General features: G+C 42.4%; 3 protein-coding genes, 2 non-coding genes and 1 pseudogene across 6 annotated transcripts; 5 read left to right on the top strand and 1 right to left on the bottom strand.

Moving 5' to 3' along the window:
• Positions 1 to 11,835: 11,835 nt before the first annotated feature.
• Positions 11,836 to 15,705, top strand: TPT1 (tumor protein, translationally-controlled 1). 2 transcript variants are annotated; one of them, XR_011145774.1, is made up of 7 exons: positions 11,836 to 11,986; positions 12,225 to 12,298; positions 12,859 to 13,049; positions 13,410 to 13,515; positions 14,306 to 14,422; positions 15,191 to 15,370; positions 15,459 to 15,702. XR_011145774.1 is itself a non-coding variant. In XM_068984213.1 (6 exons), exons 1-6 carry the CDS (start codon positions 11,959 to 11,961, stop codon positions 15,191 to 15,193), a joined length of 519 nt encoding a protein of 172 aa, XP_068840314.1. In that variant the 5' UTR covers positions 11,836 to 11,958; the 3' UTR covers positions 15,194 to 15,705. The 2 variants fall into 2 exon arrangements, 1 of the variants encoding a protein (XP_068840314.1); XM_068984213.1 differs by having other exon boundaries at positions 15,191 to 15,705.
• LOC138089385 (small nucleolar RNA SNORA31) lies at positions 14,992 to 15,121 on the top strand. The gene has a single exon (XR_011145810.1). It is a non-coding gene; the product is annotated as a small nucleolar RNA SNORA31 (small nucleolar RNA).
• Positions 15,706 to 16,156: 451 nt separating the features above from the next.
• LOC138089386 (small nucleolar RNA SNORA31) lies at positions 16,157 to 16,284 on the top strand. The gene has a single exon (XR_011145811.1). It is a non-coding gene; the product is annotated as a small nucleolar RNA SNORA31 (small nucleolar RNA).
• Positions 16,285 to 69,060: 52,776 nt separating this feature from the next.
• On the bottom strand, positions 69,061 to 208,515 carry GTF2F2 (general transcription factor IIF subunit 2). The gene is made up of 8 exons (XM_068984505.1): positions 208,327 to 208,515; positions 194,728 to 194,801; positions 186,956 to 186,974; positions 185,343 to 185,487; positions 131,454 to 131,535; positions 92,271 to 92,370; positions 82,882 to 83,025; positions 69,061 to 70,021 (listed from the first exon to the last, which is right to left on the bottom strand). Exons 1-8 carry the CDS (start codon positions 208,390 to 208,392, stop codon positions 69,902 to 69,904), a joined length of 750 nt encoding a protein of 249 aa, XP_068840606.1. The 5' UTR covers positions 208,393 to 208,515; the 3' UTR covers positions 69,061 to 69,901.
• On the top strand, positions 146,785 to 147,564 carry KCTD4 (potassium channel tetramerization domain containing 4). Its single transcript, XM_068984733.1, has one exon. It carries the CDS (start codon positions 146,785 to 146,787, stop codon positions 147,562 to 147,564), a length of 780 nt encoding a protein of 259 aa, XP_068840834.1.
• LOC138089142 (large ribosomal subunit protein eL13 pseudogene) lies at positions 161,842 to 162,678 on the top strand (annotated as a pseudogene).
• Positions 208,516 to 288,358: the final 79,843 nt, after the last annotated feature.

Here is a 288,358-nt window from a genome sequence, read left to right as displayed (position 1 = left end):
TCTTTCAGAATCTTCCACAGTTTATTGTGATCTACACAGTCAAAGGCTTTGGCATAGTCAATAAAGTAGAAATAGATGTTTTCTGGAACTCTCTTGCTTTTTCAATGACCCAGCGGATGTTGGCAATTTGATCTCTGGTTCCTCTACCTTTTCTAAAACCAGCTTGAACATCTAGAAGTTCATGAGTCTCGAATTGTTAAAGCCTGGCTTGGAGAATTTTGAGCATGACTTTACTAGCATGTGTGATGATTTCCTCATCACCATAAAGCTGTTTGTTACAAACCTAATTCTCGTCATTTTGGGACAGTTTTTGAGAATGGTAGCAACACCTCTAACATCTCTGTCTATACTAAAGGATCCACAATACAGGGTAGGCCAAAAATGGGCCCATAAAAAGTTATCTATTCACGTTCATTTATGTTCTATAAATGTTTATATTGTATATGAAATATATGGATAGAAACATACATATTTATTTTTATAATATTTCTATTTTATGTTACATACATTTATATTTTATATTTCAGTTTACATATTTAAATTATAGATTATTTATTTATTTATTTAGATCATATATAGGGCTATATATATTCCTATAATTTTAGTTCTTGGGCTTCTGACTACATTTTTACATATCTGATATTTCAAATAGAACTGCTCTAAAAGCAGTCATAAATTACTATGCCTTAGTATGCTCTAAGAACTCTAAAGAAAAAATTCTTTTCATTGTTAACATTCCAGTGACTCCATCTAAGGCAGTCTTGAAAGATTACTGTTGCCATGCCAAGAGCTTAATGAAGAGGTCTACTATTGTTTTCTTCCCTGTTTGTCTCAACTCTGCAAGAAACTTCAAAAACGATTTAGATCAATTAAATACTGCCTCCAAAACATCCTCTTTTGGATTTTCACTTTTTTTCATTGTTGCTCATATCCTAAACATAAGTGTTGGGTTAATTCATTCTAAAGAAGCTTGAATTCTGATGTCAGAATTCTAAGTATCTGGCTGTATTCATTCACTTATTCAACCAAAAGGACCCCCTGGAGAGTCAGAAGTCCATAAACCTGGATTCCTCCCCTCTGCTATCCTCTGGCTGTGTGTCCTTGAGCAAGTCACTCACCCTATCTGTGCCAAGTATAAAAATACAGGAAGAAACCCAGAGTAAAAAGTTTTTAAAAGATCCAAAGCAAAAATGAGAAAAATAAGGACAATGTAACGAATTTTTCACAGAATTAAATGTATTCAGTTTAGAGGATTACCCATTACTTAAGAGATTATGCCCTTTCATTTATGAAATGGCAATCACAGGCCACAGTCATGGTTATATTTTTAATGGTTTTATTGGCAAACTTATATTGAGATTCAAATTTCTTGGAAATTTTTTTTTTTTTTTTTGGCAGTGCCATGCAGCCCAGGCGTTGAACCTGGGCCACAGCAGAGAAAGAGTCCTAACCACCAGGAATCCCTTGTAAATGTTCTTAGTATATAAACTCCCAAAGTTTGGGAAGCACTGCACTATAATATTTTAATTGTAAAAGTAACGTACACGTGTTAAAGATTCTAACAGTACTACTGGGTATAAAATTAAAAATAAAACTCTAACTCTTCTCCACATTAACTCCAACCACAGTCTCCATAGTAATCACTATTAGTAATTTAATATGAAACATCTGAAAAATTGTTATATTTATGCAAACAGGTATATGTTCATTTCCTAGAGGGGACAGTGATACTACTACTTTGTAACATGATTTGTCCTAACGATGAGATTTTACTGCATTCAGGCCCTTTATTTTAAAACCCTAGATTTTCTTTGACCTTCTAAAATTGTATTGGGTTTCCTATTAAGTACTGAATTCCATGACTATTATGGGAAGGGGTGGGCAGACAGGCCGGATGCACCAGGCAAGGAAAGATCATGTAGAAAGAGGAGTAAGATGGCCAACAAATTAGTACTCTGGAAGGGAGGCGAAAGTAAGTATGGAAAAAACTCTACTATTGATTTGTTCATGTTCATTCATTCATTCATAATGAAAAAGGGCTTACACATCTGTGAGGCAAGATGGAGAAACTGAGGGAAAAGTCAGCCACTGTTTCACAGCCATTAAATATTCCTCTGACGTTATTCTGTGCTCTATATCCTCCTTCCACTCCCAGGAGGAAATGACAACCCACTCCAGTATTCTCGCCTAAAAATTCCCATGGACAGAGGAGCCTGGTGGGCTACAGTCCACGGGGCCGCAAAGAGGTGACTGAGTACACGCTCATGCCAGCAAACACAGAAATGCCAACATGGCTATGACTGAGACTGCTTATTCTTTCAGCTCCTTATCAATTTCCCAACCAGTGTGAAGAATATATTTCCTGATCACTCTGGGAGCTGAGTGTTCTGTGATCAAGTTCTGGAAAAAAGACAAAAGAAGTGACTTGTGCAACTGCTGAGTCAGGCCCTAGACGGAAGGAGTAGACACTCCAATTTCTGTTTAATAATCCCTTTCTTACAGAAATGTGGATATGGATGATGTTTTTACCTGAATGGGTATCAGTGAGGAGGGTGGATAAACCTCTGGAATGAGATAAAGGTGGATCAAGAAGACTTCAGTTTACCTGTAATATTTTTTTTTAAAAAACTTTAAGTAAATATGAAAACTGTTAGCCACTATTCATTGTGGTTGTGTGGGTACCTGAATATATATTTTTAAAAATTCTTTGTGCATCTCCATGTTTTCCAATTTGTAGATGTATAATTTTAAAATAAATTATAGTACATTCATCAGTTGGACTATTTATAATAATTTTAGATGACATTTTAGATAAATAGCTACTGATATGAGGAAATATTCATAATAAATAAAAAATACTTGAACAATTTTCTGATAGACCTAAGAGAGATTAAGAATGGGAAAGTTGGAGTTACCCAGTTAGCTCACTGATTAGCCCAATAATGTTTTACTAGATATTTTCAAAAATCCAGCCTAAATATAATTAAAAGTAGTTTCAACCAAGAGGTCTTTGAATTGGCTTGTTAACAGATCTCTTCTCTTAGAGCAAGCCTAAAACAAAAGAGACTTATGCCCTAAGTCTGATAGAGAAGTTGCTTTAACATCAGTAGGATCCCACCCAACCACCCCCTTTTTATAAATCTATAAACTGAGAATATTAACATGCCACTAATAGCTATAGGTGGCTTCTTCTGTGGTTTATAAATACTCTATAATGTATATTATTATTTTTATAATCAGAACAAAGTTCTATTTTTCAAAGCAAAAAGAAATATCCAAATGCCTAAAACTATCTTAAATTTTAGTGATCATTTTACATTCATCAAAAACACCAATGGATTATGGCCGAGTCCCTTTGCTGTTCACCTAAAACTATCACAACATTGTCAATCGACTGTACTCCAACACAAAATAAAAAGTTAAAAAAAAAAACCCAAAACAATAGAAGTTACACTAGTTATGTCACTTGCTTTCACTTAAGAGGACAGGAATCTGTACTCTCAGCTAGGCCTAGATGTTGCTAGGAGCTGGCGTTGATATTCTCCTGTTAAGCATAAGGAGTCTCACAAAACAGAAGGCGACAAGATCCCTGTCCAAAAGGGTGCCAGAGTCAAAAATAAGTGTTCACCAAATCTTGGGACACGTACCACTAAAACTGCACAGTTGATGCTGCCAAGAAATATATCTGAAGAGAAAATTTGCCTAAATCAAAGGATTTCAAACCTCTTGGGCCTAGATCCACATGAAAAAATACATCTTATGTTGAGATCCAATACATATACATGCGTATAAATTTAAAACAAAAGTTCCATGAAACAATGCTCATCTTTACTACATGTGATTCTATTTTCTTTTGTATCTTATTTCATTTTTAATAAAGTTGGTCACTACTCACTAAATTGTTTCTCAATTCTCAGTTTGAAAAGCACTGTGATACCAGGTTTTGGACATATGCAAAATCCAATTAATTAACTGAAATAGAATTAGCCATAATCTAATTAAAGAGAAATGAAGAAGGGTTTCCCTGGTGATCCAGTGCTGAAGAATCCGCCCTGCAATGCAGGGGATATTGGTTCCATCCCTGGTGCCACATGCTGTGGAGCAACTAAGCTCGTGCACCACAAATAACCGAGCCTGTGAGCTACAGCTACTGAGGCTGCACGCCACAACTACCGAAGCCCGCACACCTAGGGCCGACGCTTCCCCACGAGGAGAGCCGTCGCAACGAGAAGCCCATGAACCAAAACTAGAAAGTAGCCCCCGATCGCTGCAACTAGACAAAGCCTGTGCACAGCCACGAAGACCCAGCACAGCCAAAAATAAACAAATGATTTATAAAAAGAGAGAGAAATGAAGAAAGCTTCATCTCATCCATTCATTCATCAAGAATTATCAAGGGAGGCTCTGTTCTGAGAGCTGGGGTTAGCGAAATAATGTCCCCCACCTCACAGAGCTTTCATTATAGGACTCTGTGGCCCAATAAAGTTACTAGCCATGGATACTTACACTCAAATTAATTAAGGTGAAACAGAAGTAAACATTCGGTTGCACAGTCACACAAGCCACAGTTCAAGCGCACTTGCGGTCTGGTGGCTGTGGTGTTGGACACAGCAGATACAGAACATTTCCATTGTCACATCAAGTTCTTTTGGACAGTTCCGCCCTAAAGCAAAGAAACATAAGCTAGGATGTACTCCTGTGGCCATTTCTCTCTACCAGCTGCTTGCAAGACGGATGTAATGGCTGGAGTTCCAGCACCTATTATAGACCATACGGATGATGGAGAAGAAAGGAAGAGCCTGGGTCTGCGAAGCCGATGAAGACACCACGGCTTCATAATTTCAGTCTGACTGCACCCCTCAACAATGAAAAAATGTTGCCTGCCACATCAGTAATCAAAGGATGCTGAAGTCCTCAAGCCACTACAGCCACCTTGCACAGTGAACCTGGAGTGAACTCAGAATGGAGACAAACAGCTGTCAAGCCCTCAGCCACTGCAGCAGCAGCACCAGCCCGCCTCCCCACCACCGCCCCACCCAATGATATACCCCGTGGAGACTCAGGATGAGAAATCAGGAGACAGGCCCCAGATAGCTGAGGCATGTATCAAAGGAATGATTTCAGTGAACCCAGACTCTCGCATCTTCCCATACAAAGAAAAGCTCCTTGCCTTAACTTCAGATACTTGGTTATCTTTAGCTAACATTAATCTTTTGATGTTCCCACTACCTGGTCTTTGTTGTAAGAACTCTTATCTACCCTGGCTCCTGCTTATTTAACTTATATGCAGAGTACATCACGTGAAATGCAAGGCTGGATGAAGCACAAGCTGGAATCAAGGCTGCCAGGAGAAGTATAAATAATCTCAGATATGCAGGTGACACCACCCTTATGGCAGAAAGTGAAGAGGAACTAAAAAGCCTCTTGATGAAAGTGAAAGTGGAGAGTGAAAAAGTTGGCTTAAAGCTCAACATTCAGAAAACTAAGATCATGGCATCTGGTCCCATCACTTCATGGCAAATAGATGGGGAAACAGTGGAAACAATGTCAGACTTTATTTTCTTGGGCTCCAAAATCATTGCAGATGGTGACTGCAGTCATGAAATTAAAAGACACTGGCTCCTTGGAAGAAAAGCTATGACCAACCCAGACCACATATTTAAAAGCAGAGACATTACTTTGCTGACAAAGGTTCATCTAGTCAAAGTTATGGTTTTTCCAATCATCATGTACAAATGTGAGAGTTGGACTATAAAGAAGGATGAGTGCCAAAGAATAATGCTTTTGAATTGTGGTGTTGGAGAAGACTCTTGAAAGTCCTTGGACTTTAAGAAGACCAAATCAGTCAATCCTAAAGGAAATCAGTCCTGAATATTCATTGGAAGGTCTGATGCTGAAGCAGAAACTCCAATACTTTGGCCACCAGATGGGAAGAACTGACTCATTGGAAAAGATCCTGATGCTGGGAAAGATTGAAGGCAGGAGAAGGGGAATGTGAGCTTTCCCATAAAAAGAAAAGCTCCACTTCCTTGAGATACTTGGTTATCTTTAGCTAACACTAATCTTTTGATATTGCCACTACTTGGTCTTTGTTGTAAGAACTCCTACCTATCTTGCTGCTAAGTCACTTCAGTCGTGTCTGATTCTGTGTGACCCCATAGACGGCAGCCCACCAGGCTCCCTGTCCCTGGGATTCTCCAGGCAAGAATACTGGAGTGGGTTGCCATTTCCTTCTCCAACACATGAGAGCGAAAAGTCAAAGTGAAGTCACTCAGTCGTGTCCGACTCTTAGTGACCCCATGGACTGCAGCCCACCAGGCTCCTCCATCCATGGGATTCTCCAGGCAAGAGTACTGGAGTGGGCTGCTGCTGCCATTGCCTGGCTCCTGCTTATTTAACTTATATGCAGAATACATCACATGAAATGCCAGGAGGATGAGATGGTTCAATGGCACTACCAACTCGATGGACATGAGTTTGAGCAAACTCCAGGAGTTGGTGATGGACAGGGAAGCCTGCAGGCCATGGGGTCGCAAAGAATCAGACACAACTGAGCGACTGAACTGAGCTGATCCTGCCTCCTCCCTTACTTCTTTGGAGCAGACTGTTAGAACTATATGAGACGTTGTGTCCCAGGCTTAAGCTCTCAGTTTAGTTGGCCAAGTAAAACCTAATTCTTAGCTTTCAGGTTCTGCTTTTTTTTTTTTTGTCGATACCGTTGATTTTTTTTTTTTATAAGAAAGAATAAACTCTTATGTGCTTAAGCCATGTAGTCAATCCCTAGCTAAAAAATGAGGACCCCATGAGCTGCTTTTTTCATGTGAGTACTTGTGTAAAGAGATCAAAAGACATTGTCTTTGAAACCTCTTTAATTGCAAGAGATGCCAAACTATAAAATTTGGGACAATCTTAGATTTGTTAGAAATCACTGCTTTAAGGAATGAAATGTAATAAAAACATTCAAATGATGTCTAAGTAAAAGCCAATTAGCTGGAATAAAAGTCAAATCGTCACAGTTTTGTCAGTGGCTTGTAAGTGGTGCCTAATCTTCTCGAAACTATTGGTATCACTGGTGTTCTAAGCAGGTATTTTCAAGGTACAACATAGATTTTGTAGACCATAAGATGGAGTTTAAAAAATATTCTGAAATTTAAATCGAATTTTCAAAAGATTTTATTTTTTAGAATTATCTAGTCACAGAATTATCATTACCTACCAAATATGACCCTGAGATTGAAATCTTTTATGGACACAAGTTGAATTCTTTCAGGAATCCACTATGACTGTTGTGAGTTAATAGAAGACAGTCTTTAGCACAGTCTCAGTATGTGTGCTAAGTCGCTCAGCAGTGTCAGACTCTTTGCAACCCTGAGGACTGCCAGGGATTTTGCTATCCCTAGGATTTTTCCGCAAAAATACTGGAGTGGGTTGCCATTTCTTGCTCCAGGGACTCTTCCCAACTCAGGAATCTAATCTGTGTCTCCTGCACTGGCAGGCAGATTCTTGACCAAAGTCACCTAGAAATCCTTTTAGTACAATATACAATGTCTAAATCCTCCAAATATTTCCAAATAAAATAGGGTTAATCCAACAACACAAGAGAAGACTCTACACATGGACTTCACCAGATGGTCAACACAGAAATCAGATTGATTATATTCTTTGCAGCCAAAGATGGAGAAGCTCTATACAGTCAACAAAAATAAGACCAGGAGCTGACTGTGGCTCAGATCATGAACTCCTTATTACCAAATTCAGACTGAAATTGAAGAAAGTAGGGAAAACCGCTAGACCATTCAGGTGTGACTTATATCAAATCCCTTATGATTATACTGTAGAAGTCAGAAATAGATTTAAGGGCCTAGATCTGATAGATAGAGTGCCTGATGAACTATGGAATGAGGTTCGTGACACTGTACAGGAGACAGGGATCAAGACCATCCCCATTGAAAAGAAATGTGAAAAAGCAAAATGGCTATCTGGGGAGGCCTTACAAATAGCTGTGAAAAGCAGAGAGGCGAAAAGCAAAGGAGAAAAGGAAAGATATAAGCATCTGAATGCAGAGTTCCAAAGAATAGCAAGAAGAGATAAGAAAGCCTTCCTCAGCTATCAGTGCAAAGAAATAGAGGAAAACAACAGAATGGGAAAGACTAGAGATCTCTTCAAGAAAATCAGAGATACCAAGGGATCATTTCATGCAAAGATGGGGTCAATAAAGGACAGAAATGGTATGGACCTAACAGAAGCAGAAGATATTAAGAAGAGGTGGCAAGAATACACAGAACTGTACAAAAAAGATCTTCACGACCCAGATAATCATGATGATGTGATCACTAATCTAGAGCCAGACATCTTGGAATGGGAAGTCAAGTGGGCCTTAGAAAGCATCACTATGAACAAAGCTAGTGGAGGTGATGGAATTCCAGTTGAGCTGTTTCAAATCCTGAAAGATGATGCTGTGAAAGTGCTGCACTCAATATGCCAGCAAATTTGGAAAACTCCGCAGTGGCCATAGGACTGGAAAAGGCCAGTTTTCATTCCAATTCCAAAGAAAGGCAACACAAAAGAATGCTCAAACTACTGCACAATTGCACTCATCTCACATGCTAGTAAAGTAATGCTCAAAATTCTCCAAGCCAGGCTTCAGCAATACCTGAACCGTGAACTCCCTGATGTTCAAGCTGGTTTTAGAAAAGGCAGAGGAACCAGAGATCAAATTGCCAACATCCGCTGGATCATGAAAAAAACAAGAGAGTTCCAGAAAAACATCTATTTCTGCTTTATTGACTATGCCAAAGCCTTTGACTGTGTGGATCACAATAAACTGTAGAAAATTCTGAAAGAGATGGGCATACCAGACCACCTGACCTGCCTCTTGAGAAATCTGTATTCAGGTCAGGAAGCAACAGTTAGAACTGGACATGGAACAGACTGGTTCCAAATAGGAAAAGGAGTACGTCAAGGCTGTATATTGTCACCCTGCTTATTTAACTTATATGCAGAGTACATCATGAGAAATGCTGGGCTGGAAGAAACACAAGCTGGAATCAAGATTGCCGGGAGAAATCTCAATAACCTCAGATATGCAGGTGACACCACCCTTATGGCAGAAAGTGAAGAGGAGCTAAAAAGCCTCTTGATCAAAGTGAAAGAGGAGAGCAAAAAAGTGGGCTTAAAGCTCAACATGCAGAAAATGAAGATCATGGCATCCTGTCCCATCACTTCATGGGAAATAGATGGGGAAACAGTGGAAACAGTGTCAGACTTTACTTTTTGGGCTCCAAAATCACTACAGATGGTGATTGCAGCCATGAAATTAAAAGACGCTTACTCCTTGGAAGGAAAGTTATGACCAACCTAGATAGCATATTCAAAAGCAGAGACATTACTTTGCCGATTAAGGTCCGTCTAGTTAAGGCTATGGTTTTTCCTGTGGTCATGTATGGATGTGAGAGTTGGACTGTGAAGGCTGAGCGCTGAAGAATTGATGCTTTTGAACTGTGGTGTTGGAGAAGACTCTTGAGAGTCCCTTGGACTGCAAGGAGATCCAACCAGTCCATTCTGAAGGAGATCAACCCTGGGATTTCTTTGGAAGGAATGATGCTGAAGCTGAAGCTCCAGTACTTTGGCCACCTCATGGGAAGAGCTGACTCCTTGGAAAAGACTCTGATGCTGGGAGTGATTGGGGGCAGGAGAAGGGGACAACTGAGGATGAGATGGCTGGATGGCATCACAGACTCGATGGACCTGAGTCTGAGTGAACTCCGGGAGTTGGTGATGGACAGGGAGGCCTGGTGTGCTGCAATTCATGGGGTCGCAAAGAGTCTGACACAACTGAGCAACTGAACTGAACTGAACTGAATGGAATAGTTTCAGGAGTATTTTGAAAAGCAATAAAATTGGAAAGAATTATGCACCCAAGGTCAACCAATATTTACTGATAACCTATTGAGGATGCTAGTCATTTTTCATTATCTTATTTAACTTCCCCAAACTCTTTAACTCACAAAAATTGCATTCTATGCTCAGACTTAGGGAGTCTGACTTTCCCAAAGCCACAGGACAAGCACTAGATAAACCCAAGATTTCAGGCTAGGCTGCTTTGATTCTAATCTCTTCAGTTTTCTTTTTCTCTGTGGCTGTCTTACAAAACTTGGGGGGGGCGGGCAGTTTTTAATTGAACATAAACCAGAAAAGGAGTAGAGGGAAAAATGTTTGACGGTACTGTATGAGTGATGGGAATGGTTCTGAATAATTTGAAAAGTTAAAGTTGAGGAAAATAATTAACTTGTGATATGCCTGGGATAACAGTGTTCCATTCACACATCTCAGAAATAATCAGGGTTTCCGCGATCCTTAGTGGACCATTTATCAGAAGATGTCAGTGTGTTTTCAAATCCCCTTCATTCCAGTTTTAGCCTTTTTTCAGGTATCCACAGGGTCCCCTGGGCGTGTCCAGTAGCCCCAGACCCCTTCTTCCAGGGAGGATCCCTTTTCCCGGCTCCTTTTCATTTTGACTCCTCCATCACTGACTCGTGCCCTACTCTTTCACAACAGTTGCCCTCCCTTATTCTGTGGAATACTTTATTGTTGCATATGGGGATGTTTGTTATAACTGCCCGATTTTTTATTTACCAGAATGAAGTTTTCTGTGAGGGTTGAACTGGATTTAACTTGTTCAAAGTTGGGACCTCTGTGCTAGGGACACAGCAGAGCACAAATATATTTGTGGGATGGAAGAATCTCTCCGGTTTCATACCCATTTGCCTTTAAACCAAAGATGTCACGAAACCGGTTTTTGTTTTTTTTTTTTTAGTACCGAATAACTGAGTTTAAAGTCCAAATAAAATTTGGGCAGGTGTAAAGCTCCTTCTCTGTATGTTTAACCTTCTAGCTCCTGGGTTATTATCTGTACTACACTTTATATTTTTTAAATTAATGTATTTCAACTACACTTTAGAGTGACAATACATCCTTTTTTCAAACAAAGGACTTAATTCTAGACCAAGAGCAAAACAGAAACAGGAATATTCTTTACCTGCCTTAGGAACCACAAGCTTTCACATATGCGACCAAACTGAGAAACAGGAAAGCTGTGCAAACTTCCTTGACAGCCTCCTTCCTTCTCAAGCCCCCTTCCAGACTCTACGCCCCCCACGATCATTCCCAGGGGGCTGGCAGGCCAAGGTGGGTCCCACAGACCGGACTTGGCTCCGCCCCACAAAAGAATCCAGGAACTCGAAGTGGGGCAGCCCTGGGACAAGCGCTGAAAAGTTCTCTAAGGTCCTCGGAGATCACAGGGGCTGGTCACAAGCCAAGTCCTCTGCCCTCATCGTCAAGGGAACCCTCCGTAAACGCAAAGTCCTTCACAGCAGCTGACGCTTTCAGTTCCCAGAAACAGCGGGAGCTTGCGCGGCACCAGGCCTGGGGCGGAAACTTGAGATTTCATCTAAGCCCCACCCGGGCCTGGCACCTACCAGGGCCGACCCTGAGGCGCCGCCTCCACCACTCAGAGCCGGGCAGCGCCTTCCTCCCTTCTCGCGCGCGCTCCTCACCTACCATTCCTCTCCCTCGCGCCGTCAGGCATTTTCCCTCCGCCCCACCCCCTCCTCCGCCTTCCCCTTTCCCAGGGTCGCCCGGCGAGCCCGTGGGGAACGCGCGGTCCTGTACCCCGGGGCCAAGTCCCCGGATGCGCCCCTCCCCTCCCCCACGGCCCGCACTGCGGCCCCGCCCCTCGCGCAGCTTGCGTGATGCGTCACCGCTCGCGGCGCTTCCGGAGGCGCTGCGTGCGATGACGTAGGGGGACGTGCCCTCTATATGAGGTCGGGGAGCGGCAGAGTCGGCCTTTTCCGCCCGCTCCCCCCTCCCCCCGAGCGCCGCTCTGGCCGCACTGCGCTCGCTCTGAGCTCCGGGCTCCTGCTAAGCCAGCGCCGCTGTCGCCTCCCTCCAGTCGCCATCATGATCATCTACCGGGACCTCATTAGCCGTGAGTTGGGACTGCACTGCCCCTCACACGGCGCGCAGGGCACGCGGCGGCATATGGGTGGAGGAGGGGGGCCGGCCGCCGCCGCCGCCGCCGCCGCTGTCGTGGGTCTGAGGAGGGGCGCTGCTTAGGGGCGCGCGCCGGGGCCCGGGGCGCCCGGGGAGGGGCGGCGCGGCGCGGGAAATGGCGCCCGCTCCGGCCGCGGGCGCCTCGTGACGGGCGGGTCTGTGTCCCCGAGCAGATGACGAGATGTTCTCCGACATCTACAAGATCCGGGAGGTCGCGGACGGGCTGTGTCTGGAGGTGGAGGGGAAGGTGAGTCGGCCGGGCCGGGGCCGGGGCCGTGGCGCAGGGGGGAGGCGAGGCCAGGCCGGGCGGGCTCGGGTTTCCGCCGCTCCCCCGCCCGAGGTTGTGCAATCCTCCCCGTTGCCTCCTGGCGGAGGAGACTCTCTTTCCGGGCTCGGGTTTTTCTAGAAAACTGGAGGCGGAGCTGTGCCTGGAAATAGGTCCGCCGCTTCGACGCCCATCCTCCCTCCCAGGCGGTCCGGGACAGACAGGTTATCTCCTGTTTGGGCGACCCAAGCATTTTAGCGTCTGCCCGGTTTTTCTTTGCTCAGCAACCCGACAGCCCATGCAAAACTTGCACTGTGTTGTAAATGACCCCTTTGTCGTTTGGGCCAACGAAGAGTTGTTGAACTGAGGTGTTTCAGGAGAACGAAGGGCATAGATTCCCCCCCCACCCCGTAGTGTTCGTGGTTTTCAACGAGAATTAAGTGTTGAGGGATGACGGATGAAAGAGCTGGCAGCATAGATTCTTGGATGCGTTTATGGTAAGGTCGAGGATGTGTTAGCGACTAAACTTTTTCTTAATGCAGATGGTCAGTAGGACAGAGGGTAACATCGATGACTCGCTCATTGGTGGAAATGCCTCCGCTGAAGGCCCCGAGGGCGAAGGTACCGAAAGCACAGTAATCACTGGTGTCGATATTGTCATGAACCATCACTTGCAGGAAACCAGCTTCACAAAAGAAGCCTACAAGAAGTACATCAAAGATTACATGAAGTCGTAAGTGATACTGACACACCCAATTGATGTCTGAAAATCCTGTAGGATTTAGGGGTTGGTTTCGTTTGAGATTTTTAACAGCAGGCGTGCTTGTCAAAGGCTTTTTTCTATTGAAGAGCTCAGAAGGGGGGCTGCTTTTCTGTAAATATGAGAATACTGGAGGGTGCATTGTGGTTTTACTCTTTTTTATAATAGTCCTTTGGTACAGAATAAGCTGAGGTGAAATTCAAAGTTAGGAACAGTCTTAAAACATCCCTCATATGAGTTAGTAATCTCTGTGATATTTTGCTGGTTTCAGTTTGGAATTTTTACTGAATGGAAACTTTGCTCAGAACTGATTCATGTGTCGATGTGTTTTAGAATCAAAGGGAAACTTGAAGAACAGAGACCAGAAAGAGTAAAACCTTTTATGACAGGGGCTGCAGAACAAATCAAGCACATCCTTGCTAATTTCAAAAACTATCAGGTAAATAACTTTAAAATATTTGGATCAAAGGATTGTATAATTTTAACTGAGCAAAACATGAGTTACTTGATGAGCTTCTGATGTAATTAAGTTGGAGTTATTTTTCTGTGTTGTGAGCAGTTTAAATACTTAACAGATTTTATTTCAGCAGTCTGGGCTGTAGGGAGTTCCCTTCTCTGCTCCTAAGCAAGCATGTTTCCAGATCTTGTCTTCTGCTTCCAAAATCTTATTCTCGACTCAACATTTCCCAGTTCTTTGGAATTACTTGTGTACTCTGAAGTAGTCTTCTGGTTTTTTTTTTTTTTACAATACCAGTGTGTCTTGTTGCCACTGCAGCTCTTTCTGATCTGAGCTTGTCCTATTGAGAAGCTCCGGTGACTTTTCTTTTACTGACACAGCCTGGCTGTTTTGATGTTCCAGTTGTCACACATCCTCTGGCCATACGATGACTTCTCATGTGATGTGCTCTACTCGTTGGTGGCCCTGTGCTCTCTGTGCTTGACTATGTAAACAGCCTTGTTTGTAGGGTTTAGACTGAGATGTGTGGGGTTAGGTTTCCAGGGAGCTCAGAGCTCCTGGATTGCTCTGAACTCTTAACATTTGGTTATTAGCACTTTGCATGAACCGAAGTTTGATTAGTGAGCATTTTCCTCCTCATCAGAACTCATTAGTTGCTGACTAAATAGTGCCTTGATTAGATATTGGTGTTCGGAATCCTTTGATTTATTGTGTGTTTTGATCCAATGCATTCTTGTATAATCTAATTCTGGGTATTTGTTTGCTTCCTAAGTTCTTTATTGGTGAAAACATGAATCCAGATGGCATGGTTGCTCTGCTGGACTACCGTGAGGATGGTGTAACCCCATATATGATTTTCTTTAAGGATGGTTTAGAGATGGAAAAATGTGTAAGTATAAAGAAGTGTGTTGAAATCAGTCATGTAAAAATGGAGGTATTAACAACCTTTTAGCAAATAAACCACTTAGTGATAATTGGGGGCTGGTTGGAAAGGCCATGATGTTACTAGCTTTTAGTAAATAGAATTTAGAGCAGGCTGCTGACCCGATGGCCAGTTGCTTTAGTAAAATTAAATGAATGTCTGCTGCGCAAGGAATTGCTAAAGGAGAAATGAAGCCACTCATTTATCTTGGCTTTCAGCGGCTTCCGTGTAAATTGGGAGTAAGATAAATTTAAGGCTACACTAGGGAATGCCCTGTTGGTCCAGTGGTTAGGACTCTGGGCTGCCACTGCCAAGGGCCGGGGTTTAGTCCCGGGTTGGGAAGCTGAAATCCCACAAGCTGCTTGGTGCAAAAGCAATCTACCCTAAACAGGATCAGGGGCAGCAGTGACCAGGACTGTCAAAGGACAGTGCAGATGTCTTGCCAAAGGGATTAGTCAAAGAATGTGTGAGGTTTTTGTTGGAATAGGGTGGGTGGGCCTCCTCAGAATGACTTCTCTGATTTGGTAAGGATGGTTCTGCATCCACTGATAGACCTTGAACAGTCTGCAGTTGTTCCTTTGGTTTGCACTAGGATGCAACAGCAACATCCCCGCGCTTTCTGTCTGTCTCTGTGTGGCAGCTCGGATTGAATAGGGGAGTACATCTGAAGCTTAGAAACGGGAGATGCTTTCGTGCCAGAAAGGTGTGTTAATGGGCTCTTCCTTGTTTTCCCAGTAACAAAGTTGGCAGTTACTTTGGATCAATCACCTGTCGTCAAAACTGGCTGGCCACTGCTTTTCATCCACACCACACCAGGACTTAGACAGATGGGACTGATGTCATCTCGAGCTCTTCATTTGTTTTGAACGTTGATTTATTTGGAGCGGAGGCATTGTTTTTGAGAAAACGTGTCATGTAGGTTGTCTAAAAATAAAACACATTTAAACTCATTGGAAAGAATGCCTCTTAGTTTAATATGTCATATCTAAATCCATCCTTGTAGCCTTCCTGGAGCAGCTAGAGTCTGGTTGTAGCCTGCCACTAGAAAGCACCTTCAGATAACGTCTACAGTGAAACCACTTCCGGGACTTGGAATATGCAAGAATCAGAAGTAACTGAGTGTGGAGTAAAGGGAGAGACCATGCTCATGGCAGTGCCAACCAGCATTTGAAGTGGATTGCTTACACATTTCATCACCTACAAATGGAGGCGTTTACAAAAGAATAAAGAGAGACTTAACACAGTTGGAAGCAAAGTACTGTCTGAGCTTATTTTAGAGCTGAGTTCTAGAGAAATCTAGACATCTGGAATACTTTTGTCAAACTCCTTGGAACAGGGTTGACAGACTGACTCGCCCACCACCTGTTTTGTGGCTAAGGTGGTGCTTACATTTTTAAAGTGGTTCATGGTAGCTTATGGGACATGAGAAAAATAAAGTTTGTGTCCAGTTTTACTAGGACACTACCATGCCCTGTATTGGGTGGTATTGGCTGGTTCTGACATGGCTAGAACAGATGAGTGACAGGTCTAAGGGCCTCCTGCAAGCCCTGAGGTACCCACATGGCCCTTGATAGGAAAGATTGACAGGCCATTGTTGTAAAAGATGAAATTATAAATGGACTGTGGAGTAGTTGGTGGGCAGAGAGAAAAGCAAATGCTCTTGTTTTATCTGTAAAAAGATGTGGGTGTCAGAACATGAAAATGCATCTATTTGACAGACCTGAAGCAGTTTACTGTCTGCTAAGGTTTCCACTACAGATGCAAGAAAAACATCCTCGCGCTTTCCGCCTGTGATTGTGGCAGCTCAGATTGAATTGGGGAACACAGGGCAAAACTTGAAACCCTACAACCAGGTGACACCAAGAGTCCATGGTACGGTGCAGAGCCTCAGGTTGGTAGTGCCCCCTGGTGACAAGCCAAATGATTGGAAAGTGCAGGCATGCTGCGGGCAACTTTAAGCATTCTATTGTAAACTGCAGACAACGTGCCAGTGATCTAGGAGGCCACTTACCTCTGAAATGTACTAGCGGGAGAATTTTCAGGCAGGGCTCAGTGCTATGAAGGTGACAGGCGTGGTGGGAGAAGTAATATAAGCTGTGGCCTGACAGCGTGAGCGTGCATGGAAAAGGCTGAAAGAACAGGAATAGCAATATAGAGACTAGGAAGTGAAGAGAGGCCAGGTAGTTGCCTAAGAAGGCTTATATTGGATTGTTTTCTAGTTAGTGTCATCTGGGTTAAGATAACAGAATAACAGGTGTACACGTCAGAAGGCATGTGTTTTGTGTCACTGTCTAGTAAGGAAGCTGAAAAGGAAGGAGATTATGTGGGTATCTGGGAGCAAAGCATGCCAGGCAAGAGTAGCAAATTGAAGCAGAGTGTGGTTGAAAGGTTCAGGGGACAAGGTGGCCAGGATACTGGGCCCAAGATAGCAGGAGGACCTGAGCTAAAGAAGGAAGTGCACAGGAAAAGAGGAAACCACCCAGAAGCCCCAAGAGGGCTTTGTGTGGAAGGCTGATGTGATCTGATCTAAAGGGTCATTTTGGGTGCTGGGTGGCCAGGTAAAAAGCAGAACAGTGATGACTAATAACGAGAGTGGCTTAGTCTAAGCTGGTAATTGTACAGATGATTCAAAGGACGATTTGCTAAGGTGTTGAATGAGGTGAAAGATACAAGGGGGATGGCAAGTGTCTTGTCCTGATCATCTGGAAGAAAGGAGTTAACAGAAGACTGAGTACAGGAAATCAAGAGTGCAGTTCTGAACAGGCTAGAATGAGGGGCTGACTCACGTGAGTCAGGAAGAGAGCTGGAGAATTTGTCCAGAGATTCAGGTTGCCCACACTCTGAAGTAGGGCCTTCCTATGAAAACTTGGCAGAAATGGTATCAAGCAAAGCAGTAAACTAAGGGCAGATGCATCTTAATTGATGCATAGAATAAATTGAGATAGGCACAGATGCTCATATCTCAGAGCTATGGCAGCTTGATACAGAGATGCTGAGTGTGGTTCTGGGGTGCATGCTGTCTCTATTGAGGGCTCATTGCAAAAGAAATGCTGAATGCTGTTATCAATTGTGACCTATTTTTTCTATAGAAGAAATTTTCTCTGGATTTTGTTCGATTTGTGGAATCAGGTACTAGTGTAGGTACGTCTTTTCTAAAAGCAAAGTTGTCTAGAAGGATGTCTGCTGGGACAAGTGCATGACATTTGAAGCTAAAACAGTGAGGTCACCTAGATGGGATGGACTCAGCCCTCCAGTTCAGCATGATGAACCTAGAGAGTGATTATGAGGGAACTGCCTTTGATGGAAAACCAAGGGAAAGGCCGCCTGGAGGCCCCGTGGACAGCATTTTAGGAAGCAAGTCCACAGAGTTACATGTTGTAAATGGGTCAAGTAGGATGACAGAGTGGTAGACTTGGCAGGGGTTTCAGTTGTAGGGAAGAAAACTTGAGATTGGCTCAAGAGAAAAGCAAACTCAGGCAGCACGTTGCCTGTGAGAGGTAATAATTGAAGAAGCACATGTTTTTATTACGTGTGCATCTGCGTACACTATAGATATGTAAGTAACTCATCTGAGCCATTAGACGTGATTTTCTTAAAATCTGATTAGACGACTTCTCTGGTCCAGTGTCTTAAGACTCCACCCCCAATGCAAGGGGCCTGGATTCGATCCCTGGGCAGGGAACTTGATCCCATAAGCGATGTCTCCCGCTACTGTGAGGGCATGTTTTCAACTACCAGCAAATCTAATTTATTTTTTGAGAGCTTGTACATAGTGGGCTTCCCCGGTGGCCCAGACGTCTTACGGGAGTTCGAATGCCACAATTAAAGATCCCACATGCTGAAACTAAGACCCAGAGCAGCCACATAAATATTAAAAAAAAAAACTAATTAGATCACTAGTAAATATTGCATTGATATAAATTTCATCTGAACTGCAGGGTTTAGGGTTTAACCAATAACTACAACTACACTGGCAAAACTGCAAGAAGAGCAGCAAAAATCTCAACCAACTTGAAAAAACTGATAACAAAGCCTCCTTGTAAACTGACCATCTGCGTGCATGTGCTTGGAGCTGTGACCTGGGCTAGCAGCCAGGACCCTCTCGGTAACAGAATTTAAACCAGGGGACTTGAATTAACTCACACGACATCTTACTGACTGGTGACCTGCATTTAGGTCATACCATACAACTCTTAATTCTATGAGAAAAGTCTGGCTAATGACCCCCTCGTGGGCCACAAGCCTTTTCTTGCAAAAGCTCATTTTGTGGCAATCGGTGCCTGTTACCACAGACGTCCATAAGAACCGACGGCCCAACTTGCTGCTTTGGGGCTAGATTTATGACCCTCTGGGGCTGTGGAAGATACTTGAAAATCACTGCATGGAAAAAGTTTTCTTTTGATACTGTATAAAAATGTGTGCTGCTTGGGATATTTGGTTCTTTCTATAACCTTTAACATTGTATTATTCCAAAGGAAAAGTCCTTGACTAAAGGACTTGAGCATACACAAGAAAAAGATGCTATGCACCTTTTGTTGAATTAAAGCAGCTGCTGTGACAGCCATCTTGATAGATTTTGCAGATAAAGTTTAAAATGATTATAGTGCTGGTAGTTCATATATATCCCACTGAAGTCCTTCGGGTCCATCCTTTGGTTCAGTGGTGGTTTGGTGGACTGCATGCCTGTTTGCTGTCCAAAGCAGATTTCTGATACTGTGCGGCATGTTTTCAACTACAGCAAGTTCCAGTTTATTTTTTGAGAGCTTGTACACTGTGGACTTCCCTGGTGTCTCAGATGGTAAAGAATCTGCCTGCAATGCAGGAGGCCTGGGTTCAATCCCTGGGTCGGTAAGATCCCCTGGAGTAGGAAATGGCAACCCACTTCAGTGTTCTTACCTGAAGAATCCCCACGGACAGAGGAGCCTGGAGGGCTACAGTCCATGAAATCATAAAAAGTCAGACACAGCTGAGTGACTATAAGCACAGCACACTGGATTTGTGCTGCTAAAAATCCACTGAAAGCCTCAAGTGGATGTGGTTTTAGCAGGAGTCCATATGATTCAGTGAGAAAAATGCCAACTATGAGCCTGGGGGAGGGGTTGGGATTCTTTCCAAAGTAACTGCTTGCTCAAAGATTTTTCCTTCCATGACCTCCCCACCCCTGCTCCAGGGCACACCTGACATCTGCTTTCCTATATATGTGTGGTGCTCTTTTCTGAGGTTTGAGGTAGAGTAGGGAGGGGAGCGCTGTAAGCTGTGCTTTTGCATATATGACTCACCATTTAGGAGAAATGAGAGCTCATACCAGGCGACTCCCTTCTTGTGTATGTTGAAGTCCTTTACTCCAGCACTTTTCCTTTGGAATAGTGCAGTGTTTGTGAAGTCGCTCAGTCATGTCCAACTCTTTTCGACCCTATGGACTGTAGCCTACCAGGTTCCTCCATCCAAGGGATTTTCCAGGCAAGAATACTGGAGTGGGTTGCCATTTCCTTCTCCAGGAGATCTTCCCGACCCAGGGATTGAACCTGGGTCTCCTGCATTGTAGGCAGACACCTTACCATCTGAGCCACCAGGGAAGTTAGGGTTAAGGGTGATAGAAGCAAATATCCAAAGGAGTAGCTCACTGGGAGAAGGCTAAGGCCACAATCACCTGTCAAAAGATGACGGTACTATTTCTTACCTGGTGGTTCAGTGGTTAAGACTACCAATGCAGGGAGCAAGGGTTTGATCCCTGGTTGGGGAACTAAAATCCCACATGCTATGCAGTGTGGCCAAGACAATTAAAAAAAAAATTGCACTATTTCTTAAAAAACTAAAGTTAGAGCTACCTTATGATCCAGCAATATCACTCCTGGGCATATATCTAGAGAAAACTAATTTGGAAAGACACGTGCACCCCAGTGCAGGACTGTTCACAATAGCGAAGACATGGAAGGAACCTAAATGTCCATCCATGGGTGAATGGACAAAGAAGATGTCATTATGTATAAGTGTGTGTATCTGTACATACACGACGGAATATTAGTCATAAGAAGAATGAAATGCCATTTGCGGCAACAGGAACGGACCTAGAGATCATCACACTGAATGAGCTAATAGACAAACACCATGACGTTGCTTATATGTGGAATCTTAAAAGATGGTTTAGATGGTGTAAATGAAGTTATTTTCAAAACAGTCACAGGTGCGAAACACAGTTACCAGGGGGGAAAGGCCAGGAGGGATAAATCGGGAGATTGGGATTGACATAAAATAGCTACTAAGAACCTACTGTATAGCACAGAGAAGTCTACTCAATATTCTAATTACCCATATTGGGACAGAATCTAAAAAAAGAGTGGTGGTTTAGTCACCAAGTCGTGCCTGACTCTTTCGACCCCATGGACTAGCCTGCCAGGCTCCTCTCCATGGGATTCTCCAGGCAAGAACACTGGAGTGGGTTGCCACTTCCTTCCCTAGGGGATCTTCCTGACCCAGGAATGGAACTTGGGTCTCCTTCAATGTAGGCAGATTCTTTACTAACTGAGCTACAAGGGAAAGTGAAAGTGAAGTCGCTCAGTCGTGTCCGACTCTTTGTGACCCCATGGACTGTAGCCTACCAGGCTTCTCCGTCCATGGGATTTTCCAGGCAAGAATACTGGAGTGGGTTACCATTTCCTTCTCCAGGGGATCTTCCCGACCCAGGGATCGAACCCAAGTCTCCCACACTGGAGGCAGGCACTTTAACCTCTGAGCCACCAGGGAAGCCATGTGTATAACTGGCTCACTTTGCTGTACAGCAGAAACAACACTGTAAATCAACTATACTCTAATAGAAATTGGCAGCTTCCCTGATAGCTCAGTTGGTAAAGAATCCGCCTGCAATGCAGGAGACCCCGGTCCGATTCCTGGATCAGGAATATCTGATGGAGAAGGGAAAGGCTACCCATTTCAGTATTCTTGGGTTTCCTTTGTGGCTCAGCTGGTAAAGAATCCGCCTGCAATGCAGGAGGCCTGGGTTCGACCCCTGGGTTGGGAAGATCCCCTGGAGAAGGGAAAGGCTACCCACTCCAGTATTCTGGCCTGGAGAATTCCATGGACTATACAGTCCATGGGGTTGCAAAGAGTCTGACATGACTGAGCAACTTTCACTTTCTAATAGAAATTAAAACAAAAAATTTTTTTCAAGTTTACAGTATTTTAGATAGTCTCATAGAGCAACTAGACGTTACTTAGTCTCGAGTTTCTGTCATTTAGTTTGGCACCAGAAATCCAGTTGTGTACTTGGTGATTTTCCTAATGTTTAAAGATAGTGGGAGAACCCTAGCTTATTATCAAATGCAGCTTGCCCATGGTCTTGACAACAGGACAGGGTTATCAAATTACCAAGTGCATAATCTACCATTCCCTGAGCAGCCGGTAGAAATTTGGCAAATCACAGAGAAAGTTGGTATTTTGTGGACATCTATTCAAAACAGAGCTAAACATGTAATTTCCTTCTTGAGTAATTTGGAAGTCTCCCTCAAGAACCGCCAGTTTGTAGTTTGAGTCAGATATCTAAACTAATATTCAACCTAGGGGGCAAAACTGGCAGGTGAAAGGGTGATAGTTATTGCACATGAAGTTAAAGGGAAAATATACCTCATGACTGCCTCACACAGGAGCAATGGTGTGTATCAGCAGATGGCAAGCACAAAATTGGAAGCCCAGTCAACAACTCTTGGTGTGGTGCGTTATAATATCTTTCTCCAGCACCCCGCAAGCACCCCATCCTGCCAAAGCCTCCATTGTATTGATGCCACATGGATGGATTTTGTCAGGTGGAACATGGGCTGGGTGGCAGTACCCTTGGTTGTTGCTGCAATAGCAGGATGGCAAGTACCAACTGCTGGCATCTATTAAAAGCAAAAGTGACTAAGCTTTTGAAAGTTGGTTAAGTAATGTGCCACCTGTTCTCTGCTCCACAGACAAGGGAGGAGGAGGGTTGAGTGTGAATGTGGGAGCAGTGGAGATTTTAGCATCCCAAGAGCATCCTGGAGGCTTGTGTTTCTGAGAGAGTTATTTAGCCCTATGGTTTATGGAGCGGAGAGTTGTGCAAAACCCCTTCCAGCTATTGCTAAGCTTCCTCTCAATAGCCTGTGGGATGCGTCAAATGCCCTAGCTATTTCTTAGTGAGTTTGAGATTGACGTGTGTACTCTGATAAATTTAAAATGGATAATCAACAAGGACCTACTGTAGAGCACATGGAACTCTGCTCAGTGTTATGTGGCAGCCTGGATGGGCGGGGAGTCTGCGGGCAAACGGATCCATGTATATGTATGGCTGCGTTGCTCTGCTGTGCACCTGAAACCATCACAACATTGTTAATTGGCTCTTCCCAGGTGGTTCAGTGGTAAAGAATCCACCTGCAGGAGATGCGGGTCTGATCCCTGGGTCAGGAAGATCCCCTGGAGGAGGGCATGGCAACTCACTCCAGTATTCTTGCCTGGAGAATCCCCATGGACAGAGGGCTACAGCCCGTGGGGTCGCAAAAGAGTCAGACACGACTTAGCAACTGAGCACGCATGCACATGCTCCAATATAAAATAAAAGGCAAAAAAAATCCTGTGGTAATTTTGCTGGATATTCTCTCCTATCCCCTCAGGGTGCCTGTGCCTGAAGCCTCTTCCTCCGCCCCCTCCCCATCTGCCTGCATTCGCGCCTGGGGGGAGGATGGGAGAGGTGAGTGTGGTCTGTTGGAAGCTAGTAACCAGGCAGGTGGAACAGGGTAAAACAGCCAGAAGTGGAGGGGGCTTGTTGGCCCCAGTGAATTTTGTTCTCTTGTGCAGATAGTAGGCAGCTGGCCAATATATAATCAGATTCACTCATGTATACTAAAAGTGCAAGGGTGAGCTTTGACCAGATGGAGTCTGACATTTGGCTCTTCTCCAAGATGGGAGAAAAGCTGTGGACTCCTACAAAGAACAGGAGGGTTTTAGGGGTTGACCACAGTCTTCCCATTCCAGACTGACTTCTGTTTTTTTTTTCTCAGTCATAGCTAAGGCTGTGAGAATGACTCATTTGATGGAATGACTGATAGAGAATTCCCACAGGGTTATTCACCAAGAGGGTGTGTCCAAATTGCCAGGTGGGTCACCATATTTTTTTGTGGTGAGGACACGTAAGATTTACCTTCTTAACAAATTTCAACTATTCAATAAAGTGTTATCTATAGTAAACAAAACAAAACAAAACACCCTGCTAGCTGGGGACTGCATTTACTTTCTACTTTGTATCTGGGGCTTCCCAGCTGGCTCTAGTGGTAAAGAACCCACCTGCCAGTGCAGGAAACAAGAGATGCGGGTTTGATCCCTGTTTGGGAAGATCCCCTGGAGAGGGGCATGGCAACTCACTCCAGTATTCTTGCCTAGAGAATCCCATGGACAGAGGAGCCTGGCGGGCTACAGTCCATAGAGTTGCCGAGTCGGACCTGACGGAAGTGACTTAGCATGCATGTGTGCACTTTGCATCTAGGTATAGAATTTGGGAAGATGCCAATGGAAAGCTGTCTTTTTAAGGAAGCCACCCACCATTTCCTTCAATATAAACTTGCAATGAAATTCTGTACAAAACCCTTCACAACTGGGCCACTTGCTTACCTGTTCAAGCTTCCCTGCCTCTTTTTACCATCCACTCTCCGCTGCGAGGGGGAGAGCAGGCGGCCTGATTCTGACCCACTGCACGGAAGTCTTGTTCTTTTCTAGAAGATTGCAGTGCATTTTATCTTGGAAGAGTTTCCTGATTCCTCCAACCATTCCATCCACCCTCCGTGCTCCAGTGAGGTAACTGTCCTCCACTTTACTGAAGTCACTGAATTCCTTGTCTTTGCTTCACTGTTATTCCTGAAATCAAGGAGGGGTTTTGTCAGTCTCCCTTCTTCGCTGATGGCATTCCGTACAGATTTGCTGATGGGATAAATAATGAGCTTTCACCAGTGTCTGAGTGTTCTGAGTCACATTTCCCTGTGTGACTTCTGTTTTCAAATGCAGTCTCTAAGTTTGGGAAAGTGGATAACCAGACCAGAATGTGTGTTCTGTAGGAGAGCACTTCTTGCTGAAGTGCTTGCGTCATAAGCTGCTGGTCCCAGCAGTCCCTAAAGGAGTCAAAGGTGAAGGTACCTAATTGCAAAGAATGCAAAATGCTTCTCTTCTGTCTTAATGGTGAAATATTTCTTTTTCAGAGCACCTCACGTGTGTAAATGCTTAGCTTCCCCTAGTGTCTAGAATTAACGGTTATGCTCTTTGTATTGGCTACGGCATGACGGACTTTTTCCTTATCCCATTCTGGATCCCCAAGTTATGTCCCATGTGTGATTCCACAATGGGAGATGTGCATTTTGCTGAGTCTTGAAAAATGTAGCATTTTGCTGAGTCTTGAAAAATATCTCATCCCTGGTGGTGCTTCAGAATTACCTGGTATGATTTTTCAAAATACAGATGGAACTCTTTGCATGCCACATAACAGGCCGAGGGGTTTCTATATATTAAGTTGGAAACTGAAGAGAATCTTAAACTTTCCCTATTTTCAAGTTAACAAGTTAGCCTACCACAGTTCCATGTACATTTTATGAAAAGACTTCCCTGGTGGTCCAGTGGCTAAGACTCTGAACTCACAATGCAAGGGCCCAGGTTTGTTCCCTGGTCAGGAAGTAGATTCCACATGCTGCAACTAAGAGTTTGCATGCGGCAACCAAGATTCAGCACAGCCAAATAAATAAATAAAATACTTAAAAAGACACAAGACCTCTAGGTTAGAGATAATGGTTTACCACTCACAGCAAAAACAGTGGCCAGAGCAGCATCTTGCATTGGGTCCCATCCCCCATCCCCAACAGAGTGACATGGTGCCAGCGCTTGCAGTGGGGTGCACTGCAGCGTTAGGAGCTTACAAGGCTACTAACATATCTGCCCATCCTTCCCTCTGGATAAGCACATTACTTACATACCTGGAATGTAGGCAAGTCTCTGCAGGAAATGGGAAGATATCTCTAGTTTAAGGTATCTCTGAGGAGCTACATCTCCAAATCTCTTCAGAGGGATACCCTGTCTCTACACTCCAAGGATGTCTATTATTTTAAAATATTCTTTGCAAATTTGAAAATGATTCAGAGAAATGGAAAGCTATCTCATGCTCTTGGAGACTGGAAGAATTAATTGTGTTAAAACGGTCATACTACCCAAAGTAATCTACAGATTTAATGTGATCTCTATCAAATTACATGACATTTTTCACAGAACTAGAAAGTGTAGTCCTAAAATTTATATAGAACCATAAAAGGCCCAGAATTGCCAAAGTAATCATGAGCAAAAAGGAACACAGCTGGAGGCATAACCGTCCTAGACAATGTTACAAAGCTATAGTAATCAAAACAGCATAGAACTGGCACAAAAACAGACATATGGATCAATGGAACAGAATTAAAAACAAAAACAAAAACAATAAGCCCACACACCTATGGTCAGTTAATCTCCAACATAGGAGGCAAGAATATACAAAGGAGAAAAGACAGGTTCTTCAGCAAGTGGTGTTCAGAAAGCTGGACAGCCTCATGTAAATCAGTGAAGTTAGAACACTCTCTCACATGATACACAAAAATAAACTCAAAATGGCTTAAAGACTTAAATATAAGACATGACACCATGAAACTCCTAGAATAAAATATAAGTACACCATTCTCTGACATAAATTATACTGATGTTTCCTTAGGTCAGTCTCCCAGGGCAATAAAAATGAAAGCAAAAATAGACAAATGAGACCTGATCAACCTTAAAAGCTTTTGCATAGCAAAGGAAACCATAAACAAAATGAAAATACAACAACCTATGGACTGGGATAAAATATTTTCAAACAATGTGACAGAGAAGGAATTAATTTCCAAAATATACAAACAGCTCATATAGTTCAATAATTAAAAATAAATGAATAGGCAGACGATCTAAATAGACATTTCTCCAAAGAAGACATACAGATGGTCAATAGGCACATGAAAAGGTGCTCAACATCACTAATTACTAGAGAGATGCAAATAAAAACTATAATGAGGTATCACCTCAAACTGGTCAGAACGGCCATCATTAAAAAGTCTACAAATAATAAATGCTGGAGAGAATGTTGAGAAAAAGTAATCCTCCTACACTTCTGGTGGGGAATATAAATTGGTGCAGCTAATACAGAGAACAGTATGCCAGTTTCCTGGGCCTTCCCTGGTGGCTCAGATGGTAAAGAATCTGCCTGCAATGTGGGAGACCTTGGTTTGATCCCTGGGTTGAGAAGATCCCCTGGAGGAGGGCATGGCAACCCACTCCAGTATTCTTGCCTGGAGAATCCCCAAGGACAGAGGAGCCTGGAGGGTTATAGTCCATGGAGTCACAAAGTTTCGGACATGACTGAGCGACTGAGCACAACGCAGCACATATGGCAGTTCCTTAGAAATCTAACAATCGAGTTACTATACGATCCAGGAATCCCACTCCTGGGCACATACTGGAGAAAACTTGAATTCAAAAAGATACATGCATTCCAATATTCATAGCAGCACTGTTTACAATAGCCAAGATATGGAAGCAAACAATCCATTGACAGATAAATGGATAAAGAAGATGTGGTCTGTCTATCAGCCTAACCATGCATGTATACACAGAGAGACACACACACGGTGGAACACTACTCAGTCATAAGAAGAACGAAATACTGCCGTTTGCAGCAACATGGATGGACCTAGAGATTGTAATACTGAGTGAAGTAGGTCAGAGACAGACATTGTACGATATCAACTATATGAGGAATCTAAAAAATAATACAAATGAATTTACATACAAAACAGAAACAGGCTCACAAACATAGTAAACAAACCTACGGTTACCAAAGGGGAGAGAGGAGGAGGAGGGATAAATTAGGAGTTTGGGATTAGCAGATACAATGTACCACACATAAAATAGAGAAACCACAAAGTCCTACTATATAGCACAGCAACTATATTCAGTATTTTGTAATAAACCATATGGAAAAATATGAAAAAGAACAAAATATATATGAATCACTTTGCTATATACCTGAAACTAACAGAACACTGTAAATCAACTAAACTTCAATTAAAACAAAACAAAACTCACAAATATGGCTTTTTCTCAGAAGACCCAGACCATACTGGAATATGATGAATTCTTGAAGAATTGTTTTCCAACATGCAAACTCATAAGAAAAAGAACAGCAACTCTATAGGAAAATGGGCAAGGAGTATAATCAGAGAGTTCGCAGAAAAGAGACTCCTGCTCACTCACTGCACTCTGATATTATTTCTGATGGGCTTCCTTGATGGCTCAGTAAAGAGCCCACTTGCCAATGCAGAGATGCAGGTTTGATTCCTGGGTGAGGAAGATCCCCTGGAGAAGGAAATGGCAACCCACTCCAGTATTCTTGTCTGAAGAAGCCCATGGACCGAGGAGCCTGGTGGGCTACAGTCCGTGGGAGCACAAAAGAGTTGGACACAACCTAAAGACTAAAAACAGCAACAATAATTCTCTCTGACCCATCAGACTGCAAAGATAGAACGCTTTGCTACTCCTCTGTTGTGGAGGCTGCACACAACAGAAACAAGCAGCCCCGAAACTACCGCATCACATCACAGATGCACATAACCACTGACCATGGCCTTCCTTTCTAGCAATTTATTCTACTTATATAATCACTGCAAATGAACTAGTGCATATAGAGAGCTGTTCTTTGAGGTGTCATTTGCGATCGTGATGGAGGGCTGTTTGAATAAATTACGGCATTGTCTCAGTCCACATGGCTCCTGTAACAAAGTACCATAAACCGGGTGGCTTGAATGGCACAGTTGTTTCCCATAGTTCTGGAGGCTGGAGCATAATCGGGTTCTGGTGAGGGCCCACTTCCTGGTTTGGAGATGGCCATCTTCTCACTGTGTCCTCACGTGGTGGAAGATGGTGAGGGAGCTTTCTGGGGTCTCTTGTAAGGACACTAATCCCATTCATGAGGGGTCCATCCTTATGACCTAATCACTTCTCAATGGCCCCATTCCTAATAGCATCACAGTGGGGGTTAGAATTTCCACAGATGATTTTGGGAATGCACACCTACAGCCAGTGTTGTGCAGATTGAAATATTTGTTTATTGAAATAAGATGCAATCATAAGAATGAAGGAATCTTCATGTACTGCTATGAAATAATCTTCAAAAAATATTTTTGTGTGAAAAAGCAAAGTACAGAACAGTGTGTTCAGGGAAAAAAAAAAAAAGCTTATTTGCTAGTATGGGCATAGAATGTCTCTAAAGGATACAAAGGACTTCCCAGATGGTGCTAGTGGTAAAGTACCTGCCTGCCAATGCAGGAGACTATTAAGAGACACGGGTTCGACCCCTGGGTCAGGAAGATCCCCTGGAGAAGGGCATGGCAACCCACTTTGGTATTCTTGCCTGGAGAATCCCATGGATAGAGGAACTTGGAGGGCTACAATCCACAGGGTCGCAAAGAGTCAGACACAACTGAAGCGACTTAGTACACAAAGGATACACAAAGATAGGAAATCTCTGGAAGGAAACCGGAAACACTCCAGGAAGGAGACTCCTCACTGTGGACTTTTTGTGACCTTTGATTCGTGTGAATGTGTTATTCACTAAACGAATTAGATGTTTTACAAGCTGAGCCCCACACCACACCTATTTAATCAGAATGTCTACATTTAAAAAGTCCTTCTGGAGATCCTGTCACCAGCTTGGGGCTGAAGAACCGGTCTTATAGCAGGAACTATGGGCAGGGAATGACTTCACTAGATAACCAAACAGCAAACAACCAGCATAGCTAGTTCACAGTTCCCGCCCTCTTGCTGGAAAAAAATACAAAGCACCAGAGTAGAAAGAAGTCTCAGAAGTCAATGAATGGGGACTTCCCTGGTGGTCCAGTGGCTGAGACTCCTCCCTCCCAACGCAGGGGGCCTGGGTTAGATCCCTGGAACTAGATCCCACATGCCGCAACTAAGAGTTCACATGTCACAGCTAAAGATCCTGCATGTCACAACCAACACCTGGCAGGGCCAAGGAAAAAAATAAATATTAAAAAAAAAAAGAGGACTTCCCTGGTGGTACAGTGGATAAGAATCCGCCTGCCAGGTCAGGGGACATGGGCTCGCTCCCTGGTCCAGGAGGATTCCACATTCCACAGAGCAACTAAGCCTGTGGCCACAGCTACTGAAGCCTGCTAGCCTGGAGCCCCGTGCTCTGCAGCAAGAGAAGCCACCGCAAGGAGAAGCCAAACACTGCAATGAGGAGCAGCTCCTGCTTGCTGCAACTAGAGAAGGCCCTTCCACGGCCACGAAAACCCAGCGCAACCAAAAATGATAAATAATAAATAAGTAAGAGAGAAGTCAGCAAATGCTCCCTCCTTCAGTGCTCAGGGCCCTCAACCTACAGGCCTCTTGGCCAACATGCCCCGAGAGCCTTGCCTCTCTGCAGGTGGCTTGGCCTCGTTTTCCACAGGCTATGTTAATATTTTAATGCACTTAAACTTACATTTTTGGGGGGAGGGGGCAGTTTGCAAGAGCACACATGTAACTCACGTTGGGCTGGACTTTCTACTAGCTGAAACTCCTGACTTCAGCTGTGCCCCCCACAGACGCGGGTGCTGCTGCACACGCAGGAAACGTATTAATACACTGTGACACTGTTCTCCCACTTTGCACACCAGATGTTTCAGCATCTGATTTGTGCCATATCTGGTTTCTTTCCCTCTTCTTTTTTCTGAAATTCCATTTTAGGTCTGCTAAAGTACATGAAAGATGATACCATTTTGCATTCATTTGGCAAACATAAGAAAAAAGTCATTATTTCAAATTCTGGAAGAAAGCACATAGGATGAGCACAGTGCAGAGGTGATGTCTTGGAATCTGGGCTCTAACTGAAACCCCAACGTGTACTAACTGTGAGAACTGCAATGTCTCAACTTCTCCAGGCCTTAGTATCTTCCTCTAGAAAATGCAGACTAATACTCTGGTTCAATAAATGGTTCAATAAATGGAGGATATCATAGGAGTCTCTTTACCATGAGAAATTCTTTTTTTTTTCGTCATGCCAAATGGCCCAACTAGGGATTGAACCTGTGCCCTTGGCAGTTAAAGCAAGGAGTCCTAACCATTCAACCACCTGGGAGTTCCCAGAAAATTCTTATACACTGGTCTCTACTGTGAATCAGGTGCAAAATATGGGATGCTTGTTCACATTCTCTTTAAACTTTTTTTTTAATTTTTAGTTTTTATTGAGTTTGTTACAATATTGCTTATTGCTTCTGTTTTATGTTTTTGTGTGTGTGTGTTTTTTTGGCCACAAGGCACCTGGGATCCTAGCTCCTGGGCCAGGGATTGAACCTGCAACCCCGGCACTGAAAGGTGAAGTCTTAACCACTTGACTGCCAGGGAAGTCCCACATTCTCTTTTAGATAGCCCTGATAAAATGTTTCAAAAATATGTTTTAGCTCATGGGCATTACCTACCACTGTCCTCAAAACTTATTTTCACTCAAAATCTCCTGCCATCACGCATTCAGCGGTGTGAGAGACGGCCAACAACACAGGTCTGAGGACTAAACCATGGATGGGAAGCCATGAGTCCTGACTCCAGTGCCGGCCCAGACCCCCAAAGCCACAGAGCAGCGGTCCAGGATGAGATGATTCAGTTCAGTTCAGTCGCTCAGTTGTGTCCGACTCTTTGCGACCCCACGCCAGGCTTTCCTGTCCATCACCAACTCCCGGAGTTCACTCAAACTCACTTCCATCGAGTCCGTGATGCCATCCAGCCATCTCATCCTCTGTCGTCCCCTTCTCCTCCTGCCCCCAATCCCTCCCAGCATCAGGGTCTTTTCTAATGAGTCAACTCTTTGCATGAGGTGGCCAAAGTACTGGAGTTTCAGCTTTAGCATCATTCCTTCCAAAGAACATGCAGGACTGATCTACTTTAGAATGGACTGGTTAGGTCTTCCCATCTTCCATACATCTACACTTCCTGAGCCCTTAGGCCACTGATTCTTTATTCATATTTGTCTGAGCCACTCTAAGATTCTCGTTCAGTGTTAACAAGATGTCACTTTAAAATGGGTGAGCTGGGACTTCCCTGGCAGTCTGGTGCTTAGGTCCAGTGGTTACAACTCTGAGCTTTCACTGCAAGGGGCAAATGTTTGATCCCTGGTCAGGGAAGTTCCACCTGCTGCGTGGTGAGGCAAAAAAAAAAAAAAAAAAAAAAATCTAAAATGAGTGAGCTGGGGATTCCAGTGGTTAGGACTCAGTACTTTCACTGCCTTGGGTTCAGGTTTGATCCCTGGTGGGGGATCTAAGATCTCACAAGCTACATGGTGCTGCCAAAGCGAAGCGGGGTGGTGAGCCTAGCATCTTCCTGTACTCTATGAATCTTTCCTCTGTGTGTTCGTGTTCTTCTTATTTCCAAAACATTAAAAATGCAAAGCTGGTTTTAGTCTTGTAGGGTGATGCCTTCACTTTTCATCTGTTTCTGGAGGAAATGCTGGAAACGTGCCTGAAAGGCCGTGCTGTTGTACCTGGGGCCGGAAATGCCAGGTCATAGCCCTTCCTGCAGACGCCTGGCCATGCAGTGGAGGGTGGAAAAAAATGTGTCCAAGGACTGATGGAATGAGATTCGTATTTCATGGCAAGGTGAGAAGAATTTAAACATAAAACCGCTCTCTGCCTGTCTGGGCCTCCTCCCTCTCCTTTTGTGTGTGTGTACATTTATATTAACCAGACCTCCTTGGCCGATAACCTTCCTTAATCTCAACAAAGTTCACAGCTTTGTAGGAGATAACCTTCTTTCCTAGTCTTGGAAGGGTCCACGAGGACTCCTGACCCAGTACCTGCTCTGTAGTGTAATCTGGATTGTGTAAATGGTCTATAACGCGTACATCCCTCTGTCTCAGAAACGTGTATAACTTGACCTCTAACAGGCAGAACAGTCCTCAGAACTTTCTGAGGTTGTTTCCTTGTCCTAATCCTCGGTTTGGCTTTAGTAAAATGAATTTCCATTTCTTTTTAGATGGACTGATTAATTTTTTCTTTGACAGGACATTAGGATGTGAAATAAAATTCATATTCTATGGCAAGACAAGAAAAATTTAAACATAAAAGGTCTTCTTTGCCCTTTGGCCCCCTCTCTTTCCCCTACTGTGCATTGTGCGTCTGCCCGTCTGCCTTGTGCATGGACCAAACCTCTACCATCCACAGAAATACCTGCTCAACCGTAAAGAACAATGTTCTTCTAGCGTCAACACAAGACAACGCCTTAAAAGATAACATTCCTTCCTGCTCTTCCAAGGGCTCACATGACCCACCTCGTTGGCGATTAGATCTGGATCGTGTGAACTGTCAATAACACGTCGCTTTGATGCACCGTCCTCTGTCGCAAAAAGCTTGTGTGAATTGCATCTTGACTTCTAATGAGCAGGACGGTTCTTGGAGCTTTCTGAGAATCTCTTCCTAGACTATCATCCTCAAATTTGGCTTGAATAAAACTTTCCAATTCTTTCTTAGATCGACTGATTGTGTTTTTGTCTACATGGAGAAGGAACACCTAGTTGGCTGATGCTAAACATATCCAAGCAACCAATACTATCGTCCTCTCCCTTCTGAGAATCTGCGATCAAAGAAGATCCAGGCTTAGATTGCTCCAGAAAGAAGGGTTTATGACAGGAAAAACAAGGAATTTCCACCAGGCTATCAGGCCCTGACATGACCTGCTAATAAGTTTTTATGGGAAGATTAAACTGGCAAAACTGGATATCATTCTGGAATGTTTTTCACACATCCCTTCCTAGAGGCAAGGGGCTGTGTGAAAGTATGGACAATATGTGGGGTCTTGCAGCCTGTGCTTTTTTTTTTAAGTAAGTATTTATTTGGCTGCCTCGGGTTTTAGTTGCAGCATGTGGGATCTTTCGTGGCAGCGCACAGACTCTCTGGTTGTGGCTCATGGGCTTAGTTGCTCCTCGGCATGTGGGATGTTGGTTGGCTGATCAGGGATTGAACCCATGTCCCTCGCATTGCCAGGCAGATTCTGAACCCAGCCTGCAGCTGATGGCTTCTGCAGGCCTCATGATGTGGTTGCAGAGTATCGTTTCCCTCCTCTTCATGCTTGGGTCCTCAAAATAGATGTTCCCACTTCACTGTGTCCTGATATTCTTGGACCCTGCCTCCCTCCCACTGAGATTCTAGCTGGAGCCAAAAACTGGACCAACTTCACTTATTTCCTGTCTGTCAGAGGCAGATCTTTTTAAGTCCTTCTTAGAGAGAAAAGACAACTCCAAACTTCAATATGGCTGGGTTGGAGACTTCCCTGGTGGTCCAGTGGTCAGGGCTCCACGCTTCCACTGCAGGGGGCACAGGTTCGATTCTTGGTCAGGGTACCAGGATTCTGCATGCTGCACAGTGAGGCCGATATGTGTATACATATATACCTGGCTGAGTTGAAAACAACTTCCCAGGTGGCACCAGTGGTAAAGAATCTGCCTGCCAATGCAGGCGATGCAAGAGATGTGGGTTCAGTCCCTGGGGGGGGGAAGATCTCCTGGAGTAGGAAATGGCAACCCACCCCAGTATTAAAACATTCTAGAGTTGAGACATTTGGTAAATCGAATGAATGACGGCCCCTCTGGTCCTTCTGGAGCTCTGCCTTTGTGACTTGGTAGCTCCTTCCATCAGGAGATGAAGTCTGTTGCCTCCGTCTCCACCTCCAGCCTTGTGATTTGCTTTGACCTGGAGACTGGCAGAAGTGTCAGTGTGGCAGGACTAAGTTTAGGCTTCCAGAGGCCTTGAGCACTTCTATTCTCTGGGATCTCTGCCTCCACCAGAAACATGCAGGGCTGGCTGCTGGAGGATGAGAGACCAGGCAGAGGAGCGGTGAGTCCTTGCCGGCGAGATCATCCCAGAACTGCCAGCTGACCAGCCAGCTGACGCAGATGCACGAGAAAGCCTGGCCAAAATGAAACAAGACCAGAACCGCCCAGCTAAGCTCGGCCAAAACTGCTGATCTACAGAAGCTTAAGTTAAGCAGATGGTGGTTGCTTTAGGCCACTAAGTTTGGGGTTAGTTTATTCTGCAGCCTTATTTTGGTAACTGTTTACCGTTTCAGAAGATAAGGCTTCCCTGTTGGCTCAGATGGTAAAGAACCTGCCTGCAATGTGGGAGACCCAAGTTCGATCCCCGGGTCGGGAAGATCCACCGGGGAAGGGCATGGCAACCACTCCAGTAATCGTGCCTGGAGAATCCCACGGACAGAAGAGCCTGGTTGGTTACAGTCCATGGGGGTCACAAAAGAGTTGGACACGGCTGAGTGACTAACACTTTGACTTTCAGGAGAAGACAAAGAAATGGTTCTGATCATTAGAGCTACGATTCCCACATTTATACCACCAGCCATGTCTTCTGCCTTGAATTTCAGACCCATATATCCAACCACCTACCCAGCAATAGCACCTTCACAGCCTCCTGTAGCCACAGCCTCCCCTATCTCAACAAATGAACAACTTCATCTTTCCAGTGGTTCAGCCTGAAACCTTGGCTTCATTTTTGACTTTTCTTTCTTTCACATTCTACATCCAGTTTATTAGCAAATCCTAGGGACTCTACCTTCAAAACATATCCGGAACCTGTCTGCTTTTCATTACCTCCGTGGTTACCGGCTTGATCCAAGCTCTTGACTGGATAACCTTAGGAGCCTGCTAACAGTTTAATCTTAACACCTGATCTTTCTAGAACAACTCGGATCATCCTCTTGTTTGCTTAAAATCCTCCGGTGGCTTCACAAATCTCCCAGAGTAAAAAGCCAACGTTTACAGTGTTCTAGGAAGCCCTTCACGAGCTGTTCCCTCAGTAGCTTTTCTTTCTTTTTGGCATGCAGCATCCTAGCTCCCTGACGGGGATCGAACCTGCGCCCCCTACAGTGGAAGCACGGAGTCCTAACCACTGAACTGCCAACCACTCAACTACTGTTTCTTGCTTTTTTTGGTTTCAGAGTTTAGATACTATCTTCTGACTTCCTTCTTGGAAGATGAGGATTGAGCTTTCTTGCTGTCCCCCACTCCCATCTGACCTCCGTCTTTACTCCCTCTCCACCCTCCCATACAGTTATCTCACAATTTAGTTGCATTAACAATCATGAGGGGCTTCCCTGGCGGCCCAATGGTTAAGACTCCATGCTCCCAACACAGGGGACCCAGGTTTGATCCCTAGTTGAGGAAGTGGATCTTGCATGCTACAACCAAGATCTGGGGCAGCCAAAAAGAAAAAGCAAAAAACAAATCATGATATGGCTATGTATTTTTTCCAAATGGAGCCATACAATAACATTTCTTTAACTTTTGCTGGAGTTGGTGATTCTCAAGTTCCCTGCTGCTTTGCTTTCTAGGAGGTCATCACTAATACATCCTTTAAGCTCTCTGCAAGAAATGTAAACTTCCTCTCAAAACTCGAAGTGCTCCAGGACCTACTAGGCCCCCCCCCTTTTTTTTTTCCTGGGAGGGCTCCCTCGTGGAGCCTGTTTCCTTTCTGCTCCAGTCCAGACCAGTGTCCACACCTGTTGCCTGTGGTCACGTGGAGACCTCTCCCCTCAGCCTGGATTCCCTTCACTACACACCTAAATTCTGTCTTGGAGAAGTGGCTCTCTTATGGCTTACTGGGAGGTTACATTTTTTTTGAGACTTTACTTGTATAAAGTACCCTTATTTCAAAGGGTACTCTCCTCTCACATTTGATGATTGACAATTTGGCTAAGTATGGGCTTCTAGACTGGGAAGAATCTGACATCAGTCAGGTTTCTGACATTGTCCAGAAAGCCACGGTCTTCTAGATTCCAGTGTTGCAACTGAGAAGTCGTCATTCTAATTGTCACTTCTTTGCATGTCAACTGCTTCTCCTCCTCTCTTGCAGTTTTTAGGATCTTCTCTTTGTTCTGGGTGTTCTGAATTTCCTCTGTAAGTGTCTTTGTACCTGACTGACACTTAGTCATTTTAACTTGCATATGTTTTTAATTTCTTAGGGATTTTCTTGAAAAAAAAAAAAAGTGTTTTTCCTTCCACATTCTCAGTTCTCACTTTCTGAATTTTTTATTATTCAAACGTTAGATCTCCTGGGCATGCTTCTTGAGGGGTGAGATTTAGCATAGTCTGATGCCCAACAGCTAACAGTGCCACCAAGGAAGCCAGTTCACATACAGGGTGTCAGTTGGCTGTGCCATGATAGCAGCACATGCCCATAGCTCAGCGCATCTAATTCAGGACTCGAATGTGAAGAGACCACCTCGTTAGTATGTGGCTGGGTGTTGGGAGTCTGCAGGTAACACTGGGGTGAGCGGTGAAAAAAGCACACAGAAGCTTTTGACAACATCAGTTAGGGAGCATCAAATACCTTTCTCCATATTTGTACCATCTTTTATGGATTGAAATGGTTTTTTACACACGTGTTATAACTTCACATAACATGGGTCAGAATCTCAAAATCGTAGCTGCCCCTACAGAGCAGTGAGCCTGGACCCGGGCAGGCTAGGAGACCCGGGTCACGGGTCCCAGTCTTCACGAAGGTCATCTGCTCCCTGTGTTACAAGGATTGCCTTTTTTTTTTTTTAACTGATTGTCGTTTTGCCCTGGGAATGCATCTGGACCCCCGTGTCTCAGTGTGTTCTGTGCAGTCACAGTAGCTGTGTATATCGGTGAAGGCGCAGAGGCCTGGAGGAGGGTGTCTTTTATTATATAACGACATGGTGCATTGTCAGGCACGCAGCCCAAAACCTGTCACCCATCCCACATGGGAGTTATTACACAGTGACGCTCCCCTGCAGTGTCTTGTTACATTAGCCTTTCCTTCTCTTTCTTAGATTTCTTTAAAACATTTCCCTTGTATATAAACAATTTCTTTTAAAAACCTGAGAGCAGCTATAACCTTAAAGGTTATAGGAGAAAGTTAGCATTAGAAAAACAAAACTTCAATTCCCCCCTCCCATTATTTTGTTCTTCATTTATTTAATAGCAGCTGAGACTTTAATCTGAATATAGTACAAGGTCCTGGGTGCATGGCAAGAGTCTGAAGCCTATAACACATCATTAAATTGCCACTTTAAGTCCCGCTCACCCTTGCTGCTCATACTCCTTCCACGTTTCTGCACCGTGGGCAAATCACAGCTTTCATAATAGCCAACTTTTAATCAGTGTGTGGATGCTCTCTCTCCCTTTCTCCTTTCCCCAATAATCTAGTGTAAACTATCAAACACAAATCTTGGTTTGCATTGTTCTGACTCTAGGCCAGTGCTGCCCAAATATCTCAGGTAAAGGGCTGATTTCTTTACATTTCCAATCTGCCATAAGCCAGTAACTTTGTAAAATAGAATCAACATGAATTCATAGAAAAGTGAATTAAAAAACCGAAAGGAAAAACACTCCTGTGTCTCTGTTACACTCAGTACTCTGCTTCACTTCGATACTCTTGCTGCTAGATGTGTGTAGGTTTTCCTCTCTCTAAGCAATTTCGCAACACCAGTTGGGTGTCCTACCATTCACCCCATTTCTGACACTATCTACCTGGAGAAAACACCAGATTCCACAGGTTGAGGGCTCAGTCCTACAAAGTCGCTCCCCTCACCACTTCAGATGCCAAGCACTGGTGCAGGTCACTGATTGGCTGTAAATCAGAGGTTCCATCACCACCACCTGGCTTTGGGTTTGTTTAATTTGCTAGAGCAGCACACAGACCTCAGGAGAATATTTTACTCTCTCAGATTACCAGTTTGCTATAAAAAGATTTATAGTCAGTGCTCCATAACCACAGTTTCTGCATGCAAGAAAGGAAAAAGAATCCAGAAAGTTCCAAAAAGTAAAACTTGAATTTGTAGCATGCTGGCTACTATTTAGATGGCATTTACATTGTTTTAAGTATTATAAGTGATCCAGAGATGGTTTAAAGTATATGGGAGGGGACCATCCCTGGTGGTCCAGTGGCTAAGACTCCCCACTTTCAGTTCAAGAGGCCTGGGTTGTGGAACTGGATCCCACATGCCACAACAGAAGAGTGTGCACGCCAGAACTAAAGATCCCACATGCCACAGTGAAGATCTGAAGATCCCAGGGGCCAAATAAATAATAAATAAATATTTAAATATATATCTTTCAAAAAAACATGGGAGGATGTGTGTAGGTTATATACAAATACAGGCCATTTTACATAAGGGGCTTGAGCATCCATGAGTTTTGGTATTCACGGAGATCCTGGTACCCATCCCCCTTACCAAGGAAGTCTGTCATTTGGGAACAGCTGGATGGAAGAGATGCCTCAGGCAAATGTATGTGGGAAAGGGCACAGAGCGTCCATGCCATCTTCCGGGGCCACCACCTCCCAGCGTGTGGATGTGTTCCCATCCTGGAAGCTTCTGGAATCTCTCTCATTTTGGGCTTTTATGAAGGCTTTACTACATAGGCATAACTGATGGTGTCCCTGGCCACTGGCGACCGAACTCAACCTCCTCCTTCTATCCCTGGTGGTTCCTGGTGGTCTGGGGGGTGGGGGTGGGGGCAGGCTGAAAGTTCCAACACTTTTAACTGCATCTCTTCCCAACACGCCCCCCCTCATCCCTCCTCCCCGCGCTGCAACTAGTCCCCATCCTGTGGAACTTTACAGAAGTCATTCCCATTACTATAAAGTCAGGTGCGGTTGAAATCTATTTATAATGAATACCAGAAACAGTTCAGGAATTCCCTGTTGGTCCAGCGGTTAGGAGGCCCACACTTTCGCTGCTGAGGACGCGGGTTCAATATCTGGTGGGGGAACCAAGATCCCTCAAGTCCTGCAGGGCGGCCAAGGCCAAAACAACAGCTGCTGCTGCTGCGGCTAAGTCACTTCAGTCGTGTCCGACTCTGTGCGACCCCATAGACGGCAGCCCATGAGGCCGCCCGTCCCCGGGATTCTCCAGGCAAGAACACTGGAGTGGGTTGCCATTTCCTTCTCCGATACATGAAAGTGAAAAGTGAAAGTGAAGTCGCCCAGGCGTGTCCGACTCTTGGCGACCCCATGGACTGCAGCCCACCAGGCTCCTCCATCCATGGGATGTTCCAGGCAAGAGTACTGGAGTGGGGTGCCACAGCAGCGAAACCCAAAACGCAGTTCACCTGTATCCTCTGGAGCTATTTTGAGAGCTGTTGAACAAAAGCTGCCCCTAAAGCTCTCACTTCTTAGGAAATCACAAAGGTTCAAGAAGCTGTTCGTGGAACCTGTGGTTTGGAGCCCTCTCCCCTCTGCCCGCAGATCATCCTGGAGAAAGTTCCCAGACCGGGGCTTAGAACCACACCCATGGCGCTGGAAGAGCAGCGCTTCTGTCCGAGGACCCGGCGGCCGTGGGAAATGCCTTTGCCACAGACCCCACGATCCGCGCCCCCCTGCCTTTGCCTCCTCCCCGCCCCTCGATGCCACGCCAGCGCCCCTTCGGCAGGAAGGAGAGGGGCTGGGGCCCGAAGACTCCGGAGCCGGACCCTCGTCCCGAATGCGCGTTTCTCCGCTGAGAGCGCTAGGACGTCGGGGAGGGAGGTGGAGACGGAGACGGAGGGCGCGGCGCGGTCCCCGGGGGACAGCAGCTGGCTCTGCGCCACTGCTTTTAAGAGGAAGACAAACGCTTAGGAGACGCCCCCACCTTTTAGCTTCTCCTATACTGCCTTTTCCTAGCAGGATGTATTCGAACTTGTCCAGATTTTTAAAAAGGCAGCCGTCAGCATTACCCGCCTTCTCTTCCTTCTCCAGCCCATTTTCCGGGCACTCTGACCAGCACTGTCCATCTTTGATTACAGAGTGTGGGCCGCCGCAGCTGCTGTCATTGTATAATTCAAATGGCTGTTCTCTTCGGCTCAGGAGAACGGAAATGAACAGACAATTGGGCTTGCAGTTGAAACGCCCTGCCTGACTCTCCCCTCTCCCAAGTCCGCGGACGCTGGGAGATGTGGCCTGGAGGGGGCGCCTGCTGCGCGGCGGCGGCTCTGAGATGTGTTGAAGCTTCGCGGAGTCCCTGCTGGTAGCGGTTCAGGGTAATAAAAAAGAAGAGAAGTTCAGGAGGAAAATCACCATGAAGAGCACCTTTTTGATATAGTCAGGTTGCCTTCGGAACCAAAACTAAAGCAGACATTTGTATGGCCTGGTGGAGAAGAGCCTGGTCTTGGCCTGTTGCTTAGCAACAGTAGAGTTATAAAGTGTTAATAAAAAACCATTAAGGTGAACATTTACAAAAGGCAGGTGGTACACAGTAAAGGATGCCGTTCATCTCATAATTGAAAGGCCTGAAGGCTAAGTGGAGAGAGAGAAGTAGTTTTTGCTTCCAAATACATCTTTGCAAAAAGCTACCTAACATTCCTTTGGAAATGAGTGGGAATGGAGCTGTTGATACATTAAGTTCAGTCTAATTCTGTTCTCAATTTACGGTGTGGGCATTCTAAGATGGTCAAAGTGGTTAGTATGTTTATTATGAATTTGTTCTTTCCCAACGTATTAAGTATCACTGGGCAAAGCACATGTTCCTCACCATGGAATTGTCTTTACTTAGGTAAAGTTCTTCATATCGATATCTGTTATCACCCTTTTGTACCTTCGAATTATATTTTGCCCATATTTTTCCTACCCTTTCATCAAAAAAAGGCAAAAGCAGGAAAAATAATGACTTGGTAAGGGCGTAGGATGTGGAGGGTAAACAAACTGATAGTTAATATCTGAAATCTTGTGCCAGGCGCTTCTGAAACCAGAAAGCATGAAATATAAGAGAAGTTGAGTCAACCGTTGCTATTCTAGCACTCAGGAAAAATTTAATCAATTTTGCAACCACTTCTCCAAGACTTCCCAGGAGACAGACTGGGCAATAGGATTGTTATGATTTTATTACAATTTGTACAGCCAATAACCATAACCCATTAGTTTCACCATGAAGGTATAGATAAATGTGGGAAGGAATGAGAAATGTCTGCAACTGGTTTAAAAAAACAAAAGGATGGAAGTAAGATTTTTATCTATGTGGTAAAATCACTCTTCCAGCTGCTGTATACATAATCTATGTATAGAATATGGGTTAAATTCACTCCCATGTGGCCAAGGTGCTTAAAAATAAAGGGCCCAGGGGCTTCCCTGGTGGTCCTGTGGTTAAGAGCCTGCCTTGCAATGGAGGCGACAAGGGTTCAATCCCTGGTTGGGGAAGATCCCACATGCCATGAGGCAACTAAGCCGCCGCGCCACAATCATTGATCCTGTGCTCTAGAGCCTGGCACCCTTGAGCCCGTGCTCCGCAACGAGAAGCCACTGCTCTAAGAAGCCCACACATCTCCCCACAGTGGGGTGAGAGTAGCCCCCACTCTCTGCAACTAAAGAAAGCCCATGCACAGCAAGGAAGACCCAGTGCAGCCAAAAATAAGTCAGTAAATATTAAAAAATAGAAATAAAGGGCCCAGAAAAAAGTCTGGGTGGTACAGTTTGTCAGAAGGCCACCAGAGGGCACCCAAGCTTGCTTCCTACCAAACTGCAAGCTGCAGTTTAAAACACAGCTTCAGCCCGTGATGGTTGAACACTGAGGGTCTCCTTCCTGGAAAGTGGCTTGGAAAAGCAGGGCTGATAACCCTAGAACCATCAGAAGGAACTGGAAGATGACTGGGCTCACTGGTGGACGAGAACCCCTGGACCTTGTTCTCAGCTATGGTTTGCTGTCAATCAGTAGGAATTTCCCTCTCCCCTCCCTCTCCACTTGTCTACCTCCTAGGACTCTTACAGCAATGGTGGACAACGACTATCCCAGGAAAGGCGTAATTACAGCCTAGTGAATAGATACGTATGAATGAGGAGATGTGTGCATTCACAGAGAAGAACAATGAGTGAAACCAACTCTACCTAATCAGGAGAACTTTGCCATATGTTCTAAGAGTTAAGAGTTTTTAATAAATACAAGGGTTCCTTTTATTTTCAAACACATATCAGAATTTTCTTCATCTTGTTTACTGTGACTCACTGTATTATCTAGTGCTGTGTTATAAATAACCCCCAAATTTAGTGTTTTAAAACAACAATAAATGTTTATTATCTTGCAGTTTCTATAGGTTAAGAATTCAGATTCGACTGAGACAGCTTTAGCTGGGGGGGCTCTCTCATGAGACTGTTGTTGTCAAGATATGAGTTGAGTCAGCAATCATCTGAATGTCTGACTGGGCTGGAAGATCCACTTCCAAGCAGCTCGCTCTCTTGGCTGTGGGTAGGAAGCCTTAATTCCTTGCCCTGTGGACCTTGTCACAAGGCTATCTGAGTGCCCCAGAAGGCTGTTGGGCTTCCCCGGTGGCTCAGATGGTAAAGAATCCACCTGCAATGCGGGAGACCTGGGTTCAATCTCTGGGTTGGGAAGATCCCCTGGAGAAGGGAAAGGCTACCCACTCCAGGATTCTGGCCTAGAGAATTCCATGGGCTGTACAGTCCATGGCGTTGCAAAGAGTCGGACACGACTGAGCGACTTTCACTTTCAATAGGCATCTGGTTTTCCCCACAGTGAGATCCAGCAGAAAGTAAGGGAGAAGTCACGATATGTTTTGTGGTGGAGCTTTGGAAGTCATACACTATTATTTCCTCAACACTCTAAAGATTATACAAGTCAGTCCTATTCAGTGCGGGAGGGGACTGACTACCTACCCAAGGGTGTGAATACCACCAGGAGGTCACAGGAGAGCCTCTCGGAGGCTGACTACCACTCACTTTGTTTCCAAAATGCACACATTTAAACAGCTTTTCAAATGCACATTTACATGTTTAATGTTAATGTTCTTGTTTTTAAGATGTATGCTTAAATCGATTTTTAAGGGTAAACCAGAAGTTTATTTTCCTATGAGTACAAAGACCTCTCCTTTGTGGATCAAAAAACAGTTTCGAGAGAGGTGTGTGTTGGGGGTGTATGTGTGTCACACACATACACATATATAGACACACACGTATGTATACACATACATAGGATATATATGTCTATAGGATATATATTTATATATACACAGAAACACAGGATATATATATATATTTCACAACTGTAAAAACCAACATATTAGGGAGAACTTTTCTACCTTCTAGTTGAGAAGGCTCTCGTTGATTTCTGCATGCAGACTGTCTAGAAAATGGCAAGTTACATTACACAATAAAATTCAATAAGCTCATTCAGGGAGTTACTGGTTCACTTTGCTTCATAATAAACAATCCCAAGACTTTTCTTGTATTACCTGACACTGGTCATCGCTAAATGATTCCTGGAATGAGTCTTATTTTCTCTTTTCACAGACAAGGGCTCTAAGGTAGAAAGAGTCTAAGTAACCTCAGAACTGGAGGACGGCTGAGAACTCAGTTCTAATTTACGGTAACCTTGGATGACACTGGGCTTCGCCTGCGGCTCAGCTGGTAAAGAATCCGCCTGCAATGAGGGAGACCTCGGTTCGATCCCTGGGTTGGGAAGATCCCCTGGAGAAGGGAAAGGCTAACCACTCCAGTATTCTGCCCTGGAGAATTCCGTGGACTGTTATGGTCCATGGGGTTGCAAAGAGTCGGACACGACTGAGCGACTTTCACTTTCACTTTGGATGACGTGAAAAAGTCCAGAGAGAAAGGCTCTGCCACTCACGCGGCAGAGCGCCTCCACTTCCGTCCAGAGCAGAAGCAGTGCCCAGGCATCAGAGAGCTCTGCCATGGGCCCCGGTGCACTGTGGTGCCGCCACAATTCCGGCAGAGTTGTCCTCAGCTTCAGAGGACGTGCCTAAGTGCGATGCCCTCTGCATGTTCAGTTGTGAGAGGGCCTGAAAGGGCAATGCCAAGTCAAGAGCCTTTCTTCTTGTCAAGAAAGTCAAGTTTAGCAAACATCCAGAGAATAAAGAGTAAGGCTGAATAGAGGCTAAAAAGCAAAGTGACTCTCTCAACACTAAGATCCTCCAATATCTGTATAAGACCAGAACAAAGATGGATCTGTGGGGGAGGGGTGTAAGCCAAGCTCCACCAAAACCACTCGCCTCTCGTGGTTAGGAGCATATGATTTTTGGGGTTAGAGAGACCTGAGTTTAATTCTCCCTTCACTTCACATTGGCTGCGAGACCCTGGATGTTTTATTTAACCTCTCTAAGGCTAAATGTATCCCTCTGAAATACTGAGATAATATTTACTTTCCTGGGTAGTTGTGATCTGTCTGAAACATAACATGACACTACATAGGACTTTTTCTGAAAAAAAAAAAACTGAATAAACTTTGGGAAACATCAGGGCAGTGAGAACAGGTGCTGCCCCATATTTAGGTTCTCCACATGCTGGCATTTCAGGATCCCCAGAACCACGGCCAGGTCTCCACCTGCTTGCCACAAAGGGAAGTCTGTTAGCTGAAAGATCCTGCCCACACACACAGAGCTCCTACCAAACATGCAATTCTCTTGTTCAAACAAATGTGAACCAATAAGCAGTCATGATTAGGAAAAGCTTCAACACAAAAGAGAAAGACATAGTTCACAACAAACAGAAAACAGACAGAATTCAGAGGACAGAACAGAATTAGCATCCTAAGAGAAAACCACAAAGGGGAGCCCCTGTGAAAGAAGAAGATGTTAAGAAATGCGAAAAATCGCCAGAGTTTTTATTTTTTATTTTTAAAATTTATTTATTTAACTGGAGGCTAATTACAATATTCAGAGTTTTTAGAGATGGAAAAACTGTGATTAAAAAATCTGATCCTGAAGGATTGGAAAATAAAGATGAAGGTATCTTCCAGGTGGTCCAGTGGCTAAGACTCCCCACTCCCAATGAAAGGGGCCTGCGTTCAACCCCTGGTCGGGGAGCTAGATCCCACAGTTTGCAACTAAAAGATCCTGCATGCCACAACTAAGACCCAGTGCAGCCAAATGAATCATTATATGTATATTTTTCAAAAGGCAATGTAGGAAATTGAGAGAAATGGTTAAACCCTTAAAGAATCAATCTAGGAATCAACCTCTAATAGTAGATCAAAAAAAAGAGAACAGAGAAAATGGAGGAAATGAAATTAGCAAAGAAATGTAACAGATATATTAAAGGGACATCGTCAAACTGAATTCAGTATCAAGTGTTGAGTTCAGTAAGCATCAAAAAATAAAAAAACCCATCTTAGGTCACATCAAGTATTTCAATATATCAGATGTGAATTGTCTGATGTGTCCTAGTACAGGTCACATTTAGTGAAATGTCAGAAAACTGAAGATAAAGGAAAATAAAAGCTTCAATAAGGAAAAACATGACTATTAGTCCCAGGAACTCTAATATGTGCCAGGAATTCTTCTAAGCACTCCTCCTCTTCAATCCTTACAACAGCCCTCTGAGTAGGTATTATGATCGGTCCTATTCCACAGACAAGGACGCTGAGATCACCTGGGCAGCAAACGGTAACAGAGCTGGGGCTGGAAGTCAGGCAGTCTTGATCTGGAGCCCTGTGCCTTCCTAACCTACACACACACTGCGTACTGTTTGCTACCAAGTGTTCACCTACAAGGAAATATATGCCGCCTTTTCCAGCAATACTGGATGCTAAAATGATATGCCTCAATGTGTTACTGTTTCTGAAGAAAATGACTTCAACCTGGACTTCTATCCCCAGCCGGATGGCCAATGAAGCAGGAAGGAGAGTAAAGGCATTTTCAGGTATTTCAGACTGAGAACAGTTACCTCCTTTATGTCCTTTGTTAGCAAGCTGCTTGAGGATGAAAACAACAAAAAGTGATGAGAACTCCCAGGGGGGCAGCAGGATAATCCAGTTTGGGGAAAGATGACTGATGGTTCCAGATGGGAAAGCGGAACTCTACGGAATTATTAGCATGACTGAACGCTGGAGAACCCTTGAGGGTGAAGACAGAGAGGAGAACAAACAGCAATTTTAAATTCTAGGAAAATGAAAAGCTGTAGAAGTCATGGTCTAGATAAAAAGAGACTGAGGCGGTGGGGACGGTCTAGGGACTTCTTGCTTTCCCTGTAAGTCCTCTATGCTAGCTGATCTCTTAGCAACACACACACATAGCGGCTTGATGTCAACGATTGTTCAGTTGCTAAGTCATGTTCGACTCTTTGCAACCCCATGAACTGTAACCTTCCAGGCTCTTCTGTCCGTGGAATTTTCCATGCAAGAATACTGGAGTAGGTTGCCATTTCCTTCTTCCCAACTCAGGGATCGAACCTGAGTCTCCACTGGTAGGTGGATTCCTTACCACTAGCACCAACTGAGAAGCCCTCCTCCTAAAGACGCTAGTCTCTTATTCAGGGATGGTGCCTCCTAAAAGAGGTCTGGTCACGTAACACAAGGATCTGTGGGCTAGGATGTTCAGTGAAGAATGGTTTATACAGCAAAGCAGAAACCCAAATGCAGTGAAGATACCGTGTGCTGCAGGTAAGACGCGACAGCCAAATAAATCAACCCATAAAATATTAAAAGAAATGAAACACAAGCCTGGGAACACCTAAAAGGCAAAATATTTAAATAACTTATCATAAATCCTATGAGGCTTATCATAAATACATCCCTATAAATCCTATGAGGCTGTGAAAAGGAGGCTGAGCTTTAGAAGCTAATATGGAAAGATGCCCACTGGATATTAAGTAAAAAAAAAGGCAACTTGCAGAAGACTATGTATGCTATGAGTCTGCTGCTGCTGCTAAGTCGCTTCAGTTGTGTCCGACTCTGTGCGACCCCATAGACAGCAGCCCACCAGGCTCCCCCATCCCTGGGATTCTCTAGGCAAGAACACTGGAGTGGGTTGCCATTTCCTTCTCCAATGCATGAAAGTGGAAAGTGAAAGTGAAGTCGCTTAGTCGTGTCTGACTCTTAGTGACCCCATGAACTGCAGCCTACCAGGCTCCTCCGTCCATGGGATTTTCCAGGTAAGAGTACTGGAGTGGCTATGAGTCTATTTGTGTATATAAGTATACATATAATATATGTATACATACACACTGCAAAGCATACTTTTGTAAGTACATTTGAAAAAAAGTTAGTAAAATAAACTTCCTGAGGCCTCTCACTTTTGTCATCAATTTCTCTGCATGAAGGAAAGTCAGGGAAGCAAGCAGGCCAGGTTAAAGGTCAGAAAGGAAAAGCAAGAAAAGGCCAGGAAGGGCTGGGGGGTGAGCCAAGAAGAACTGGCCGATGGGGCTTCCCTGGTGCCTCAGTGGTCAAGAATCCACCTTGCAATGCAGGGGATGTGGCTTCAGTCCCTGGGTGGAGAAGATCTCCTGCAGGAGGAAACAGCAACCCACTCCAGTATTCTTGCCTGGGAAATCCCTTGGACAGAGGAGTTTGGTGGGCTATAGTCCATGCGGTCCCAAAGAGTGGAACTCGACTTACAGGCTAAGCAACAACAACAATTTATTTCATAGACAGTCTTTTTTTCTGCCTCTTTTACCTGTGTCTATACTTTCTCAACTTTCTACGAGGGACATGCTTTCTTTAATTATAGTTGATTCACAAGACTTAAAATAGTTTCAAGTGCGTAGCACACTGATTCAATATTTTTATAGATTATACGGCACCTAAAATATTGGCTATATTCCCCGTGCTCTACACTATATCCTTGTAGCTTATTTTATACATAGTCGTTTGTTCCTCTTAATCCCCTATCCCTGTCTTGCCTCTCCTGGGTCATGCATTCCTAACTGGCAGGGGTGAGAAATCAGTTTAAAAGTGGAACAAATTATTCCCAGTAACTTCCAATCAGAGGGGTTCTGAGCAGGAGGTATCTCCCGGCGGCTGAGCGCAGGGACTCCCGTGATGTGGTGGGGAGGAGCTGGGTTTTTCAGGAGGGACACTGGGCCAGGCGAGAAGCAGAAGCTGGGGACAGACACTGCAGGAGAAAGCACCGATGAGCTGGACACAGGGACCAGGAAGGGCGCTGAAGGGAGAGAGGAGTGGCTTTTGTCAGATCACAGCTTGCGGCTGCTCACGGATGCCTGGATCCCTTTGGGTCAGGGACTGGTGGGCAGGCGGCTGAGACCCTTTGGAGGGACTCGGTTTCTTCCAGCAGAAGGAAGAATTAACCTTCCACAGAACTGCTGGGCACCAGGACAATACTGAAACTGGACTTTTACGTTTTTACCAACCCAAGGCTCCCAATACCCTCTCACCCAGGACACGCAGCAGCCTCAGTCCCTCAAGTCAAATTAAGGAAGACAAGGGTTTGTCCTTCCCAAAAACCCATCAGGAATACTCTGGAGCGGAAGTGGGTAATGTGGATCTGGGCACAGCTTGGGACATGGCATGAAGCAAGGGGCTATTTCTTAAGGGCATGAGGGAATTCTTCCCCTCCCTTTCCATCTGGCCCAGGCTTCCCACATCTCTCCATGAAAACATCATCACCATCACCATCATCAAACACCACCATCTGTCTGATGACATCGGTTTCCTGCCGAACTCTTCCCATCTCTCTCTGCTCATCTCCCCCACTTCCAGCAACTGTCACCTCCGTGTCACTGACTGCTGCTTGCAGACCCCCAGCCTTCAGTACCACATCTTCAACTTGGGTGCCCTGACTGCATTGTGGAATCTCCATGTCCAAATGGGAATTGCCAATGCTTTTCTCTGCTGCGCATGCGTGCATGCTCAGTCACCTCGGATCTTGTCCCACTCTTTCTGACCCCATGGACTGCAGCCCACGAGGCTCCTCTGTCCATGGCATTCTCCAGGCAAGAATACTGGAGTGGGTTGCCATGCCCTCCTCCAGGGGATCTTCCCAACCCAGGGATTGAACCCGTGTCTCTTATGTCTCCGGCATAGGTAGGTGGGTTCTTTACCGCCAGTGCCCCCTGGGAAGCCCTTTCCCTACCAATCCTAGGTAAACAAATAAAAATACCCAAATCGTCATTTCGTTTTGGATCTTTCTTCTCCCTCATCTTCCATCAGCTCAGTTCAGTTGCTCAGTCATGTGCGACTATTTGCGACCCCACGGACCACAGCACGCCAGGCCTCCCTGTCCATCACCAACTCCCGCCTCACGTCCATTGAGTCAGTGATGCCATCCAACCATCTCATCCTCTGTCACCCCCTTCTCCTCCCGTCTTCAATCTTTCCCAGCATCAGGGTCCTTTCCAATGAGTCAGTTCTCCGCATCAGAGCCAAAGGATTGGAGCTTCAGTTTCAACATCAGTCCTTCCAGTGAACACCCAGGACTGATCTCCTTCAGAATGGACTGGTTGGATGTCCTTGCAGTCCAAGGGACTCTCAAGAGTCTTCTCCAACACCACAGTTCAAAAGCATCATTTCTTTGGCACTCAGCTTTCTTTATAGTCCAACTCTCACATCCATACATGACCACTGGAAAAACCATAGGCTTGACTAGATGGACCTTTGTTGGCAAAGTAATATCTCTGCTTTTTAATTTGCTCATCCTCCATATAGGTTACTAATTCTGGTTTTCTTTCTTCAGAATCTCTCTGTTCTACTCTTCTTGTCCATTTCCATCTTAATTCTCAACTTCATCAGTTTACTCATTTAACAAGTACTTATGAAATGTCTCACGTGTGCCAAGCAGTGTGCCAGACAAGGGCCCAACACTGATTCCAAGTGCCAGCCTGGAAGGAGGAGCGGTCTGCCTATGGCTTCTTGCCGGGCAGCCTGGGGGGTCTCCCTCCTGGGGGTCTCCTTCCTCCACCTTCCCTGCCACTGACCCACCAGGCCAGGCAGTCTGAGCTTCTTCTGAAGTCATGTTCACACAAATTCTTCCCCTGGGCCTAGGAGTTTTAGTACTGCCATTGCTTCACAATTCTCACGTCTCCCTGGAACTTGTTACTCCATTTCTTGAAGAAGGCAATTCAATGCAGCAACAAGAATTCTCCTGAGTCCTCTTGAGCATGTTTGCCCACAGAGTGATGCTGGGGAGCAGGAGGTCAGGGCTGTAAAAGCATGGAGATTTAAGGAGACCCAGAGGACATGCTGACCGCCAGCCTGTACAGAACCACCAGGTTCTGTAAGCTCAGTACTTGTACTATCAGAATGCAGTCATCTGGAGAACGCCAGGTGAGTTCCTTACTAATAAGCCTCCAATAAATTATAGCATCATGGAATGAGTATTCAGGAAACAGGCGTATAGGGACCTCCCTGGTGGTCTCGTGGTTAGCACTCTGCGCTTCCACTGCAGGGAGCACAGGTTCAACCCCATGTCGGGGAACTAATATCCTGCATGCCACGAGGTGCAGCCAAAAAGGAAAGAGAGAAAAAAATGGGCCTATAAAGTACATTACACCGCTGCTTTTCCATCCTTTATATTTGAGCCCATGGGGCAGATGCCTACTATTTTTTTGCGTTAGCCAGTTTGACTTTCTGTCATTTGTAACGCAAACGGCCCACACTAATAAAATAATTAACATATGGATATTCTTTGTCAGACTACAGTGTTTTGCCCTTACAGGAAGCAAGGTAAGATAGGCACCGTGCGGCACCCTTTGTGAGAAAGTGAAAGTGTTAGTCGCTCTTTGTGACCCCATGGACGGTAGCCCACTAGGCTCCTCTGTCCATGGAATTCTCTAGGCAAGAACAGTAGAGTAGGTTGCCATTCCCTTCTCCAGGGAACCCAGGTTCCCAAGCTGGGGATCAAACCCGGGTTTACTGCATTGCAGGCAGATTCTTTACCTTCTGAGCCACCAGGGACACCCCACCCTTTATAAGGCAGAAATGCAAGAGAGAGACCGGTTCCAAACAGCTGCAATTTGAGCCAGAGTTTCTGCCCCAGAACCTCTTCTCTCTTTTCTCCAACCCCCTTCTCATCTGTACAGGAAGTGACCTCACACATTTTCTGAGGATGGGTGTGGTTCACATTGCCTATACCTGATCAACTGCTGCAGTGCAATTAGAAGCCATGCTCTCATTAATCATTAATGTGAATACTTCCACAGTCTGATTTATATCCTTCTAATTTCTTTCAAATTCTGGACAATGGGTCCTGAACCAAATGGCAAAATGCAAGACCCCAGGATGCAGAAGACACAGGAGACGTGGGTTCGATCCTTGGGTTGGGCTGATCCTCTGGAAGAGGAAAAGGGCAACCCACTCTGGTATTCTTGCCTGAAAAATCCCATGGACAGAGGAGCCAAAGGGTCGCCAGGAGTCGGACATGACTGAGCAACTGTGCACACACACAGACTTCCTTTTACACAGGTTTAGTCCAAGCCTTCAGGAAATCGCTAACTTCTCAGCTGGCACACCCCCTCCCCCTTCCTCTCTCCTTCCCCACTCGAGAGGAAGGAGCTATTTCTGCCCCCATTATCACGTCTCTCTGCAGCCAAGTGAGGGGATGGTGCCAGGTGCCAGGAAAACTGGTGGAAGCTCCTGCAGGCCTGAGTGATGGGGCTTGCAGACTGCCTTCGGCAGCTTCCCTGGATGGATGTTTTACCCTGGGCTGACCCTGCTGCTGGCTCTCAATCGGATCCCACTCTTTCCCACCATTTGAGCTCTGAGGTCAGTCCGCGTGTTTTCAGCCCGCCTGCTGGCTTTGCTATTCAACCTGATTTAGATTGATTTGGCAAGTTAGTCCTCATGAGCATAACCACCCTCTCCAAACCCAAAGTGGATTGTGTAGGTGTGCAGTCTCTGCTTGGATAAATAACAGAGCTGTGCACTCGGTTCATGGTGAAGACAGAAGGCGGCGAGTAACTTTTCCAGCTAAGGTTTATGTCATAAACCTCATCCGGGATAATGTTCTCATATGGAACTCGTTCAGGGTGTGAGAAGCCAACTGTTGCACCAAAACAAACACGTGTCCAGGCTCCTTGCTACCCACCGAGGTGAGGGACTGCCCAGCTCAGAGGTGCCCACCTCTCCTTGTGTGTCCTGAGTGCCAACTACGGCACCAATGCAGTGAGAACTCTGAGCATCACACCCCTTCCATTCTTCACCACTGTGGACCCCAAGGTGTCTAGGACTTAAGGGTATGACTGGAAGTGCCTGCCTTCCAAGGAGTGACCGAGAAGAGGCGTCTGCTCCATCTTTTCTTAGTGCTCACATCTCCAAGATACATGCGTCAGGAGGAAGGAAGTCGGAGCAGACACTGAAGGAGCTGAAGGACCTAAACTCCCACATGAATGGTGTGTGATGAATGGTGTGCCCAGGTGCCCACTGGGCAACGGGGAGACAAGCATTTCCTCCCCGCAGTGTTTACCTCACTCCCAGGAGGGACCTGATAGGAAAACTGACATGCACTGGGGGTTGGGGACCTGCATCCACAGGGTTCCACACCAGTGCGCAAGGCTTGAGGGCCAGTCAATATTTTCCTTCGTTTTACCTCAAACTGGAGTTACTCTTCTGCCTGTTTGATAAAAGCAATTGCCATGATCCAATATAGGATTCCCTAGGTCTTCTGCTTTTCATCCCTGTTCATGGTTTTGGCCATTTCCTGTGAAATGGCTAGAAATGAAAGCTGCCAAGTGCAGGCTACCTTTGTCATTTAGTGACTCTATCTCTGGAAACAGGAAGTGTGAAAGAGTTAGTCACTCAGCCATGCCTGACTCTTTGAGACCCCATGGACCTTAGCCCACCAGACTCCTCTGTCCATGGAATTTCCCAGGCAGGGAGACTGGAGCGGGTTGCCTTGTTTTTCCAGGAGATCTTTCAAACCCAGGGTACGAACCCGGGTCTCCTGCACTGCAGGCAGGTTCTTTACCATCTGCGTCACCAGAGATTCAATAATAAGCATTTTTGAGCATATATTACAGGGCAGACACTGAACCACAAGCAGTATAAGCTCTCACTTAACCCTTGTGCCCTGGTTGGGAGGTGGTATTCTCATCTTGGGGCCTCAGGTGAGCATAGGAGGCTTCTGGTCAGTGTGGCCTCATCCTCTGGTCCTCAGGGTAGGTTGTGGGGGTTGTGATGCCTATAGAGCAGATGCCACTGCGGTCTCTCAGGAAAGCTGGAAACTTCTCTTCAAGCCCTCCATGGCCAGGAGAGCACAACCACCCTTATTTGTTTCTGGGTTGAAAACTTTGACGACTGCAACTGTTTCCAGATCTGGCTGATCATTAGAAAGAATGTGGAACTTCATTAAAATAAGAAGCAACAGCCCCATTGCCAGGCGTCTGTCTCAGTTCTCCGGTAGCCCCCAGCAGTCTGCACCTGGCATGTCATCCCCATCCCCAATGATTCTGAGGACTATGGAGTCCCAGCCCAAGGTCACAGGTGTGAGGACTTGAACCAAGGCCACAGACGCGGAGCCCAGAACCAAGGTCACCTCTGAAATGGACTGAGCCCCTTTGTAACCATTGCCAAAAGCCCCTGGATCATCACTAGCAAGGTTCCTGACCCCAAATCAGGCAAAAATGCCCCTCGGTACTCACCCTATAGTGCCCTAACCAATGCCACCCTCCAATAGGAATTTGTCTTGAAGCTATAAAAACTGGCTACTAGCCCACGAAAGGCGTCAGCTCTCCCCTGAGCTGGCCTGCTGTCCTCACAGCGTCCCGTGACTCTCCCTGGCCAGGAGGTCGATCCCCCGCATTTGCAGCGCCTTCATTGTCCCTGCTCTCTGTCCTTAATAAATTCACTCCCTTCTGAAACGCTCTGTGTCCGGACTTTTCCAGCCTATACTCAGACTGCTACAATGACTAGGTGGGTTTGAGAATCGAGGGCTGGAGAGGCCATGGGGCTGGGGACGGTTCACCTCTGTTTCTGTGTCTGTAGAATGGGGACAGAAACAGCTATTACACTGAGATGTTCAAAGCGCTTTTTGGCGCACACTTGTTCAGTCCCTAAGCCGTGTCTGACTCTTTGAGACTTCCTGGATGACAGCATGCCAGGATACTCTGTCCTCCACTATTTCCCAGAGCTTGCTCAAACCCATGCCCATCGAGTCGGTGATGCCATCCAACCATCTCACCCTCTGTCATCCCCTTCTCCTGCCTTCAATCTTTCCCAGCATCAGGGTTGTTTCCAATGAGTCAGCTCTTCCCATCAGATGGCCAAAGTACTGTAGCTCCAGCTTCAGCATCAGTCCTTCCAATGAATATTCAGGGTTGATTTCCTTTAGGATTGACTGTTTTGATCTCCTTGCAGTCCGAGGGTCTCTCAAGTCTTCTCCAGCACCACAGTTCAAAAGTATCAGTTCTTCGGTGTTCAGCCTTTTTTATGGTCCAATTCTCACATCCATCCGCACATGACTACTGGCGAAACTATAGTTTTAACTATACAGACTTTTGTCGGCTAAGTGATGTCTCTGCTTTTTAATATGCTGTCTAGGTTTATCATAGCTTTTCTTTCAAGAAGCAAGCGTCTTTTAATTTCATGGCAGCAGTCAGTTACCATTCACAGTGATTTTGGAGCCCAAGGAAAGAAAGTCTCTGACTGTTTCCACTGTTTTCCCATCTACTTGCCATGAAGTGATGGGACTGGATGCCATGATCTTAGTTTTCTGAATGCTGAATTTTAAGCCAGCTTTTTCACTCTCCTCTTTCAGCCTCATCAAGAGGCTCTTTAGTTCCTCTTTACTTTCTGCCATTAGAGTGGTATCATTTCAATATCTGAGGTTGTTGGTATTTCTCCTGGAAACTTGTGATTCACCCAGCCCAGCACTTCACACAATATACTCTGCATATAAATTATATAAGTAGGGTGACAACATACAGCCTCGTCATACTCCTTTCCCAATTTTGAACCAGTCTGTCATTCCATGTCCAGTTGTGACTGCTGCTTCTTGACCTGCATACAGGTGTTTCAGGAGGCAGGTAAGGTGGTGTGGTATTCCTATCTCTTGAAGAATTTTCCATGGTTTGTTGTGATCCACACAATCAAAGGCTTTAGTGTAGTCAATGAAGCAGATGCTTTTTTTAGAATTCCCTTGCCTTCTTCAACAGATGTTGGCAATTTGATCTCTGGTTCCTCTGCCTTTTCTAAACCCAGTTTGTACACCTGGAAGTTCTCAGCCCATGCACTATTGAAGCCTAGCTTGAAGGATTTTGAGCATAATCTTGCTAGCAAGTAAAATGAGTGCAACTAAAGAATGCTCAAACTACCGCACAATTGCACTAATCTCACACGTTAGTAAAGTAATGCTCAAAATTCTCCAAGCCAGGCTTCAGCAATACGTGAACCATGAACTTCCAGATGTTCAAGCTGGTTTTAGAAAAGGCAGAGGAACCAGAGATCAAATTGCCAACATCCGCTGGATCATGGAAAAAGCAAGAGGGTTCCAGAAAAACATCTATTTCTGCTTTATTGACTATGCCAAAACCTTTGACTGTGTGGATCACAATAAACTCTGGAAAATTCTGAAAGAGATGGGAATACACAGATCACCTGACATGCCTCTTGAGAAATCTGTATGCAGGTCAGGAAGCAACAGTTAGAACTGAACATGGAACAACAGACTGATTCCAAATAGGAAAAGGAGTACGTCAAGGCTGTATATTGTCACCCTGCTTATTTAACTTCTATGCAGAGTACATCATGAGAGACGCTGGGCTGGATGAAGCACAAGCTGGAATCAAGATTGTCAGGAGAAATCTCAATAACCTCAGATATGCAGGTGACACCACCCTTATGACAGAAAGTGAAGAGGAACTAAAAAGCCTCTTGATGAAAGTGAAAGAGGAGAGTGAAAAAGTTGGCTTAAAACTCAACATTCAGAAAATGAAGATCATGGCATCTGGTCCCATCACTTCATGGGAAATAGATGGGGAAACAGTGGAAACAGTGTCAGACTTTATTTTTTTGGGCTCCAAAATCACTACAGATGTTGACTGCAGCCATGAAATTAAAAGATGCTTACTCCTTGGAAGGAAAGTTATGACCAACCTAGATACCATGTTGAAAAGCAGACATTACTTTGCCAACAAAGGTCCATCTAGTCAAGGCTATGGTTTTTCCTGTGGTCATGTATGGATGTGAGAGTTGGACTGTGAAGAAAGCTGAGTCCTGAAGAACTGATGCTTTTGAACCGTGGTGTTGGAGAAGACTCTTGAGAGTCTCTTGGACTGCAAGGAGATCCAGCCAGTCCCTTCTGAAGGAGATCAGCCCTGGGATTTCTTTGGAGGGAATAATGCTGAAGCTGAAACTCCAATACTTTGGCCACCTCATGTGAAGAGTTGACTCATTGGAAAAGACTCTGATGCTGGGAGGGATTGGGGGCAGGAGGAGAAGGGGACGACAGAGGATGAGATGGCTGGATGGCATCACTGACTCAATGGATGTGAGTCTGAGTGAACTCCAGGAGTTGGTGATGGACAGGGAGGCCTGGTGAGCTGCAATTCATGGGGTCGCAGAGAGCTGGACACGACCGAGTGATTGAACTGAATTGAACTGTAACAGTAGTTCGAACATTCTTTGGTATTCCCCTTCTTTGGGATTGGCATGAAAACTGACCTTGTGTGAACACAAGTATCACCTTAACCTTCTCAGAACTAGGATTCAAATACTTTAAAATTGTTGCTGATAGTGCGAGTGAAATGGTCCTTTATTAGCTGGATCTTCAGGTAAGCACGTCACCTTCTCTTCCATCGGTTTAGCAGTATCTGTTCTTTTGTCTTTACATGGGAGTCACAGGAATTTTAAAACTGTAAAGTGCTTTCCTCAGAGTTTCCACTATTACCTGAGGCTCACTGGTAGATGGTCCCCAGTGCTCTCTCTTCAGCTGGGACTCCAGGCACAGACCCTCCTCCACAGAGAGGAATGCCCTGAAGCGGGGACCCAGGGTTCCTGAGTGCTCTGCAGAGGGCACCTTTCGCAGATGCTCAGCTAGCGGAACTGCTCCCTTGGGAAGCCCCCTGTCCCTGCACTGGAGGGGGCTCTGTGGACACACATGCTTCCATCTACTGGTCAGATGAGGGGTAAGAGGGCAGCAATCAGACTTCTGTAGGACATCTGCAGAGGAGACCCAGAGTTAAGTCAGTCAGCTGTGAGAAGCTGAGCTGAAAGGTAGTGGAAAAGTGAGGCCGGAGTGGAGGATAAAGCAAAGTGCAAGCAGTACTTCTGCGGGGGACACGGACCTCTGGAGCCAGGGCAGCCCACAGAGCTCAGGAGGCAGGTAGACCGAAGGCAGAGACCTCGTGGCCCAAGATGGAGGGAAGAAGGGCCTGGCCCACCTCCCCCTGCTGAGGGCTGTTCTTGCTTCCTCTGAGCCAACTCGAGTGGACTTCTCCCTCTTACAACCCAAGAGCACAGGGTAGGGTGGAGTTCAGTGAGGGCTGGGGGATGGAGGAGTCTTTCCCGGAGCAGGCAGGATGTGCAGAGGCAGGCGGGCCCACAGCCGGGGGGCCGGTGATGCTGCAAAGCCAGGTAGCGAGTGGTCTTTTCCTGGAACAGATACACCTGTCTAGAGCCTTGCCATCTGTTCACAGCAGGACGGCTATGTGTACAACTCAGCATGCGTGTTGTAGCTGGTCTGTGCTATGGGCAGAAGCTTTGAGTGAAAATGGTAAACCCCTCTCCACTCTCACAACAGGTGAGACTGACAGGCCAGCTCGGCCAGGCCCATGGTTTAGAAATACGAATCTTAAAGCCAGAAGGGACGTCGGAGATCAACTTGACCAACTTCTCACCAAGTGCAGACACCCACTTCCACTGAGAAGTCTCCATGCAGCCACGTCCCCTAAACCACGTTTCTCCACCCCAGAACACTAGTGATGACCACCTGAAAACACCTGGCAAGAATAAATAATCAGATGTGACGGAGAACGTGAGCTCTGGTTCTGACTTCCTGGCCTCTCTCCTAGTTCGTTTCTAACACACGTGATGCCCTAGCCTTGACTGACACACTCAATTGTTTTCATGAGGAAATCATGAAACTAGTTGGGCCCGACAGAAAAGTGTTGTTCTTTCGTGTCCTTTCCCAGCTGATTACTGGGTTTCTGCCTGCAACAGCATTTGACTCGATACATCCATACACAGAGGTGTTCCCATTTCAATGTACCAGGCTTGCAGGCAAAGGTCTGTGGGCTTTGGACAAATCTGTGTGTAGGTGGTTAACAGGATGCAATCTTGGAGCTGGCTGACATGCTGTTGAGGTTTCCCTTGGCAGTGCTGTCTGAGGGTGACTTAAGAGTTTTATTTTCTAAGATATACAGCTTGGTGAGTAACAAGGGCTCACAACCTCCAGAAACTGAATCTGAACACGTCCATTGGCCTGTGTTCATGGCAAGCCTGGCTTGCCCAGCACGGGAGGAGTCCCTTGATCTCCTCTCAGACCCTGGGCTCAATGCAGGGGTCGGGCTCCTCACTCCGAGGTGTGAGGCACGAGAAAGTGGACATTGTGGGGCTGACATTAGCTTGAGCTTCAGCTCAAGCTGCCTCGAACTCTAGCCTCAGCTTTTCCACAGTCCCATGGAGACACAGTTGAGAATCCACCTTGGTTCGCTCTGCTTTCCAAACAGCAGATCTCTTAGCTCCCCTACTATGGTAGGAAGTGATCATTCAAAGTTGCTTTCTCATACATTCAGCAAATTAAAGACATAGGTTTCTCTTTGTTCAGTGACACTCATCTTCCCAATATACTGGGGGCGTATGGGCTTCCCAGATGGCTCAGTGGTAAAGAATTTGCCTGCCGATGCAGGAGACGTGGGTTTGATTCCTGGGTCAGGACAATCCCCTGGAGTAGGAAGTGGCAGACTGCCCCAATACTCTTGTCTGGGAAACCCCATGGGCACTTTCTTCCCTTTTGGGGATGGAACTGACCTCTGTTAATCCTAGGAGAACTGGTGAAGGCAACAGTGCACGCCTCTCCCCAACACTCTACATGGTACTGTGCTAATTCTCAGGTCCCTCCCTGACAGAAGTGATCCACAGATACCTGGGGCTTGCAGTGCAGGGTGTGGTTGAAACCTCACTTGGCTCCCCCACTGCAGCTGCTCGGGTGGCACCTAGGACGCAACAAGTGACATTCAGTAAAAGTCTGATGAAGTCCAGTCTTTCTCCCACATTTAGTCCTCGAGGGAAAGGTTCTTCCTTGACGTGGAGACTTGAGGTATTCTCTAACCCCTATACCCAATGGGGTACAAATGGAGTATCTTTTACTTCATAAAAGGTATGCTCTTCTTTTAAAATATATGCAGTGTAGCAAGGGATTTCCAAGGTGGCGCAGTGGTAAAGAAACCAACTAACACCACAGGAGATGCAGGAGACATGGGTTTGATCCCTGGGTCGGGAAGATCCCCTGGAGTAGGAAATGGCAACCCACTCCAGTATTCTTACCTTGAAAATTCCTTGGACAGAGGAGCCTAGTGGGCTACAGTCCATGGGGTCACATAGAGCTGGATATGACTGAGCATGAGCATATATATATATACACACACACATTCAAATACTCATTATATACTCTCACTATAAAAATGCCACCCCTCTCATGATAGAAAGCCATCCCTCAGTACTGGGATGGTTCCAGGAACCTCCTCTGATACCAAAATCTGCAGGTGCTCAAGTTCCTTATAAACAAGGGTGCAGTACAATGAACACTGATAAGACAGGTCTGACTGTATGCACGTGAAGAGACTCCCCCTTGCCCTCTTCCCTAGAGGTTGCCCTGTTAAGAGTTTAGTGTTATATGTGTGCTCATGCAGAAATACATATTTTGCTCCGTTTTTAATAGAAATGGACCTTACTATGAAGACTGTTAATGAAACTCGCTTTTTACTCTCAAGAATACTGGGCTGTCTCCAGGGCAGTGCATTCATGTGCCTCAATGTTTAACTGTTGCAGACACTCCAAAATACAGATGAGTCAAAGTTTAACCTTTCCTTGTTGACAGATATTTTCCCCAGTTTTCATCCTGCTTAATTTCCCAAAACCAGGTGTAGTGAGGGATATTTTATATGCAGTAAAATCCATCCTTTTCAATGTGCAGACTGTTTTAACAGACAGTCATGTAGCCACCACCATGATCATAATTTCCATGACTGCAAAAGTTCCCTTGTGTCTCTTTGTAGTAAACCTCATGTACCCTCAACGCCAGACAAATACTGGCCCATTTTTATCCCCCTAGTTTTCCTGTTTCCAGAATATACTGTTTGGAATACTTCCAGTTAGAAGTATATAGTACATGACCCCCCTAACAAGTCCTGCTTCTTTCACTTGGCACAAGGGATCAGAGATTCACCCAAATGGCTGTATCACTCAGTCCTTCACTTTCATTGCTGAGTGAGCTGTATTCATTCACTGTCTACACTACAGTTTATCTAGTCACCAGCTGGTGGACATTTGGGTGGTTTCCAGTTTTTGGCAATTAGGATCAAATCTGTTTAAACATTTGTGTACGGGTGTTTTGTATCCACATATTAATTTTTCCTGGGCAAATACTTAGGAGTGAGATTGCCGGCTTATACGGTGGTATGATTAACTTGACCAAAAAAATGCCATACTGTTTTTCAGCATACCTATATAATTCTGTGTTCCCATGAGGGACTCTCATGTGAGAATAAAAGGTGCTGTGCACGTCAGTACTTGGTACTGTCAGGTCTCCAGAATCTTAGCCGTCTTGGGAGGTGTGTAACATTATTTTGTGGTGGTTTTAATTTGCATTTCCCTTGACTATGCCAAAGCCTTTGACTGTGTGGATCACAAGAAACTCTGGAAAATTCTGAAAGAGATAGGAATACCAGACCACCTGACCTGCCTCTTGAGAAATCTGTATGCAGGTCAGGAAGCAACAGTTAGAACTGGACATGGAACAACAGACTGGTTCCAAATAGGAAAAGGAGTACGTCAAGGCTGTTTATTGTCACCCCACTTATTTAACTTATATGCAGAATACATCATGAAAAACACTGGGCTGGAAGACGCACAGCTCAAATCAAGATTGCCAGGAGAAATATCAATAACCTTAGATATGCAGGTGACACCAACCTTATGGCAGAAAGAGAAGAAGAACTAAAGAGCCTCTTGATGAAAGTGAGAGAGGAGAGTGAAAAGGTTGGCTTAAAGCTCAACATTCAGAAAACGAAGATCACAGCATCTGGTCCCAACATCCCATCACTTCATGGGAAATAGATGGGGAACAGCAGAAACAGTGTCAGACTTTATTTTTGGGGGCTCCAAAATCTGCACAGATGGTGACTGCAGCCATGATATTAATAGACACTTACTCCTTGGAAGAAAAGTTATGACCAACCTAGACAGCATATTAAAAAGCAAAGATATTACTTTGCCAACAAAGGTCTGTCTAGTCAAGGCTGTGGTTTTTCCAGTGGTCATGTATGGATGTGAGAGTTGGACTGTAAAGAAAGCTGAACACCGAAGAATTGATGCTTTTGAACTGTGGTGTTGGAGAAGACTCTTGAGAGTCCCTTGGACTGCAAGGAGATCCAACCAGTCCATCCTAAAGGAGATCAGTCCTGGGTGTTCACTGGAAGGACTGATGTTGAAACTGAAGCTCCAATCCTTTGGCCACCTCATGCGAAGAGTTGACTCATTGGAAAAGACCCTGATGCTGGGAGGGATTGGGGGCAGGAGGAGAAGGGGACAACAGAGGATGAGTGCTGGGAGCCAGCGTGAGGAATTCCACCCATGACAAGGTCATGCGGCAAGAGCTCTGACGCCAAGGCTAATCAGACCTCAGGTTTTTCCCCTGTAATTTCCTGAGCATCCACCCCCCAAAAAATAAGATCTGCCTGCTTTTCCACTCTTCTGATATTCTCTGGAAAAAGTCAAATCAGGGCTTTAGCCTTCTGCATTTGAAAGGGATGTTTCAGTTAAACCCCCTCTGATAGCTCTCTAGCTTGCCTAACAGGTTCCCCAGGTTCTTACAGCCTGTAAATTGCTTACAGCCCCCCAACCGCGAGAGGCACAAAGCTTGAAAGCATCTTAAAGATACAGAGCCTTTTAAATTAAAAATCATATTGATGACGGGTTTTCACTGTTGACTCAAGGATTGCTGCCAGACCTCCATATTCTTCATCTTTTAGGCACCTGGAAGGATGTTACTCAATGTAAGCAGGATGTAGAAAAAGATACATGGTAGTTTTGATGTTAGCAATACTAGACTTTTGAGTTAATTGCTTCTCTTTTGCTGTAAATCACTGTACTCCCTCTACTTGTTATAAGTTGCTGTATCTTTGCTGTGTAAGAATGTAACTTTATTTAGTGCTTTCTGAGCGTGGCACCAGACCTTGGGAAGATCAACACAAATAAGTCTTCTAGTTAACAAACCCTTATCAGAAAAAAGGTTGTAAAATGCTAATTGGCCCTTCTTAGCCAGATGATGATGTAAATCACCTAAGACTTGTGTGTACAATTAGGTATGCAGAGAGAGAAGCCTGGTTTTGATAAGAGTCTGGACTGGTAACGCTGCACAACTTTGTGTTACCCATTGATCCCCATGTTTTATCAAAAGTATAAAAGGCCTTCTGAACAATAGGGGCCGGAGCCGTCGCTGGACTGGTTTCCCCTGTGTCTTTCTCTTTTTTCTCTTTAACTTCAGGCTGAATTCCCATCTGGGGCCCGGAGGCTCGCCAAGTCTACTTACTTGCCCTGACTGTTAAGACCTGCGCGAAAGGGAGCCTAAGGCAAGGCACCCTTAGATATTCAAGCGAGCGCCGGTGGCCCAACGTAGATGGTGCAAATTCCTTGTCTGGGATTTTATTGGCCTTCCGCGTAATCCCAGTTATTCAGCCCTCTTCCTCCACTTAATTCTCCTACTACACTATTGTTTCTTAATCTAATCTTATATCAATCAATAAATTTTTTTCACACCAACGCCATCCACCCTTCGAATTCCCTGGATCCACCAGGGCTGGACCCCGGCAGATGAGATGGCTGGATGAGATCACTGACTCGATGGACGCGAGTCTGAGTGAACTCCGGGAGCTGGTGATGGACAGGGAGGCCTGGCATGCTGCGATTTATGGGGTCACAAAGAGTCAGATATGACTGAGCGACTGAACTGAACTGAATGACCAACAATGTTGAGCAGCTTTTCAAGGGCTTCTTTGTAGCTTCTTGGTGAGGTGTATGTGTATAGTTATTGCTCACTTTTAAATTGGGTTGTTATTGAGAGACCTTTATACAGTCTAGATATTTGTGTTTTACAAATATACACTGCTCTACAGAATTTATATATATATTTTTAATGCTGGCTGCTCTTGGTCCTTGCTGCTGTGCGGGATCTCTGGGTAGGGGGACGGGGACTATTCATTGTGACGTATGGGCTTCAGTGGTTGCAGCGCTTGGGCTCAGCAGTTGTTGTATATGGGCTTAGCTGCCCCAAGGAATGTGGAATCTTCCCAGACCAGGGATCGAATCCATGTCCCCTGCATTGGCAAGTGGATTGTTAACCACTGGACTGTCAAGGAGTCTGTCTATAGAAGTTTCAGTCTCCCTTTCAGCATCACTGATGAGAAACCATCATTTATTTCTGAAGTGCTATTAGCAGTTTCATGCCATACTGGTCTCTCTTTGGAGACCCACACGTGACAATGTTATGGGAATGCATGGCTGAATGAATGCTCCTTAATGTCTCGGCTGTGTCCCGGGGGTGAGGAGAAGGCCATCAGTGGTCTAGAGAGGGAACTGCGCAGTAGGCTGACTTAAGGAAGGGATTCATTTGAGAACTCTTTTGGAAGCCTAGCATCCATGTCACATCATACGTGACTTTTGCAAAGCTCACCTTTTCTATTTCCACTGAATTAACAAAGCTTCCTAACAGTGTTGACAGACAGCTCAGACACATCTGTATTCATCCTGTTTCCATGCTCTGTTCTCGAGTCCCGATGTCCACTGTTCATGGGTGAGCATGATAGGCTGTGCTTGCCTCTGGAAAGCTCAGGTGTTTTGAATTTACTATTTTTAATTGAAATGCATCTGATATAGAAACACTGTCAAGGAATACCACATGGTTTGATAATTTATATCTTTTGATATAATTGCCAGTGAGGTACAGTTAGCTCTTCTATAACGTAATTACTTCTTCTGTTGTGGTATAAGTAAGATCTAGTCTGTGAGCAAGTTTAATAATTACTGTTAATAATACAGCAGTGTTGTCTTTACTCATTGTGCTCCTCAGGACTCATTTACTAGTTCCAAGTTTGTGTCCTTCAGCAACATCTCTCCTATCCCATCCTTAACCTCTGGAAAACACCACTTTTCTGTTTTTATGAGGTTAGCCTTTTTGCCTTCCACATGTACGTGACAGCATACACCAGTTGTCTTTCTCTGACTTATTTAGCACAATGCTCTCAAGGCCCATCCACGCTGAAAATGGCAGGCTTTCCTTCTTCTCATGGCTGAATAACATCCCACTGCATAACCTACGTGTACTACCTCTTCTCTATCCATTCATCCACTGATGGGCACGTATGCTGTTGCCATCTCTTGGCTGTTGGGAATAATGTTGCAATAAACACGGGAGTGCACGTATTTCTTTGAACTCCTGTTTTCATTTCCTTTGGGTATATACACACCCAGAAGTGGGATTTCTAGATCATACAGTAGTTCCATTTTTAACTTTTTGAGGAACCTCATTGGAGAAAGCAATGGCATCCCACTCCAGTACTCTTGCCTGGAAAATCCCATGGATGAAGGAGCCTGGTAGGCTGCAGTCCATGGGGTCGCCAAGAGTCGGATACGACTGAGTGACTTCACTTTCACTTTTCACTTTCATGCATTGGAGAAGGAAATGGCAACACACTCTGGTGTTCTTGCCTGGAGAATCCCAGGGACAGGGGAGCCTGGTGGGCTGCTGTCTATGGGGTCGCACAGAGTCGGACACGACTGAAGTGACTTAGCAGCAGCAGCAGTATTGTTTCCCATAAGGGCTGAACCAGTGTATATTCTACCAACGGTGCACAAGAGGTCCCTTTTCTCCACATTCTCACCAATACTTACCTCTTGCCTTTCTTCAGGACAGCCATTCTAACAGGTGTGAGGTGACAGCTCACCGTAGTTTTGATTTCCATTTCCCTGATGAGAAGTGATGCTGAGTATTTTTTCATGTACCTGTTGGCCATTTGCATGTCTTCTTCCAGCCACTCCAGATTTTTCACCTGCAAACGGTAAGCCAGGCCAAACACCTACCAGTGGCAGCTAGTCATCACTAAGTGAGGAGAAGGATAAACAGAGAAAGCTCTACTTCAGCCTCAGCTCTTAGGGAGGCCCTCCAGGCCAACTAGGAGTAATTGGGCCTCAAAAAAGAAGTCATTTAACTCTATTTATTTCTTATTCCCTATCTGTCCTTATTGATTAGAATTTGCAGTGGTGACAAATGATTGGAACCGCAAACCTCTAACACATAATTCATTAAAAGTTGGTTTGGACTGAAGCAACTTAGCTCACGCACACACACATGTTGTAGGGTTGTTGTCAGGACTACATGAGTTGAAAGAAAGTGAAAGCATTAGTGCTCAGTTTTGTCCCACTCTTTGCAACCCCGTTGACTGTAGCGCACCAGGCTCCCTGTCCATGGGATTCTCCAGGCAAAAATACTGGAGTGGGTTGCCATGCCCTCCTCCGGGGAATCTTCCCGATCCAGGGATGGAACTGGGTCTCCCGAATTGCATTTTGTAGGGCTGTTGGGAGGATTACACGAGTCACAGGAATCAAACGCCTAGCAGAGTGTCTGGCACACAATAAGAGTTCAATAAACAGTTTAAGGTGGAAGCTACAGCACTGAAAAAGTCCTTTTTAAATTTAGACGATTTCCAACAAAATCAGATAGAAGCTGTTAATTTTCCTATGATAAACCATCAAAGACGTATACCGTCGGTCTGTCGGGTGTTACATCGTGCTACTGTATAATGAGTGGTGGCACCTGCTCAAAGGAAAGGAAGTAAGAAGAAGAAAGCATGGGAGTACGAGAAGAAAGGTAACGTTACAAAGTGATCTCTGATCCCTCCTCTGACATACTATGAAAAAGATACTAGGCTTAGAAGCATGCACTGAACTGTCAAAGTGAAAACTGAACCAAAAAGATGCTCGGCTTGTCACCTCTTGGACCATCACACAAATGCCAGGGAAAATGGCCAATACGCTGAGACGAAAGGCAAGCTTTCAGCAAGTGAAGTCTGAACGAAGGCAGCTACCTTTCAGCTGGTGCCATAGCTAGTGTCTTCCCGTCCCATTCCACTTGATCCTGGACGCGCATGGAGCTCGAGGAGTCCACTGCAACGCTGCACACCCTACATGGGTACTTGAAGCGTAACAGGGATTAACAGTTAGCGAGAGGAGCCTGACTTTAAAGGAGATAATGTAACCATGTCCCGTGGGTCAGGAAGGGCTGGGTGTCTGGATTCAAGCAGGGGATGCCAAAGACCACTGGTCGCCACTTTGATCGCCTTTTTCCTGGTTTGGAGGTAAGACGAGGGGAGGTGGGGGAGACTCATGGGCTTCTGCGAAGGTATACTCTAGCACTGACTTTATCCCCAAAGGGCAGAATTCTCCTACAGAGGGACTGGTACTCATGATAATATGGTGGGCAAGAAAGGGTTCTATAAAATGGACATTATCTACTTCTCCGCGCTAATTCTTTAAACGAGAGAGTATTTTAGAGCGTTTGATACACTGCCTGGCACTGTTTCCTCTTATTTTCATTGATATGTACCAATGGTGATGAAAACGGCTTCAAAGAAAATGTGATCACAGACCACCAGGAACAGCTGCACCTCTGCTGAAATCCAGGAGAGCTGCTGCTGATTCCACAGAGCTAAACTGGTTTACTTTTTAAAGATGTATCACTTTGGATGCTATTGGTAACACGTGATTTCAAATCTTTCCAATGCCAAGCAACCACAATCTTACTACATTTTGTCAGTTAAAATATCCCCAAGGTGTGTGCACTGGTTGAGTTTAACAATCTCATTGATTACATATGGCCTTCCTGTTATCTTACGATGGGACATCTTACCAGGTGTATCCCCCTCATCAGCCTTCCTCTCTCGCCATCTCACAGTGGTTATAAGGGTTTAGGATTTTTGGCTGCCAAAACCGTGTTTATCAGAGCAACAGAGTCCTGAAATAAAAGAAAAAGGGAGCCCAGGTGGAAGAGAGAATCTCCTTCTTGACCAACAGCTGCATGTTTGTACTAAATAAGAAAGCAATTTCAAAAAATTAATCAGGAATGGCACCAGTCTACCACCTATTCTACCGAATAGATTTTAAGTATTTAAGAGATAAGATACTGTCAGTGTGACAAGGTACAAGGTAACTAAAACAAGCTTAAGAACCAAGTTGGCAGAAAATAACCAAAGTACAGCTTTAGATGAGACGAAGTTGCCCTGGCAACTCTACCAGCAGCAAGTTCTGGCAGGCGCTGCCACTGCAAAAAACAAAAGGCTGGGGTAGAGGAGACACAGGTCTGTTTCAGAGCAGTGTCATACATCTGGAAAGACAGGTTTGGGGGAAGATATATCCTCTGAACAAAGCAAATAACAGGTGTCCAGAACCCTCGGCTATATACAGATATGCTACACCATTACCCATCTGCTTGCTTACACTGAGCCTTAAGTAACTGGGAGTTGAAAGATAATGGAGGGATGGCCCTGGTGGTCCAGTGGTTACATCTCCAATGCGGGGGGTGTGGGTTCGATCCCTGACTCGGGACCTAAGATCCCCACATGCCTTGCAGTCAAAAAACCAAAACATAAAACAGAAGCTAATCTATAACAAATTCAATAAAAACTTTAAAAATGGCCCACATCAAAAACAAACAACTTAAAAAAAAAAAAAGGAAGGTAATGAAGATACAATGTTTGGTTACTGCAGCACAGTAAGGCAGGATAAGACAACTGGAGGTGGGGGAGGGGATGGGACCATCTTCCTTAGTTTTATTTCACTGGAAATCCCAGGGCAAAAAATCTAACGCACTGGTCTCAGCTTCAGCATTCTGCTGCTAAAAAATCAAATAATACAGGAAAATATTTATCTCAGTGAACAGACTATTTCCAGGATTTGTTTTAATTACATAACAAAAAATTTTGGCATTTGCTGCTTCTTGGTTGTAAGCGTACTGAAACAGCTGAAAAAATTAACAAGTAAAAATAAATTCTTAATTGTGTTTAGTTTGCTAAAGCTTCTTTCATTTTGGTGATCTTATTCATGGATATGCTTTTGGATGGTTTTTCCAGTGGTCATGTATGGATGTGAGAGTTGGACTGTGAAGAAGGCTGAGTGCCGAAGAACTGATGCTTTTGAACTGTGGTGTTGGAGAAGACTCTTGAGAGTCCCTTGGACTGCAAGGACATCCAACCAGTCCATTCTGAAGGAGATCAGCCCTGGATTTCTTTGGAGGGAATGATGCTGAAGCTGAAACTCTAGTACTTTGGCCACCTCATGCGAAGAGTTGACTCATTGGAAAAGACTCTAGTGCTGGGAGAGACTGGGGGCAGGAGGAGAAGGGGACGACAGAGGATGAGATGGCTGGATGGCATCACGGACTCGATGGATGTGAGTCTGAGTGAACTCAGGGAGTTGGTGATGGACAGGGAGGCCTGGTGTGCTGCGATTCATGGGGTCACAAAGAGTCAGACATGACTGAGTGACTGAACTGAACTGAATATATAACATTGTGCTATGTAATACCATGGACAGGTATTGTTTTTATTTAAAACTAATTAAAAAGAAAGACAAAAGAAACACTTTCATTCCCCAGGAGCTGACATTAACCTGTTTGTCTGTACACATCAACCTTACCCCTACAACCCTCCTTTAGGTGGTAAACAGCCTTTGTCACACACTAGTCAATATAGGCTTGCTGAGTATGCAGTAAACATCTTTGGGAAGCTTATGATGGGGGATGTATATCCCAAATTGGAAAAGCATTTAATTTCTAATTATTTTAAAAGAAGGAGAGAGGAAAGAAAGAACAACTGACCACGACTTTTTCCAGTTCTCAGGTCACTGTCACTAGGGTAAAGTAAGCTAATGATGAAAACTGCTATCTTGAAAAAGAAAGAAAACAAACTGCTACCTTAGTACACACCCAAATGCTATACTTTCATTAATATGTGCAAATATGAAACACAACCACCTGTTTAAAAAAAAAAAAAAAAAGGACAGCCTTGCTCTGGGACAATTTCAGAATAAGGAACTTTTCTTTAGTTCCTTTTCAGAATTTCTGGAGTTGCCTACTTTTTTTTCCTGCTCTGCCAATCACTTTGGATCTATATCACTTCAACTCTTCACGCAAAGATGGGGCATCCTCATTTAGAAAACATTTCCTAATTTTACATTTGAAAGTTAATATTTAAAAAGAAAAACCTTTCAACTCCCCACCCCATCATGAATAATCTGGTTTAATACAAGCATATAAATAAAGGTGTTCTTTTTCCTCAAAAATCATTTAAGCAACTTTACAAGAATTATTGTTTAAAAAATATACCTAGAGAAATTAAAGTACCAGTCATTTCCCCCCTATAATAGATAGTGCTCAAGGATTCACACATCAGGGCTGTCTGCTCAGCTCATCATCCTTTAGTTCTGTTAGGCGGGCTTCCAATCTTCTTAATCACTTTTTTCTTCTACTTGATAATGTCTGTATTCTGGCTTCAGTTCCCATGTGTTTTTGTGGATCCCTTTTACATTTTGAACACCAATTTCCTTTAAGATGTCCTTCAGGTATGACTGAAAAACAGAACCAAAATAACCTTGACAGATGAGATAAAGAAGGCAGGAAACAAAAATATAAAATAAAATGATACACCAAACTACATTTACAAGTAACAAAAATTATGATTCTGAAAGCCCCATTAGATTTCTCTATAATGAATTTCAATAAACTGCCTTTTTGATTATCTGCATATAATACATGATAACTGCACTAAATATGATTATTTGCATTAAAAGGCTTAGAAGTCCTGAATGCCAGCAGCCTTGAGAGCTTAAAAAAAAAAAAGAAGAAGAAGGAAAGAGAGTTTAGAAGGAAATACATTTGCTGGTACTTAGTTTACAAGTATACCAAGTGTAATGAGCCCTCGAGTTCCGTGGTATCACTGAGTTCACAGTCAGACAGGGTTATTCTTGGATAGGAAACAGTCATTTTAGAAGCAGGAGCATATGTTATTTTTCTATGAAGCAAGCACATGACAGACACCCAGAATTCTCAGTTCTAAGGTAAGTTCTCAAATTTGCTATTGGGCCACTTGCTTTTCTTGTATAATAAGGTAAGTCGTTAGATATGTTTAATATTGTTTGTATCACATGGCCAAGGTTGCCTAGACAGAGGAAGGGAGAATAAGATATGTTAAAAACCCTGAGGGCTGCAGTTTTCCTGGGCTTGGGTCCACCAAAGGATAGGGGTGAGAAATGACGGAGGTCAGAACTCTGGATCATGGCATTTCAGGCACCTGAAAATTCAGGTATTACCCAAATGATCACTAGAGACATGAAAATGATGGCTATGAAAAATGTAGTACCAAACCCCATCTTTGCTTGCCAATGACCAAGGTGAAAAAGCATTTCACTATAAACCAATACAAATTACCGTACTTCCTTCTTGGGGAAGAGAGAGAAGTTAAATGTTTAAAATGAATCCCACCCCCCCCCCCCCCACCCAACTATACAACCAATGAGCCAAACAAGAATTTTTGTGTGTATGCTTCATAGAACCAGTTACAGGTACATTACAGTGACTCATCCCACTGATGGAAGATGTAATAGGATATAAATTTTTTAATTTATGGAAACGAGGCACTAATTTTTAAAGTGGCGGATAACGGCTTGATAGTGTTGAAGGCGGTGCCTTTCTCAAGTGTGATGCTAGATTACCTGCACCAAAACTTCATGGGGGCCTGTGAACTAAACCCCAGTGTAGGGCGAGTCAATTAAACCTCTGGTGCCAGGCATGGGAAACTGCAATTCACAAGCCCCCTGGAGCCTGACTGAACTAAAGTCCACAGCAACTGCTCAAAAGCTTCTTCTGGCTCTAATGCTCTGGGATCTTGGGGTCCTTGCAGTGTTACTTAGGTTTCTGACCCTCACTGCTGCTGGAGGGTGTGTGTTAACCGACACCACCGAACACCACCTTACACTGATGGGTGTACTGCTTTACAGTCTCAACTTTTATTTAGGGGTCCCTGGTTAGCACTGGAACTATATACAGGTCTCTCAAATGGCCCGGACGGCTCAGCTCTCGCTTGAGCGGCTTCCCCACCCCAGCAGGTGGCAGCAATGAATCGGCGGAGGCCTGGGTTTCCCCAGGAGGAGGCCGGCCTGCCTGCCTGCCTCCCACGCCTTCTGTAGCTGGCTCCAAGGAGGGACCCGTGTAAATGAGTCAGCGAGTTACTGAAGTAGGCTTCAGACAACCAGGTAATACGCACGCCTGCCATCTGCTACTTCAGATTGCATAGAAAACATGGGACACTGTTCATAAATGACTTTCTAGTTAAACAGGATTCACAAATGGAAAATGACGGGATGGGCTTCGGTTTTCAGTTTGGGTGCCATGAATGATTTCTTTGTAAAATTCCAAAGAACGGTTTATTGTGAGAATGGCTAGACCCTGGGTGCAAACAATCATACAACTGGGGACACAGTGCAAGCCTCAAAAATGAAGAGAGCAGGAGCCAGGAGCACTGTGGCTGCCAGACAGACACTGTCTCATCCTCAAGCCTACCATGCCGTGAACATAACCCGGACACAGAAGATGAAAGCCTAGAGAGGCTAAACACGAAATACTGAGTGTCGTAAGTGTACAAATTCAGTTGCCTTCACTCTCATTTTATTGCATTAGTATAATAAAGTTAAGGAGTATTTTTTTTTATATGAAGATGCCACTCTCTTTTTTTTTAACAATAAGAATGCCAAGACATAGTCAGGGGTCCATTAATTTGTCAGTTAACAAGATGGGATTAGGGTCATGGTACAGAACCCTTTTCTGGGGTGGGAGAAGGGGAAAACTTCGGAAGTTTGGCAATGTTCCAAATCCCAAACCTAAGACCACTCTACTAGAACCAGCTGAATTAACTTGGCACAAAGCATTAGCAGAAAAAGTAGTAGTGACCATAAAGAAAAACAAGGTCAGAAAATCCTGGAAGGAAGGACACAGGTAAAGAGCAGTGAGATTATGTCATTCTTCTGTTTTAAAATGTTCTCTGACTTCTCCTTTGGCCTCCAGGTTAAATTCCAAACTCTGCTGCAGGCATCCATCCAGGTTTGTCTTTTCCCTTTGGCCTCCTCCTCTAACACCTCCTTGGCCAGGCACTGGCCATTTCTGTGTCCGCTTGCTCTTGTTCCCTGCCCTTTGCTTTCCCTGTAAGGCTTATCCCCTTCCTTCAGATCAGAACTCCTCATTCTTTTAGACTTGTTGCAAATGTCATTTTCTCGGAGGAACCTTCTCCAACGGTCCCACCTCTCAGATCTACACTTCACGCTGTGTGAACTTCCAGGGAGAGCCTTCACCGCATCAGAGCTCTCTGTGTGCATGTCTGTCTCTCCCATCAAACCCTGTGCGGCCACCGCAGGGCCTGACTGCACGTCAGAGGCACGGGGCGCACGAGCGCTGAATGAATCGGGTATGCTTCAGAGTTAAGAGAGGGGCGAGGAGGGTTTAGCTCTTGCAGCGGGGTGGTGGTTGTTGGAGGGAGATCACTTAGAAGGCCCAAGGGAATAAACTCCGCTAGCTCTCGCTGCTTTCCTTTTTTTTTTTGCTTTCCTTTCTTGTCTCACTACCATATAGAGCAATGGCCTGTTTGAGAAATAAAAATTGGTAAAACTGTATTACCTGAATCTGAATTTACTACTAACATCTGTATTGTGGTGTTAAAACATTATTGAGACAAAGCCAACTGGGGTGGAAATTTTTAAAGGTTTTAGCAGGATTGACGATTAATTGGTAATCGGACTTCCCTTTAAAAAAAATGTGTATCTTCACACTTAGATTTATCTGAGGTTGAGTGGCACACAGTCCGTTTTCATCCTCATAGAGTTCACAGTTTAAGATGAGGGTGTGTATGGGGGAAGCAAGGGCATGTAAGCAGGCAACCATAAAGTAAAACAGAAGCTCAGGAACAAGGGCACATATGTAGGACATCATGGGAGCACTGGAGAGGGGCCGGAGCCAAGACGCTAGGTTTTTCGATGGACATTTGATCATTTGAACTAAACGGCAACTCTGTGCGGAGACCAAGGGGGACTAGTTCTCCTCTTACCGTTAAATAGTCCTAAACACTGATTCTGCAATTTAATCTTTTGCCTAACCACTTATATTTTAAACAAAGGATTCTAGAACTGAGAAGATTACCTTTATGTCACAGGATTGGAAAGATTTCTCATTACCTACTAGGGGCAGTTTGGTGGAACAAGAGCTGAAATAATAAACTGGCTAAAGTCCAGCAAGTCTTCATAAAAGAGAATGTGTGGGGGCGTATTTACAGCAAGTCTGCATGCAGAGAAAAAAGGGAGAGAACATTACAGCCTCCTTGCAAGGGAAGGCAAGGCACATACTGGAGCCCAGAAGTCTACTGAGTAGGATGTGCTATGCATTTGTGGATCAAGACGAAACTGTGGTGGCCAAAAGGCTGGAAATTCACACATCAAATTCCTGATTTCTCCCCCAAGATCAAGGCAAACCTAGTTACAAGGCACAAACCTAGTCACGGTAGCCTATTTTAGCTTCTCTTCTTCACTCTCCTTATCACCTTCCATTCCTGCCATTTTTCATATCATCTTTTCCTCTACTGCAAATGGAGGATTTATCTGTTTCATTTCATCATAAAATTTAGTGTTAAGCATTACCACAGATAATAATGAATTAACTATACCTAATTCCTAAAAGTTGATTAAAACATATATCTTTGACAGAGAGCTGATCATGAAATAATAATGCTTTTAGGTAAGATAAAGACTAGACTTCTCATCACAAAACAGTCCCCAAAGGCTGGAGTGAATGTGTATTACATAAATCTATACCAAAAGATGGCACTGGTTAACACAGTCACCAAAGGGAAACTGCTTATACGCTTTTTATAAACTGACCCAGTGGCAAGGGCATCCATGATCAGTTCTGTGATCATTTCAAAGTATCACTTCATATTTACGTGATTTTTGTATGATTGACTGTGACTCCTGTAAGCAAGGTTGACAGAACAGAGGACTTACTGATGAAGATGTTAGGGGCTCCAAGGCACAACGTTCTTTCATTAAAAAAAATTAAACAAACTACATATTATGCATAAGCTGTGAACAAAGGCAACCTATGTTTTCTCTCCTTTAGAGAGAACCTGAAAGGGGGAGGGAAGACGGTGCTGAGGGCATCTCTGGCACCTGGGCCATCTCAGCGTTTTTCTCCCCTTTTCCTGCTGGCTTCACCTCTGTTTTTACACTAGTCTCTGTCCTGTCTTCCTCTCAGGGTCCCACAGGCTGCATTTCTCCCTTTGTAAAAACTCTAAGGAGTACAGAGATGATGGGTAATGAAATGGTCAAGCCATAAACCCTACCCACCCCACAGCCCTCCCTCCTTAATCCAAACTCTAAAAAAGGAAATTTACTGCTGCATTAACATCTGTATGCTGGTAAATCATCTCACTTTCAGTAACACTTCATCTGTCCAGTGGTGGCAAGTGACTCACACGCTTACATATTTCAGATTAAGTTTACTTCCTTTGGGCCAAAACTTTGAATTTTAACTATGTTTAAAGATATGCTTTCTAAATTGTATTAGTTTATTTGTATGCTAAGCATAACTTAACCTTGGAATACTGCAAAGTATTCCAAGGCTCGGATATTATGGCTACCAACTGGGGGAGAAACAAACATATATACATATAGTTAATGTTAAAAATGTTAATTAGAAAAATACAATCAAAAGATATTCAAAACTAGATAAAGATGAAAAAAATTCCTACTGAAATATAAATATGAATTCTTGCATTTAGAACTACAGAAACTAACTACTAGTGCATTTGGTGTGATGAGCAGTTTAGCTATTTTTATTTTTTAATTGGAGGAAAATTGCTTTACAATGTTGTGTTGGTTACTGACTGACATGTAGTTTAGACTGTACAAAGAATAAGAAGATATCAATTGACATAGTCATTATTAGTCCATCTGAAAACACTGCTAGAAATTAAATGGCAAGCAAGAGAGTCTTCAGGTATTTATTTTACCACAGACAATTTTTAGAAAATTAGCTAGCATTCTCGATGATGAGGCATTATTCGCCCTTAAAATATATGGAATAGACAGTAGAGTTTTACTCTAATGCAACAGTATACAAAAGCTCTTGCTGCCTAAGGATTAAAAAAGGACTGATGGCAATCGGGCAGTTCCTCAGTTAAACGGAGTTACCAAGTGACCCAGCAGTTCAGCTCTCAAGGGAAATAAAAATATGTTCACACAATAAGTTGTACATAATGCTCATATCAGCCTTATTACAGTAGCCAAAAAGAGGAAACGACTATCTATGGTGACTGGATAAACAAATTGCTGTATACTCATATAACGGTACATATCTGGCAATAAAAAAAGAAAATACTGACACATGATACAACATGGATGAAACCTGAGGAAACATTATGCCTAAATCAGAGAAGTCAGTCATTAGAGACCACATATCATATGATCCCATTCATATGAAAATGTCCAGAACAGGCAAATCTTTAGAGACGCAGAGGAGGTCAGCGGTTTGCTAGGGCTGGGGAGAGGGGTGGGTGCACAGGAGTAATTGTCAACAGGTCCAGAGTTTGAGGGGTGAATAAAATGTTCTAACATTGGTTGTGGCAGTAGTTGTACAACTATGTGAATATATGAAAATCCACTTAACTGTAACTTTAAAAAAATACAACTGTATTGAAAAACAAGGTTTTAAATTGATGAGAAAAAAAGGCCTCTCTAACTGACAACAAATTAAGATAACACCATTTTTTATTACCAAATTGCCATGGGTAAAGTAAAATTTCCAATTAACAGTGGCAAGCTCTTTGGATCAGTCCATACGGACTGGAAAATATGATGGAATTAGAATATCCGTCTTGGCACATTCTAGAAGGAACACTGTCTGTTACAACGCAGAACTGAAGATGGCCAGCCAGGCAGGCACCGTAAGGTTTTCTGCCTACAGGTATATCCTCTGGGATCAATTCCCCTGATGAGCTAGAGAGACCAGGAAGCTTCAGACACTTACCTAAGCCCACAGGGTAATGTCTTCTCTTAGGTAGAGACCAACACACAGAAAATGACTTCTTCCCCAAGATAATTCCCACAAGACGGCAAGCCTGAAACAAGTCTGGCCTTCCAGTTTGCTTTAGGGACTTGCTTCAGGGATAAGGTAACCGGGAGGAGGCAGCTAATGAGCTTAAACATTTATTTTTTACCTCTTACCTTTATTCATTTTACTTTAAAATCAAATGGGACTGGAAATGTAGAGAAGGAGATTTTATGGGTAATGACATTTCCAGAATAAATACAAACTGTATGGCCTACTGCTTAATTAAAAACTCTAAATTTGGTATGTAGATAATGCCCAATTTTGCTTACTGGGAGCCTATGTCAGACACTGCTTTTACCTACGTAGTATTTCATATAAAATGATGACTTGATTGGTTATATTAACAAATTGATGCCCCCAATTTTACCTCTTTCAGAATTAGGTAAAAAAATAAAATAAAAAGGCTGAGACAAATCATAGGATCAATTAAAAGAGAAAATGTTACCATATCATAATAAACTTGGTAGCAAATCTATTAGTTATTAGAACCTTCTCTTCATAAGGAAAGCATTAAAATTTTATAAATGCATTTAAATTTTATCCATTTATATTCAACATAGTTAATAATTTATTTTAATAGGACATTTCATACTCTAAAACTTTTAAGTAAGGCTCAAATTAACAAGATAGCAAATAATTATTTTTCAGCACTACACTCTAACCAACTGAATTAACCAGCTGCTGCAAATAATTATTTTTTAAAATGGAAGTTTCACAAAGGGCTGTCACTAGTTAATATGCTTTGCTGGGCAACTGGTAGTCTTTTTAGTTTTGGTCATACCATTTGAAATAAAAACTTCCAGTTATAGAAAAAATGAAGAGAGAACTGAAAGGAAATATGTGAATAGAAAGGAAATGATAAAGATTCGGGGGGAAAAAAGAGAAAAGGAATCATGTAAAAAAGGAAAAGCCTATGTCAGAACAAGACATATAATAAAAACACTTATTTAGCAGTTCATTTGGGAATGAATTTTAAACACTGAACTTCAAAAAACACAGGTTGTTTTTTTTTTTTAATTGGAGGACAATTGCTTTACAATGTTGTGTTGGCTTCTGAGGGGAAAAAAAAATGCCCTGTTTTTACTTGGGTCAGGAACTGAATGAGCTAGCATAAAGCTTAGATTCCATTTTCCATGTATATGGCTTAATGAGATGATTCTTAATAATACAGAAAATTTCAAAGCAGTCTGAGAGAGAAATTAGCTCCCCTCTCCTGTCATTAAAAAGGGGTTCCCACTGTCAGAGAAGCATATTTTGAGTTTGTCTTTGGATATACACACGTGTCTGAACAGAAGAGGCGATGTAGTAAGGCTGGGCTCAGGCCACTAGGCAACTCCTTCTCTGGGACTATGACTGAACTGTCTCTAAGATCACTTTCACCTTTTACGATTCTGAGCCAGAGAGGTGTGATATGTGTGCATCATACCGTGTGACACAGACATCATGAAGAGAAAGGAGTGCACGTCTGGCTTGAGCAACTTGGGGCATGGTGGTGTTACTGCAGTGGGGCAGTCTGGGTGGTCGCGGTTGGAGGGGTGCAGAAATCAAGAGTTCTGTTTTCAACAAACTAAATCTGAGGTAACAGCAAATGACTACGGCTCAGCAGGTGCTATTTCTCTACCAAGTAGTGTGGCACAAGGGTGCGAGAGGCTGTGGGCCTGGCCGATGGACGGTCCTGCCCCATCCTCTTGGCTCAGGAATGAACATCCAACCCCTGGTGGGGCAATTAAGATCTTCCCTGAGCTTCTGCTGGAATAATCAGGGCAGACATTCTCTGTATGCTTTGAGGCTGCTAGCTGTGAAGTGCTTCAGGAGGCCACTTTGTCTACCACATGGCTAGATCCTGCCCGAGCAGAAAGACAACACCCAGGAAAGACATAACGATGAGGAGAGACAGGGAGGGATGGGGAGGAACCGGGCTAACTCAACAGCATTAGTAGCTAGATCCAGGCATGTCTAAAGCAAGATGCATTCCTGAACTTCTCAGCTACAGGAGCCGATACATTGTATTTTTGCTTAAGCTAGTTTGAGCTCAGTTTTCCTTTCTTGCAGCTGAACAAGTCCCAGTCAACTGACAGGTCTATAAGAACATATGCTTGTAAATAAACTTTTATCTTTTGACAGGAGAAATGCTAAGTATATCAAATTCTTTAGCCACTTTTTCCCTTTAAAAAACATTATCGTCTTTTCTCTTACTGATGCCAAATTCCACTTATTTCTATTCAGGCCTGTCTGGAAACAAGCTCTGAGGATCAGGTTAACATTACCTTATCGCTGCACTGGCTTTATCAAAAGCCTATTTTGGGCAAACGAGCAACGGCCTGTTGAGCATTATTTAGCGCTGGGCAACTTAAGTTTATGGGTACCAAGCTGCTTCAAAATCAAAGCCATGCAAATCTTTGCCTCATTTTTCTTGTTGATGTGAACTTACTTTATAAAAGCATGCAAATTGTTCAATTACACACTCTGAATTAAAAGGCAAATGGTCCACTGGGTCGACGTGATTGGGGACTGCTGATTTACAAGGGATCATCAATAATTAAAGTTCCCTGAATCTTGCCCTGAAATCAAATGGACACAGAGCACAAGGAAATGAAGAGGTTCAGTTACAATTAGAGCTGATTGCTGATGACACTTTAAACAGAAATGGATGTCTGAAGAAACCCCGGGAAAGGGGTGCTGTGCTGGAGAACAGGGTGCTTGGGCTCATAGTGATCTTGGCAGTCTGGGGTTTCAAAGGGAACAATGACATAATGCTTCAAATGGCTTGAATTCCTGAAGGAAATGCTGCTATGCTACAATTTTACAGATACAATAAAATATGAAGAAAGACTTGACATAACACATTTAAGGTAAAAGAGCAAAGACTGTCAACAGAGAAATAATAGGCTTCCTTTGATATTTTACTTGGGGGCGGGGGGGGGCTAAAGTAAAAATTTTAAATGCATGAAAACACTCCTTTAAATGGATGCTGTGTTTCTGACTTTTTTTTTTTTTATCAGTTACCAGAGCCTGGCCTTTTAAAATTGGCTTATTTGTCCTTAATGAGTAACTTTAACTCTCTGATTGCTTATGCAAGTCACACACTGGTGAATAACGGATACAGGCTGGCCCTTAAGGGCAGTTTCTCTAATCAATAATTTCGCTTGCAGGAGTGAAGGTTTTTAGGAAGAAGACTATAGAAGGGAAGGAACTGGAAAAACAAGAAAATACTTCAGATTCACTCAGAATGTCAAAAATGATATCCTAAAGGTCAGAAAGCAGATGGTAACTTAAGAATATAGTAGTGGTGCTAATAACAAACAGGACTGTTAAAATGAGCACATCATGGTCAGAAACCTGGCATCAAGAGAGGCGCTGGGGGCCATCAGAAAACGAGAGCATGTCATTAAATGCACTGGCTAAAGAACTCATCAACACCAAGAAGACCTCTTTTCTTCCATTTTACACAGGGCTCAAAAATGTGTTTAATAATACTAAGAATAAATATTAGCAAAATACTTTGCTGTTGACAAATGCAACTTTCATAAACATTAAAAGTATTACAAGGAACCTATAAACTAGGTATTTTTAAGACAAATTTACAAAGTATAATATTATACACATTTAACTTGAATATATTAGTAAATTTTATATTAAGAATGTCATATATCAAGTAAATTAAATATTACAATTATATAACGTACTAAAACATTAAATGCACTCAAGTACCTGGGGCTATCTGGCTAAACGGCAGGACTGGGACGTGGCCTGAGGTCCTATTCCTCCCAGTCCTGTGCTCGTTCCATCAGGAAGTCTTCTTCCTGGATCACTGACTTTCATGCTGACACTGGGATCCTTCATTCTCCTGGTACTGCTCAGACTAAAATCAAATTAATAAGGGTGTACTGAAGCCCCTTAGTACAGACCGACTTATGTCCTGTGACCCTTTTAAAAGGGAGAGTTACCTACATGGAGGAGAGCTGGGCTCTAGCCACTTTCTAGGTCAACGGGCCTTGCCAGCTTGGTTCGAATGTGAGTGGGAGATGGAGAGGAGGAGATGGAACAGGAAAGGGAGAGAATCATAGACGGAGCGCTGGGAGGGGTCACGATGATTACCCAGTCCAGCTCCCTCAGTTTCAGCGACGGACGTGACTTCTCCAGATCCCACTGAGGTAAATGGCAGGACTAGAGCCCATGGTGACCACGTCCAGTCCTATCCTCTACCCGAGAGTAACTGCAGCTCCGGCACTCTATGCTTTACTGAGACAGCTCTTTGTACCCCGCTCCTGCCACAGACAACAGGAGGTCTGTCAAAATCCACCTGAGGAAAATACGCTGGTCCTAAAAGGTAAAGGATGTCACCGTCTCCTTTTCCTTAAATCAATTTATCTAATATTTACTGGATTGCTACTATGTTTGTGTTGTGGAATGTATGAATATTTAGGGATGTGAATATATAAACCTGCCTTCAAAAACTTAATGCTTTAGAGGCAATTTAGTCCCTAAATAATAAAACTACTATAAAATAATTCAGTTTCTAGATCAGTGGTTCTCAACCTCTTTGAGGTTCCCAGGCTCTCTGAGAATCTGACATAAACTACAAACCTGCTCCCCAGAAAAATCCACACATTTCTGTACATATTCAGGGGGTTGCTGGATCTAAGCCTACTGACCATGAATTAAGAGGTTCTGTTAAGAGAGTCATTGAGTTCCACCACATAAAAATTATCTGAACAGCCAAGACGGAGAGAAAGCTAGTTATTCTTTTTCTCTGCTGCAAAATGAATAAACTTTAAAAACATTATGTCATTCCCTGTGAAGGCAAAGAAAGAGCTTTCCTTAGTACTTATCTGAATGTCCCTCTACACACACTTATTTTCCTAACTGTGTGTGTGTGTTTTATTCTATGAGACTATGTCATTTGCATCCAGAATATCTGGAATAGCCTTTTCATGTATATATAAAAATACAAAGATAAACTTCATTAAAAGCAGAAGAAATGGAGTTTAGCTTATGAATTATTCTCTTTCAAATTTTTTAGTCTAGCTTGGAATGCTGTTTCTAAGGCTTTGATGCTGAAGGGAGTGAAGTCATTAAGATGAGTTGATAATACTGTCAGCATTAGCACTTTCCTTCTCTTTGGTTAAAGAAAAGTATTTAGGTCTTTTGGAATTCTAATTTCTTTCTTAATGAAATAGTGAAAGGATGAAGTGTAACAGTAAAGAAATCTCTACAGAAGTGGGAAACTGCACCATCAATACTGAAGTTTCAGAAATAATTTCCTGAAGCTTTGAATACATGAAAAAAACAAACAAACCATGGAGCCATTTATGTTAAACTATTTTACAAAACCGGTTATCTTGTTACATATGCTGAAGCAAATAAATGGAGCAGTTAGAATTAACATATCCTTGGGTATCCTGGCAAGGTGGATAAAATGATAAAGGAAAACTGGGTAAGAGGACAAAAATAAAGGGGTTTCCACCTAATTTTTAAAAACCTATAAGTAAAATACTGCTATAATTCAATCTGACACTTTGCTAAGCTTAGGTGTGAGAAAGTTAAATGGAAAGACTAGAGAAAGGGTTTCAATTCCTTGTTTCCAGCATTTTAAATGGATTAGAAACACAGATTATTTGCAGATAGGTATTAATACAAACATCTGGAGAAGTGATTAAAAAATGATTATTTATAGAACAAAACTCTTCTAAAACATCAATTTATTAAAAATTTCCTTGAAAATGGAGACTAGGCCAACCCAAGCATAATCTCAACAAGCACTGTGAGGCTCTACAGCTCAAGTTTGAAAGGACCTAATGTTAGTGCTAGATGATTTAAAAAAAATCCACAGAGAACAGTTCACGAGACAGGGATACACACTCACTGTGAAAAATCAGTGACTCTTAAAGTTGAGCTTTTCTAGAGGGAGGCAGAAGAACAAACGGAAGACTAGAAATGCTGTAAACAAAGAGACTTCAGGCTTAACGCCAAGGGTCAGTCAAAAGGAGGACAAATCCGCCTCGTCTCCATACGAACTACTGATACTAAAGGTATTTAAAATTCAAACAGTGAAGCTGAGATTAAAAAAAGAAACAGAGAGAAAGGAAGAGAGGGGAAGAAAGGAAGGAAGGAAGAAAGGAAGATTACGCGGAGGCATCTTTTCCATGCTGGAACAAAACCTGCCACCAGCATAGGTGCAAGCGAACATACTAATTGACAATATGCTTCTCTTCAGTAAAGCCGTGTTAATGAAGCCGATTTAAACCCATTTAAAGGATCAATGTGAGCATATACATACCACAGGTTGTTTTGTGATGTCCACCAAGTCCTTCAGGTTATAATACTGATGCTTCTCAAAAGCTGAAAACAGCATGTCCAAAACGTGTTGTTTATCAGCTCGGGCTCGTTTTCCATCTTCTTTCTTTTTCCTTTCATATTCAATCTATGTGGAAAAAGCAAAAATCCCGAACGCATCAGTTCAGCGTGCTCACTCCGAAACCCAGGGACTCTTTTCCGTCCTCCACTGTTAGGTATTAAATCGCAAGGCAGCAGGTCAAAGCGTGGTGGTTCAGTACCTGTGGCCTTCACCACTCTTCAGGCTCCTCAGACCTTACGGCTCCAGGAAGGTTAGTGCCCACCAGTAAACCATTTCCACCGTTCCCTAAAGCTTTATGTAATGTGTCCATTTCCTCCCCCAAAGCCCATCTTCACAGAAATCACATCATGTGGATCACAAAGTCTATTTGCAACTCTTTGTTTTTGATTACCCAAGTGGAGTCGCTCAGTCATGTCCGACTCTTTGCAACCCCATGGACTGTAGCCTACCAAGCTCCTCTGTCCATGGGATTTTCCAGGCAAAGGTACTGGAGTGGATTGCTATTTCCTTCTCCAATGATTATCCAAAATACAGTAAAAGAGTTTATCTGCTCGATGCCATTTGGTAGGTAATATCTTTCAAAATGACAGTTTTTCAGGGCAGGAAGAAGGCTGAGGGGCAGGCAGATCAGATAACAGGTTTTCTAGGGAGGAAAAGCTTGGGAAATCAAATCTTGGTAAAAATGCAAAGAACAAGGGTGGTGACAGGTGGCCTTTTCTCCTCCCAACCCCATGACCTCCTTGAACTTGCTTCTTCTGTAAAATGAAGTAAGCAATGGCACAAATGGTGTTACCATCCCGTGGTTTACAAATGCATATATGCGTGCAATTGTAAAAAAGTTAACTCTTTATTGAAAACATGCAATTTGCTCGAATTCATGTCAGTTGATTAAGCTTTTCATTTTTTTTTTTTTTCCAAACTTTATCTTAATAAAGCCTCAGAAACTTGTTAGAGGACAGCTATATATACACTGTAGGGCTTCCTTGGCGGCTCATGGTAAAGAACTCTCCTGCCAATGAAGGAGATGCAAGTTCGATCTCTGGGCCAAGAAGATCCCCTGGAGAAGGCAATGGCAACCCACTCCAGTATTCTCGCCTGGAGAATTCCATGGACGGAGGAGCCTGGTGGGCTACAGTCTGCGGGGTCGCAAAACAGTCGGACATGACTTAGCGACTAAACAGCAACAGAGACTGCAGCAGCCCACCTGGTCAATAAAGCATCGGCAGGCCGGGTAAAAGCTGTCGGAGAACAATCTTTTGTGCATCAGCAGAATTACTATGAGAGAGAGGCTAGCTTCAAAGACAGAGAAATGCATATCAAAACGTACAACTAGATTATGTACAAATTCCAGCTTTATATAGTTAGGCTTATTCTCTGTATTTTAACAAGAAAGACGTAAAAAGATAAAATCTAATTTCTATTGATGTTAAGACTAAAAATATACCTTAAATATAATCAGAGACTTTCAAATTAGAGGCAAGAAGTAACTCTGACAACTCTTTCAATAAATAAAATTAGGAGCTAGACAAGGAGAAAGAGCTAAATTGAATGTCTTAATTTTTGTGATATGTATACCTGGAGAGTAAAACTTGAAATCCATTCAGCTCCTCAACAGATTAAGCATGGATTAGATGCTTGGTGTTGCACTAAAACTGAAGAAAACAGCGACCCACTCCAGTATTCTTGCCTGCGAAATGCCACGGACAGAGGAGCTTGATGGGCTACAGGTCACAGGGTCACAAAAGAGATGGACACGACTTAGCGACTGAACAACAACAACAACTGGACTAAAATATGGGAGTAAATAAGCTACTCTCTTTCAAAAGGTATCCCTTTCTTAAGGCTCGTGTATTAAAATGTATACAAAGGGCCTTGAGTGTTTTAAATGTAGTAATGTAGTAAAGGAGACCACAGAGTTACTTAGGACAACTTTATGACGTTGGGGAAAAAGCGTAAATGCAGGGCACAGACTGTACTGTTGGGGAGGAATGAACCCCAGCCCAGTATCAGGTGGAAAAAATGCACTTATGGTCAAAGGCAGAAGTACAGATTCTGCCCCAATTCTGTGAGAAAGCAGGCTGCAGAGCTATAGGCAAGACCAAAAGAGATGGACTTGAGGGCCACTCAAGACAGAATTTTCTTTCTTTCGGGTTAAAAGGAGGAGAGAACTGAGACAATGGCTGTATGATGGAGAAAGAAAGCATGACAGACCAAGACAAAGCCCGCAAATCTACAAAAAGGAGGCTCTTTGGATTAAAAAGCGGAACGACATCATGGAATACCTGCAGTGATTCATGTTTGAGCCTTGCTTTGCTGACCCATGTCTAAAACATGTCATATGTCCGCCGTTTATAACTGCTCAGTTTGCATCCTGAAATCCCCTTCCACAGCTGCACTGTGCTTGAAAGGGTTTGCTCTGTCCACTGCAATGGACAGTCTAGAAAGCAGGGCCGGAGGAAAGAGTATAAAAGTATGGACCATGGGAAGAAGATACGATAACCCCTTACGCTGACCAAGTGGAAGATAAGAGAAACTTAACTTGGCGTCTACAGAATAGGGGGAGGTAGAATCAGACTAAGGCAGAGTGGAGAAAGCCTATTTCCTTCTCTCAGGCCTGAGTGGGGTGTGGGATTTCATTCAGCGAAAGGTCACTGGGAAGGAGGAATTCATAGGGCCTGGACTCCACGTAGGCCTGTTCATGCTGATCGTGCTCGGCCACCTTTCCAACGGACTCTGAACTCTGTGCTTAGTGCCTATGAAAACAACAACAGAAGGATAAGACCCCCTCCAGGCAAGGGAACCTTGAAGATCGTATCTAGGTTACTCATCGCCTACGAGAAAACATACACTAATCACCCCTTCCTCCAGACAGGCCATAAATTTTTCTGTATCTATCGGAGTGTAACCTTGGGTTTATTGATTATTGGCTAATTGTTTGTTTGAGCACATGAGCACATAGCATGTGAATGATGGGGTTATTGGGATTATATTTTCCTTGGTTTATGTAAGTCTCAAGGAATTTGGAGTGGTGGGTTCAGACACGTACACATTGGGTATAAAAGATTTTCACAAATGCTGGTTGGGGTCGTTGGCTAAGAGGAGACTCTGCCTTGGGCCCACAGGTGTAATAAACTGCACTCCACAATCTGCATTGTCCTTCTGAGTGAATTTGTTTCGTGGAATGTGTGGCTATAACAATTGGTCCTCAAGAAAAACAAGACAGAGAGGTGGGAACCTAGCAAAAGGTTAGTGCCATGCTTTTGTACTCTCAGTATGGAGCTGCACTTGTACAATATTCTATCTGCTCTTCCATCCCAGCTTTAATTTATGCTGAAAGAAGATGGACAAAGTTAAATTCAGGAAATAGGAAACAGAAGTTATGGTATATTCAGCTTCCACTCTTAGCTCTCTCTTCCTCATGTAAAATGACTCGAGAAGCTAGGAGGATGAACAGGAAAAATGTTTTCAAGTAACAAAACATGCTGGTAAAGCAAGATAGGACTTCCCTGGTGGCTCAGATGGTAAAGCATCTGCCTGCAACGCGGGAGACCTGGGTTCGATCCCTGGGTTGGGAAGATCCTTGGAGAAGGAAATGGCAGCCCACTCCAGTACTACTGCCTGGAAAATCCCATGGATGGAGGAACCTGGTAGGCTACAGGCCATGGTGTTGCAAAGAGTCGGACACGACTGAGCGACTCCACTACCAAAGCAAGAGTGTCCACTTTAGAGAGGGCATACAGTCCAATAGGCAGTGGAGAGAAAAACTTAAGTGTTTGTTATCAAGTTGTCCCAACCCTAAAAGCCATAGGTCAGACCCAAAAGGACTGAAGGTAAGAACTGAGAATAAATTAGAAAGAAACTTCAAAATCAATACTGAAGGTATTGATTAAGAGTCAGATTAGGTTGTGATTTGTAATGTTAATGAGCAGTGAGAAAAGTACCAATTCTACACAGAAAATTTTCTTTTTAAATCTTGGTTTACATGTTTCAATCTCAAAAAACACTGCATTTAACACTGGTGCTCTCCTCCTTTAAAATGGGGAGACAACAGACAAGACTTGTTTGCTTATCTTTCTGCATTAACCATGCCTATCAATGGCTCAATACAATTTTTGTAGTACAGCATTATTTAAATCTTTTTTTTGATAATGTTCAAGAGAGATCCATCACCCCAATTCTGCTCTGTGGCATCAGGTGGTTCCAAAGTACATGTAATTATAAAAAGGGACTAAAATGATCCCATGATCATTAAATTATTAGCAACTAATTATACTCATGCCAAAACTAAGATCCCTGAGGTAACTTCTCTTTTTTAAGCTCATCAGTGTACAAATGGCAGTCTTAATATTGTAGCTCTAGACTAAAGTTATAGTATAGTATAGTATAGTATTCTGCCAACAGTACTCAGACTAGTATTAATCTCCAGAGTTACAGAGTAACTCTGTACTATAGTATAGCACAACTATAGTATAACTCTGTACTAAAAATTAATTCCACAAATAAACAACACATGATATGCACCAGTCTAGGAAAAGACCACTGATTCAAGATACGCCATTTCTTCTCCTTTTAGCTCTTTCCCCTTGGGCATTTTGTTTCGCACTGGCACTATCAGGAACCGACACTCAAAGCAATCAGATTTCTAACTTGTTCGCAGCCACACAAAATACTACTAGGCTAGTTATTAGACTAGAAATAGCTTTTGTATCATATGAATTTTAATTACTGATATCTGCCCCCAATGACCATAAACTAAGGTGTCACCAGCTGCACAGAAATGTCAATTCAGAAAGAACTTTCATCTCCAGGTACAAATTTTTATAATCCCCAAATTCCATCATATACAATTTTACTTTCAAAATATAAAACAAATTATTCAAGACTGAATGGCAACCAAATGCTGAACACTCATTGTGGATGTGGCATAGGGCTGTTCAACCGTCATTACTGAGACAATAATCCCTGACTAAAATTATAAATGCCACCCACTTCCAATTAAAATATTACAATACAGATGTCTGTAAATTTCTAGATTGTTGTTTGCAGAAATACTTTGATTGCTTTGTCAAGGCAGTCTTTGTGGAGGTTTCTAACTTTTAGAGTGAGCGTGGCAGCCTTGAATATCATGGTTTGCATTTTAAATCCTTATGAAAGATTCCCCCACCCTCTATGCTTCTATTTCTGCCTAATGTGTTGTTACCTCTTGGGAGGAAATTAATTCTTTAGGGTTGATCAGTCTTTGGTGTGCAAATTCAAATGGACAAAGCATGCAGCATTTTCTTTTAAACCACGTAGTATTCTTATACTATACTCTATAATACAGTAGCAAATACTGCCGAGGGGCCTTTAGATTCAGTCCTGCAGGCACCCACTTTAATCAACAAAATTCCAAATTTATATACATATATATAAATACTTAAAAGCCACAAAAAAAAAAAAAGCCAAGCCAAAAAACACCCCCAACAACCTTAGTTCTGAGGATTAAGACAACACAACTGGTCGCTCCACAGAATGAAACAGAGTATACATTATAATAAATTTTCTTTTTAGTTCCTGGGGGTTTATTTCAAGATTTTATGTAATAGTTCTGCTCCCTCCAACACTAATTTTCTAGTTTAGTTTCTTCTAATGTTCTATCACTTTCAGACCAAGAGCTCTTGCTAGGGTGGGGAGAAAAGGCAAAGTCTTTTTTCCAAGCTGGAAGCAGGGGAGTAGGGTAGGGAGTTGATGATAATAGAGACAAGAAGATACTAGTTCTTTCTAAAAAGCCTTAGGTTTAGTGGAAAGAGACCTCCTGGTCTCCCTTCTAGGTATCATTTTTGCTCCCCATGCCACAGGAGATGGCAGACATGCCACAAGGGACAGGCAAATTTCCTGTGTCTTTGGATCAGTGGCTGAATGCCAGAACTACCTAGGTAAAAAATTTAAAGATAGCTGGCCTCCACATTAGATCAATACAACCAATCTCTGAAGGTATTTTTCTTTTCTAAAAGCTTCCCAGGTGATTTTAGTCTACAGCCAGCATTGAGACCACTGTCTGGACAACAGAGGGCACAATTCCTTATGAGAAAGGTCCTATGACTGGAGACTACATAAAAGAATGCTATGACATTTACACAGGAGGGATAATGATGTCCACGAAGTCAAGCAGAACACAGAACATACACAGGCACCCTTACCTGCAGTCAGGGATGGAGGCAGCTGAAAGGATCTTATACATCAGAGACTCTATATTTGGATTATATGACTCTATCAGTAAAAAACCTTTTTCCCCGGCCACGTGCCTTGTGGGCTCTTAGTTCCCTAACCACAAAAACAAAAGCTTTGCACTCTTATTATAGTTAGCATTTTATTATAATACTATCTATGCTTTTAAGAGCTATGCAGGTGCCTCCACCAATTTCCGATACACTCTCATGGAGCTGGGGGGCGGTGGAAATCACTAAACATTCAAGCAGTGTAACATGGTAGCTTACAGTCAATCTTTGTTAATTAAAGATTATATGACTCATCACTATAATTACATCAATATTAATGACTCAACGCTATGACAACGTTAACAAAGGTTGATACCATGAACTGAAATGTCACTTGACGTTAAAGAGTCTCTTTAAAAGGGATGTGACAGCTTTATATCCTACCAAGTGGTTCAGAATACAATGTATTTGTACTTATTTTAGTAGTAAAAAGAGAGCAATGAAAAGCACTCCAAAAATATGACACTTGGAATCTATCCTTCTATACCTGCCAGGTAGGTATAGTGCCAACATCACTCTGAACATGAATTAGAGGTCAGAGCTTTGATACAAGCGAAAGTGCCAGCTCTGACCTAAGAGAGATTTTCCTTTTGCCTCAGAAATGATGGTATGTAGCAGTACAACAAGAGGGACCCTTGTAACGGAACTAAAGAAAGAAGCAATTGTAATTTCAAATGTGGACTCACTAGGTCAAACGAAATATGGATTATACCCAAACAGGGTCTGAAAGGGCATGACCAGAGAAACTGAAAAAAATGGTAGCTCCTTGAAGACAGAAACTTTATTTATTTGGTTCACCAAGAGCAGGTATCTCAGGCATAAAACTGGCATTAAAAAAAAAACAAAAAACATTTTTTGTTCAGAGGAGACAAATCTTACATAACTGTGGTAGGACACTGTCATGGCTAAGTACTAACACTTTTCCCTAGCTTTCCCCCCTTTCCCATTGCAACAGAAAAACTTTACACTGTGAAACTTTCACTGTAACAATTCAGACAACAGGTACCCATTGTGACAATTCCAACAATTCAAAAAGACGGACAATTCCAAGAATTCAAAAAGATTTCGTAAAAAAGAAAATTATGATAAAATCGCCCTAGCACTAAAAAATAAAAACTGTTAAAGTACTGAACTAATCCTTATTTTTGGACATTTGTTTCTAGTCTTTTCCTATTATAAACAATAGAGAGAAACAGTGTAGCAGTTTTTAAAATTTGGATGTCTTTAGAACAGGCACATGCACCTCAGTTCATCATAGTCTCTACCATTTACCTTCTTAAATTTCAGCATCCTACCCAAGAAGATGCCTGCTTGGCCCTGGAGGCATCTACATTTGCTACCTGTCTTTATAAAATAACCATAAGATAGTCAAATATCATAAAGTAGTGGTTGGGCAGATACTAACCTGCATCATTTGACAAGCTTGGAACTTAAAGGCCAAACTTAAAAGAGTATTTATTTCTTCCTAAATTCAGTATCAAGGGGAAATCTTAAGCAACAAAGTAGGACACAAAGGCATCAACTCTCAACTGCTACTTGACTTAACTTGGACTTCCTTTTATTTTCAGAAAATCATCACTTTCTCCTTACACTGCAGGTACTTCAAGACCCAAATCACTTAGCTCTTTAAGCAATGCTAAGGATCTACAGCAACACGGGTTTCTTAAGAGGAAGGGTCCTATTCACAGACTTAGAAAACAAACTTATGGTCATCGAAGGGGAAATGGGCAGAGGAGTAAAGTAGGAGTAAGGGATGGACAGATACATACTACTATATATGAAATAGCCTAAAATGAAAAAGAAGCACACACACGCATGCACGCACGCGCGCACGTGCTCGCTCGCTCCTCTGGAAGCTCAGAAAGTAAAGAATCTGCCTGTAAGGCAGGAGACCCAGGATCAATCCTTCGGTCAGAAAGATCCCCTGGAGAAGGGAATGGCTACCCATTCTAGTATTCTTGCCTGGAGAATGCCATAGACAGAGGAGTCTGGTGGGCTACAGTCCACAGGGTCACAAAGTAACGGACATAACTGAGCAACTAACACTATCACTATACATATATACACACACGTGTATATACATGCATATATATATATATATATAAAATCACATCACTTTGCTGGATATCAACAACTAACACAATATTGTAAGTTGCCTATACTTCAATTAAAAAAAATAGTAAGGCTCTTAAACCAGTTTCCATGGTTCAATGTCTGGACTATTTGATTACTGGCTGTGTGACCTCAAGGAAGCGAAACTCTCTGTGCCTCAGTTTCTGCATCAATAAAGTAAGGATCACAGCAATAATTACAACAGTTAGACCTTTGAACTGCCCGGCACAAAGTACACATAAGATGCATACATGTGTGTACTATACATACATACACTGTGTATGTGTACAAATATGTACACTATATATTTATAAAGTGTGTGTTAGTCACTCAGTCATGTCTGACTCTGCGATCCCATGGACTGTAGCCTGCCAAGTTCCTCTGTCCAGGGAATTCTCCACGCAAGAACACTGGAGTGGGTTGATATTTCCTTTTCCAATATATGTAATAAATATAGTACATACAATATACTTTAATGAAAAAGTTTTTTTACATACAGGCAGCGCACACTTTACATAGTAGTGTGAGGCTGTAAAAATTCCTATAAAAGCTGAAACTAGGCAAAGCGATCTTAATAATGGGAAAAATGACCATTGGTTCATGATCCTACTCTCAGTTATAAAGGCAGAGAAAAAACTCTAAAGCTAATATATATTTTTTAAGGATACTATGCTTCAAACCATTAGAAACACTGAAGAAATGTTTGATTTCTCTGAAAAACTTTTCAGGAATCATTTCAACAGTGGTTGTCTTCTTCTCATTGTATGACTTTGGCTATAGAGTGAATACCTTTTCTATGCTTGGCAAACTGTTACCTCGCCCAGTAAGCCTGGATACCTCAAGCACCTGACGGCAAGGTGTGGGACTGCTAAGGTCCTTTCAAAACCTAAGAGTGTATGACATTAAAGACAGACCAGAATGAAGAACGACATGAAGACTTACATTGTATTGATGATTAGCAACAGGTTTGTAATTGGTTGTCACGACTTTGTCCAGCTGCTGTGATAGCCTTACAGGTTTGGAAGATTCTTCTATTTGCAATCTGAAAAACAGAAGGCATTATTAACAAACTTCCTTGTTTATTAGAGTGAAACCTGAACAGGTATTCTGATAATCTTTTTATCAAGACCTAATACTTCACATATAAAGAAGACAGATCAGCCTTAATACTTCAAAAACACACTGTACATGACTATAACGTGGAAAGCAGACCACCAGGTAAACATACCAACTATCTTATTTATTTCTACAACTTCCTTCTAAATCTTATACTGTATAGTCAAACCTTAACTTTTAAAACAAAGACGCTAATCAGCTTTAAATTTGTGGGAAAAAAATCTGCATGTAAAAATGAATTATCTTAAGTTATATGGTCTAAAACTAATCAAGGTATTTATTCAAAACTTCCAATCATTTGACAAAAGTATATAAAATCAGGACACATCAGCACTCAGGCTTAGTAGCTGCTTCACTAGACAGTGCAGATAAATGATCCATCTAAATCAAAATACAACTAAAAATAGCGCTTTTGGAAAAAGAACTGTAAAATAAACATATGATACTACATAGAGCATATTATAAAATATAATACTAGTACATATTCAAATAGCAATCTTAGGAGATTTTGTTTTGGGCTAAATATTATCATGGGCTTCCCTGGTGGCTCAGTGATAAAGAATCCGCCTGCCAACACAAGAGACGTGGATTCCATCCTTGGGTGGGCAGATCCCCTGGAGTAGGAAATGGCAACCCACTCAAGTACCTTGCCTGGGAAATCCCATGGACAAGAAGAGCCTGGCAGGCTACAGTTCTTAGGGTTGTAAAGAGTCTGACACGACTTACCAGTTAAAGAACAACAACAACATATATTACCATACCCAGTGACTCACATTCAACCATTTATTTATTTTAAAAATTAAATTATTCTGGTATGTGAGCACAGTAAATCTAAAAAAAAAAATGTTTTAAGGTGGGAAAAGGTGTAGCTTTCCAAAATGACTACTTTTTTTCCAAAGTAACTATTTTTAAAGGACAAAAGGCACCATTGTACCTATAGACTTTTTAACTTAAAGCACTACAAGAAAAATAATTGCCAGCCATGTCTAGCTAAATTATAATGAAAGAGTAAGAATGAAATAAAAATACTCATACAAAAACATAGATCCTCACCAAGAGAACTACTCAAGGATTCATTTCAGCAAGAAGTTAAATGAACCCCAAAGGAATGAGTGAGATGCAATGATCCCAGCAAAGAAACTGAGAACCATATTAGAAAATTATCTACTTGATACAGACAAAAAAAAGAAGATACAGTTTTAAAGAAAGTGGAACTTAACATGAAAGATGGGAAGAGATCAGAATGAAGGCATTTAAGATTCCCATATATTTTCTAAATTCTCTGTAATAAGCATCTATCACTTTTATAATCAGAAAAGTAAGTATACTTTTTTTATAGGAAAAAGAAATATTGTTTCTTGGAAGGTTAGTTTAAAAGCTATAAAAATGTTGCTCATTTAAAAATAATATATGTTGAACATAATATATTACTTTCTTTTAATGGGACTTTAAAAATAATTTTCATTTAAAATTCCTTCAAAGGAACAACTTGCAGTATAAAAGGTAACTTTTTCTTTTTTTTAATATTATTATTATTTAATTTGTTGGATGGAGTTTCTTTTCTGTTTCCTTCTGCTTATTTTTAGGTGGTTGTTGTTCAGTGACTAAGTCGTGTCTGACTCTTTGCAACTCCATGGACTGCAGCACACCAGTCTAAGCTGTCTTTCGATATCCCCTGGAGTTTGCTCAAACTCATGTCCACTGAGTCAGTGATGCCATTTAACCATCTCATCCTCTGTCACTCCCTTCTCCTCTAGTCCTCAGTCTTTCTCAGCATCAGTGTCTTTTCTAGTAAGTCAGCTCTTCACATCAGGTGGCCAAAGTATTGTAGTGTCAGCTTCAGCATCTGTCCTTCCAATAAATATTCAGGGTTGATTTTCTTTAGGATTGACTGGTTTAATCTTCTTGCTGTCCAAAGGACTCTCCAGAGTTTTCTCCAGCACCTCAGTTTGAAAGCATCAATTCTTTGGTACTCAGCTCTCTTCATGGTCTAACTCTCACATCCATACATGACCAGTGGAAAAACCATAGCTTTGGCTATAATGAACCTCTCTCAGCAAAGTGTTGTCTCTGCTTTTTAATATGCTGTCTAAGTTTGTCATAGCTTTTCTTCCAAGGAGCAAGCATCTTTTAATTTTGTGGCTGAAATCACCCTCCACAGTGATTTTGGAGCCCAAGAAAATAAAGTCTGTCAGTGTTTCCACTTTTTCCCCATCTATTTGCCATAAGAGATGGGACCAGATGTCATGATCTTTGTTTCTTGAAAGCAGAGTTTTAAGCCAGCTTTTTCACTCTCCTCTTTCACCTTCATCAAGAGGCTCTTAGTTCCTCTCTTCGCTTTCTGACATAAGGGTGGTGTCATCTGGGTATCTGAAGTTGTTGATATTTCTCCTGGCAATCTTGATTCCAGCCTGAGCTTCATCCAGCCTGGCATTTTGCATGATGCACTCTGTATAGACGTTACATAAGCAGGGTAACAATATACAGCCTTGACGTACTCCTTTCCCAATTTGGAACCAGTCCTTTGTTCCATGTCCAGTTCTAACTGTTGCTTCTTGTGCTGGATACAGGTTTCTCAGGAGGCAGGTCAGGTGGTCCAGTGTTCCCATCTCTTTAAAAATTTTCCACAGTTTGTTGTGACCCACACAGTCAAAAGCTTTAGCATAATCAATGAAGCAGAAGTATATATATATTTTGGAATTCCCTTGCTTTTTCTATGATCCAGTGGATGTTAGGAATTTTGATCTCTGGTTCCTCTGCCTTTTCTAAATCCAGCTTGTACATCTGGAAGTTCTCAGTTCATGTACTGCTAAAGTCTAGTTTGAAGGATTTTGAGCATAATTTTGCTAGCATGTGAAATGAGTGCAACTGTACGGTAATCTGATCATTCTTTGGCACTGCCTTTCTTTGAGATTTGATATATAATACCAAATTCCTCAGGAGATATTAGAGATCCACCAATTACCTTTTTTTTTTTCATCTGAAAGCTGTAAATACTACTGGTTTTGTTTTTAACTGTGATTGCCAAATTGAGTATAGTTATTTCAGTATTAAAATATAAGTATTTTAATTCTTCCAATTATTTACAAATCCATATATATCCTTTAACTATATAAGACCATAATTTTATGAAGTGTAAAAAAAGTACTCTAGAAATGTCTTCAGAAATTTACTGTACATGTAACCATAACTGTATTTACTGTGTCACTTTGTTTTCATGGGCCAAGTAGAGTTTCCATAAACTAGGAAGAAAGCACTAGCTAGAGACCTAGAAGGGACATGTCCACCCAAAGATGGACGTGGGTTTACAATCTTTCAATGGCCTCTTAACTGCTCTTGGGTGATGCACAAGCTTCTTCCCATGACTGCATGTCATTCTGGGATCTAGTCCCCGCTCCCTCTCCAGCTCAGTCCACTGTTCTCCCTCACGTGAGTCCCCATGGCTGAAGCTGTGCCATGCCCAGACTTTAGAGGAAGCTTCTTACAGACAGTCACCCAGCAAATCTTTACTGGGTGCCTATTCTTGTTGTTGTTCAGTGGCTCAGTTGTGTCTGACTCTTTGCGACCCCATGGGCTGCAGCATACCAGGCTTCCCTGTCTTTTACCATCTCCCAGAACTTGCTCAAACTCATGTCCATCAAGTTGGTGATGCCATCCAACCATCTCGTCCTCTGTCTTCCCCTTCTCCTTCTGCCTTCAATCTTTCCCAGCATCAGGATATTTTCTGGGTGCCTCTGTCTACCAAGAAAAGACTTGCTTAGTGGAAGACAAACATTAAACAAATTTGGCTCAGACGGTAAAGCGTCTGCCTGCAATGCGGGAGACCCGGGTTCGATTCCTGGGTCGGGAAGTTCCCCTGGAGAAGGAAATGGCAATCCACTCCAGCACTCTAGCCTGGAAAATCCCATGGACGGAGGAGGCTGATAGGCTACAGTCCATGGGGTCGCAAAGAGTCGGACATGACTGAGCGACTTCACTTCACTTCACTACCTGTAACTGGTTATCTGCAGGACTGAAGAGGGACAGGGGGTTGGTATTATGGCAACTGACTGTGTGCTGCTATGAAGTAAAGAATAACTCCAAGATGTGCACTTGGTAAGCTGAAGCAGGACAGCCCATGTTCCTAAGAGGTGAAGCCCAAAAGACTAGGCAGAAACAACTCCTCCAAGCCGAGAAGATGTCTCAAAGTGACTGACAGATAAACGTTTAGAAAGAAACGAACAGTTGCAGACAGGTATAGGAATGTTTACAAAGGATTAGAACTATGCTGCTGCTGCGTCCGGCTCTGTGCGACCCCAGAGACGGCAGCACACCAGGCTCCTGTGTCCCTGGGATTCTCCAGGCAAGAATACTGGAGTGGGTTGCCATTTCCTTCTCCAATGCATGCATGCATGCATGCTAAGTCACTTCAGTCGTATCTGACTCTGTGTGACCCAATGGACAGCAGCCCACCAGGCTCCTCTGTCCACAGGATTCTCCAGGCAAGAGTACTGGAGTGGGCTGCCAGCAAGGAGATCAAACCAGTCAATCCTAAAGGAAATCAGTCCTGAACATTCATTGAAAGGTCTGATGCTGAAGCTGAAGCTCCAATACTTTGGCCACCTGATGCAAGGAACTGACTCATTGGAAAAGACCCTGATGCTGGGAAAGATTGAAGGCCGGAGGAGAAAGGGATGACAGAGGATGAAATGGTTGGATGGCATCACCGACTTGATGGACATGAGTGTGAGCAAGCTCCAGGAGCTGGTGATGGACAGGGAAGCCTGGCATGCTGCAGTCCATAGGTTTGCAAAGAGTCGGACACAACTGAACGACTGAACTGAACTGAGAACTATGCATGTGTAAATCCTTTGGAGGGGGGAAAAAAAGAAAAAAACAAGTGGCAGCCTGTTTCTGAACACCTCTCTCTGTATTCTAACCTTAGGCCTATCCCCTTAATGCAATCATATCTCAGGGGCCTGGCCTCTCTAAATGGTAATCTAGCTGTTATGCTGCCACTAAATTATCTTTTCTGTTTCAATCACCTCACTCCACAATTTGATCTTATGAGACATTCAAAGAGGGAGGCATGCACTGGCTTCTTCTTTCCACATTAAATGATTGTTCCCATTACTTCACACCTTGAAAATTCCTTGGGATTTCAGTGTGTTTAGGTTAAGTGCGTTTTTATAAATGGCAGCTTATTTCTTGTCATACTCTTACACTAGGATTTATTTTCAACCACTGCATCCTGATTCAGATTTAGGTGGCATGGTTTCCTTTCAATTCTAATGCACAAGTTCTAACAGCCAATTTCATCATCCATGGAGTGTCATGCCACTTTTATCCTCAAAGTATTCAATCTTTTAAATATATAAAGGAAAACACTGAATTAACTTTTTTTTTAAAGAGCTCATATAAAAATTTAACCTTCTTATTATACATTTAAAAACTCAAGTACAAGGGTTTTGTTTTAATTAAAAGAGGATATCTTATGATTCAAAATTCAAAAGGTTAACCTATGGATGGAAAATATATTTTTGAAAAACTAAACCTTAAAATACTTTAATTAACTTGAATAGTTTAAAATAATTTAGCAGGGTTCTTTACTTAACACTAAATAATTCATTTAACATTATCACATTAAGTGTCAGAACAATTTGCAATTCCATTTCACCACTGAACAATGTACCAAATTAAACATCACTGACCTCAACACGCCTTCAAAGTCAAAATAAGGTTTAAAACTAGGCTTGTACAAAATAATACAATGTGGAAATATCTGGTTTGCACAGCTGAACAGCAAACTACACACAGAGGTCTGGGGCTGGACTGGGGGAAAGCTGAAAGTTTTATTGTCCCAATCATTTAAAAAATTGGTCTGGGATTTGCCTGGTGGTCCAGTGGTTATGAATCAGCCTGCCAATGAAGAGGACATGGGTTTGATCCCTGGTCCAGAAAGATATCACATGCTGCAAGGCCACTAAGTCCGTGTTCCACAACCAAAGCAGTCACTTCAGTGGGAAGCCTGCTCGCTGCAATGAAGAGTAGGCCCCACTCGCCACAACAGGACAAAGCCTGAGTGCACAGCATCGAGGACCCAGCGCAGCCAAAAATAAATAAACCTTTTTTTTTTTTTAAGTGTTAACTTTTTCAGAAAATTTAAAAACATGGTGTTATTTTCGAGAAATAATAATAGAAAAATATTATTATGTGATCATTTGGACACAGATAGACCCTACTTTTATAAACCACTAAAAAAAAAAAAGTGTGGTGCTAATTACTACCACCATTTCAGGACAGTTTAGAATATATGTCCACAGTCTTAGAAGACTAGGGTTCACTGAATTACCAGTCTTTCTAGAATATTATAAAAAGGGTCAGTTTCTTACTTTCCAATCAAAGGAAAAGCTCAAGGGCTATATAACCTGAGAGTGAAAACACTAATGAAGCAACCATACAACAGACTTCTATAAAGTATTTTGCTATGTTGTAGAAACTGTGTTAAAGCTCTGCATACATCTTCTCAATCTTAGAAGCAAAACAGTGGGAACTCAGATCTTTTCTTTTTTTTTTTTAACTCAAAGCCTCAAGTAGTTAATCTATACACTCCCTAAAAGGCCATATAACTGAATAACATCTCTAATTAAAAGCTCATTGAGTTTAGTTAAAAACAAGTAATTTTCTTGTAATAACTATAAATGGAATATAACCTTTAAACATTATGAATCACTTTGTTGTACATCTGAAACTTATATAATATTGTGTAACAACTACATCTCAAAAAAAGCAATTTTCCTTTATTGGAAAGGAAATTGAAGGTACCCACCTGCTTTCAGTTAGCCCAATTCTACACAGACACATACCAAAGAGCACATTTTTTTTTTAAATTTGGTCACACCAAGCACCATGTAGTATCACCGTTGCCTGATCAGGGATTGAATCCACCTACCCTGCATGGGAAGAACGGAGTCTTAACTGCTGGACTGCCAGAGAAGCCCACCACATTCTTCTTTACAACACTGAAAAAAGATTCCTATTTCATCAATGTCACTAGCTACTGGCTATAATTATGGTTCATAATCCACCTTATTAAAGTTAAAGATCTTCATTACAGTGTATTACAATTTACACACTGTAATGGGAATTCAATCCTCAAATAAAAAAGTGGTATAAACACCCAAATATTTTAAATGTCAAAATCTAAAACAATGAAAAAAAGCCAAATTTCTATTGCTCTAAGCTGTTGGCAGACTGGGGAAGACAAGCCTATATATTTTATTCAGTTAATCCTTCATTGATCTCACTTAGTGCATCTTATATAAAAGTAACTCAACGAATATTGGTTAAGCAAGTGAACAAATGAAACCTTTATTGGACAATTATATCACAAGAGAAAAGGTTGAAACCCGTATTAACAAATTCCACAATAATGCCTCATTATATACACATAGACTATTCTCCTGCCTAAGCAAAAATCCCTAAGTAATACTGCCTAGCTAATCTGGTTGTCAAGTATAGAATTAAGCAACTCCAAAATCACTGAACAACAAATGTTTCCATCAGCAACTGCCAACGTGTAGGAGTCATTTTATGATGTAAATATCATTACTTTAGCATCCATCTATCCTTTGTGCTCCAGCTGCATTTGACTGCAATTTATGCTATTCTTAAAATGACAGGTTTCACAAAAGAAGGTAAATTATCTTACGATGTTGATTTCATTATTGAAAAGGAGGGAGTAAAGCAGTGAAGGAGGTAAACAGTGCTTCCCACGGGGGAGCAGGAGGCTGACATTTGCAGGGTGAGTGAGAGAAAAGTGTCCCTGCAAGGAGAAGCAGGAACAGCCAGAGCGCTGGGACTGCCTGTGAGCGAGAGGACACCTTCTGGGCCCCAAGTCAGAAAACAAGATGCAATGTTCAGAAGAAGGCCCAGCTCAGGAGCGGGCGGGCAGAAGGCTAGGGGGGAAGGGAAGGTGAGGGGATAACCAGGTGATCTACTAATACCAAAAGGTTCTGATGATGGCTAGTTTTAAGACAGGGCATTTACAGGAAGCTTCAACAGGACAGAGACTTTCTCAGAGGTACAGTAATAGTATTAACAGTATTGGGTTGGCCAAAAAGTTTGTTTGGGTTTTTCCATACAACCTTAAGGAAAAGCCTGAACGGACTTTTTGGCCAACCCAACACACATTTGTCTGTTAGAATGTGGATTTGAAAAAATTTCAGCACTTGCAACTGACAAGTAATCAAACATATCCTTACCTGGAAGGACTACTAGAAGGATTACAGAGAGTAAACATTAAAATTAAGTAATTTAAGTGTCTTACAAATACCTGTTAATTATTTTAAGCTTCATGAAAATAGGGATCTTGTTCATATTCCCAGGGCCTAGAAATTAGGCATGCAATATAAATGTGTTAAATAAGCAAGTGAGGGGAAAAAAAGATGAGAAGAAGACAAGTTGTAGGCTGTGATTAATCAATAACGGTAATCTGGACATCATATCCTAAGATTTACAGTAACATAGAGAAGGAAACGGCAACCTACCCACTCCAGTATTCTTGCCTGGAGAATCCCCATGCACAGAGGAGCCTGGTGGGCTACAGTCTACGGGGTTCCAAACAGCTGGACACGACTGAGCAACTTAAGCACAGCACGGCACATGTTAACACCTAGATCTGCCATTTAAGAGAAGAGACTGTAAAATACATAAGGCTTAATTTCAGTCTGTAGGAAAAACCCAACAAAGGGAAAAAAACTCCATTATCCACCTGCACTACCCAATAGAGTAGCCACTAGCGATATGCAACTATTGCAATATGCAACTATTTAAACTGAAACTTCATTTCCTCAGACATGTCAGCCATGTTGTTTGTTCAACAGCCGCATGTGGATACCATACAGGACAATACAGACATAAGAGTATTTTGTTCGTTGGTGAGGGAATAAAAATTCACAGTGGACTTTGCTTGCTCCTAGATTCGTTAGAAACAAGTCACCCACAAGTTTTTGGGTATGTGTTGGGTAAAGTAAAATAAATGAGAGAATAATGAAGACACTTTATAAGCGTCTTGGTTTTGTTTTTTTAATTACTGCCTAATTTTTGTTTTACAGCCAAACACTGTAAGACTGTCAATCCCTTGTCAAATCGTCACTTCTCCTGGAAGAGCATACATCACCAACATTCTAGAGAGTATCCTCCATTAGCTAAAAGACACAGAATCTCCACTCAATAGTCCAAAATATAACTATCTTACCCAATGGCCAGAATATTTTTACTATCTTATATAATTTCCTTTGCTCTCATAGTCTTTCCTTAAGTAATCTACTTATTATCTTAAACTTGAAGGCGTGTTCAGTAGCTACCTTCAGCCTGTTTGTGTTAGTCACTCAGTTATGTCTGACTCTGTGACTCCGTGGACTGTAGCCCGCCAGACTCCCCTGCCCATGGGATTCTCCAGACAAGAATACCGGAGTGGGTAGCCATCCCCTTCTGCAGGGGATCTTTCCTGACCCAGGGATCGAATCGATGTCTCTACATCTCCTGCATTGCAGGCAGATTCTTTACCATCTGAGCCACTAGGGAAGCCCCCTTCAGCCTATGCAGTGGCATTACTTCCCAGTCACCAGCACTCTGGTGGTGTCCAAGTACCACACAGATGCCCAAGCTGGAGGAATGGGGCAGAAGACAGCACACACAACCGGTTCTTGTGACCCTGGGAATCAAAAGGGTACCTAAGATTCACAATGCCTGGAGTTTTTGTTCAAATAATTATGAACTTTGGCCTGTGGCTCAGATCATGAACTCCTTATTGCCAAATTCAGACTTTAATTGAAGAAAGTAGGGAAAACTACTAGACCATTCAGGTATGATCTAAGTCAAATCCCTTACAATTAGACAGTGAAAGTGACAAATAGATTCAAGGGATTAGATCTGATAGACAGTGCCTGAAGAACTATGGACTGGTCACCTGCAACTTATTCACTGCAACGTGTTTTTTCTTTAGACCACATCAAGCATGATTTCTTATACCATCTCCTGAAAGCAAACTGTTTTTCACCTTGGGAAGACTGTATTTCAACATAAGTGTGTGTGTGATGGGGGGAGAACAAGGGCAGGCAAAGCAGAAGGGGGTGGGGGCAGAAGGAAGCAACAGCGTTTGAGGTAAAAAACCCTTTAGTGCTTCTGCTTTTCCTGTTAATCAAATAGTTAATATTTTAGTACAGGCACAAAGTAGAAACTCATGAGGAAAAAAAGTTTAGCAAATCAGGGATCATTTGTCAGTTCTCAAGACATGTCCAAGTAGCTACTCTTGAAAATTACCCTAAACTCCAATGGATGACGAATGACAAAAATACTTGTTTCATTTTTAAGAACTTTTATTTCTCTTCTCCATACCCCAAGAAAAGTAAAAAGCCTAAATAATTTGCTATGATTCCCAGAGTGGTGGGTACAAAGGACTAGGAACTGTATTTCTAACTCAATACAGCCGGCCTTCTGTAGCTGAGGATGCAAAACGCGTGGATAATAAGGCCCAACGCTATTAACGTCATTGTATTTAATGCACATCTGTGAATTTCATTTTGTATAAGGGACATGCACATCTGGAATTTTGGTGTCTGCAGGGGGTCCTGGAACCAATGTCCCATGGATGCCCAGGGATGACTGTATTCAAAAAAGCAACAAAGAAATACCTTTTAAATTCAGATTCATGCTGATAATTTCCCATTAAAAATAAAAATCAAAGATTAAAGCAAACCCATGGCACCCAGAATGGCTCTGAACAATGCTCAGTTTAGAGAGAACGCACCATACACCATGGCATGGCAGGATCTAAAACCAGGTTCCGGTTTTAAGGTCCAGTTCTGTCCCAGGTGTCGCCACGGCCAAGTTGGCCAATCTCTTCAACACCGTGGCGCTCTCACGAGAAAAAATGATGACAATAGCAACAGAAGTATGCGAGAGAGTCTTTAAACACTTAAAAGTGCTTGTCCCAAAATACAATTCAATACATTTTATTATTATTTGACTTACTGTAATCATTCAAATAGTCACACTAAACAAAAATATATGGAAGTTACATGAATAAGCACAACTTTTAATAATAATCTGCTTCACCAATTAGATTTTAAAACCAAGATTTATGGAAACTAAGTTCATCCTTTATCCTGATAGGGGTATCTGGCTACATCAGATAAAAAGCACATCAGATAAAAAGCACTTTCTTCAAGGATAAGAAAATTTCTTTCTAAATGTCATTCAGCTGCAGGTAAAACACGTAATGTTCATGAAAGTGCTAATCAGAACAAATAATTAAACCACAGCACCAAGAGACATATTAAAAATATGGGCGCTTACAGTTTTGGGTAACTGTTTATATATCAGAAATTTAAAAAATTTACTGAATTTTAGATGCAGTCAAAGTATTTTTGGAGTTAATCCTTAGAGCACTCAAATCAGTCTCTCACAGATGACTTTCAATCAGCAGTGACTAGAACATGAGTCTGAGTTTAACAAAGGTAGAAAAATGCACTTGAGCAGAACATCTTCTTAAGTTACATAGAGAACATATAACCATTTAAAACTAAATAGTTTTGAAAAATCTTTTCCCGTCTTCTTCATATAAAATATGATTACAGAAGGTTATGTATTTTTCTTCCCAGGAGATGGGGTCACTTCCAGACCAACTGTAGAGCGGATACAACTGAATGAAGTAACTATTCCCCTCCTTCCCTCTGTCTATTTCACTTGGCCCTCTTTTTCACTGCCTGGACATTTTTAGTTGCTTTTCTCTAGATTTTTTTCCATACAGCTTTAGATATTTCACACGTAATGTTTCACTTCATCAGCCAAAGAGGCTAATGCTTTCAGGGGACATTCAACAATAACTCTTGGGTCCCTTTCTGCCCATAATGTCTAATGATTAGCTTAGATTTTTATGTCTTTTAATTGCTTGGCCCAACACTTATCCACACTGACCCTCATAGACTTTTGTGTGAGGTGGATCCACGTAGACAACGTGTAGAGGTCTTGCCATCATCACTTCACTCATGCCACTCTGATTTTGCCATCCAGCTCTTCTCCCAGATCACTCCTCTACAGAGGGCAGGTGTTGCCTCAGTACTGATTCGAGGAACTCCTGCCTGAGCTTCCCCCATAGCTCAGGAACTGACTGCTGCCTTTGGCTTCCTGGTGGAGTCCCCATGAACAACAAGGGCTCATAGAACCCCACAGGGATGTGTGACTGAGACGACGGGGGGAGGGAACTGCGGGCCAAGCAGTCACTGTGGCAGCTCAGAGTGGGGTCCTGGGCACCACCAAACCCTTGAATATTCTCGAATCACATCATACACATCTTGATTAAAAACACCTTAATAGTCAAGTATTTAAGAAACAGAATACAAAAGCCTTTTCTTTTCATTAAGAACTGAAATATATTCATTAATTTAAACACCTCAATAATCAAGTATTTAAGAAACAGAATGCAAAAGCCTTTTCATTAAGAACTGAAATGTATTCATTAATTTAACGTTGAATTTGCTTTTGAGAGCTTAGTCTCACACAGGTTCTACTTTTGTGGATAAAATGCTTTAAAAAGTAAAAGAGAAATGGCTAGAGATGACCATTCATATAATAAAACTAACTCAGTTTCATAACAGAAACACTAATGCTCATGTTACCATACTGATCAAGTGCTGAGAGTAATCATTACCCTAAGATTCTCTATTTTCACAGTTTTGGCCTATCAAGAGACATTCAGCCCCCACTTCTGTAAGCTCCTAAGACTTCTTATCTGCTGACTGATAAACAGGCTTCCGGCTAGGTTATCATTTGGTGAGGAACTGTGAACACTGACATGAAGTTACCTAGCAAATTTTCTTTTATAGAGCTTATGGACAGATGTATTAAGAACTGAATAAATCATTTTATAAATTTAAGAAAATAATTTTTCTTGCTATTAGTAGAGAGAAGAAGGCATTATAGAAATGTTTCAGTCCTGGTTTTTCTAAATACATAAAACACTATCTGGTTCAAATCAAGTCTAGGTTTTTTATAGCTGGTCTTAGAACAAAGACAAAAAGCTGAGCATATAGGAAAAACTTTTCTAAAACAAGGTGTGGGCAGAAACAGTCCTGATGCTTTATGGATCCAGACTCTGTGTCATTTTACTTGCATTGCTAGCGCTACTTAAGAGAAGCTTTACCTTTTAGTCACTTACTTTATAATTTTTAACTCCTATAAAACATTAGGGATATCAGGCTATTCTTCATGTAGCTCCTATTAGTCAGAGAATGACTATTATGGGCCCCAAACAAACGTATAAAAATATTTTCTGCATCATCAACATGCATGGATGATACAAGTTATTACAGAGGCTATTTATGTGGACCAAATCCATTTTATTTTGCTAAACTGTTTATATGATGATCCGAGTCATTAATTTTTGTAAATGTTGCTTTGATAGACATTCTGAATGAGGCTGAAGAGCAGTTACGGAAACAAACCCTTGCTTTATTTCTCCCTTTGTGGTAACAGTTTTATACCAAGCTCTTTCCCCCGGATCCCTCCAGTGTTGCTAGCTGAAGGTGAGGGTGAAGTCTGTGCCCATGGAATGTCCGCAGGGAACATGCTCAGATGTCAGCCTTGGGGTGCATCTGTGCTCAGCCGCGTCTGACTCTTGGTGACCCCACAGACTGTAGCCTGCCAGGCTACTCTGTCCGTGGAATTTTCCAGGCAAGAGACTGGAGTGGGCTGCCACTTTCTTCTCCAGGGGATCTTCCTGACTCAGGGATCATATCCACACCTCCCGTCTGCACTGGCAGGTGGATTCTTTACCATGGGGCCACCAGGGAAGCCTTTAGGGCCCTCCAGTGCTGCTAGCTGAAGGTGAGGGTGAAGTCAGTGTCCACGGAAAAATCCAGGGTAACATTCTTAGACAGCAACTTTGGTCTCCTAGTGGAATTCATTCAGTAATTGAGTTGGGCAGGAAAAAGTGAAAAAAAAAAAAAGTATGTACGTATACGTACACATATATATTTGAATGAACACATTCTAAAATACGCTGGTGCTTCTTCAGGTTCAATATTCAGAGCCAAGAAAGAAATTAGTCAGAATTTGTTGAGTTTGCTGTATTTTTATACAGATCAAGATGATAACTAAAGGGAAGTGGGCATCTGTGGGTTTCATTTATTCACATATGAGGTAAGGGTTAAAGTATGGAGTGTGAAATGAACTTGGTGGTTTTAAGTGAGCTTTTACATTTTCTATAACAGATGGTGCAGCAATAATTTTTTATCATTTAAGATGAGATCAGATTCTTGAAACTGTGAATTCTATCACAACAGGCTACACTGTCTTGTCCAAATAATGCGTATTAGAGAATGTGTATTTTCTGCAAGGTGCATGTTTTCACTATGTGAAATCTGAAGAAAACACATTTTATAAAAATGAAAACAGATTTATGTAACTGTTAGCTTCAGTAGTGACTGAAGGAACTTAGAATGGGTGTGTAGGAGGGGAAATAAATGAGGTAATGCAGTTCAAAGAGGCTGACCTAACAGAAATCTGACAATAAAAGACTGGGAAATTACTGTGATAAGTACTTTCCCATTTTCATATTTATTATACTGCAACTTGAATACTTATAACCAGAATTATTTAAGATGGTTTAAAGCTAAGCATCCAAGATCGTCAAGCAGCCCCAACTGCTAACCTTGGCTCTCTTTTACTCCTAAAATTATTTAGGTTAGGAATTAAGTAAGCTGCTTATGATGATAGACACAGCATTTCTCTAGCCAGTCCCTGTGATATATACTGCAAGTATGAATCATTTTTCCAAATTAAAGTGTCTATGATCCTATGACTATGTGATGGGTGCCAAGAGAATACAACAACTTCTATTCAGCAAATTTTAAAATATCGTTCTGCAAATTTCCAGTTGCTTCTGAGGAAAAATCAGAAATATTAGCTGCATATCATGTCAAGCTGTAAGAAGCTACCCAGGCATACACAAACCAAGATACTGTTGCTATGGAGACTAAGCAACTCAAGCAAATGGCTACTTCATTAGAGACTCCATGAAACTATAAATGCTGGATGAGGGATATCTGGCAGGATGTGGCCATTAGTGTGGGCTGGGATTCAGAGAGAATTTCTGAAAATATAAGATAACTTTTAACACGCTGTTTTGGCAACCTCTAAAAAATTAAAAAGTGAGATTAACTAGAACCAAATGAAAGCTGGGGGAAAATGAGAAGAGTGGTCAGGTTCAAGAATATCTGTTTAGGACCAGCTGTGGTGACCCTGACATTGATCCGAAAAAGTGAGGGTCATTTAGACTACCATATAAGATGCCAAAGGGAGAAAGGAGTCCCTGTTGAATCACTGCTTCAGACTTTCCGCTGTGAATGGGGTTTGAGGCCATATGGTCTCACTCTCTCTCCATCAAGAAAGTGAATAGAAAGGAGGGAAAGAATATTTCTGCCTATGTTTCAACTTTGAAGAATTTAAACTTTACATCTAAGAATGACAATAAAAGCTGGATATGAACTTCTGTAACACAGCCACAAAAGATTAATGCTAAAATCAGATTTATCTCAAAGAATTTAAATCATTTAGCATTTCACATATTCTTATGCTAATCTTCTAAAAACAAAGGCTACATACTAAAAAACCCCAATGTTTCTGTCTTTTCTTTATGAATTTACAGTGCCTCTAAGAACTTTTAACTGACACTATGTAGGAGTTAAATATAAAGATGTGCTTCTATTTTTTATGTTCAGTTCAGTTCAGTCACTCAACGAGTCCGACTCTTTGCGACCCCGTGAACTGCAGCACGCCAGGCCTCCCTGTCCATCACCAACTCCTGGAGTTCACTCAGATTCATGTTCATCGAGTCAGTGATACCATCCAGCCATCTCATCCTCTGTCGTCCCTTTCTCCTCCTGCCCCCAATCCCTCCCAGCATCACAGTCTTTTCCAATGAGTCAGCTCTTCGAATGAAGTGGCCAAAGTATTGGAGTTTCAGCTTTAGCATCTTTGCTTCCAAAGAAATCCCAGGGCTGATCTCCTTCAGAATGGAATGGTTGGATCTCCTTGCAGTCCAAGGGACTCTCAAGAGTCTTCTCCAACATCACAGTTCAAAAGCATCAATTCTTTGGCGCTCAGCTTTCTTCACAGTCCAACTCTCACATCCATACATGACCACTGGAAAAACCATAGCCTTGGCTAGACGGACCTTAGTCGGCAAAGTAATGTCTCTGCTTTTGAATATGCTATCTAGGTTGGTCATAGTGATATGTTATATAAATTTATCATATTAAGTTTATTACAAAAATGTTAGTTATATCCTGACTTTTTAAAAATTAATTTTTAATTGAAGTATAGTTGATGTACAATTTAAGTTACAGGTATACAATATGCTGATTCACAGTTTTTAAAGGTTACACTCCATTTACAGTTATTACAAAATATTGGGTATATCCCCCTGTCACAGAACATACCCCGGTAGCTTATTTTATACTAAATAGTTTGCATCTCTTACTCCCATCTCTACATTGCCCCTTCCCCTTCCCCGTGAGTATCCCCTAGTCTGTTCTCTTATCTGCTTCTTTTTTTGTTATATTCACTAGTTTGTTATACTTCTTAGATTCCATATAAGTGATATCAAAAAGTATTTGTCTTTCTCTGCCTTATTTCACTTAGTATAATACCCTCCAAGTGCTTCCAGGCTGCTGCAAATGACAGATTTTCCTTCTTGTTTATGGCTGACTTCTAGTAAATTCGAGGTAATGTTATGCTTGTGTTTGTCCTTGTTTTGACTGGTATAAACATCCAAGTGTAAAAGCCACACTTACAGGACACCTCGATTTATCTTGATTTCGACCAGGACTTTCTAATCCTGTCCTCTTTAGCCCAGTGACTTGTGCCCATTACTCCCCAGAAGACAGCTGCCCTTCCTTCCCATCTGAATGGCTTTTTCATCAGCATTGCTCAAGACACACAAATGAGATTGGAATCACATTGTTATGCCAAATCAAAGCTACCAGGAGTCAGCTGTTAAACATGGGGCCTACAGCAAACGAATCACTGTAAAATCAAGGCTGATTCTGGCTGCAATACAGAGAATGAAGCAGGGTAAGGAGAGACTGGAATCAGGGAGAACAAAGATGGGATGAAGAGAAGCTGTGCAGTACCAGTGAGTGGAGGGGCAGAGCAGCGTGTGAGTACAGTAAGTGAACCTGTGACACTGAATTCTAGAGGGTTCTGCAGACCTAACATAAGCAAGGCCCAGTGTCAGGTACTGGAGGAGAAAGCAACCTGAAAAGGCCACCAGCTGTTGGAAGAGTAGGCAAGACCGTGCGTGTGTGCTAAGCTGCTTAATCGTGTCTGACTCTCTGCGACCCCATGGACTATGGCCCACCAGGCTCCTCCATGGGATTCTCCAGGCCAGAATACCGGAGTGGGTTGGATGGAACTCTCACAGCTCTTCCGTCTCCTGGCAGGCAGGCTCTTTATCACTAGTGCCCCCTGGCAAGACAGACTGCTACTCAAACAGAAGAGCCTCTAGAACGTCTGAGGACCCCGTGGCATCTGCCACCTTATTTTCTATACCCACTCCTCTTCTTCTGCTTGGCAAACTCCTTCCTGGGCCACTGCCTCCCCAGCAAAGCCAGCCCTCACTCAGAGGTGGCTCTCTGCCTCCCCTGTTCTTTACTGATGGCTCACAGTTCTCACTGGAGCCAGGTGGTTCTCCCTGCAAGGCGAGTGCTGTAAGCACTGTACTAAAGGAAAAGCAATCTAATGTTACTCAATTACATTCCACCTAATACATTCAGAGTGTCTATTACCTGTCAGGGACCATGGTAACTACTGAACTGCACTCCTTGAAAGTTCATTAGCAAAAACTATAACAGAAATTGTCAATGAAAGCAAATGAAGGCAAGATTATCAGTAAGAAACCTGACTCAAGCAAAGGTTTCGTGATACTGTTTTTAACATGTAACTGACATACAATATACAATAGACTGCAGGTACTTGAAATGTACAATTTGATGAGTTTTCACATATGCACATACTTATGAAACCATGTGATACCTGTTTCAGAAAAATCACCCAGCTTTACAACCTAGGTTCCTCCACGCTGAATTCTTTTTTCCCCCGGAAGAATCAATAAATTCAAACTGAATCATTTTTTAAAAAGTTGTCTATTTCTGATCAATAATATTAGGAACTTAAGAACATATAAATTTTATTATTTTATATAAAGCTGGTGCTGCTAAGTCACTTCAGTCGTGTCTGACTCTGTGCGACCCCATAGATGGCAGCCCACCAGGCTCCCCTGTCCCTGGGATTCTCCAGGCAAGAACACTGGAGTGGGTTGCCACTTCCTTCTCCAATGCATGAAAGTGAAAAGTGAAAGCGAAGCCGCTCAGTCGTGTCCGACTCTTCGGGACCCCATGGACTGCAGCCTACCAGGCTCCTCTGTCCATGGGATTTTCCAGGCACAAGTACTGGAGTGGGGTGCCACTGCCTTCTCTGTATATAAAGCTAATGAAATATTTTTAAAATGTCAGTATACATTTGCAGGCAATGTAACTCTACACTTAAAAAGAAACAGAAACAACTGAACAATGACAGACTAGAAGGGGTACAAATACACAGAAGTAGCTTTCTTATATTCCAGCCACACATTTTTTAAGGGAAATGAAGTTATACTAGCAACAAAAATACAAGCACACGGGGCAACCCTTACCAAAAGTGTTCCACTCTATATGAAGAAAATTACACATTGTTACTGACAGTATAAGGAAGGCCTGAATAAATGGAGAGAACTACTGTGTTTCTGTGTGGGAAGATTATGCTAAGAAGCTAATTTTTCCCAAATAATTTTATAGGTTTAAAATAAAAATTTATTGGAATTTTTTAATTTGGAAAAAAATTGTTCTAAAACTGACATGGAAGACAGAGCAGGTAAGAATTAAGAAAAACATTTTCAGGGACATAGTAATAATTAAACTTAAAAGTTTTTGCACAGAAAAGAAACTGTAAGCAAAACAAAAAGACAACCTACAGACTGGGAGAATATATTCGCAAATGATGTGATGAACAAGGGATTATTTCCAACGTATGCAAACAGCTCGTACAACTTAATTTTAAAAAAATCAAACAACTCAATCAAAAAACAGAACACCTAAACAGATATTTCTCCAAAGAAGAAATACAGATGGCCGATGGGCACATGAAAATAAGCTCAACACTGCTAGTTATTAGAGAAATGCAAATCAAAACTACCTAGAAGTATCACTTCACACCAGTCAGAGTGGCCATCATTAAACAGTCTACAAATGATAAATGCTGGAGAGAGTGTAGAGAAAAGGGAATCCTCCTACACTGTTGGTGGGAATATAAATTGGTGCAGCCACTATAGAGAACAGTATGGAGGATCTTTAAAAAACTAAAAATAGAGTTACCATATCATCCTGCAATCCCAGTCCTGGGCATACATTCTGAGAAAACTTAATTCTAAAGATACATGCACTCCAATGTTCACCGCAGCACTATTTGTGGTAACTGAGACATAGGTGAAGAAGCAACCTAACTGTCCATCAAGAGGTGAATGGATCAGGCAGATGTGGTATACAGACACAATGAAATATTACTCAGCCATAAAAAATGAAATAATGCCACTTGCAGCCACATGGATGGATCTAAAATTTATCACACTCAGTAAGCCAGACAGAGAAAGACATACATCATATGGTACTACCTATCTGTGGAACCTAAAAACAGGATACAGATGAACTTATTTACAAAACAGAAAGAGACACATGGGCAGAAAACAAACTCTGGTTACCAAAGAGGAAAGGGGAGGGGGCGGGGGGAGGGATAAATCATGAGGCGGAGAGTGACACACCAAACTACCAAACATAAAACAGAAAAACAGCAAAAACCTATGGTATAGAGCAGGGAACTGTATTCAGCGTTTTGTAATACCGTATGAGGGAAAAGAATCTTAACATGTGTGCAAGCATATATATACACACACACACAAAATCTGAAACATCGTGCTGTACACCTGAAACACGATACTGAAAATCAATTATAGTGTATATATATATATATATAAACATGTGTATGTGTGTATATATATGATATATAACATATATCATATATGTAACCTGAATCACTGCGCTGTACACCTGAAACATGACATTGTAAATCAACTATATATATAATGTGTGCATGTGTGTGTGTGTGTATATGTATATACATAAAATCTGAATCACAGTGCTGTACACCTGAAACACGATACTGTAAATCAATTATAGTATATATATATATAAACGTGTATGTGTGTGTATATATAACATATATATGTAATCTGAATCACTGCGCTGTACACCTGAAACATGACACTGTAAATCAACTATATATATAATGTGTGCATGTGTGTGTGTGTATATATATACATAAAATCTGAATCACTGTGCTGTACACCTGAAACACGATGCTGTAAATCAATTATAGTATATGTATATATAAACATGTGTATGTGTGTGTATATATATGATATATAACATATATATATGTAATCTGAATCACTGTGCTGTACACCTGAAACATGACATTGTAAATCAACTATATATATATAAAATGTGTGTGCACGTGTGTATATATACATATAAAATCTGAATCACCATGCTGTATACCTGAAGCATGACACTGTAAATCAACTACACTATATATAACATGTGTGTATGTGTATATATTATATATATATAAAATCTGAATCACCATGCTGTACAACTGAAACACGATATTGTAAATCAACTGGACTTCCCTGGTGGCTCAGACGGTAAAGCGTCTGTCTACAATGCGGGAGATCCGGGTTCGATTCCTGGGTCAGGAAGATCCCCTGAAAAAGGAAATGGCAATCCACTCCAGTACTATTGCCTGAAAAATTCCATGGACAGAGGAGCTCGGTAGGCTACAGTCCATGGGGTCGCAAAGAGTCGGACACGACTGAGCGACTTCACTTCACTTTCATACTTCAGCTAAAAAAAAAAGTCTCTCCTAGACATCCAGATCCTCTCTCTGAAGGCAACTACTGATCCAATTTCTCACATACACTTCAAGATGCATTCCACTTGATCATGACACTTGATTTCTAAAGAAGCTGTTGGGTAGAAATGCTTTGTCTGTACTCTACCACTCTAATAGCTTATCTTTGGGAGATAGCTTGCCATAGGTCAATGTCATTGTCATGGAAAAGATTAATTGTTGGTGAGGTTTAATAGACAAGAAATCACTCTGCTGCTGCTGCTGCTAAGTCACTTCAGTCGTGTCCGACTCTGTGCGACCCCATTTAATCATTGTTTCCAGTAATTTTATCTCAACATAAAGGTACAAAGTAGAAATACAGGCCAGTGATTTAAAAAATAAGACTCTTGAGATAGATTAGATTACAGATGAAATATTGATCAGATTAAACACAGAAACATATTGTTTTGCCTACATATCATCTGAAGACTGTACACACCTCCTTGTGAAGAACTCCTCATCAGCCACACTAGATTTGTCAAAATGTGTTCTCAGGACCACTTACATTAGAATCATCGGGTTGCCTAATAATGATGCGTATTTATACTCCCAACTCAAGACCTACTGAGACAAGAACTCTGGAGACTGGGCCCTGGAGTCAACGTTTTCAACAAAGTTCCCAGGTGATCTGCATATACTGGTTAAAAGTTTGGGAGTGACTGGGTACCACATAAGCCTCTTAAACACAGAAACCCTGTTTTCCTTATTCATTTTAGGCCTCCTACCGAGGACAATGCCTGACAAAGTACATATCCCATTATGCATGCTGCAGATTTATTGAAGGTACACTGGCCTTAACTGCAGAGTATCTTGTTATGTTGTCAATGCTTGACTGATTTTGAAACTGCAAGCTTCCTCCATGATAGAAATCTGATTAAAGAATAGAGAAACAAGCTTTGGAAATCAACAGCTTTTTGAGTTCATTAAACTGTATGACTCAGTCTCATGGCAAAGCACTTGGAAAGATGTCAGGAAATTTAATTAGCAATACTTTATTATATATCTGAGTTTCAGATAGATAGTACAGTGTACAAAGGGCCAAGTGATCAAAGGAAGGGTTCCAGAATGAGATATTCTACGTATTTTTCTGTTTTGTGATTAACTAAACAGAATGACATCTGACCTAACTAGTACCAGCAAAGAAGCAAAAAGAGCATCTCAGCAACCAAAACAGATGTCACAAGGCCAAATATGACAGCTCTGGGCACTTGACTCACAGGTGAGACCATTAGACCTTCACTCATAGTCGATTTGGTCTTCTTTTACACACATCAGTCATCCTAATAGAATTTTAAAACTGGTTTCCAAGCTCACAGGAAATTAAAAACACTAAATCAGATCAAAGAGAGGGGCTGTAGCTGACAGTAACACAATCAACACGACAAAATGATAGCTGCTAAGAGGGAAGTGAAGAACTATATAAAATAATCAGAAGAATTCACAAAATACAATACTCTGTGGCCATCCTGCGAAAGGGTAAAGGACCCACTCTTCTCGATGGTTTCTGGAGGCAGCTACCACATAACTCAAAGATAGGCATTCATGAGGGAAAACAAGTTAGAGTAGGCTAAATTATGTTCCCAATAAACTTTGTGCATGAGGTATGGATACAGGTATCATGTGTAAAATAATTAGAATTATTCATTAAAACTAAGTAAAATTCTTTCTTTTAAATCACAAACTTTTAAAAAGAATTCAGAGATAGCTATTTGGAAAAGTATTAGAAACAACCCATTCATCTGTGGAGTTCTAGGAAAAAAAAGATGTGACTGCTAATACTAAGAGGTAATTTTCAAAACCAAATGTCCTAGAAAAAAATAATTTGGTATCTCTTTATTGACATGGTCAGTGGTAGTTAGCCCTATTTTCTATATCCGAAGAACTCTATAGTGTATACCCTGTCACTTAGTCACCACTTAGAAGCCACATGGGGATTATTTCTGGAAAAGTCTGGGTTCTGTATTCTACAAATTATTTTCATCTTGAAAAATATTTTACAAAAAAGACTTTAAATTTATATTACAAAAAATAGTGCTACGGAAATGCACTAAAGATAACTCAACTAGAAGTATAAGCCCCTAGTAATTTAATGAGCTGCAATAAAATGCCATATGGCATTCAATGTAATTGTGTAATAAGCGCTGAAAATTCTGTGAACCATAGCATTTGGTCACCACCACACCCACCCCCTCCAAAACTGGTGTGTGTAGCAGACAGTACTGGGAAACAACAGATTTGTAAATTAAATTTAAATATTTTGCAATCATGTTAGCTTCCTAAAGTGTATGTGTTTCTTCTATACAGTAGCATCGTTTTGGACCACGCAGTTAGGCTTTTTAAGAGCTAGAAGATAGAGTGTAGTTCATAAAGTAGAGTTGGTGCTTTTCTTTTGAAACTACCCAAGAATGTTGCATATCAGAGGACAAGTTTTCTAAAGTGAGCAATTCAAGGGCAGGGAAAATGTCTTACCTTTTTGTTCCTGGGTGTCTGGTATATAATAGGTGTCCAGTGTTTACACAATAAATGGTTTTACATAAACCTGTGAAGCTTGAGCTGTGAAACCTTTTGTATTACAATGTAAAATACTGATTCTGAGGGGGATGCTGTTGAACTTCACTTTTAACAGCTAAGAGCACCTTTAACTTCCTGTCCAAGCTATGGAGCATACAGAATGTGTCATACCAAAGACACGCTATTGTAAAGAAAAAAAAAACAAACTTCAGATTTTAAAATTAACTTTGGAATATCTATAAATTAAACATAAATTAATTCAATTTTATGAGAACTCAACAAATAAAAAAGTATTAGAGCTTAAAAAGGAAAAACACTGTTAACCTAAAATTTCCAAAATGTAAGAGGCTAAAGACTATGAAATATTCATCCATGCAACGAATAATTATTGAACATTATCCTGTGGCAAGTGCTATGCTAGGTGACAAGGATATCGTCAACAAGTCATAACTAAGAGTTAATAAAGATGGTGCAGAGTAGTAAGTGCTAAGGATACAATAAAACTGGGTAACGACGCAGTAAGTAACAGGAGGCGGCATTACTGCTTCGCCTAGGAGTGGCCAGGAAAGACTCATCTGAGGAGGTGACATGTGACCTGGCACACTGGAAGGGAGGATGATCCTTTAAGAGCTGGTGAAAGACTTACGCTTAGGCTCAAAGAGCCCTCAAAGAGGACTGTTCTTGCTCTGAGGGACAAGAAAGTGGCCACTGGGGGCTGCCTAGGGAATGAGAGGGGAATACGGTGGAACAAGAGGCTGAAGAAGCTCCAGGATCAGATCACATCGAGTTTGGAAGGCCAGAGCGTGGAGGATTCCTGTAAATTCTAAGCGGGGAAATGGTATGACCTGACCTACTCTGATGACTCTGAGCGCCATGTGAGGAATTGTCTATAGGGGGCAGCAGGGAGCCATTAGTTAGGAGGCATTTGCTATCATGGAAGGAAGGCCAGCTTCACTAGCAAGTGCCCTGTGCAGTCACACTTGTCTTGCACTTAAGGGCCTTGCACTTGACAATACAATGCTGTTACCATTCTGTAATTCTTAATAATTTATGAGCAAGGGGTACTATAGTTCCATTTTGCAACAGGCCTTGCAAATTAGGTGAAAGTGAAAGTGTTGGTCACTCAGTTGGGTCCAACTCTTTGTGACCCCCATGGACTATAGCCCACCAGGCTCCTCTGTCCATGGAACTCTCCTTCTAAGAAGACTGGAGTGGGTTGCCATGCCCTCCTCCAGGGGATCTTCCCAGCTGAGGGACTGAATCCAGGTCTCCTGCATTGCAGGTACATCCTTTACAGTCTGAGCCACCAGGGAAGCAATTAGGTAATCAGCCCTAAACACAGGTGAAGAAGGCAGAACAACGAAGCAGCAGGGCTCATACGCAGCAGGTCAGTGAATGGTGCTGGTACAGCTGGTAGACCCTGATAACGAACTGCATGTTCCTGTCAAAAGAGCGCTCAAGGACAAGTCCCAGGTGTTTTGCCCGAGTAACTGAGTGGAAATGGTGAAGAAGGGGGAAGACTGCGTTAGGGCTGGGAGGGTGGGTAAAAACCAAGAATCCAATTTCTGGCCTGTGAAGCTGAGATGCTGTTAGATATCCAAGTGGCAATATCAAGGGGAATGCTGTACATGTATGGGTGTGAAGGTCAGGAGACAGGTCTGGGATGGAGATACAAATTCTGGAGTTCCTGTGTTATAAATGTTTAAAGGGGATAGGATCAGTCAGTAAGATAATGTAGGAAGGGAAGAGTTAAAGAGAGAAGCAGGAGCTACAAAGACTCCTAGTTTTTCCAGTAGTCAAGTATGGACGTGAGAGTTGGTCCATAAAGAAAGCTGAGTGCCAAAGAATTGATGCTTTTGAATGGTGGTGTTGGAGAAGACTCTTGAGAGTCCCTTGGACTGCAAGGAGATCAAACCAATCCATCCTAAAGGAGATCAGTCCTGAATATTCATTGGAAGGTCTGATGCTGAAGCTGAAGCTCCAATACTTTGGCCACCTGATGCGAAGAACTGACTCATTGGAAAAGACCCTGATGCTGGGAAAGATAGAAGGAAGGAGGAGAAGGGGACGACAGAGGATGAGATGGTTGGATGGCATTACCGACTCAATGGACATGAGTTTGAGCAAGCTCTGGGAGCTGGTGATGGACAGAGAAACCTGGCATGCTGCAGTCCTTGCAGTCTCAAAGAGTTGGACACGACTGAGCGACTGAACTCAACTGAAGGCCAAGTGAGGAGAGTGCCAAGGACAGAGCTATGAAGGAGACCTAGGAATCTCCCTCCAGGTGAAATATGCTTGATTAGTGATTCACTGATCACCTGCTTGTTCAGTGTAACACTGAAACCCCTACAGTCAGCCCTCTGTCTAATCTGCCAGGCTGATTCATGTTTCCTAAAACACTCCTATTGACTGATCTCAAATCACACTGTGTCCTTCCACTTAGAATCTCTCCCTCCCTGTCTTCATCTAGGCAAACTCTCTGATTCCTTTCTCTTAACTTCACCAAATTAATATTTTCTGAAACCTGAAATTTACTGCCTGTGTCGACCTCTCTTATTATATACAATCATATAATCTAAATTATTATTTAGTACCCATTTATGATCCACTTCCCAAAATGCATAAGCTCTGGTCACTGTATGTTACACTGCTTAGTATATACACTGGATGCTCGGTAAGTATCTGTTGAGCAAATGAGTAATAACTAATGCTTTGCAGCTATGAGATATGAGGAAGTGACAAGAGTAGAAAAATTAACCTGGCATGCAGCAGCATGTCTCACTGTGATCAAAGTCCTAGGCAGCCTGTGAGACCATACCTAAGTCTCAGTCCTTCCTTTCTTCATCCCACAAATATTCACTGTGCACCTACTAGGTGCCAGGTGCTCTTCCAGTCATTAAAGACACACCAGTCAATAAAGCAGACAAAAAGCTCTGCCCTCATGGAACTACATTTTAGTGGGAATACCATTCATTGGCATATTTTTGTTTTGTATAAGCTTACACCGTTCTCCTGTTTTTCCCATCTGTCTACTGTTGTTTGGTTTGAAAAGTTTCTGTGTGAACATTATTATTACCAATTTCATCTTTTCAGTTTTCCTCAAATACAGAACATATTATAAGAGAAGAGTTTCAGACATTCAGTGGCCTCCAAAGTCTCACACACACACATCAGTATATACAGTACATGACAACTATAACACCAGGGTATATTAGAGAAAACTAGATTTTAAAAATAGCTCAACTACTAGTTCATCAAAACTACTCAAAGTACTATAAATTTCACATAAATATCATAAAAGTAAAATAATAAACTCCACAGACACAAAATCACTTACTATTCTACCTCTCTCCTACAGATACACGGGGCTTTAAAATTCAATTAAGTTATACTAGCAACGTTCAGTGTTAAGTTTCAGGATCTGAAATCAGATAAAAAAATCTAAACTGAAACAATGAAGCAACTTTATATCTTATATATAAATACATAAATGTTAACCTAATGTATAATGAAATAGAAGGATGGTACTAACGATACTATTAATAGTTTACCCCGAGGGACATCAATGCAACGATCACCCAGAACAAGAGAGTAAAGAAAGAGAACAAGCTCCCTTTCCTCTTCCTACTGATAAGCCAGGCAACGTTTTGAAACAATAAAGGCCAGGAGAGTCAGCCTGCCATCTAACACACTGGAATCAATTAGATCTCGGTTCAGACTCTAGAGCTTGGGCAAACCACAACTTTTCTATGACTCAATAGTCTCATTTCTGAAAATGGAAATAAGACATAAAAAAAAAGTAACTAAAATAAACATCTAATTATTATGAAGCCATTTAAGAGTGTGTGATCCCTAAAATTGTTTCCCCTAAGCAATTTCTTATAAATTTGCAAACAACATCTTTTCTTCCTCTACATATAAATTGAAGATTCTTTAAAAAAAAAAAATCCAAGCTTTTTTTTTTTTATATAAACAATATATCTCATGGCAATTGCATTAGACTCTTCAAGCAACAGAGAGAATATATAGATGTTCATGAGTCCGGTTTTCTTGTACTTTGATTGACAAACTACTAAGAATATTTAAAGCTCAATCATCCCAAAATTTAGACTAGTTCTTCCTAGTAGTAAGTTAAAGGCTTGATTATCATTATTCCTACCAATTCAATGAACTAAATGGGAGCCTTGTTCCTTAAATAAAGGCACACGTGGTAACTTTCCTTCGTTTTCAAAAAGTTCAGGGAATCACAAACCAAGAGTTGAAAATCCAGTGCCTTCAAGGATCAGGCAAGCAACTTAAACTTTAGATCAGTTGTAGGAAAATAGGACATGGAGGCCTGCAGCAAAACAGAAAAGCAGAGCTCCTTCCCAGCTTCATCTGTTTAGTGTGTACAGTGGTTCTGCACATCCACACCAGAGACAGCAAAGACTTGCCTAATTACTGTAGCAATTTTCTGGCAGATGGTAGTAATGGCTTATTTAACAAAATATGTAAATTACCATGATTCCTGACAGATACAAATAAAAACACTTGAGGAAGGATCACCTTTAAAATTTTGTACACGGCACCATATGGACTAGAGGTGGTCCCAATTCTGCCTAAGACCATTTGGCTTTTTTGCGGTCAAAATTCAGCAGCAAGTGATAAATTCTCAGAACAGATCTCCAACAAATACAGCCAGGTCAGATCTACCCACTGGAGCTGGGAAGCAGAGATGGTTATTCTGGAGGTTAAGTCCCCCTGACAAATGAAAAGGACTACTCAATGTGTGTACTGTGCCAACCTATAAATGGTATAATTTCAATGATTTCACTTCCTCGTGAAAAAAAAGAAAAGACTCCCTACTCAAATACCTTCAACAGGTAACCTGATGGCTATTATTTCACATTTAGTAAGAAAAGGTTTAAATCAAATGCCCAGTTTGACTTAATGCCCGTTCATTCTTCAAATGTATTCAGAATTGATAGAATAAAAAAGATCAGAACAGGATAAAAAGCAGATGCCTAAAGATAGTATTACTAAGAAGAAAAGAAATGAAGAAAGGAGATGCTGAGATAATAAAGATAAACTTTCCATACTTCACAGTTTTGCCTAAGGTTTAGCCCTGTTGATTTTCAACTGTGAGTGAACAAAGAGAAATTGTGTACCGAGGTATTTTTATCCTGCAAAGCTGTGAAGCTTTGTAGAAACAGCACCACATGCCAATACTGTGTCTCAGGACCTATAATTTGAATCTTAAATACAGCTAAATGCATTTTTAAAAGAGTAGTCATCCTGGAGAGATTCATTAATCAAGGTATACTGCAAATTCTTACCTTGAAAACGCTGACTTTTGGTCAATTACTCTACTAGCTTTTTACTGAACATCAAGTTGCTGGAACAAAGATGAATGAGCTCATAGTCCCTGCCTCAAGGAGCTCACTATCTGGTAGAGACGTAAACAGAAACAGCAAAAGTAACATGAAAAGAGAAATGCGATTAGTGGTTTCCTAGCAAATGTACAGCATCACAGGAACTTGGTGGAGATGATGCTTTTATCCTGTGTGGGGAGAAATGGCTGGAGAGGTTTACAGTTGAGCTGAATCTGAAAGGATGAACAGGAGTGTGGCAAGCAGGAAAGCACGAAAGCGCACTGCAGACAGGTGGACAGGCGAGAACTCAGGGAAGACGGGAAGCGACTGGTTTTGCACTAGTGCACACTTGAGCTGGAATGGCAGCAGAGTAAGAAGGGGTCAGAAGCCTGAGGAACCAAGAGAGCAGGCAGAAGAGGCGGGGAATTCCAAAGACAAGCGATGTCCAGGGAGAAAGAACAGTACTCAGAAGATGAAAAAATATTCCTCTCCTCCTCCAGCCTTAAGGTAAAAACATCCGAGGACTTGAAAGAAGGAAATTATATAGAATCTTTGTTGCTTAATTATGCCAATGGTTTAATTATGTACATGTATATGTGTGTGTGTGTATCCATATATACACATGTATACTCCCAGCAAATTTTTACAATCATTTGGAAATCCTATTTCATCAAATACTAAGCCTTCAGGAGCAGTCTACAGCTCAAGGGCTGTGGGGACACCTGCTATGGCTTTTCAGAGGGAAAGGGACCATGTTTACCATTAATTTCCCTAAGAAGCTTGCTTGCACCAAACCACATTCCTCATGAGGACCTGTGGTGGCCTTTTAAAAGACTCTGGCTAAAACACCATGACTAGCTTTTCATGGTACTTCTATCCCACTGGTATTTTTGCAAGTTTACTACACCTATCTATTAACACATTTTAAAATTATTGTATTAACACTTCAATGAAGACACCCAGCTTCTTTCACATAATCCTTCACTCTTAAGTGATAATTAAAAAGGAGCAGTTCAAGGAGAAAGGATGTGAGAACAGGGCATGCTTAGAGCCAAGCAAGCTAGCTGCCTTCTTGGGTGAGCTCTTTAGGACTTCCAGTCCCCCAGTCCTTCAAAAAATCTTTGATGAAGAAGACTTACAGGGTGCCTCAGGAGAGCCATCAGCCAAAGCATCACTGCAGGAGGGGATGATAAGATTTCCAAAGGCAACTTAGGAAATTTTCAAGATTAGTATCCTTTATAGTTTTCATAAAGATTCTCAACATCTAGTAGAATATTTACACACTACAACTCCAGGGCTTTCAGATCTATACATGATGGTGGGCACATTAAGGAATCCTTGAGGGGAAGAAAAGGGTAGATGAAGATTGTGCAGAGAAAGCGAACTCAGATCCCTGGGTCTGAATCTGGATAATATCTAGGAACATCTAAACCACTACTTTATAGATTTTGTTTTGAAAAGAGGATTATTACCATGAACTCTCTAAAAAAAACACAAAAAAAACCACTTCACATTCTTTTTCTCAGCTCTAGCTCTCTTTCTGCTCTATTTCCAATTTAAACTTGATTAAACTAATTTATCTACCTCAGGGTAGGAATTCAAAAAGAACCTTTGTGTGCAAGTCTCTTTTTATCATGAGAACTAGAGACAAACCAGTATGGGTTGGGAATATCTCTGGGACAGGAGTACTTACTCAGGTAAGTCATAAACATAATAGTTAATATTTACTGAGTACTCTGTGTCAGACACATCATATATTATATAGTGCTATTTAATCATTATCACAACCCTGACATAAACGCCACTATCATATTTTACAAAATATGAGGCAACGAAGGCACAGAATGGCCATGTACTTCGCCGAAGATCAGCTGGCCAGTCACTGGGGAAGCCAGTCTCTGAAACCACGCAGTGAGACCCCAGAGCCTGACCTCTCACCCATCTCACCCTATTAAGGCTTCTTCATAGGTACAGAGTTGCTTTCTAATAAAAATCTGGACCTCCTCACGAGAGAGATGGTCATTCCTCAAAAGGAAGCAACGAAGGATGCGAACATCCTGGATGAGTGTTTCTGACAGAAGGTGCTTTTTCTGCAAAAACAGTTTTGCTGTTGATCTGATGATGACCTCCCCAGGCCCTGCCCTGCCCCAGCCCCTCCGTAGGGAGCAGCAGCCACGTGTTCCGGATGTGACTGACCCTCCCTCCTATACATGTCCACAGGTGGGCTCGAAGCCTTAGTCCACGCTTCCCATCTTCACTGACACATTGACTGGTTCCAGGATAAACTCAGAATCCATGTTGGCCCATGGAAGGAAGTGAAGGGTTGGTTGAAGACACAGTCACTTAGCTCCTGGGGCTTCATAATGAAAAAAGAGGCAGATAATCCTGGGAGCTGCAAGTGGCTGTCTTGCTACCAAGAGAAAGATCAGTCTGAAAACAGGGGAGGTGGAGAAAAATGGGCCCCAAAACTCAGAACAGAGCTAAAACACTGGTGACACTGAGAACTCCTAAGTAAAGCTGTAGCTAAAGTGCACAGTGCCACTGGGTTCACTTCATGTGGGCCAACAAACGTCTTTTATTTTTAAGCGAGTTGGCGTTGGATTTTCTGACACAAATGCAAGCATCTAACTAGTTTACTAACCATTAACCTCAATATTTGTCAAAGCCTCTGTTCAATAAAATGTGCTTCAGATAAGATCACCAGAAAGCTAAAATCCAATACTATTATTTCCCTGGTCATAAAATTATCTTTATTAAACTCTGAGTTACTTCTATGATCTCAATTTTTATTAATAAGTAACTGTTTTGCTATAAAACTGATTTTAGTTTATTATTCATTTTACTGGGTAAGAAACTTTATATACAAATTTACATTAATATTATGTAAATATACATTTAAACATGAAAAGAACACTGTCATATGCCCAACTTTGTGTGGCTACTGGGACTCACATCAAGCTTATGTTCAGCCATAGCTGAACATTCTAGATTTTGTGGTATTTGTTTCTTAATTGCCAGAACTTTCATTATTTGACTCTTCAAGTTCTTGTTTTAAAGTTGGCATTTTAATTTATCCACAGTAAGGGTCATTTTACATCCCAGTTTATCTGGGACAGTTTACACTGTTGTCTCAGTGTGGCTTTCTCTCTAGTTAGGCCTACTTTCCTTCTTAAAAGTATTCTGTTTTACATGAAAAGATGCTCAACATCACTCATTATCAGAGAAATGCAAATCAAAACCACAATAAGGTACCATCTCACACCAGTCAGAATGGCTGCTATCAAAAAGTCTACAAACAATAAATGCTGGAGAGGGTGCAAAGAAAAAGGAACCATCTTACACTGTTGGTGGGAGTGCAAATAAGTAGAGCCACTATGGAGAACAGTGCAGAGATTCCTTAAAAAGCTGGAAACCGAACTGCCATACGACCCAGCAATCCCACTGCTGGGCATATACACCGAGGAAACCAGAAATGAAAGAGACACGTGTACCCCAGTGTTCATCGCAGCACTGTTTACAATAGCCAGGACATGGAAGCAACCTAGATGTCCATCAGCAGACAAATGGATGAGAAAGCTGTGGTACATATACACAATGGAGTATTACTCAGCCATTAAAAAGAATACATTTGAATCAGTTCTAATGAGGTGGATGAAACTGGAGCCTATTATACAGAGTGAAGTAAGCCAGAAAGAAAAACACCAATACGGTATACTAACACATATATATGGAATTTAGAAAGATGGTAACAATGACTCTATATGCGAGACAGCAAAAGAGACACAGATGTAAAGAACAGATTTTCGACTCTGTGGGAGAAAGCAAGGGTGGGATGATTTGAGAGAACAGCATTGAAACATGTGTATTACCATATGTGAAACAGATCACCAGTCCAAGTTCGATGCATGAAACAGGGCACTCAAAGCTGGTGCACTGGGACAACCCAGGGGGATGGGATGGGGAGGGGGTTGAGAGGAGGGTTCAGGATAGGGGACACATGTACACCCATGGCTGATTCATGCCAATGTCTGGCAGAAACCACCACAATATTTTAAAGTAATTAGCCTCCAATTAAAATACATAGATTAATTTTAAAAAATATTCTTTTCCCCTCAGGGCTGTTGCGAGGAGGTGAGATACAGTCCCCAGAGCAGATCTACTGAGTGAGAGGGTCCTTTCTGCTTGCCTCATAACAAGACAAGGCAGATACAGCAGGATGCATTCTCCCCGGGAGAATCACAGCTTGCTCCCTGCTGTTTGGAGTCTTAGCACAGGAATGAAACCCCTCTGCAACCAGTGCTCTGCTCCCAGAGGGAGAGGCTTTTCTTGTCAGGTTTTTTAAGAAAACCCACAAAACAATGAAAGAATTAAAAACAAAAACTTTTGAGACAAGGATTTTTAGCTGAATTAGTGACATAAACATGCAGAAGTTAAACAAAGAAGCTGAATGCTGCAGACTTTCATGTCTCTGTACCTAGTTTCGCCTTCCCTTTTATTTCAATCCTTTTCAACCCAACAAATACTTCTAGATATCTTTTATTTGTAAAGTACTATGCTAAGTGCTGAACATACAAGAAGGAAAGGAAGAAGGGAAAGCGGACAGGAAAGGAAGAAAAACAAAGCTCTCATTCTCTGTTCTTACGAAGTCTGTGATGTAGAAGATGCAAGCATGCACAGCTCAGCAGCAGACGTCTGCACGCTACCAGCGAAGAAGAACAGAACGGGGGAGCACAGCAAAGGGCGGGGGCAGAGCCCGCTTGGACTGGGGAGCGGAAGACACGAGCTTGCTCGGAGTGACACCGGGGCTGCTTTTAAAGGCTCCCGGCAGAAGGCAGCTACGGCATTCTAGGTAAAGGGTGCAGCCTGTTACACAGGCATAAAATGTACGAGGGCCTGGTGCATCTGGGAAAACAACTCGAGTGTGCTGTAACTGTCGGGCATCTAGGTAAAGGAGACGAGCTGAAAATGAAGCCAGGAAGTGAGACAAGAGCCAGATGACCAGAAACGCCTGAATGTCATTCAAGGGCAGGCAGACAGAAGGCCTGACTTGCCGAGCGGCTCAGTGGTAAAGAGTCTGCCTGCCGATGCAGAAGGCACGGTTTGACCCCTGATCTGGAAAGGTCCCACGTGACTCTGAGCAACTAAGCCTGGGAGCCACAGCTACTGAGCCCATGTGCTGCAGCTCCTGAAGCCCGAGGGCCCTAGAGCCCGCGCTGTGCAACGGGAGAAGCCACCGCAATGAGAAGCCTGTGCACGGCAAACCGAGCGTAGCCCCGCTCGCCGCATCTAGAGAAAAGCCCACAGGACAGCAAAAACGCAGTACAGCCAAAAAAAAGGAAACAGAAGGCCCTAAAAACTGTGGGTCAATGTGTGAAAGTCCAGCACAGGACATCAGAAACACTGAGTGCTGATTCTGCTCTCAGACACTTCCAAGCTGACAGCACCCACATCTGGCCACCCGTCTTCCCACTTGACATCAACAGAGCCACCACGTTTCTATTCCTCCCTCACTGCACTGTCAATATCTTTAGATAATCCTCTCTGTGTGTTTTTATGAGGTTCAAAGATGGAAAGCTCTCTAGAGCAAGGAGAGTATCTAGTGATTTTTTTTTTTTCTAAAACTGAGTCTTAACTTAGTGATCACAGTAAGTAAGTAAGTAAGTGAAGTCGCTCAGTTGTATCTGACTGCGACCCCATGGACTGCAGCCCACCAGGCTCCTCTTGTCCGTGGGATTTTCCAGGCAAGAATACTGGAGTGGGGTGCCATTTTCTTCTCCAGTGATCACAGAAGGAATCTGAAAATGTTGACTAATGATAAACAAAATACATGAGCTACAACTTAAGGCTGAGATTACTCTGTTTTGGCAATTTACCCACTGGTACTCTTCCTAGTCTTCCCTGGTGCCTCAGACAGTAAAGCGTCTGCCTACAATCTGGGAGACCCAGGTTCGATCCCTGGGTTGGGAAGATCCCCTGGAGAAGGAAATGGCAACCCACTCCAGCACTCTTGCCTGGACGGAGGAGCCTGGTGGCCTCCAGTCCATGGGGTCGCAAAGAGTCGGACACGACTGAGCGACTTCACTATGCTATGCCCACTTTTCCTAAGTACTTCTTGCTTCTTTAACTTTTTACATAAATTGTCAATAGGACTGAAATTCTAAGGGTGTCTCTACCCCTCTGCCTTCATGAGCACATTACACAGGGTGGCAGAGAGCTAGCCTGAGCCTCAGAGCAGGACGTGCATTTGGCCACAAGAGCCACTACGATCAGTCTGGGCTGGGAGAAAGCCCCTGTCCCACAACTCAGGAAGTCTGAGATGAGCTTATCAAGTCCTGCCGACTCTACCTCCACACATCCTCAAACTTAGCCTTTCATCTCCCTTTGGCCTAGAATCACCGTGTTTAGTCATTCCGACGCTTTGTACCTCGACTATGACGCCAGCCTCTAACTTCCTTCCCTGGTCTCATGCTCTGCACCATGGCCAGAATGCACGCGTGTGTGCTCACTCACTCAGTCATGTCCGACTCGTTGCAACCCCATGGACTGTAGCCCTCCAGGTTCCTCTGTCCATGGGAATTTTCCAGGCAAGAAAACTGGAGTGGGTTGTCATTTCCCCCTCCAGGAACCTTCCCAACCCAAGAACTGAACCCGAGTCTCCTATGTCTCCTGCATTGGCAGGCATTCTTTACCACTGTGCCACCTGGGAACCCATGGCTAGAATGACCCTTCTAAAAACACATTCCCTTCACTTACTATCCAGATTAAAATTCTTCAGTGCCTCCTTAACAGCAACAGCACACCAAGTCCAAACTTCTTACCACAGCACATAGGACTCTTTAACAAGTTGTCTAACAAGCATAAGAGACTCTTTAATCGTCTCTCCTGCCATTTATTCACTCAACACATATTTCCTGTTTACCTACTACATGTCACGAACTATTCTAGACACTCAGGGTGTATGCTTGTGTACGTATGAGTGAACAAAAAGCACGTATACATAAAACAAAAAACAAACTATGGCAGCTTAAACTGCTCTGGGGCAAAGTTGGCAATATATACAGTAAGTAAATTACATTAGGTAATACGTGCTATACACAAGCATAGAGTGGTCAGGGCGGGCCTTATTGACAAGAGACTTGCCAGAGGTGAGGAAGCGAGCCATGGAGCTATCTAGAAAAAGCATGCTCCAGGCAGGAAAGACCGTCCGGTGCAAAGGCCTCATATGGAAGTGTGCCTGTGCTCGTGGGCTGTTAGGAGATCAGTGCGGATGGAGCAGATGAGCAAGCGGAGGGAGAGAGCAGGTTCAGATGGGGAGAAGGGGAAGAGAAGGGTGGGCAGGCCATGGAGGTCCCTGCAGACAACTGCAAAGACTTGGGTTTTATTCTGAGTAACATGGGAAGCACTGCAAGCGACAGGTGAGCAAAGGAACGGCACGACTCGACAGGTTTTACAAGAACTGTTCTGGCTACCGTGCTGCCAGCAGACAGCAGTGGGGCAAGGGTAGAAGCAGGAACTCTGCTAGGAGGCTCTGGCCGTGATCCAGGTGAGACACAGAGGCAGATCATGTCAGAAATGATCAGATGGCAGATGTGTAACATTCGGAAGGTACACTCAGGAAGATTTTTCTGACACATTGGATGTGAGGTGGGAGAGAGGAGTCAAAAATGTAACCAGGGCTTTTGGACTAAGAAAATGGGAGGACAGACTTGGCATGAGCTCAGAGCAGGTTTGAGGGGGCAAGACTGGGAGTTCAGTTTTTGACATCTTTGAAACATGTCAACTGGACTTCCCAGCAGGCTTTTGGATATTTAAGTTCAGAGTTCAAAAAAGGGCTGGAGCTTTTTTTTTTTTTTTTAAACATTAAAATTTTTTTGGCTGTACTGCGTCCCCACTGTGGTGCACAGGCTCTTTCTTGGTTGCTATGCGCCAAGTTTTCTCCAGTTGCAGTGTGTGGGGGCTACTCTCTAGGAGTGGTATGAGGGCTTCGCACTGCAGTCTTCTCTTGTTGAGAGCATGGGCTCTAGGGCATGCAGGCTCAGTAATTGTGGTGCATGGGCTCAGCTGACTTGTGGCAAGTGGGATCTTAGGTCCCCGGCCAGGGATCAGACCCACGTACCCCACTGTGGCAGGCAGATCCCCAACCACTGAGCCCCCATGCAAGTCCCTAAGGCTGCAGCTTCTGTTTGCTCTGACTGGAAAAAACCCCACATTCCAGGCTTGTAGAACCACACACAGGTCCCTACACGGGTCCCCGAAGTTTCCCCAGGTCTCTGTGTCTGCCTGTCTGTCTGTCTAAAGTGTTCTTGCTCCCATGTTTTCCCACTTGGTCAAAAAAAGTCTCAGCCTTCAAGAGTTATGTCATAGAGCATCTATTTATGAAACTCACATGATTATCATCTCCTGAATTACCCTGTTTCCTTAAGTCACTGACGAAACTGAACTATATGATAGCTGGTCTTTCAGCATACTCCAAAAAGCTGAACAATTTTAATGTCTTCTTTGGTAAGGAAAAAGCAGCCGTTTCATAACACAGCAGGTGACTTGCCTGATCTGATCACCAGAAATCTTTAGAAACTTTTAAAGAAAATTAAGACCACAGAAAAATATACGGGCAAAGAGCTGAGTAATCAAATTTTGCATTTTCCAAGTTCAGTAGTTATTTGAAGAAGATAAATTCTCAAAAAGACTTTTATTACATAATAAACTTTATAGGCTAAAAACAAAGAGGAACATCTGCCTGTGTTCCAAAGTTATTTACTGTTATAAAAAATTTTCATTTTGATTGTCATCCTTTCCCTTGCCCTGGGGAGGCATTGAAATTAGAAGAGTTATTGGACAAGAAAACTAGTCTCTGTTTCACTCCCAAGAGACAGACATCCTATCTAATTGAGAGGGGTGGGGCAGGGGAGTTTAAAAGATGTGAAATTGAGAGCTGATCCAGTTCAATATCCAGTTCAATATCCAATGAGGATATTCAGAGGGGCTGTGGCTACCTCTTGGAAGTGTGAGCCCAACTACCAGTTCAGTGCAGCTATAACCTTCTAAAATGTAGGCACCATGACGGCAGAGATTTTCTTTTGTTTTGTTCACACTATTTCACATAGTTAAGTACAGGGTAAATTAAAAAATGTGTAAGTCAAGACTATATGGGGGATTGAAATACATTCAATATAAACTATAAAACAAGTACAATGCGTTTCTTCCAAGTTTAAAAAATTGTTGACTCTTTGAAAGTCACAAAATTTGAAGTACCAAGAATTTGCAATCATAACCTTTAAGTATGAATTACAAAAGGGTAATAACCACGTCCAAAAGTGTGGAAGAGGGACACCAAAGCAAAATCTCTAACCAGGCAATGGTTTCTAAAAGTTCTTTGTAGATTAAGAAAAAAGGATGGTACTCTAGCAACTAGTTATACTTGCTTTTAGTGTATAGTATTTTAAATACACATTCATCATGGGAAAATTATAGCCCTTGAAAATAAAATGGTGCAAAGATCTTGTAACATGTCTTTAGAGAATCAAGATTTACAAGGACAACTAGAAAAAGACATTTAAAAATTTTGATTCCAGGTTATAGTAACAAAGTAGCTTAATACAACCCAAATTAACAGCCTAGGTTCTGAAAGTTCCCTTACTGAAGAAACTTTTTGAGTTTAGTTTTAATGTAACTGACATTGTATTAGTTTCAGGTATACAAAGTAATGATTCAGTCAAGTGTATACACTGGAAAAGGATCACCATGGTAAGTCTAACTTCCGACAGCAAACAGATGAAAAAAAATTTTTTTTCTTGCGATGAGATCTTTTGGGATCTCTTCTCTTGGCAACTTTCAAATGTGCAATAAACTATTATTAACTATAGTCAGCATCCTCATGACTTACTTATTTTGTAACTAAAAATTTGTTCTTATTTATTTGATTTTAAAAACAAGCTTTGAAGAAAACACTTGCAACAATAACCATTGTTTTCATGTAGTCAATAGGCAATCTAATATATGTATTTCAATTCTAAAAAAACAAAAAACACACACCAGGTATCGTTTTAAAGTTAAAAACACCAACCTCTTTAACCTCATGTAGTTTTCATTGGCAGCAGGTCGGCATTCAGCTCTTTGTACCACTATTCCTTCCAGTGAAAGCTTATCTTGAATGGAAAGAAAAAAATTAACAAATGTATTTAGATAACATTTATCATTTTCAAGACTGTATTTTGACATACTAACTACAGTAACAATGATCACAATCAAATACAGTCAATAATATATATCAAGGAAAGAAAAGGAACATTTTTAAGTTTATGGTGGTATCACTGATCAGAACAGCAAAAAAACTTATAGTAAAAAACTGGGCTCCTGTCAGGCCCATTTACAGACTGCTGCAGCCCCTTGCCAATAGCAGCTTTTAAACACTTAGCTCTTTCTAAAGAGACTGGCTTAAAAGGGCATAAAATCAAATAAAAATTTGTAGGGTGTACAGGCTATATCACCTTTGAAGGGTGCACAGAGAAGTAACTTCTGAAAAAGTCTAAAGCACTAAATCAAAGGTATATACATACACATATTTGAATGTGTGGGTACACACACATATATGTGCAAAAAACCAAAATTCTAGAATACACTATGACTAGAACAGCTGGCCTAAAAAATACTGTGAAACTAGCCAGGTTCTTGCCTAGGTTATACAGAATACCAGTTCCGCCTGCCAGTTGCTCTAACTTCTATTTTTCAGCAAAATGATTAATATGGGTGTGGCCAAACTAGAGCTTTTAAATGCTATGAGCATTTGTCCAAATAGAGGGAAAAATTTTCCCACTGTTAGTAAGAATTCTTACGGTGACCCTGATACAATATTCAAGAGAAACAAAAATTAGCATCTACTATTGTGTGCCTACTAGGCACCAAGTCACTTTAGATCTCACCTTATTTGATAATGCATATATGACTGACCCACGATGGCACCAGCCTTAGTGCATTCTGGAAATGGATGACTATGGTTAGGAACAGTTACGGTCCAATCATATTTCTAAGAGAATTCACCCGAGTATCCAGGAGAGATTCAGGAACTCCTTTGGCTCCTCAGCAATGCATTTATGATGCATCTTTTGAGGGCCAATGATCTCATACATTCCACAAACATTAACTAAGTGCCTACCAAGCGAAGGGAACCATCTAGGCACTGCAGAATCGAAGATGACTGAGGTACAGTACTGTCTTCAAGAAGCACACAGTTTACTGGGCGAACAGATAAACTGACCAAAACATAAAATGCAGATGGAACCACGCCCACGTGATTTATATGAGAAAAATTTTCTGGACTTTCCTGGTGGTCTTGTGGTTCGAATCTACCTGCCAATGCAGGGGACATCAGTTCGATCCCCGGTCTGGGAAGATTCCACATGCCTCGAGGCAACTAAGCCTGTGTGCCACAGCTACTGAGCCCACACGCTCTAGAGGCTTAGTGCCCCAACTGCTGAACCTGAGAGCCGCAGCTGACGAAGCCGTGCTCCTTAACAAGAGGAGCCGCCACAAGGACAGGCCCAGGCACTGTAGCTAGAGAGCAGCCCGCACGCAGCAAGAGATCCAGCATAGCCATATCCATAAATGAGGCCTTCCTCACACCAAAAAGTTTATGGTGACCTTTTAAAATCCTGGAACTCCTTACTACAGCCCCTAAGTACTAACTGCAAACACACAGTAATTCAATAGTTCGATGCAACATAAGCACAAACCTCAAGGTACAGGCTGACAGATGACTGCAAAGAGTGACGATGAGAAGCAAGTCTACCTTATGCCAAAATATGGCAGGAAGGAAACAAGCAGGCTGGAATTATTTTATATTAAATTTAAATTCTGAAAGTAATTTCCTCTTACTAATAAATTTAGTAAGACTAAAATTTGAATTTTCTTAAAGCAAAAACAAATCTTATATTTGAGCATGCCCCTCTACTGAAGCTAAAAGTTCAAGCTAGAACGATTCCTGTCATAACAATCACAAGATTTGGGAACGATTCCAATCTACAGGGCCTTAAATGCATGAGAAAAGCTCACTACTGAAACATAAATTAATCCTTTTTAAAAAATGAAATAAATCTAGAATACTGTCTCCAAAGATAATTTAGTTACATACCCATGTATTTACTAATGCTGAATACTAAAAAGCTACCTTTCAATACCACCTGTGAATGTTCCACATTTATTTAGCAGTACCTACTCCTGGGCGGGGGCTTTCCTGGTAGCTCAGCTGGTGAAGAATCTGCCTGCAAAGCAGGAGACCCTGGTTCAGAAGATCCCCTGGAAAAGGGAAAGGCTACCCACTCCAGTATTCTTATCCTGGTTCGGGAAGATCCTCTGGAGAAGGGATAGGCTACCCACTGCAGTATTCTTGGGCTTCCCTGGTGGCTCAGCTGGTAAAGAATGTGCCTGCAATGTGGGAGACCAAGGTTCAAAAGATCCCCTGGAAAAGGGAAAGGCTACCCACTCCAGTATTCTTGCCTGGAGAATTCCCATGGACAGAGGGGCCTGGCAGGCTACGGTCCATGGGGTAGCAAAGAGTCGGAAGGGACTGAGCGACTAAGCACAGCACAGCACTCTTGGGTGGACAGGGTGAATTTAAATTTTTATTTAAAAGCTTCTGCTGAAGACGTTTCATAATTATAATACCTGAAAGAGTGTCAGGCATCTAAAACACGTACCCGCTTTCACCCGGCCCCCACTCATCATCACTCTTCTCCAACAAGGTCACTCAAAGCAGGAAGATTCACTTCCCCAAACCACGACTTCCTGTCCATCATATTCTCTTTTCTAATCTAAAATAGCTTCTCAAGAGAAAGGAAAGGTCTTCATCAGCAGCAATGAAAATGTCCATCAACTGGCTGCTCTCAAATAAGGCCACATCTCTGTTCACTCTTTGCCCTTTCCCCTCTCTTCCAAATAAAATTAAAAAAAATAATTTACTTATAATACAGCCCCCTAAGCAAGATATAAAACCATCACACACTTTTAAAACCTCACAGGAACATGCTTTCTTTTTTCTTTTCCACTAAACTGTGCTGCTTCTCTAAAACACTGCTTAAGATTTCAGGGGAAAGCTATTATATATTACATTTTAAGACAGCTGAAAGCACTCACTTGCACACCACTGCCATTAATTACAGATCATATTCATTAACACAGGAACCCTGACTTAACACTGCTTTGCTGGCTCAGTTTGAAAGACTGTAGATACTTGAAAAATGAGTTTTTTTTTTCATATATTTGTCAAATATTTCCTGAGTGACTTTTATGTAAAAGATAATGCAAACAGATCAGGGATCACACAGAAATATGAAAGTTGGCTCCTGCCCTCAAGGAGCAGAGTCTAGTGCAGCCATTCACAAATGTGAGGATCCAAAGGAACTTTTTATGTGGATTTTATCTATTGATATTGACTAGAAATGAAAACTGAAAAATGCTTAGAAAATCAGAGTGAAAAAGGCAAAAACGCTTGATATCATTAGGAAAATGGTTCTGATTTCCAGGGACCCGCCCTCCACCCAGTGGCTTCCAGATTACTTTCTGGGAGCTCGCTGGAATGAGACAGGTATATAAACTACTCTAACACACTAGGAGCACTTCTGCTAGGCCTCCACTTAACCCACTTCTAGATTACCAAGGCTCTCAATCTCCCTCATAAATATGGTGACAGATGCCCAGAGCTTGCTATACACTAGTGGGTAGTAGGTTAATCTCTATTACTCCCACACACTTCTGCTCAAGCTATGCTAGAACTTGTTTATGCTAGTTTACTGTTAGTAATTAGGCAATTCGATTATACATTATATAATCCTATTAATTATGAGTATGAGGGAGGCAGACTTTCTATGAAAACTAAGTTTAATGCTTTGTAAGATGGGCTGCCCTGGGGGCTCAGTGATAAAGAATCTGCCAGCAATGCAGGAGGGGCGGATTTGATCCTGGGTCAGGAAGATCTCCTGCAGAAGAAAATGGCAACCCACTTCAGTATTCTTGCCTGGAGAAACCCATGGACAGAGAAGTCCGGCAGGCTACAGTCCATGGGGTCGCAAAGAGTCAGACACGACTGAGCAACTAAAGAACAGCAAGATGTGATATAAAGGTAAGTTGCTAAAAACCTGTCAAATTAGGTACTGGAGGGACAACTAGAGACCAGAAGAGAAACAAAAGTCTCGAAGCATTCTACAACTGTACTGTCTCACTGTGTCTAAAGTCTTGCTCCTTTTTCAAGAAACCAAAATTAAAAATCTAAGCTAAATTATGGGTTTACTCTTCACAAGAAAGAGAGATCAGATCAAAGGCCCTGTCCTCCATGCACACTGGTGACTAAATGTGCATTTGTGGGCCTTACAGTGTTTAAGGCATTAAGAATACATTCTGTTATCATTTCATGATTTCCGACCTTCTAATTTAACTACTGGAAGGACGACTGGTCCTTCCATAGAGGCTGTGGGATTCTACTGTACTAAGTAGAATTTATTATGGTTCAGGAGGGTTATCTTTCCTTAGGCCTGGCCGTTTGTCAAACTTTTCTTTAGATTCTGGGAACTATTCCAGAACCTCTTTTAAATTTTCTCACCTCCCCCGCTTCTTGGGCTAGACTGGTTTGCTTACTGGTTTCTGTTCCTTGCAGCCCAAAGAATCTTCATGAGTATGAACACACACCTTTGTGATGGTATTTTATTGATCTATATACTGCCACCTAGTTTCAGAAAAAAGTTGAGAGCAAGTATTTAAAGGCTAAGTTACACAAAGTGCATTCTTATAACAAGAATGGAAGCATCCCAGTTCTAAATCTGTCACTAAACAGTGGAGTTACTTTGGAGAAGTTACTTCACATCTCTGGGTCTCAGCATCCATATGCATAAGGAAGTCACTGGGATCTCTTCCAATTCTCTTTCACTAAAATTAACAAAACAAAACTGGCCCTTCCCTCCAACTGGGGATGTTTTATTGTTTCATCAATATCTATTTTGTTTGCCCTAATACTTTCTAAAAGACCTAGATATAATTAAATTTTCTTTGAGCAGGAATTAGAGAAAAATGCTTTCTGGGAATGACAAGGAGAAAATGCTGAGAAGCTGTCCAGGACTTGAAAACACACAACCTTCTTTTCTACGCTGGACCTTCCTACTCTCTGTCTCAACTTGACATACACTACTGTGTGATGATGGAGAAGGAAATGGCAACCTACTCCAGTACTCCTGCCTGGAGAATCCCACAGACAGAGGAGCCCGGCAGGCTATCGTCCATGGGGTCGCAGGGTCGACATGACTGAGCGACTAACACACACAGGATGATGCAGAACCCAGCAGAAGCAACTGACGGGCACTTTTTACAAGTTAAGGGCCTGGCCGGTCTAAACAAGCTAAAGTGACAGGTAAGCAGGAAGGGTGCCTATTAACATTGGCATGTAAGTAATGAGAGCTGTGTGTTAAGCAGACGCTGGGCATCAGGAAATTACAGGCATTCATTTCCACGAGACCACTCTGGATCCAGTTCAACATGGAGGCCTTTAAGAGCACTGCCAACTCAAGTTAAAATACAGACAAGGTTAGAGTCAAGATTCTGGGCTAAACCTTGAGGCCTTGAAGCTACTTCCCTGATTCTTCTTTACCTCACACCCGTGTCTGTCTTCTCTGGAAAAGGACTAAAGAAACAGTATTTCAAGAGATGAAGAGCATTTAAAAGGTAAACCATTGTTTAATATTCCTGCTAGTCTCCACTGTTCTCATTTAAAATCTTTTTCTAGCAGTTTCTGCCTGTGGTTAGGATAAGGCCTATTAATACAAGCTATTTGGCATCTTAACAAACCAGTTGGGCAAAGTTGCGATCCCTGTATTATTAAGAAGGTGTTTCTAATTGTATTCAAATTTGTGAATTGATGTTCTGACCTATTTAATATTCAGGAATTTTAGGAATAAAAGATCATACTCAGATTTCAGTAAGCCTACAGAGTCAGATTGTATTAATTACTTCAAAAGCAACAAAATGAGCAGCCATTTAAGTATTCCCCCGAATTATGTTATATAGTGTTTTCCTGTAATAATATTCAAATTACAAACAAGCCTGAATAGCTGGGAAGTCCCAGTTTTAAATCAAATACTGAAACCATAATCTGAGGATTAGATTTAGGATTAGAAAACATCTCAGTTTCCTCATTCATAGGACTGTTCTTCAACTTCTCCCCTCTGGACTGGGAGGAAGAAGGTTTCTGTACATTCCCATACAGTTCAGTTCAGTTCATTCCTATACAAGGGATGTTGTAATGCTCACCGAAGAGTGTCTGTGAATGACAATGCCCAGGAGAAGAAAGAAAAGTGTGACCTAAGGTACAAAATCAAAGACAGACGATTTAAATGTACAAAGGAGTCTGGATTGCTCTATGGGTCTGCAGAAGCCATAACAAACTTTTGATCAAAGAAATAACTTAGTGAACAACATTTTAAAAATAAACATTTGTGTTTTAATGTTTATGAAGCAAGTTCACAAGTTATTTTTCCTCCTGCACTTCACAGTAAGTCTCTTTTTATGCTTATTATACGTAATTAATATACACAATATGTATAATTATATATATATAATTAATCAGTATAAATTCTCAAATACAGACATGGGTATGATATATACAAACAGACATGACCTCTAACCTAAAAGCAGCTTTCAAGAATAAGAGGTTAAATAAAAGCCAGAAATAAAACTTTCATTTGAAAAAATGAAGTAATATTGTTTTATAATAATAAATGAAAAAGAAAACCTCAGTACTAAAATAGTCTGCTTTAGTAAAACCTTCATCAAAAGGTGCTATCCACTTGCACTAGAAATTAGAGAGGATTCAACAACAATAGCAACCATGATTATATGAAGAGAAAAACAAATCCTTCCAGGAAAGATTAAGTCTCCAGGAGAAAAGGCTTTGACCACAGGGCTGCATAGGTAAATAGTGCCAAACATGGTGCAAGGTGTGCTGAGAGGTACCAGAGAAGAAAAATACAGACCCCTGTACTTAAGAAAGCCTGTAGTCTAGCTGAGATACAACATTAACAAAATACTTAAGAGACAATCTAATGACACCTTTTTTCATCACTGACTATGAGTAAAGTTTCATGAATTTCATCCTCAATAACCCCAGTTCTCTTCACCATGTTTAGTAACAGTACTAATACCACACAGTAGTTTAGTTCTTTACGAATTTCAAGATACTTTAATAGGAAGTGATCCTCATAACTACAGAGTAGAAATTACGCCCTCATCATTAAGAACTCCTCTGAGGTAAGTTCACTTTCCTGAGCTCACCAATTTCCTGAATATAGTAGTTCTTCAATTCTGCTTGGTCCTAAGAATCACCTGGGGGAGCTTTTTAAAAACTACAGGGTCCACTCTCGGAGATTCTACCTTAATTGCATTGTGTGGGCAAGAGGTGTTGTTACACAGTCACTAGGCAACTCTAATATGCAGCAGGCAGGGCTGGGAACCGGCGCCCTGATACTGTCTCCTCCTCTCTCCCAACACCTTCTCCCCCTGTCTCTCTGGTAACTGAATTTTCTGCTGGTGTGTGGACAACAGCTTGCAGAATTGCTCAAATATGCCCATCAAATCTAAGATGCCATCAATTGTAATGTTCACCATTACCTTATGTGCCACCAAGAAAGACAAAAGACTATCATGAAAATTTTACAAGTCAATGATTTTAAGACACACCCCGATTACAGAAATGTCAGACGTAGAAAAGTGTGCCATATGATAGAGTTCTCCATCCCAGACTTACAATCACTCTACTCTCTGTTAGAAACTCCATGTCCTCCTGTGAACCATCATATCCTATCCTGTTGGTTCAGGCCCCCACCTCCCCACCCCTTCACCCCTCGACCCCTCGACCATCTCATCACTAAAGACACAGGATAATCTAAAGAGAAGATGGTAACACAAGGGACAGTGCTAACGGATAGCATTTGGGGGCAGAGACTCTTTTGGTCCCTGATTTCATAGCAAAATTCACTTTACAATTTTTCAAAGTCATACCCCTCATTTTGAGATTGTAGACAACGATTATTAACTTAAAACATCTCCTTCTGTAAGAGAAGGCAAAATTCTGTTTTGCCAAATAGCACTATAAAAATGAGTTCTCTACAATAATATAATTTTGGTGTTCATTTGATGGCTCATAGAAGCACTTTGCTCATCTAGTTACAATAAAATTTTCCAGTGAATAATAATGCATAGTCTGCACTTCAAAAAAAAAAAAAAGAGCACACTCATTTTAAAAACTCAAATGACTTTTGCTTACAGAATTATAAAACACAGGTTTCCCCGCAACACTCATCTCCCAAAGTACATTTTAAATATGAATTAGCATGATTTGTAAAGTGTTTTCAAGATTACCTCTGTAATGAAAAGCAAAGAAACAGCGGAGTGGAATTTTGTCAGAACTTCTCCTTTGGTCATTTTTATGTGTGCTCCTTTTGACACAAAGCGCTTTAATCTTTTCTACACTCCTCAAGTGGGGTTTAAAAATCTGCTGAAGCAGCAAAGTTCCCTGGGCTTCTTGGAAGACTCAGTTCAACGCTGTAAAACACTTACAAGCTTATTCCTCCAAATGGAATTACACATGCACATCACCATTCTTCCAGAAGCTATCGTGAACGAGGCCTAGGAGGACTTGACACTCTGCACAGCTGGAGAGATACTGTGGTCAGTCAGCTCTACAAGGTGGGTGAGACAGTACCTGTGCTGATGAAGCCCAGTACCAGACAACACCTAATGCAGAAAACTTTCATATTTCAAAACAAAACTAAAGTTTTGGCATTTAAACAGAATTAGGTTAACACAGAAAAATCCGTGATTCTTAAACTATGTTAATACATAACACTGCCTCCTTTACTTTTATTTTTCAACACCAAAAAGAAACAAAAGTAACATAATTATAGCTGAGTATCAAAATGAGTATTTCTCACATTCAATGCTATTAACAGGAGGCTATGAAAAATAAGAAACGCATACATTAAAAAAAAACAAAACAAAACTCTGCTTGTGAAAGGTATAGGAATGTCAAGCCAAAAAGTAATCAGAGGACATGAAAGTCAGATGGCCAAAGGTTAGCCAGATTTTGGAAAATGAACAAATAAAGATATCACTGCAGATCAAGTAGATGGGTATCAAATTCAAGTGAAGAAGAAAGACCCAGATTAATAAGTCTCAAAAAATACAGAGACGTTCAGAGCCAAGACACAGTGACAGGTTTCAGTAAAAATTAACAGCTCCTGCTCTTTCTGTAGTCGGCTTCACTTTCTTAGTGCAGCAACAAGGAATCATCTTTTTTTTAAAAAAAGAAAAAAAAAAGGAATTAATGCATGCAGGTATGAAAACCTCCAAAGTAATACAGTGAAGATTTTTTTCTATCTTTATGGTTACTCAAATATGGTAATAAGCAGAAAACAACAGTTCCATAAATTGTTTAACATGGCTCTCTGAAAGTTACCTAGTTCACTGAAGCTGTATTAATATTTACGTGACATAAAAATGTCTTAATAGTGTGAAATTGGCTTACATAGCAGTACTTTAAAAAATGGGATTCTACCTCATTCCTTTATAACACATTTAATAGCAACACGTAAACCTTGAAAGGACACATTAGACTTGATAGAAATATTTTAATTATTCAGTGAACAGGTTAATGGTATTGATTTGGTAGATAATGAGGTCTTTAACTGAATTAACTGTTTATATTACTGTTGCTTGTATGGGTTATCTTGAGTTGTAGCCCATTCCTGTCTTTGAATAATAAAGCTTATGAATTACTGTTTGAAACCTCATCATACCATGCAGAAATGCTAAAACTATTCAGATACTCTTTGCTTGGCTTTAGGACTTGGTTTAGAATTTGAGTCCTATTTTTAATGAGTTAGTCTTATAAAAATTTTAGCCTTTATATTTTTGACTAAGTCAAGCCAAATGTTGTTTTAAATGTACAGAATTAATGGCTAGTATAGAACAAGCATACATTCTTTATAGGAACCTTAGGAAAAAGAAATCACATGCTAATGTAGTTTTTAACCTGCACTGTATATATGTGAACTGGATACATGTTTATAATTTAGGTAGTTTGCTACTTAAAGCACTAAGTCTCTAATAGCTGAAAAATATAAATGATAATGGCAAAATTAACATATATATATATAGTGATGGTTTTATATACTAGTTTAAAAATCCAGATGCTAAAAATTTAACTTAGAGGAAAAGCCAAGTTCTTGGACCAATTAAGGTTTGCTTACTGACTTCAGAGAAATGGGAACATCTTTGTTGGGATGTGGAATTACTTTCAAGGATAAATGTTTATTAGAAAAATTGATGTATTCAGTTAATTATTTTCAAAAATACAATATAAGCTGTATCTTTTTTCTTCAATTTGACGTTATACTGTACTTTGTTTTTCAGCTTTTTAAAAATTTGAGGTATTGACTAATTTTCTTAAGTGTGAAATAAATGAGAAATGGAGCTTAACAACTTAGCAACAATAAATTGCCAGCAGGAAAAAAAATAAATAAAAATAAAAAAAGAAAAAAAGAAAAAAAGAAAAAAAAAAGGAATTAATGCATGCAGGTAAAAATAACCAAAAAGATTTGGTAGAGGCTGAGAATGAAGAACCAGAAACCCCATGTTTTAATAAAGGCAGTTTCATCCCTTTTCCTTGAAAAGGAGTGTCTGAATTTCATAAAAGAGTGATCTGTTGAGTCTAGGGGAATTACCATATCTTTTATCTTCTCACCAAGAGAGAGATCTTCTTGGTAAGGTTCTACTTCCTTATGGCAAGACAATATCTCTGGCATATTCTGTGTCAATCATGTTGCTGACAATGACCTCATTTCCCATCAAGAGTTGGCAGATAAGAATTCCCATTGGCCTGGAGTAAGTTCTGCCTAATGCAGGCAGTGGAAGGTTGGCATCACCATACAGCAGAAAGATTTTGCTAAAAATTGGCTAGGCACTGGGCCTAACCAATGAATATACTCGGAACAAGAACCTTTCAGTGACACTGTTTAAGTCCTCCAAGCTGGCTATCACCAACAGGAACACAAATTAGCAACGCTGGTGAGTGAGGAAACGGAGAAAAGGAGACCTCATACACTGCTGGGGTAGGTGAACTGGTGCAGCCGCTGTGGAAAACAGTATGGAGGTTTCTCAAAAACTAGAAACAGAGCTACTGTACGAATCAGCAATTCCACTTCTGAGTATATATTCAGAGAAAATTCTACTTTGAAAAGCTATATACAAGGACCCCAATATTCACAGCAGCATTATTTACAATTGTGAAGGTATGGAAACCTTCACAAGCTAAGGGTCCGTCCCCAGATGAATGGTTAGAGAAGATGTGGTGTGTGCGTGTATACATTCGCACAATGGAATACTACTCAGCCATAAAAAAGAATGGAACATTGCTGCGTGCAACATGGACAGACTCACAACTCAGGACGGACTTATGCTAAGTGAAACAGGTCAGACAGAAACAGACAAATACTGTATGACATCACTTGTATGTGAAATCTAAAAACAAAAGCCAGATAACACCAAGTGCTGGAAAAAATGTGGGGAAACAGGAACCCACAGGCACCGCTGGTGCAAGAGTGCACTGTTAGAGCGCATCTTGGGAGTCATCTGGGAGTGCCAAGTGAAACTGAATGTGCCCAGCAAGCTCTCCCCTGGGTATCTACCACACAAGTTTCCACAGACACCTGTAAGAGGACATGCTTTAAACTGTTCACCACAGCAAGGGACTGAGGCAGCCTGGGGGTCCATCACCAAGGAATCAAAAACAACATTCACTGAGTGTCTAGGTGTGAAATACTCCAGAGGTAGTCAATATGTATATACTACAGCAACCTGAACTAACGCAAAAAACAGAGCTGAATGAAGGAAAAACAGACATATAGATGTACGTGAGAAAATACATCTTCAAAGTTGACTAAACTTTGTCAAACTTTATATGTGTGATTACAGATGTCTATGATAGACACTTAAAAAAAAAACAAACAAACATCTTTCTGCCTGCAAAGCACATGAAATCTTCAAGTCTAGTGGTCAAGTGGATTTAAACAAGCTCATCTTTCCTGTGTAGGTTAAGCCCTTCTGCTTAAACAATTAACTGATTACTTCCAGTCTGGATCTGCAGTGAGGCAGAGAAACATGGTCACACAAACCCATGGATGTCCACCTCAGAATAGTTACCGAAGCACCATTTTTACAGTTTTCGGGCTGTGTGGACTTGACTGACATGACTCTCCCCACCCTCCAGCCCGCAAAGTAAGTAAATATAAGCTTAGAAAGAAAAAGACAACCTGGCTTTCTCCTCGGAAGCACACGCACCGTACCAGCGGCAATGAGCAACAAAAGCCCTGTGATTAATGTAAACTGCAATCATCTTGCTTTGATGCGAATGGAGTGGAGCAACGCAGAGAAAGCGGGGTCTCCTGGGTACCATTTTTCTTTCTTAAGATTGCAAGTTGGGAGCAACAGGACTTAAAAAAAAAAAAAAAAAGTCCTATAGATTCTTATCAGCTTCCAGCGAGGCACTAAGACAAGCCTTCTGTTACACTACTGTTGCCTGGCCACGGGTGGCAAACACATCTTACATGTCAGGTTTGCAGAAGCCAAGAACGTCAGAGTGAAGTCTAGAGTGAGAAAGGGCAGTCAAGGGTTAGAGGCACACGATACGGTGGTTCACGGTCAAAGAAAGCCAGAAGGAAAAAAGACACACACCAGTAGGTTTGAAAATCAGAAAGCAGAAGTGAGCGAGTCAGCAGGTGTAAGGGGGCCCTGGGGGTGACGGCTGAAGGGGGTCAGCGTGGTGCCTCAGGTCTCCAGCCCGCGAGGCCCAGCCTCTAGCAGCACTAGCCCCAGGGCTCCCCCAGGAAGGCGTCGGTAAACGGGCCAAAGACAGTAAAATGCAGCAGACCAAGGCTTACGCAGAATCCAACTATCTCACACTATTTTACCATTCAAAGAAAGCGTGAGCACAGCACAGTCGCCACCACTATCCTACAGCTGCGTTCTACTGATTCTGGTGTCCCATGTGCATTGTGAACAACTGTTTGGTTGGGACCTATAGAACAAAAGTCAAATTAACCTAAGAATTTTTTTGAATGAGAAAGACTGGTTTCGGAAGCTTCACTGAAGTCTTCTCAATGGGCCTTACAGATGCTAAAAAAAGCAATTAAGACTATCCACAAAACACTTGGAAAAAAACAAAGAAGGTCTACCAATTACTCCAATGAGGCAAAGTTTTTTTCTTTCTTTTAAAAAAAAGGAGTTACCACAAATGACTTTTTGAGGATTCTTTGGACTGGGATAGGTAGAACAGACATTTATGTGACTGAAACGGACTGCTACACTACCTGGGGTGGGCTTCCCTCACGGCTCAGTCGGTTGAAGAATCTGCCTGCAATGCAGGAGACCCGGGTCCGAATCCTGGGTCAGGAAGACTCCCTGGAGAAGGAAATGGCAACCCACTCCTGTACTCTTGCCTGGAGAATCCAGGCAATGGACAGAGGAGCCTGGCAGGCTACAGTACACGGGGTTGCAAGAGCTGGACATGAGTTAGTGACTAAACCATCATAAACTTCACTAAAAGAGGACTATACCTGTAAGCGGAACTGGCACGCCTTTGCTGGTTGTGCTATTCTGTGCTTGCTACTCAGATACATTTACTACTAAGAAAAGAACTCCCACCCCCCGCCCCAAACCTATTCCATATTTCAGAAAAAGTCATATCCATAGGTAAGACTTGATTCCCAAACCACAAAATCAACACACATGAAATTGTCAGAATATACCAGTAAACTTTTCTTAAATGATGCGGTGCTGAGAGGAAGCTTTAGTCTAAATTCTCTAGGCCAGAATCCTGGAGTGAGTAGCCTTTCCCTTCTCCAGGGGATCTTCCCAATCCAGGGATCGAACCCAGGTCTCCCACATTGCAGGTGGATTCTTTACCAGCTGAGCCACAAGGGAAGCCCACTTCTATCAAAGCTGAAAAATTTTAAATACCTTTAATGTAATAAAAATGTAAATAATTTGACCAAATCTGAAGTCTAATTCTGTAGTTCCTCAGAATAATTTAGCAGGTAGATCAGCCAAATAATAGTGTACTGGGGACCATGTTCACACTTCTTACCACTGGGTCTTTAAACTCAAGAAATGAAAACTCAGATCCCTAAAATGTTTTGGAAAGCAATTTACGAGGGAAGAAGGAAAAAAAAAAAGAAAGGGAGGGAAAAACACCATACTCACACTGTTAGAGCTCAAAAAAAAAAAAAAAGCAACAGGCTTTGGTCTTTTCTCTCCCTTTTTGTGAACGCTGGGGGTGGGGGTGGGGGGTGGGGAACAGCAGCAGCAGAAGAAACCCAATTAATCTGGCCCATGACATTATTTTATAGCAGTTATTTCGAATCTGTCTGTCTCTTATCTTCTCGAGGGAGCACTCGTTCGTGTGCACACACACAAACACATAAACACACAGACACACGGTTACAGCATTTTCCACAGCAGTCCAAGTCTTTGTTCACTATGTTTAGGGTGAAACAAGCTCATGAATTTTCCATAGGAAATCTTAACAACAACAACAAAAAAAACCACTGTAAAGCCTGTATATTTGACTTTTTTTTACTTGTAGGGTAAAAAGCCAAAATAACAGAACCTTTTGCTGAAAGACATGAAGAACATTTCCTCACTTACTGATTCCCCAAATCAGAATCACATGCAAATCCAATTAACTTAAGTACAATGTCACAAATAACGGGTTTAAGTATTCTCATTTGTGTTTCTAAAATGACACCACCACTGTGAAATGTGTGACCTTTTACAGGACAGAAAATTCTGTACACCTAGGTCCTTTCTCTTTGGGTTTCCTACTTACAATTTACTTTAAAATATGACAGTAATTCCCCATATATTATTCTCTGAAAGGTGACAGTATTGTTCAATATTAAGCCTGCCTGTTTAACAACTTAATTTTGACACTGAGAAGTGAATAAAAATTCGCACTTAGCTGGAGAATTAAATATATATAACTGCTTAACTGCCCATTGGAAATTCAATTCACTGAGTAACTTTTATTTATGTCTAAGAATATCTATGAAAACCTTTTCACAGCAGGTTCCTTCCCTGATACGGTTAAATGCAAATTATCTTTTTTCCCTCTTACTCCAGAAAGCTCCTGCATACATAGCTGATACGCCACCTACTGCAAAACCGAGCTGACAGCGCAGGCGATGCTGCCAGCATTTCCATTCCATCACCAGGCTGGGGCTGAATAAAGGCGTGTTTGTGTGGTAGTGTTTCTTTTTTAAAAATCTCAACGCCAAGAAGAACAAGCTGAAATAGCGTGTTCAAAAATGGAGCGTAAAATAAACAGAAGAGAAAAAGAAAAGGACTATGAAGGGAAACACAACAGCCTGGAAGATGCTGACCAGGGAAAGAACTGCAAATCCACTCTGATGACCCTCAACGTTGGTGGATACTTATACATCACTCAGAAACAAACACTGACCAAGTACCCAGACACTTTCCTTGAAGGCATAGTCAATGGAAAAATTCTCTGCCCGTTTGATGCCGATGGTCATTATTTCATAGACAGGGATGGGCTCCTCTTCAGGCACGTTCTAAACTTCCTACGAAATGGAGAACTTCTACTGCCCGAAGGGTTTCGAGAAAATCAACTTCTTGCACAAGAAGCAGAATTCTTTCAGCTCAAGGGACTGGCGGAGGAAGTGAAGTCCAGGTGGGAAAAAGAACAGCTGACACCCAGGGAGACCACTTTCTTGGAAATAACAGATAACCATGATCGCTCACAGGGACTGAGAATCTTCTGTAATGCTCCGGATTTCATATCAAAAATAAAATCTCGCATTGTCCTGGTGTCCAAAAGCAGGCTGGATGGCTTTCCTGAGGAGTTTTCTATATCGTCAAATATCATTCAATTTAAATACTTCATAAAGTCTGAAAATGGCACTCGACTTGTACTGAAGGAAGACAACACCTTTGTCTGCACCTTGGAAACTCTTAAGTTTGAGGCCATAATGATGGCCTTAAAGTGTGGTTTTAGACTGCTGACAAGCCTGGACTGCTCCAAAGGGTCAATTGTTCACAGCGATGCACTTCATTTTATCAAGTAATTACCTGTGTCATGAACAAAGGCAACAAGCATGCAGCCAGCAAGCTTCGGAAAACCTCGGCATCAAAGGCATCCCAAATAACGTGCCCAACTAGCTCTGTACTCAGAGTCCTGCTGCTAATCAATTACTGTGAGCTAACGGTATGTAAATTCTATCGCTAAAGATGTCCTTCTCTAGGGTGTTCCTGCTAATCAAATGTACACTTAAAGTGAAAACAGTGATCTTCTACATACTGTAAATAAAGACGGAATGCTTTTGCTATTTGTTTATTTTTCCTTAAGCTATCTTTCAATCAGAATGTCTTGGGTACTTGTACAATGAACAAGCATGTATACTGTCATTCTTTTAAGGAAAGGATAATAAAATATTTTAAGGGACTATGAGACTTTAAATCCTTTCTACTCATGGCAAAAATCTACGAAGAAGCTGAACTGATAAAATTAACCATTGAGAGCAAGAGAGATGTGCAGGTCTACTAAAACAGAGCTGTGGTGAAAGCAAAATGAGATTGTAAGCATCAAAGCTATGGATTTAATGTTTGATGGCAGGCACCAAAAGCTTGTTCACAGTTTCTGTATTTCATACTAGAATTATCGCTGGATTGATATACTGCTGAAAATTCCTAGAAAACTGCTTGATGACAATAAAAAAAAATGAAAGCATGACTAACTTCTTTGCTTATAGTTAATAATTATAGTAAAAAGTTTCATGTGTCACTTTTAAAACAAATATGCCTTTTAATGACTTCATACCATATTATGCACTGATGCAGTCAACTGGCAGGCTGCAGGCTATAGTAAACCTGGCTGGATTTGCAAGTGACAAAAATCAGCCAATTCATCTCTTTGCAGACTGAACTCCAATACAGCATGGGTAACTTATTCTCAATAGAGTATATGGTATTAGAATAATGAAGAGAGTTCATTTTCAGAATTATCCTAAATATCTCATCTTTGAAGCTCAAAAATAACACATGAGTAACACTAAACATTATTCCTATGAAAGAAGTTTATTGATTCTTCTCAGTACCTCTTTTGATGGTAAATCTCAGGCTCAGTGAATTTGTGGTCATTTCTTTAGTTCATGCTAAACAAGAGGTTATTTTTTAAAATTAGGTTTTATGTATGGCTATCTCAATTAAATAATCAAGAAAGTTAGCTTTAAAGGTGAGAACATTTTTTGCTCGCAAAGAACAGCTAAATCATTTATTTCTATGCCACTTATTTTCTTTGACTTCTAAGTACAAATAACATCTTAATTCACCCCTTTAAAATTTAACCATTAAACCTGGTCATTAAATCTTGACTTTAATAAACTTTGACAAAATATTTCTGTAAATCTTAACTGAGATTATAGAAGTTAGCATCTATGCAAAAAGTTTGCTTACACATAAAAACTTAGGAGAGCTAATATTCACTCAGAACTATAACTGACTTCCCATTACAACATCTAAGGTAATATAAAAGTTGGCTGTACATACTAAAAGAAATATTTTAAAACTTACTGTACAAAAAAGTCTTTTAAAACTCCATGTTAAAAACAAAAATCTCTACATCAACTGCATAATTTTCTTTCTGTATAGCAAGAAAAAAAGTTTATAACATCAAATTATCCCTTATGTACTTAAAAACAGCTTAATCAGGATTCAAAAGAACTGTGAAAACAGAAAAAAAAATACTAAAATCTATTTTATCAGTCACTATAATTGAACTATCTACATATCTCTCCAGCTTATGAGTTGACTTTTCCTTGGCATTTGGACTTTGTAATATTAAAAAAAAACAAAAACAACACGGTAATGATTTAATGTCAAAGTAAGATTTTCTCTAACAAGGTTTCATTTCAGATAATAAAAATAGCCCTGACACATCTTTTTACAGGAGATACAGTTTGTACAAATCTCCTTAGAAGTATTATAAGTGACGCTTTTGCATCAGTTCACAAAAAATTTAACTGTTATAACAAAATTTTATTGATGGAAACCATTACTTTAGGAAATCTGCCACTGATTTTTCGAACATTTCTAAAAAACCATTTCTGAAATGCATTTAATTCCTCCTTAAGCTTTATCATAATATCCTAAAACATTTAGTAATCTAGAAGGAAATAAGGCTAGATTGATTACTCTTGCAGAAATTTTCATAAACATATCTTCAAAATCACTTGCACTGGTATTTACATATTCAAGTGTCTGCATATTGTAAAGTGCACATGAAATACCTAGTTTTTTAAATTTTTATTGAAATATTGGTGATTTACAATGTGGGATTAGTTTCAGGTGTACAGCAATGGAAATGCCTAGTGTTTAAACTTTACTACTTTAAAAAATACTGAGAAATACTTCCCATTCAAAAGACTCAAGTAATTGTACAAAATGTCTACTATAAGTCAGAGTGAAGTTGTCAGAACATTTTTGTTTGCGCTCAATGACGAACTTCCTCAAATCTTCTCTCATATTGTTCCAAAGAATAAATCACAAAGTGACTCTATCTTCTTTTTCAGAAGAAAGGTAATAAGAAAACAGGTTACTGCACTTGCCACATGCCTAATATATATATGCGTGTATTTGGAATTATACCACATGGTGATTCTAGCATTACCCTCAAAATATAAAAGACAAACACACAGCTTAAGTATACTGTATTTCTAAAATGTGTATGGAAGTGTGCAGAACAAAGGGAAATGCTTACACAACTCAAATGATACAGAAATGATGACTACTGTCTCAGACTGAAGATCATGATACTAATTAAAGCTTGTTGTTTTTCTTTTAAAGGAAAGTACTTATATTTGAAGTGCTATTTTTAAGATGTTAAAAGGTAACGTTAGTGTTTTATCACATGCCAGGTACCATTCTATGAACATGTATTATCTCAATTAATCCTTACAATAACCCTAAGAAAGATAAAGAAAGAGACTTCGAGGGCTAAGGGACCTGCTAAGATCCTACAGTTACTGAGAGATCAAGGTGGAACCCGTATTTGAAACCTAGTTATACCAGCTCCAGAGACAGCAGGAACTATGCTTTTGCAGGCCACTTATCTCTGTAACACCTAGACCTGGCATAGAGCAGGCATTCATGAAGTACATGCTAAACAAAGAATACCAAAACAGAGGTTTGCCTTGCTTGGTAAAACCTCACGATGCAGGTATTCTTAAAACGTTGAGTGATAAATTGGATTTTGGGAAAGCAAATAATATTTTAAATGTCATGTCGTGTCATTTAAAGAACATGAGATGAATCATCTCACAAGAATAAAGAATATCCCAAATTTGTATATTGGCAAATCGAGATTTTCACATGTCAGGTTTGCTGAAAAGGGGGGTTACTTTTTATGGCTTATAAAGTCCACAGAACTTCCTATGAGGAAAAAATACAGGACAGTGAAACAAATATGGGCTCTGGAGTCAGACCTGGGTTCAAATTCAATTAACTTCCCCTAATTTGCTTACATGACCATAAGCAAGATTCTTCATTCTTTGAACTTCAACATCCTCACAGTAAAACAGATAGTAATGATCAGCTGATAGGGCATTTATATGGCTTAAATTAAATTCTAAATTACATGTAAAATCCCTGGGGAAAGAAATGGTAACCCACTCCAGTATTCTTGCCCAGAAAATCCCCATGGACCAACGAGCCTGGTGAGCCACAGTCCATGGGGTCGCAGAGTTGGCCACGATTGAGCAACTGAACAGCAACATGTAAAATGCCTCACCTATCACAGACTTTCCATAGCCTGGTTATTAGCTTATCCAGTGCAAAGGTATCTTCATGACATAACCATGAATAACAGGCACAAAAATGCACATTTACATTAACTATGCTTTCAACTTAAGACATGAACAGAACAGAGAACTTTCAACAAATGCAAGCTTCATACTGTGTTGAACTCTATAAGATACAAGGCTCTACTTTAAGTTGCTCCAGGCAAATGCAGTTTTCAACTTTATTAGTTTAAAAATACATATGGTAAATTTTTCTTAGGACATTTATCTCCTAGCTTCATATGCAAAATCTACAAGAGCAAAATAATCACTACAGCTGTTTTCAGCAATTTAAAATCAGTCAGGAATAACGTGATATCACACTCTTAAAGATACCCCTGTCTAATAAATTATGATCAAATGCCTTAAGCTGCAATGGTGTCAGTCAAGGTTAAAATCAGCGCACTGGAATCATAATAATCTTGCAAATAAAGCAGAGATGTAATATGAACTATCCAAAACAGCATGCAACTTAAAAATTATTTATATTTTATTTTTTAAACTTTTTTTATTGGAGTTGACTTACAATGTATTAATATATGCTGTACAGCAAAATGACTCAGTTAAATACACACACATTCTTTTTTATATTCTTTTCCATTATGGTTTATCCCAGGATAACTGAATACGGTTCCCTGTGCTATAAGGCAGGACCCTGTTTATCCATTCTATACATAACAGTTTGCATTTACTAAACCCAAACCACCAGTCTACCCATCCCCCTTTGCCCCTCCCCCATATTTAGCTCTGAAACATATAATGGTTACGTCTGTAGCAGACTTATCTTCCTAATCATATTTTGCCTAAGTTAATAATAAAATTATTTTGCTTTTGTGAACAAACACCAAGGGGATGGTGATAAAGAAAGATGTGTGGGAAGAGAGAAATAGCTAAGATGAAATTTTGAATAAGTGACTGTATTCCTACTTCTCCTCTTTGCAAAGATACACAAGAGTTCAAGAGATTCAATTAAACAAAAGTCACCACTATTAATGTAAGTCTTACAAGCTATTATAAATAACTTACAGTTAGTTACATCAAGAATGCAGAAACTATGCAATATCAAGCATTTTCTACATAAAATATAGTAACTCTAAATTTATTTAAATTACCACACATTTTTAAAAACATACTGCATATTAAAAAGTCAAATAATTATACTATATTTTCTTGTTACCTGTCTTAAAAAATTATTCCCCAGCATAAAATAAAAATAAATAAGATGCAGTTAACCTAAGAGTACAGCAGGTTTTTCCAAACTGAGGACTCCAGAATATTCAGTTATATTTAACAGCAAATTTTACTAATTTTTTAAAAAAAAGATTTAGTTATTTTACAAATTCCTTTTTGAAGACAGGCCCAAACTTTCAAAAGTTATTTTGATTACAGCCTTTTAGAATCTTCAGTACATATTTTTCTACATAATTAAAGTATAAAATTGGGCAAGTCTGATTTTTAACAAATTCCATGCTACTGATTTTACCTTGTTATAGGTTTGTTAACTAATATTAAAGTTTCTTAAAGCTGTTGAACGATACAAACTTTAATCTTAATGATTACTTGAGTTTGATAAACTTCTATGACTTCAGGTGGTTTTACAAAGAACTACAACATTTAGCATTTACTTCAGGTGCCCTATCATTTGATGAATTTTCATTTATATTTATTTTTTAAAAACTACTTTGAATTTTACATTTTTTCCTGTCCACACAAAGGAAAGACTGTATCAGTGTGTATAGAAATAATTACTAATAAAGTCTGATGACTATTAGATAGAAATACCAAGCAAAAGAATCTAAAAGTCACAGGCGACTGCTTTATAAAAAAACAGAACCCAAAACTGCAACCCACAGGCATTTATGACACATACATGTTTACCTTTCACAACACAGCCAGAAAGAAACACACTGGGATGCAATATACAGATATTCAGCTACCTTGAAATCTGAAGACAGGCTTTACCAAAATGTCATTTTGGTTCCCAGTTACACATCACTCCTCTCTTTTTCCTATCTTATCAGAATTTAATTATTTGGATATAAGGTAGACTGTACTTAATAAGAGGCAAGAAGGCTCAACTATATCTCTTACAATTATATAACAAAAATTTATATATTATAAAATTCACTCTACAATTTTAATATATAGAAAAATAGTAAAGCTTGATATAAAAATTTGGTAGGTAACACTGAGGTTGTTTAATGAAGCACGGTTAAGCATTAAGTAAAATCATCCCCAACTGTCATTCTGTATCACCCTAAGACAATTTAAAGGATGTAACATTTTTAAGTAAATTAATTCTCTTTATTTAAAAAAACAAACAAAAAGGAATATGTACTAATAGTGGCCTTTTTGGTTCAAAGTAGTGGGAAGGAAAAGCAGTTGAAGATTTAAAAATCAAAGTAAAAAAAGACATATCGGACTTCCCTACTGGAGCAGTGGATAAGAACCTGCCTGCCAATGCAGGGGACACAGGTTCAATCCCTGGCCCAGGAAGAGTCCACATGCCTTGGAGCAGCTAAGCCCACGAGCTACAACTACCGAGTCTGCCTGCTCCAACTACTGAGGGCCATGTGCCTAGAGTCTGTGCTCCGCAACGAGAGAAATCACCGCAATGAGAAGCCTGCACACCGCATCAGAGGGTGGCTCCTGCTTGCTGCAACTAAAGAAAGCCTGAGCACAGCAACAAAGACCCAGTGCAATGAAAAATAAACACATTTCTTTTCTTTTTTTTAAAAAGGACATATCAACTCCACCAATGTTAAAACTGGCTAATGAAGTAGAAAGTGAAGAGGAACTAAAAAGCCTCTTGATGAACGTGAAAGAGGAGAGTGAAAAAGTTGGCTTCAAGCTCAACATTCAGAAAACTAAGGTCATGGCATCTGGTCCCATCACTTCATGGGAAATAGATGGGGAACAGCAGAAACAGTGTCAGACTTTATTTTTCGGGGCTCCAAAATCACTGCAGATGGTGACTGTAGCCATGAAATTAAAAGATGCTTACTTCTTGGAAGAAAACTTATGACCAACCTAGATAGCATATTCAAAAGCAGAGACATTACTTTGCCGACTAAGGTCCATCTAATCAAGGCTATGGTTTTTCCTGTGGTCATGTATGGATGTGAGCGTTGGACTGTGAAGAAGGCTGAGCGCCGAAGAATTGATGCTTTTGAACTGTGGTGTTAGAGAAGACTCTTGAGAGTCCCTTGGACTGCAAGGAGATCCAACCAGTCCATCCTAAAGGAAATCAGTCCTGAGTGTTCACTGGAAGGAATGATGCTAAAGCTGAAACTCCAGTACTTTGGCCACCTCATGCGAAGAGTTGACTCATTGGAAAAGACTCTGATGCTGGGAGGGATTGGGGGCAGGAGGAGAAGGGGACGACAGAGGATGAGATGGCTGGATGGCATCACTGACTCAGTGGATGTAAGTCTGAGTGAACTCCGGGAGTTGGTGACGGACAGGGAGGCTTGGCGTGCTGCGATTCAGGGGGTCGCAGAGTCGGACACGACTGAGCGACTGAACTGAACTGAATGAAGCAAAAAAGATGAAACCTATTCTACAGATACGAATGGTTTTCCAACAGGGGCACAACTACTACCTACCTACCTCTACCCTTCAAAGAAATCATCTGTGGTTGTTTTGGTTTCGGGTATTATGATACTATAAAAGACCACACTACCCTGAAAAGTACATAAACGGGTAGAAAGGAATAAGAAAACATGGGACCTGCTGGTAATCTGACCTTTTGGCAAACATCATGAAAATGCCTGCGTTCACGGAGGTGTACCCTGTGTCAGCACTCAGTACTATGCATGCAATGTCCCCTTTATCTCTGAGGTGCCCAGATTGCTACTTTCCCAGCACCCATTCTTCCCTCTTTGTTAGTAACTGAACCCTAATTCCACTGCGGTGGCAACTGTACCCAGATAAAAACTGGTATTTTCTGATGCTCTGTAAGTGCAAGGTCAAGTTATCAAGTTCTGACCAAAGGAATAGAAGCAAAATTGACAGGGTATGCATCTGGATATGGTCCTCTCACAAAGCTGGGTGAGCCTTTCTGACTTGCCCTATTGCCTCCATTTGCTGCCTGGAATGTAGATGTGATGGTTAGAACCACAGCAGCCATTCTGGATCATCTTGAGAATGGAAGCCGCTAACTAATGATGGCAGACAGTTGCTTTTAACCATGGGACTGCCACACCAGACCTGGACTTCTTACCTTGGAACTTCTGTACAAAGAAAAACACATTTGCATCACTGATATCTTAGGACGTCTAACAGATAGAGGTGAGCAGTATTAAAGATCTTGTTTTATCAATGAGAAACCGACAGAGTCAGGCAACTTGCCACAGGCACACAGCTAGCAAGCAACACCCAAAGCGCCAAGCTCTGAGCTCCCACGTAACACCACTTTCAGACCACATACCAGGAACTGAGTGAGAGACTCTGCAAAGGACATGAGCCCTGACAACAGGCAATACAATGCTGAAGCAAGGTTAGCTTCTCCACTTGTTAGACGACATCATACATCAAATCCTAGCTTAAAATACTGGAAGACAACAAAGTCAGTGAAAAAGGGAATCCAGTCAGTTTGCCACAGAAAAGAAACAAGAACACCAGAACAGAGAATCCATGGATGAGAAGTGTGTAGCCACAACCACAGAAAGGAAAAGGGGTAACTGGCAGGTCCGGGAATAAGTTTAACCTAGAGAGAAACCTCTGTGAGCCAGGCAGATTTTCCTCACTCAGATCCAGGATCATCATCAGATTAAATCCAGAAAAATAACTATCTGATTTCTAAAAATGAACTAAAAATTCTTAGTTTTTGCCAATTTCTGCCAAAATTCTTCCCAACAAAAGTCCGTATAGTCAAAGCTATGATTTTTCCAGTAGTCATGTATGGATATGAGAGTTGGACCATAAAGAAGGCTGAGCATCGAAGAATTGATGCCTTTGAACTGCGGTGCTGGAGAACTCTTGAGAGTCCCTTGGACAGCAAGGAGATCAAACCAGTCAATCCTAAAGGAAATCAATCCTGAATATTCACTGGAAGGACTGATGCTGAAGCTGAAGCTCCAGTACTATGGCCACCTGATGTGAAGAGCTGACTCACTGGAAAAGACCCTGACGCTGGGAAAGATTGAAGCCAGGAGAAGAGGGTGACCGAGGATGAAATGGTTGGATGGCATCACCAACTCGATGGACATGAGTCTGAGCAAATTCCGGGAGACAATGAAGGACAGGGAAGCCTGGTATGCTGCAGTCCATGGGGTTGAAAGAGTTGGACATGACTAAGAGACTGAATAACTAAATTTCTTTATGCAGATGGATGGAGGGGAAGGGTGCTTATATATTAAGTAAGCAAAGGAACAACTCTACAGATTTCTCTGACACAGTCAGCTTTTGCACTACTACCCCCGCCCCTGCTTTAGGCGTGGGGGTGTGTGTGAGGGTGAATGGAGAAGTGAATAATCCTCCTGTTTCCCTGCAGTATCAAGCAATTAAAATACTCTGGATGAAAAGGCATCTTGTATGCTATGCTTCAGAGTCTTCTGGGAGGGAATGAAGTAAGAAAACTGAGAAAGAGAAACGCAGTCTAAAAACTTGAAGCTGGGAGACAGACATGGCCAGTTTTTTCATAAACAGTGAGATGTGAAAGAAGAAAGTTACAGAATGAGCTACCTTCAGACACAGAGAGGGGCCTGAGGCTTTAACCAGCGGGGTGGCCATTTGTTCCCTAAGTAGCTAGTAATATCTTCAATTTTCCAAATTAATAAGCTTGTGGCAAACTACTCAAATAATTAGACATTTCCCCCCAGAACATGGTAACAGAAGGATCAAGAAAAGATACTGCTAGCTTTTTTAACACTTAAGTTAAAATACTGGCGCACAGATGCTATAGCTCACATACTTATTAAAATAACCAGGTAAACAAATGACCTAAACGATAATGATAAGTGAGTTTTTCTGGTTATATAAGCCAAAGTTGATAATTCCTTAATAGGCAATACACACTCATCCACATATTTACAGATTTATTTAAATTTACTGCTGCTGCTGCTAAGTCGCTTCAGTCATGTCCGACTCTGTGCCACCCCATAGATGGCAGCCCACCAGGCTCCCCCGTCCCTGGGATTCTCCAGGCAAGAACACTGGAGTGGGTTGCCATTTCCTTCTCCAATGCATGAAAGTGAAAAGTGAAAGTGAAGTCGCTCAGTCGTGCCCGACTCTTCGTGACCCCACTGCAGCCCACCAGGCTCCTCCGTCCATAGGATTTTCCAGGCAAGAGTACTGGAGAGGGTTGCCATTGCTTTCTCCTAAATTTACTTCTAAATGCATATTAATTGTTTTTGTATTGCATAGCTTTAAAAGATAAAATTGAGTTACTGTTGCTTAAAATCTTATTTTACACAGCCACATGGGTGGCAAATTATTTATAAATTATTAGAAGACTTAAACACAAGAACACAGCATAAAAAAGTTCATCAGGGGATTTCCCTGGCGGTCCAGTGGTTAAAAGGTCACCTTCCAATATATGGAGTGTGGGTTTGATCCCTGGTCAGAGAGCTAAGATCCCACATGCCTCAAGGGCAAAAAACTGAAACATAAAGCAGAAGCAATGTTGTAACAAATTCAATAAAGACTTGAAAAAAAAAAAAGTCCACATGAAAAACAGTATCTTTTTTTTAAAAAAAAGTTCATCAGAAAGAAAAAGCATTTTGAATATCTGTAAACAAATAAATGAAAGATGTCAACTAAGATCAACATAGTTTAAAAAAAAACCCCAAAGGTTGCCTTGGAACTCAGGCATCTTTTAGCTTCTAGTCACTCAGAGTGTATTAAATAACCAAACAAATGAAGACAGAGAGAGAAATGCGCTTACTCTAAAACAATCAAGGAAGATGCCTGCAACCCTGGTTCCTACCAGAATTTTATAAAATCAAATAGAGAAGAACAGGACCAATGTCAGTCCTTGGTCCATCTTTCTGGATTGAGCACACATCTCACTCAAGTTACTAATAACATCTTCTCCCTGGCTTCACATCGATGACAGATTTCTTTTAAATTTTATTGTAAGCTGACACAGGCCAAAGCAATTCATTTTCTTAAGACTCATATTTTTAAAACACGTTTACACTGGACATTTATTTAAAACTGTTCTTGTAGCCGAAGACCTTTACATCTTTAAGTCTATTGTTCATCACTGCTCAAAATTCTAGCCCGCACAATTATAGGCTCATATTATACATGTAAAATAAAAATAATAAAAATTCAATTAAAGATAAATAAAAGGTTCAGATGAGCATTAAATCATTGCAGGCACTGTGCTAAAAATATCATTATTGCTACACCTATTTTGCAAACGAAGACACTATAAAGTGTGGCAAAGAAGTGTGTCAAAGACCTCAGAGCTTCTAATGAGAAACTGAGGAGGGTTTTCACTCAGCAATTAAGTTCTAGAACCTTCTCAATTACCACCACATACACTGCATCAACACACATCCTACTCTCAGCTTTGAAGAGTAGAAAACTGATTCATTCCTCCATCTCTGAAGAACAATGTTCATCAAACAACTTAAACATGGTTCAGAGATGAGGTGCTCAACTCGTCAAAAAAGTGTTTTTAAGAAAATTAGAAAGTAATGTTTATATGCATAACTGAAACATTTTAAATAGTCTTATAGCTATTCATTCAAAGATTCTCCCCAAAGTTCTCCAGGCCGGCTTTTTGACTTTGATTTATTATTTCGAAACAATGACAATGACTTTCCTTAAAACTACTATGAATAAATAAATTCCAAGCTGCCATTAGTTGAAATGTGTAACCCTCTCCCTTTTGAGGCAGCCAGCAAGAAGGGAGGGAGATGTGTGAAGAAAATCGATGCCAGGCTATCTGAATATCACTTTTGGTTTTCTTATGACTACATATAGCAAATAATACTTAAAAGATTGGCAATTTACCATACAAAAACATACTTCTTTTCGAGAAGAAGTCCTGCCTTCGGCATGTCACACTACCTTCTGAAAACAACACTGAAAAATTAATTGAATAATTTTTATTGAATAAAAATTTATTAAAGCAATACTTTAAGATAATTAACAGGCCTCAATTATATAAGCCCACAGAAGTAACAGTTCAATCCATTTCACTACAAACACATAAAACTCGAGAAAAGAACCAATCATTTTCCCATGATATAAGCAATATTGACTAAATTAAATCAGAGTTTATAATTAAGACAAAGCAAACTTATTAAAAATTAGATTTGGACATCAAAGGAAATAAAGACAGGAAATGTGGGGGGGAGCAAAAAGGGAAGTATGGTTCAATAAGTAAATCAATTCTTCCACAACAGCACTACAGTGCACTGCCGGCTTAAAAGTAAACATTTATTAACTGCCTAGAAGTCTTTGAGAAATAAAAGATATATATATCTTATATATATGGTAAATCACTTTCTCTCTATATAAAATTATAACTACATATTGAAAACAGATACAAAATAGCAGGTCTAAAATGGAGATTAAAATTCTACAATGGAGCTGAAAAGAAAATAATGGATATTTTGCTAAAGTCATTCATAAACCCTTTCTGGGAAAAAAAGGGGGATTTATTGTTAAAATCGAGACAATAAAGAGATAAATGAAAACAAATAATTTAGGAATAAGATGGTATGATCAAAAGATTAGAAGCAAAGTACAAATCTATTTATCGAATTAATACTAAGGTTAAATAACCAGAGAATTAGCTGCAGAACAGAATGCTTACCTTAAAAACCTTAATAAAGTGACAATCAGTTCAATCCAGTCATCTTTGCAACCCCATGGACTGCAGCACGTCAGGTGCCTGATGAAAGATGGACGGAGGTTTGTGACACTGTGCAGGAGGCAGGGATCAAGACCATCCCCAAGAAAAAGAAATGCAAAAAAGGCAAAATGGCTGTCTGAGGAGGCGTTACAAATAACTGTGAAAAGAATAGAAACAAAAGGCAAAAGAGCAAAGGAAATACAGACCCATTTGAATGCAGAGTTCCAAGGAATACCAAAGAGAGATAAGAAAGCCTTCCTCAGCGATCAATGCAAAGAAATAGAGGAAAACAATAGAATGGAAAAGACTAGAGATCTCATCAAGAAAATTAGAGATACCAAGGGAACATTTCATGCAAAGATGGGCTCAATAAAGGACAGAAATGGTAGGGACCTAACAGAAGCAGAAGAGGCCCTAACAGAAGCAGAAGAGGTGACAAAAATACACAGAAGAACTATACAAAGACCACCTTCACAACCCAGATAATCATGACGGGTGATCACGCATCTAGAGCCGGACATCCTGGAATGTGAGGTCAAGTGGGCCTTAGGAAGCATCACTACGAACAAAGCTAGTGGAGGTGATGGAATTCCAGTTGAGCTATCTCAAATCCTGAAAGATGATGCTGTGAAAGTGCTGCACTCAATATGCCAGCAAATTTGGAAAACTCAGCAGTGGCCACAGGACTGGAAAAGGTCAGTTTTCATTCCAATCCCAAAGAAAGGCAATGCCAAAGAATGCTCAAACTACCGCACAATTGCACTCATCTCACACGCTAGTCAAGTAATGCTCAAAATTCTCCAAGCCAGGCTTCAACAGTATGTGAACCGTGAACTTCCAGATGTTCAAGCTGGTTTTAGAAAAGGCAGAGGAACCAGAGATCAAATTGCCAACATCTACTGGATCATGGAAAAAGCAAGAGAGTTTCAGAAAAAACATCTATTTCTGCTTTCTTGACTATGCCAAAGCCTTTGACTGTGTGGATCACAAGAAACTGTGGAAAATTCTGAAAGAGATGGGAATACCAGACCACCTGACCTGCCTCTTGAGAAATCTGTATGCAGGTCAGGAAGAAACAGTTAGAACTGGACATGAACAACAGACTGGTTCCAAACAGGAAAAGGAGTACATCAAGGCTGTATATTGTCACCTGCTTATTTAACTTATATGCAGAGTACACTATGAGAAATGCTGGGCTGGATGAAGCACAAGCTGGAATCAAGATTGCCAGGAGAAATACCAATAACCTCAGATATGCAGATGATACCACCCTTATGGCAGAAAGTGACCATATAACCAATGAAATCGTGAGGAAAATAATTTCCTTATTTTTCATAACAGAATCAACAAGACTGTCAAAAAGTGAAACCTGGAGTTAAAAAAAATAAACAATGTAATGACTTTAATTCCTTAATTTTTCTCTGCTCAGAGTATCCACACTTCCAACTCTCAACTTTAGAAGGAGCTCTTGGGAATTCATATGTTTTTTGTAGAAAAGAAGCATTTATTTGACACTCAGCAACTCTCTCTTCAGTTATCTTTCTTCTGTTAAATCCAATAAATTAACTATACTTCTTCTTATTTCCTATAATGATGGGCTAAGTTACTTAGATCAAACCTCCTATAAAACAACTGTAAAAGCTGAATAAAATCTTGAAAGTATTAAAAAGACTACCAGAGCCCGGCCGTGAGCCCTCGGAGGAGGCCTTCCGGCCGCAGCCATGGCGCCTAGCCGGAATGGCATGATCCTGAAGCCCCACTTCCACAAGGACTGGCAGCGGCGCGTGGCCACGTGGTTTAACCAGCCGGCTCGCAAGATCCGTAGACGCAAGGCCCGGCAGGCCAAGGCGTGCCGCATTGCCCCGCGCCCCGCGTCCGGTCCTCTCCGGCCGGTGGTGAGATGCCCGACGGTCAGGTACCACACGAAGGTTCGTGCCGGCAGGGGCTTCAGCCTGGAGGAGCTTAGGGTGGCCGGCATCCACAAGAAGGTGGCCCGGACCATTGGGATCTCGGTGGACCCGAGGCGGCGGAACAAGTGCACGGAGTCCCTGCAAGCCAACGTGCAGCGGCTCAAGGAGTACCGCTCCAAACTTATCCTGTTCCCCAGGAAGCCCTCGGCCCCCAAGAAGGGAGACAGCTCTGCTGAAGAGCTCAAACTGGCCACTCAGCTGACTGGACCTGTTATGCCCATACGGAATGTCTATAAGAAGGAGAAAGCCAGAGTCATCACAGAGGAGGAGAAGAACTTTAAGGCATTTGCCAGTCTCCGCATGGCCCGTGCCAACGCCCGGCTCTTCGGCATCCGGGCAAAAAGGGCCAAGGAAGCCGCAGAACAGGATGTTGAAAAGAAAAAATAAAGTGCTATTGGCAACTTACGATAAACCTGCAGTGTCCATGTGACCTTCGTTGTGTAAGGAGCCAGGGCCTCGGGGGGGCCCCTCCTTGAGGGAGACCTGGGGTGTGTCTGACCTTTGTCACAACAGAGCTGTGAGGGAAGCAGCTTTGGTACCTGGGAGGCTTGTGCTTAGTGTTTTTGTTTGGACCCTCCAGCCCAGGAGGTGCTGTGTGTTCCTGTTCCTATTAAAATACTATTTTCACATCTAAAAAAAAAAAAAAAAAGACTACCAGAGGGGATTTCCTTGATGTGATTAGGACCTCGCCTTGCAATGCAGGGGGTGCAGGTTCAGTCCCTAGTTGGGAACCTAAGATTCCACAGAAGCAGCCGAAAAGACAAAACATAAAAATAGAAGCAGTATTGCAAGAGATTTGAGAAAGATTTTTTTAAAAAAAGACTACAAGATAATAAATGATCACCAAGCTCCAAAGATAGGGAAAACAAGAATCTTTGTGGTCATAGGCCAATCAGAAAACTTGACTCTTTGTTTAGGATGCCCAAGGCAAGTGTCGGGGGACAGAAATCAAAATCCAGAGCCTGCCTAAGGTGGAAAGCCTAACAGAAACTTCTTACCATAAAAAATTAAAATCCCAGGAGGCTATACTCACAGAGTGAGTGCAAGGAAAAGCCAATCCAATAAAAAATGGACAAGAGATCTGAACAAGAATGAATTTCACAAAACAGAAAATCCAAATGGACAATAAATATATGACAGGGATTCAACTTTATTAGAAATCAGTGAAATGCTGAAAAAAACCACAAAGACAGGTTACTACACATCCATAATACCAGTTAACATTTTTTTTAAAAAAAGGTCAACACCATTGGAGAGACTAGAGAGGAACTGAGACAAAAAGAACTCACATACATTGCTGATGGGGCTGTAAACTGGTGTTAACTTCTTTGGAGAACAGTCTGGCATTATCAACTGGAAGTGAACGTATCTACTCTGTGACCAAAGTCCATACACCTTTAAAAATATATGTACCAGGGCACAAGTACAAAAAGTTGACAGCAATACTGTTAACAAGTCACAAATATCCAATAACAGTAAAAACTGATAAACTGAGCTAAATACACATTGTGGAATATAGCAAAGAAAATGAATAAACCACCACTATATACAACATGGATTATCTTAGAAAACAATGTTCAGTGAAAAAGCCATGCCAAAAAAATACTACATACTCTATGATCCAAATGAACATTCAGAAACAGGCAATGTAAAATAGACTGCAGAGTAATGAAGGCTTAAATGCTAAAATTACAGGGGGAAAGTGATTATCATAAATGTCAGTGATAATGGCTACCAGCCGTGATAGAGGAAAAATATCCAGCAATTTCTAAAGCTGGACATATCCTATTTCAACTGCTTGTGTTAATGAAGTTTTTTTTATATTTGTTAGTTACATTTTAATTATCTGTATTTTTATTTTTAAAAATCGCCACTCTGAAAGTTTGGTAGTTTCTCACAGAATTTAACATATCTTACCATATGACCCAGCAAAGGGCATTCTTGGGTATTTATCCCAGAGAAATAAAAACTTATGTTCACACAAAAATCTATACACAATATTCATGGCAGCTTTATTTCTAACAGCAGAAGACTGGAAACAACCAGGAAGAGTGACTAATTAGACAAAACCATGATGCATCAATACTATGAATATTCAGTGATAGAAAAGGAATAAACTATTGACACACGCACAACTTGTGATGAATCTCCAGGAAATTTAGGTCAAGTGAAAAAAGCATTTACATAACATTTATGATACTTTTTAAGTGATAAAATTATGGAAATGGAGAATAGATCAGAAGTTGCCAGGGGATAAAAATGTCATTGGGGTGAGCAGGGCTTGGGAGTGGGAGGACCGTGGTGTGGTTAGAGGGTGACACAAGGAGTCTGCGGGGATGGTGTTTTCTGGATACTGATTATGGCGGCGGCTACAAAAAACTACACGTGATCCAGTAGCACACATATACACAACTCTCGCAATTCAGTAACCAAACACAACCGAGTTAAATTAAATACGCAAAGGATCTGAACAGACATTTCTCCGAAAAGAAAAAAAGGCCAACAAACACATGAGAATATATTCAACTCATTAGCTGTCAGGGGAATGCAAAGGAGACCCCCCACAATGAGACCACTTCACACTCACTAGGATGAGTATATGCAAAAGGACACACCGTAAGAGGTGTGGATGAGGAGGTGGGAACATCAGAAGGCTCAAATTCTGCTGGGTGGGATGAAAACTAGTGCAATTGCTGTGGAAAACAGGTTTTCATAAGGTTTAACATAAAGTTACCATGGGAGCTACCATTTTACTTCTGGGTAAACACTCAAGAGAAATGAAAAGTTTTCAAAAGGTTTAACATAAAGTTACCATGGGAGCTACCATTTTACTTCTGGGTAAACACTCAAGAGAAATGAAAAGTTTTCAAAAGGTTTAACATAAAGTTACCATGGGAGCTACCATTTTACTTCTGGGTAAACACTCAAGAGAAATGAAAAGTTCACAGAAAGACCTGTACACAAATGCTCACAGCACCACTATTCATAATAGCCGAAAAGTGGATAGAATCCAAACGTCCGCCAGTTGATGAATGGATAAGTAAAATAAGGAAAAGCCAGACAATGGAATATTATTCAGCAATAAAAAGGAATGAAGTACTGATTAATGCTAAAACATAAATGAAGCCTGGAAGCATTATGTCAAGTGAAAAATGCCTGTTACAAAAGACCAAATATTAATATGATTTCACTTAAATGAACTACCCAGAATAGACAAATCTATAGAGACAGGGCTTCCCTTGTAGCTCAGTCAGTAAAGAATCTGCCTGCAGTGCAGGAGACCCGGGTTCGATCCCTGGGTTGGGAAGATGCCCTGGAGAAGGAAATGGCAACCCACTCCAGTATCCTTGCCTGGAAAATCTCATGGACAGAGGAACCTGGTGGACTGTAGTCCATGGGGTCGCAAAGAGTCGGGCAGAACTGAGCGACTAACACACGACTAACACACACTTTAGAGATAGCAGATTAGTGGTTGCCTATGGGACGGGGGTATGGGGTGAAAATAACAAGTGACTGCTAACAGGTATGGGGTTTCTTCTTTATAAAACAAATGTTATTGGAGTATAGCTGATTTACAATGTTGTGTTCGTTTCTACTGTACAGCAAAGCGTATCAGTTATGCATACCTTCCCTCTTTTTTAGATGCTTTTCCCATCTAGGTCATTGGGGTTTCTTCTTGAAGTGATAAAAAATGTTCTAAAACTGGTTGTGGTGATGGGTGCACATATCGCTGCAAATACACTAAAAAACAACAAATTGTACCTTCCAAATAGATAAACTGTATACTAGGTGAATTACAGATCAATAAAGCTCTCCTATTTAAAAAGGCAATATTATACAAATACTTTTTCGTTTATAAGACCACTGAATGACATCACATTTACTTATAGACAAAATAGGAAATTTTAAAAATTCAGAAATTCAATATAATGTTTAAGCAGAAAAGACAATTTTTTTCACTTTGGAGCTATTCCTCATTTTATATTATTTTAAATAGGAAGGAATATAGCAATCCGTAAAGAAGGAGCAGGATCTGAGGACCAAACACGTAATGTATGCACAGATAAAGTGATAAACCTAGGATCCGCTTTGCAGTAATCCAGCAGAGGATAAGAGAGGTTAAGGAAGGAGATAAGAATGTAACAGGACTGGCTGGCTGTGGTCAGTTTTCTCATACACATCTTGTTTTTAAATTTTCGTATTTATTTTTGGCCGCACTGGTCCCTGGTGCAGTGAGTGGGCTCTCTCTGGTTGCAGGGGGTGGGGCCTCTTCTCTAGTAACGGTGCTGCCCACCGCGGTGGCTCCCCGTGTTGCAGAGCACAGCCTCTAGGGCTTGCAGGCTCAGTAGTTATGACATAAGGACTTAATCGCCCCACAGCATGTTGGGTCTTCCCAGACCAGGAACTGGACCCATGTCCCCTGCATTGGCAGGAGGACTCAACCACTGGACCACCAGGGAAGTCCCTGTTGTTAATTTTTGAAGCTGAGTAATAAGTATATTGAGATTCATTTATTATTCTCTTTACTATGTTTGACCCTGGGATTCCCTTGTGGCTCAGAGGGTAAAATGTCTGCCTGCAATGTGGGAGACCTGAGTTCGATCCCTGGGTCGAGACCCTGGAGAAGAAAACAGCAACCTACTCCAGTATTCTTGCCTGGAAAATCCCATGGACGGAGGAGCCTGGTGGGCTACAATCCACAGGATTGCAAAGAGTCGGACACGCCTGAGCGACCTCACTTTCACTATGTTTGAAATTTTCCATTAAAAAAACAAACAAACATGGATTTTCTGGTGGCACAGCATACAGCATTTTTCTAAAAACAAATCAATAATTATATTCTAATATATGGTGTCATAATTTACTTTACCAATTAACTTGTTTTTGGACATCAGGTTTGTCCAGTTCCATTATTACTAAGAATGCTGGATAAACAGGCCGCACATCACTTAATGTAGACTTAGGGGACCATACACCTTGGGGAAGAAGGAAAAGTCAAAGGAAGGAGTCGAGAATACAATTAAGGTGCGCATTTTTCGCTTATGTCCCACCTTCTCTACCTAGTACTGACATATCCAATCGCCCCATGGTTAGTTCTGGAGGTTTTTAGACAAACCCTTATGATGACAGTATATTAATCATCTCAGAAAAAAGAAAGAAATAAAAATATAACCTTAAGCACCAAACTTCCAAGAACTGTTTTAAAATATTACAAAATCAGTTTTACAAAGATATCTATGGTTCTGCAGAAATGGTTCCATTGACTTTCAAATAAATCTAAATTCGTACACAGTTTAGACAGCACTGTAGTATCCTCCACAATAAGGCAGTGTATTAAAATGGAAATTCTTACCAACTTGTATCAAAGTTAGATCTAAAGCATATTAAACGTGTAAAACATTACTATACTCAGGGAACAATCTGCATAGTCGATTAGACAGTATGTTAACCAAGACAATAGAGTTAGTGATTAACGTAACTAAGAAAGACCTTAAATATTAAATAGCAAAGCAAATTCTTTTCACTGGAGGGTAACTGTGTAAAACAAATGATCATTAAATGTGAAATCCTTCACAAAAGTACTCAAAGCAAATTAAACTTTAGAATGATAAATACTCAAGTGCTACAGTATAAGAAGTACTGTGTACTGTATTGAATAAAAGTAATGAGAGATAGTAATGAAAACAGCCACTATTCGTGAATGAATGGAGCACTTGAAGAAAGTCAACAGCTATCTTTTAATACTTCAGCATTAGCAATAAAAAGACGAAATAGAAATGTACATAAAATATTTGTGGCTGCATGGCAATTAACTTCAAAATGATACAGCGTCTCTCCTGAGAAAACGGTTGCCCTTAAAAGGATTAACCCATTTGGAATTACATTACAGTTTAGTTAAGTCGCTCAGTCGTGTTCAACTCTTTGTGACCCCATGGACTGTAGCATGCCAGGCTTCCCTGTCCATCACCAACTCCTGGAGCTTACTCAAACTCATGTCCACCAAGTTGGTGATGCCATCTAACCATCTCATTTTCTGTCGTCCCCTTCTCCTCCTGCCTTCTATTTTTCCTAGCATCAGGGTCTTACCAAATGAGTCAGTTCTTTGCATCAGGTGGCCAAACTATTGGAGTTTCAGCTTCAGCATCAGTCCTTCCAATGAATATTCAGGACAGATTTCCTTTAGGATGGACTGGTTGGACCTCCTTACAGTCCAAGGGACTCTCAAGAGTCTTCTCCAACACCACAGTTCAAAACCATCAATTCTTCGGCGCTCAGCTTTCTTTTTAGTCCAACTCTCACATCCATACATGACTACTGGAAAAATCATAGCCTTGACTAGACAGACCTTTGTTGGCAAAGTAATATCTCTGCTTTTCAGTATGCTGTCTAGGTTGATCATAGCTTTTCTTCCGAGGAGCAAGTGTCTTTTTAATTTCATGGCTGCAGTCACCATCTGCAGTGATTTTGGAGCCCAAAAAATAGTCTCTCACTGTTTCCATTGTTTCCCCATCTATATGCCATGACGTGGTAGGACCAGATGCCATGATCTTGGTTTTCTGAATGTTGAGTTTTAAGCCAACTTTTACACTCTCCTCTTTCACTTTCATCAAGAGGCTCTTTAGTTCTTCTTCACTTTCTGCCATAAGGGTGGTGTCATCTGCATACCTGAGGTTATTGATATTTCTCCCAGCAATCTTGATTCCAGTTTGTGTTTCATCCAGCCCGGCATTTTGCTTGATGTACTCTGTACAGAAGTTAAATAAGCAGGGTGACAGTATACAGCCTTGACATACTCCTTTCCCAATTTGGAACCAGTTTGTTGCTTCATGTCCAGTTCTAACTGCTGCTTCCTGACCTGCATACAGATTTCTCAGGAGGCTGGTCAGGTGGCCTGGTATTTCCATCTTGTTAAGAATTTTCCACAGTTTGCTGTGATCCACACAGGTAAAGGCTTTGGCATAGTCAATAAAGCAGAAATAGATGTTTTTCTGGAACTCTCTTGCTTTTTCGATGATCCAGCAGATGTTGGCAACTTGATCTCTGGTTCCTTTGCCTTTTCTAAATCCAGCTTAAACACCAGGAAGTTCACAGTTCACATACTGTTGAAGCCTGGCTTGGAGAATTTTGAGCCATTACTTCGCTAGCGGGTGAGATGAGTGCACTTGTGTAGTAGTTTGAAAATGACGATGTGTGACAAATTCCAGGCATTAAATCACTTCTCTTCTTCCCTTCTTTCATTGAAACTTTTATTCTAATAGCACTGCTCAGTCTGAGCTGCTCTGCACCACAGCCCCTACCTCCTGAAATATGAGGATGCTACCAACCTTTAATGATCTCAAAGCATTTTCACTAGGATTCACAAACTTCTAGGAGCTACCATTTCCCTTTACCAGAGCAGGGAAAAGCAGTCATCATCAGAGCTCAGGTCACTCTCTGATGGGCATGCACACCTAGTCCCAACTCTCCTCACTCTGCACCTCACTGTTTTACACTTGCAAATTTTCAACCCCATCTTGGCTCTCAACCCTCCACACATGCTGCTTGAAGGCAACAGGCATGCTCTGCTTGCCCAAGCAGAACCCCAACTAATACTTCAGGTCTTAACTCAAGCTGGGTTCCTGGCGAAGCTTCTCTCACTCATCCCGGATAATTTGCTGCATCGTCTCTTTTGTTCCCAGTGAACCACCTCCCCTACTACCTCCATTATAGATGCTAACTCTGCGAGGACAAGAACTGTGTGTCTTTTCTAAACGTTCTGTTCTCAGGGCTCAGGTCTAATAACGATCTCACAGTAGGTGGTCCACTTAACCCATCTTGGGTGATTTATTTTTCCTATCAGAATTCTTGAGGCTCACGTGATAGTATTGCAAAAGTATGCTGTGAAGCAGCGTACAAATGATGGGTTTTTACAGCCTATACAGGGGCTTCCCGGGTGGCGCTAGTGGTAGAGCATGACCTGCCAACGCAGGAGATGTAAGAGGTGCACGTTCAATCCCTGCGTCGGGAAGGTCCCTCGAGGAGGAAATGGCAACCCACTCCAGTATTCTTGCCTGAAAGATTCCATGAACAGAGGAGCCTGGCAGGCTGCAGAGTCAGACGGGACTGAGCATGCGCGCACGCACGCTTCTCTTTCAGAGAGTGAATCACAGTGCGTTTCACCCTAAGTTACAGTTACATTAACACCCTGTTAGTCTTCACTGTCTGCTTTCTTAATTCCCTAGCCAAATAAACTACGATTCTACCCCTAAGATGGGTCTGGTAGCCTTCAGGAATATTAAGATTCCCTCTTCAGTTATTTTTCCTTTTAATCTCCCCTAACTTCAGAGACAAAGGAAAATTTATAGTGTTTCTTACTCCAGAGGCGCAAAACGAATAGTCTGACAGGATCTCCCCAATCACTTAAATATGTTTCACTTTTATCCAGACTCCTAGAGCAAAAACTACAGAGCTTATTATCATTCTGTCCTATGTCCAAAGATATACAACTTGGCTTTTTACTTATCTCTTCACTTCTTTCCATGGCAGGAAGGACATGGACACAGAATAACAAAAACTGGTCTCCAGTTCCACTTCTCAAAGGCATTCAGAACAATTTCCCTGCCTCAAAAAAAGAGACTGAACTAAAATTAGGCAGTCTGCAATCCATATGTTTTCTGAGATGGGGCAGGTAAAATAACTATGCAAAACAGCTAAGTATAATAAGGAATAGTGGTTACTATCCTGGCCCTCTGAAGAAATGCCTTGTCTAAAATCTCAGTATTCATAAAAAAAAAAAAACCCTAGCCAAATAAAATAGGGTGGGTTCATTCTCATACCAGCAGTATTTTAGTAGCTCTGTGTGTGTGTTAGTCACTTAGTCGTCCAACTCTGGGATCCTGTGGACTGTAGCCTGCCAGGCTCTTCTATCCTAGTAGCCATAACACACATCAATTTGTGAGTTATATTTGTGAGTTCATTGCTGAATCTGATAATTTTTAAGTGCTTCCTCTTCTACCTTTGAAATTTAACCTAAAAAACAAACAAACAAAAAAAGGGTGACAAGAGCCATGTTTTCCAAGTTAAAAGATATTACACCTGGGAGGTAGCAGTTTCAACAGGCCAAAGCTTGCTGGTTTCTATTTTACTTTAATAATGAACCAATATATCCTTGAACGTCTTGTCCTAAAACACCTCTGGCCTGGTACTATAACTCCCCTTCAGTCTATGACCTTTTATTCTATCCATATACTCTCCTTTTAACTGTGCAGCAGAGCCACCGTCTTTGAATGTCAGAATTACCTTCATTAGTAAAATAAGGTCTCTTCCAACCAATATTCCATTACCACCACAACCCTGCACATGTGCATGCATGCATGCACACGCACGTGCACACACATACACACATTCCCATTCAGAAATGGTCTGGGTCAACAGGCATTTCCCTCTCCACTAATAATGTGAGAAAATTACCACTTAAATGGCACTCCTCCTAATTCTATAAATTCAGCCAATATGATTCCATTGACTCAAGTATACACTACTTTTCAGTGGCACGTGAACTATGCGGCAGACATCACCCTGCGCTGCAGCCATTCTCGGGTTCCCGACCAAATGTCATATCATAACCCACAGGGTGAACTTCTGGAGAAACCAAACCAAGACCAAGACAGGACACTGCAACCTCACAGTTACTGCATTCGAGTTAGGGTGGGCCACGTGACTGGTGTCCTTACAGGAAGAAACTTGGTCACAGAAAGACACACCAGGGGTGCATGTGTGCAGAGGGAAGGCCGTGTGAAGAGGCAGCAAGGGGGCAGCCATCAGCAGGCCAAGGAGAGAGGCCTCAGAAGAAATCAAACCCGCCAGCACCTTCATCTTGGACTTCCAGCCTCCAGAACAGTGAGAAAATAAACTTGTTTTTTAAGCTGCTCAGTCTGTGGCATTTTGTTACGGCAGCCCTGGCAAAGTAACACAATGTGATTTAACACCTGTGATTTAACTTTTTTGAACCAACTAAGAGAGCTGGCTGCTGGATTTTTTTAGAAAATTGTGTTTTCTTCTTGCGCTTTCTGCCTTCGCTGGTAATAAAATTTTTAATGAAGAAAAGTACACAAATCATAAATTTCCAGCTTTGATGAGTTTTCACAAAGTGAATGTATTCATGTAACCACAACTCAGATCAAAACAGAAAACAATGGTAGGTAAATTCACGGATTCAACACTGAATTGTCTAGACTAATCACTTACATATCTTGAGTAATTGTGTTTCCTTCCTAATACAGATTTTGTTTTTTAATCTTTCAAGCACAAGTCTTACTTGACATAACCAGTACCATTTAGAAATACTGCAATATCAGAAATATTAAACCTCTAAATGACTAATAACATGTTAAGAAACCAACCAGAGTCATGGGTCATGGTCCCAGCATTGTATTTATTTATCTTTCTTTTTTTTTTTTTTAACAGAAAGAGACTGTGCTTATCTTTGTGAGACACATAGTCCGGTGAAGTTATCACATAGGCTCCAATTAATTTCTCTTTCTCCCACTTAACATCTTTTAATATTCTTTTCTTACAAGACTTTGAAGCAAGTATAGGCTTTGGTGGGAAGTGAATGCCAGCTGAATCAGTGATGCAGTTAATTTATTTGAATTACTTTTCATGAATTTTACAGTTTTGAAATAAAATTGTCCCCAACAAATGATAGTTCTTTTCTGCTAAGGAGATACTGTGTATTGTTTTTCCCTTGCAACTGTCTTCCTGGGTAATTTATATTCTAATGGGAAAGGTCTGTGGCATTGAAGTAGTTATTTCAAAAAGCTGGAGAATACAGAGAAACTGCATAAATGAAAAACTAGGTGCTGAAATCCAAAACAGAGGAGAGGCAGCAGTACTTGAGCAAACTTTACCAGCATCACAGCCACAACTCAGAGCGGGGACCAGAAGAGTCCCGGTGAAGAGAAGGAGGGCTGAGCAGCACAGAATCCCCCGGGGCCTGCGGGGATGGGGTAGAGCATGGCCGTCACCCTGGTGGAGCAGAGACAGGCGAGGGAGACGACAATGGCCAGACTGGCGGCCAGCACTGACGGGGACAGCAGCAGAACGCGGTGACGAAAGGCAGCGACACAGCCACGGAAGCCTGATGTGGCCCGAAAGTGCCCCTCGACTTCCTGGGCAAAACCTTCCTGAACCTCAGCCTCGGGACATCTGGGCCGACTGGAGTCTGCTTCATGTGTGGTGTCCCCAGGAAACACATTAGGGGCTAAAACCTCTCGGAGGCACAGACCCTCCAAGAGAGAAGGCTGAGGATCAGAGAACACATCAGAACTCTCACAAAAATACTAGTGTGAGTATATATGGTCAGTTGTGAAGTATGATATTAATTTAAAAAGGATTATAATACCACATTTGGTCCATGATTTTTTAAAAAGGCGTGTGCACCAGGGAATTCCCTGGTGGTCCAGTGGTTAGCAGTCCAGGCTTTCCCTGTTGAGGGCATGGGTTCCAATCCTTGATCAGAGAACTAAGATCTCATAAACCGAGTGGCACGGCCAAAGCAGGGGGGTGGTGCCAAGTAACCCGTAGAAAGACATCATTTTCAGTTCTCGAATAAAGAGAGAGCTACAGTTTACTATCTCTATCTTGGTTACTATTCCTCCAGAAGCTCCAAAGGTTTCCAGGTAGTTTGCTGGTAAGGGGATAGAGGAAACACTGGAAGAGGATTGGAGAAAAGAGACAGGAAGGGGAACGAAGTCACTGAAGAGCTGCATCTGGAAAACAGGCACCAGCTGCACAGCACTGACAGGCGCGGCCGCCGCGCTGAGAACTCTGCGAGACAGCGCAGGGCGCGTGCCTGGGCCACCCTACCCAGCACTAAGTGGGCTGGGTGTTCACCCACCCAGTCCTTTCCAGTACCGGCTCCCAGAGGGAGGGCTGACCCCTGTCATTTCTGACCCACCCTCCCGGCCAGCAGAGACACAGAGAGATGCTGGGGTTTAGACGCTGGCCAGTGTGCCCAGGAACGGCCAGGGCTGCCGGATCGTGGGGGTGGGGGGAGCACCCAGAGCATCTATGACACGTATGCCACAATTCCCAAACCACGGCAGTCTGTCCCTAACTTGGCAAGGTAAGGAACATCACCCTTCACCTAGAAGACGCAGAAAAGGGATTGAGAACCGCTCCAAATTACTGGATATTTTTCCTTTGCTGAACAATATAGGGGCTCTTCTCAAAAAAAGTTTAGTTATGATACATAACAAGTTACAAAGTAAGAAAAATATCTACCAAATCCTCACAGTCATGAAGCTGTGTATAGTTATAGAAAAGAAACCAACGCTGTAAATAACCCTGGGTGGTGTGCTTTTTTCTCTGTGAGCAGGAGAAGGCTGCAACTTCTAACCATAAAATATTCTCCAGAAAACCTCTCAAAGGAGGAGGGAAAAATGTGCAAACACTATGTGTCTGAAGGGTTCCCCCCACCTTCTTCTTTGGGAACAGCTAATGACACAGTACAAGCAAGATACTGCTGACTGACACACGTACACACGGTCCTTAAAGTAAATTTTTAAAGAAGGCTTCAGCTGAATTTCTTTTCAAACAGTCTTTCAAAAAGCACACTGGCTCTCTATCAGTGCTTCACCTCTGGCCAGGCCACAGCTGCCTGTTTCTTTTTTTTTTTTTGCCTTTTTTTTTTTTTTTTAATTTTAAAATCTTTAATTCTTACATGTGTTCCCAAACATGAAACCCCCTCCCACCTCCCTCCCCATAACATCTCTGTGGGTCATCCCCATGCACCAGCCCCAAGCATGCTGTATCCTGCGTCAGACATAGACTGGCGATTCAATTCTTACATGATAGTATACATGATAGAATGCCATTCTCCCAAATCATCCCACCCTCTCCCTCTCTCTCTGAGTCCAAAAGTCCGTTATACACCGCTGTGTCTTTTTTGCTGTCTTGCATACAGGGTCGTCATTGCCATCTTTCTAAATTCCATATATATGTGTTAGTATACTGTATTGGTGTTTTTCTTTCTGGCTTACTTCACTCTGTATAATCGGCTCCAGTTTCATCCATCTCATCAGAACTGATTCAAATGAATTCTTTTTAACGGCTGAGTAATACTCCATTGTGTACATGTACCAAAGCTTTCTTATCCATTCATCTGCTGATGGACATCTAGGTTGTTTCCATGTCCTGGCTATTATAAACAGTGCTGCGATGAACATTGGGGTACATGTGTCTCTTTCAATTCTGGTTTCCTCGGTGTGTATGCCCAGCAGTGGGATTGCTGGGTCATAAGGTAGTTCTATTTGCAATTTTTTAAGGAATCTCCACACTGTTCTCCATAGTGGCTGTACTAGTTTGCATTCCCACCAACAGTGTAGGAGGGTTCCCTTTTCTCCACACCCTCTCCAGCATTTATTGCTTGCAGATTTTTGGATCACAGCCATTCTGACTGGTGTGAAGTGGTACCTCATTGTGGTTTTGATTTGCATTTCTCTGATAATGAGTGATGTTGAGCATCTTTTCATGTGTTTGTTAGCCATCCGTATGTCTTCTTTGGAGAAATGTCTATTTAGTTCTTTGGCCCATTTTTTGATTGGGTCGTTTATTTTTCTGGAATTGAGCTGCATAAGTTGCTTGTATATTTTTGAGATTAGTTGTTTGTCAGTTGCTTCATTTGCTATTATTTTCTCCCATTCAGAAGGCTGTCTTTTCACCTTGCGTATATTTTCCTTTGTTGTGCAGAAGCTTTTAATTTTAATTAGATCCCATTTGTTTATTTTTGCTTTTATTTCCAGAATTCTGGGAGGTGGATCATAGAGGATCCTGCTGTGATTTATGTCTGAGAGTGTTTTGCCTATATTCTCCTCTAGGAGTTTTATAGTTTCTGGTCTTACATTTAGATCTTTAATCCATTTTGAGTTTATTTTTGTGTGCGGTGTTAGAAAGTGATCTAGTTTCATTCTTTTACAAGTGGTTGACCAGTTTTCCCAGCACCACTTGTTAAAGAGATTGTCTTTACTCCATTGTATATTCTTGCCTCCTTTGTCAAAGATAAGGTGTCCATATGTGTGTGGATTTATCTCTGGGCTCTCTATTTTGTTCCATTGATCTATATGTCTGTCTTTGTGCCAGTACCATACTGTTTTGATGACTGTGGCTTTGTAGTAGAGCCTGAAGTCAGGCAAGTTGATTCCTCCAGTTCCATTCTTCTTTCTCAAGATTGCTTTGGCTATTCGAGGTTTTTTGTATTTCCATACAAATCTTGAAATTATTTGTTCTAGTTCTGTGAAAAATATGGCTGGTAGCTTGATAGGGATTGCGTTGAATTTGTAAATTGCTTTGGGTAGTATACTCATTTTCACTATATTGATTCTTCCAACCCATGAACATGGTATATTTCTCCATCTATTAGTGTCCTCTTTGATTTCTTTCATCAGTGTTTTATAGTTTTCTATATATAGGTCTTTAGTTTCTTTGGGTAGATATATTCCTAAGTATTTTATTCTTTTTGTTGCAATGGTGAATGGAATTGTTTCCTTAATTTCTTTTTCTACTTTCTCATTATTAGTGTATAGGAATGCAAGGGATTTCTGTGTGTTGATTTTATATCCTGCAACTTTACTATATTCATTGATGAGCTCTAGTAATTTTCTGGTGGAGTCTTTAGGGTTTTCCATGTAGAGGATCATGTCATCTGCAAACAGTGAGAGTTTTACTTCTTCTTTTCCAATTTGGATTCCTTTTATTTCTTTTTCTGCTCTGATTGCTGTGGCCAAAACTTCCAGAACTATGTTGAATAGTAGCGGTGAAAGTGGACACCCTTGTCTTGTTCCTGACTTTAGGGGAAATGCTTTCAATTTTTCACCATTGAGGATAATGTTTGCTGTGGGTTTGTCATATATAGCTTTTATTATGTTGAGGTATGTTCCTTCTATTCCTGCTTTCTGGAGAGTTTTTATCATAAATGGATGTTGAATTTTGTCAAAGGCCTTCTCTGCATCTATTGAGATAATCATATGGTTTTTATTTTTCAATTTGTTAATGTGGTGAATTACATTGATTGATTTGCGGATATTGAAGAATCCTTGCATCCCTGGGATAAAGCCCACTTGGTCATGGTGTATGATCTTTTTAATATGTTGTTGGATTCTGATTGCTAGAATTTTGTTGAGGATTTTTGCATCTATGTTCATCAGTGATATTGGCCTGTAGTTTTCTTTTTCTGTGACATCTTTGTCAGGTTTTGGTATTAGGGTGATGGTGGCCTCATAGAATGAGTTTGGAAGTTTACCTTCCTCTGCAATTTTCTGGAAGAGTTTGAGTAGGATAGGTGTTAGCTCTTCTCGAAATTTTTGGTAGAATTCAGCTGTGAAGCCGTCTGGACCTGGGCTTTTGTTTGCTGGAAGATTTCTGATTACAGTTTCAATTTCCGTGCACAGCTGCCTATTTCTAACAAGCTGGTATAAACATGGAGGAATGAGGTTTTATTCCAGAATTTTAAAATGTCTACTAAGTCACTGTGCATTAAAGACATAAAACTGACCTAACGTTCAAGAGGTTTATTTTAAACTTAAATTTGACCTAGATGAAATTGGTTTCTCTATTCTTCGTGATCAATTTCTTTAGTTTTTCAAGAAATTAACAATCCAGGGCTTCCCTGGTGGCTCAGTGATAAAGAATCCACCTGCCAGTGCAGGAGACACAGGTTCGATCCCTGACCTGGGAAGACCCCACGTGCCTCGGAGCAACTGTGCGCACGCGCTGCAGCTAGTGACCCCTGCTCTAGAGCCTGGGAGCCGCAGCTACTGAGGCCCATGTGCCCTAAAGCCCAAGCCCTGCACCAACAGAAGCCACCAGAGAGAGAAGCATGCACACCACAACTAAACAGTAGCCCCCTGCTCGCCCGCAAGAGGAAAGCCCGTGCAGCAGCAAGGACCCAGGACAACCAGTAAGTGAATAAATAAAATTATGCTTAAAGAAATAAAAAGAAAGTAATATTTTAAATTGAGGTTTATATACAAACCGTATGTCCCTACTGCTTTACCGAGATACACTAGTACATTCCCCACTCAAACCATATTGAATTAAGTAACACTTTTAGTCTGGTCATCATATAAATTCTTATACTGCTTCTATTTTATTGTTAACTTTTCTTTTACAAGCCTCTATTTCTTTAGAGTTTGGTCATATTGCATTGACAAAATCTTTTTCTTTCTAAATGTATGTATTTGTTAATTTTAATTTTATGCAATCTGAGAATAATGCATGACATTCAGTAAACATCGCTTAAGTATTTTCCCCTCCAACAGTATTACAAATTTCACATCGGTGCCTTGGTACATACAGCTCTAAAAATGATTTTCTATTCTGTCACTTCTTTGTCAGCCAAATTCCTCAAACAGTTCTGCAGAAAGATTGCTCCATGCCTTCGCAGTAATACAAATGACTTGATGAATTGTATTTTCTCCAGTGGTACCTGTTCAAGTGGATAACATAGGCTATAAAATTGCAAACCACTGGGATTTCACATACAGCTGAACCATAAATCAGAAAACAGAATGTAAAGAGGGGAAAAAAATCAAGAAACACTGGAGTGTGAGCATTAAACAGTCTCCACTGGTGACATCTATGAGGGTATTTTGCAATTAATCCCCATTTTTCTTAGGTACCATAACGCTACTGTGCTTATGTATCTTTAAAAAAGGAATCCTTATGGACACTTGTACTAAGAATTTAAAGGTGGAATGATATGTTGTGTAAGGCTGTCTTTAAAATGACCCTGTGAGGTACAAAGAACAGTGGCTAGGGAAGAGCTGAAACAATTTGACTGACCAAATGCTGAAGTCTGAAGTTAGATGACAGGCACGTGGAGTTTCACTATACTATTTCTCTACTTTCACATATGCTTAAAATTTTTTCCACAATGAACAGTTAAGCTGCAGGCAAGAAGGGAGTGGCAGGATATATTTAAAGTGCTGAAAGCGAAAAACCTATAACCAAAAGCAATCAACCCACAAGGCTCTCAATTCAGATTCCATGGAGAAATCAAAAGCTTTACAGACAAGCAGAAGCTGAGAGAATACAGCACCACCAATCCAGTTTCACAACAAAGCTAAAGGAACTTCTCTAGGTGGGAAATACAAGAGATTACAAAGAAAGAAGGGGGAAAAAAGACCTACAGAAACAAACCCCAAACAATTAAGAAAATGAAACAGGAATACACACATTGATAATTATCTTAAGTGTAAACAGAATAAATGCTCCAACTACAAGTTAAGCTAAAACCTCAAGAGCAGTCCCCTAAAAGCACAGAAATTTCTTCTGATACAACAAAAGGAAGAAAAACAGCAGCAGGAGGAGGGGCAGGGGAAGAACAGGAGAAGAACAAAGAAAAACAGCTACTGGGGAGGTGGACAGGTTCTCATCACTCCTGTTGGCTCCACAAAAAAAACAAACATTTTTATTTTATAACTTTAATCTCACCAGTAGATATACCAAATAGCTTGTCCACTTAAAATAATACCTTCTTTTCTACAAGAGGAGGGTTTCTCATCCTTGGCACTACTGACATTTTGGGCTGGACAGTTCTGTGCTGCAAGGAGCTGTTCTGTGCACAGCAGGCTGTTTGGTGACATCCCCAATTATTCCATGCCAGGAACATGCACCCAGGTGACAGTCAAAAATGTCTGTATGCATGCTCAAGTCACTCAGTCATGTTCAACTCTTTGTGACCCCATGGACTGTAGCTAGCCAGGCTCCTCTGTCCATGGGATTCTCCAGGCAAGAAAAATGAAGTGGGTTGCCAGTTCCATTGCCAGGGGGACATCCTGAACCAGGGATTGAACCCAAGTCTCCCGCAGCTCCTGTACTGGCAAGTGGATTCTTCACCACTGAGCCACCAGGGAAGTAAGTCCTCAAAAATGTCTCTAGATGATGCAAAGCAGCCTCCCAGGTGGAAATCACTGCACTACATAATATATAAACACAGCTTTGTATCTGGAAAGTGGCAGGTTAAAAACATACTCATAATTTGCAGACAATGATCAGACAGATTATTTTTGTTTCTGCAGGGCAAACCCAATAGGCAATTTACAAAGGAACTGAGATTTATAATAAGTGAAGTGACGTATCATTTAGATAAAATCACAGTGATTTATAGACTTTATAAAGGCTTAGAAATAAAATGTACCAGGACAATGAGGGGTGCAAACATATTTGAAAAAAGGGAAATATCTTTTTACAAAAGTAATTTGTTTTTAATCACTGCTGCTGCTGTTTAGTCCTTGAGTCATGTCTGACTCTTTGCAACCCCATGGACTATAGCCTGCCAGGCTCCTCTGTCCATGGGATTTCCCAGGCAAGAACGCCGGAGTGGGTTGCCATTCACTTCTCCAGGGGATCACCCCAACCCAGGGATTAAACCCACATCTCCTGCTTGGCAGGTGGATTCCTTACCACCGAGTCACCTGGGAAGCCCCTCTTAATCACCAACAGCGCCTTAAAAAGCTGGGTGAGTTTATATTATTCTACTTCAGCATGTGTTTGAAATGTTCCCAAATATAAAAGTTCATTTTTTCCCCCATTCTATTTCTTTCTTTTTTTCAAAGCTGTCAGTTACTCACAAAATTAATTTTGCACCTACACTCTGAAAACCACCAGTATGATGATTAAGGGCACAGGTCTACCAGCTGCATGTTGGTCAAATTATATCCTAAGTAAGCCCCGTTTCTTTCATCAATTAAATGACCATGGTTTCCACCCCATAGGCTTGTTGTGTGAAATACTTGCTAAGGAGTACTCAACACAGTGGACAAAATAAGTGTACAATAGGTTGTCCATTTCTGTTAACTATCACTGCTTAATGACAAAAAAGGTATAAACATTAACAAAAAGTTCCTTCAAGTTTCCTAAACCGAATAGTTATGAGAATATAAAATGATATAAAGTACTCTGTATCACAGCAAATATAACAAAAATATAGTTCAACTACAATTCAAAGAGAGGCATGCACCCCTATGTTCACGGCAGCACTACTCACAATAGCCAAGACATGGAGACAACCTAAGTGTCCCTCAACAGATGAACGGATAAAGTTGATGCGGTATTGACATATGCACAATGGAATACCACTCAGCCACAAAAAGAATGGAACAATGCCAGCTGAAGCAACGCAGATGGGCGTAAAGATCATCATACTAAGTGAAGCGGGTCAAAGACAAATGCCACATGAAACCATTCATACGTGAAATCTAAAACTATGATACTTATTTACAAACCAGAAAGAGACTTACAGACACAGAAAACCATTATACATAGAATTGATAAAGAAGGTCCGACAGTGTAGCACATGGAGCTATGATAACCATAAACCAAAAGAATTTTTAAAAGAATGTATGTGTCTATAACTGAATCACTTGCTGTATGGCAGAAATTAACACACAACATTGTAAATTAACACAACACTGTAAATCAACTATACTTCAAAAAAAAAAAAACCTCAGAGTTCTATTGCAATGGCAACTAGCAATATGCAGATGGTGATAATTCACACAACAGCAAAATTCATGTAAAAGCAGTGATAAGAAAAATATTCAACAGAAGAAAACAGTTGTAGTCTGAATGCTATAAAGCACACACAGATACACATAAAGCTTAATTCAAACCTCTGAAAATCATATAACTGATTCTCAGCACACAGGAAATGCACCAAGCAATATGGTAACGTGTCTAGTGGTCAACCAAGCACCACATCACACAGCACTGAACTAATCTGATTGGCAAAGAAAAAATAGAAGAATTGTTCGTGCCAAAATAAAAATATAATGAGCAAGAAATAACAAAGGGAACAAAGGAATTTAATATTCAATTTTGAATCTCAAGGGTCTTAAGAAAAAGACTTCACTTTGAAATAAGAAAATCTATCCTTTGTCACTAACAAGCCATCTCACTTAAAATCACTCTAAAGAGTACCTTTAGGATATCGGTAATTCTTAGGAGAAAATCAACTATTTCAATACGTATTTGTTTTAGCAAGCCCACGTGCTGTGTTCAGTCCTATATGAGACACTCTGGCAAGAAGCATGAGACATGGTCCCCTGCCCATAAGGCTTAATCCAGGGACAAAATGAGCAATACAAACCTTGCTGCCATAAAGTCTAGATGAAGGAAGAATCAACAAAGCTGGAGTCATAAAGGGAAAGCTGGTTGCAACTATAAAAAGCAAACACATCCCTGGCAGAGGAAAACAAGGGAAGAAGGAGAGGCAGCAGTGTCAGGAGGCTCTGGGGTGGGAGAAGGGATTCTAGCAGCTTGCAGGGTAGAGAGGACAGCTGAGGTGTTCAGAGGACAGCGGGTTAAGTGGTATCACGAAATGTGTATGCGGTTCATCCCTGGTGATTCAGTGGCTAAGACTCCGCACTCTCAGTGGAGGGGGATCAAGTTCAGTCCCTCGTCAGGGAACCAGATCCCACAGGCCACAACTAAAACTCGCTGCACGAGCCGCAGTTAAGATCCAGCAGAACCAAATGAATAAAAACGACTACTAAAAAAAAAAAAAAAAAAAACAGGAAGGAAATGTGTATTCCTACTACAGAAATGACCTAACAAGCAACTGACTGCATGTGAGAGTCAGAGGCGGCTCAGAACAGAACGATGCATCCCTGACAGAAATATGGACACATGGAGAATAAAGGAATGAAGAAGCCAACCCGATTTTGTATCTTCTCCATTTCAGGTGATGAGAAATCCAAGTGGACTGTCTGTTAAGACAACGAAGGATGGGACGGGACATCAGATGAGAGATAGACCTTTGTCACTGCTACCACGCTGATCCAAATCTCTGTCATCCCTTCCCTGGATTACTGCAATGGCCTCCAGCTTCCACCCTTGTCCTCAAGGGAATTAAACCACAGAAAGATGCAAAGAGGGACTTCCCTGGTGGTCCAGTGGCTAAGACACTGTGCTCCCAACAGAGGGGGCCCAGGTTAGACTCTTGGTCAGGGAACTAGACCCCACATGCTGTAACTAAGACCCAATGCCGCCAAATAAAATAAAATATAGAGAGAGAAAAAAAGAAAGTGCAAAGAGAGTTAGGGAACAATGAAATGAGATGGAACAACTGACATTAGGCACCAAAGACTTCCCTTGGAGTGTGTACCATCTAACGGCAACTTAGACCTCACTTGCATTATCACAGTTCTACAAAGAACACACTGTACAAACTCCAGAAGAAGGATGATCTTGATCCTTTTCCATATTCCTGGCAAGATAATCTTCATAAAGCCATATTCACTTTGGAGTACACTGTAACCCCAAATGTGAACACAAAATGTTCAGAAAGAGCATACTAATAAAAGGATTTACAAGATTAAATACGAAAGATTAATTTTGACGATAACAAACCTCAGCTTCCTAAATTACTGTCTTTTGTGTAAGTACCAGCAATGAGTCACACTTCAGAAAAACTACCAACCTGATAGGAGGTAAAAAGTCTGAAACAGGGCACCTTTTTCTACCAAGGAAGTACAAGGTTCCCCACCTCAGGCTTTTTTTCCAGACTGCTTCCTTTTTATCATTTTGGTGCCATGCCTCTTCCACTCCAGGAACAAGAAGTAGAGAAAACCTCACAGGTTCAACAGATCTTATTAAATCCAACCAACCAGTTGCTAGATTAATTGTGCCTATGCTGTGCCCTGCACAATGCAGCACACAGTATTTGTTGAATGGTTGAATCTTCTCCAGGAGAAAATGCATATGTTTAACAGTCTCTACTTCCCGTAATATTACACTACAAATTATGGCAACAGAATAATGAAATAAAACAAACCCTGGTGGCTGATGGTACAGAATCTGCCTGCAGCGCAGGAGACCCAGGTTTGATCCCTGGGAGAAGGGAATGGCAACCCACTCCAGTATTCTTGCCTGGAGAATTCCATGGACAGAGGAGCCTGGTGGGCTACAGTCCACGAGCTTGCAAAGATTTGGACACAACTGAGTAACTAACAATTTCATCTTCCTTAACTTTAAACCACATGACAGAAAATTTACAATTTACCACTTTTAAAATTCTACATCCAAGGGGAAAAAAAACCCAATGATTTTCTGACATCAGTTTATGCACATATTGGCAATCTAAGACAACATAAAAATTTGCTGAAGTACAGCTGACTCCTGAAGAACATGGATTTGAATTTCAAGGGTCTACTTAAATGCAGGTTTTTCTCAATGGTAAAAACCACAGTACTATTCAATCTATAGTTGGTGACTTCGAGTACACACAACTGCAAACATGGAGGAACCCTGGACACGAAGAACCCACTGTAAACTATACCTGTGTTTCCAACTGTGAGTGTTCGTGCCCTTAACCTTCCCATTTTTCAAGGATCAACTGTATATTCTGTTAAAACAATAATGTTCTTAACATTTAATTTCTTACACCTTTCTTTGTAATGTTTAATGAAAATACAACAAAACCATGGATGTTTTTCTTTTATACAACCAAATAAACTTTCTGAATTAGGTATGAGAAATTAGTTGTTAAAATGAGGTGGCCTGTTGCTTTACTAGTAGTACTGCAAATTCAGTAAAGCTTAACAACCAAGAAACAATGAAAATGAACATATACTCTTACATATGCCACCAAAAAAGTCCCCTCTATATTTAATTCACAAGCTGAAATACCTGCTCCCCTTTTACTGAGCTATTAAAACATTTAAGAGCAAACAAAATTAAAAACCATGCACAGCTTCTTAGAAGTCGATACCAATTAAAAGAAGTCAATCCCTATGCATTAAGAAATAAAGTGCACAAGAGCCAAGGTATTTCCTATATTTTGACTAAATATTCCCTAGTATTATGCAGTATTTTTTAAAACACAATTTACAGTTGCTGAATATCAATTTACCAAAACAGGCAAGGATGACCTTATCTTGGCAAAACTCATAATACTGTTTCCTCAACATCCTGGAAGCCAGCTTGATGCACCACACTCTTCCATCTGCTTTGTTCTATTTCTTGACGCCCCAAATGGAAGTTAAACCCTTCCAGTAGCGGTCAAAAATCCATCAATCACAGGAAAGGACTTCGAGCACCGAGCGGAGAAGCAGCACGACGTGAGTTAGAGGTAGAAAGAATCACAGGTACAACAGCCCTGGCAATGATGCCCTTTGAGAGTGCGCTGAGAGAGATTATCTACACAACACGTCCAGGAATTGCATTTAAATGACTCTATGCCCACTTACCTGAGGAGCTCTCCGTGAACACGGTTAATGTCTGTCCTCCGACACTTTGTAAGACAAACGGATGTTCTCTAGGGGCACTGACTGAAGCCGGTTTTCCACCAATATCGTGAATATTTGCAAGATCCTCATTCAAAGTAAATGAAACCTAGTAGACACATTAACGAGAGCTTATTACAATATACTTTTGTATTCAAAGCATCTGTACAGAAACTGTGACTATAAATCAAATATTTTAATGTGAATCTTTTCCAATCATTTTATGAAGCACTTTAAAAATTTTTATCAAATAAGCTTTAATAATTAGTCATAAAAAGAGAATCTATTCCTATTTGTCTGAACAATGGGGTTAATCTACCATTATAAAGATAGCTTTCAAATGTTTCCTCTGGTCTATGGCTGAAAAAATTCTATTTGTAAAATAGAAGTAACTTGTTTCCCTAAGGTATCTGCAGTCAAGGAACTGTGTCTTGTTATATTTATACCCGTAAATAAATTAAATAAATATTAGGTGGATGGATGCATAGACAAACAGAACTATCCATCCATCCATTCGTTCAGCCACCCATCTCCGAGCAAAATGTCTGGCACACAGAAGAAAAACAGTATTTGCTGAATGAGTGAACGTTAAGTATTAAGAAAGCAACTATCTGAAGCAGGGGGAAGAGATCTATTTACTCAGAAAGCTTAAACACTCCCATAAGCAGAGGATGGCTTTCTCTTTTAGATCCAATGATTACCATGAGTACATGGTGCTGTTTTACTTTCAAATATTTCAACAAATACAACTAAATATTTATAAGGATAACTCAATATTGAGGTTTAGAATGAAAAGACCCAATCTTTCAAAATGCTTTTTACCATATCTCCCCAAATTTTTCATCAAAGGGATTTATAAACTTAAGAGTGCTGATCTCTCAATCACATAGAAAGATTATGAAATATTATTTAAGTATCTCTCTAGTATGTGACTGGAGAAGGCAATGGCAACCCACTCCAGTACTCTTGCCTGGAAAATCCCATGGACAGAGGAGCCTGGTAGGCTGCAGTCCATGGGGTCACGAAGAGTCAGACACGACTGAGCAACTTCACTTTCACTTTTCACTTTCATGCATTGGAGAAGGAAATGGCAACCCACTCCAGTGTTCTTGCCTGGAGAATCCCAGGGACGGCGGAGCCTGGTGGGCTATCGTTTAGGGGGTCGCACAGAGTCAGACATGACTGAAGCGACTTAGCAGCAGCACCAGCAGCAGCTAGTATGTGACAGGTACCACAAACTATGTCCTAGACTCAATGGATCAAAATCTAAGGCCTCCACAAATCTGTGTCAAATACATTTGCCACTCTGAATTAATGTTAAAGTATTACTGAAGCAATACTAGTTTTCACAGAACTGAGAGGGGATATTTAAATCAAAGTAGAAAAATGCTCAGTATGAGCAACTAGAAAGGAGCCTATTCACTCACACAAGAGCGTCATTTACACTATGTTTTCCTGACCAGCCACCAGTTTCATGTGGAGTTTTCCAGAGCAAACACTACTCTCTTTTTACTAATTCTAATGCATAGTAAAATAATCTCGTGTTTTAAATAAAATTTCCATAGAAATAATCTTACCTCGGTCCTTCCTTGATTTCTGAAAGAGAGGAAAGAAAACATTTCAATTATTTAATTTCATGTTTTTTCCAAATGTAAGCTAAGAACTATTAATAAAAGAAACACAACTTCATATGTACATTAAAATATTACATTTACAGAGATTAATATTACCTTTGGTTCTCCTAACAATTCTATTTATAATCCTATAGGAGAAAAAAATTCACATTAATCCCATGCGAATATTTCATTTTATTTTTTGACTGCACTGCACTGCACGCGGGTTCTTTGTTCCCTGACCAGGGATCAGACCTGAGTCCCCTGCAGTGGAAGCATGGAGGCTTAACCACTGAACTACCAGGGAAGCCCCACCAGTGAATATTTTAGATGTTATAAGTTCGTGTCTCTTAACTCTGTAACAACCTGCCCCAATAATATTTTAGCCAAATACTGATCTTATTACAATTCTTATTTTAATTTTTGTGTATTTTTAGCGTTCAGCAGCATGTGAATGGCATGTTTAATACCAGATATAGAGAACTTCAGCAAATTTTACTATTTATTTTGTCCAGCTAAAGAAGTTTCATTTACTTAACAAAATTTTAAAGATCAAAAATTATTATTTTAAAATTATAAGCAATCGTCTCTGCTATTAAATAATATGCTCATAAATAATATTACAGACAAGCCAAAAAAAATTTTAAATTAGCCAAGATTCTACTGCTAACATCTACTATTAGCTACAGTAACTATCCTTTTATGCTACCTTTTTTATAATTTGCGTTTGGTTTTGGGGTGCACTGAGTCTCCCTTGCCGCGTACAGGCTTCCTCTAGTTGCAGAGAGCAGGGGCTGCTCTCTAGCTGTGGAGTACGGAGCTTCTCAGCGCAGCGGCTTCTCGCCACAGGGCACCGGCTCGAGGAACATGGGCTTCAGTGGTCGCAGCACACGGCCTCAGCAGGGGCGGCTCACAGGCTCAGTTGCTCCTCAGCATGTGGCCTCTGCCTGGACCAGGGATTGAACCTGTGTCCCCTGCATTGGCAGGCGGGCCCCTATCCACTATATCACCAGAGAAGCCCCATACTATTTTTTATTTATTTCAATTACATGTTTTTAAATTGTTTTTTACCAATATGGAATCAATGTACTCCCTAATAATAGCCTAATTTTAAAAAAATATGTATTAAATACCTGTCATATGCAAAGTACTGAGTGCAGGGCCCCTTTGCCAGCCAGCAGAAGATATAAAAGCTAAATCCATAACCATAAAATGAGATAAACTTTAATTAAGAGAGCCACAATATGCCAGGATCAGACAGGAGAACACTATCTCTTCTATTCTAAGAGGTAAGTATTGGCTCAGCAAAAGGCCACTTTTGAACTAGTATCAAAAGTAGATAGCTAAGCAAAGTCATGGAAGAGTCTGATCAGAAAAATGTGATCAGATTTGGCTGGGAGGGAAAGTACAAAATAAGGAATAGTAGGAGATGAACTACAAAGGAAAAATGGAACCAGACCATAAATGATCTCTAATATCAGAGCACAGCCTTTATTCTTTAGGCAATGGAACGCTACAAAAGAATAACAAGTACGAAGTTCATAACAAGGACCATATTCAGAGTTCCTCCAAATCTAACATTTATATTCAAACTTCAACTGTTAAACTCCCTAAGCTATTTATTAGCTGATGATCAATCATTGAGTTTGCTGAGTGATTAAGAGCAAAAGTATAACAAGTAGAAAGACACGATCTAAGAAACTTCAGGTGGGCAAGCACTATTTCTCTGCAACACTAGGCTGAGTTCCAACCTGTGCCTTCTTTCAGCGGTCCGTTCATTCACCGCCACTCAGCATTTGCTGCACATCCAGGGCCTCGCGACAAACGCACGGCATGATGTAGCTCTTTATCCTCAAGGTCTCAGTTTAATGGGAAAACAAAACCAGTTCCAATCCATGAACAATTACAAACAGGATTTTATAACTATAACAGGATTCCTAAATTAAGGAAAACTAGAGAGATCTGACAACAGGAGGTCATGCAAGACTGTGGACTGGACCCTTTTGCTGTAAAACATCATCGAGACAACTGGCAAATCTTAAGTGAAGCCTGATGATTACGTAGTAGTACTATTCGGTTGTTAATTCATAGATTTGAAAGGGTGACCTGTGACTGCAAAAGAGAATTCCCCGTCAGAAAGTAGCTCTTTATTTTCCCCAGTGAGGTATATACTTTAACACATTCTGAATTTAGGAGATATATCCCTAAGGGAAACCTTACTGTTTTCTTTTAGAGATTTAAATATTTATTAAAATAATAACAAAAATGAAACAGTTAATGTGGCTTTTGATATTTCTAACTTTATACAGATCTCTTGTTAATATCAATGCATGATACATTAGAAGACAGGAACGTATTCAAATTATATTCCTGAAAAGTCACAGGAGAATGCTGTATTACATGGACCTCTCTGGTGGGCAAGTTCTTTATATTGTTCTTCCAGCTTTTCTGCTGCTTGAGACTGTTTCAAATTGAAAGAAAATTTTTTTTTCAAATTAAAAATATTAAACAATTTAAAAATGTCCCCAGTTTACTTAATTAATCCCTTACTAAAAAACTTGAGAATGCTACTCATTTTTCTCCATAACAAACAATACTGAAACAATTATCTTTGTGTATCAGTCTTTGCATCACTAACTTTTATTTCCACAGGATAGGTTTTAGAAATTGATGGAATTGCTGGGTCAAAGGCACGAGGATTTTATTATTAATATCCCAGCTTTCTCATTGTCTGAGTCCCCCTCTGCGAGATGAATCTCTCAATGTCTTTCTGTAAGGGCAGTACCAAGAACTGAACATAACGCTTGCGCAGTGAGCTGACTGGCAGAGAAAACAGTGGACTGTTATTCTGCTTTGTTTTGAGCAGCAGTGTGGATCTGTGCTTGGGTGTATGAGATATGTACATATATGTACATATGTGTGTACATATATATATGTGCATTAATATACATGTGTGTTGCCAGACTGCCCTTCAGAAAGTTTGTACTGATTTAAACTCCTATCAACAGTGTAACACTGTTCTAAACTTACTCAATTTTTATAACAGAAAATTATCTCACTGATTTTTATTTGCATATTTTCCATTATTAGTGGGCCCTCACATGATCTTGAATGTTAAATGTGTTTAGAAATAAAACTAGAAATTACACATCTCTGAGAGAAGCTGTATTATCACAGACTATGACTGTCAGTAAAACATGACACTCATCAAAGATTTTGAAAACTGAAGTTTTCTGAGGCAGGATGGTTATGTAGAAAGGCTGGTTTTAAAATTAAACTAAAGCAAAACTGTAAACCAATTAAAATGTAATACCCATCAGATGTTCAAAGGTATTAAAAAAAATGCAAGTACAATGATTTAGGGACGTGGTGGGGAATGCTTGAAGCAAACGGCCCAAACGTTACCAACTGTGGAAGCAGGCTGTTACCCTCAGCTTATTCACAACTGGACTCTCCCTTTTCTCAGGTGTTAACAGACCACACTGAGGAAGAGCTGCATTCACTCTGCGCGTCTCCCCCTCCCCTCTCTGCCGCTCTCGATTCCTCTACTCCATAGCCCTGTCTCTGCTAGAACCAACGTCCACACCATTTCTTCCAGCTCTTGGCACAGGAAGCTGCTGCTGCTGTTTAACTCTGGGAGATCAGAGCGGGAGAGAAGACATCAGACATGACGCAGAGTCTATGCATGTACTGGGCAGTATGTGGGATATGACAGTACGTGAACACTTACTAAGTATTTTACACACACTGAATCCGTGAGGTATTAATACCATCTCCTTTTAACAGATGAGGAAACAAGAAAGGGTAATAAGCAACTTCCCCAGAGTCACATGGCTGGTAAATGACAAGGTCTGGATTAAACCCAGAGCTGACTGACTCCTGAGTCCACACTCCTTATCAGTATGGCACATTGCTTTTTTAAAACCTTAGCTGTTTTTTCATTTTTTTACCCGAATATATGTTTTTTGGACCACACAGATAACCCATAAAGGGTTACTCTGCCTCTAAACATCAATACTTAATTATACATCTTCTAGCTTTTAAAAACCAGATAGTTTCACCTGGTTTGCCCTAGATCTTCTCTTGAACGGCCACAGTCCCTTCAAATGCTCCTCACAGGAAATTGATTTCGTTTTCCCACTGTCCTAGTCCTACTCCACTGAATGAACTTATTTGTCCATGTCTCTAAGCACAGCACTGAAAATGGAACACAATGTCTGCCCTGTAAGCAGACTGACAGAGAAGAGTGGGGTTATCAGCCCACTCCACTCGAAACAACAATCGCCCAATAAATGAAGCCATTTGCTTATAGCCACAAAACTTTGATGACTCATATTTAGCTGAAATTAAGTCTTGATAACCTGGTCACATGCACTGCTAAACCATTCCTCGCTTATCCTACACTTATTTAATAGTGACTCTAGTGATCAGTAAGAAGAGTGAAAAATGAGTAAATTAGAAACATAAATGAGATAGTCAGGAGACATACTCCAGAACAAGCTCTTTTCAAGCATTTCTATAGCAATCTTGGGGAACCAATCACTATATATCTGTTCTCATCATTAACAGCATCTAGCTCTTCTATATTTCACGTTAGATAGAAAATCTGCTAGGCTTTTAATTTACATATAAAATACACATCCTAAAGGAGATCAGTCCTGGGTGTTCACTGAAAGGACTGATGCTGAAGTTGAAACTCCAGTGCTTTGGCCACCTCATGCAAAGAGTTGACTCATTGGAAAAGACTCTGATGCTGGGAGGGATTGGGGGCAGGAGAAGGGGACGACAGAGGATGACATGGCTGGATGGCATCACCGACTCGATGGATGTGAGTTTGGGTGAACTCCGGGAGTTGGTGATGGACAGGGAGGCCTGGCGTACTGTGATTCATGGGGTCGCAAAGAGTCGGACACGACTGAGCAACTGAACTGAACTGAAGATACACATACATCTGTTATTATTAAGGGCAAGTGTGTGTTAACTGCTCAGTTGTGTCCAATTCTTTGTGACCCCATGGACTATAACCCACCAGGCTCCTCTGTCCATGGGATTTTCCAGGCAAGAATACTGGAGTGGGTTGCCATTCCTTCTCCAGGAGATCTTCCTAATCCAGGGATCGAACTCGGGTCGCCGACACTGTAGGCAGACGCTTTACCATCTGAGCCACCAGGGAAGTCAAGAATACTGGAGTGGGTTGCTATTTTTCCCTCCAGGGGATCTTCCTAACCCAGGGATTGAACCCAGGTCTCCTGCATTGCAGGCAGATTATCTACCACCTGAGCCAGCAGGGAAGTTACATACAGTTTATTGCCAAAACCAGGACACTCTGGGAGTGAAAGAAGGGACGCTATTAATAACTGCACAGAGAACTACGTAAATTGTAAAGCACGTAAACTGGCCATAACATGGGGACATGGCTACCCTAGGCATACTGGATGTGACTATATAAAATACCTGCTTTAAACTAAGGACACGTTTGAAATTTTCTTCCAAACAAAGAGTGATCAAGAAAAATCGCAGCATACCCATTATTGACCATTTAGCACGCTATCTTTAACAGATGGTTTAGGCATCAAAGCAGTACTTAGGGCTTGCACAGGCTTCCCGTGTGGCTCAGCTGGTAAAGAAACCGCATGCAATGCAGGAGACCTGGGTTCGATTCCTGGGCTGGGAAGATACCCTGGAGAAGGGAAAGGCTACCCACTCCAGTATTCTGGCCTGGAGAAGTCCATGGGGTCACAAAGAGCCGGACACGACTGAGTGACTTAACACTTTCACTCTCAGGGCTTGCACACGTCTCCCTACAGCTCAGCTCCTTTGATTCTACTTCCCATACTGGTTCCCTCTTCCTCATACCAAAAGAAAGACTGTACATTCCTAAACTAGGTGTTTCCTGTACACAGAGATTTTCAAGAGCGCAATACTCATGGTAGGGAAAGGAAGGGACTCTAAGCTCAGAAGAGTAAGTGTCTGTCCACAGTCTCACGGACAGTAAGTGACCAGGCCAGAACTGGAAGCTGCTTGAGTTTTCTTACCACTCAAAGGACTGAATTCAAGGCTGGTTCTGCTATTAAATGTATAGTAGCTTCTTAAGATACTACCGGTCTCTACCTAATTTCAGAACTCTGGATATAAAAGCAGGCCTGTTTCCAATATGGCTTGTGAAATCAAGAGGAAGAACTAAAAGATCTGTCTGAAACAAAGGTAAGTAAGATAAAGAACAAAAAGCACTTGGAGGCATAAACACAAGAAAGAGTCCAAGTTTCTTACTTTAAAGACATGACGTCATCCAAGAACACAGCATTGCTCCTCCAAAGAACAGCTCCAGAGGGGGTTCAAATAACATTCAGAGACTGAGAAGATGAGAAGGAGCCACCAACAGAGTGATGGCTCAGAAGTGAGATGAAAACAGTACGGTGTGAGGGTGGAAGTGATCACTCTGTCAAGTTATGCTGAAGGGCAACCGAGGAGGGCTGCTAGTTGACTCTTGGATTTTAGAATACGGATGTGGTGCTTGTGCTCAGTCCTGTCCGACTCTGGCACCCCACGGACTGTGGCCCGCCAGGCTCCTCTGTCCATGGGATTTTCCAGGCACGAATACTGGAGTGGGTTGCCCTTTCCTCCTCCAGGGGATCTTCCCAACCCAGGCATCAAACTCTTGTCTCTTACATCTCCTCCACTGCAGGCACCAGGGAAGCCCATGAATGTGGTAGATTGTTTTTTTTTAAAAGCAACAAACTCTTTACCAGAAATCCCCTCACCTGGAGGTGGAGTCTACTGCAAGTTACATTTGGCAAACATGATGCAAGCACAGGTTTGCAAAGTGTTTGTGCAGTGGGGCTTCCCTCCTTCGCTACCAGGAACTCTTTCACCATCATGGGAATGAACACAATGGAGATGAGACACAGGTGGCCACGGCCCTGGGTGACAGTAAACCAAGCCCAGACACACAGGCGAGATCATTCCAGCCGGGAAGACCAGCCAGGTCAGCCACCACAAGAACTGTCTAGAACTGCCCCCACAGAATGAAAAACAAATAAAATGGTTTTGTTCTAAGCCACTGAACTTTGGGGTGGTCTGTTAACAAGCAAAAACTCAGTGATAAAGAGGAGGATACTGGTGGCAGAAAAGAGCTGTTTCAGTGGAGGAGTGGGTGTGGATATCTGATTAGAGCTGGACTATGAATGAATGGACAGAAAGAAGGGAACACGAGGCCAGTGGCTGACACCAGCTGAGCTACAAGGGCTTCCCTTTCAAACAAGGCCAGTTCCTCAACCAGGAAACACCAAACACTCCTGCGCTCTTTGCAAGGTATTCCCTACCCCCTTCCAAAGCCTCTATAAATAGGTATGGTGGCACAATGGCAAAATCCTTCTACTGAAGCACTTACTTGGTGCATCCAGCTATGGCCAACTCAAGCATAGCTCCTCAAAGATGCAGAGGAGACGGATGAGGGAACGACATACTCTGCTACTTCACTGCCAGTGGGTTTTAGCAGCAAACTGTGCTGGATATTTACACCTGTCATTAGGAGAGTGTGTGTGTGCACGTGTGTGCACACACACGAATCCTGACAGGGCACCTCACCAGCTCTTAACAAGCCTTGGCAAGCTCATCATTTCTTATTTTCCAGATACATTCTCTGTTTGAAAAAGAACTTTAATTACATTTAAAAGCACTTGTAAAATAAATTCAAACAAGTTTCATAAAATGTCAAAAATTCATAAATAACTTACTTGGCAATCCTCAGCTTCCCGACTTCACCTCTTCCAGGGGCTTTAGCCCATTGCTGCGACAAATATTTAGGAACCTAAAACAAAACAAAACACTATTAAACTAGGTTTTGGATGCAAACAAGCTAACAACTCCTTTTAAGCATAAGGTGATATACAGCTTCTATTTTACTTTCTGTCTGTCGTAACTGACCCATAGCAAGCTCTGATTATGTTTTGCACTAAAGAGATACTAAGATATGTAAGAAACGATTTTAGCTCTCAAAGTGTTTAACACCAGTTGAGTCGGTGACACAAAACTAAAACTGGTCTTATAGCTTAACAATAATGAAACGCTAATTTATGTTCCCAAGTAAGTCTAATAAAAGTTCAGAGATGAGAAAGGCTGCCAAAAAAGGCTTCTTGGAGAATAACACTGACATGTTATGTAGAGACACTACTGAGCTTAAGATGATATGAAAAGTCATGTTTTATTTTATGTATAAGATAACTAATATGAAGAAGGATCTACTGAAATAAAAGAAATTATTCAATGTAACAACTAGCATTTATATAACACTACTTCCCTGACACTGTGATATGCACTTTTCAAGCATTTGTACTTCACGTCTATATGAGGTAGGTACTGTTCATTATCCCCACTGCACAGACTATGAATCTGGAGCACCCAGGGATTATAAAATTTAGCCAAAGGCATATAATTGGCAAATGAGGACCCAGGATTCAAATGCAGGCACTCTAGTTCCAATGCCTATGCTTTTAACCAATACACTATATTGTGTGTGCAATCAGATATATGCAATCAAAATCTCAAAAGGTTAAGAGCATATAACCTACTATGGGCCACCTGTTATTTCTTCTAAGACATAGCTGGAACTCGGCAATCAGTACATACGTTTAAGATGACCCTATTCTGGAGGAGTAAGATGCTACACGTGAAGTATGAAGTACAATGCCTCACACAAACCAAGCGCTCAGTGAGTATCAGGGGTCATTTTTATTTTCCACAGTAAGTCTGAAATGATAACATGAATGTGTAACAGAGTCAAAGAGAGCTTCCGAAGCTGGAAAGGAAAAAACTCCATCTAACAAAGTTTCATTCACAAGAAGCAGCACATGACTGTTAGTTGAACTGCAGGGCTCTGAATCGAGTAAACATTTAAGAAAAGAAGACCCTAATGGCATTTGTTCATTCCCTACACTAAAATAAACTGAACAACCACCGTGTCGAAGCTGTGCCAGAAGCCTGGAAAAGACGCCGGGGAAGGGAGCCACGGCGCCAGGTACCATGCGATGCATTCTGCATCCACAACCCATTTAATCCTCCCAATCACCCCGCAGAACTGCACCGCTCTCCTCATTCTGGAGATGACAAAACCGAGGCTCAGAGGGCTGAAATAACACGGTTAGCTAGTATTAGTCAGACTCCAGACTGGTCAAATGTACCCCATCCTTCACAGACTTCAGATCCTCTAAAGGAAAGGAGTTCTGAAGAGTCCATACCTTAAAGTTCCAACTATACTGCGCTCCACTATTCATGCACGCTTACAGGATTTGGCAAATTTCTTAGGATAACTGTACCTACCTATTAGGTCTGCTTTGAATACAGATGAGAAGAAAAGCCACTCAGGCATACAGAAGATTTACTGGCAAAAGTAACTAAATATTCCAGAAGGAGCGTCAAGGTGGCCTGATTAAGGGCTCAAATACCGTCACCAGGACTCTCACCATCTCTCGGCTCTTCTCACCACACTGACTACTTCTTTGACAGCCTTCCCCGCTACATAGCACGACGGCTGAAGCCACTCCTGAAGAACACGAGCTCTTCCCCAAATCCTCAGCAAAATCATTTTTCTCTTGTGGCTCTGACCAGGTCACGGGTCCTGTGTCTGGCCTGTTACTGAACCAGAGATGAGATTTCTGCACTGCCAGCCTGAGCCAGTGACACCTTTCGGGAGGGACAGTCAACACCTTAGAATCACCAGACTGAAAAGGCGGAGCAGTGGTGCCCACAAAGGAAACTCAAGGTGCTGTCACGGCGAGTCAAAGAAGCAAATGTCAACATTACCTGTCAGAACTAAATATAAGATGTGAAACTGATCTGGGCAAATACTGTTACATCAAATAAAACCCTGAATCCTCAGACTGTGTAAATTATTACCTCATGGCCTCAATCTTGAAATCCTGCCTAACATGTTAGCCTTTGCCTCTGGCTTTGTCTGATTTTTAGCCCAAGGGAATCTTCTTGTCAATTACTCTAACACAAAGAGGAAACGGAGTTCTACAGGTAGCAGCCTGCTCCAATAATCGATGGTGAGCTATACTCCCTAACAAAGTCCTTCGGGAAAAGATGGTGGTTTTTCTTCATCATATTCCACGTTTCTGACTCAAATACTGTTAAGACTTTCTCATTATCAAGAACAGTACCCTTTCCATAAACTGTATTTCAAGGAACCCTTCTGACCACCGTCTCCTAATTCCCTGGCCCTCTCCTCGGTACTTCGGCTCCAACAATTCTTCCATCCTTCACATCAGACTCTGCCCCTGCCTGCTTACGTCCTCTCTTCTCTCTGAAATGGAACTACATTTCACAGCCCGTCATTATAATCATTCTCTTGTCCCTAACTCCCTCCATCATACTGGCCTGGCAGAATCTAACCCTGATTTAAAGCCAAGTGATACTAGTAGTATCACTTCTCTTATTAATTAATCTATGTATTGTTTTATTTGATTGTGCTACCCCCCCCCTCCACACTTGCACCTGAGCATCTAAAGAAAGACAACCATGCCAAATGGTCTCCCCTGAAATCCTTGGTGACTAACATCAAGTAAGCCCTTCAAGATGCTGGGCAATTTAACTCCCTCTCCCTGGTCAACCGTCACCTGCAGCGGGAAAGCCACTGCAGACAGGCCACACATTCGCTCCTCAACCTGTAACACCTCTTGCTCCTCTTCCCTCCAGGATGATAACCCGACTTCCTCTTCCACTGAACCATCAAAAGCTTCTAAGTCTACCACTTAGCCACAGGGGAGCCTTCTACTCTGCTCTCCCCTCTTAACAGATGAACGGCGGCCACTCCCTCCACATGCGCACTGAATTTTTGCCTGTAGTCTAACCTAGGACGTCTTTCCTTCAATGCTACCCTCTCCCCCCTCCACTCCCTTTTCTATTCTCCCAACAGAGTCACAACGATGATGTGTGTGTGTCAGTGGCTCAGTCACGGCCAACTCTTTGCGGCCCCAAGGACTGGTGGACCCCAAGCCCACCAGACTACTACTACTACCACCAGGCCATGAGATTCTCCAGGCAAGAATATTGGAGTGGGCTGCATTCTCTTCTCCAGGGGATCTTCCTGACCCAGGGGATTGAACCCAGGTCTCCTGCATTGCAGGCAAACTCTTTACCATCTGAGCCACCAGGGAAGCCCAAAGTGAAAGTGTTAGTTGCTCAGTAGTGTCTGACTCTTTGCAATCCCATGGACTATATGTAGCTTTCCAAGCTTCCCTGACCATGGAATTCTCCAAGAAAGAACACTGGGTTGGGTAACCATTCCCTTCCCCTGGAAAATCTTCCTGACCCAGGGATCAAACCTAAACCTCCTGCATTGCAGGCAGATTCTTTACTGTCTGAGCTACCAGGGAACAGCGAGCTTACCAAATGTGGCAGAAGACTCTAAGATGGCCCTCAATAATCCCCATCCGTTGATACTTGCATCCCTGTGTAACACCCTGACTGCATGAGCCCAACTAAGCCACGCCAGGAAACTCCTGAGCCACAGAAACTATGATATCAAAAGTGTGTGCTATTTTATGCTACTAAGCCTGTGGTGATATGTTATATAGCAATAGATAACAAACACGTTACATGACATTTAATATATTTAAATGTTGTAAATAAATTAACCATTTAATTCTCACACAATCTGTTTATTTTTCCCATTTTACAAGTGAGGAAACTGAGGCACGGAAAGTGAGCAAATAGACTCGCGGTCACACCCCTGGAAAGGGCAGGCTCCTTCATCCTTCCCACACACTGTCCCGTGTCTCTGCCTCTCTCCACCGCAAGGCTCTGAGTGAGCTGTCTCTGCTGGCTGACCACAGTTCCTCCTCTGCCGCTGGGTTCTGCTCTAGACAGGCTCTCCCCTCCACCACTCCACAGACACGGCTGCCTGTGGTTAACAGCTCTCCGCAATGTCAAGCCAACGTTCAGTCCTCATCTTGCAGACCTATCAGAAATATCTGAGACTCTATTGTCGCCTCCTCCTTCAAACGCCTTCTTCACTTGGCGTCAGGTCACCACAGTCTCTCGTGATTTTTCTCCAGACTCTCCTTTTTCAGTCTCCACACATCTAGATTCTCATCTTCCTGACCTTTTAACCTGAGAGGGCCCGGATTTCGGTCCTCAAGCCTCTCTTCTCTGTCCACACTCATTCTTACGTAACCTCATCCAATCCCAAGGCTTTAAATTCCATCTGTGTAACTACAACTCTCAAATTTACAGCTCTTCCCTCAAGTTCCAAATTATACAACCAGCTGCTTACTCAAACTCTCCATCTGAATATTCAGGAGACGTTTCAAACTCAAAATCTCCACTCAAGAACGGATTCTTACTCGTGAACCTATTCCTCCGGCAACCTTCCATAACGCAGTAAAAGTCAACTCCATCCTTCCAGGTACTCAGTCGGAGACCATGGACTTAACCTGAATAGCTCCTTTTTTCTCACATTCCACATCCAATCAACTGACACAGCCTGTCAGCAATACCTTCAAATTATTTCTGGGCTCCACATCCTTCTCACCAATTCCAGGGCTACCATCCTAACCCAGACCACCTTCATCTCTTGTGTGATTGTTGTCTGTGTCCACTTTAGTCTCAATACAGCAACCAGTTCAGTTCAGTCGCTCAGTGTGTCCGACTCTTTGCGACCCCATGAATCGCAGCATGCCAGGCCTCCCTGTCCATCACCATCTCCCAGAGTTCACTCAAACTCACGTCCATCGAGTCAGTGATGCCATCCAGCCATCTCATCCTCTGTCGGCCCCTTCTCCTCCTGCCCCCAATCCCTCCCAGCATCAGAGTCTTTTCCAATGAGTCAACTCTTCGCATGAGGTGGCCAAAGTACTGGAGTTTCACCTTGAGCATCATTCCTTCCAAAGAACACCCAGGACTGATCTCCTGTAGAATGGACTGGTTGGATCTCCTTGCAGTCCAAGGGACTCTCAAGAGTCTTCTCCAGGACCACAGTTCAAAAGCATCAATTCTTCGGTGCTCAGCTTTCTTCACAGTCCAACTCTCACATCCATACATGACCACAGGAAAAACCATAGCCTTGACTAGATGGACCTTTGTTGGCAAAGTAATGTCTCTGCTTTTTAATATGCTATCTAGGTTGGTCATAACTTTCCTTCCGAGGAATAAGCGTCTTTTAATTTCATGGCTACAATCAGAGTGACCATATTAAAACAGAAGTCAGATGACACTGTTCTGTTCAAAGCCTTTCAGTTTATTTAACAGACATCTACACAGTGCTTACTACGTGCCAAATACTTTTCTGAGCACTTTAGAAATTTACCTCACTTGATCCTCATAACAACTTTATTATTATCCCATTTCACAGAGAAGCAAGTAAGGCATCAAAAAGTTATCATTCATCCAAAGTCTCACAATCACTAGCAGTGAAGCCAGGATTCTAACCGAGGCAGTCGGGCTCCCCCATCACCATCCATGCCTCCTCTCTATGGCTACTAGCCTCCCATGGCATTCACGGTAAAAATCCTGTGATGTCTCAGATGATACAGTCCACTGAGATCCACGGCCTCACCTCCTACCACTTTCGCTCACTTGACTCTAACCACACAGATCTACCAACACTCCCAGCACCATCCCACCTGAGGGCCTTTGATTCGCTGTTACTTCCGTCTGGAACGTTCCTTCTCCAAATATGTGAAGGGCATTCCCGTAACTCCCTTCAGGTCTCTGCTGAAGGCCCACCTTATGGGTGAGGCCCTTTCCCACCTGATTGGAGCAGCATCCCCTGCTCCCTCCTGCAGCCTCCGCCCTGATCTGCCTTCTGCCTTCCTCCGGAGCTCTCCGCACTCGCTACGCACTTCTGTGTGCTGTCGTTCCCCCTCCGTCAGAGCGCAACCTGCGCGAGGCGGGCATTCTGTCTGTGTCGCTTGCTCTGCCACACCCCTAACAGAAGGACAGACCAGCACGCGGCAGCAACAGCGCTATTATTTCAGTGACTGGACACTGGTAAAGAAACATTAGCTACTGTTAATGTAATGACAATGATGGTGTTATCAGAATAAGTCCAGGCTATGGAATTACACTTTAATAAATCTCATTGCATTCTCAAAGGGAAACCTTACTCCAGAGATCTACCTTAAAATAAGGGGGAGAAGGGGAAAACACCCATAGAGTGAAACATTTTCCAGCCTGCCACTGTCCCCTTATTGCTGGTTCCCTGACAGGCTGCTAAGGTAAAGGGAAGACAAGAATGTTCCAGAGCTCCTGCTGAGACCACAGTTCTTCAGTACATAACCAGGTCAGAAGACCCTGTGGTCAAACTGCCTGAGACCACAATTTAGGCCATCAAACAAGACAACAGCTCTAAGTGAAGTAACTACGTATTATAAGATAAAATTAAGAATCATAGTCAGTACAATAATTGAATCTAATACAAGCAACTGGCCAACTTAGAGAAAAGATTATGTGCCTGAAATTAATTGATAAAGTCTGGAACGCATACTGCATTGTCATCATTATTAAAATAAAACTGAAAGTCCCTAAGGTAAGCCTACTAGCTTATTTAATTCAAAAGGTTGCCAAAATACTATACCCTTGTAACAAAAACTAGTAAAATACAATGATGATAGTATGTCAATCATATATAACTTTTTATACCACGAGATTATGGAAATAGGCTTCCCAAAAGCTCCAATGCATTAAGTTCGGAAGAGGCCTTCGCTGGTGGTCCAGTGGTTAGTTCACCTTGCGATGCAGGGGACACCAGTTCGATCCCTGGTCCAGGAAGATCCCACATGCCCCAGGGCAACGAAGCCAGCAACTGCAGCTACCAAAGGCCATCCACCCTAGAGCAGAGACTCTGCAACCAAAGAAGCCACTGCAATGAGAAGCCCGGGCACCACCACTAGGGAAATCCTGCACACAGCAGCAAAGGCCCAGCACGGCCAAAAATACATGCACACATATTTAAAGGAAAAAAAGGAAGGAGAAGGAACAGATAATGGTGTATATGGTTCCAAGGCTCCAAAGTTTTTTTGGACAGCTGATATTTTTAATTAAAACATTACATTTTATCTTTAAGTAAAGTACATTTAAGGTGTACAACATGGTTTTATATGCACATGAAACAATTAAGCCAGTCAAGCTAATTAACATATTATCTCTTCACATAATTACCTTTGTTTCTAGATGAGAACACCTGAATGCTATTCTGAGTACATTTCCCCCAAACACTCTCGCCAACTTGTCACTTGTGAGATAGCTGTGTCGTTTCCACTGTCTCCACATTCATTAAAGAAACGGAGATGGAGACAGGAGAACAGGTACAACAGGGGCTGTTTTCTCAGGTTTCCCAAGACCAAGGAGCGTGACAGCAAATGACTCACTGCAGCATTATTTTCTCAGAGAAATTCCCTTGACCTCTAGACCACGCCCCTTTGTTATTCACACTCACAAAACAGTATTTCTGTCTTCAGTGATCTTATCTATCTGTGTGAAACTGTTTTCATTAGGACCAGTATTGCCTGAGGTCTGTCTCAGGGAGCGCACTACAGACTCCAGTTTACAGAGTACGGACCCTGTCCTGTCTTGCTCACGTAACGCCCTCAGAGCCTAGAACAAATGACTGGTGATCACTGAAAGCTTGTGGAAGAAACCCATCTGCCCGCCCACTCACTCAAGCTACAGAGTGGTCAGGGCAACTGCGCCTTTGAAGCCAAGGGGCCACGGTGGTATACACAGAGCTTACTCCCTAGGCTTGTTTGCCAGCTCTGCTTCATCTAGTATCTAGTTCCCCAACAGCTAGCCTCCAAAGCCATGCTTCTCCCAGGGTGCACAAGCAAAGTAAGAGCGCTGTGTGGACACTGGCGTGGCACCCATTTCCTCCTTCCGGAGTGGAGGCCTACCCCCCGAGCTGCTGGGAGCGTGGCCACAGACAGCCTGCAGTCCTTGGCTCTCTCTGGAGTGCTTCCACTGAAGAGTTGGCCACGATCACACACTCCTCCTGGGCGAAACCACCCGGTGCCCAATCCTGCATAAGTCTTTTTCCTTCCACAGGGGATGATCCCAACAGCACTGCGTAGCAAACCCCTGCAGCTCATCACCTCAGAACTAGCTTCCCTGGGAATCCAACATGCATCAGGCAGCTTTTACTCACACGTTGTCCTGAAGGTCGGTGTATTGAGCTGACAAGACCCAAGGCCATAAAAACAAATTCCCCACTCCCTCACTTCTGTTCTCCAGGGAGAAGTCTCATTAAAGAGACCCAAGGGGTTGGCGGGGGGCGTGCGGTGAGGGGAAAGCACATTTCCTATAGCTGGCTTTGTAGCCACATAGACCTAAATCTGAATCACTGTTCCATGCATGGGCAGGATAATTAACACCCCTAAGCCTCAATTTTACCATCTGAAAAATATAGATAATTAGTACCTACTTCACAGGTTTGCTTTCTGAAATACTTGGCACATTATAAGTTTCTTTTTCCCCTGCAAGGCTTTGAGGTATCACCCATTCCAGTTTCATCTCTCCCTGATAGATAGCTTTCACTCTGGCTGCCAATGTCCAACTGCTTATTTGTCCGTGAAAAAAGAAAAGCTAAGCTTGATGGCTTTTGAGGTGTTGAATGAAAGTGAAAGTCACTCAGTCGTATTCGACTCTTTGTGACCCCATGGACTATACAGTCCATGTATACATGGTATACATGAACTATAGTCTCTGGAGAGACTGTATAGCCAGAATACTGGAGTGGGTAGCCTTTCCCTTCTCCAGTGGGTCTTTCCAACCCAGAGATCGAACCCAGGTCTCCAGCATTGCCGGCAGATTCTTTACCAGCTAAGCCACAAGGGAAGTCCAAGAATACTGGAGTGGGTAGCCTATCCCATCTGCAGCAGATCTTCCCGACCCAGGAATTGAACCAGGGTCTCCTGCATTGCAGACGGATTCTTTACCAACTGAGCTATTGAATGGAGGACCCAACATTCACAGGGGGTGATGTCCGTCACTTCGGTCCTGATTCTCTCCTCCAACAAACATCAATCAAAATGCTCACAGGAGGAAGGCTGGTGGGACCTGAAACACACCTTTTTGCTGGCCAGAAAATTGTTGGATGAACCTACCACAATGCTTGTCAATACCTCCACCTGTCCGTTTCCTCCAAGAAAGATAGTTTCATCATCCAAGCTCTTATAGGCTATTCACTACTTACAAAAACCCCACCACTCCTAAAAATGCTGGGAGCTTTATCTCCTCTTCTTCCCCATCAGGTACCCTTACCCTCCAGCCAACCATAACTAGGGAAGATGACTTTTCCAGAAGTCTAAATGTTGGAAGTGAAACAACAGAACTATGCTAAAGTGTTCTTAAATATCACGTTTAGACCGTGATTTGGTGTACAGTGTGCAACAGCAGGCCTGTGACCGGCTGGCAACCTGACAGTGGCGAGGACTGGGTGAGCAACAGGAACCGGGTAACACCCACTACAAGGGATGAGCTCCCCGACCAGGGGGAGACTGCAGTTGTTCATGTTTTTTTGAGCAGGCGATATCGTAAAGTTAAATTCAGTCACGTCTATTATCCATCAAAACTTATTTAGATCATTCTCTCGCAGATTTAAGGTATTCAGAACTCCAGAAATGGCCTTTGTCTTGCTGTATCTCACTGTTTGCTGACCCCAGGTTAGGCAAGGCACAAGCGGGGAGGCTGGAGGAAGATGCGAGGCACTGCAGGGACCGCAGATGGCCTTTATCTGCAGCAGCAACGCGGACATGCTTTATTTTCTAATGGATGACACAGCAGCAGCAACGACTGCCCGACTCAACTAGACTCACCTCGACTAAAGGAGCTTTTCAGGTGGTGCTTATACAGACCACACCACGACGCACGTGCGCAGTGCCACAAATGATCCCAGCTGTAGGATGTGAGTGGAGTGGGGCGAGGGAGCCTGACCACCACCACCTGGGCCACTGCTCTCTCCCTACAGCATTTCACTGGTCAGAAGAGAAACAGGTAGTGGACATTCTGGTACACAATCTTCCACTCTATTTGCCTTTTCCTGAACACACTCATCAGCCCTGCCTGGAACTATTTCCCCCAACTCATCAACTCCATAGGCTCTTCATAAATGCCAGCTTCCCCATGACGTCTTCCCTGATTCCACGCGGTAACTTTTTCACTGCCTACAACTCTGAGAGAGCTTGTATGTATGACTCTTACTGTAGTTATCCTTTCCCTTGTCTAGCGATGAAATTAATAATGAACAAATTAATTACGAACAGAAATGGCCCATAAACTTGCGATACTCTAGGAGCTCACATATTTTGCAACAAATGATCCTCAAAGATCAGAGCTCAAAGCATGATTTATAATAAGAAATATGAACGTATACCAAAAAGATTTAAAATTGCATGCAGTTCTATTCAAATTCTAATTTGAACAGAAAAACTCTAATTTGAACTATATTAGTAAGACTTCTTTTTAAAGCGATAAAATGTATTCAAATGGCCATATAGGAGAGAACACTAAAATTTCTTTAGTTTAGATTTGTAACTTTCTCTTACATCCTCATTTAGTCAGTCACCACATCCTGACAACTTTTGCTGAAAAAGTTTCCCTAACTCCTGAGACTTCACTATCAAATGTCTAGGATCCTGTGATAATTTCCTAATTTTGACTCTGGTTATCTTCTCTTCAAGCTTCCCCCCTGCCCCACCCCACTTAAAGAATCATTTGTATCCCTGCCTTACTCAAAACCCTCCAAGAGTCTCATTTCCTGTAGACTAGAGTTAAAACTGGAGAAGACAATGGCACCCCACTCCAGTACTCTTGCCTGGAAAATCCCATGGATAGGGGAGCCTGGTAGGCTGCAGTCCATGGGGTCGCGAACAGTCAGACATGACTGAGCGACTTCACTTTCACTTTTCACTTTCATGCATTAGAGAAGGAAATGGCAACCCACTCCAGTGTTCTTGCCTGGAGAATCCCTGGGACAGGGGAGCCTGGTGGGCTGCCGTCTATGGGGTCACAAAGAGTCGGACACGACTGAAGTGACTTAGCAGCAGCAGCAGCAGTGCTAAAACATTCCCATTTCACAACGTGATAATGTCAGTATATGGTCCCAATCCGCTACTCCAGGCATGATGTCCTCTTTGTTTTCCAGCCCACACCAAATTACTGTGCATTCTCACTCCTGCATTTCAGAACCACTCTCCATGGTATGCTACAGAGATACTATGGGCCCCCATCCAAACCTCTGTAAGGCAAACATTTATTGAGCATCTACTGCGCTCCAAGCACAAACACATCACCTCAAGCTCTCGCCATCTTTTCAAGCTCTTTTCATCTGCAAAGGAGATCTCCTCCCTAATGATATCTCTCCAACTAGCATGCAGGAGGAGAGAGATACTTGTTTACTCCATCATTTTAAATCACACTGATATCACTGTGATAAGTCAAATCAGCGCCAGAGATTAAGGCTAGGGTTGAAGAATAAGAGTTTCATTCATGCATACATCACATTATCTGAGCTATTTACCTTACACCAAACACAGTTCTGGGTGACAGGCAAGACGCCTACTCTCGCAAAATATGACTGTGCATGTGCTTTGAAGAATGTTAATACAGGTTCAACATGCTAGTGAATAATCATAAGGGCAGGAGCAGGGGACTACAGAAGATGAGATGGTTGGATGGCATCACCGACTCAACGGACATGAGTTTGAGTAAGCTCCGGGAATCGGTGATGGACAAAGAAGCCTGGTGTGCTGCAGTTCATGGGGTCGCAGAGTCAGACACAATTGAGCAACTGAACTGAATCATAAGGGAGCTACATCAGAGAGGAAGACTAGAAGGGCCTCTCAGATTTAACTGATAAACACTCAGACATGTGATAAAAGCTTTCCAAAAATCTAACAAATAAAGGTCTCTATGTTTTACTTGAGTTTTCAAGACTATAATCACATTTTGAATATACACGTCTTATGAAAACTTCCTAAGAAACAACAGTCCCCAATTTGAAAAAGTAAGGGATAAATAGTGTACTCACTAAGTGAAGAAGTGAAGGTTGCTCAGTGTCTGACTCTTTGCGACCCCATGAACTATACAGTCCATGGAATTCTCTAGGCCAGAATACTGGAGTGGGTAGCCTTTCCCTCCTCCAGGGGATCTTCCCAACCCAGGGATCAAACCTAGGTCTCCCACATTGCAAGTGGATTCCTTACCAGCTGAGCCACAAGGGAAGCTCAGTAAGTACTTACTAAAGGTTAATCAAAATGCTGCCTTTACAAAAAAAAAAAAAATTACTGACAGTTTCACCTGAGACACAGTCGAACTCTAAAAGAACACTCCAGTCCACGGTCTCTCCTTCCCTGAGTTCAGAGCACTCTCAGCTCTCCTGGGAACTCCATAAGAGCCATCAACCTAAAAGAACACCTTACGAGTGAAAGTGAAGTCACTTAGTCCTGTCCAACTCTTTGGGACCCCATGGACTATAACCTATCAGGCTCCTTCAAAAGGGATTTTCCAGGCAAGGATACTGAAGTGGGCTGCCATTCCCTTCTCCAGGGGATCTTCCCCACCCAGGGATCGAACCTGGGTCTCCTGAATTGCAGGCAGATGCTTTACCATCTGAGCCACCAGGGTACTCAGAGAACAGTTCTACTTTCTGGCTCAGAAAACTACCCAGAAAGCAAACGCTCAACTTTCTTATAGATTGATGACTGAAATCAGTTTCAGCAAGTGGAGATGAAGAAATTCTTCAGCCTGGGATAAAATGCTCAAACTGGGGGGCCATCAAGACAGGAGCCCAGAAAAACCAGGTCGTGGGATATGGAGATCCATTCAAGGCACGTTCAGACTCTTAGTTGGCTAAAACACACTGGGTGTCCCTGAACTAATGTCCTCGTCTGCAAACAAGCCTACCAACCAACCCTGCCTCTCAAGGTAAGCGAAGTTCTAAACGAGAGAGCCCTAATGAGCTTTAAAAGGTGCACAAAGTGGGAGGGTCTCAAGTCACGTGTGTGTGTGTGTGTGCGTGTGTGTGCGCGCGCGTGTATGTTAGTTGTTCAGTCGTGTCCGACTCTTTATAACCCCATAGAATGCAGCCCACCAGGCCCCTCTGTCCATGGGGTTCTCCAGGCAAGAACACCGCAGTGGGTTGCCACTTCCTTCTCCCAAAGGAACTACAGAAAGAAAGTGAAGTCGCTCAGTCGTATCCGACCCTTTGAGACCCCATGGACTGTAGCCCACCAGGCTCCTCCGTCCATGGAATTTCCCAGGCAAGAGTACTGGAGTGGGTTGCCAGTTCCTTCTCCCTCAAGTCACTTAAACTACTTTAAAAGCGGGAGCCACGCAAACCTTACCTTGACCAGCCACACTCCGGTGTTCTGTTTGGCGCCAGTCAGGTCGAGTTCTCCGCGCTCGGCCATGGGTCTGTCGCCGGCGGAGACCTGCGGACTTAGAGCAGCGGCCCCGGGAGCTGGTGACTGCGGGACGAGGGAGCGAAGCACACGGCGAACCCTGGCCGGAGGTTGACTGTGAAGAGCCCGCGGTCCAACTTCCGGGATGCCGGGAGCCCTGGGAAAGAAGAACACACACAGCCGGCAGCGGGGAACTGCGCCTGCGCACTGCGGCCGTCAGTACGGCGCGCTACTGAGGACAAACTTCATCGGCGGGCACCTTCTTGAGTGGGCGTGGCTACTTCCAGGGACTGTATCTGAGTAATTAAAAACGAGGTTGGGATGGGCGCAAACATCAGCAGTACATATAAAGACCAGGTCAGAGTAACAGAAGAAAGTGTCAAAACAGAAAAACGGGGTTTAAAGAGACAAAGGCTGTCAGTGTATGTCCAATCCAGGCCAAGGAGAGAAAGACAGCATTTGGAGGACAGGTAGGAGAAATGAATAAAATGAATTAGCAGAGTGGTCTTTATTGAAAGGCTACCCTGAGCACCTTCAGTTAAACGAGTAGGGCGCACCCCTTTAAGACTCCAAAACCCAGAGCCCTTTGCTTTTTGTTTATTTGCTATTGTTTTTAATTTATTTTTAATTGGAGTATAAGCGCTTTACAATGTTGTTAGTTTCTGCTCTAAGACAACATGAATCAGCTGTAAGTGTACATAAGTCCCCTCCGTCTTGAGCCCCCCTCCAACCCCACCTCTATCCCACCCCTCTAGGTTGTCAGAGAACCCCGACCTGAGCTCCCTGTGCGCTACAGCAACTACCCACGAGCTATTAATAGCTTTTTACACGTGGTAGTGTATACATGTCAGTGGTACGATGGCAGTCTGTCCCGCCCTCTCCTTTCCCGGCTGTGTCCGCAACTTTGGAGCCGTTTCATGACGTCAATGACAATAGACATGTAACAGAAAACTCTGGTTGTTCAACTCCCCTGCTTAAAGAGTCTCCCCTCTCTCTTCTTGCCTCTAGAATAAAATTCAATCCTCTCCACATAGGCCCTCACAGTTTAACCTCATCAAAGTGTGGTGTACTCAATGCACCACACATCTAAGCCCATCTAACCCGTCAGACCTCTCGGAACATATCAGAATGTTCCTCAATTATTCAGAGCCTCTGCACACTGGATTCCCTTTACTCAGATGCCCTATTCTTCCCGTACTGCCTTCTGATTGGCAGACACCTACTTAGGTTTCAAGATTAATGGAAATGTCTCTTCCTATGAGACCTTCTATCAACTCCCGCAGAGGAAGATAATTTTTTCTTCCCGTCACAGTGTGCGTTACTTATCACGATGAGCTATAATGTACTCGTTTACATATTGCCTTTGCTTTCTAGACTATGCGCTCTTCCTAGGCAGAAATGGTGGGTTTTCTTGTTGTTTAATCAAAGCATCTGGCACAAAGCTGACACCACATCAGATTTCAGTAGGCTTTGGCTGAATGAACATTTGCATGAAAAGAAACAAACAGTAAGATATTGTAAGAATGGCAAGTGACGTATTGAATCCTGCATCAGAACCATACACAGAATTGAAGAAATTCCATGTCTATTCAGCCTAGGGCTAGGAAAAGCTGTCAGGGCTCTGAGATCAGCTGGGGAAACCTAACAGGAAAAACAGGAGATCAGGAACGTGCTGAAGAGGAAGATCACAGTCTTGTGTGTTCTTTAAGGCTCAAGAAATGGCCTTAAAAATATAAAAAGGACAAGTGGATAAAGAGAGCTGCTTTAAGCTTTGGTCAAATAGAAGGAATAAATTGGACTTCCGTGGTGGTGCAGTGGATATGAAACGAATCTGCCTGCCCATGCAAGGGGCCATAGGTTCGTTCCCTAGTCTGGGAAGATTCCACATGCTGCGGGACAGCTAAGCTTGTATGCCATAACTACGGAGCCTGTGCTCTAGAGCCCATGAGCCACAACTACTGAGCCTGCAAGCTGCAATTACTGAAGCTCTTGTGCCTAGAGCCTGTGCTCCGCAGCAAGAGACGCCACTGCAGTGAGAAGTCCATGAACCTCGACTAAGAGTAGCCCTGGCTCACTGCATCTAGAGAAAGCCTACGTGCAGCAATGACTCAGCCCAACCAAAAATAATAAATATATAAATAAATAATTTTTAAAAAGAATTTGACTCCTTTAAAAAATAAGAAGGAATAAATTGAAATATAAGACCATATGAGAAGAGAATTAACATAACCTAGATCACCCTAGTAATGAACTTCAGAGTAAAGGATTAGGACATTGGCTTTGATCTCTGGCTATGGGAAGTCTTAAAATGTGTGTGTGTGTTTACAGGGATCAGGTAGAACAATCATCCTCAGACATTGTTGAATAAGAACAGACTTCTCCTATTTGTCCTTTTCAAATTTCCTTCCAGCTTTAAGAGAATGCTAATGGGCCACTAAAGGAAAAGAGGATGGGGCTCCGTGAAACGGGTTCACAGATTTACTTTGGAGACCAACATGGGAACAGATCCTGCAGCCAGATCTGATCCAGCTTTATGTTCCTCCGCCATGACCCTATACCCTTAACACGAGATTCTTGCACAGGTTCCTGGGATTGCCAGGCTCGTGCTCAGCCGCTCAGTCGTATCTGACTCTTAGCAACCCTTTGGGCTGTAGCTGCAAGGCTCTTCTGTCCATGGGGTTTTTCAGGCAAGAATACTGGGTTGCCATTTCCTCCTCCAGGGGATCTTCCTGACCCAGGGATTGAACCTGTGTGTCCTGCCTCTTCTGCACTGCAGACAGATTCTTCACCGCTGAGCCACCAGGGAAGTCCCTCCCTGGATTTCTGCTTGCAGTCAGTTAGGTATATCCAGTGCAGATATGTTAGGTATCTCTATTGCCATTCATGAGAGACATGGACTCTCTCCCTGGGTCAGGAAGATCCTCTAGAGGAGGGCATCATGGCAACCCACTCCAGTATTCGTGCCTGGAGAACCCCATGGATAGAGGAGCCTGGCGGGCTACAGTCCATAGCGTCACAAACAGCTGGTACTGAAGTGACTTAGCACAGAGCACACATTGGCAATCATGCCAGGGATCATTAGTATTCTCTTCACTACTGGAAATAGAGTCATTAGCATCTTTAAATTTAATGAGATTAGACAGCCAATTCCAGAAACCCAGAACCGATTCAGAAAACCTATCCTTAATATTCTGGTTCTCTAGGATCACTCTCAGCACGAATCTCTCTATTAGTCAGGGTTCTCCAGAGAAGTACACAGCTAGCTAGCTAGCTAGCTAACTAGCTGGATGATAGGCATTTACTGTATAGGAATTAACTCACATGGAGGCTGAAAGTGAAAGTGAAAGTCGCTCTTTGCGACTGTACAGTCCATGGAATTCTCCAGGCCAGAATACTGGAGTGGGTAGCTTTCCCCTTCTCCAGGGGATCTTCCCAACCCAGGGATTGAACCAGGGCCTCCTGCACTGCAGGCAGATTCTTTACCAACTGAGCTATCAGGGAAGCCCTGTGGAGGCTGAGAAGTCCTAAAATCTGCAGTTGACAAGCTGAAGACCAGGAGAGCTGAAGGTATGCTTCTAGTCTGAGTTCAAAGGCCTGAGAGGCAGGAGAGATGCTGATGTAATTTCCAGGCCAAATCTAAGGCAGGAGATGATAAATGTCTCAGCTTGAAGACAGGCCAAGAGAGTGCATGCTCTCTTCCTGAACCTTTTCATCTAGTTTGGCCTTCAACTGATTGGGTGAGGCTCACCTAGATAGAGGAGGACAATCTGATTTACTTAGTCTGTTGATTCAAATGTTAATTCGTTCACAAATACCCTCAAAGGACACACCCAGAATGATGCTGGACCAAGTATTTGGGCAACCTGAGGCCCAGTCACGTTGACACATAAAGTTAATCATCACAGACAGATACAGAGCTCAGCACCCAGAAAGAAACTGCAAAATTCTGTGTACAGGATTTCCCTGGTGACTCAGCAGTTAAGACACTTGCTTCTGCAGCAGCAAGGGTGCACTCCCTGACTGGGAAACTAAGATCCCACATGCTATGCAGAGTGGCCCCCCCCTAAAAAAAAAACCACTTTACTTTCCCAGATGACTAACTAGTCAAGTTTTATTTAATCGCTGAAGGCACAAATGCAAGTCAAGGAGGGAAGGCTCGAGAACTCACTGTTGGCTGAAAATTTTTCAAGAAGACAATAGGGAATCCTCCATGTTTTATAAATTTCAGTTCAGTTCAGTTCAGTCGCTCAGTCGTGTCCGACTCTTTGCAACCCCATGAATCGCAGCACGCCAGGCCTCCCTGTCCATCACCAACTCCCAGAGTTCACTCAGACTCACGTCCATCGAGTCCGTGATGCCATCCAGCCATCTCATCCTCTGTCGTCCCCTTCTCCTACTGCCCCCAATCCCTCCCAGCATCACAGTCTTTTCCACTGAGTCAACTCTTCGCATGAGGTGGCCAAAGTACTGGAGTTTCACTTTAGCATCATTCCTTCCAAAGAAATCCCAGGGCTGATCTCCTTCAGAATGGATTGGTTGGATCTCCTTGCAGTCCAAGGGACCCTCAAGAGTCTTCTCCAACACCACAGTTCAAAAGCATCAATTCTTCGGTGCTCAGCCTTCTTCACAGTCCAATTCTCACATCCATACATGACCACAGGAAAACCCATAGCCTTGACTAGACGGACCTTAGTCGGCAATGTAAAGTCTCTGCTTTTGAATATGCTATCTAGGTTGGTCATAACTTTTCTTCCAAGGAGTAAGCGTCTTTTAATTTCATGGCTGCAGTCACCATCTGCAGTGATTTTGGAGCCCAAAAAAATAAAGTTTGACACTGTTTCCACTGTTTCCCCATCTATTTCCCATGAAGTGATGGGACCGGATGCCATGATCTTCATTTTCTGAATGTTGAGCTTTAAGCCAACTTTTTCACTCTCCACTTTCACTTTCATCACGAGGCTTTTTAGTTCTTCTTCACTTTCTGCCATAAGGGTAGTGTCATCTGCATATCTGAGGTTATTGATATTTCTCCTGGCAGTCTTGATTTCAGCCTGTGTTTTTTCCATTTAGAACACCACAGTTCTATTAGGTAGCCATTAGAAGATAAGCAGTAGTCAGAGGGGATGTTTCAAGTGAGTTGAGGGAATTAGAATGATATTAATAGGAGCTGAGTCAATTCTCAGATTCTTGTCCTTGGCTGTCCCACGTGGGCCCAATGTCCCTCTAGGGCAGAAATTCTCTTAGCTTGTAGTTACTCAGAAACATTCTACCAAGAGGAACTATTACCTCCAGGGGCATTCACATAGGCAAAAATAGCACCATCACTGGGACTTCCTTCGTGGTCTAGTGGTTAAGACTCTGTGCTTCCAATGCGGGGGGCGGGGGGGGGGGCGCAGGTTCAATCTGTTTGGAAAACTAAGATCCCACATGCCATGGGGCACGGCCAAAACAAACAAAGAAAAAACACTATCACAAAGTCCTTTGTTAATTTTTTTTCTTTCAGTTTTATTGAGATATAATTGACATACAACATTATGTCCAAGTTTCAGGTGCCCAACATAATGATTTGATTTACACACATCCTGCAAACGATTATCACAATAAGTTTAGTGACTATCCATCATCTCAAATACATACAAAATGCAAAATTAAAGAAACAGAGAAAAACATTTTTCCTTCTGATGAGCACTCTTAGGATTTACTCTCTTGACAATATTCACATGTAACATATAGCAGTGTTAATTATATTTATCATGTTGTATATTCTATCCCAAGTGCTTACTTATAACTGGAATTTGGTAACTTTCACAAAATCCTTCTCAATGAGCCAGACTTATTATTTGTTGGTTATCAGCGTGAAGATTTTCATCCAAAAATTATAACTGGCTATGGCAATGCGGTAATTAATTAGACTTTCCCTGCATTAGTAATGGTAAGTAAGTAACATTAGTAATGGTGTAGGTTGATAATTTTGCTTTAGTATCATGCCAAGGCTATAAGACCCCATCTCTGACTTCTCCCTGCCTTTACCCCCTCGGTTCTCTCTTTTACAGAATACCCACCTTCCCTGATAGAGTCCTTGCTTACCCAGTCACACACATACATACAAACAGTAACACCCACTGCGATAGTTTTCATGTTGTTAGCAGGAGCACACTGTTGAGCATGCACTGTGGAGTCATAGCCTCAAGTATAGCTCTGCTGCCGCCTGCCCTAATTACTTCATTATCTCTCCACCTACTTCCTAGCTTATAAAATGAGATTATTATACCTACTTCATAGAGTTGGAGCATGACTAAATGAGAAAACCAAAGAGACTTTACAACGTGAAAACTATTTGGTAACTTCATTAATTCTATTGGCTCAAATAAAGCACAAAAGCTTTATTACAGGTAGTGCTGTGCGAGTAAATATCTAACAACTGGCTTTTTCTGACAACTAGAAAAAGCCTTGCTTTATAATCTTTGCTTGATTTGCAGTGTACAGTTGGTGTAGATGCAAATTAGCATCTAATGAGTACATTATTGTAAGCAGAGAGCATAGATAATTGTAAGACACAGTAAAATGATTGAAAAGTGATGAGTTTTGGGGTTTTATTATCTCAATGTTCAATATAATTTATTTGATCATTCAGTTCAGTTCATTTCAGTTCAGTTCATTTCAGTTCAGTCGCTCAGTCGTTTCCGACTCTTTGTGACCCCATGAATCGCAGCACGCCAGGCCTCCATGTCCATCACCAACTCCAGGAGTTCACTCAGATTCATGTCCATCGAGTCAGTGATGCCATCCAGCCATCTCATCCTCTGTCGGCCCCTTCTCCTCCTGCCCCCAATCCCTCCCAGCATCACAGTCTTTTCCAATGAGTCAACTCTTCGCATGGGGTGGCCAAAGTATTGGAGTTTCAGCTTTAGCATCATTCCTTCCAAAGAAATCCCAGGGCTGATCTCTCCAGAATGGACTGGTTGGATCTCCTTGCAGTCCAAGGGACTCTCAAGAGTCTTCTCCAACACCACAGTTCAAAAGCATCAATTCTTCGGTGCTCAGCCTTCTTCACAGTCCAACTCTCACATCCATACATGACCACAGGAAAAACCATAGCCTTGACTAGACGGACCTTTGTTGGCAAAATAATATCTCTGCTTTTTAATATGCTATCTAGGTTGGTCATAACTTTTCTTCCAAGGAGTAAGCGTCTTTTAATTTCATGGCTGGAGTCACCATCTGCGGTGATTTTGGAGCCCCAAAAAATAAAGTCTGACACTGTTTCCACTGTTTCCCCATCTATTTCCCATGAAGTGATGGGACTGGATGCCATAATCTTCGTTTTCTGAATGTTGAGCTTTAACATTCCACTTTCACTTTCATCAAGAGGCTTTTTAGTTCCTCTTCACTTTCTGCCATAAGGGTCGTGTCATCTGCATATCTGAGGTTATTGATATTTCTCCCGGCAATCTTGATTCCAGCTTGTGCTTCTTCCATCCCAGCGTTTCTCATGATGTACTCTGCATAAAAGTTAAATCATCAGGGTGACAATATACAGCCTTGACATACTCCTTTTCCTATTTGGAATCAGTTTGTTGCTCCATGTCCAGTTCTAACTATTGCTTCCTGATCTGCATATAGGTTTCTCAAGAGGCAGGTCAGGTGGTCTGGTATTCCCATCTCTTTCAGAATTTTCCACAGTTTATTGTGATCCACACAGTCAAAGGCTTTGGCATAGTCAAGAAAGCAGAAATAGATGTTTTTTTGGAACTCTCTTGCTTTTTCTATGATCCAGCGGATGTTGGCAATTTGATTTCTGGTTCCTCTGCCTTTTCTAAAACCAGCTTGAACATCTGGAAGTTCACAGTTCATGTATTGCTGAAGCCTGGCTTGGAGAATTTTGAGCATTACTTTACTAGCGTGTGAGATGAGTGCAATTGTGCGGTAGTTTGAGCATTCTTTGGCATTGCCTTTCTTTGGGATTGGAATGAAAACTGACCTTTTCCAGTCCTGTGGCCACTGCTGAGTTTTCCAAATTTGCTGGCATATTGAGTGCAGCACTTTCACACCATCATCTTTCATGATTTGAAATAGCTCAACTGGAATTCCATCACCTCCACTAGCTTTGATCATCAGTGTTCTGCATAAAGAGGAGGTGCATCTGCAAACTCTGCAGGGACTTGTGTGTTGGTGACTGTGGAGCAGAGGGGATACCAGCAGGCAGGGCACAGTGAGTGAATGGGGAGGCGGTGACTGTGCCACCAGTTGGAGAGAGAATAGATCAGCCCAAATACACACCTGAAGAAGAGTGGATTTGGTGTTTTTTTTTTTTTGGTCACATCATGTGGCTTGCAGGATCTTAGTTCCCTGACCCGGGATCCAACCCAGGCCCCTGGTATTGGAAACTTGGAGTCCTAACCACTAGACTACCAGGGAAGTCCCTGAAGAAGAGTTTTAAGCTTGAGTATAAAATAATCAGATTTACATTTTTTAAAAAGATCTCTCTAGCTATTGTGGGGGGAAAAAGGTGGGTAGAAAGAGGCCAGAATGGAAACCAAGAGACTAGACATTACTGCACTAATCCATGTAGGCGGGGATAATGGTTTGCATTAGGAAGCTGGCAGTGGAGATGAGAAGATGAACCAGAAAATATAGAGAGATTTAGGAGATCAAATTGACAAGGTTTTGTGATTCCTTGCTGCGTAGCAAAACAACACCATTTACTGGGCAGAAGATCTGAATATACATTTTTCTAAAGAAGACATACATAAAGCCGATTGGCACATGAAAAGATGCTCAACTTTGCTGATCATTAGAGAAACGCAAATCAAAACCACCAGGAGATAGCACTTCACACCTGTCAGAACGGCTATCATCAAAAAGTCTACAAATACAAATGTTGGTGAGGATGTGGAGGAAGGGGACTATACATTGCTGGTGAGAATGTAAACTGGGGCAGTCACTCTGGAAAACAGTATAGAAGTTCTTCAAAAAACTAAAAACAGAACTATCATGCTGCTGCTGCTGCTAAGTCGCTTCAGTAGTGTCTGACTCTGTGCGACCCCAGAGACGGCAGCCTACCAGGCTCCCCCGTCCCTGGGATTCTCCAGGCAAAAACACTGGAGTGGGTTGCCATTGCCGTCTCCAGTGCATGAGAATGAAAAGAGAAAGTGAAGTCGCTCAATCTTGTCTGACTCCTAGCGACCCCATGGACTGCAGCCTACCAGGCTCCTCTGTCCATGGGATTTGCCAGGCAAGAGTACTGGAGTGCGTTGCCATTGCCTTCTCCGAGAACTATCATATGATACAGCAATTCCCCTCCTGGGCATATAGCTGAAGAAAACAAAAATACTAATTTAGAAGGATACATACTGGGGAGGTTGGGGGGGTAGTTAAGGGGAAGAGGATATATGTGTACCTATGGCTGATTCATGTGGAGGTTTGACAGAAAACAGCAAAATTCTGTAAAGCAATTATCCTTCAATAAAAAATAAATTAATTTTTTGAAAAAGGATACATGCACCCTCATGTTCTTAGCACATTATTTGCAACAGTCAAAATATGGAAGCAACCTGTGTCCATCAACAGATGAAGGGATAAAGAAGATGTGTGTGTGTGTTGTAGCTAAATCATGTGTGACTCTTTAGTGACCCTTTGGACTGTAGCCCGCCAGGTTCCTCTGTCCATGGGATTTTCCAGGCAAGAATACTGGAGTGGGTTGCCATTTCCTCCTCCAAGGGATCTTCCTGACCCAGGGATCGAACCCGAGTATCCTGCATTAGCAGGCAGATTCTTTACCACTGAGTCAGCAGGGAAGTCTGTGTGTGTGTGTGTGTGTGTGTGTGTGTGTGTGTGTGTGTGTGTGTGTATGTATACATATATAGTGGAATACTGCTGCTGCTGCTGCTAAGTCGCTTCAGTCGTGTCCGACTCTGTGCGACCACACAGATGGCAGCCCACCAGGCTTCCCCGTCCCTGGGATTCTCCAGGCAAGAACACTGGAGTGGAATACTACTGAGTCATATAGAATAATGAAATTCTGCCATTTTGCAACAATGTAGATCGATCAAGAAGGTTATTATGTTAGTGAAAAAAGTCAGAGAAAGAGAAATACTATATGTTGTCACTTTTACCTGGAATCTAAAAAATAAAACTAATGTATCAAAACAGAAACAGACCCACAGATACAGAGAATAAATTAAGGGTTAACAGGGAGAGAGAAGAGAGGTAGGGGAGATGGGGGAAGGGATTAAGAGATACAAAGTACTATGTATAAAATAATCAACAAGAATATAGCGCAGGGAGATATAGTCATTATTTTGTGAAAACTTTAAAAGGAGATAATCTATAAAAATATATAACAATGTTATATATCTAATGGAGAAGGCAATGGCCCCCCACTCCAGTACTCTTGCCTGGAAAATCCCATGGGCAGAGGAGCATGGTAGGCTGCAGTCCATGGGGTCGCTACTAGTCGGATACAACTGAGCGACTTCACTTTCACTTTTCACTTTCATGCATTGGAGAAGGAAATGGCAACCCACTCCAGTGTTCTTGCCTGGAGAATCCCAAGGATAGGGGAGCCTGGTGGGCTGCTGTTTATGGAGTCGCACAGAGTCGGACACGACTGAAGCGACTTAGTAGCAGTAGTATATATCTGAAACTAATGAAATTTTGTTAATCAACTACAATTAAAAAAAAAAAAAGGATCATTTACCAAGTGATAACTCAGTACCAGAAAACAGAACAAAACAGAAACACATAAACACACATTGCTTTGCCCCTTCTGGGAGATGAGACACGACTCTGCATGTATTTTGCCTGACGGATGACATAATTCAAGGGAATTGCTTTTGTTAAGCATCTTATGTCTGATGTAACATATGGTTACTGTGGCCTACTAGAAGCCCTCAGTCTCAGTAAGTCAGTTTAATTGCCCATTAGGGATTACTCTGGGAATAAAGTGTTAAATAAAGCATGAGAGAATTTAATTTGTCATTGCAATAATGAAATTCAATTTGTTTTCATATATGATTTACCAAAACAGTCATATCATACTTTATATATTAAATAAAATTATAGTTAGGAAATAGCACTGAAATACTTGATCAAAGTGCCTGGATAAAAATCACAAATGACAGTTAAGTCCTAAAATATCATATTAAACAGATGGATCCTCACTAGTATTCTGATTTCAAAGCCAGGAAAGCCATGTGGGCTGAATATCAATGAGGAGTTATGTCCATATCCCTGCTACGGGCAAAAGCTAGAGGCTTCCTTATTGATGGATCCGACTTCCCACCCACACCTACAAACATCAGGGGCAGGATCATGTCCACATGCAGGGCAAGGTGAAAATATTAGCTAAAGCAAAGCTGTGCCTCCCCTATCCATAGGTAGAGTCAAGAAAAGTTCAGTGTAGGGAGCTCCTGGGTGGTCCAGTAGCTAAGACTTCTAGCTCCCCATGCAGGGGAGGGAGCTAGATCCCACAGTCTGCAATTAAAACATCCCACAAGCACATCAAAGACCTGGTGTGGTCAAATAAATAAATAAATATATATATATCTTTTAAAAACAAAAAAGAAAGGTCAGTTTAAGGCTCCTTTCTACAGGTAGAGCTCTTGCAATAGCTTTGTCAGTGTTATCTTTACTCATCTCTTCTGTAATGACTGATTTGATGATGGCTCTGAAAAAGGTCCATTTAGTCAAAGCTACAGAGAAGGCAATGGCACCCCACTCCAGTACTCTTGCCTGGAAAATCCCATGGACAGAACCTGGTGGGCTGCAGTCCATGGGCTCACACAGAGTTGGACATGACTGAATCAACTTAGCAGCAGCAGCAGCAGTCAGAGCTATGGTTTTTCCAGCAGCCCTGTACAGATGTGAGAGTTGGACCATAAAGAAGGCTGAGTGCTGAAGAACTGATGCTTTCAAACTCTGGTGCTGGAGAAGACTCTTGAGAGTCTCCTGGACAGCAAGGAGACAAACCAATTAGTCCTAAAGGAAATCAACCCTGAATATTCATTGACAGGACCGACGCTGAAGCTCCAATAGTCTGGCCACCTGATGCGAAGAGCCAACTCACTGGAGAAGACCCTGATGCTGGGAAAGATTGAGGGCAGAAGAAGAGGGCAACAGAGGATGAGATAGTTGGATGACATCACCGACTCAATGGATATGAGTTTGAGCAAGCTCCGGGAGATAGTGAAGGACAAGGAAGCCTGGCGTGCCACAGTCCATGGTTCTCAAAGAGTCTGAAATGACTTAGTGACTGAACCACAACTGCTCCATATACTTGCTGGAGACCTAGGATTCTTCCATCTTATTATTTCACCATCTCTGGGATGTTGTCCTTATCTACACCATGGACCACAAAGTCTGCATCTTCCAACCAGCAAGAAGAAGGGAAAGGGGCAAAGAATTATACATCACTTTGGTCAGAGATTCAAAATATTTTTTTTCACAGCAGCATTATTTACAAGAGCCGAGAGGTGGAAGCAACCCACGTGTCCAAGAAGGGATGAATGAATAGACAAAATGTGGTCTTTATTTACAATGCGGTATTATTCAGCCTTAAAAAAGGAATGAAATTCTGTCAGATGCTGCAGTATGGATGAACTTTGATGACATTATGCCAAGTGAAATAAGACAGTCAGAAAAACAGAAATATGTGTGATTCCACTGACATGAGGTATCCAGAGTAGACCAATTCACAAAAACATAGTAGAAAAAGTGGTAGAATAGTGGGTTAGGAGGCGGGGGGGATGAGAGTTGTTTAATGAGTGTGGAGTTTCAGTTTGCAAGATGAGAGAATACTGGAGCAGGATGATGGCGATGGTTGCACAAAAATGTGAATGGCCTTACTGCCCCTGAGTGGTCCACTTTAACATGGTTAAGAGTAAAAATTCTAGGACTTTCCTGGTCCTCCAGTGGTTAAGAATCTGCACTTCCAATGCAGGGGGTGCATATTTGATCCCTGGTCAGGGAACTAAGAGCCCACTGCTGCAACTAGGATCTGATGTGGCCAAAATATCAATAAAATTACATACAATGTTTGAAAGGGTAAATATTCTGTATATTTTGCCACAGTTTTAAAAAACACTTAAAGACGAAAATGTTTATCGTCTGAATTGGGATCCAAATGAGAGCCATACACTGTGATTGGTTGAAATGTCTCTTCGTTCTCTCATTCTCTACCTCTGTCTCATTGTTAAAGAAATTAGATTCGTTTCTTAGATATAGTTCTTTATACACTTTTCTTTTTTTAAAAAAAAATTATTTGGCTGCATTGGGACTTAGTTGTAGCACACAAGGAATTCTCTGAGTCATGCAAGATCTTTTGTGGTCACGGGTTTAGTTGCCTCGCGGCAAGTGGGATCTGATTTCTGCAACCAAGGATCAAACCCGCATCTTCTGCACTGCAAAAGTGAAGTTGCTCAGTCGTGTCCGACTCTTTGTGACCCCATGGACTGCAGCCTACCAGGCTTCTCCCTCCATGGGATTCTCCAGGCAAGAGTACTGGAGTGGGTTACCATTTCCTTCTCCAGGGGATCTTCCCGACCCAGGGATCGAACCCGGGTCTCCCGCATTCCATGCAGACTCTTTAACCTCTGAACCACCAGGGAGTGGTAAGGCAGATTCTTAACCACTGGACCACCAGGGAAGTCTCCAAGTATACACTTTGCTACATTCTGCATTTTACTCATGTGTCTTCAGGGTATCATTTACGATGTTTCTCCTTCCCTTTTATTTTCTACAAAGTGCTAGTTAGATCTTGAGGTGTGGTCAGACTTGGGCTTAATTTTGGTGGAGGTGAACATAACTTCCTTACTATGCGCTCTTATGCACTACCAGTAAGATATAGGTCACGTCTAGCTTTCTTTCTTTTTGTGATATTGGCAGCCATTGACGAGTACTGCTTACAGCCAGTAATTCATCGTGCTGTGCTTAGTTGCTCAGTCAAGTACAATTCTTTGTGACCCTATGGACTGTAGCCCACCAGGCTCCTCTGTCCATGGGATTCTCCAGGCAAGAATACTAGAGTGGGTTGCCATGCCTTCCTCCAGGGGATCTTCCCAACCCAGGAACTGAACCAGGGTCCCCTGCATTGCAGGTCAAACTTTACCGACTGAGCTACCAGGGAAGCCCAGTGATTCATTAGGGATTGCAAAATGGTTATAATCAAATTCTATCATTCCTTCTTTGTAAAAACTTTCCCAACATCATTCCCATGAGACAGAAGGTAAAAACTGGACTCTGGCACAGACCTGAGTGAAGGAGATGTAAGGTTTTCATCATGTGACGGTGGGGCAGTTGACAAATGAGTACTTGGATTCCATAATACATCCCGAGCGCTGGAGAAGTACTCCAGGGACGTGGGCTCTCAATGCCCCTGCAGTTCTCTGACACCCAGGCTTGCATCCTCTTTCCCTTTTAACCCCAAAGTTATAGCCTTTTCTGTTTTATTCTTCCCACAGTGTCCTTTGATCACCTATCAAGAAGAGCCTGTTAAAACTGGAGCTCCCAAACTTGCTACTGGTTGATTGCCAAATGGTTTTTGTTCCCCCCACATAATGGGTTTCTACAGCATTTGCCTCTCAAACATCCAGAAAGAAAGGCACTGTCTTTGCTAAACTAAGAGAATCAAGTGCCAAGTAATGCTATTCAATTTACACTAAAGTTTGGCTCTGCGTGGGGGTAAACTAGGCTGGGTAGCAAGTCGGTTCTGGAAGTAGCTGCCCCATGTGGGCACATCACTGCAATGCCTTGGAACCAATAAACAAGTTATTTGTTTACTGTCCTCTGGGAAGACAACACTGATCAAGGTGGAATGACTCCTGAGAGGAGTCAGTAGTTAGTGATGTTTCTGCTCCATTGCTGTTTTATTTTTCTGGCTTCAAGGTGCAGATTCAACTCTAGCAGGACAGAAAGCCCTTAGCAATTACTTATTATTCTATATCCTTTTGTTCCTATGTAGCCCTCATTAATAAAAATAATCAGAATTTGCCTGTTTCCTGAATCCAGAGAGCATTACATAAATCACACTTTTAAACTGACTTTATTGCATTGATTCTTTTACTTCCAGCTTGCAGAGACCTTAAGCCGTGAATGCTTTGCTGTGAAAGGGATGTTAATTGCTTTCCCTGGGGTCAAACACGCTCTTTGTAAATCATGACTCCGACAGTCACTAAGAACCCAGAAGAAGAATTGACCATCAGTCTCACAAGAGTTATAATTGAGCATTTTTCACTTAACTCTAATGCAGATTGTTTTTCAATGGACTTTTTCTCTTCTATCATCTTCTAAATGAAATAATCACTGTGACTCTTTAGACTCAGATTATTCATTTACTCTGAGGAGTCTTTCCAAGAATTTCTTCCCTCAGTGACTGAAAGATCTCTCTCTCTTTCTCTCTCTCTGTCCCTCTCTCCTTCTTCGTCTTTCTTTTCTCGGGTCACTGATGATTTACAACGTGCGCTTCACAGTTCTGATTTTCTGTATTGCCTCTAGAGATGATGTTGACAGGTGGTAGAGAGACAAATGCTGAGGTAAAAATTCCACTCCATATTCAGGCGGATTTAACTAATATCTTCTTGTGCGAAGAGGCAGACTAGGGCAAATATGTTGCAGCTGCTATGTTACTATGTTGAATTTAGATGAACTTTCTATGTGCTATTTAAATTCCACTAGGGAAGAAAAGGGAAAACTATAATACTTCTATTGAGAGAATGCCAGAACAAACTTTTGGATGTGAGTTACTGCCTATCTTCCTGAGCAACTCCTGTTGCTGCCTTTGGCTATGACTCTACAGTGGTTTTAGAATATATCCCAACCTAATCAAACTTACAAGCTTTTGCACTGCAAAGGAAACCATAAACAAAACTAAAAGACAACCTACAGAATGGGAGAAAATATTTGCAAATGATGCAACTGACAAGTGCTTGATTTCCAAAATATACAAACAGCTCATAGAACTCAACAACAAAAAGCAAACAAAACAACCCGATCGAAAAATGGGCAGAAGACCTAAATAGACATTTTTACAAAGAAGAAATGCACTTGGCCAAAAAGCACATAAAAAGATGTTCACCATCACTAATTATTACGCAAATCAAAATGACAGTGAGGTACCACCTTACAGCTGTCAGAATGGCCATCATTATTAAGTCTACAGATAACAAATGCTGGAGAGAGTGTGGAGAAAGGAAACCTTCCTACACTGTTGTTTGGGGTGTAAATCGGTGTAGCCACCGTGGAAAAGAGTATCAAGATTCTTCAGAAACTAAAAGTAGAATTACCATATGATCCAGTAATCCCAGTCTGAGGCATATACCTGGACAAAACTCTAATTCAACAAGAAACATGCACCCTTATGTTCATAGCAGCATCATTCACCATAGTCGAAACACGGAAGCAACCTAGATGTCCACGGACAGATGAATGGATGAAGATGTGGTTCATATGTACAGTGGAATACTACTCAGCCATAAAAAAGGACAAAATAATGCCATTTGCTGCAACATGGATGCAACTAGAGATCATGATACTAAATGAAGTAAGTCAGAAAGAGAAAGACAAATACCAAATGCTATCACACATGTGGAATCTAAAGTATGTCACAACGAACATATCTACAAAACAGAGATAGACTCACAGACATAGAGAAGAGACTGGTGGTTGCCACGGGGGAAGGTGTTGGGGAAGGGACGGCGTGGGAGGTTGGGGTTAGCAGATGTAAACTTCTGTATAGAGAACAGATAAATGACAAGGTCCCACCATATAGCACAGAGAACTATATTCAATGTCCTATGATAAACCATAATGGAAAAGAATGTTAGAATGTTATGAGTATTTTGTTTAATATTATAATCTTAATTTGTAATATTTTAAAGATATTATAAGTATTTAAGGTATTAAAATATTTTGAAAGAATGTATATATATATATATAGTGAATCACTTTTCTGTACAACAGAAATTAACATTGTAAATCAACTAAGTTTCAATAAAATACTATTAAAACTGAACAATAAGGTAAACTACATCCCAATTCTTTGATACTTCTTCCTTCAAAATGTGAATGTGAAGCCTAGGACCCGTTCCTCTTGTATAATGACTCACTTCAAAGAGAACGTGATGAAAGTGAAATTATATGATTTCCATCCCTAGGATACCAAGGCTAGTTTTCCACCTGTTCCTCTCTCTCTCAGCGACTAGCTGAATCAGTTTATTTAGCATACATACAGCCTGCAAGGGGTTCCCAGGTGGCGCTAGTGGTAAAGAACTCGCCTGCCAATGCAGGAGACATAAGTGACGCAAGTTCAATCCCTGGGTCGGGAAGATCCCCTGGAGGAGGGCATGGCAACTCACTCCAGTATTCTTGCCTAGAGAATTCTATGGACAGAGGAGCCTGGTGGGCTACAGTCCATGGGGTCACAAGGAGTCGGACATGACTGAGCAACTGAGCATGCAGGCAGTCCCCAAATGCTCATTTGTAAATGCAATTATTATAACACAGCCCAATTAAAAAATCTCTAACGAATAAAACAAAATAGCCGCCCCCGTAGGAAAGGTCAGTTGTGTATATTTTAAGATGAAAACACTAATGGGAAGTTTGAGATTTATGGTTTGTGTGTGTTAGCCCCTCAGCCATGTCCAACTCTGCAACTCCACAGACTATAGGACCAGGCTCCTCTGTCCATGGAATTCTCCAGGCAGGATTACTGGAGTGGGAAGCCATTCTCTTCTTCAGGGGATCTTCTCAACCCGGGGATCGAACCTGGGTCTCCCACATTGCAGGCAGACTGTTTATCCTCTGAACCACCAGGAAAGCTTGAGACTTCTGGTTTAGAACCTTGATATTCAAAGTGTGTTCCCCAGACTGACAATATCACATCTAGAGCTCTGTAAGCAATGCAGAATTAAAAGCCCTACCCTAGACCTGCTGAATCAGAATCTGCATTTTAAACATCCCCGGGTGATTCGTATGCACTTGAAACTTTGAGAATGGAGGTGGAATGGGGGTGGTTAATTCATTCGTTCATTTATTCGACAAATATTTCTTGAATATTCATTGCATCAGGGATAGAGCAGTGAACAAGGCAAGTCAGAAACTTTCAATTCTCTTCTAGCTCTCAAATTTTGCATTTTTTAAAGCTAATTCTTTGACAGGTAGAATTATTTTTCTCTGCCTTTTCTCCCACCGTTACATGATGAGAGCATCATGAAACTCCAAAGAGAAAAATCAGGTGCTAGAGAAAGCGGGGTAGGGCATGTGTAGAGATTCCTTTAAGATCAGAACTCTATTTCTCTGAAATCAGAGTAGAATAAAACACCCACCACTGCCGCTGACAGCTTGCGACAAATTGCCTCCTTAAGGATTCCAAGGTCCTCTGACTCCACTTTCAAAACTGCTTCACAAATCATTGGGCAAGTTCACAGTACTTCAGAACAGTGAGATTCTGATAGCTTGCCAGGCATCCATTGTCGTGTCTTGCAAAGCTGTATCTCTAACAGTAAGCCACAGGGCTAGAGAAAGTGGCAGAGACTCATCTATGCCAACAAAGCCAAAACTTGCTCCTTAAAAACTAACCACAGGACTAGAAACATTTTTATCTTTAAAATTTCATGAATAGGCCTTTAGGCAGTAAAAAACAAAGTAAGGAGGAGAATAAAAGAACAGAAAAAAAGTAAAAGAAAGTATGAAAAAAAGAAGTACAGCGCAAGGACTAACCTCCGTTTCTATTTACTGGTCCCAGGTGCCCCAGGCTGCCTGCCTTTGGTCTGATTCCTTCATTTTAGCAGCCAGTAAAGCAAAAGCTAAAGCTATTATTTTAAAATGTCATTTCCTTTCTCTCAGAGGTCAGATTTCCAAAACGACTCTTTTCAAAGGTTGAAAGAAAAATTGATTTTTAAGACGAAATCCTTTGCCAATTTTATAAGGTTGCTCCTTTTTTAACCCTTGCAAATAAGATTCCTCTGTTTATGCATATGACAAGCAGGCTGCTTTTCGCCTGTAACATCTCCAGTCCTGTAAATCTACACACATGTGATTAAATAATATGGGTCATATTATTTGTTGGGGGAAATTTTTTGTTAAACTAATTAAACCACTGGGTATCAATCCTTTTAAATCTTAATGAGCGCCTGACATATACTTTACCAAGAACATACCAGTGAATGAAAACATGAAATAGAGTTCAGAAAGACAACAGAAAATGTAATTTAAATCCCCATCTATCAAGGACTCGGCAGTTGGTTACAAGCTCAGTCACCACCTGCTACCTCAGCAAGCCTATTTTAATGAAAAGGAATAGCATTGATTTATAAGACATCCCTTGGCTCGAAGATTGCTCAGTATTATGGCTTTTGAGGAAGCAGGACTGTTAAAAGCAATGCTGGATGAAGCAAGCCATATGACTATGTAACTGAAAAGTCTTCCCAAAGCAAACATTCACCTAATAAGCTTGGATTGTCGGTTTAGAATTATAATGAGGAAGAGGCAATGTCTGAAGCCCTAAGACTGTGTGTGTGTGTGTGTGTGTGTGTGCGTGTGTAAGCAGTGGCTTCTGAAGCGCGCTTTGCAAAAGCACATGCTTCAAAGAAGCAAGTGCAAGGTTTTATGCTCACTGCATGCTTGTTAGTGGCTGCCCTCATTTCTCTGGTTTATTTCCTTTCTTACTGATCTGAAGGATGCAATTAAAATCTCAGTGACTTGTGGTTTCTGCTCGAGAGATTAACAGTACCTTGACCCCATGTGATCTGCTGCACGAATAGAGACCAGGGTTTTATCTTCTAGCAACTCAGTTTTGGGTGGTTGCTAAGGAGACTATTGGCATCTCTGTGTCCTAGGTGCCATATTGCTTGGGAAAGAATTACAGCAGCTTTGCTTGTTACTTTCCCAGAGAAAAAAACCCTGAAAACTCATTAGGGCAGACAACACTTTAAAATTCTACAGGTCTCTTGGATGTTTTGAGTGCCTCTGGCCTTGGAATCTAACTTGTGAACATGTTGGCATATAAATGAGAATGCTCTCAGAGATGACAGTGCAGCCTTGCTATAGAAAATAGAAGCATGAGTGGTCTGGCTGTGGGTGCCAAATTCTCCGATGCTGCCTATGGTATGTGTCCTCAGTTGCTTAGCTGTATCCGACTCTTTGAGACCCCATTGTACCCCGCCAGGCTCCTCTGTCCAGGGGATTTTCCAGGCAAGAATACCGGAGTGAGTTGCTATTTCCTTCCTGGTTTGTTTTTCATTTTCATTTCTTTCGTTTTTATTTCATTTTCCTTTGTGTTTTTATTTCTTTGTTTTCAGAACTACTCACCCTCCTTATATGTCACTTCCAACCTAGTTTTTTTGTTTTTGTTTTTAATTTGGCTGCAGCAGGTCTTAGCTTCGGCATGCAAGATTTTCAGCTGCAGTATGTGGACTCTTAGTTGTGGCCTGTGAGATCTAGTTTCCTGACCAGAGATCGAACCTCGGGCTACCTGCATTAAGAGCATGGAGTCTTAGCCGCTGGACCACCAGGGAAATCCCCCCCACCACCTTGTTTTTAATAAGCCATATGGCCCTGGGAAAGTACCCTCTCTGACCTTCAGTTAGCTTATCCTCAAAGCAGAAAAATAGTGATCCTTCACAATGTTGTTTATGGGGATTAGAGAGGGTAATGAGAGCATGTGGTCAAAAGCTACTTGTAAAGAAAAAAAAAAAACCTACTTGTAAATTGCAAAGCAGGTGAAAGTTACTATTTCAGGGGACAGTAGCTTTTGCATAAACCCGTATTAGCTTTGAAGCTAGAATGACCCTTCAGGATCATCCCAGATAGGGCTAATACGGCCAGGCCTTCTTTCCCCTCTATTGTGAACTGAATGTTTGTATCCTTCCCAAATTCATTGTCAAATACCTAACCCCTATGTGATGGAATTTGGAGGTGAAGCCTTTGGAAGGTGATTAGATTGAGATGTGGTTATAAGGGTGCCCTGTGATGGGATTAGTGGGTCCTTATAAGAGAAAGAAAGACTGGAGCTTTTTCTCTCCCTGCTGTGTGAAGATACACTGAGAAGGCAGCCATCTGCAAATCTGGAAGAGAGCATTCACCAAGAACCTGACCGTGCTAGCAGCCTGATCTTGGGCTTCTGTTCCCAAACAGCAAGAAGATGAAAGTCTGTTGTTGAAGCTACCCTGTCTGTGGCATTTGTTACAGTGGCCCAGGCTGACTTGGATACCCTCAGGCAATCAGTTATTGGATGTGGGCTGCCCCAGGAAGCTTTGACTAGTCAAAACTATGGTTTTTCCAGTAGTCATGTATGGATGTGAGAGTTGGACTATAAAAAAGCTGAGCACTGAAGAATTGATGCTTTTGAACTATGGTGTTGGAGAAGACTCTTGAGAGTCCCTTGGACTGCAAGGAGATCAGTCCTGAATATTCACTGGAAGGACTGATGCTGAAGCTGACATTCCAATACTTTGGCCACCTGATATGAAGAACTGACTCATTGGAAAAGACCCTGATGCTGGGAAAGATTGAAGGCAGGAGGAGAAGGGGACAACAGAGGATGAGATGGTTGGATGACATCACTGACTCAATGGACATGAGTTTGGGCAAGCTCTGGGAGTTGGTAATAGACAGGGAAGCCTGGCTTGCTTCACTCCATGGGGTCGCAAAGAGTCAGACATGACTGACAACTGAACTGAACTGAACTGCCGCAGGAAGCAGCAGGGTTTTTGTCTACAAAGCTCAGGTAATCCCTTGAAAGGGCTGGTTAGCTGAAGGCCATCTGTGGGTGCCCATCACAGTGGACACACAATCACTTTTGTTATCTCTCACTCCTCCCTAACAAGAAACCCCATTCTGTCCAGTTAGTTTATGTCAGGCAGAAATAACAAGCTCATTACTGACTTCACATTTCACTTATCGCATCTCTATTTGGCTCCACTCCTATCTCTTTGGCACAATATCTTTTAAAATAGTGGTGTAGGGAGGGAGGTGGGAGGGGGGTTCAGGATTGGGAACACGTGTACACCGTGGAGAATTCATGTTGATGTATGGCAAAACAAATACAGTATTGTAAAGTAATTAGCCTCCAATTAAAATAAATTTTAAAAAAATAAAATAAATAAAATAGTGGTTCTTAATTGCCTTTTCATCTGCACTGCATCCATGGATACAATATGCATCAGTTATTAATAGCCTGTGATTTTCCCTGGGTGGGAATGGCGGACTATGGGCTCGTACTTCCTCCCGTGGCAATATAGAAGGATCTTGCAAAAAAATAACTAATCGCACCCATTCTGCTGGGAGTTTAGCTTTTACTTTCAAGTCTTGGGGCAACTCATTGTTCCTGTTATGTAACAAAAGGAAATAGATTTCAGCAGATGAACACTGTGATAAGACTTGCAATTTAGAATGATTTCTCAAACTAGAATGTGGACCAGGTGGGGATGAGTAAGAGCAAGAACTTCTAGTCAGACACTGAAAGTGTTAACTACAGATTTATTTCCTATTTCATCTTCTCTCAAATTTCCATGAAAAGGATGCTACCTGTATGGATACAGTAAGTTTCCCACATATGAACCTTCAAGTTGCAAACTTGCAGAGATGCTGACATGCATATTGGTCCAGCAGGGAACCAGAATCTGTGCCATCAGTGTCAGGTGTGAGCAAAATTGCAGCTTGCCCTCCGTCTCCTATTGCTGATGACCCTCCAGCTCTGCCATCGCGTACCTCCTCTCCCTCCTCCGGTCAGTAACTCTTCTTGCCTGGTCACTTGATACCAGCCCCTCTATGCCAGCTGTTGTATTGGACTACTATACTTTTCAAGGCTCTGTACTGTAAGATTAAAAAATATTTTATTTTTTGTGTTTGCTTTTTATGTATTATTTGTGTGAAAAGTATTATAAACCTATTACAGTATAGTACTATATAACCGGTTGTGTTAGTTGGGTACCTCGGCTAACTTTTCTTAATATCTTCTGCTTCCGTTAGGTCCATACTCTTTCTGTCCTTATTGTGCGTGGAAAAGAATCCACTTGCAATGTAGGAGACCCCAGTTCAATTCCTGGGTCGGGAAGATCCGCTGGAGAAGGGATAGGCTACCTACTCCAGTATTCTTGGGCTTCCCTTGTGGCTCAGCTGGTAAAGAATCTGCCTGCAATGCAGGAGACCTGGGTTTGATCCCTGGGTTGGGAAGATTCCCTGGAGAAGGGAAAGGTTACCCACTCCAGTATTCTGGCCTGGAGAATTCCATGGACAATATAGTCTATGGGGTTGCAAAGAGTCAGACACGACTGAGCAACTTTCACTTTGCATGAAATGTTCCCTTGGTATCTCTGATTTTCTTGAAAAGGTCTCTAGTCTTTCCCATTCTAGTATTTTTCTCTCTCTTTTTTTTTTTTTTTGTTGTTGCATTGATCTCTTAGGAAGGTTTTCTTATCTCTCTTTGCTGTTCTTTGGAACTCTGCCTTCAGATGGACATATGTTTGCTTTTCTCCTTTGCCTTGAGCTTCTCTTCTTTTCTCAGCTATTTGTAAGGCCTCCTCAGACAACCATTTTGTCTTTTTGCATTTGTTTTTCTTGGGGATGATCTTGATCATCTCCTGTGCACAATGTCACAAATCTTTGTCCATAATTCTTCAGGCACTCTATCAGATATAATCTCCTGAATATATTTGTCACTCTCACTATATAATTGTAAGGGATTTGATTTAGGTCATATCTATTAAGAAGAGACGGCAAGAATATACAGAAGAACTGTACAAAAAAGATATTCATGACTGAAACAACCACGATGGTGTTATCACTCACCTAGAGTCAGATGTCCTGGAATTCATAGTCAAGTGGGCCTTAGGAAGCATCACTATGAACAAAGTTAGCGGAGATGATGGAATTCCAGCTGAGTTATTTCAAATCCTAAAAGACGATCCTGTGAAAGTGCCACACTTAACATGCCAGCAACTTTGGAAAACTCAGAAGTGGCCACAGGACTGGAAAAGGTCAGTTTTCATTCCAATCCCAAAGAAAGGCAATGCCAAAGAATGCTCAAACTATCACACAATTGCACTCATCTCACACGCTAGTAAAGTAATGCTCAAAATTCTCCAAGCCAGGCTTCAACAGTACGTGAACTAAGAACTTCCAAATGTTCAAGCTGGATTTAGAAAAGGCTGAGGAACCAAAGGTCAAATTGCCAACATCTGTTGGATCATAAAAAAAGCAAGAGAGTTCCAGAAAAACATCTACTTCTGCTTCACTGGCTACGCCAAAGCCTTTGACTGTGGATCACAACAAACTGTGGAAAATTCTTAAGGAGATGGGAATACCAGACCACCTTACCTGCCTCCTGAGAAATCTGTATGCAGGTCAAGAAGCAACAGCGAGAACTGGACATGGAACACCAGACTGGTTCCAAATAGGGAAAGGAGTACATCAAAGCTGTGTATTGTCACCCTGCTTATTTCACTTATATACAGAGTACTTCATGCAAAATGCCAGGCTGGATGAAGCACAAGATGGAATTAAGATTGTCAGGAAATGTCAGTAACCTCAGATATGCAGACACCACCACCTTTATGGCAGAAAGTGAAGAAGAACTGAAGAGCCTCTTGATGAGCAACAGTTAGAACTGGGCATGGAACAACAGACTGGTTCCAAATAGGAAAAGGTGTACGTCAAGGCTGTATATTGTCACCCTGCTTATTTAACTTCTATGCAGAGTACATCATGAGAAACGCTGGGCTGGAAGAAACACAAGCTGGAATCAAGATTGCCGGGAGAAATATCAATAACCTCAGATATGCAGATGACACCACCCTTATGACAGAAAGTGAAGAGGAGCTAAAAAGCCTCTTGATGAAAGTGAAAGAGGAGAGTGAAAAAGTTGGCTTAAAGCTCAACTTTCAGAAAACGAAGATCATGGCATCCGGTCCCATCACTTCATGGGAAATAGATGGGGAAACAGTGGAAACAGTGTCAGACTTTATATTTTTGGGCTCCAAAATCATCGCAGATGGTGACTGCAGCCATGAAATTAAAAGACGCTTACTACTTGGAAGAAAAGTTATGACCAACCTAGATAGCATATTCAAAAGCACAGACATTACTTTGCCGACTAAGGTCCGTCTAGTCAAGGCTATGGTTTTTCCAGTGGTCATGTATGGATGTGAGAGTTGGACTGTGAAGAAGGCTGAGCACCAAAGAATTGATGCTTTTGAACTGTGGTGTTGGAGAAGCCTCTTGAGGGTCCCTTGGACTGCAAGGAGATCCAACCAGTCCATTCTGAAGGAGATCAACCCTGGGATTTCTTTGGAGGGAATGATGCTGAAGCTGAAACTCCAGTACTTTGGCCACTTCACGTGAAGAGTTGACTCATTGGAAAAGACTGTGATACTGGGAGGGATTGGGGGCAGGAGGAGAAGGGGACGACCGAGGATGAGATGGCTGGATGGCAGGACTGACTCGATGGACGTGAGTCTGAGTGAACTCTGGGAGATGGTGATGAACAGGGAGGCCTGGCGTGCTGCAATTCATGGGGTCAGAAAGAGTCGGACACGAATGAGCAACTGAACTGAAACGAACTGAACTGAACTGAACCTAGACAGCATATTAAAAAGCAGAGACATTACTTTGGCAACAAAAGTCCTTCTAGTTAAAGCTATGGTTTTTCTAGTAGTCATGAATGGATGTGAGAGTTGGACCATAAAGAAAGCTGAGTGCTGAAGAATTGATGCTTTTGAACTGTGGTGTTGGAGAAGACTCTTGAGAGTCCCTTGGGCTACAAGGAGATACAACCAGTCCATCCTAAAGGAACTCAGTCCTGAATATTCACTGGAAGGACTGATGCTGAAGCTGAAGCTACAGTACTCTGGCCACCTGATGTGAAGAACCAACTCATTGGAGAAGACCCTGATGCTGGGAAAGATTGAAGGCAGGAGGAGAAGGGGACAACAGAAGATGAGATTGGTTGGATGGCATCACCAACTTAATGGACATGAGTTTGAGCCAGCCTCAGGATTTGGTGATGGACAGAGAAACCTGGCGTGCTGCAGTCCATGGGTTGCAAAGAGTTGGACAGGACTTAGCAACGGAACTGAACTGAGACTAATTTTGTTGGACTTGTGAACAAATTGGACTTATGAACTCACTCTTGGAATGAAACTTGTTCATATATAGGGGACTTACTATATATATTTTAAGAATAGAAAAACAGCAAATGAGGAAAGAGTTCAGCCCCATTTTGGAAGCTAGTAAATAGATGGAAGAATGGAGACTGACTCAGCTGCATGGAGAAAAGGTCCCATCCAAGTGTCTGGGGAAAGAGACATCAGTTAGGGCTGTGTTCAGCTGCACATAATGGAATATACACGAAGCAGAGGCTTCAATATCCAGGGTTTATTTTTCTCATCTCAGAAGAGGTCCAGAGGAAAGTGGTTTCCAGAATTGGTTCCACTAGTTTTCTGTGCTGGACTCTGTCTTTCTGCTTGGCAGTCCTTAGCTGGGTGACTTTTGTTTGCTGAATGGCCATAAGCTGATCTTTGCAGTTCCAGGGATCATGTTTGCATCAAAGAAAGAATGGGTAGAGAAGCCTCGTGACAGTCACATCCATCCCTTCTTATTGGAAAAACACATTTTTAACATCTCTCCAGCAGACTGCTGCCTACCAAAAAATGGATAATAATTGGTCTCTGTGGCTACAAGGAAGGCTGGAACAGTGAATACCTCACCTGACACTGGGCACCTGGTTGTCTTAAAGGTAACTGATGCCCTACAAGTGAAGAACAAAGGATGTACTACGTATCGAGTATGTATCTGACAGTGTTGGCCATATTTACCCACGCTAGGTGAAGGTTTTGCCTAAAAGGCATCAGGTCATGGATGGGATGATGAGAAGGCTGAAATCCTTGAGATCTGTTAAAAACATGTTGCTAATCCAGGGGGTCACCTCTACAGATTGTCTCCTACAACCATCTTGCCAGCACCTAGCCTTGCCCCCTCTCTCCCTTACGGAGATAAGACCTATTCCCTAGAGAAACTGAATGAAGAGAAGCTCTGGATCAAAGGACACTGGGCTCTGCAGAAGGCAAGAGTGAAGATCTGTGTCGAAAGGAGGGGGATTCATGGGAAGCCTGCACGTGGAGTGGTGAAACCCCATGGAGATGGCCCTGCTCCTGGAATGCTAGCAACTGGGTACCAGTCAGGCAGGAATTGGAAGCCTTTCTTCCTGAAAAAAAGGCAAAATCGTCAGAGAACAGACCTCCTGATAATTGTTGTTGCTGTCATTTTTATGTCTTAAGTGTTAATGAAAAAGAAAAGCTTTAGGTTTTATAGATAATTTTATGTATTTTTAAAAACTGTGGTGAGGGACTCCCCAAGTGGTCCAGTGGTTAGGATTTGGTACTCTCACTGCCAAGGGCCTGGGTTCGATCCCTGGTAGGGAACCTAAAATAATCCCATGAGCTGTGTGGCATAGCCAAAATAATAATAATATAATTATTAGTTTTGATAAACTAATCATTGAAGGCAGGAGGAGAAGGGGACAACAGAGGATGAGATGGCATCACCAACTCGATGGACATGAGTTTGAGCAAGCTCTGGGAGTTGGTGATGGACAGGGGAGCCTGGCGTGCTACCATCCATGGGGTCACAAAGAGTTGGACACGACTGAGTGACTGAACTGAACTTGATGGGCAATGTATGTTACTGGAACAGAAGGAGCGACTGATAGGGCCAGGGTCCCCTCTCTTGAGATGACAGTTACTTTTTGAAAGGAGACTACTAGACCTGGTGACTTGAAGGTTCCTTGCTGAAGGACTGACGTCATGATGTTGAGACCCATCCCAGACAGACACTGCCGAGATTCTGCTGGAGCAGAAGGCGAATTCCCACTCATGCTTTTGGGGAAACCTATTTCCCGAGCAGAGACCACAGCTTATGCTGAGACACCCCTCCCCCAGCTTCTCCCTGGAGTGTTCATTCCCCCTTTTCCCTACTCTGACTAGCCTGCTCTGCTGTGGCCAACAACCCAGGGATCGTGCATTGAATGTTGGCCACTGTTTCGCGTATCCCCAGTCCCTTATGCTAGGTCCTGTGACAAAACAGTACTTATTCCTTCACCATGTTTTTGAGTATGCTGATCATTTTGTAATTATTGAACTATTATATAAATATTTTCCTGGCCTTTAAGGTGAAAGTGAAAGTTGCTCAGTCGTCTTCGACTCTTTGCAACCCCATGGACTATACAGTCCATGGAATTCTCCAGGCCAGAATACTGGAGTGGGTAGCCTTTCCTTCTCCAGGGGATCTTCCCAACCAACTGCTGCATTTAAAGGAATCCAAGGCATTAGATTTGCAAAGAATTTAATTGACTAAATTTGCGATTGAAGCTTGAATTCTTGAAGACAGTTCATTTGCAAAATAATGACTTTTATTAGTTATGTAAGTAGTACACACACACTTAAAGGAACACTAATTACTGAAATATTAATAAACTTGAGATTATTGATAGATTGAATGCAAGTAACAGTGAATATTTCTCTCTGGGAGGGAAAATTCCAGAGACCATTTAACACTTGAGCTTTTTAGTTTTTAAAGTATTTTTATTGATTTATTTGGCTGTGCCATGGTCTTAGTTTTGGCACTTGGGATCTTCAAACTTCATTGCTACATTCAAACTTTTAGTTGCCCCATATGGGATCTAGTTCCCCCCAATCCCCCGACCAGGGATTGAACCCAGGCTCCTGCATTGGGAGCTCAGAGTCTTAGCCACAGGACCACCAGGGAAGTTCCATCACATGAGCTTTTGAATTAATCTGCACACACTAAGAAACCAATCGTTTTACTTAATTTTTTTGGCCAAGCGATGTGCTTTGTAGGATTGTAGTTCTCTCCCCACAAGGACTGAACCCAGGCCCCTGGCAGCTAAAGTGCCGAGTCCTAACCACTGAATTGCCAGGGAATTCCCTCCCAAGTTTTATTAAGGTATATTAACATATGACGTGTGTGTGCTTAGTCATTCAGCCGTGTCCGACTCTTTGTGACCCCATGGACTATAGCCCGCCAGGTTCCTCTGTCCATGGGGATTCTCCAGGCAAGAATACTGGAGTGGGTTGCCATGCCCTCCTCAAGGGATCTTCCCAACCCAGAGATCGAACTCAACTCTCCTGCATTGCAGGTGGATTCTTTGCCATCTGAGCCACCAGGGAAGCCCAAGAATCCTAGAGTGGTGGAGTGGGTAGTCTGTTCATCTCCAGGAGAATTTCCTGACCCAGGAGTCAAACCGAGGTCTTCTACATTGCAGGCAGATTCTTTACCAGCTGAGCTACCTGGGAAGCCCATATTAACATATGATACATTGCATTTATTTAAATGTACAATTGTATTTTTTCTCGATGTCTACACTTGTAAAACCAAGATAATAAACCTTTCAGTCATCCTAAAATGTTTCCTCTTGTGCTTTGGTGATCTGATCCTCTCTGACCCACCTTTTCTCTGCCCAGGCAAAATTAGTCTGCTTTCTGACCTACAGATTAATTTGCACTTTCTACACTTTCATATATGTGGAATCACATAGCATGTATCTTTTGACTCTCTTTTATCCACCATAATAATTTGGAGATGTGGCCATGTTGCTACATATATTAATAATTCACTATTGTATAGCTGGGTAGTGTTCTGTTTTATGGATATACCACAGTTTGTTCAGCCATTCATTGATTGATGGACATTTGGAATATTAAACATAAAGTGCTGTGAACATTCGTGTTCAAGCCTTTGTGTGAATATATACATTTATTTCTTTTGAATAAATATCAGGACTGAAATGGCTGGGTCATAACATAGATGTATGTTTAACTTTTTAAGAGACTGTCAAACTGTTTTTCAAAATGATTATTTCATTTTATATTCCTTCCAACATTGTTTGAGAAGTCCAGTTGCTCTATATCCTTGCAACATTTGGTATGATGGTCTTTATACTTCAAGCCATTCTAGTGGGTATGTAATGGTGTTTCATTGTGGTGTTAATTTGTGTTTTCATAATGATGAATGGTGTTGAGCATCTTTTTATGTACTTATTTGCCATCTGTATATCTTATTTTGTTAAGAGTCTGTTCAAATATTTTGCCCATTTTTTAACTGGGTTGTTTGTCTTGTGTTATTGAATTGTGAGAATTCTTAATCTATTCTAGATACAAATCCTCTGTCAATACGTATTTTCTGAATATTATCTTTTACTCTATAGCTTGTTTTTCATTTTCTTAACAGCGTCTTTTAAAGAGCGAAAGTCATTAATTTAGATGAAATCGAATTTAACAGATTTTTCTCTTATAATTCATATTTTTTGTCCCTTATGAAATCTTTGTCTATGCAAGGTTATTAAGTTTCTCTTATGCTTTCTTATAGAAACTTCATAATTTTAACTCTACATTAGGTTAATTTTTAGTAGATTTTTATTAAAGGTATTAGGTGAGGGTAAAAGTTTTTTTTTGACATGTGAAAATCCAATTTATCCAGGATAATTAATTGGGCTAATCTATTCCTCACTGAATTGCTTTGACACCATTGTCAAAAATCAATTGACCATATATGTCATGTATGACCATATCTCTACTGTTCCATTGACCTATATGACTATCTTTGCCTTAATAGCTCACTGTCTTGATAACTGTAGTTTATTATAAGGCTTGAGATCCAGTCCTTAGTCCTCCAACTTTGTTCTTCTTTTACAGAATTGCTTTGGCTATCCTAGTCTCTGCATTTTCATCTGAACTTTAGAAATAACTTGCCAATTTCTGCAAAAATACCTGCTGGGATTTTGATTGAGATTTCATTGACTCCACAATTCAGTTTGAAAGGAATTGCCTTCTTGATAGTACTGAGTCTTCTGATTAGCACCCATGGTATGTTTCTCCATTTATTTAAGTCTTTAATTTCTCTCACCAGTGTTTTGAGTTTTCAATATGCAGGTCTTTCAGATCCATTGATGATTTTTTCCCTTAAATATTTCATATTTGTGAAATGACTGTAAATTGCATTGTTTTAAAATTTCATCTTCTGTGTATAGCTAGTATGTACAAATGCAATTTTTTTTTTTTGTATTGAACTTAAATTCTGCAACCTTGCTAAACCCAGTAAGCTGGGACATTTGTAGGGCTTATGTTATATATTTCTCCTGTTCTCAGAAACCGTTGTCCTGTGCTACCTGTCAAAAAAAAGCATTGTTTTATATATCTTTCTGTTTTTTGCTTAATTTTGCTTCAAGAGGAAGAATAAATCTGGTCCCTGTTACTCCACTCTGGCCAGAAGCAAAGGAAGCCAATCAGGTATTTTAATGCCTCCTTTTTTATTATTAATGGGCAACTTGGGATCACTAAGTATTTTACTAGGATCTCCAACATGAACGACCAAGACCTAAATAAGGAATTTTTAAAAGAGGAATTTAAGAGAAAACTTTAAGTATTTTTTATTAATACTCTCAGATTACACAGCAAAATAAATACAGAAAGGTATGCTGCTGCTGCTAAGTTGCTTCAGTCGTGTCCGATTCTGTGCGACCCCATAGATGGCAGCCCACCAGGCTCCGCCGTCCCTTGGATTCTCCAGGCAGGAACACTGGAGTGGGTTGCCGAAACTTTACATGGCTGAAACATTTTTTAATTTCAGTATCAAATCTCACTGATAATTTGGCTAGGACTAGAACTATGCATTGAAAGTTACATTCTTACATAATGTTTAAGGCAACACTCCTTTCCAATATAGTTGTTGAGAAACCAGAGAACATAACTTATTTTTATGTTTTATTGTTTCCTGTTCCTTACCTTTTGCCCTGTCTCCAAATCCTTCAGAATTTTTTGTAAAGGAGTTTACTCTTGGTGTATATATACATATATATATAGAAAGGTAAGAATGTAACTTTCAATGCATAATTCTAGTCCCAGCCAAATTATCAGTGAGATTTGATACTGAAATTAAAAAATGTTTCAGCCCTGTAAAGTTTCAAAAAGTAACCTCCATGTACCTTTTTGTTCAGGAAGCTAGTGGAGGATACTCTCCAGAATAGTCTAGTAATATACCAGTAAGAGGAAGCACATAAGATCTGGTGAGAGGATACCCAACACAGGAGAGGAGGTGTTGAAAGACACAATGACAACTCTACATCTGGCTAGAGAGATTGGTCCATATTGGATCAGGAAGACCAAGACTGCTAGAGAGAATACAAGAGGGGGAAAAGAAGCTATTGGGAAAATTGGCTCAGTATCTTTTCCTGTTCCTGAATCTCTATCCTTTACTCCATTCCTTTTCTCAGTAATACACTTGCAGCCTCTGTCGCGGGGTGATTGCCCCATTGCAACAAGATCCATAGAAGACCACTGTCTCTCAACCTGCGTGTTTGCTGTACACATATTAAGGGAAACTCAGAAGTGCTGATCTAGAGTCAGGTAAGCAAGATGCTCAGTGCTCACGATTTGCGGATGCATTATTCTCAAGCGCAAGCTCAGCACCTCATGCTTTCTGAAACCTAGCTCCCCAGGGATGAATGTCTGATCAACTTCCACTCCCCTGTCTGCCTTACTTTTTCTCATCTTCCCCTTCCACAGCGGGCTGAAGCATGATGGTAGGCAAATGTGTTTCCTTTAAGAATCTATATTATAATCGAGCAAAGCCCTATGGAGACTTCCCTGGACAGACCTGCCCCACCCTAACCTCTCTGCCGCCATATTCTCTGCATACCTCTTATTTGCAGAAAAGCTTTAGTCGGTCAGGCCTTTCATGAGTCACAGAAAGCTTGCTCAAGAGTTAAGGACTGGACTTCCCTGGTGGTCCAGTGGTTAAGAATCCGCCTGCCAATGCAGGGGACACAGGTTCAATTCCTTGTCCAGGAAGATCCCACCTGCTGCCAGTCAGCAAAGCCTGTGGGCCACAACTACTGAAGCCCTTGCACCGCAACTAGACAGCAGCCCCCGCTTGTCAGAGCCAGTGAAAGCACACGGAGCAACAAAGACCCAGCACAGCCAAAAACCAATCAATTAATTATTTTTTTAAAAAGAGTTTAAGATTGGAAGAATGTGAACATGCAGTAACAAAAGATAACAGTTGGGGCAGGAGAACTGGCGACAACTCAAACAAGAGATCAGCTCTGTAGCTGACACAGGATCTTTGCTTCCCCCCTGAAGGACACAGATAACAGTGTCTGATGAACATTCCTGAGCTGCCTTGCAGATGCTAGAACAGCCACCAGAGGAAAAAAGCTAACTGCATGACGGCCAGACTGGAGCCGGGACAAAAGCACCTCCGTCTGAAGCGGTGCTGCACTTGTGGTCTGCACAGTTCCAGGCACTGGCCTCAGTGAAACGGGAGCGAGCTGACTTTGGAGTAGAAGATTAATTGCGCATAAAACCATCCAGATGACACTAACCAGCCCACTGCACAACTAGCTTTAAATGGTTATCAGAACCAATTGTGCTGTTCTGCAGGTAGCCACCCTGCCTGTACACCACCGAAACTTAAAACCCTTGTCCTCAACAAAGGGGATGGTTTTGGGGACATTAGTCCACCATCTTTCCAGGTTTCTGGCTTCCTGAATAAAATAGCATTTCCTTTTTAATCAACACGTGTCTCTCCACTATTGGCCTTTTGAGCTGTGAGCAGCTGAATCTGAATTCCATTCTGGTTCTGGGACTTTTTGGGTGGTTCAGTGGTTGAGACTATGGTTCTGACTGGTAACACTATAATTTTTTTTTTTTTTTGTATTTAACTAAGTTTAGGCTACAGGGATTTTTTTTTAAGGTCATATTAGACATTTCTTCACATTTTGTGAGGCAGAACTTTAATTTTAAAGTAGAGTATCAACTCTACCATCTCAAAATGTTATAGGCAAACACCCTCCAAAATTGCATGGATCATGACACGCATTTGTGATCCATGTGTAGAGAAGAATAGAAAAGGTATCCAGAAGAGAAGAAAGTGGGTCGAGAAAGTGATGTCTCTGAAACATGTTCTGTTCTCATTAGTCAAAAGAGTTATACTGTCCCCTGAAAACTTTCTACTTTCAAGATTTGAGGACAGGGACTTCTCTGGTGATCCAGTGGCTAAGACTCTGGGCTCCCAAAACAGGAGGGCCCAGGTTTGATCCCTGGTCAGGGATCTGGATCCCACAAGCCACAACTAAGACCTAGCAAAGCTAAATAAATAAATAATTTTTAAAAGATTAAAATAAAAAGATTTGAGGATAAGATTTTCCTAAGTGGTTGTTTGAAGCTGAAAAATCATGCCCAAATGGAAATAGAAGAGCACAAGTCACTTCTCTAATCTGATGTCTACCTCCAAAAATACGCAGAAAGCACTTTCAAGCAGGGCACAGGGCTTCAGTGGATGAGGTGCTTCTGTGAAAGTGCATTATCATGAGTTACTGATCTTCAAGATCGGGAGTTGAAAATGAGTCTTTATGAGTCAATTATGATTAAAGAAGAAGGAAAGCTTTATACTGTAATGGTACCATCCCCATCAGCCAAGGACTGTTGGCAGAGCTAAAAAGAAGTCTGCCAGCCTCCCAACTTCACTTGAAAGTGAGTGATGATTTAGTATTCCTAATGTGCAGTATGGTGACACAAGAGTAACCCAGCAGCTGAGGACGTTGTTCTGCACTATAGAAACTTAAGTAGGCCTCTACAATTTATACCAATTTAAACATTTTGATGTTTAAATAATAGGTATATAAAGATTATATTCTTTGCAGTCAAAGGTGGAGACGCTCTATACAGTCAGCAAAAACAAGACTGCGAGCTGACTGTGGCTCAGATCATGACTCCTTATTGCCAAATTCAGACTAAAATTGAAGAAAGTGGGGAAAACCACTAGACCATTCAGGTATGACCTAAATCAAATCCCTTATGATTATACAGTGGAAGTGAGAAATAGATTTAAGGGACTAGATCTTATAGAGAGAGTGCCTAATGAACTATGGACTGAGGTTCACGACATTGTACAGGAGACAGGAATCAAGACCATTCCCATGGAAAAGAAATGCAAAAAAGCAAAATGGCTGTCTCAGGAGGCCTTACAAATAGCTGCGAAAAGAAGCGAAAAGCAAAGGAGAAAAGGAAAGATATTCCCATTTGAATGCAGAGTTCCAAAGAATAGCAAGGAGAGATAAGAAAGCCTTCCTCAGCAATCAGTGCAAAGACATAGAGGAAAACAACAGAATGGGAAAGACTAGAGATCTCATCAAGAAAATTAGAGATACCAAGGGAACAGTTCATGCACAGATTGGCTCAATAAAGGACAGAAATGGTATGGACCTAACAGAAGCAGAAGATATTAAGAAGGGGTGGCAAGAATACACAGAAGAACTGTATAAAAAAGATCTTCATGACCCAGATAATCATGATGGTGTGATCACTCACCTAGAGCCAGACATCCTGGAATGCGGAGTCAAGTGGGCCTTAGGAAGCATCACTACGAACGAAGCTAGTGGAGGTGATGGAATTCCAGTAGAGCTATTTCAAATCCTAAAAGACGATGCTGTGAAAGTGCCACACTTAATATGCCAGCAAATTTGGAAAACTCAGCAGTGGCCACAGGACTGGAAAAGGTCAGTTTTCATTCCAATCCCAAAGAAAGGCAATGTCAAAGAATGCTCAAACTACCACACAATTGCACTCATCTCACACGCTAGTAAAGTAATGCTCAAAATTCTCAAAGCCAGGCTTTAACAGTACATGAACTGAGAACTTCCAGATGTTCAATCTGGATTTAGAAAAGGCAGAGGAACCAGAGATCAAATTGCCAACATCTGCTGGATCATCGAAAAAGCAAGAGAGTTCCAGAAAAACATCCATTTCTGCCTTATTGACTATGTCAAAGCCTTTGTGTGGATCACCACAAGCTGTGAAAATTCTTAAGGAGATGGGAATACCAGACCACCTGACTTGCCTCCTGAGAAATCTTTGTGCAGGTCAGGAAGCAACAGTTAGAATTGGACATGGAACAACAGACTAGTTCCAAATAGGAAAAGGAGTATGTCAAGGCTGTATATTGTCACCCTGCTTATTTAACTTCTTTGCAGAGTACATCATGTGAAATGCTGGGCTGGATGAAGCACAAGGTGGAATCAAGACTGCTGGGAAAAATATCAATAAACTCAGATATGCAGATGATACCACCTTTAAGGCAGAAAATGAAGAGGAACTAAGGAACCTCTTGATGAAAGGAAAGAGGAGAGTGAAAAAGTTGGCTTAAAGCTCAATATTCAGAAGACTAAGATCATGGCATCCAGACCCATCACTTCATGGCAAATAGATGGGGACGCAGTGGAAACAGTGTCAGACTTTATTTTGGGGGCTCCAGAATCACTCCAGATGGTGACTGCAGCCATGAAATTAAAAGATGCTTATTTCTTGGAAGGAAAGTTATGATCAACCTAGACAGCAAATTAAAAAGCAGAGACAATACTTTGCCAACAAAGGTCCGTCTAGTCAAGGCTATGATTTTTCCAGTAGTTATGTATGGATGTGAGAGTTGGACTGTAAGGAAAGCTGAGTGCTGAAGAATTAATACTTTTAAACTGTGGTGTTGGAGAAGACTTTCGAGAGTCCCGTGGACTACAAGGAGATCCAACCAGTCCATCCTAAAGGAGATCAGTCCTGGGTGTTCATTGGAAGGACTGATGTGGAAACTAATAGTTTGACCACCTGATGTGAAGAACTGACTCATTGGAAATGACCCTGATGCTGGGAAAGATTGCAGGCGGGAGAAGGGAACGACAGAGGATGAGATGGCTGAAAGGCATCACCAACTCGATGGGCATGAGTTTGAGTAAACTCTAGGAATTGGTGATGGACAGGGAAGCCTGGTGTGCTGCAGTCCATGGGGTCGCAAAGAGTTGGACACAACTGAATGACTGAACTGAACTGAAACCTCTGTGTATATTTTCTAAGAACAAACATTCACTTACGTAACTACAGTACAATAATCAAAATCAGGAGCTTAACACAGATACCATACTACCCTCTAATCTACAGATGCTCTGCTCTGCCTGTTATTCCAAAAATGCTGGTCCAAGACTCAATTCAGACTCACAACTTGCATTCAGTTCTGCAGCCAATTTAGTCTCCCTTAACTGGAACAGATTTTTAGCCTGGCTTTGTCTTAACCTTAACATTTTTGAGTATACAAGACAATTATTCTTAAAATGTTACTCAGTTTTGGATTTATCTGGGTGTTTTTTTGACAGAAGAGTTTTAAAGACATATATATATATATATATATATATATATATATATACACACACACACACACACACTTATATAACCTGTATGTTGCAAAGAGTTCAAACAGAGAAGTCCTTCAAGTAGAAATAAAAAGGGTCTTCTCCAACACCTTCACCATAAATGTTAGCAACTTGATTTTTAGAACCTTTTAGAACTTCACAATGTTGCTTAAAAATAATTTCTTTTTTTGTCTGAGTATGCATTGCTAAAAGTTTTAAAACATTTCCTGCTTTCCTAGGTTGCTGAAATAACATCAGCACCTTAGAATTAAGAATAATTCGTTAAAATTGTCTAACACCCAGTTCACATGCTGTTTCCTACGCTGCATGCTGCTGCTGCTGCTAAGTTGCTTCAGTCGTGTTCGACTCTGTGCGACCCCATAGACGGCAGCCCACCAGGCTCCCCCGTCCCTGGGGTTCTCCAGGCAAGAACACTGGAGTGGGTTGCCATTTCCTTCTCCAATTCATGAAAGTGAAAAGTGAAAGTGAAGTCACTTAGTCGTGTCTGACTCTTCACGACCCCATGGCCTGCAGCCCACCAGGCTCCTCCATCCATGGGATTTTCCAGGCAAGAGTGCTGGAGTGGGGTGCTATTGCCTTCTCCGCTACGATGCATAATACCCCATAATTTTCTGGACATTTCCAGAAATGTCCTTTAGAGTTTATTTGTCCATACCAAGATTCAGCCCAAAGTCAGATATTTGTAATTGGTTGCTACGTCCTCTAACTCCCTTTTCTTCCTTAGAGATTATAATGTTGAATGGTGAGAAATAGCATGGCAAGAAAGTACCAAGCTTTTTTTTTCTAATGTATTGGGGTATAGTTGCTTTACCACGTTGTATTAGTTTCTGCTTTACAATGAAGTGTGTCAGCTATATGTATACACATGTCCCCTCCCTCTAGGATCTCCCACCCCACCCTTCTAGGTCACTACAGAGCAGCGAGCTGAGCTCCTTGTGATTACAGCAAGCTTCTGCTGCTGCTGCTGCTGCTGCTAAGTCGCTTCAGTCGCGTCCGACCCTGTGAGACCCCATAGACGGGCAGCCCACCAGGCTCCCCCGTCCCTGGGATTCTCCAGCCAAGAACACTGGAGTGGGTTGCCATTTTTAGCTATCCGTTTTACACCTGGTACTGTAGAAGTGTCAGTCCCAAGCTCCCAGTTCAGCCCCGCCCCCTTCCCCTCCCTGACCTGTGTCCACAAGGCTGTTCTCTGCAAGAAAATATCGGTCTTTAATGTTGACCTCAGGAGTGTGTCAAGAGCAAATATTCGGCTGAGATTCCAAAGGCTCAGAGGCCATTCTTATGGCAGCAGTGAGAGCCTGCACCTCTGTGGACCTGGACGGGTGACTCAGGACATGGCTGTTCAGGTAGATCACCTCTCCATGCTTTCATCTTCTTTTTTGCAATGCAAATAAATTACCTAGCCTCAGGGTTTTGTTAAAAAAAAAAAGCTCATCATTGATTAAATATATAAAGTATCAAATACGAATATGCTTGCTGAATATGTCTAAAGCAGACAAAGGGAAAACTTAAGCCATAAGGAATTAGCTAATGAGAACTCAGCTCACGCAAAGGAAGAAAAATCTGTAGTCTGAAGATGTTTTCTTTTTTGATTTATTTTTCAGTCTTTTTCTTTCAGCGTTTCCTCTTTCATATCATAGGGGCAGTAGGTGAGCTTGTTAGGTAGACCAGATAAATTAATGGAAGTGGAGTAAGACTGTACTTACAGATCTGAGTGTAGCAGAAGTGGATTGACAGCTACAACAAAGGAGAGCAAACACTGAACAGCGTTTCACAAACTTTCTTTCATGTGAACAAAACACTATGGTTATTACTTTTCAGGACTTCTCTGATGGGCCAGTGGCTAAGACTCTGGGCTCCCAATGCCGAGGGCCTGGGTTTGATCCCTGGTCAGGGAACTAGATCCCATATGCTGCAAGTAAGACCTGGCAGAATCAAATAAATAAATAAGTAGTTTTTCTTTTTTTTAAGAGCTAAAGCAAAAGAAAGATATTATTTTAAAAAATGTTATGGCTGATACTTTTAAGGGAGACTTCAGTTTGTTTTGAGATTTATATTCTGAGTTTATTACCTAGAGAAAGAAATCCTCTGTTTATTACTCCTGTGGTCATAAGCATGTTAAAAAGCCTAAAAATGAGACATAATTAATAATGACTTATGGACATTTGTACTAGGTTGAATAGTGTCCCCCCAAATACATATTCACCCACAACCTCAGAAGGTGATCTTATTTGGAAGTAAGGTATTTGCAGAGATAATTAGTCAAATTGAAGCGAGGTCTTTCTAGAGGAGGGTGGGCCTTAATCCAATGACTGGTGTCCTTACAAGAAGGGAATTTGGACAAGAGCACACTGAGCCAAGACGATGTCATGACGGAGGCAGAGATTTTAGTGCGGTGTCTTCAAGCCAAGGAGTACCGAGGATTGCCGGCAGATCCACCAGGAGTTAGAAAGAAGCAAGGAAGGACCTTCCCTTAGAGTCTACAGAGAGAGCATGTCCTGGAGACACCTTGATTTGGGCTTCTGGTCTCTGCAACTAGGAGAGAATAAATTTCTGTTGTTCTAGGTCATCCAAGTTTGTCGTGATTTGCCACAGTGGCCCCAGGAACCTAACACAGCCTTGCGGTGTCCTGTTCAGCTGGGCTTTGGGGAGCTGATTCATTCTAAGCAAAATTCGCCAACTGCTTTATAAACTCAGACTTCAACTTATTAATGTGCAGGGGGAAATAATGGGCAGAATAACAGGCATTCCCTTGAGGTGCACCAGCCTAAATTATACATCAAGAAGGAGAAACTAACATTAATCCAGCATCTGATATGGTTCAGGCACCTTAGTGTCACAAATAAAGTTAGTATTGTGATAAAGTTACAGCAATGATAGGTGTCATAATATAAACTTACAACCATGCTTCAAAGAGACTGTGGACATGAAAGTGTCCGTCACTCAGTCGTGTCTGACTCTTTGTAACCTTGTGGACTGTAGCCCGCCAGGCTCCTCTGTCCATGGGATTCTCCAGGCAAGAATAGCGGAGCGGGTTGCCATGCCCTCCTCCAGGGGATCTTCCCGACACAGGGGTCGAACCTGGATCTCCCGCACTGCAGGCAGATTCTTTACCATCTGAACCACCAGGGAAGCGTGAAGGAGATCAAAGAACGTGAAGCTGAGAAAAGGAACTGGAGTAAAAAGAGGAATTAATGAGAGGAAACAGGATACAGAAGGAAGGCAGGCACGAAAGCTGATGTGTTCAAGGAACTGAAAGAGGGACTGGGGTGGGAGCTGGCTTGCACAGGTGAGGCAGGAAGGGAAGGAAGGCGTGACACGTGCAAGGACACTCAGATGATGTTCAGGTTTTGTGTCTTTCTCCTCAGGTCAATGGGGAGGTGTTAAGGTTTACTATACGATGCAGAGACCTGAAAAGATGACTCTGGAGACTTCCTTGGTGGTCCAGTGGCTAGGACTTTGAGCTCCCAATGCAGGGGATGTGAGTTCGATTCCTGGTCAGGGAACTAGATCCCACATGCTGTAACTAAGAGTTCACATGCTGCAACTAAAGATCCTGCGTGCTGCAAGAAAGATTGAAGATCCTGTATGCTAAGACCCAGCACAGCCAAATAAATAAATACAAATAAATATTTTTTTAAAAAAGATGACTCTGACAGCAATTTTGGTACAGGTTGGAGGGAAGGGGAGAGTTTGATGCCAGCAAAGGGTCCAGGGAATAGGAATGGATGACAAACTGCACTCAGTGGACACTCTGTGAGACCCTCAGAGTAAGCAGAAGGCCAGAGCCCTTTCCCCCCAGAGCTAGAAGTTTCCCCAAACCATACTCCTTCCCGTAGAGCCAGACCATAGAGTTATCCAAGCAGAGAGAAAGTAACTCAAGTGCTTATTGAGATCACGGGATTGGATGAAGACTGAGACTTTGGACTAAATTTTTACCCTTGTTACCCCAGATGACGTGAGTTCGTAAGATCGGATTTGTTATGGTATATGGTGGGGAGTGCAGCGTGTTACCCCAGATGACGTGAGTTCATAGGGTCAGATTTGTTATGGTATATGGTGGGGAGTGCAGCGTGAGTGAATTCACCTGGCACGGGTGAAGAGTAGACACTCAACAATGTAGACACGTCCTTTCAGGTCAGAATATACACATCTAGGACATTCTTATGTAAATGTACTGACGTTAATGTAACTATTTAAAAAAACATTTATTTATGAATTTGGCTGCTCCAGGTCTTAGTTATGGCACGCAGCATCTTCGATCTGTGGTGTGGCAGGCGGGATTTTTAGCTGTGGTATGTGAACTCTTAGTTGTGGCATGCAGGATCTAGTTCCCTGACCAGGGATCGATCCCTGGCCCCCTGCTTTGGGATCATGGAATCTTAGCCACTGAATCATGAGAAGTTCCTTGTTTTTTGATTTATCAGTAAACACCCTCTCTCTAGTATTTGCTATTATACCAGCAGCTTCAATGTACATCCAGATGTCCTTCTGAGAGATTCTCCTGGGAGAACCTTAGCGGGAGGATGACCAGGTCTAAGAGGAGGCATCTTCAACCACTGATAGATCCTTGCAACCTTCCTAAGAGACTGTTCTCATGCCATAATTCTATCAACAGTCAAGGCAAGCCCTCATACTAACTTCAACATGGGTATGATACACGTTTTCACACATGCTATCTAACTTTTGGTAAACTTTTTTCCTGGTTATAAAAGTTATTAGTATATGTGTTTCAGAAGATGGAGGGAATTCCCTTCACCGGACCTCTCGAGGAAAACGCTGTGCCTGCTGGAAGGAGGTGTACGAGTAGCTGCTTGGGGTGGGAGGTAATTCTTCCCTGGGATGTTCTGGTGAGAAACTCCCTCAGGAGGATGTGAGCTTAGTCCCTCAGTTGTGTCCGCCAGGCTCCTCCATCCATGGGATTTTCCGGGCAAGAATACTGGAGTGGGTTGCCGCTTCATTTCCAACTGTAAGGGATCTTCCCAACTCAGGGATCAAACAATTGATCTGGATGCAGGACGTGCGTCTCTTGCATCTCCTGCGCTGACAGGTGGATTCTTTTCCACTAGCGCCACCTGGGAAGCCCCTCTGGAGGATGGACTTCTGGCTTTTTTGAGCTTGCATTTCAGAGAAAGCCCTGAGCCAGAATGGAATCTTCAGCATTCCAGAGGAGAGGATTTGAAGGTGCCAGGTGGAATGGGGACTCTGAGAGGAAGGTCCCAGAAGCCAGAGACAAGCAGCCTGGGCTGGAGGTAAACCCAGACACAGGGTAAGTAGAAAGGATTTTGGAAGTGAATATACCATTTCCTAGAGTTCATGAATTCTATTCTTTACTGTGTCAATGGAACTTCCAAATATGTATTGATATTTACCCTCTGATTAGAGATTTTGTGAGCTGGTGAGTTCTGGCCTTTGTCCCAGGAAGGCAGCTGTACAGTTTTCATGAGCTGTTTCGTCAACAGAGAAGAGAAATTGGCCACGAGGACCAATTTCTGATGGCAAGAGTAGAAGGTGAGGGAAGGTTGCCACTGAAGGATAAGGTATCTGGGACTTCCCTGCAGGTCCAGTGGCTAAGCCTCCCAGCTCCCAGTGCAGGGGGACTCGGTTTGATCCCTGGTCAGAGAACTAGATGCTACATACTGCAACTAAGAATTCATATGCTGCAACTAAAGATCCCTAATGCAGCAATGAAAATGGGGAATGCTGTGTGCCACAGCTAAGACCTGGCACAGACAAATCAATTAAATTGAAATGAATATTTTTTTAAAAGGGAAAAAAGAAAGCATAACTGCAGGCTTGCTCTGGGTACAATTTTAAGGACCCTTCTAAATCTGCTTTACCCTGCCTTCAAAACCCACGTAAGCAAGTGAAGGTGAGGGGATCACTTAAACAGAAGGCTTCAGTCACACCTCTGGAATGGGGCCTGGGAATCCAGCTGGAGCGTCCCAGAAGGGTTTAGGCAACTGTGTAGAAGAGATGACCGAGGACAGCTGAGCACCCCCAGAGAAGGAAACAAGAGCAATGGGAGAAACAGCAGGGGGAGTGTGAGAGCCACTGGGAAACCCAGGAACTGAGAGCAGGGAGGGCCACCTCCACCTGGGCTGGTCAGGGGAGCCTTTACAGAGAGTGCAGCCCCCGAGCTGAGCCTGAAGGCTGAATAGCACACCTCCACGAAGAGCAGGGTGTGGAGAAGGGTGAATGTGCTCCCTAGGGCAGCACTCACAAACGACCAGGAACTGGAAGGCTGATAACAACAGAAATATAGTGTCCCACAGCCTGGAGGCCAGGTGACCGAAATCAAGATGCTGGCAAGGTCCCGCCTCCCACCCCCTGGGTTCAGGAGACTCCCTTCCTCGCCTCTTCCGCCTTCTCACGGTTGCTGGTTTCCTTAGCTTGTGGTCGCATCACTTCCATCTCTGTTTCCATCTTCATGTGGCCTTCTCCTCTCTTGTCCCTTCAAAGCACATCTGTCGTTGAATTTAGGGCCCTCCTGGATGACTGAGCATGATCTCATCTTAAGACATTTCAATTACAGCAGCAAATTAGGTAACATTTACAGATGCCAGGGGTTGGGGGCCACCATCCAACCGTCACAGAGGGCACTCATTCAGAGCATCTCTGGGAAGAACACAAACTCCTTCATGAATGACCATGATCCCAGTATCTTTCAAGTCCCATCACCCACTACTTCCCATCACCCTCTACTTCCCCTGACTTCAACGGATGATTAGTTGCTTTTATTTCCACAAATGAAGGATTTCCCATACCTCCATGCTTTTGTAAATGTTGTTTCCTTTTTCCATTTTAATGAATCAAGTTGGATGCTGGAAGGAAAATCAACAGGATGGAATGGTTGTAGGGAGCAGGTTTACAGGGTAATGTGAACAGGCTCCATGGTTCCAAATGTTCATATTTCATTTTTTGGGTGCATGCCCAGCATGTAGGATTTTAGTTCCCCGACCAGGGATCGAACTCTCACTCCCTGTAGCAGAAGGGTGGGATCTTAACCACTGGACTGTCAGGCCCAGATATTCATATTTCAACAGTAAAAGTTTCCTCTGGACAACCTAGCTATGTCCTGGAGGTCCCTTTACCACTTTGTCTGGCTTTACGTAAGTTGCAATTAAAAGGTTTATTTGTGTGACATATGAAGAGTTCCTCTCTGAAATTTGATTTCATGTTTACTCATGAATAGCAGCTGCTCTCCAAAGTGGTTCACTTTTAAGTAAATTAAAAGTTTGTCTCTGAGGACAGAAATATCCTAAAGGTTTATTTTGTTTTGGGTCTCAGGAGAAGAAAGTGGGGAAGAATGAGCTGGATATTCATAAGGCTGCAGGTAACTTCTTTTGAACACTTTCAGTAGGCTGAGAGAACAGCAGCCAAGGGGAGAAATGTTTGAATTTCAATGGGAATTGTCAACATGGAGTGAGTGATAAAGACACCAGCCACAAGATCAGTGTCCTTCTATCTTTCTTTTATTGCTTCATTGTAATTAAAGCCTAAAGTGAATTATAAAAATATGCAACCCAACAGCTTCTGCCTTGGATTTATGCCTGGCATGCTGTGAAACTGTGGTGGGATGATTGCTTGCGTATTATGCCTGTATTATGCACAAAGGAAGGACTTTAATATGTAATACGGAGTTTCCGTATGATAGAAACGTATCTATCAACACCAAGGCAGTTGAAAAGTGTATTGCTTATAGAGGATCATAAATAGATGAGGAGAAATTAAGAGGCAGGGAGGAAAAAGAAGCCACTGTAGGGCAGACACAGAAAAGGTGAAGAATATCTGGTGCATAATTAAACGCACATATTTTGGGTAGGCAAAATTTTAAGATGACCACCCAATGACTTTGTATAATCCCTCCCTTTGAAGGTGGGCAGGATCTGTGACTATAATAGGTGTCATTCCTGTGATGAGTGTATTTACCGCACAGGTTAAGGGATTTTTTTTTCCCCCATCAATTGATTTTAAATTAATCAAAAGGGAAATTACCTGGGTGGATCTGAATCAGGGGAAACTCTTGAAAGTATTAGGATCTCCTACTGGACTTGAAGCAACCATCATGGGCTCTATAACTGTAAGGAAATGAATCCTGCCGGCAGCCAGGTGAGGCTGGAAGAGCACTTGGAGCCTCAGGTGAGACCATCTCCTAGCACTGATGCCTGATTGGAGCTTTGCGAGACCTGGAACAGAGGACCCAACAGAGGACCCAGCTACGCCACGGCTCCCGATCCAGAGAAACTGGGAGCTAATGAATATGTATAAGTAATATATATATTAGGGTGCTGGATCCCAGGTGATTTATTACACAGCATCATGCTAAGTGCTGGGGATGCAATAGTACCCAAGACAAACCCAACTCTGCCCTGCAAGGGACCCAGACAGGTAAGAGATGACTATTGACTGAGCCGTTCCCTTCTCCAGGGGATCTTCCCGACCCAGGAATTGAACCAGGGTCTCCTGCATTACAGGCGGATTCTTTACCAACTGAGCTACCAGGGAGGCCCAACCAAAGATTAGAAGTTTTCAATTCACTCCTGTTGCCCCTTCATCAGCGCCTGTGATTCTTCCACTACAGCCCCTTGGCCATCACGCCCAAGGGGAAGGGGAAGAGAGGATTCAGGAAGGAAGAGAATGGACAGGAGGGAAATCGCTTCTGGGCAGACAGGGAAGGAAAAACACATCCTGTTGGGTTCTGAGGGGTGAGGCAGAGAGCAGGGGCCGTAGGAGAGGGGGGACCATGTGGGCTGCACCCCCTTCATCCTCCCCAAAGTGGGGGATGGGGAGAGGTTTTAAATAACCAGAAAAGCTTGGGGGAGATTTCAGAGCAGAGGGTCTGTTTCTGGGTAAATACTAGGATGTTTTCAAGTGCTCTTAGAAAAGTCCTGACTCCATCACGCCCCTGCTTAGGTGCAATCTGGAGATGGATCCAGGCAGAGGGACGCCCAGAAACGGGGCCCCTGCCCCGCCTCCCCACACTGCCCCTTCCTCCAGACTGCCACCCGACCAGCAGCCCGCTCGTTTGGTCCCACTTGCTTCTCTTGAGACACAAGATAAAATAAATCTTTGAATGTTTATGTGCCCAGAGGCAAACTTATAATTTATTCAAAAAGTGAACAGCTTTCGTGGGCAACTGCTATTCATGAGTAAACATGAAGTCAAATTTTAGAACAGGACTTTCCACATTTCACACAAGAGATGGTTTTCAACCAGCAGAGAACAGGGTAACTTTAGCAAGATGAAAAGTTTTCTCTCATGAGACAGTGGTTTGAATGTCAGAGCAGAACACTTCGTGCAAATCTCTTTCTTCCTCTTTATTCCCCTTAGTGTCTGAACGTAATTGGGATATAGTTGGTCCCAAGGTAAGCAGTAGTTTGTCGTTCAGTCGCTCAGTCAAGTCTGACTCTTTGCGACCCCATGGACCGTAGCCCACCAGACTCCTCTGTCCACGGGATTCTCTAGGCAGGAATACTGGAGTCGGCAGCCATTCCCTTCTCCAGGGGATCTTCCTGACCCAGGGATTGAACCTGGGTCTCCTGCATTGCAGGCGGATTCTTTACTGTCTGAGCCAGATAGTTATGTGAAATACCGGGAGGTGCTTGCATGCTAAGTTGACTCAGGTGTGTCCAACTCATTGCAACGCTATAGACCGTAGCCCACCAGGCTCCCCCGTCCACAGGATTCTCCAGGAAAGAATACTGACCCATTTAAAGTGTGACTCATTCATATCCCTGACTTTCAGAGCATCTCCTACTCATAGTACTGTCTCGGATTTGCAAAGTGTTGCCTTTCCCTGTCATGAGGAAAACCATGATGAGATGGTTGGATGGCATCACCGAATCGATGGACATGAGTTTGAGCAAGCTCTGGGAGTTGGTGATGGACAGGGAAGCCTGGCGTGTTGCAGTCCGTGGGTCGCAGTGAGTCGGACACGATTGAGCGACTGAACTGAACTGAACTGACTTTCCCTGGGAGACACAACGCGATGAGCCTTCTCCGCGGGTTCTATTTATAACGTCCTCCAACCACTCAGAGGGTGAAGGTGCAGTGTTTTACCTTCTGTTCTGCAGGTGGTGAAGAGGAGGATTCTGTGAATAAACTGCCTTATCTACTGCCCAGGGCAACAGTTGCTTAACAACTTCCCAGATGTATCCAAGAGATATTTGCCAATAAATATAAATTAAGTGAAGAACAGAATAAATTCAAGAAATAATTTCCACGAGGAATCACGATTGCTTTTCATTGTTCAACATTATGGATGATGCTGTGCTAAGTCGCTTCAGTTCTGTCTGACTCTTTGAAACCCCATGGACTGTAGCCCACCAAGCTCCTCTGTCCATGGGATTCTCCAGGCAAGAATACTGGAGTGGTTGCCATGCTCTCCTCCAGGGGATCTTCCAGACCCAGAAATCAAACCAGTGTCTCCTGTGTCTGCTGCATTGCAAGTGGATTCTTTACCACTGAGCCAAGGTAGCCCAGGGATGATGCTAAGTCATCTGAATTTATTTTCCTTAATGGTAGAAGGCACATGACACCCCTGTGGTCTGGAACCTTTAGGGACTCTCTACACAGCCAAAAGTAAATTCAAAAGTCAGGCATACAAAGTAATTTACAATCTGACCCCACCTACTCTGCCTTTCTTATCCCCTGCATTTGGGACCCCCAGTACGGAATCAGTATGGAACTGAACTGAACTGATGGAATCGGTACAGGGGCCACACCAGGGGCCCTGCCACTCCTCGTCTGGGATGCTCATTTAATGCCTCCTTGTTTCTGACAATATTAGAAACTGCCTTACTGATCTCCCTGGAATATGTCCCTGGATCAGTTCAAATGATGAATTAGTTGAGGGTGTAGGCAAAATGTTTGTGCTTGCAAGCCCAGATTTTGGGCATCAGAGTCAAGCTCCTTGTCCTCTCACCTGTATGCGAATGTCAGTTTGATTCTGAGCCTGGTTATTTGTGAGTAGATACCGGCTTGGCTCACAAGGATCTCTGTTTTGGGGAATTGCCATCTCGATCCACAGGTCTCAGGAATGGACCTCTTGCAGCTGTATTTGCATCAGAGGATCCACAGTTTTTACAGCTAGTGCTTGACACCCTGTAAAGGAATCTCTTTTTCTGAAAATCTGTAACTGGGATCCAGGAAGAATTAGGTCATACACATTAGGTGGCTGGAGCTGAAACTTTTAAATTTAACAACCGTGGGGCAGCCACGTTCACTGATCATCTCTGCAGGTGATGCAGAGGAAATAAATCCTTGAAGAGAAGAGTGTAACAAATTCACATGGAGATGCAGAGATAAGAGAATGAGAAAGAGATCTGGAAGCTTTGTAGACCTTAGTTTCAGTTGCTTGCTGAAGCCCAGCCCAGTAATATCCCTGGTCCATGAAATAACACCGTATCCTTACAACAATTCCTTGCCTTTTCATTTCTTTCCTGGTCAGTTGTGAATTACCACACCAAGCTCACAATGGTGCAACTCTTGTCTCCTGTTTTAAATTACTTTTCCTCTTTCATCTTGAGCCTCCATTTTCTTACCTCAATCCCACCACTGAATAGCAATTCATTATGATTATAACACAAGTTGTTTATCCAAAAAAAATTTAATTTCCTTTTCTGCTATTTCAAAGAAAGCTGCTAACAATATTCTTCCAAATGTCTACAATTGCATATAATTAAGAATCTTTAGCTTCAAGTATGTTTAACTTTACACGATAATCTCAAATTATTTTCTGAACTCATTGTGCTAGCTGGTGTCCCACCATCTAATATTCAGTTCAGTTCAGTTGCTCAGTTGTGTCCAGCTCTTTGCGACCCCATAAACCGCAGCACGTCGGGCCTCCCTGTCCATCACCAACTCCCAGAGTCCACCCAAACCCAAGTCCATCGAGTTGGTGATGCCATCCAACCATCTCATCCTCTGTCGTCCCCTTCTCCTCCTGCCCTCAATCTTTCCCAGCATCAGGGTCTTTTCAAATGAGTCAGCTCATAATCAGTAAACAACCAATAATATTTACTAGCATTCATCATATTCCAGGCAGTCACTCACTGGTAGAAGTTTAATTTTGTCTTCTCTTGCATTCTTAGGATAAACACTAATTGGTCATGGTGTATCTCATTTGTAATATATTGTTGGATTCAGATGGTTAATAGCTTATTAAAATTTTTTACATTCGTGCTCAGAAGTACAAAGGACTCGGGTTTCCTTTTCTTGTCCTGATACTGACTGGGTTTGAAATTCATTATACCAGTCAGGAAAAGAGGTGATCCCTCTTTTTCTGTTTTCTGGATGATTTGTATAACGGTTATTTTCTGTTCCTCGAAAATCATCAAAACTCAACAGTAGGGACTTCCCTGCTGATCCAGTGGCTAAGACTCTGAGCTTCCCATCAGGCAGCCTGGGTTCAATGCCTGGCCAAGAAACTAGCTCCCACATGCTGCAGTTGAGACCCAGCCCAGTCAAATACATATTAAAAATAATAATAACAACAATTTTTTAAAGCAGTCTTTAAAAAATTTAACAGCAGAACCGTTTGGAGCAGGCCTCTTTGTTGAGGGTAAGATTGGGGATGTCCTTGACAGCAATGTCAGTTTCTGTACCTGTCATTAGTCTCTTCAAACTTCTTTTCCTTCTTGTATCAGTGTTGACATGTTTTTGCTTTCAGAAAGAATCTCTTATCTAGATTGTCAAATAGCTACTCATTTTATTGGTATTTTAAACTGCTGTGTGTGCAGTTATTTTTCTTTTTGATTTTGTGATTTAGTGGCTTCTGGTTTACTGTTTTCTTGATCAGTTTTAAAAAAAACCCAGCTTTTAGTTTTCTAAAAGTTGATGTTCTCTCCTTTCATTTTTATTGATTTCTTTCTTCTGATTTCTTTGGGTGTGACCTGTCGCTTATTTTCTGACTTCTTTAGCTTGTTTGTTTTCAGTTCTTCGGGTTTTGATGGTTTGTTTTCTCGTTTTTCTGCCTGGAACATCTTCCCCCAGAATGCTCTGCGAAGTGCTCTCCCCTCCTTCTCATCTGTCTTCCCGGCCCACTCTATTCAAACTTGCAATCCCTCCTCCTCTCTCCCCACTCCCACTCCCTTCTTTATCTTTCTCTCCCGCACTTATTACCATCAACACAGTATATACTTTCCTTCTTTATTTATTGTCTATTGCCCCACATTAAAATGTGACTTATTTTTAATGCCCTTTGCAACAACATGGATGGGCCTAGAGATAATCATACTAAGTGAAGTAAATCAGAGGAAGACAAATATCATATGATACTGCTTATACGTGGAATCTGAAAATATGATACAAATAAACTTATTTACAAAACAGAAATAGACTCACAGACATAGAGAACAAACTTACCGAAAGGAAAAGGGAAGAGGAATAAATTAGGAGTTTGGGATTAAAACAGACACACTGCTGCTGCTGCTGCTAAGTCGCTTCAGTCGTGTCCGACTCTGTGCGACCCCATAGACGGCAGCCCACCAGGCTCCCCCGTCCCTGGGATTATCCAGGCAGGAACACTGGAGTGGGTTGCCATTGCCTTCTCCAATGCATGAAAGTGAAAAGTGAAAGGGAAGTCACTCAGTCGCGTCTGACTCTTCGCGACCCCATGGACTGCAGCCCACCAGGCTCCTCCATCCATGGGATTTTCCAGGCAAGAGTGCAGGAGTGGGGTGCCATTGCCTTCTCCGGGCACGCTACTATATAAAGTAGATAACCAACAAGGACCTACTGTATAGCATGGGGAACTATATTCAATAGCTTATAATGACCTATAATGGAAAATAATTTGAAAACAAAGAATATAGGGATTTCCTTGGTGATCCTGTGGCTAAGACTCTGCACTCCCAGTGTAGGGGGCTCAATCCCTGGTCAGGGAACTAGATCTCAAATGCTGCAACTAAGACCTGGCGCAGCCAAATAAATATTTAAAATAAGAACAATAGAATATATATGTGTGTATCTGTGTAACTGAATCACTTTCCTGTATACCTGAAACTAACCCAACACTGTAAATCAACTATATTTCAATAAATTTGTTTTCTAAAAATGTGAGTTCTTTTAACTTGGTAAATTTATGGATCAATCATCATCATATCTAGAATATTTTCTTCACCCCAGAAAGTTTCCTTGTCCTGTTTATAGTAATTTCTCCTCCATTCCTGTCCCAGGCAACCACTGATTTGCTTCTGTCTTTATAAACTTGGGAGTTAGGGTTTTGACTGTTTTGCTCACTGCTATAGCCAAAGTGGGAGAAGGCAATGGCAACCCACTCCAGTGTTCTTGTCTGGAGAATCCCAGGGACGGGGGAGCCTGGTGGGCTGCCGTCTATGGGGTCGCACAGAGTTGGACACGACTGAAGCGATTTAGCAGCAGCAGCATAGCCCTAGTGAAAGTGTTAGTCATTTAGTTATTTCTGACTCTTTGGGACCCCATGGACTGTAGCCTGCCAGGCCCCTCTCTCTGTCCGTGGAATTCTCCAGGCAAGACTGCTGGAATCCCCTTTCCTCAGGGGGTCTTTAGAGGAGCCTGGAGGACTGCAGTCCATGCGGTCACAAAGAGTCAGATACAACTGAGCAACTATCGCTACTAATACATAGCCCCAGTATCTAAAGCAATGGTACATAACAGGTGTTCAATAACTATTTGTTAAATAAAAGTTTCAAATAATCTTATCTCCCCCCACAAAATGATCTACCAGTTTCTAGAGATGTTGTGTTTAAAATCTCTAAAAATACCTGTTGATATGTTCGTTTCTCCCTGGGATTGATGTATTATATATATTGGGGTTATTGATGATCTGTGATCATTATTTTATTGGTCTATTGTTCCTTTCTTCAATGTGTAACATTTTTGTTTATTGCTTGTGACATTTAAACTTTGAATCCATTTTTTAAATATTCAGATTGCCACCTTTGTTATCTTTTAGTTCTCATGCCTTAATCTTTTCCCATCACTTTATGTTTTATCTATCTAGATCCTTTCAAAGTGTGTCTCTTATTGTAGCTAAAACATTACTTGATCTGACTAATTTTTTTAAGACTCTGAGAGTCTCTGCCTTCTAAATGGTGAGTTCAAAATTTTCATTTGCTTCTCTACGGCTTTTTTTTCTGGCCATTTTATCTTATATTTTCTATACTTCAGTTTTCCAGATTCATCTCTCCTTTCCAGACTTCTACTGGGTAAATTGCATTAAGATCTTTAATTATATTTACTTTCCCCAAGCACTTTCTTGCACAAATAAAATCTCTATCTTTCCTCCACATAAGACCAGTATGATACCATATTCTTGATTTCTGGTTGGTTTCCCGCAAACCCTACTTCCTTCTCCAGCACACTGGGGATCACCTGACTTTAGTTCAGGATTGCAGTCCTCAGAAGAAAGAGAAGATCCCTCCCTCTTTCTGAGTGTGTCCTCAAGCACCAAATCACAACCATTTTCTGTCTCTCTTGTAGAGGAAGATAAGAGCTTGCAACCGTCTTTATAGGTCTCTAGGTCCATACACTTTTTCTCTATAGCATTTATTAGCATCAAAATTCTATATATTTTACTTTTTTATTATGTCTCATCCTATTAGAATGTCAAGCTCTTTTAATTTTAATAAATGTACAAAATTGTTTCAGCATAATTGTAATCCGGCCTATGAGGGCAGGGCTGGACTGGGAGAGGAAGCTAGCAGTCTTTGTGAGTTTGCCTACTTGTGATCTTATTGCTGAGGCCAGCTTGAATCGATTCTTGTTAGCTGCAGCCACAATCCTAAGAGTGGCCACTGTCAATTTGCATATCATAGAATTCAGTTTGTAGGCACCAGGTTTTGTGGATATTTATAGAAACTTTGTTCATAATTGCCAAAACTCAGAAACAATCAAGATGTCCTTTAATAGGTGAATGGGTAAATAAACTGTAGTACTTCCAGACCATGGAATATTATTTAGCACTAAAAAGAAATAATCTGTCAAGTCAGGCAAAGACGTGGAGGAAACTTAATCGCATATACATCATTATACATTGATCCAAACCCATAAAATGTACAACACCAGGAGTGAATAAAAAGGTAAGCTAAGGACTGTGGGTGATCATGACGTGTCCATGTAGGTTCATCTTTGGTTAAAAAAATATACTATTCTGGTGAGCGATGTTGATCAGGGGAGGCTACGCATGTGTAGGGTATATGAGAAATATCTGTATCTTCCTCTCAATTTTGTTATAAACTTAAACCTGTTTGAAAACAATAAAGCCTCAAAAAAGAAAAAAAAAACAGTAAATGAAATAATGCTTACAGAAGGCTTAGAAAGTGACTGCAGAATGGTGATATTATGCATACACATATTTTTTTAAAGGAGTATTTTTTAAGCTTAATGGTAAATCATTACTGTTTGCTTATCTTGAAAGGCGCTGTGATACAAGAGCTCTACCGTCTCAGTCCCCTCTCATGTACTGTATTCACATGTTCTTGGACAAATTATAGGCTGGGAGAAATCCTGCAGTACAGAAATCTGCTAAACTGTTTAACTCGGTTATTCATCAGACTCATTTGATTGCAGAGCCCTTCTGTCATGAAAACTATATCGTCATGAGAACAACTTCTACGGAGCGCACAGTTATAGACAGCTCACTCATCATCAAAAAACGCTGAGCGCCCACTGTGCAGCAGGCACTCTGCGGGGAGATTGTAGGAAGAGTCAGGTCTCTCTCTTTTTTTTTTTTCCCCACACTTAACACACCAGCAGGGGAGCCAGACACTACTCAAATAATCATCAAACACATTATTTAAAACTGCAATAAGTGCGATGAAAGAGAAATGCAGGAAACTTGAGAGAATAGCACTTAGACTGGGAGAGAGTCAGGGAAGATCTTTTTTGACAAAGTGGTATTTAAGCTGAAGTCTGAAAGACGGATAGGAGCCAACAAAGTACTGAGTGAGGAGACGCAGGAAGGAAGGATGGAGTGTGTACGTGGGGGGTGTAAAAAATATTTATTAATTTATGGGGAAAGATCAAGGTCTCAGGTTTAGACACGATTACATTGAGATGCCGTGACGAAATAAGAACTACGTGTTTGGTCTCTGCTCCCGGTTCTTGGCACAGAGCTTCTAAAATCTTCATAACTTCCTTTTAATTCAGTCAGTCCTTCTGCCTCACTTGCATTTGTGCTAATGCACTGATTCTTGGAGGACAGGGGTGGCTGCCGAGGAACGAACCTTGTGACCAAAGTGTTGGAACTTTCAGCTCCCCACCCCGCCCCCACCCCCCCGGTCTCTGGGGAGGGGTGTGGGGCTGGAGATTGACTTATTCAGCAATGGCCAATTAATTAATCAATCATGCCTATGTAATAAAACCTTACTAAAAATTCCTAAACAACAGGGTTTAGAGAGCTTCTAAGTTGGTGAATACATGGAGGTGTTGGTGAAGCAGGAGGGAAGAGGGCAAGTTCAGTTCAGTTCAGTCACTCAGTCGTGTCCAACTCTATGTGACCCCATGGGCCACAGCACGCCAGGCTTCCCAGTCCATCACTAACTCCCAGAGCTTGTTCAAACTCGTGTCCATTGAGTTGGTGATGCCATCCAACCATCTCATCCTCTGTCGTCCCCTTCTCCTCCTGCCTTCAATCTTTCCCAGAGTCAGGATCTTTTCCAAGAAGTCAGTTCTTCACATCAGGTGGTCAAATATTGGAGTTTCTTCAGCATCAGTCCTTCCAATGAATATTCAGGACTGATCTCCTTTAGGATGGACTGGTTGGATCTCCTTGCAGTCCAAGGGACTCTCAAGAGTCTTCTCCAACACCACAGTTGAGAAGCACCAGTCTTTTGGCACTCAGCTTTCTTTATAGTCCAACTCCCACATCCATATATGACTACTGGAAAAACCATAGCTTTGACTAGATGGACCTTTGTTGGCAAAGTATTGTCTCTACTTTTTAAAATGCTGTTAGGCTTCCCTTGTAGTTCAGTTGGTAAAGAATCTGCCTGCAGTGAAGGAAACCTGGGTTTGATCCCTGGGTTGGGAAGATCCCCTGGAGAAGGAAATGGCAACCCCCTCCAGTATCCTTGCCTGGAAAATCTCATGGACAGAGGAGCCTGGTGGGCTGCAGTCCATGGGGCTGTAAAGAGTTGGGCATGACTGAGCAACTAACATTTACTTACTTATTAGTTTTGTCATAGCTTTTCTTCTAAGGAGCAAGTGTCTTTTAATTTCATGGCTGCAGTCACCATCTGCAGTAATTTTAGAGTCCAAGAAAAGAAAGTCTTTCACTGTTTCCATTGTTCCCCCATCTATTTGCCATGAAGTGATGGGGCCGGATGCCATGATCTTAGTTTTCTGAATGTTGATCTTTAAGCTAGTTTTTTCATTCTCCTCTTTCACTTTCATTAAGAGGCTCTTTGGTTCTTCTCTGCTTTCTGCCATAAGAGTGGTGTCATCTCCATATCTGAGGTTATTGATACTTCTCCTGGCAGTCTTGATTCCATCTTGTGCTTCTTCCAGCCCAGCATTTTGCGTGATGTACTCTGCATATAAGTTAAATAAGCAGAGTGACAATATACAGCCTTGATGTACTCCCTTCCCAATCTGGAACCAGTCTGTTGTTCCATGTCCATTTCTAACTGTTGCTCTTTGACCTGCATACAGATTTCTCAGGAGGCAGGTCAGGTGGTCTGGTATTTCCATCTCTTGAAGAATTTTCCACAGTTTGTTGTGATCCACACAGTCGAAGGCTTTGGTATAGTCAATAAAGCAGAAGTAGATGTTTTTCTAGGCACAACCATTAAAAGAATGGCAGCCTTTGAGGATATGACAGAAACTGGTTAGAACTAACTAGGTCCAAGATGGCAGAAGATCTGACTTCCAGTAGACTTTGAATCTCATTATACACTCATTGTTATATATTCAGTTCAGTTCAGTTCAGTTGCTCAGTTGTGTCCAACTCTTTGTGACCCCATGAATTGCAGCACGCCAGGCCTCCCTGTGACTGTGGCCATGAAATTAAAAGACGCTTACTCCCTGGAAGAAAAGTTATGAGCAACCTAGATAGCATATTCAAAAGCAGAGACTTTACTTCGCCGACTAAGGTCTGTCTAGTCAAGGCTATGGTTTTTCCTGTGGTCATGTATGGATGTGAGAGTGGAGTGTGAAGAAGGCTGAGTGCCGAAGAATTGATGCTTTTGAACTGTGGTGTTGGAGAAGACTCTTGAGGGTCCCTTGGACTGCAAGGAGATCCAACCAGTCCATTCTGAAGGAGATCAGCCCTGGGATTTCTTTGGAAGGAATGATGCTAAAGCTGAAGCTCTAGTACTTTGGCCACCTCATGCGAAGAGTTGACTCAGTGGAAAAGACTGTGATGCTGGGAGGGATTGGGGGCAGGAGGAGAAGGGGACGACCGAGGATGAGATGGCTGGATGGCATCACAGACTCAATGGACGTGAGTCTGAGTGAACTCCGGTAGATGGTGATGGACAGGGAAGCCTGGCGTGCTGCGATTCATGGGGTCACAAAGAGTCAGACACGACTGAGCGACTGAACTGAACTGAACTGAGGCCTCCCTGTCCATCACCAACTCCCGGAGTTCACTCAAACTCACGTCCATTGAGTCGGTGATGCCATCCAGCCATCTCATGCTCTGTCGTCCCCTTCTCCTTCTGCCCCCAGTCCCTCCCAGCATCAGGGTCTTTTCCAATGAGTCAACTCTTCGCATGAGGTGGCCAAAGTACTGGAGTTTCAGCTTTAGCATCATTCTTTCCAAAGAACACCCAGGACTGATCTCCTTTGGAATGGACTGATTGGATCTCCTTGTTAGTAGCTTATGCTAAATGCTACCCGCCAGCACCATGACAGTTCTTGACGTTGACCATGAAAGGCCAAAAAGTGGGTGGTGGCCAATTCCAGGATATCTCTGCCCCTGCCCTCAAAATAGTTTGAATAATCCTTGTACTTGTTGGTCTATGAAATTTTCCAGCCTATGAAAACTAACCATCTCCACACTGTGGGGCCTTTTTGCCTTCAGAGACAGCCCACACTCTGTGGAGTGTATTTTTCCCAAGGCTGCTCTCGCTTTCTGAGATGGACCGCCTATAGGTCCGCCTATAGGATGTGTATCTCTCTAAATAAATCCACTTCTTACCTATCACTTTGTCTCTCACTTTATACTTTCTGCACAGAGACATAAAGAACCTGAGCTTCAATAACTCGTGTTGTTTCTGTGGGGAGATTGTGGGTTTGCGTCCCAACTGAGATGCAACTGAGTTCGTCTCATCTGAGATACAGTTTTGTTAGGGAACCATTGACAGAAAATTGTCTGCCTTGGCCAGGCACCATATAACAACTTGCATGAGTTGTCTCACAAACGGAGGGAGAATTCGGGAGGGGCCGAAAGGAGAAAGGAGACGTGAGCCCATAATATGTCCTGCCAGCCTTCCAGAAACCCTCACGCTGGAATTCACCTTGGCCGAGAGATGGTTGCACCACCAGGAAGGACCTGAGTCTGACCACATAGGGGCAACTAGCAAGATGATTGGCCGAAGACAACCAGGAACACTGATGCCATTGCCACAAAACCTGAGGCTGTGAGCCACATGGCAGAGCAGTTCTCCTGGGCTCCCTTAACCTGCCCTTCTCCACCCGGGTACCCCTTTCCGATAAAGTCTTGGGCTCTGTCACGTCAGTACGTGTGTCTTCTAGGACAATTCATTTCTGAGTGTTAGACAAGAGCCCCCTCTCGGGTCCTAAAGGGACCCCCTCTCTGTTAACAGTTTCACAGGGAGAGTGGCACACCCAGAAAGGGCATGGAAGCTGCACGTACACCCCTCACTCCTCCCCTTGCCTTCTGCATCTCTTCCATTTGATTGTTCCTGGGTTGCATCGCTTACAATCAACCAGTAATAGTGAGTAAAATGTTTCCCTGAGTTCTGTGAGCCATTCCACCAAGTTATACACCTCAAAGAAGGTCCTGAGAACCTGACTTCTAGCTGATTGGTCAGAAGAACAACATGGGGTAACCTGGGCCTTGTGACTGGTGTCTGAATGGGGGACTGAACCCTTAACTGTGGCATCTGATGCTAACTTCAGGTAGAGTAACAGAGTTGAAATGAATTGCAGGATACCTAGTTGATATCTACTGATAACTGGAAAATTGGCGTGGGAAAGGAACTTAGACCTTTGGTGTCAGAAGTATTGCGAGTCAGGAGCTATCTAAGGGGAGATGCTGTAGGTAACTGGAAATGAGCCTGAAGCTCAGAAAATAGATTTAGGCTAAATAGTTAAATTGTAATTTGTTAATATTTCAATAAAAATTTATTAAAATTATATTAATAGTAACTGAAAAAAATCACTGGTGGGTATTGAGAAATTAATTACCTACATTTTGTGTCTACTCTAACGGGGGTGGGGGGGGATATCTGAGTGTGCCTTTAATTTAGTCTTATTTTCCTTAAAAAAACAAAGCTTATTCTAGTGATTAACATTCTTAAAGCCTCCAGGAGTCCCAGCTGGCAGCCATAGTAGCTGTTTCAAAGCCAAACAGGAAAAGTGTTTGTGTCTGCTTAAACATGGAGCAATTAATGATGTGGGAAAAATATTTTTCCTTTATTTGCTTTTCAACATGATGGCTTTGCATGATAAAGGATAGAGGAGTGTTAAGACTGAATATGAATGCCACAGGGGGAAAAATAAGTGAGCTGATAGGTCTGTATTATATAAAGAATGCTCAGGTGTTTAGCAGATATGCTGCAAAGACCAAGATAGCATCTTAAAGCATCTAGAGAATTCTCAAATTAAAACTCCTGGAAAATGATAACATCCACAAGGAGCTTTGGGCATCTCAACAATACTATTAATAATAAGAATTGGGAAACTAGGGTTATTGCAAGGTGATGTGCTGGACAAATTTTCCTGGTAACAAAGCAATGGTGGGATTTTTTTTTTTCCCTAGGTAGAGAACATGGGAATATGGGGTCTAGCAGGATTGAAGATAAGAAGTGCTTGACCCATATCCATTTTATTCATTTTATTTTTTAAATTTATTAAAAAAATTTTTTTTCACATCCTCTTTAAATACTTCCTATTCATACTTGAGCTCTCAGCTAATCTTCAAGGAAACCTAACTCTATCACCAGCTATCCCCTTTCTCTCATTCAGATGAGGCCTCTGTCGTAGGTGTTCAAAGAACCCGGTCCTTCTTTCACAGCATGTGATACAAGTGTAATTAAGTCTTCCATTGTGGGGACTTTCTTGGTGGTCCAGTGGTTAAGAACCCACCTTGCATTGCAGGGGACTGGGGTTTGATCCCTGGTCTGGAAACTAAGGGCCCGCACAGGCGCAACTGGAGAAGCCTCTGCTCTGTGACCAGGGAAAAGCCTGCACGCCGAAACAAAGAACCAGGGCAGCCAAAGTTGTAAAAATAAGTAAATTTTAAAAGATAAATCATTCATTGTGTATAGGTGTAGAGATAGTCTTCGGCTCAGGTGAGCCAGAAATATGACTTAATTTATATTTCAAGATCCCATTCAACCATAGTGGTAGAAATACAGTTTCAGTCAACCTGGGGGTCCCCAAAGTTTCAGTAGTTCTGAAGGGCTAAAAGCCTATAGGGCTTCCCTGCTGGCTCAGTAGTAAAGAATCTGCCTGCAGTGCAGGAGCTGTGAGTATGATCATCGGGTTGGGAAGATCCCCTGGAGAAGGAAATGGCAACCCACTCCAGTATTCTTGCTGGAGAGTCCCATGGACAGAGGAGCCTGGTGGGCTACAGTCCATGGGGTTGCAAAGAGTCCGACATGACTGAGCGCACGCAAAGGCCTATAGTTGGAGAGAGGAAGGGGGGGAAAGGAAGTGCTGAGGGTGGTCATTTTGCCTTGAGTGTCATCTGTCCCTGAAGCTTTCCGCTAAGATACCCAGAGTCCTGCCTGGTTCTGTTTCCTTAGGCCCCTCGGCTGTTGAACAACAGCCATCAGAGAGAGCCTTGGAAAGTGTGGTGCCCAGGAGCAATGAACACAGCCTGACCTTTTCAAAGGGAGACAGCAAGGAGAGGCAAGGAAATCACTAGAGAGAGAAAACACTGGTAAATATTTAAAAAACGGTAATTCAAACATATATTTACTCTTTGGGGATGTGTAGTGAAAGTTACGTGGGAGATATAATTTGCCAGTCCTTACTGGCTCTGTAAGTCTAGTGTGGGAGCTTAAATTTCTTAAAAAAAAAAAAGTCAAAAAGTCAAGGGAAACAAATTTAAAAATATTATCTCAAAGGTGGAAGCAGCCCAAGTGTCCACTGGGGAATAAATAAAATATTTACACATCCAATAAGGTATTGTTCGGCCTTCCGAAGGAAGGAAATTCTATCACACGATACAATATGGATGGACCCTGAGGACATTATGATCAGTCAAATGTCACTCATAAAAACACATACTGTACCATTTCACTTACAGTGTTTGAATCTGAGTGTAGTCAAATTCATAGAAACAGACAGCAGAGTGGTGGTTTCCAGGGGTTGGGGGAGGTGGGAAGGAGTGGGAAGTCATTTAATGGGTATGGATTTGCAGTTCTGCAAGATAAAAGAGTTATGAAGATGGATGTTGTTGATGGTTAAACCACAATGTGGATGTACATAATACCACTAAATCGTACACTTAGAAATGGTCAACTCTACACTCCTGGATACAGGCTGCTTCATTAAGACACAAGACAATGGCTTAAACAAGTTTTACATTGAGTTCAGTTCAGTTCAGTCGCTCAGTCGTGTCCGACTCTTTGTGACCCCATGAATCGCAGCACGCCAGGCCTCCCTGTCCATCACCAACTCCCGGAGTTCATTCAGACTCACGTCCATCGAGTTAGTGATGCCATCCAGCCATCTCATGCTCTGTCGTCCCCTTCTCCTCCTGCCCCTCAATCCCTCCCAGCATCAGGGTCTTTTCTAGTGAGTCAACTCTTCGCATGAGGTGGCCAAAGTACTGGAGTTTCAGCTTTAGCATCATTCCTTCCAAAGAACACCCAGGGCTGATCTCCTTCAGAATGGACTGGTTGGGTCTCCTTGCAGTCCAAGGGACTCTCAAGAGTCTTCTCCAACACCACAGTTCAAAAGCATCAATTCTTCGGTGCTCAGCCTTCTTCATAGTCCAACTCTCACATCCATACATGACCACAGGAAAAACCATAGCCTTTACTAGACAGACCTTAGTCGGCAAAGTAATGTCTCTGCTTTTGAATATGCTATCTAGGTTGGTCATAACTTTTCTTCCAAGGAGTAAGCCTCTTTTAATTTCATGGCTACAGTCACCATCTGCAGTGATTTTGGAGCCCAAAAAAATAAAGTCTGACACTGTTTCCACTGTTTCCCCATCTATTTCCCATGAAGTGATGGGACCAGATGCCATTATATGTATTTTAATCACAATTAAAAAAATTATCCAAACACATGTGTAATTAGTTGTTAATATCTTTCCCTAGAGCTAGAGTGGCTTCTCCTCTATCTTGTTTACTACTGTGTATTCACCGTCTAGAATAGTGCCTAGCATACTGAAGTCACTCCATAAATATTTGTCAAATGAATAAATGGTCTTGGGAGTGGGATTTGGGGGGGCAGAGTATGCTTCAGGAAAACAGTATTCCATATAATGAGCCACCTAGAAAAAACCGACAGGGGACTGAGAAATTTGCTACTGATAATATTCAGTTGCCATAGTACCTGGTGTTCGTGAACATGTATCTTGATTAAAAATATTACATATTAAAAAGCAGAGACATTACTTTGCCAACAAAGGTCTGTCGAGTCAAAGCTAAGGTTTTTCCAGTAGTCATATATGGATATGGGAGTTGGACTATAAAGAAAGCTGAGCATCGAATAATTGGTGCTTTTGAACTGTGGTGTTGGAGGAGACTCTTGAGAGTCCCTTGGACTGCAAGGAGGTCCAACCAGTCCATCCTAAAGGAGATCAGTCCTGGGTGTTCATTGGAAGGACTGATGCTGAGTCTGAAACTCCAATACTTTGGTGACTTGATGCTAAGAACTGACTCATCAGGGAAAAGATCCTGATACTGGGAAAGACTGAAGGCAGGAGGAGAGGGGGATGACAGAGGATGCGATGATTGGATGGCATCACTGACTCGATGGACATGAGTTTGAGCAAGCTGGTGTTGGTGATGGACAGGGAGGCCTGGTGTGCTGCGGTCCATGGGGTCTCAAAGAGTTGGGCACGACTGAGCGACTGAACTGACTGATTGATCTTGATTAAATATAGAAATAGGAAAAACAAGTGTGTTACATAACTATAGTCACATTCTTAATCATTTGGTCCCTTGCAGAATAGAGCTTCTTTCTCATGAAGCTTTTAAAATGACTGATTTTTTTGCCCCAGTTTTGTACTATTTATTTTATTTTCACAGCTAAGTACAACTGACATTTTAGCACGTTAGACCTAAAATGGACATCCGTGTGTGTGTGCTCCATTGTGCCCGACTCTTTGTGACCCCACGGGCTGTAGCCCACCAGGCTCCTCTGGTAAAATGTAGTCTTGACTACAGGGAGATGGGGTGTTGCAACGAGAGAAGGACTTGCCCTTTGTGTTTGCTCCCTTTTTCTGTCAGTATCATTATCGGGCTTTCCTGGTAGCTCAGATGGTAAAGTGTCTGCCTACAATGCGGGAGACCCGGGTTTGATCCCTGGGTCAGAAAGATCCCCTGGAGAAGGAAATGGCAACCTGCTCCAGTATTCTTGCCTGGAAAATCCCATGGACTGAGGAGCCTGGTAGGCTACAGTCCATGGGGTTGCAAAGAGTCGGACACAACTAAGGACTTTACTTCACCCCAGGACAAAACCCCTCCAAATCTCTGTGTGTGATTCTGTGAGCATGGAGGAAAATATGGGAGGTTGGGTACTTGGTTGGTGATCTGCTTTGTGTGTGTCTTAGTGAAGGAATGGCTGGTGTTACAAGGGAAGAAGAAAAAGGGGAAAGGAAGGGGGAAACCAGGTAGAAAAGAAAAAAGAGCATTGTACCAAAATATTAATAATAGCACATGATACATATTGATGTAAAATTATATGCCATATAGATGAAATTAAGTTTAAAAAATTGTGCGGGAACTTCTCTAGTGGTCCAGTGGTTAAGATTCCTGGCTTCCACCGCAGGGGGCACAGACGGGCTGGATTCCTGGTCAGGGAAGTAAAATCCTGTGTGCCAAACAGTGTGGCCAAAAAAAATTATGCAGGTCTTTCCCTAGGTCAAGTGCGGCGCTTTAGCTTTGAGCCATCATTTCTGAAATATTCATATTAGTGACAGATGGAAAGACAGCCTTAAGCTATCTCTAAGAGAAGTCAAGACTCTTGATCATGCCTGGCTTTCCTCTCTCCCAGCTGTGATGGGGGAAGGGCCTGCTGCCTGGCATGGGGGGAGTGAAATTACTTATTTATAATAATAGAAATTAAGGTGGTCCTGAGGACCTTATGAGAAGCTCCCGGTGGTAAAAACATGAAAATGGAGTGAGAGGAAGAAGTATGAAAAAAAGACCCAAACTCCTGGAGGGTACCATCTTGTATTCACTCTGAAATCTAACACGGATCCAAGGAGTAAGACACTCATCAGTGTTCCACTCCATGATCTGTGATATACGATGTAAGGGGTATAGAGAGAAGAGGTGCATGGTGTGAGCAAACATCATGGGGTGGTGTTTCCAGGCTTGCAACCTGGGGTCACGGAACCTTGGGTTCAAATCTGCGTTTGCTGGATAGAGGCTGCTTTCAAAAGGAACACAGCACAGTGGCTTAAGCAAGCAAATAGCTTCAGTGTTTCTGAAGTAACGATCCTGATCACTGGTTGAGGGCTGATCTGGTGGTTCTAGGGGCAATGCTTGCCACTTTCATCCTGCTCTTCTTCCATCCGTTTCATCCCTGCACCAGTAAAGACCATTCATCATTATGTTTGCCTTCCAGTTTGCCACAGGGAGGAAGAAGAATGGAGAAGGTGTGCTCCATTCCTTCTAAGGGCTACACTCAAGAGGCTGAACACATCCCATTGGCCACACTCTGGTCATATGGTCACACCTAGCTGCAAGGGAGCCTGGAAGATGTGGACTCTGGCTGACATGCACACAGCCAAAACTTCCGAGAGGCCACAGAGAGACAGATGTGAAGCCCAAACCCTCACAGCTATGGACTTATAAAGCCCGCGAAGCAATGGAAGAGTGGACTCTGAGGATAAGAAAGGAGCCCCGCTCTAGTCTTGGGCATCACGGAATTGACATTTTCCAGCAGAGATCTGAAGGACTTGATTAGATGGAACAAGGAAGAGGGCTCCAGGAGTAGAGAATCGCGTGCACCTAAGGAGAGGTACAAGGCATTCGAGGAACAGAAAAAGAGGCGTAATTGAAGCAAATACGTCAATCAGCTCTCTTCCCAAGGATCGGAGTGAAATCTATTCTAACATGCATGCCTAATGGCCTAAAAGACACTGTTTATTCTCTGTGGTTTGGAAATATCCCACTGTGGTTCGTCTGGCACCCCAGAGAAATCTGCTGCTGGTTTGGGAAGGTCTAATTATTTCTCACAGAAGACCGAAGCAAATGAGTGAAGTCTTTGTGTGTGTTCCCTGGAAAAATTTGACAAAATTGTGTTATTTAGGACTTTAAGTAACATTAGGACATGGTATAATAGGACAGGTCTATAGTATATTGAAATTCGGCGCTTTGAAAATCATTTGCCTTTTCTCATGAAGGGAACACATTGGCATTTGGGTAACGAATCCACCTTGCCACGTGGGAGGTGAGAGCAGCAATAATCTTTGACTCACAGAAACTCATTTCCATACACTGCTCAGGAAAATCGGTTTCATTTACTTTATAATTTCACCTCCGATGAAAGCCTTGTTAAGTGTGAGTCATAGTAAATGCGAGGTCCTAGAATCTGAGAGAACCCAGTATAAAAAATTCATGAAATCTTTCTGCACTGTTTACTCCACTTCTCCTTATTGCAACCGGGTAATTGGTCTTTTTTTTTTTTTCTTCCAGTTTTAATGTGCTTTCTCTCCTTTGCTTTCCAAAGGACATAACCTTCCCCTTGCAAAAGTGTGTATCTGATTTGGAGGAGATGAAAATCTGTTATGGGAGGAAAGCTGAGAGAAAGACAGGATAGTTTCCAATTTGGGGAATTCAAAACAAGGATTGGGACTTGCCTGTTGGTCCAGTGGTTAAGACTCCATGCTTTCAATGCAGGGGGTGCAGGTGTGATGCCTGGTCAGGCAACTAAGATTCCACACACCCCGAGGTGAGGCTAGACACACACACACACAGGAAAAATCCAGGATTTGTCAGCTAAAACTATTGTTTTAAATATTGATTTTGTATGTTAGCGTGTTTAGCAAACCCAGGAAGCAGGCCTTGGTATAGTGTAGAAGAGAGTGAAAAGTGAAAGTGTTAGTCACTCACTTGTGTCTGACTCTCTGTGATCCCATGGACTGTAGCCTACCAGGCTACTCTGTCCATGGAATTCTCCAGGAATTCCAGGGTAGCCTCTCTCTTCTTCAGAGGATCTTCCCGACCCAGGGGTTGAACCCAGGTCTCTTGCATTGCAGGCAGATTTACCATCTGAGCCACTAGGGAAGCCAGAAAATATAAAAAAGATATCCTTAGGAGAATCACTGGATAAGACACATTACATTTAATTTAAATTTCCTATTAAATTTGAATTTCAGATAAACAATGACCACTTATTTTAGTATAAAGTATGTGCCAAATATTGCATGGGACATACTTATACTAAAAGCTTATTCACTGTTACTCTGAAATTCAGATTTAACTGCGCATCTTGTGTTTTTATTTGCTAAACCTGACAAATGTACCCCTAAGGTACAGGACAGCAAGGCAAGTACTGTCCTACAGAAACAGAAAAATGGGAGGTGAGGGAGATTCAGGGCATGCCATTCATACTGGCCGTCCAAACTTGGCAGCCCTTTTCCCTGAGCAGAGCATGTGCCCCATGTAGAATCAGAAAGCACGAGAGGCCTGATTTCCCAGGCTTCCTTAAATACATCTACCCTGACTCTGATTCGAAAGCTGGTATTCAGAAGCAGCAGGTGCTGCACAGAGTCCATTCTGGTGTTGGGTGATGGCAGTGACCTTGGCTGCACCCAATGTCCAGTGTTGTCAGTGGAGGAAGCTGTGGGGTCCAGCGTCCATAGCAACAGCAGAGTCTCTAAGGCCTTAAGTCTAAGGCCTTATCCTGAGCACCATTCCTGGCTGCAGAGCCTTCGGTGCCTGGTGCAGAGTTCTGGTGCCCCTTGGGACCCTGCAAGGTGCCAACGTTCTTCTGATGAGGGCTTTTTGCTCCTGAACTATGTCAGAGTCAGTTCTGTCCCTTGCATGTAAAAAGTGCGCATACATCGTCCATGAAGGGTGAAATATAAGCCTTTTCAGACACGAGAAACTGTGGAGAGAAGAATAAAGAGGAGCAAGAAGAGAATGGCCCGAGAGAGAACAGAGTGGGCAGAACTGTGTCTGGAGAGGAGATGGCACACAGTAAGTTGGGGGGAGTGGAGGCCTGGGAGGGTACTCTTGTGCCAGTCTTCACTCGGGGAGCTGCCTGGGGGGTTGCAGCCAGTTCTGACAGCCTGATGGGGATTGTGAGGATGGGTGTCCATTTGGACTGCATCGTGCTTGAGCTCTTTAAGCATTCAAATATTTTCGTTTTATTTTTCCTTTCTAAAACTGTAGTTAAAAAACACATAACATAAAAGCTGCCATGTTAACCATTATTAGATTGAAAGTGAAAGTTGCCCAGTCATGTCCGACTCTTTGGGATCTGTACAGTCCATGGAATTCTCCAGGCCAGAATACTGGAGTGGGTAGCCTTTCCCTTCTCCAGGGGATCTTCCCAACCCAGGGATCGAACCCAGGTCTACCCACTTTGCAGGCGGATTCTTTACCAGCTGAGCCACAAGGGAAGCTCATTATTATTAGGCTGAGTTCAGCAGTACTCAGAGCCTTCGCACTGTTGTAAAGCAGATCTCCAAAACTTATTAGTCTTGGAAATCTGAAACTCCCTCCCCATGAGACAAAACTCCCTCCCACCCTCCAGCTCCCTTCTGTTTCTATGAATTTGACTCATACACTATTTGTTCTTTCGTGTCCGGCTTATTTCACTCAACATAATCTCCTCAAAGTTCATCCACATTTGTAGCATGTGACGGGGTCTCCTTCTTTTGAAGGCCAGATAATCTCCCCTTGCACTACGGACCACATTTTCTTCCCTCATTCCCCATCAGTGGACACTTGGGTTGCTTCCAGCTCTTGGCCGCTGCGTATGAACGTGATAGTGCAGACAGCTCTTCGAGGGCTCGTGAATATCTTGAAATTGCTCTTGAGTGCAAGCGTTTCGTCTCGGTGAGGCAGAAGGAGTTGTGGAGGTTGAGCTGTCCAAAGCCTCCCTCAACTCCCGGGTGGCCCAGATACCATCTACAGTGTAGCTGAGGAGCTTGATGGGTGGATAAGAGGTGGTTTTGCAGCTAAGACGAGTGCAGGGAAGAGCACCCAAGCCTGGGTTGATGGGGAGTCACAGAATGACCTCAGAACAATGGGTCCATGAGGCCTCATCATCCAGGGCTTGCTGCTGGGCTGGGTCCACCTGAGTTAGACTAGAGTCAGCATGGATTTCCAGACTCAGATACCAGCATGGCAGGCAGCACCCCAGGGAAAAGAGCTGCTGTGCCAGGTTCCTGAAGTCCCCAGCTCTTCCTGACTGTGACAAGTTTGCAAAAACCATGGAACTCAAGACTCTTTCAGGAAGAGAAGGAGAGAGCAAGAGGAGCTATCTGGGAACCACAGGTTACCCACATGGATGGTCAGATTGTTGCGTTAGCTATAGAGATACTTCTGTATCTGGCAAAGGTGTGGGGCAGAGAAGGAAGGCTGGATCAGTGGTAGCTGTTCAGTCGCTAAGTCGTGTTTGACTCTTTGTGACCCCATGGACTGCAGCACGCCAGGCTCCTCTGTCCTCCACTATTACCCAGAATTTGCTCAGATTCATGTCCATTGAGTAAGTGATGCTATCTAACCATCTCATTCTCTGCCTTCCCCTTCTTCTGCCCTCAGTCTTTCCCAGCATCAGGGTCTTTTCCAGTGAGTTGGCTCTTCGCATCAGGTGGCCAAAGTATTGGAGCTTCAGCTTCAATATTAGTCCTTCCAATGAATATTCAGGGTTAATTTCCTTTAGGATTGACTGGTTTGATCTCCTTGCTGTCCCAAGGGGCTCTCAAGAGTCTTCACCAGCACCGCAATTCAAAAACATCAATTCTTGGGGGCTCAATTCTGTGGTCCAACTCTTAAACAGTTAACTTTTTGTTACCTTGCTCTATTTCCCTACCTCCCAACTCACATCATGTGCTTCAGCCCCAGGGCACTGCTCATCACTCCCTCAAGCCACCCTCGCATCATCCCTCGGGCTCTGGATTGCCCCATGGAGTTCTGAGCAAGCAGCTCGGCTGTTGCTGTCTGTGTCCTGGAGAAAAATCAATGGTTTCCAAGGTGCCTCAGCTTCAAACCCTGCGGGTTTCTGTTCATTCAGTTCCCTCGGTGTGGATCTCTCCCATCATCACTTGAAAAAACACATTTGCCCCTCGAAAGCCAGACCAACTGCCACATCTGGGATATTTATTGAGACCTGTGTTCCCTCTCCAGGCAGAATCAATCACAGCAGTTTCCCTTGCCTTTTGTGTTTGATGGTTACATGTCTGTCTGCCTCACTGGGCCATGAGCAAGCTGATGGCAGAGAACACGTGATTCTCATCGTTATACCCCAGCTCCCGACACGAAACTGATTAGAGCACTCTGGGGCTTTCCTGGGAACAGACTCCCCCCATTCCCCCGGGCCATATCCCCCATCTCTTGTTTGCAGAAAAGCTTTAGTCTCCTAGGCTTTCACTGAGTTCCAAAGAGCAAATTCAACCAGAGAAGTGAGAAAATGCAGAAACAAAGGGAAAGAGGCAAGCAAGACAAAATGGGAGTTTAGCCATAAAACAAAGTCAAGGAGCTTTAGTTTCTCTTCCAGGGATATAGATAATGTCCTGAACCATACCGTTGAATTGTTGTGCAGATATTAAAACCCCCACCAGGTGGAAGAAGTTAACTGCATGTTGACCACAAGCAAGAAGGCCCCAAGACCGACAGGAATCAGAAGACTGATGAAGTTCACACTGGACATACCATCTTGTCCCCTTACCACCAATCAGTCAGCAGAATGTCCTGAAGCTGACCATGTATGGAACCCTCTCCCTCACCTGCTGTGGAGGAGAGTCAGGAAGCCTAAGGGAAAAGGTAGAAGACTTTTTCTAGGAATTGGGTTGTGAAAAGGAAAGAGAAGAAGATGATCAGAGAGAGTAAAAAAAAAATTTTTTTTCGGGGACTTCCCTGATGGTCCAGTGGTTAAGACTCCTTGCTCCCAATGCGGGGGAGTCGGGGGGATGGCGGGCACAGGTTTGATCCCTGGTCAAGGAACTAAGATGCCACATGCTGTGCAGCCAAAAAAACAAACAAACAAACTTGTTTTCTAAATAATTATTTTTTGGCTGTGCCACATGGCAAGTGGGATCTTCCTCAACCAGGGATTGAACCCATGGCCCCTGCTGCGTTGGGAGTGCAGTCTTAACCACTGGACCACCAGGAAGAAAAAAAAAAAGATTTTTTTTTTTTTAAATAGGAGAAAATAGATTTGGACCTGCTTGTATGTTGAGAGGAAAATGCCAGATGAGAGGAGGATCAGGAAAGAAGGGGATAATTGAGGTGTGAAGGAATTTGAAGGGATTGGGGGGCTGGAGGTAGGGTGCAGTGGTGGGTTGGAGGAAGGCTGACCCTTCAAACCACAGAGGAAGGGCTTGGGGACAGGTGCTGATGAATAAGCCTGCAAGCAGTGGCACGTGTAGGGGTTCAATGAGAGATGTTTGAGGGAGACTGTGCCCGTGGACTCTACACTAAGTGAGCTTGGAAACACCTCATTTGAGGGAGGGCGGTGGTGGCTCAGCAGTAAAGAACCCACCTGCAAGGCAGGATCAGCAGGAGATGAGGGTTTGATCCCTGGGTCAGGAAGATCCCCTGGAGGAGGAAGTGGCTACCCACCCCAGTATTCTTGCCTGAAGAAGTCTATGGACAGAGGAGCCTGGTGGGCTACAGTCCACGGGGCTGCAAAGAGTCAGACATGAGTGAGCACACACGCACACAGGACCATCTCACAGTGATGCAGCCTCCAGAGGCACAGTGGGGTTCACATTCTCTTTCTGCCACTGACCAGCTTATGTCCTTGAGAAATTTACTGGAACCCTCTGTGTCTCCATTTCTCATCTGTACAGCGGAGATGATAATACTCCACAATGCACCGTTGTAAGACTTTTTTGATGTGGACCATTTTAAGTCTTTATTGAATTTTTTTTACAACATTGTTTCTGTTCTGTTCTGTTTTTTTTTTTATCCTCGAGGCACGTGGGATCTCAGCTTCCTGACACCAGGGAATGAACCGGCACCCCCTGCATTGGAAGGCAGAGTGTTAACAACTGGGCCACCAGGGATGTCCCTGCATCATTGTAAGAATTAAATAAGTTAGAATCTGCAAAGGGCTTAGAACAGCCTGGGCATAGAACAGGCTCCGTATAACAGCTATTGTTGTTACTGTCTTCGGCACCCCCATTCTCTGTGGAGTTAGAGGGTTTCGCATGCAAGCTGGAGGCTGTGAAGATTTGGGCCAGCTGTTAAGCAGAATAGAAGGGAGTAAGAATATGAAAGACTGGGACTCCCTGGTGGTCCAGTGGCTAAGACTCTGAGCTCCCAGTGCAGGGGGCCCAGGTTCGAGCCCTGGTCAGGGAGCTAGATCCCACATGCTACAACTAAGACCCAGAGCAGCCAAATAAATACATAAAATTATATTAAAAAAAAGAATATGAAAGATTGCTGAATTATACTGTGGGATACAGATAAGACCAGAAGATGAAGCTTGCCAGCAGTGTATATCTTCCCAGCTGTGTGACATTATCACTGAAGAAGCTGTAATAGGGGTTTCCCAGGTGGCGCAGCTGGTAAAGAACCCACCTGCCAATGCAGGAGAGACTTAAGAGAGCTGGGTTTGATCCCTGCATCGGGAAGATTCCCTGGAGGAGGGCATGGCAACCCACTCCAGTATTCTTGCCTGGAGGATCCCACTGATAGAGGAGCCTGGTGGGCTACGGTCTGTAGGGTTGCAAAGAGTTGGACATGACTGAAGCAACTTAGCACATACATACAACCTATAAGGCAGGGTTTTACTTCCCTTTTCTAGATGCACACTTGTGGTTTAGAAAGTTCCAGGCATTTGCCTCGGGTCCCACGCTGGTGAGTGGCAGACATGAGGGATGTGACTGCAGTGCTCCACCTTTTAACCCCCGGTGTGAAAAACATGCTACAAGGCAGCTAACAAACCAAACTGTCATCAGGCCTTCGAAGCTGTGGTTGCAGGGGTGATAATGGGGTTGTAACACACACAGGGAAAGAACAAAAGAAACGGATAAACAGAATGTTTATGGACCGTGCGAAGCGCGGCTATGACACTGGCTAGTGACAGTTTCCTCCAACATGAAAATAGGCTAGTTCACAACTCTCTTCCTGGAGACACAAAGTCAAAGTCTGTGGCTCAGATGGCAAAGAGTCTGCCTGCAATGCAAGGGACTAAAGTTTTCGATTCCTGGATCGGGACGATCCCCCCTGGAAAAGCAAATGGCAACCCACTTCAGGATTCTTGCCTGGAGAATTCCATGGACAGAGGAGCCTGGCGGGCTACAGTCCTTGGGGTCGCAAAGAGTCGGACACAACTGAACGACTAACATTGGTGTGTCTGTGTGTGTTAGTCACGCGGTCGTGTCCGACTCTTTGTGACTCCATGGACTGTAGCCCACCAGGCTCCTCTGTCCATGGGACTCTCCAGGCAAGAATCCTGGAGTGGGTTGCCATTTCCTTCTCCAACAATGGTATCGAAGCTCTTTGGTAAACGCATCCTTTATTCAATGACTTGGGTCAACGTTAAAGCAGATGTGACAGCTTGTCTGGGATACACACATGGTGGATCCAGCAGTGCCTGGCACACCAAGGTGATTAATGTTTGCTTGCTGATAAAGTGATGGTAGTGGGGTGAGGGAAAAATATGCGGGAGATCCACCAGAAATTGGTGTAGGGACTTCCCTGATGAGCCAGTGGTTAAGACTCCACACTTCCACTGAAGTGGGCACGAGTTTGGAAAAAATAAGAAAGCCTAACAGAGGAAATTCTCTCAAAAAGCCACATTTGAGGGAGAGTGACAGTGGCTCCCTGTCACTCTTATACCTAATTGTCCCCTCCCTATACCCAGATTTCCACTTCTGTGAAGGAAATAGTATCTATTTCTTATTAGTGTTATTTCTGGGGCCTAGCTAAAATATGATAGGTAGATGGTAAAGTTTGTAGGACGGAGAGGGTTGGGTGGAAGGATGGATGGATGCACGGACGGATGGATACATTAATAGATGGAAAAAGACTACCCAGAAATTACTTAAATGTCTGTAAAACACTCACCTAAACTGAAATCATCCAACCATATTAACTGTCCTTCTAACAGTCAAAGCCCTACCGGCTTCTAGATGGTAATGGCCCAGCTGGTTTAAATGGGTCTCCATGGTTACAGGCATGCTCTGGTTTCCATGGTTACGTTTCCCAGTCCCTCACAGGAGTTAGAGATATATACTTGAAATTTAAAAGGATTTCTGTTTCTTTTCTTTTGCCAGCCTACACAGAAATCCAGGGTTCTACGGTCTGGGGTGAACATCTCAGTGACCTCTTAGGAAGAAAAGGGGAGAAATGGTGATAATATTTGTGACAGTTCTATTTTCCTCATTCGCACGGAGTGAGGAAGAGAGGATTCAACAGGGAAATATCATGGCAGTAGAATGAAATTGCTGTATCATGAGCCGGAGTGTTTTGCTTAATTAGTGGAGGAGGAAAATGGGAGAGGCAAGAATGTCTGATATGGCTTCAGTGGGAGGTGGGGGATGTTTTCCAAAGGTGAGGGGAGTCCTGTGTCAGAGTCCTTTTAACGTGGTCTTCCCTCTTTGCCATAGCAGTGCTGTAATCACTTTGCATTAATTTCCCCCACAGTCCTCATTTCAAACAACCCCTTCTGGCCCATTTTGGCTTCATCAGACATCTGTCAGAAGGCATCAGCCTGGGTCAAGATACTTGGATCTGGCTTTTCTTGGCAGAAGGAACCCATGTGGAACTCTAGTGCCTCCTTGTGGTAGATCTAACATTTCCATCTCTACTTCACTCCGGAAAAAGCTGCTTTTACTTGCTATCATTTAGGAAGCAAAGATATTCTTTTCTCATGTATTAATGCATCTGTCCATCTATCCTTCCACCCAACCCTCTCTTTCCCACAAACTTTACTGTGTATCTATTATATTTCAGCTAGACCCTAGCAATAATACTAATAAGAAATATAGGCTATTTCCTTCACAGAATTCACAATCTAGGTATAGTTGTTCAGTCGCTCAGTTGTGTCTGACTCTTTGCGACCCCATGGACTGCAGCACGCCAGGCTTCCCTGTCCTTTACTGCCTTTTGGAATTTGCTCAAACTCATGTCCATTGTGTCAATGATGCCATCCAACTATCTCATCCTCTGTCACCCCCTTTTCCTCCTGCCTTCAATCTTTTCCCAGCATAAGGGTCTTTTCAAATGAGTCAGTTTTTTGCATCAGGTGGCCAAAGTATTGGAGCTTCAGTTTCAGCATCAGTCCTTCCAGTGAACACCCAGGACTGATCTCCTTTAGGATGGACTGGTTGGATATTCTTGCAGTCCAAGGGATTCTCAAGAGTCTTCTCCAGCACCACAGTTCAAAAGCATCAATTCTTTGGCACTCACCCTTCTTTATGGTCCAACTCTCACATCCGTCTGGAAAAACCATAGCCTTGACTATCTGGACCTTTGTCAGCAAAGTGATGGGTAGGGAGGGGACCAAATAATTGAACAGCTCCTAAAAGTACAAAGAACTATGCGAGAAAGACAGGGAGGGACCCGCTGGCTGGGGAAGCTGTGTCAACTATGGAGCTAGAAGACACTGTAAGGCTGGATGTTCAAGTTTGCAAGATTTTAAAAAATGACAGTGTTTCATTCAAGAGGGGTTTCTGTCATCAAAATAAACTGGAGTATAAATCATAGTAACAGCTGTCTTTATCCGAGTTCATGTACTTGCTACCTCAAAGCTTCTCTGTTGACAGAAGCAGGTACAAAGACTCAGTGCTGTTGAAAAAGAGCTAAGAAGAAGCTGCCAATATTAGACCCAGCGCAACACAGCATCAGCGCAGCATCAGCTATGGGGCATCCGGGGCAGAGGCGACAGGTACCTCCTGGAGGGTCCAGGCTGTTCAGTGGGCAGAGGGTGCTGTGTGTACGTGCGTGCGCGTGCATGTGTGTGCGTGTGCGAGTACGTGTGTGCGTGCCTGTGTGCGTGTGTGCATGTGTGTGAGAAGAGTGGCACAAATGCAGGTGAGAAGGAAGGCACAGATACCCCTTGTCTTCCCCTCAACAATGAGCCCATCAGAAGAGATGGCGCGTTAATCTGAAGGCTGTGGAGTCATTGAAAGATTTAAGTAGGGCAGGGATAGAATCAAGTTTGCATATTATGCAGGTCATTTCTATGGCATTATATCCATAACCGAGGTCAAGAATGGCTCCCGGGCTCTGGGTTGGGCGACTTCATTGATGGCGGTGCCGTCCACAGACAGAGACAACGGTCTAGGGGAAGAGGCTGGAACTCTGCGGCCGCAGACGGGATCCTCACGTGTTCTCTCAAAGACTTCAAGTGGATAATAAAATTCTGTGTTGGTCATGGGTTTGAGGCACCTGTGGAACTTCTAAGTGGAGACGGCTGGCAAGCAGAGGAAAGAAAGTGAAAGTGTTAGTTGCTCAGTCGTGTCTGAATTTTTGCGACACCACAGACTGTAGCCCACCAGGCTCCTCTGTCCATGGGATTCTCCAGGCAAGAATACTGGAGTGGGTAGCCATTTCCTTCTCCAGGGGATCTTCCCGACCCAGGGATCAAACTTGGGTCTCCTGCATTAGCGGTCAGCTTCTTTACCATCTGAGCCACTAGGGAAGCCTGGTGGGCCCCCATCCAAAACCAGAACAAGAATGCCTCTTCTGTTCAGCCACAGTTCATTGACCCAGGGGTGGGCGACTGAGCTGACCCAAGCCAAACCTGAGTTCTCCTATGGAATTTTTTTTTAACAAATAAAACACTCAATACACAGCTGGAGCACTCACATACCCTGACCTCGGGACAGAGCAGGGTGTACCTAGCTTGCCCTGTCCCCAGGCAGGGGGTGAAGAGCTGACTCACCCCTTCATTCCCAGCATAGACTCTCAGAAGGGCAGACGCTGAGTTCCAAATAGCAGGATCCAGATACCAGGGCTCACCCTGCCCCAAAGAAGCTCAAATGACCTGCTGCCAGGAAGGCAAGACTTCTGCTCCTTCATCTCACCCTGAGACATGAAGCCCTCTCTCTGGCCAGGGTTGGCAGTCTGCTGGTGAACCCCAGGAGAAAGCAGTCATCTTTCTATGTGGAGCCACTGTGCTGACACCCCATTTTTGAGCACCCCTGTGGTCAGTTTCTGGGGGTGTTGTTGATGCCCAGGGGACATCTGGGGACAAGCTCAGAGGCCTGTGGGAGGGTGGAGTTAGGGAGCTAATACTGGCAGAGGGGCAGTATCCTGCCCACCCGAAGCCCAGCGCCCTGCAGCACGCTCCAACAGGCTGCTGGCTCAGGTCTTGGAGTCCTGGGAGGGGAAGGGGTTGACAAGCGCAAGGGCCATAGCCCAGGGCATGGGCCAGCAGCGTGGATGGGGCACACAGTAACCAGGGCCCGGGGACAGCCGAAGGAGGGCCAGGTTGAACTCCCCGGGAATTTTCACGCCTAAATGAAAAAAGAGCCAGTCTCCCTGGTGTGGTTGAAACTGTAAAAGTCAAGTTCAGCAGCTGCGCTCTCCACCACGTGGAGAAGATTAACCTGCAGGGACTGAGACTGATGACACAGAAACTCAAAGGGGAGCAGATTGAGAACACAACCAGTCTTGGGACTTTCCTGGTGGTCCAGGGGTTGCGACTCCACGTGTCCAATGCAGCGGGTGTGTGTTTGATCCCTGGTCAGGGAACTAAGATTCCATTGGCCACACAGTGTACTCCCCCGCCCCCAAAGAACAGCAGAACCAGTCCTAAGGGCTGGAGTTTCAGGTTCCAGTGACCCAGGAAGCCCAGAGCCTCCTTGCCTTTCCTGAGCCCTGTGTCTACCGTCTTCCAGCCTACGAATGGCTCAGGGTTTCTCCAACAAAACTCTCGTAGTCAGACTTGGATTTCTGCCCTTTGCTAACAAGACTATTGACTAATACTATAAAGAGACTTAGACCAAGTGTAACCTGTAGGAGACAAATCTACAGAGTGGGGTCACAGAAGGGAAAGGGGTTCAAGAAGGGAGTCATCACTCCAAAACTGCAGAAAAGTTGAAAAAGACCATTAGATTTAGTTTCAAAAAGGTCACTGAAAATCCTAATGACAACAATTTTAATGGACTAATTAGGGATGGCAAATTGAAGCAGGTTTATTTTTATTTGAACATTATGAAAGTTTCATGAGAGTACAGGGCTCATCTACTAAGGATATATGAGTTTCTATTTTTATTATAATTAAAAAATTATAAAATTGAAAAGTATAAAAATATGTAGTAAAAAATAAATCTCTCACACTTCAGTACCCCAGTTATTAAAGTTTCTTCTCTAGAGACCCAGAAGCAACACTATTATGGTTTCCTTGATTACCCTTACAGAGATATTCTAAATAACACACACACACACACGCACACACACACACACACAGACATATACACACATATGGACATTTTCCTCCCTCCTTTTCTTCCTTCTTTCCTTTTTTTTTTTTGTAGTCTACCATTATGCTCCTTAGTATTTTCACTTAATATCTCTTAGAGGTGGTTCCATGTCAGAATATACAGAACTGACTGAATCTTTTAAACAACAGCCTTATGCTCCATAGAATGAAGGCAACAATTTATTTATAACCAATCCTCCATGGACATTAATTTCTTGCTATTATAAACAATGCTCAATTGAAAATGACTTGTCATTCTACACTTATGTGAGCATACTTGTAGAATAAATTTCTAGCAGTAGAATTAAGGTTCTGTGGTATGCAATTTTTACAAATGTCGACAAATTACCAAAAAGACCACATTAAATTCCATTCTTCCCAAGGATGTATGAGAGAATGCCCACTTGCCTTGCCAACACAGGGTATTTTTAACTTTTGCTAATCAATTAGTTGAAAAGTGATTTCTCATTGTAGTTTTAATTTGCATTTCTTTTCATGTATTTAAGAACTATTTTGTTTCTTAGGCTTAGATCAAGCATAACCCGTAGGTTATGAGTAGGTTTTGAACTCATGGGTTCATATCCTTTGCTCACTGATAATTTTTTCTTGTTTGAACTTTTCTTATGGACTTTTATCAGTTATTCAAATGCTAAAATAAGGCTTTTTGATGTGAGCTGCAAATATTCATTTGTCTTCTGACTGAGTCTTCTATGAAGAAATTTTCTTTAATATAGTCCAATGTATCAATGTTTTATTTTAGGGCTTCTGGATGTTACGTTATCCTTAAGCAATCTATGCCCATTCTGAGAGTACCAAAATAAATTGTCTTACATTTTCTTCTGGTATGTTTAAGGTTTCATTTTTTTCACATATAAATATTTGATATTTCTGGGATTTGTTTTGCTCTACAGTGTGAAAGGTCCAACTTATCTTTTCTCCCACATGTCTACCCAGGAATCTCGACATCTTTTATTGAGTGATCTATTCACCCAGCCAGTTGATTTGAAAAGCCTTCTATGCATTTGTGTCTGTTTCAAAACTTCCTATGACAGGTGAGCTTGAATTCTATTTGCGACCTTGCCCTTGAAGGAAGAATTCATTTGTTGTTGTTGTTGTTGCTAACTTTTTGGCTGCAACCCACAGCACATGGGATCTTAGTCTCATCTCCCCCATCCCAACCAGGGATTGAACCCACTCCCCCAGCACTGGAAGGTGGAGTCTTAACCAGTAGACCTCCAGGAAATCCTCATTGCTGCTGTTTTGCTTTCAATTATGGGAGAGGCTTGAGCAAGTTTGTATGTTGAGGGAGACGTAGGCGGTGCAGACGTTCAGTGGAAGCACAAATGGGCCAAGAGGGGAATCAGGGCAATTTAGAGCAGCTCCAAAGAGCTGACGGTGTGCCCACCTCTGGCAGGGGAGTGCGTGCTGGGAATTTTCCCAGCAAGACTGGAGGCAGCTTCCTTTCCAGCTCACAGAGCACCCCCTCCAGCTTGTCAGTCTCCTCATGGCCTCTCTTCCTCCCCACTCAGTCTGGAATGTGTTTTTCTTTTTAAGATTTATTTTATTTATTTTTGGCTGCACGGGGTCTTCATTGCTGCATAAGGGCTTGCTCTAGTTGTGGCGAGGAGGTTGTGTTGCTTGGACTTCTCATTGCAGAGGTTTCTCTGGTTGTGGAGAACAGGCTCTAAGTGCGTGGGTTTCAGTAGTTGTGGCACACGGGCTTAGTTGTTCCTCGGCATGTGGGATCTTCCAGGACCAGGGATCGAACTCATGTCCCCTGCATTGACAGGCAGATTCTTAACCATTAGACCACCACGGAAGCCCTGAAATGTGTATTAATCGCTTGTGTTTCGATTCATCTTTTGCTGGTTTCTGAGTCGGGCCATCTCCTTTGCACTCAGGGTTGATTCCAAACCTGCAAGCCCCTGACCCCTTCCTCTCAGCAAATGACGGCTCTCTTCTGGGTGGATTGCAGGTTCTCTCTCCAGAGCCCATGGTTGGAATTCAAAGCCTGGGAAACTAAAATTCTAGGTAAGAATCTGGGTAATGTGCATTTTTAAGAGGTAAAATGTCCAGAGTGTTCATCACATTCTCAACACAGCCCAAGGTTAAAAAAAAAAAACACAAACTTCAATTTCAGCAAATTGAGTATGCCAGGAATAATCTTCCTTATCCTTCTGAACTTTACCTAAAACCTATTGATACCCATAACTGCCCTCATTTCCTCCTCCCCACTTTCAGGCGGTGTGGATTTCTCTTCCTCTTCATCCCAGGCTAATCCCTGTTCATCATCCTTTTATTAATTCATTTGGCTGTGCTGGGTCCTAGCTGCAGCATGTGGGACCTAGTTCCCTGACCAGGGATCGAACCTGGGCCCCCAGCATTGGGAGTGTGGGGTCTTAGTCTCTGGACCTCTAGGCAAGTCCCCACCATCCTCTAGTGCCAGCCTTTCAGCGAGATCATTTTCCCTTAGTTCCCCATGTCTCCCCTCCATTGTCTTGCCTTTCAGACCGGGCCCCCTCACTCCTGAACACAGGCAACAGCACCATCACTGCCCGAGCGCCTGTTGTCCTGTCTGCTTTGCTCTCAGCTCCGCCCTGCGGGTCCAGCTGGCCTCCTCTGTGATCTCCTGGTGTTCTCCGTGTATCTCTGTCTTGTACTTGGTGAGTTGAGTTATCATGGCTATTTCTGTCTCTCTCTCTCTTTAGGCTGTGAAGTTGAGGACCACGTCTTAATCATCTTTGCATCCTGAGACCAGGGGCTCAAACATTGTGGGAGCTCAAAAAATATTTGTTCACAGGA

The sequence above is a fragment of the Capricornis sumatraensis genome, chromosome 12 (genome assembly GCF_032405125.1).
Source record: "Capricornis sumatraensis isolate serow.1 chromosome 12, serow.2, whole genome shotgun sequence".
Taxonomy (NCBI): Eukaryota; Metazoa; Chordata; class Mammalia; order Artiodactyla; family Bovidae; genus Capricornis; species Capricornis sumatraensis.
The sequence above is the reverse complement of the archived record's forward strand: the minus strand, read 5'-3'. Positions and strand labels throughout refer to the sequence as shown.

Excerpts from the sequence above, each read along its gene's own strand:
- TPT1 (XM_068984213.1), top strand. The coding sequence starts at position 11,959 with ATGATCATCTACCGGGACCTCATTAGCC. Across the intron at positions 11,987-12,224 it reads CTACCGGGACCTCATTAGCC|ATGACGAGATGTTCTCCGAC; the intron begins GTGAGTTGGGAC and ends GTCCCCGAGCAG. Across the intron at positions 13,516-14,305 it reads CTAATTTCAAAAACTATCAG|TTCTTTATTGGTGAAAACAT; the intron begins GTAAATAACTTT and ends TTGCTTCCTAAG.
- KCTD4 (XM_068984733.1), top strand. The coding sequence starts at position 146,785 with ATGGAGCGTAAAATAAACAGAAGAGAAAAAGAAAAGGACTATGAAGGG.
- GTF2F2 (XM_068984505.1), bottom strand. The coding sequence starts at position 208,392 with ATGGCCGAGCGCGGAGAACTCGACCTGACTGGCGCCAAACAGAACACC. Across the intron at positions 92,371-131,453 it reads AACTACATGAGGTTAAAGAG|ATTGCAAATAGAAGAATCTT; the intron begins GTTGGTGTTTTT and ends TCTGTTTTTCAG. Across the intron at positions 83,026-92,270 it reads TTGCTAATCATCAATACAAT|ATTGAATATGAAAGGAAAAA; the intron begins GTAAGTCTTCAT and ends TTTTCCACATAG.